General features: G+C 45.9%; 1 protein-coding gene across 1 annotated transcript; it reads right to left on the bottom strand.

The window, feature by feature from the left end:
- Positions 1-91,528: 91,528 nt before the first annotated feature.
- Positions 91,529-269,761, bottom strand: STK33 (serine/threonine kinase 33). Its single transcript, XM_062198118.1, has 14 exons — positions 269,724-269,761; positions 245,567-245,663; positions 163,550-163,939; positions 160,658-160,771; positions 148,003-148,116; positions 146,043-146,147; positions 140,946-141,084; positions 137,951-138,039; positions 136,089-136,173; positions 130,012-130,087; positions 125,262-125,374; positions 123,705-123,790; positions 99,967-100,164; positions 91,529-92,040 (listed from the first exon to the last, which is right to left on the bottom strand). Exons 3-14 carry the CDS (start codon positions 163,772-163,774, stop codon positions 91,828-91,830), a joined length of 1,557 nt encoding a protein of 518 aa, XP_062054102.1. The 5' UTR covers positions 163,775-163,939; positions 245,567-245,663; positions 269,724-269,761; the 3' UTR covers positions 91,529-91,827.
- Positions 269,762-285,594: the final 15,833 nt, after the last annotated feature.

Raw genomic sequence — 285,594 nt, 5'->3', positions numbered from 1 at the left:
CCCACACAGGCTCCTTGCTGTCCCCCACAAATGTCAAGCATCCTTATAGCTCAGGGCTGCTGAGCTTTCTGTCCCCTCTGCCCGCTCTTCCAGGAGGTTCGCATTCCTTGGCGCATCGCGTCACCCTGAGCTCTGCCCATGTGTCTATCACCTGGTTACTGTCCCCTTCCCCTGCCCTCTATGTACTCACCGTATCTGCTGATAGCCAGGTCTCTCGCAGCAGGTGTAGTAGCAGCACAGTGCCGTGTGTGTCTCTGTCCATAGCTCCAAGTGTGGGAGGAACCACATCTGGCTTCCCCTCTGCATTTGCAGCCCCTAGCTTTTGGCATGTGGTACCCAGGGAACACTTGTTGGCCACACGGCTGGTTGCACTGAGTGTGAACACCAGGACTCATGAAGATGGGCTGCCAGGAGTGGCAGAGCCAGTGAAGAGAGGAAGTCTCAGAGTCAGGGCTTGTTTGCGCCGGCCTTGCACATAGTGCTGAGGCTTTGTTTGTGTAAAATCTAGGAATGACCACGGTACTCTTTCCAGATGTTTCATAGGCAGGCTCAAGGGGCCTGCCCTCCGATACAGTCCCTACTGGCTGTGAGGGAAGGAGGTGCATGCTCGGGGTTCATGGTCCTTTCTCCGGAGCCTCCAGTGTGAGGCTCAGGTGCCAGCTGCACCCGGAAAGCTGGATCTGTTCAGGAGGCTACTGGCAGAGGGGAGCAGAGGGGAGCAGAGGGTCTGTCCCTCCACTGAAACACACGGGCCCTGGTTTGAGCATTGCTCCTGGCTTTGTCACTAACTCATCCTGTGACCCCAGGCAAGGCTTTGTCCTGCTCCTGGGCCTCCATTTGCCCATCTCTGAATCATGGCAGTCAGCCCCCAGGCTGGCTTTGACTGTGATCTGCCTTAGGGATGAAGAAACCGAGTTCTAGAGAGGTTCACTGACAGGCCCAAATTCACCCAGCAACGTTAATGACAAAACTGGCCCCAGGCCCCTGGCACTCCTATTTTCATCCCCCTGCGCCCCAGGTTCAAGTCCTGCCTGAGACTCGGGTCTTCTCTCACGTCTAGACGTGCTTCCTCATTGGTTTCTGAGCCCCTCCCCTCTCCGGGCAGGAGCCACATCTGGTTCCTACTTCTCTTGGTTCTTCCAGATTAGGCAGCAGGTGCTGGGCGAAGGCCTGGCAAACAGGACATGTCATGTTGCCCAAGGCCGCATAGGGAGTGGCAGCAGAGCCAGGGTCCACACTGGTTCCCCTAGAGCTCTCAGATGCCAGGACTGGGTCACTCATCCATTCATGCACTCATTCAAGAAATGTTTGCCTAGCAGCTACTATGCGCCAGCTCTCAGTATGGTGCTGGGAATGCAGAGGAGACTCCTGCCTCGGGAGCTTATGTTGCAGTGGGAAGTAGCGAGGGTCAAATCCACACATAAGACATCTGAGATGGCGACGCAACCCAGAGGCAGAGGGCGGCTGGGGTGCGGCCGATTCAGGTGGGGTCGTGAGGGAAGGCCTCTTGGAGGAGGAGGAGCCAAGACCTGCAGGACAGGAAGGAGGATTGCAGCAGGCAGAGGAAGAGCAAGGACGGAGTGGGGGTGGGTGGGGGGTGTGGGACTGGGGTGACTGAGGCTGACCTCGAGGGGAGAGCCGGGCTGGGTGAGCTGAGAGGTGGGCGGGGGCCGGACGGTGGCCCCGGCAGTAGCCTATCTTACTGGAAGTCGCCGGGGCACTGAGCAGGGGGTGAGAAGACATGACTGGCATTTCTAAGGGACAGCTCTGACTCTGGAACTTCTCACCGTGGTGCTGGCAGAGGAGCCCCTGGGGGCCTGTGGTCCCTTGCCCAGGGGGAGGAAGCCTGAGCTCCAGGCAGACAGAGGTTATGGGAAGTTGGCAGCCTCCAGGGCGGATCTCCAGGGACCTGTGCCTGCGGTTCTGGTCCAGAGCCTGTCTCCAGCCCTCCCACCCCCCAGCCACCCTCCCAGCATCCCAGGGCTGTCCCAGCAAACCTCGCCTGCAAGATGTCTAGGCTCCCTCTCCTTGATTATATTCATGCCAAAATGTATTAAAGAAGCGTGGTAGAAATGCCATTCTAATTGTTTCGTACACACGCCACTGGGAGGGAACTGATTGGACACAGCTCACAGGCAGTATGTTAATACGCTATTTTCATATGATGATAGCTTTGCATAATCTTCCCTTCTCCCAGCTTTGCAGGGACCTGTTGTCAACCAGGCCCCAGGAGAGAGGGGGAAGGCAATTTGACTTCAAGTCCACTCCCCGCCACATTAATTAGTCATGTGGCTGGGGAAAGGTGTGCTCGCTCAGTACAAAGTAGACTTTATAATTTATACACCAGCTGTTTCCGTCCATTCTCCTCCCTGCCTGCCTCTAATGAAATCGTGTTACCAGAGAACTGACTGGCGTGAATTGAGCCTTTAATCCCATTGACCCTGGCCTGGCTGGTGGGGCCCAGGGGAGGGGGGCTGTGATGAGAAGACCCTGGCAGGCTCGACCCGCCCGCCCCCCAGCCCAGCCTGAGAGCCCACACAATGGAGCAGCTTGGAGGTGGGGGCCCGCCTGGCTGAGCAGCCCTCTTGGGGATCCCTGGAGGCTGGGATGGCTCACATTTATTGCTTCATCTTCTGAGATCCAGCGAAGCACGACATTCTCATCTAGGTTGTTCCTTTACTTAGAGAACAGGCCAGGCCAGACTGCACAGCCAATGAGCTCATGCTTGCTCTGCTGGCCATGGGGGCTGCTGGGAAAGCAGACACGATTCCAAGGAGGGAGCTGCTGCCCCAGCCCCCAGCAGCAACCAGAGAGGAGGGCCGGGCCTCAGTGCTGGTTCCACTCTGTGGCCCCAGAAAGGCAGTGCTGAGCGGTGAAGGTCAGAAGCATGATTCTCTGCCCTCCCCCAACCCCCACCCCAGCCCCGAAAGAAGGACGAGCAAGACCAGGCATCGAGAGCCATTCAAGCAAACGCCTGCAGAACAGGCACATTTGGTGAACAGGAATAAACACAGCAATTAGCACCATGGCAGCCTCTTAAACAAACACATGGGACCAAGTCATGGGTGGGGGAGGCGCAAGCATCTGTCGGAGGGGCCAGAGGCTGCGGAGACGAGGTTTGATTTGACGGAAGCCAGAAGTAAGGATGGTGGGGTCTTGTTGTTGGGAGGTGGGACCATCTGGGGGTGGTGACAATGAGAAGGGGTAAGGTGCCTGGGGTGGGGGCGATAGTGCTGCTGGAGGCGGGCTGGGCTGGGATGAGGTGGGGACACAGGTGGCTCCCATCTTTCCTGGGCACCCCAGTATCCTTCCTGCCTGGGAACTCCCAGTGAGGAGGGTCATGTGGTGAGAGCTGACTGGGCGTCCTCGACCCGGCCCAGACACAACCCAGAAAGCCTCTGCTGTTGTGTGATCTTTGCCACCACATCTCTGCCATCTGCAATGGCAGCCTTCTCATCCACCTGCTAAATCCTAGGTCCTTTAAGACTCAGACCCTCGGTCACCTGCCCCAACCAGCCTTCCCTGGCCCTGTGCCGACAGCAAGGACCCTCTCTGCCTCCCCTGCACCTAGCAGGAGAAGGTAGCCTTGAGAGGGTTTCCTCCCTCGGTCAGTCCTCAGTTTGCTCCTCTCTAAAATGGGTTTGATGATCTCTGAGAGCTACTCTGGCTGCCTGAGAGCACCGACTGACAGCACACACGCTGTCCAAATACAGGGGAGGAAACATTTCCAGGCTACTTGAATGGTGTTGTGGGCATCTGAGCTGATTTATTAGCTCAGAAAATAGCCAAAGTCCTTCTTTCACTTAATGATTTTTTTAAAAAAAGCTTGCGACCCGTCCTCTTTTTAATGAAAGTGTGGGGAGCATCAGGGGAGCCTATCCAGGGAGGGAAAAATGAAGTTGTCATTTTTCAACGTAATTAAACTTGGTTTTCAAAAATCTCCTGGTCTGAAATGTGAATTACACTAATTACTTCTGGTGGCTGCAACATTGATTTCAGTGTTAAAGTTAATGGACTTAATGGACGCGGCTTTCCCTTGGATAAGGCACGGGCTGCTTGCTCAAAGTCCTGTTTGCCCACTGCTGGGGGCCTCCTCTGAACCCCCCATCCTCTGCCATCAGCTCCTGCTGCCGAGGCCCCCAACAGGATAGCTCCCCCAGGTCAGGCCCTGGCTCTGGGCTATCTTCCTATAGGCCTGGCTCAGGCAACACTTCGTGCTCTCTCAAAGGAGGGTACCAGAGGGGACCCAGCGAAGCAAAAGCAGGTGGTCCCTGAATCCTGAGGGCTGGTAGCCTTGGGAAGCCTCGTAGAAAACCCTGGGAGGTGCCCGGGGCAGGCAGGGCTGAGGGTTGGGGCAGGAGGGTTCCTCTGCCAGGAAGGACCCCAATGAAGGGAGTGGCAGAGGTGGGTGGAGGAAGCCAGGGAGACGTGCTCCCTGGAAGAGAGGTGCAGGCACCGGCTCAGAACGTGGAGTGCAGGAGTGTGCCTGTCAGGGAGGGGGCCGTGGGGACAGCGGGGCCACTGGGCACAGCCAGGCTCCAGAGTTCTTGGTGGGGGCAGTGGGGGGCCTTGGAGGCCAACAGGGGAAATTTGGCAATGACCTTGTTGGCCCCAATGAGGTGAAGCCCTGGCCCAACTCCATAGCCTGGTACCTGAAGCCCTCTCTCCAGGCAGGCCGGGCTGGCCACCTCCCCCAGGGCCTTGGGTCCCTTCAGGAATGCACCATCTTACCAGGTAACTGGGGGCCCTGTTAAGATGTTGGCCAGAAGCAGAGGCGGAAGGGCCTTGAATGCCAAGCCAAGTGTGGGCTTGACCTTGACAGGAACCTGTTGGGGGGAGGGGGCCCTGAACTGCGGAAGGGGGCCCCTGCCTGAGGAGGACATGCTGGGGGCTGCAGGAGGGGCAGTAGAGGCTGCTGTGAGGAGGGCTGGACCTCCTCCCACACTCTCCCTCAGCTGCCCGTCTGACCATCACCAAACTCAGCACCTGTATTTCTGCTATGTCCTTGGTCCTGGCCACCTTGTCTCTGGCCTGCAAAGGGCCACTCTGTGCCTGCACGTGGGCCCTGCCCCCTCCTCCTCACGGCCTCCCGAGCTGTGTGACCCAGCTCCGACCCAACTCTCCCTTCACAGTGGCGGCTAACACTCAGGGAGCACTTGTTACGAGCAGGTTGCTATTTTCAGTGTTTTAGGTGGATTCTCTGCTTTAAATCTGTGAAGTTGACACTCAAGGTACACCGGAGAAGCTGAGGAGCTAAGGAATTGCCTGACGTGACTTGGCCAGGAGGTGGCCAAGCCAGGATTTGAACCACTCCCAACCTAGGTCCCATTCCGTCTGTCCTCAGCCACGCCGTGGGAAAGACTCTGGTCACCTCCAGGATCTCATAGTCCCCTGCCAGACCTGGGCACCCTGGCCCTGTTATGGCCCTTCCCTCCTCTCCTGCTCCTTCCCCTCTTCTCAGCCCACGGTGGCACTGGGGGCTGATCCTTGAATATGCCAGACCTCAGGGCCTTTGCACTCTCTCCCCCTGCTGCCTGGACAGCTCTTGTCTGCTTGCCTTGTTCTTTTTTCTTTTTTCTTTTTTTTTTTAATTTATTTATTTGAAAGTCAGTGTTACACAGAGAGAGGAGAGGCAGAGAGAGAGAGAGGTCTTTCATCCGTCGGTTCACTCCCCAAATGGCTGCAACGGCCGGAGCTGCACCAGTCCAAAGCCAGGAGCCAGGAGCTTCTTCTGGGTCTCCCACGTGTGTGCAGTGGCCCAAGGACTTGGGCCATCTTCTACTGCTTTCCCAGGCCATAGCAGAGAGCTGGATAGGAAGTGAGCAGCCAAGTCTTAAACTGGCGCCCATATGGGATGCCGGCGCTTCAGGCCAGGGTGTGAACCTGCTGTGTCACAGCACTGGCCCCTTGCCTTGTTCTTGCATCACTTTCGTGTCCTAGCTCAAATCTTGCCTTCCCTCTACCCACCCTCTTTACGTGTGCAATCTCTGCCCGACACTCCCTGTTTCCTCCCCTGCTTTATTTTCCTGCACAGCACTACTGCCTATTACAACTTGTCCATTGTAATATTTGTTCTCTGCCTCTTCCCACTGGAATGGAAACCTCAGGAGGGGAAGGGCTTTGGCCCATTTTGTTCATTAGAGTACTTCTGGTGCACAGTCACAGTGGTAGTCACAGTCAGTACTGGGGGGATGGGTGGAAGTGCCTTTACGCCCCTCCCCCTCTGTCCACTTTGCTCCACCTCCTTGGACCTGTAAGACCCCAGCATGTGCTCCCTGGAACCACAGTTCCTCCCAGATGGTCACAGCCCAGGAAGCCGGTCCTGGGCCACCACCCCGTGGGCTGTGATGCCCACATCTGACTGTCACCGTGGAGATGGGGATGCTGTACTGTGTGGCAGGCACGGGCTCCACACAACGTGTTCTGCCAGAAGCCAGGCTCCCTTGCTGCTCTGGAGACTGGGGTGGGATGACCCCACACAGCAGAGGTACACAGGGTACACGGTTCATTAGGGCCCTTCCCTGTACCTGCAGTTCTTTGGGACATCACTCCCCTACTCTATGCTTCCATCCCCAGGGCCTTCACCTCTTCACCTTGTTTCAAGTCCGAATCTTCAAGTTTTTCCACACCTCTCTCCAACCCAAACTCCCCAACCCCTTATCCCTCTAGCTCCAATTTAGTCTAGGGTCACCATGATCTGTCGCAGAGGTTGCACACTGCACAACTCAAAGAGGGGCAGAGCTTCAGCTGTGGCCTGTGTAAACAGTGCTCCCTGGAGCTCATGCAATGCAAAATCGGCTCACAACTGAACAGGGGCCTCAGACTCTGACACCACCTGGTCCCTGGTGTCAGACTGTTCCTGCCCTGCTGCCCACACCCTAGCCCAAGTGTCTGAAGAGAGAGGAAGACTCCAGAAAGAAGGCTCCTTTGGGTCCAAGTCTTCCTGGCCCCTCCTGCGGGAGAGTGTGGGGAATCCCAGCTGGGAGTGGCAGTCCTTGGGGACCAGGAGTTGAACCAGTGGCTAACTAGTTTCTAGGCCCCTACGTTTGGTAGAGACCAGAAGATCCAGCAGGCAGGGTACTTTGGGGGTCATTCCTGGGCCAGCAAAACTTCTTGGTTTGGCTTGATCCCTCCTCATCATGGGGGTGACGGCTGAGCAGTTTCAGTCATCCCCACCCCACCCCAATTCCCACTTCTGCCTCTAATAGTACTGGCTCAGCTCCCTTTCATTGGGCTGCCCACAACAAGAGAACCCTCAGTTCCCCTGTCTTCCTCCTTGGGGACCACAGGGACTCAGGCCATCCTAGCAGCGACTGTCACTTCCATTTATGAATTTTAACCAGGTGCCAAGCACTTCCTACTTCATGGATGAGATAATGACTATCATCACCCCCATTTTACAGGTGGACCAACTGAGGCTCACTGGGGTGATGTGACTTAGTCATCATGGTCAGGAGAGCAGATGAGGGTTTGAACTTGGTGTGGCCAGCACATCCCACCTTCTCGGCCGCTCGGCTCTCTCCCGCCTTTCCTGGGAGCCTCTGGATGCTAATACCTGGTGGAATATGCAAAGCTACCGCCCAGCATCCAGGTGTCAGAGGCGGATGTTGGGTTGGGCCCAGCGCAAGCTGCAGCCCAGGTGAAGCGTGGCCTATGGGGCGGGGGGGAGGTGGAGGTGGGGGTGTGAGGGGCTGAGAAACAGAACATGGAAGCTGGGGCCTTTCTTCTCCCGACAGAAGCAAATGCCTGAGCGAATTTCTCACGGAGCTGAAGTCGGGCCAAATCTGCTTCCACACAGGTGTGAGGTTGTCGCCCTGTTGGCTGGAAACTCATCTGTGGTTGATTTAAAATCTTGACACCTGTGTCCATCACCCCGACTCCACTGTGATTACTGTCCCCATAAAGTTCCTAATCCCTGTACTTATGCAGTGTCCTTACCCTCCGACGGGCTGGACCTATGTGAACAGGGAGATTTGGTTATTATGTAGAAGAGTTATAATAAGAAATATGACTGCAAAAGCCAAGTCAGTTGAAATTGGACTATAATTAAATGCTTAGAAAATTCTATGCTTGGCTCATTTTAAAATCAAGTGCTTCTTTGTAGCAATTTCCTTTCTTTAATTACAATTTCCTGTCTAGTTTGACATTTACAATGCAATCTTGGGGGACATGTTTGTGATTTATTATTCCTGCTCCTATCTGGATATCACTGTGCAGAAATGAGTTTATAAAATAAGAGCTCAAATTATTATGGCCTTTGACCAATAAAGCAGGCTCATAATTTCAGGCCTGAGAGAAGATTACCATTTTTGACAACCCGAGGCAGAAATACTGAAGCGGGGGAGGGCACAGTTTGGGGAGTTTGCTCGGCGTTCAGAACCACTGCAGGCTCCTCGAGGAAGGCCAGCTCTGCAGGCACAGAGCTCATTAATAACCAACCCCTCAAGGAAACCCAGGCTTTCATCATCCCTGGAGGCAGACAGCCAAATGTCTTCATCCTTATCTTAGAGATGGGGAAACTGAGGCCAAGCGAAGTGAAGTGACTTGTTCAAGGTCACACAGCCTGAAAACAGTGGAACTAGAAGCCGCACCCAGGCGCCACAACCCGGTGGCTGCCCCCATGGCTTCAGAAGAGACCAGAGACACAAAGGAGGCCCCCGGGGCCCCTCTGGCCAGGAGCTTTGACCAATCTCCACAGCGACATGTAGCCTGGGATCCACAAGCGAGCCGTCAATAGAGGTCTTGGAGGCTGTTGGCCCCAGCTCATGGAGGAGGAGCCACCACTTCCTTTCTCCTTTCCTCTCAACGTTTGTCTAGAAATATGGGCGTATGGTCCATGAGGGGCCTCTGGGCTGCAATGTGACACTTCTGGGGCCAGGGAGTGAGGGCTGACCCTTGTGTGCACCTGTGGATGTATAGTGCTTAGGACTGTATGGGCCTGCGCACACAGGTCTGGAAAGTGCTGGGTGGGCACCTGTGCCTTGTCTGCGTGTGGTACATACAGGCAGGTCCTAGGTGTTTTTGCAACACTGCATACTGCAGCCCATTCCACATAATCTAATGAGACCAAGGCCAAAGTCATGCTCACTATAATCATGGAAGACGGGGTCTCAGTGCACCTGGGAAGACCCTGCAGGGCAAGATGGGCATGGCAGGGGAAATTGGGTCTCCTAGGATTGTCTAGGGCTGCTTCCTCCTTCTATTCTCCAGAACTTGCTGTGCTGCAGGCTCCCACCAGCCTGGCCCCTGGTGGGAGGGAAAGGGATTTGGGGGGGTTGAGTTAAGCTCACCCATTGGCCCTCTTGGGCTGGAGAGTGGGGAGTGAGCACCCTATTCAGCTCCCTCCTGGGGATCAAGATGATGCCATCTTGAGGTGGGGCAGCCCAGCCTGGGGCAGTGAGGAGTCCGGGCAGTGTGCACAGGAGGTTGGAGGCACCAGCGGGGCATTGGGGCAGAGGGGACCAGGAAGTGGCCGCCTTGCAGGTCTGGCGCCTGGCAAAAGCGCTGTGACAGGCTGGCCTGGGCCCGGCACTTTCTGTTTTCAACTGTACTGTCCCTAACCAGGTCTGACTGTGGCTGTGCTGGTAGAAATGGCGCGTTTGTCATAAACAGGGCTTTGGGGCCCTGGGGCACTCTCCGCCAGCCCTCTGCGGGTCCCCCCGCCCTCAGGGAAAGGAAGCTGGGCTTCCGTTTTGTCTCACTTGAAAGGAGCCATGAGGGGAGGAAAATCGTGGTTTCTGGCTTTTGGCTTGAGATTAAGTCTGTCCAGAGACTCATTTGTTGCCTATGAAAATCCCTTTATTGCTTCAAAACAACTTGAAAGCAGAATGCTTTAAGATTTCTGAAGAAAGAGAAAGAATCATATCCCCTCTCCGGGATGCTAGTTATGAAATGCACACGGCTGGGTCAGGGCAACTCTGACAGCACCGCCCCCATGCCAGACTCTGGGCCCACCCCTCAGGGTGCTGAGGCAGCACCCGACCGCGGGGAGAGCAGGCCCCTGCCAGGACGGGCCTTGCCCCTGCGGCCTGGCCTCGCTCCTCGCCCCCACACATTCACGTGCACATTCATGGACACATGCGCACACAGGTGCACTCGTTCGCTCTCGAGTCCTCGATGCCTCTCTGACTGCAGTTACTTCCCTGAGTTGTCTTATTGTCCTGGGAGGAGGCCTGAGTGGCTGTCTGATCCCGGTGTTCAAAGGAGGAAAACCAAGCTCAGACAGCATCTCCACCAAGGTCAGCCAGGGCTTTGCCTTCCAAGGTCGGGATGCATTCCCTGGGACTCCCCAAACTCGCAAATGCATCTGAAGCCTTTCCCAGGTTCCTGACTGCATGAGGGAAACCAAAACCCAGACAGGGGTGATCCTGGAACCCTCGCACCTCCCTATGCTGGGCCTCCTACCCTGCACTGCCCAAAAAGATAAAGAAGCAGGCCCCAAGGCAGTGCTGCTGCTCTAGCCCCCCACCCTCACCCTTTCAAGTCTGAGGACCGAGGAGGGAAAAAGGAGGAGAAGATGGCTTCAGGAACCCATAGAGATCTATCCATTCATGCACGCCTCCTTCCATCCTCCATCCGCACAGCAAGTTCAGCTGCACTGGGGTTACAGCAGAGAGTAAGGAAGTCACAGCTGTGCCCTCAAGTGGCTCATGCAGCTAAGAAGACAGGCAAACAGGCAGTGCAACCCAGTGTTAACGTTGTGACGGGAACAGCACAGGGAGCTTGGGACATGGTCTCCTGAACCTTGGCAGATGGGAAGGAGCCAGCAGCGGGAGCAGAAGGGACGAGCATCCCGGGGGAGGATGGGGTTGGACAATACGTGGCCAAGTCCTTTCAATGGGTTTGGTTTGGGGCAGAGATGGGGAGGCTGGGGCCAAGGAGTGCCTCTGTTTAGCAGACCAGTCTCTAGGAAATCTCTGTGTGGCTTCATCCAGAAATCACAGACTGCTTCCACTGCACACCCTTTGCGAATGCACCATTGCACACTAATCAATGAGGGGGAAGAGTGTTCTCTAAGCACTGTTCAAAATATAACTCACTCTGGAAGGAACCTGCCACACTTTATATAGGTGGAAATTTGAAGGGGTGGTCGGAGACCTTCCTGGAAAGGCCATATTGGAGTAAGACAGCAAAAAGGTTGCGCCGGCATTGTGGCACTGCGGGTTAAGCCGCCGCCTGCGATGCTGGATCCCATATCAGAGCACCTGTTCGAGTCCTGGCTTCTTTGCTTCTGATCCAGCTCCCTGCTAATGTGCCTGAGGAAAGCAGCAGAAGACAGTCCAAGTATCTGGACTCCTACACACACCCGGGAGACTGGATGGAGTTTCAGGCTCCTGGCTTCAGCCTGGCCCAGTCCCAACCACTGCAGCCACTTGGGGAGTGAACCAACAGATGAAAGATCTTTCTCTCTGTCTCTGCCTCTTTCTGTGGTCCGGTCTTTCAAATAAAAATAAAATAAATCTTAAAGGGGCCGGCGCTGTGGCAAAGTAGGCTAAGCCTCTGCCTGTGGCACTAGCATCTCAAATGAGTGCCGATTTGTGTCCCGGCTGCTCTTCTTCCGATCCAGCTCTCTGCTTATGGCCTGGGAAAGCAGTGGAAGATGGCCCAGTTTCTTGGACCCCTGCACCTGCATGGGAGACCTGGAGGAAGCTTCTGGCTTCTGACTCCTGGCTTCAGATTAGCCCAGCTCCGCCATTGTGGCCATCTGGGGGAGTGAACCAGTAGTTGGAAGACCTTTCTCTCTGTTTCTCCCTCTTTCTGTCTGTAACTCTGTCTCTCAAATAAATAAATAAAATTTTTTAAAAATCTTAAAGGACAGAAATTAAGAAACAAGGCATGACACTTAGGGCACAACAATGGCAAGTTTCTTATTTGACACAAATTCAATCAGGTGCCAGCCACGCTCTCCAAGATTGGCAAGAGATCCAATACCAGTTATTTGTAGGGGACTCTTTCTCCTCTTCTTTTTGTAAGAACCTCAGAGGTTACAGCTCCCAGAAAAGCAAAGGGGCCTTCATCCCCACACCTGGCTGCCTTTCCTCCTGATGGAGGCCTTTTCTGTAGACAGGGGCTCTGCTGGGGCCTCCTCCTAGGCCTTCGGAGCCTGGTGTTCAGCTTTCAGCCTGCTCGAGCCAGAATCACGGCCTCCAAGGCCGTGCTGGGCCTAGCACAGATCCCGTGGCTGAGGCTGCCTGGGGAACTTCCCATCCAAGGTGCCCTTTGACCACCAGGGGTTTTGGTTGTGCGCTGGGCACACATGTCAGTGGCCTGTGAGGAAAGATGCAGCAGCCTGCTGTCCCTCTGCTCTCCTGCCAAAGGCCTTCCCAGCCTCTCGATCCCCTGCAGGCTGACCCAGCTCTGTGGCAATTCAGAAATTGTGCATTCAGTGGGAAGATTAGGCCTGATTAAGAAATTTGTGCTAACGAACTGTGCTTAATTGGATTTGGGGAAGGACATCGAATGGGCGGCTTGACATTCCAGGGTCCTCAGCGAAGTCCCACAGCCTCCTGGCTCCTCCCTCCAAGGCCAGTCACAGCCCCAGCCCCTTCGCCCCCAGCGCCTGAGCCTTCGGCCTCTCAGCCCAGTAGCGGGGAAGTCATCTGCCTAATCAGACTAATTAGCACTGAGGACACAAAGTCATAATCTACAAAGAATGCAAATGCCAGTTTTACAAAATGAAAACGCCATATGTGCAGTAATTAGCAAACCACGGGCACATTTGATAAATCATATTTATTAGTTTGTAAACAAATCAAGCTCTAAATGAAATGAAAGATGCCATTAACTGGGACTGTGGCAATGGTGGTGCTGAGCAGGCCTTGAGATAGGGGAGTGCAGGGTGCAGGCCTACGCGGGACGCCCTGCCTGGGAACCCACCCATCTCCCCCCACCCAAGAGTCCGAGAGTGCCGGTGTGGGTGGCAGGGCTCTGTGTCTCGGTGAGCCAAGATCTAGAGCCTGGTTGTCTACCCCGGTTGTAGCCCCAGTCATTTGCCCTGCTTCCCATGGCTCTGAGTTGGTTATTCACACTGGGCCTTAAATGAACCATTGTTCCAACTGCCAAGACAAGATGGCATCTGAGCCCCCAGCTCAGCACCAGGCCTTTCACTCCTCAATTTTGGAACCATGAACCTCTTGGTCCATGATGTGATCTGGGGGGCTCAGGCAAAAGTAAAAGACAGTGACTCAGTTGAGGGTACTTTTTTCCCCACGCCAAGCCTGCTGCCCTGCTTCTCATTCTCTGCTGTTTCTGGGAAAATCACGGTGGGTGAGGCTGCCTCTCCCAGGTTGCCTCCCTCCGGTGCTGCACCGATGGATCCTTTTATCAGCCTGCCAAGTTCTCACCTTGCACTTGGCCTCTATGGGGCATTCAAAGGTTGAAACAGAAATATTAAGATAAGTCTTGGAGCAGATGTTTGGCACAGCAGCTAAGATGCCCTTTGGGATACCCACGTCCCATAGTAGAGTGCTTGAGTTTGGGTTCTGGCTCTGTTCCAATGCCAGCTTCCTGCTAATGTACACCCTGGGAGGCAACAGGTGGTGGCTCAAGTACTTGGGCCTTGGATTGAGTTCCTGGTTCCTGGCTTTGACCTGGCTCAGCCCAGCCTTGGCTATTAAGGGCAACTGGAAAATGAAGCAGCAGACGAAAAATCTTTCTCTCTCACTTGCTCCCTTTCAAATAAATAAAAGTAAATAAACAGTTTTTAAAAATAAAAGTCTCAGCTTTGCAGGTGCTCCAGACCATGAACACGGTTCCCAGTGTGGAGGCCAGGACCGTGTTCTGCTCAGTGCATGATCCCTTCTTCCTTTATTTAGCAAATTGCTCCTGCTTTCCTTTGGAAACACCTCTTTCTGCTCCCATGAGGCCATTCTGAGGCTATTAGTCCTGGTGCCCTGGCACCACCTTCACTACCAGATTGACTTACGACGCAGAATGAACCTGTCATTGCACTGACCACCCTGGACACAAGCTGTAACATATGTGGGACCCAGCACATTCCACACCCAGGTTCTCTGGATGGAGAAGGATAGATTGTCAACTTTAGAATGGTGTGGCTGGTTCATACTTTGGTTGCCTGATCTGCTCTATACAAGAAGTAAAGATAGTCCATTATATAAAAAGAAAACCAGAGTTCATAGGCAGGGTTACCAATAAGATTAAAAACCTTATGAACCATAATGGGACAGGGATTTTAAAGGGTCCATGGAACCAAGGTCCTAATTACACTGGGTTCTTAGTCTGGCATAGAATAATACAGTCAACACTTCAGCATGGGTAGGTTAAGGGAGACTAATGTGCTTCCTAAAGGACAGGGGGAATAAACATGCACCTTTGTGTCTAGGGATGGAGGACAGCCGGCTGCTAACTCTGTGACTGTGTGTGTGACACCCCCTGCATTCCAGAGGAAGGAACAGCAAACAATGATTACATGGCCTAGTGCTGCATTGGAGTGGGTGAAAACAGGGAGGGAGAGGGAAGCAGGAAAGGAAGAAGGGGAGGAGACAAAGGAGGAGCCAAGGAAGGAGAGGGAGAAAATAAATTCTCTCTACAAATCAATATTTCAAAATATTAGTGAGACTTATTGAAAAGAAAAAATCAGCAATCTAAGCAGAAATTCACTCTAGGTACAATTCATTTGATAGAAGCGTCTGACAGAGACTTTAGGCATGTTTATAAGTCCAAAGAGATAAAGGTAAAAAGCTCATTAAAAGAAAACAAAATGGAGTGGCCTTTGGCCTGGAAGTTAATTCAGAGTACCTGGATTCAATTTCTGGCTCTGTTCCTAACTCTTGTTAATGTGGACCACAGGAGGCAGCAGTGATGGCTCAAGTAATTAGATCCCTGCCATGCAAGCGGGACACCTGGGTTGAGTTCCTGGCTTCCAGACCCTGGCTTTGGCCCTGGCCATTGTAGGCATTTATGGAGTGAACCAACAGATGAGAGCTGTATCTCTCAAATAAATAAATAAAAATACAAGCTAAACACAAGCATTAAGTAACAAGCATATATGAAAAGAACCCATTAAAATTCTGGGAAAGTATAGTCACTGAAATTAAATGGAATTGCAATAGATGAAATTAACTCCAGCTTAGGTACAGTTAAAAATAGAAGCAGAAAGTTGAGTCAGAAACTAGAGGCATTCACTTAAATGGCATCACAAAGAGAGAAAATACACACACATACTCATACAAGCATAATAGAGAATTTTGGATGTTACATTGAAGAGCTCCAATTTGCACCTAATAAAAAGTTACATATGAAGAAAATGAAAGAAATGAAGAAACAATATATGAAGAATTGCCAAGAATTCTACAAAGTTGAAGATGTCAGTTTCCAGAGTAAAAAAACCTACCCAGTATATTGTTAAAAAATAAAAAGAAATTCAGCACATCATAGTGCAAATTCAGAATTATCATGGTTAAAGAGATTGTTTCAAAGGCTACCATAAGAAAGAGATAGATTATAATAGAAATGAAATTAGATCAATACCAAGATCCTCTTCAACAACAGTAGATGCCAGAAGAAAAAGAAAGGATATCTTCAGGGTACCAAAGAAAAATAACAACATTCTAGAATCTTATACCCTGCAAATCTATCCTCCAAGGTGCAGGCAAGATAAAACCTCTTATAGATTTGCAAAGTCTAAGCTAATACATCCTGTAGCCTCTCAATGAAATAAAGATGACCCTTTTGTGATGAGAAAAATGGGCACAAAGAGAAAGCAAATGGGATGAAGGAAACTATGGATGATCACAGGAAATGGGAAAGACATGTTGGTGAATTCAGTTGAGTACTGATTATAAAAAATAATAATGGCATCTATATTTTTCATGTTTAAAAGAAGTTAAACTAAACCTCTTCAGGAAGATATGAAATGGATAAGATGTTCAACACAGCACCCCATTTAAAAAAAGGAAATTCCCAGGACCAGAATCAGAGTGTTTGTTACTAGGATAGTAAAAGGGAAGTGGTAGGTAGAGGTCCACGGTGACTGTGGTGACAGCAGGGAGTGTGTGAGCACAAATATAGGCCATGGGGGATGGCTGGGGATGTAACTTCCAAGCAGGAGCAGGAGACTTAGCCTCCTTCCACAAAAGCACACAGCTGAAACTGAGTCCCCTGTAGATGGCTGTAGCCCTAAAGACTGCCACACTATATGAACACAGAACTAGAAAAGCTAAACCTGCAAGCTGATGAAGCAACAGGAAAGCCTGCTGGGTGCCTGGTACAGTGAACAGTGGGTAGAAAGAGAGTCCAAAAGAAGTTTAACCTTGAGAATGGGCCAGAAACAGGTATGAAAATAAGATCATATACAATCTATGTGGCATAAGGTTCAAGAGACCCAGCAACAGTAACAATGAAATGGCATGAAAGGAATATTAATATTTTGACAACTACAGCAGACAAGACACAGTAGAAACAGAACCCTTGCTGGAAATGAGTTCAAGAAAAAGTTTTAAACAACACAAAGATATAAGCCATCATTAGGGAGAACAAGTAGAGATAAAGCAGTTCAAATATTCCTACTAACAGGTCCAGGAGAGGAGATAGACTAGGAAAGAGCACAATTAGAGGAGAGAATGCCTAGGAATCCTTCATAATAGAAGAAAGCATTGAGTCCTCAAATTCATTAAATCTCTCAAATCCGAACAAATCCACACTTAGATACGTTGTGAAGGAACTTTGAGGCATCAAATAAAAGAGCAAAGCAACCACAGAGAACAGAATACCTAAAAAAGAACAACTGAGTTGGCCACAGACTTCCTAGTGGCAAGATTGATTCCAGAGGACAATGGAATGGCATCTTCCAAGTGCTAAAGGAAACGGCAGCTATGCACAATGTGACCATGTTTCAGTCGATGGACCAAACAGACCATGTTGGCCCACGAGGATACAATGGACATGAAAAATTCCTCTTGCCTAAAGGCATAGCTGTGATCACATCAGAGCGACATGCGTTACTCATGTGTTTGTGGTGACACTGATATAAAGAGGCCTACAGTGCTGCCAGTTGTATGCAAGTACAGCAGCACAGTCATGTATAGTACTAACACTTGATAATGGCAGTAATTGACCATGAGACTGGTTTGTTTGTTATCCTATACTCAATCATTATTACATAGTGTACTCCTATTTACAAAAAGCAGCTTACGGTATAACAGTGTGCCTTGGATATCCTGTGTTTACTGCATCTCTTGATTGCATCAAGTGGCCACATCAAAGATTGACATATACCACAGGTGTATGGAAGTACACAGTATGATGTTTACACCATGACAAAACCACCCAACGATACACTTCTCAGAAAGCATCTCCATCAACGTGATATATGACTGTAACTGTCAACTGACAATTCACTCGGCATAAAGACAAAATAATGTTTCAGAAAAAATTCAGAGAGAATTTACTACTCTGAACTAACAGCTAAGGGGTGGGCTTCAGTAAGAAGGAAATTGAAACCATGAATGATAAGCAAATAAATTAGAAATCTCAGTAAACACTAGATTTTTTTTTCTTTTTTTAAATTTTTTTTAAGATTTATTTATTTATTTGAAAGGCAGAGTTACAGAGAGAGAGAGGAGAGACAGAGAGAGAGAGGAGAGACAGAGAGAGAGAGAGGTCTTCCATCCGCTGGTTCACTCCCCAAATGGCCACTGTGACTAGGCTGGACCAGACTGAAGCCAGGAGCTTCTATCTTCCATGAGGGTGCAGGGGCCCAGGAAGCCGGGACTTGAACCAGCACCCATATGGGATGCCGCCACTGCAGACGCCTGCTTAACCCACTGCACCACAGCGCCAGCCCTGAGTAAACACTGGATTTTTAAAATGATGAATTTCTGGAGAAAGTTAAAAATGGAGCAGAACTAAAATATTTGATAACAATACCAAGAACACTGGAGGGAGAATTGAAGTTAAATCACTTAAAGATTTTTGTGCTGTAAGAGTCAAACAAATATATTAATTTAGAATTTTTAAAATAAAAGATGTATTTATTTGAAAAATAGAGCTAGAGAGAGAGAGAGAGAGAGAGAGAGAGGGAGAGACAGGGAGATAGATAATCTATCCTCTGGTTCACTCCCCAAATGTCCACAAAAGCTGAGTTTAGGCTAAGTCAAAGTCAGGAGCCAGGAACTCCATCCGGGTCTCCCACGTGGGTGGCAGGGGCCCAAGTACTTGGGCCGTCTTCTCCTGGCTTCCCAGGAGCATTAGTAGAGGGTTGGGTAGGAAGTGGAGCCACTGGGACCTGAAGCTGTGCTCATACCAGATGCCAGTGTCCCAGCTGGCAGCTTAGCCTGTGCACCATGCCAACCCCAAATAAATTTAGACTTTTTAAAAAGGTATAACATCCAAGCTAATAGATAGAAGAAAAAAATAATAAAAAGAACTCAATAAATCCAATTGAAAGCAAGAAAGGACAAAAACCAAAGAAAATATGTGGTAAAATTTTGAGAAGATTAATTTTTAAAGGATTTTTTAAAAAGATTAATTTATTTGAAAGAGTTACACAGTAAAAAATAAGAGTGGGAAAAAGAGAGGGAGGAGGAAGTTTGTAATTATAAAGCTGTATAGTTCTTCATACGTTCCTATGTACTTACTTCTAAGGGTACAGTTTAAAAAGTTGTCATGGAACTCCAAATCCCATTAAATTTGGTGGTAAAAATGCCATCTTAATTGTTAAAGTGATTGGGGCCGGCGCTGTGGTGTAGTGGCTAAAGCCACCGCCTACAGTAGCAGCATCCCATATGGGCACCAGTTCAAGTCCTGGCTGCTCCTCTTCCAATCCAACTCTCTGCTATGGCCTGGGAAATCAGTGGAAAATGGCTCAAGTCCTTGGGCCCCTGTACCCACGTGGGAGACCCGGAAGAAGCTCCTGGCTTCTGGCTTCAGATTGGCACAGCTCCGGCCGTTGTGGCCATCTGAGGAGTGAGCCAGTGGATGAAAGACCTCTCTCTCTCTCTCTCTCTCTCTCTCTGCTTCTCCTTCTCTCTCTCTCTCTCTGCTTCTCCTCTCTCTCTCTCTCTCCATCTCTCTCTGCTTCTCCTTCTCTCTCTGTGTAACTCTGACTTTCAAGTAAATAAATAAATAAATCTTTAAAAATATTGTTAAAGTGATCATATTAAGCGGTTTTTAAAAAAGATTTATTTTATTTATTTGAAAGACAAAGTTACAGAGAGAGGTAGGATAGAGAGAAAGGTCTTCCATCTGCTGGTTCACTGTCCAGATGGCTGCAGTAGCCAGAGCTGCGCTGATCTGAAGCCAGGAGCCAGGAGCTTCTTCTGGGTGTGCCATGTGGGTGTAGGGGCTCAAGAACTTGCGCCATCTTCTACTGCTATCCCAGGCCATAGCGAGAGCTGGATTGGAAGAGGAGCAGCCGGGACTTGAACTGGCGCCCATATGGGATGCCAGTGCTTCAGGCCAGGGCTTTAACCAGCTGTACCACAGCGCCAGCCCCGATATTAAGTGTTAAAGTGAACATATAGATAGGATTCAGTGTTAAAGAGATCATATAAATAGGATCAAGTGCTTGGTAATAATAACAGATAGAATTAAAAAGGAGAGAATGTCCAATATGGGAAGCAGTCCACACAGCAGACTCATAGAATGACAATCATTTTAAGTAACACTCTGACCTCAGAATTAGCTCTTAAAGCTTCCTGGTCTGGCTGAAAGGCCTGTGAGAGCATTTCAGGTATGGAAAGCCAAGACACTGTGGCAAAAAAATGTTCTACATGAAGGATCTCTGTGAGTGAGACCCCAGTGGAAAGAAGTGGCCATCAAAGAAGGATGTATTTTTCTCTAAAAAGAGGAGAGAACTTCCACTTTGCTAATGGCCTTGTCCAAATACTGACAGAGTTTGTGGACTCAAAAGGCTTCCATAGCCTCGGCAGCTCATGTCAAGAGCCTCAGGTGGTTACTGATGTCATACATAAGAGTGTTGATTGTTAAATTAACAACAGGAGTCACTGTGCACTAACTCCACATGCAGGACCTCTGTCCTCAATGAGTTGTATTATAAGAGTTAACTGTAAAACTACTTCTCAAACAGTTTTTGTGTGTGTGCGTGGGGGGTGGGTGTACAAATTTTTGAAATCCTTACTTAGTATAGAGTTGGCCTTCTGGGTACAAAGTTAATTGAAAATGAATCTTAATGGAGAATGGGATGGGCAAGGGGAGAGGGAGGAGGGGGAGGGGAGGGAGGGTAGGTGGAAAGGCTGGTATGGTAGAAAGAATAACTATGTTCCTAAAATTGTACTTATGAAATGTGTATTCCTTACAAAAAAACAAATTTTTAAAAAAGAAAGAATTACAGCAAGAGAGGGAGAGAGACACACACAAACACACAAAGATCCTCCATCCACTTGCCCACCCCCAAGATGGCTGCAATAATTTGTGCCGGACCAGGCCAAAGCCAGGAACTTCGTCTAGGTCTCCCACATGAGTGGCAGGGGTATAGACACTTGGGCCATCCTCTGTTGCTTTTCCCAGGCCACCAACAGGGAGCTGGATCAGAAGTGAAACATCCAGGACAAAATGCAGTGCCTATATGGGATGCTGGTATTGCAGGTGGCAGTTTTACCTGCTATCCCACAGTACTGGTCCCAAAAGATTTTTTTAAAGTACAAGTTTATTAGTATTCACCATAAACTTCAATGGGTTAAGCACACTTGTTCTGAGACATTTTCAGATGAGACTTTTAAAATCTAGTTATAGCGTGGGCATTTGGCTGTGCAGTTAAGACACCACTTGGGACACCTGCATCCCGTATCAGAGTCCCTGGGTTTGAGTCCCAGTTTCTGCTTGGAATCCAGGTTTCTGCAAATGCACAGCCCAGGAAAAAAACAGCAAATGATGGCTCAAGTTCTTGGGTCCCTGCCACCCAGGTAGAAGATCTGGAGGGAGCTCCTAGCTCCTGGTTTCAGCTTGTAGCTTGGCATAGCCCCAGCTGTTGTGGGCATTTGGGGAGTGAACCAATGGATGTGAGATACCTCTCTCTCTCTCTCTGCCTTTCAAATAAATAAAATTTAAAATAGAATGGAATCCAGTTATAAGTTGTTTATGAAACAATAACTTAAACATAATTATATAGTAGGCTTGAAAGTGAAAGGTTGGGAAAACTCATTGTGGCCTGCTTGGGACACCCACATCACATATCAGACTTCTCCAATCCAGCCTCCTGCTAACATATCCTGGGAGACAGCAGATGATGGCTCTAGTGCTTGGGCTCCTGCTGCCTCCTTCATGAGAGACTGGGCTCCTGGCTTCAGCCTGGCCCAGCCTTGGTAATGGTGGGCATCTGGGGCATGAACCAGCAGAAGAAAGCTTGTTTGCTCGCTTGCACTCTCTCTTGCTCTCGGTCACTTTGCCTTTCAAATAGATGAAAATAAACATCAAACAAAGAAGGCAGATACTCTAACATTAATGGCAAGTGTAAGATCTTAAAATTTATTTTCAAAATTTTTATTTATTTCTTTTCTTTGAAAGGCAGAGAAACAGACACATGACAAAGATCTCCTATCCACTGGTACACTCCTCAAATGTACCGAAAGATTCAGGAGTGGGCCAGGCTGAAGTCAGGAACTTGGATCTCAGTTTGGGTCTCTCACATGAATAACAGGGATCCAACTCCTTGAGCCATCACCTGCTGCCTCGTAGGGTGTACATTGGCAAAGTCCCTGCAATTCAGAGAGCAGCTGGGACCCAAACCCCAGGACTGTGATATGGGACGTGGGTGTCCCAAGTGCATCCTAACCACTGTGCCAAAAGCTTGCCCCAGCAAAAGACATCCTTACAATGACTTGTTTTTTTTTACGATTTGTATTAACAATAGTCGTGCATATTTATGGAACAGTGCGACACTTCAGGATGTGTATCCAATGTGGGGGATCACATCAGGGTGCTCACCACTCCCCCCTCCTGGACACTGCTTTAGGTTTCCAGCCTTGAAACACCTCGCTTCTAGTTGTTCATAAAACAGATACTAGGTTATTGTGACCTGTGGTCACCCAGGTACACTGTGTATCATAAGGAAGTTAGTCCCCGCCTCTAACTCTGATTTGGGACCTGTTATCTAAGCTCCCACTGTCGCCCCCACCCCTCCCAGGCTCTCACAGTAGCCACTGCTCTGTTCACATGGAGGATGGAGTTTTGGTTTCTTTTGTTGTTTTTTAAAGATTCCACAACGAGGAAGAACACGCAGTATTGGTCCTTCTGTGTCTGGCTTATTTAACTCTTAGACACTGTGGGTGGGAATGTAAATTACTGCAGCCATCATGGAAAGCAGTGTGGTGATTGCTTTAAGAGCCAGAACGAGAACTGCCATATAATCCAGCAATCCCATTACTGAGTTTGTATCTAAAATTCATGAAACCATTGTGTCAAAGAGATACCTGTTCCACTACACCTATTGCAACACTGTTCACAATAACCAAGATATGTAGTCCACAAGGTGTCCATCAACAGATGGTGGGTGGTAGGGAAAATGTGATACACACACACACACACACACTGGAATATTATTCAGCCGTCAAAAGGATAAAATTGTGTTATTTGCAGCAAAATGGATGGCACTTGAGGATGCCAAAGAGATTTCAAGGCAAAAAATTCCTTGAGATTTAAAGAAAAGAACGATTTACAGACAGGAGAAACAATTCAGCAGGAGTCTATGGCGATGCTGAACCTGAGTGCTCTTAAGAGTGCTACTTTTGGCCAGTGCCACAGCTCACTAGGCTAATCCTCCACCTTGCGGCGCTGGCACACCAGGTTCTAGTCCCGGTCGGGGCGCCAGATTCTGTCCCGGTTGCCCCTCTTCCAGGTCAGCTCTCTGCTGTGGCCAGGGAGTGCAGTGGAGGATGGCCCAGGTGCTTGGGCCCTGCACCCCATGGGAGACCAGGAAAAGCACCTGGCTCCTGCCATTGGATCAGTGCGGTGCGCCGGCTGCAGCGCGCCAGCCGCGGCGGCCATTGGAGGGTGAACCAACGGCAAAAGGAAGACCTTTCTCTCTGTCTCTCTCTCTCACTGTCCCCTCTGCCTGTCAAAAAAAAAAAATAGAGTGCTACTTTTGAAATGACACAATTATTAAGCAAAAGGAGAGTATATTAACTAAAATATATGGCAAAAATTGACCAAGCTCTGGGACAAACTGACAAACCTACGATCATAATAAGGAATTTTGACCTTCTTCCTTCAGAAACTGATGGAATGGACAAAAAGTGTGAATGTGTAGAGTTGAGTACATGAATATGGATATGAGCTAACCGATTAACATTTGTGTAATGTACATGTATAAAATTCTGTGTCTAATCATTAAAGAGTACACTTTATTTTCAAGTACACATTGAATATTTTAAAAATTGAGTGCATAATAGGCCTCAAAGGAAGTCTTAACAGCCACTAAATTTTTTATTTAATTAATGACATTCTGTGGCTCCAGTGTAATAAAATCATAAAACAACAACAGAGTTAGGTCTAAAAAAAAACTCTGTTTATTTTCTTCATTGTAGTGAATGACACTACACACATAAAAGTATTTGGTTGTCCCTCAGTATCCATGGGGATCAGATCTAGCGTGTTCTGTGATACTAAAATCTGTAGATTCTCTATATAAAATGGCACGGTGCTGCCAGAGACCCCGCGCACATCCTCCCGCACACGGTAAGTCATCTCCAGGTTGCTCATCATACCCAACACGAAGTAGATGCTAGGTAGAGAGTGTTTACTCTGCATCACTTGGAGAATTATGACAAGAAAAAACAGTCTGTGTGTGTCAGTACAGAGACAAGTGAAGCACTTCCAGTCTGTGGTTGGCCAAACCCACAGATGCAGCCCCTGGATATTGGGGGGCATGAGCACAGCCAGGCCAGGCCTGGGGGCTCCACATGCGCAGCTGCCCCTGGGTGCCCCTGCCCGAGCTGTGTGGAACAGAGCCGCGCGGAGCCAAGTAAGATGGCGCCCAGAGGAAGTAAGATGGGCGGAATCCAAAGTTGTTTACCACTAAAACTAATTGGCTGTGCAACATCAGGGGAGGTAACAAAACTAGTAACAAGTGTATAGACATATGGCTAGTCCTATAGAAATCCCCCCGTAAGGTGATTTTTTAAGTGATTGGTTGGTCCTTAGCCCTGCCCCAATGACTCTGCAGTTTTGTGCTATAAAAGGTTCTGTTACACACGAAGTAAATGAGTCCTTGCTACCAGACTTGGTTCCCCACTGCGTCTGACTGTCTCTGGGATCGGGAGGCTGGGGAATGGGCAAGCGGCGCACTCACCTTTCCTCGGACCCAGTCCATCCTGTACGGGTGGACTAAGACCCTGCAGATATGATGCATGGAATTCGAGGAAATAAAGTTGGCATCTGGAGAACCACCAGCCAGACCGAAACCAGCGCACTTCCAGAACCTTAGAAACCTGTGGCTCCTCCTCCAGCCGGACTCTCTTTCTCCCCAGGGTCACGCTCATCTTGAATTCTAGAACATCACTTTCTTGCCTTTTCCTACTGTGTTGCTTATGTATGCGTTCCAGAACACTGTGGATGATTCTGTCTGTTTTCAATCTTCATGTTAATTGAATCACACTGTCCCTGTCCTGCAGGCGTCCACCTGTTGGCTGGATGCCTCACCATGCTCCAGGCATAGGGGACGTATGCCGTCAAAGTGATCATATTTGCTTTGTGGGGGTGGGTGATTACGACGCATGCGAAGTGAACTCGTGCAGCACAGAGGAAGAGCATCCTCTCAGCCAGAGTGCTGAAAAGACTTAGGAGACCAGTTGACCTTGGAAATGACTCTCAACATGAGCTGTCTCATTTTTCAATAAAGGGGGTGGGTGAGAATTGGCATCAGTTGGAACACCACCTATAAAGCAATTTGGCCACGGTCTTAGTCAAGATTCAAACTAATTTAAACAACAAAAAAAGTTACAAAATTTACATAAGTGAGAAGTTCACATGTGGTGGAATCAGGCATGGCTGGATCCAGGACCTTAATCAATTGCCAGGTTCTGTCACTTTTCCTCTGAGAGAGACTTTCTCTACAGAGTGAATCAGATGGTCCCCAAGAGCCCTAGGCTCACTTCCTGTTAGCTTAGCATTGTCAGCTGGAAGTGGTCTCTCTCATTGGTTCCCGCCCACATTCCCAGAGGAGATCCTAGCAAGCCCTCCTTGGGCCACACTCACATTCCTGCTTCAATCACTGTGCCTAAAAGAATGGGGTGTTCTTACTGTGCGAGGTCACAGACCTGGGTCTCCTGTCCATCATCATCCCAACCACACAGAACGGTTCTTCCCATGATGGAGTCTGTTCCCAGAAGTGGGAAGAGACCTTGAGGAAGCAAAAATCACTGGAGTCCACCTGAAGTGTGAGAAACCACTTTTCCCTGGAGAAACCACAGATGTCTCTGGACGGAGGGGACATGGCCAGGAGGAGACCAAAGTGATGGGAGGCGCAGTGTGGTGGAATGAGAAGATGCCAAGATAGCCACTGGCAATGGAGCCTGCCTGGCAACAGGCTGTGATTGGTTAGGGCATAAACCACCCCTTGACCGGATTGGCTGCCTCTGCTATATAAGCTGCTGTACCAACTGAAATAAACAAGTTTGCAGGCTGCTCGTCTCTGGCCCACTCTCACCCGACTCCTGGGGTCTGTGTGGTGACTCTGCGCCTCTTGCCCCCACCATGCTCCTCCTCTCAGAACGAATCAACAGCAACATTGCAAAACATGTGATCTCCCAAGTCTTACTTTGCCCTGAACATCAGGGGTGACTGCAGGGACTCAGGCAGAAGAGAAGGTCCTGGGGTGCTAAGATATTTTAATCATCCAGCTACACTATTATGATATCCAGCTAAGATATCATGCAAGGAACTGGAGGGAAAGGAAGCCTTGGTCCAGGCAATGGTCAGGTAGGAAGCTAAGAGTGAAATAGAAACCATAGAACAGAGTGACAAAGGATAGGAATATAAAGACAGCGGAGCCAACACACTTCTCAGCCGGGTTTCAGGTGTGGAGTGCTCAGCTCCGAGGCAGGGGGCATGAGTGTACAGGGGCTGTGACTTTGTGATGGCTCCTTGCTCCCATCCCCAGCTGCTTCTAGCTTTGCACTGGGTATACCTGCTGGGTTCCAGATACAACCTTGTGGGCAGACTAACTGGCAGCTGAGGTGAAATATAGATGTTAAATATGGGGCATGCTTCCAGCTGTAGGGGCCTCACTGCCAAGGCCCTTACAGCCCTACTGAAGAGGGCTGGGCTGAGCCAGTGTCTGCTCCCGTCTTCCTGTCTGGCTGTGTTGGGTGATTGTCCCCCCTCCCCCATCTCCCCGGTCCACATGCTCACCTAGGGTCTGCATCCCTGTACCCAGTCCCGAGTTCGGGTGTCCAACTGGCCAGGACCAGTGAGGCTGCTCCTTCCCTGACCCCTACCCTGGCTGAGGGGAGGGGGCAGGCGTCCTGAGGCCTTCTTCCCCTCTAGCCTCTGCCTTCCCATTCTTGTCAAACTTCCGGCGAAAATCCTGGAGAGGCTGGAAGGACAGAAGTCACAACCTGACCCTCACCAGAGACCATGTTCCGAAGAGAGACCTGGCCAGCTGGGGGCTGCCCCCAATGCTCCACATATCTTACCTCCACTGGCAGCCCCACAGCGTTCTGCAAAGACAGGTAGGGGCAGCACCTCCAATTTACAGAGGGGAAACTGAGTCACACGGGTTCCAGGGCAAGTGCAGGGCCCACACGCATGTCTAATCGGGCTCTTGGGGGCTTCGCCCTTCCTGGGGCCACCATGGGGAAACTGGCAGCCTCAAGGTTAGGGTCACAGGCTCTCTGCAGAAGCAGCCAAGCTCAAACTTTCCTGGACTCTGAGGGGTGGGGGTGGGGGAGGGAGAACAGAAGTCGGATTTTACAGGGAGCACACCAGCCCCTCCCTCCTTGGCCTGGGCTCCTGGGGGGCCTGAAAAGGCTGGCAGAGGCGGGGGCGGCTGGAGGAGCGGGTGGCTGGGGGCGGGTTGCCGCTGCTGCCTTATGAAGGACATTTTTCAACGGCGCCACCGTTAACCGGAGGCCCCGGGAGTGCGCTCTGCGTCAGCAGCTCTCCAGTAGGACGCCCAGGACTGGCGGCGAGGAGGAAGCCACGGGGCCTGGCTGGGCCCACGCTCTTGGAAGGCATGCAGCTCGAGTCCATAAAAGGGGAAAATGGAACATTCTCATTAGCACCAAATTTTCCATTTAATTTGGACTTTTGCAAAAATAAGTGGCCTAATTGCTGCTATGATTTGAGCTTCTCAGTAGGTATTTCCTCCAAGAAGCTGCAGATCCCACACGGGCTGCCCCGTGCAGATCTGCTCGCTGTGTCGCAGCCCCAGAGGGAAGGCGGGGTTGGCCGCCAGAGGGGCACAGGGGTCTGCCGCTCCCTCGCTCGCTCGGCTTGCTCTCACCTGACCTCCCCCAGCCCTCCCCTGCCCCTGTCACGATCAGACCTGTCCACCCTGGCCTCCACTATGTCTGAGCTGTATCTTGAGTCTTGTCCAAGGCCCCTCTCAGCTCTGAGAGTTGCTAAACCGACGTGAGCTGTGCCCAGGGCACAACGTCCTGTGGAAGTAAGAGCCCGCCAGCAGCATCAGCTCGCAGACCACTTCTACCCACCTCCCAAACCTGGAGAGGTCAGGAGGAGAGGCAGCCCCGGCCAGGGCTCTCACGGCTCTGGCCCCAGCCCTCAGGGGCTCTTGCTGCCCCAGCTGTGTCCAGCCTGGGAGCCTCAGGCGGGAGCCCCTTTGCTTCCTCTCCTCTCACCCCTCCCCTCACCCCCCATCCTCCCCACCCCAGGCCTTCTGCTTTTCCCTCTTCCCTCTGCGCTTGAAGAGAACCAAGGATTAAAGAAACAGAGCAAGAAATTGCCAGAACCAGCCTAGCAGACGATCAGATAGAGTGACGGGGAAAGGGCCCTTCCGGGAGGAGGTGGCAGCATCAGGCCTGCAGGGCGCCTGAGGGGGACAGGGTATTCAGGCGGGCAGGGTCTGTGTCCTGGCTGTGCCCAGCAGACCACTCCCCGCAGCCCCGAGCTACACCCCACGCCCTCCCTCCTCCTGGGGAGCCAGGCCCAGCAAAGCTCTCAGGGCCCTTCAACCCCGCCCTCCCCAAGGACAGCAAAGGACAGCGAGTCCCTCTCTGTCCCCGCTCCAAACCAAACCCCATACCCAATACCCCGAGGGCTCCAGGCCTGGCTTCAGCCTCGGCACCCCAGTTCTGGATGCCTTTTCCAAGGTAGAAAGAGGCTGCCCTGCAGCCCTTATGGAAAGGCACCTGGGGGTTACGGGGAGCCACCCAAAGGGATCTCATAGCTGGGATGTTGCCTCCTGCCCTCCCATCACCAGACCCGAAGCAGGGTCCTGGGAGGACATGGACAAAAGTCAGGTGTGGCCCGTGTTCTTGTGGCACTCTCAGGCCGATGGGGAGGAAGCAGGGGCTGGACTCTACTCTGAGGTCAGGACGAGGGTTGATGGGCCCACAGTGTTGAAGCTGGGGCAGGAGCTGGCATCATTAAGAACAGGGCTGGGGCTCATCCTATGGCATAGTGGATAAAGCCTCCACCTGCAGTGCTGGCATCCCATACAAGCACCAATTCAAGTCCTGGCTCTCCACTTCCAATTCTGCTCTCTGCTATGGCCTGGGAAAGCAGTAGAAGATGGCCCAAGTCCTTGGACCCCTGCACCCATGTGGGAGATCCAGGGGAAGCTCCTGGCTCCTGGCTTCCAGTCGGCCCTGCTCTGGCTGTTCCGGCCACTTGGGGAGTAAACCAGCAGATGGAAGACCTACTTTCTCTCTCTCTGCCTCTCCTTCTCTCTGTGTGTAACTCTGACTTTCAAATAAATCAATCAATCTTAAAAAAAAAAAAAAAACAAACAAAAACAGGGCCTCTGTTGGTTTGCTTTTGTTACCATAAGCTCATCTTATACACCACACAGCATGCATCTCAACAACTTGTTGCATGTGTGTGTGCTCATGGAACCAGCACCCAGATTGAGCTCTGTTGCTGTGGATTCATTCTGAGAGGGGGAGTGTGGTGGGGGTAAGAGGCACCGAGTCACCACACAGACCCTGGGAGTCGAGTGAGTGCAGGCCAGAGGCGAGCAGCCGAAAGACTCGTTTATTTCAGTTGGTACAGCAGCTTAAATAGCCAAGGCAGCCAATCCGGTCAGGGGCGGTTTATGCCCTAACCAATCACAGCCTGTTGCCAGGTAGGCTCTGTGCCAGGTGGGTTCCGAAGCCATTCCTGAGTAACTGACGCTCACTTGCCAGTGGCCATCTTGACACGGCCTTCTCGTTCCACCACAGAGCTCTAGATTTCCAGCCAAAAGGACGTCTTGTGTCCCGCCCAGTCAGGGCACTCCCACAAAGGCCACCGTCATGCTACAAACCCTCGCCCCTTCTTGCAGGGTGGGGTGGCTCCTGCGGGGGCTGGTCTCTGGTGCTCTAGGATCCCAGCACCTGGCTGTGCCCAGGAGACCACCTTGGCCCTGGGGAGGGAAGAGAAGCTCTGGTTACAATATTGGCACAGCAGGTGGTGCCAGGAACTGTCTCAGTCTTGCTCCCTTTACCCAGCTCTGCTATCTCCCAGGCTTCAAGCAGCTCAGCGGCTGAGCCAAGGGCTTTGGTGGGCGCTGTGGGTGAGTGTGGCTCTCAGCAGCAGGACCCGGCCCTGCCCACCCCTGCTTCCAGAGGGCACAGGTCTCAGGACTCATCTGGAGCGAGCAGGGGTTGGTAGGAACCCAGGACTCTCTGGAGGCCTGGAAGAGGCTCTCTGGGGCCGTGGGTTCAAGCTGTGCCTTCCTTAGGGAAGACCTCAGAGTGGGCTGGCGGGGGACCCAGGGGAATGCTGGGAAGCAGAGGCCCACACTACTGCCCAAACCAATCACCCCAAGAGGCCCTGCCCAGACTATGGGGTCCCCAGCACCAAGCCACCACCACCCATCTCCCACCACCTAGACTCCTGCCCACCCTCCGGGCCCCCACTGGCCGGAGCGGGGCACTACTCAGGCAGGCCCTCCTGCCCCTTGGCCTTGGCCCCAATTCCCCTCTTTGTCTCTGAGCCAGGCCAGCCGGTTCAGCATGAAAGCTGCTGGAGCATCCGAGGAGCCATAAAGAAAGTTGAGCGACTTTTAATGTGCCAGCACGGCTCTCGCGGGGCGGCAGCAGGTTGCACGTTTGCAGTGAGGGCAGCCACAATAAAGGCTTATTGTTCTTCCTCGGGGCTGCACTTGCTGACCGCTTTCTTAAGTGAGACAAAGGGAAGCCGAGGCCCACAGGCGTCCCCTGGCCCACAATTTGCCAGTGCCCTGCGACAGCCGTCCCTGAGTCAGGCCCTGCGGTGGTGATGGTGGGGGAGGGGGGCAGCTCTGTCACCATGGGGGCTGCACTACCCGGAGAAGGCAAGCCTGGAACCCTGCCCTCCGGGACCCACACTTCAGTGTGGGGCTCTAGCAGCAAGGGGCTCAGAAGCCCAACACAGGGGGGCGCTGCACAGTCAGGGAGGCAGCTGCCAGATGTGGGGTGGGGGTGTGGTTTTCTGAGTCCTCCCTGGGAGCGAGCCCTGCCCCCAACCCTACCCCCGTGTGCAGGAGGTGTGTGAGCAAAGGCTGGGAGCCCTCCAGCAGGGGCTGCCCAGAGTGGAGGCTGAGCTCTGGTTGGAGCATCTGGTAGCAGATGGTGGCTTAGGACCCCCCCAGCAGACCCTCCTGGCTGGGCAGAGAGAGGCAGAGCTGAGCGATGTGGTGCCTCCCCCAGAGCCTCACTCCACACGCGACACAGCCCCTGGTGCTGCACACACCTGGGAGCCAGGTGCCCCGGGGCAGCAGAGGTGGGAAGGCGGCACCCTGTCCCTCTGCACTCCTTTCTGGAAACATCCCCAGCGTCACAGCCCATAGCAGCACCATTCAGGGACCCAGAGGAGCGTGCACGGTTTGTCTGTCCTGCCCTGCACTCACCCACCTGAGGCCTGAGCACGGCCGCCTGGCTGTCGGTGAGGAGAACATCCTCTCTCCCTCCCCACTGCCCCCTCAGGAGACTCCCTACGCCACTGCCCGGGACATGCATGGCTCTGGAAATACTGTGCAGAAATATTATTCAGCGAGTTTTGGAAATGATGGCATAAAGGGCATTACAGCCCATGAGGCTGCTGGCAATGGGTGCGGCCATCATGTACAGTTGTATAGGTTCTTCACTGTACAAACACTAAGGTGGCAAATGGTGGGAGGTTGGGATCCCAGACCTTCCGCCTCTCACCCATCCATGGGCCCTGCATGGCTTGCCTCTACCTGCAGGCAGGGGCGATGTTTCCTGATATGCACAGGGGCACTGGGAGCATTAGTGGAGGCTCTGCAGGCAGGAGGCTGTTTTTAGCCACGTGGCAGTCACCTGGTCGGTGAGGCCTGGGCTAGCCACTGTTCAGCTCTTCCCTTGTAGGGCCCCCTGACTACGGGCCTCATACCTGAAGCTCCTGTGACAGTCACAGCTCTGCTGCCTCTGGCCCAGCATCCCCGGCACGTGGGGCCTTTCCCGAGGCTGGTGGCAGGGAGGTGCCTGTCGCTCTTCTGCCAGCACAGGAGGCTCCAGCCTTAGCTGTGTTAAGAGCCACCCCCGGGCCCCCACCTCCCAGTGCCTCCCTTCCTTGGGTAACTGGATTGGGGGAAGGAGAATTATTCACCACCGTGTGGACCCAGGCTCCTCAGGCCCACCCTTCCCTTTTCTCTGCCTTGCCGAAGAACAGAGATTGGGGATGAAATAAATTTGATAATAACCAATAAGGACCCCCAGAGAAAATAAAACAGCTTTTATTAAACTTCTTCCAAGACCTTTTGTGCTGAGCCTCTGCAGATCGTCTCAGTGGAGCACTCGTGGGTTTGGCTCCTTTCCCAGGCGGCCAGCAGAGCCCCAGGGATGGCCCTCAGATGAGGCCACTCCCACAAGCACCCGGGATAACTGGGGGACGCACCCTTCCCGTCCCCGGCCTGAGTTAACTCAAGCTCTCGGCTGTGCGTGGGCCGGCTCTGAGATTCCGGCGGGGTGGTCTTCGCTGGCCAGACGGGGGCTCCCGGTGGGGGTGGGGGAGAGGCGCGTGCCCAGCCCCAGGGTCACAGAACAGAGGAGCCAGACCTGCTGCCATTCACCCCGGAGTCAGCCCTCCAGGTTGAGTATGGCACGATTTAATGCTCCCATTCCTCCACTCCTGCTCTGCATGACAAATTGTTTTAATAAACATAAACCGGGTAATAATAAAGTCATAATAAGCCCGCGACTCACCTTATATCACTGCAGTTAAATCCTCCCATAAGCCGGCGCTGGTTACAATGACAATTACGGCCGGGCCAATCCGCAGGCAGGCCCGCGTGCGGACAGATTTAATATCGTTTGTAAATATGATTAGTGGGCTGTCATGTTATTGCAGGCTGCTATTTACATTTCTCTCCGGGGTTATACACTCCGCCAAATCAACATTAAGTAGTGGGTCTCTCTTTCCTTCTTAAATCATACATTCCCTCTGCCCGCGCCGATCTCGCTTAATGAAGAAAGGGAAGCTGACGGCAGGCGCTGGGCAGAATGGGGCCCAGCCGCGGCATTTTTCGGAAGACAGATGGGCACGAGGAGCCCCGCGGAAGCTCCTCCCCGAAACTCCGAAGGGTGCACCCGCCCGGCCTGCCGTAGCCCCCTCCCCTCCCACCCGCCGCCACTGCCCCTCTCCCTGCCTGCTCGCTTATGAAAAATGTTCAAATAATGAATGGTTGTTGTTTACAGAAGTAATTTCATGCTACATTTCCATTATTGCCTGGATTTGTTTAGCGTCGCACACTACCCCATTGCCTACGCTGAACTTTTAAGGAAATATTGCTGGCGCTTCCCGCTCCGCGTTCTGCTTCTAATGGAAGCCGCTTGCATTTGAGACATATTGTGACACTTCATAACTGTGTGCAAATAAGCATTCTGAAACTGCTAGGCCCAATTAATCATTGTTGCAAAAGCTGAGCTGCTCCGGGGACATCAGAATCCAGCCCACTGGGGAGCCAGGGTGGGTGGGAAGGACCGAAACAATGGCGCGGTGGGTGCAGGGGCTGGGGGAGAGCCAGCGCATCCTAAATCCCTGGAGACAACACAGGTGTCTTCAGTGCAACCCATCCGTGACAGGGTACAGGATAGTGAGAGTGGGAGCCACTTGAAGAACTGAAGAAAAAAATACCATATGCCTTCTTAAAGAGAGCACGCTAGATGGGACTTCCTGCTCCCGTGACGGCCAAGGTCACTTCTATGTCTGGAGGGGTGGTCTGCAGATGCACTCTGAGGCTACTGTGTCCCTGCACAGAGTGGCCCCAGCACTGTCTTTCCTGAGCTCCAAGTTGGCCTCCTCCTGATGCCCCCTTGGGGTGACTGTCCATAGCTCCCCCACTTCCTCTCACTGCTTCTAACCTTCATGAAGCTTGGCAGCCAGGAGATCAACTGTGGAGCACAAAGACTAGGAAACCAAGCTGAATTCTTGGTGAAAGATAGTGACATGGGGCTGGCATTGTGGTGCAGTGGGTAAAGCTGCCACCTGCGATGCCAGCATCCCATTTGGGTGCCAGTTCAAGCCCCAGTTATATTACTTCTGATCCAGCTCCCTGCTAACGTACCTGGGAAAGCAGCAGCAGATGGCCCAAGTGCTTGGGCTCCTGCACCCATGTGGGAGACCCAGATAAAGCTCCTGGTTCCTGGCCTCAGCCTGGCCCAGCTCTGGCTGTTGCAGCCATTTGGGGAGTGAACCAGCAGATGGAAGACTTGTCTCTCTCTAACTCTGCCTTTTGAACAAATAAATAAATCTTTAAAAAAATAAAAAATAAAAAAGTGATGTAGACTGTGGCTGAGAGCATGGGAAGTCTCTTCAAAGTAATGTGTGGGACATACATTTTCTTCAAAGCCCTTTGGTCCCTTCCTGTGCCTCAGCTGAGCTGGGGTTAGCAGAGTCTACACAGAGGCCATAAGTAGCTATATCCTTGGGTCCAGCACTGTGGCACAGCAGCACAGCAGGTTAATACCCTGGCCTGAAGTGCCAGCGTCCCATATGGGCACCGGTTATAATCCCGGCTGCTCCTCTTTCGATTCAGCTCTCTGCTATGGCCGGGGATAGCAGTGGAAGATGGTCCCAGTCCTTGGGCTCCTGCATCCGCATAGGAGACCCGGAAGAAGCTCCTGGCTCATGGCTTCGAATCGTGCAGTTCCAGCCATTGCGGTCATCTGGGGAGTGAACCAGCAGATGGAGGACCTCTCTCTCTGTCTCTACCTCTCTCTGTAACTCTGTCTTTCAAACAAATCTTTAAAAAAAAACAAAAAGAGAGAGAGAGAGAGAGAAGCTATATCCTTATGCAGAAACACGTTCATTAACTCACTCAACAAACACCATATGCATTAGGTACCCACTATAGACACTGTGGATCGCACTTCCCAGTTGCTAGAGTTGACATTTGATGGAAGGAGGCAGCAGAGCTGCTGTGTGTGGCCACGCAGGTTGCCCACTGCACGATGCTTGGACAAGAGTGTGCTGCACACTAAAACTACAATGCAAACTGTACTCTCTCAAATTGCGCAACATGGCAGCCCTGGGAGACTGCAGCAAAGGGGTCAGATGGTTTCAGAAAGGGCTGCCTGGTGTGAAGAAGGTAGTACGGCTACCAGACGGAAATGGATCAGAGGTGCGAGGTCTCCTTCCTTCTCTGAGGTGGTGATATTTGAGTTCAGAAAACCACCCCCCTTCGTGCACGCTTGCAAATCTACAGACCCCACGGTTTGCTTCTTCATCAACCACTCTTGGATGGGATAATTCCTCCTAATGGCCTACAGTTACCAAACTTTGCAGAACACATTATTATAATAAAAAGAATTTTCTAAGTCAAGTGAAATTTGCAAACACTTAGGGAAGATTTTCATCCAAAGGGTTAAAATGATAAACTGTTGGTACTTAAATGGCCACACATTCCATTATCTGTAAAATGTGACTCGAAGATTTGCCTGGGGTTGAGTGTGTCTGTGTGTGTGTCTGAGTGCCATGTGTGTAGGGGCAGGGATGAGTGTCCCTGAGGGCCAGGGGACAAGCATGGGGCAGCCACCAGGTTCCCAGCAGTGTGAATGGGGCCACAGGGCCCGGGCTGTGTGTTAAGCGGGCCTATGAGCCAGCCCAGAGATTAGGGCGGGGGCTGCGGCCAGACAGCTGTCTCAGTGCCCAGCAGCACAGAGGAAGCACAAGACATAATGAAAGGGAGATGCCGGCACTTAAAGTGGAAAACGGTATCGATTTTCCAGCGCTTGGCTGCCCAGGGGAGCTTGGCAGGTACAATCTCACAGACGGCACTACTCACCTGGAGGGCCTGTGGCGCCCCCTGCCTGCCTTGCTTGTCTACGCCACGCTCCAGACCCAGCCTTTACAAACCGCGGCGTGTGCCTTGCCCTCTGTCCCAGGTCCCTGCTTAGACAGAACAAGGGGATGTGACAGGGGGACAGGCACAGTGCTTAGCTCTGGGGCCTGTGAGCAGACATCATACAGGCCAGGCTGCAGCCCCGGCTCTGGGTCCCCAGCCTTGCCATTTATCAGCTGCCTTCCTCCCCCCTACCCCTACCCGTGCCGTCAGCATATGAAGCTGTCCCTGTAGGAATCCAGAGCCATGCAGAAGAATGGCAAGCTCACTGGGAGCAGAGAATGGAGGCTGGACGTCCACTCGGTAGCCCTGAAAGTGAGCCAGGGGGTCACAGAACTCAGGAGCCCAGGGCAGGGATTACCACCGGGGGTGGTGACAAAATGCAGCGTTCAGAGGGGGGGTCTTTGGAGTCAGCCAGGCTTGGACTGGGAGAACCCAGGCAAATTATTGAACTTTCCAGAGCCTCAGTAGCCTCATCTGTGAAGTGGGGATATTAATTGGGCCCTCAGGGGTTTCTGGACAGGATTCCATTAGATAAAGCAGAAGAGTCCCTAGCATTTGCTGAGTTCCCGGATGTTCTCAGGACAATTGGCTATAATAACGGGAACAACCCAGGAGGCAGGGCTGAGGCCACATCTGTTCCCACTTCAGGAAGGGCAGGACCACCCTCTCAACTGCATGGTGCTGAAACCTTGGCTCCTCCCAAGCTCCTCTTGCTCACTCCAAGGCTGCCATGAGCTGCCATTGCCTCCTCTCCAGCCCAGGCACTGTGCTTTCTCCCTCGGGGTCGCTGCCTTCCCAGGCTCACTCCTGCCCTCACCACTGCACCCAACACACCCCAGGTGCAAGGCAACCCGGCTTCCAGCACCTGAAGATGTGGTGTCTTCAGTGGCCTCTGGGTGCTGTGCTTGTGTGTCCTCCCCACCTCCCTGTGGGTGTGGAGCCAGTCCAGAGCAGAGCCCTTGGGTTTCCATCACTGCATCCCCCAGGGCCTAGCACAGCGCAGAGAGCAAAGCCGGCGCTTGCTGAGTGAGAGGAAGGAGGGGCACCGGAAGCCTGCTCCCCATCCCCCCCCCCCCCCAGCCCTGCCTCTAGTGGTGTCCAAAGTCGACCTGTTGATCCCAGCATCTGGCATGAAGCAGGGGCCTATTGGGGATGGGGTGGCCCAGGAGTAAGGTGGCGGGGCAGAGCTGCAGGGGTGGGGCGGTAGGAAGGAACAGTAGGAAGAGCCTCGGATGTACTGGTCCGGAGGCAGCTCAAAGCCACCACCCCCTTCCTATCTTAGGATGTGGCGCAGAGACAGGGCACTGGACAGGATATACTTCCAGTGCCGTCTTTCAGGCTATAGGTGAGGGGGAGCTGGGCCAGGTTGATGCTAATGGTGACAACCAAGAAAATAGGAAAGGCAACCTAGGGAGGTGATGGGAAAAGGCCCTGAGGAACCCTGGGTTTGAGCCAAGAGACGAGCAAGGCAGGGTACCCAGCAGGGGGCCAGAGACCTTGTGATGGTGATGCTGTGGACCTGGATGCTGAGCACAATGGCAAGGGGTGGCAGGTGGGATTGGGGGCATTGGGAGAGTGCTTCCATCTGGAACTTGGGTCCTCTGAGGGATGATGTCTGGATGCTCGGAGGGCTGGGGCCCAGGAGAGGGCTCAGGGCTGGAGAGGCCTCAGTGTACAGTCCCATAGTGGGAGACACCCCGGAGGAGCAGGTGGTGAGGAGAAAAAGGCCTGGGTCAGAGCCTGGGACCCCAACATCGAGGGTGCAGCAGAGCCAGCCGGGATGGCCAGATGGGCAGGGAGGGAAGTAGGAGACGGGGCGGGGGGGGGGGCAGAGGGGAGACCAGGGCGGGGAGTCCTCGACACAAGGTCAGCCATGTGGCCTGCAGAGACCTGACAGCAAGCAGAGCCACAGAGGGAGGCAAACTTCTGAGTGTTGTGTGGTCACATTGAGGAGCTGTGAGTACACAGTGTCGCCGATTGGTTTGAATTACTATCTGGCATCTTCACCAAAACAATTTAAGGCAGCTGAGAAAAATGTGATCCCATGTAGAGCTGGGGAGGGGTGTGACCCACTCCTTCCACGATTCCCCCCAAGAAAGGCCTGCAGCTGCTGCACTGGCCAAGACCAAAGTGAGGACAAAGCCACAAGAAGATGAGGTCAAGGTGGGGTCCCTGGGTGTGGGGAGAGGAAGACAGGGTTGGGGGGTGAGACTGGGGGCTGGGGTACAGAAGAAGTGCAATCAGGGGGCACGAATCCCTAGGATGACAGGGGAAGGGTGAATTGGGAAAGAATGTGGCTGGGGCAGGCAGGACCTCAGGGGCAGCAGGGTGGTCTTGGGCACTCTGGGTGCTGACTGTGATGAGAGCTGCCTTGGTCTGTGCCCCACCCCATGCATGCGTGTGCACACAGTTGAGTGGTATGTATCTGTGTGACACTCCCTTTCATGAGGCCATGTGTGGATGTGGCACAGGGATGCATATTTTATAACTAATGGATATAGCCAGAGTTGTGGTGTGGTAGAGGGGAAGCTGCCACCTGCAATGCTGGCATACCATGTGGGCACCGGTTCCTGTCCTGGCTGCTCTACTTCCAATCCAGCTCACGGCTAATGGCCTGGGAAAAGCAGCAGCAGATGACCCCAAATACTTGGGCCCTGGCACCCACATATGGGAGACCCAGACCCCTGGCTCCTGACTTTGGCCTGGCCAAGCCCTGGCTGTTGCAGCCATCTGGGGAGTAAACCTATGGATGGAAGTGCTCTCTCAGGATCTTTCTCCAAGCTGTGACTAAACATCTTACTGCACAGTCTCTGAGTGTCATCAAATTTCCCAGTAATCAATCATTGTATGGCCAAAGGACATGGGAGGTGATGTGGAGAGAGATGACTGCTGGTCCTTGCTGGTTTTATAAGGATGTGTTCCTAGTCAGTAGGAACAAGGCAGGGGTAAGCCACTCAAAAACAGACTTCCCTGCGTCTGGAACGTTCTCCCCACCTTCCCACCCTGCAGCTCTCATGCTCTGGCAGCTCACCTTTCCGCGTCCAGACCACCCTCCCGTGTCAGCACCTGCGTGAAGAACTCTCTGTCTCTGTTCTACATCCCCCCATCTAAACTAGGACAGCACCCAGAGCAACCTGAGCAAGACAGAACCAGATCACTCAGCTGCCTGCAGCCTTCCATGGCTCCCCATTGCCTGTGGAGTAAGGCACAAAGTCCTCACCAGGCGGCCCAGACCCTGCCTGGTCTGCTCCCTGCCCACCTCCTCTTCCTCAATGCCTGCCCCACCCCAGCAGGCCACCACTTCTAGAGCTTTTGGGACCAGATGCTGGATGGGTCAAAGGGTTGGCTTTAAAGACCAGTAGATACGGGGCTGGGAACAGGGTGGCCTCAGACAGGTTTCATTCATCCATTCACATGTTCTTTCATTCATTCATTCATTCATTCATTGATCCATTCTGCAATAGTTAGTTAATAGCTGCCTCCAGGCTCTGAAAATATGAAGATGATGAATTCAGTGACCACTGGGGCTGGGTCTCTCTCAAGGGAGACAGCCAGGCTGTAAATGGCCATAACAGAGACTCAATAAACACACATTGTCCGTGTGAGTGCATGGGTTTGGTAGGTTTAACAATAAGCCCAGACACTAGGTGTGTGAAAAGAAGGAAAAGGACTTCTTTAGCTCTTCCTGAAGGTCAGAAAAGACTGCACATGCTGGTGACCAATTGGACAAGCTCTCAAGGGTTGCAGTGGCTGGATCAGCAGTCTCCAAAGTCGGGGCCATGTACCCTGAAAGCTTTAGTGATCACTGTGGATAATAAGGTTTGGAGCCCACTGATAACAGGTGATTATGACAAATACAATCATCCACAACGTTACACAGCTGGAGGCCCCAAAGGGTGGGATGAGGCTTGAGAGAGAAGCCTTAACCCATGGAAGAAAAGCAGACATCTTAGAATGAGATCAGCAATAGCCTCAGAGGTTGTCTTCGCCACACGGAGTCCTTGCTGGTAGAGACAGGTCCCCATCTCAAGCACCCCCATGCCTGGCTAACCAGGCATGCAGGGCACAGAGCAAGGCAGGCCCTCTCCTGGTCGTCTCTCCATTTGTTCTGGCTTCTCCTTTGCTGTTGGCCACCAGGGAGCAATGCAAGAGACAGACAGATGCTTGGCTCTCTCTGCAGGCTCAGCGTCTGTGGATTTGCTCACTGTGCTCTCCCCACAGCTTAGGTGCTGTTATGACCTTCAGTAAGGTACCTCCAGGAAATTAGGAGTTGGAGACCTGGCTCTAACACTGACCCTTGTGGGACCCTGCACAAGTCTCTAGACCTCTCTGCGCTATAGCCCCTCGTCTGTAGCAGTAATAGTACCAACTTCATGGTATTCCTGATTTGCTTAGAACAATGTCTGGCAGTGATAAGCTCTTGAATCATGATGAGGGCAACCGCTCACACTAACCCCTCACTGCGTGCCAGGTCCCATCCTCAGTGCTTTCCAAACATGTCAGCTCGCTTAGGGGTCATCACAACTGTTGGGACTGGGGGGAGCCTATTCTTACACCCATTTACAGAGGGGGAAACTGAGGCCCAGGGACAATAGCAACTTGCCCCAGGAAGACTCCAGGGTTCTAAAGACAGGAGTCAGGCAGAGCCATCTAATAAAGAGCAAGGCATCTCGCGAGTTGGTTTTGAAGCCATCGGTAGCTTAGGAAATGGGCAAACACTGCAATTCAGGGCTGTTTCTCCCAGGATGTCTGTTTTAGGAGCTCACTACTTCCTCACACAGGCCAAGGGTTTGGGAAGGCCTATGGGACTGCTTGGCATGTGTGCTCACATGCCTGCCCATGTACATGTCTGTGCACACGCATGTGCGTGCATGATGTGTGTGTGTGCATGTCCCTCTGGGTGTCCCAGCAGAACAGATTCTCCGACAACAGAAACTTGCCATGGGGGGAGGGTTCTCACTATTGGAGACCATCCCCTAGAGATTTAGCAAGGTGCTGGGCACAGAGGGCCACCTCTATGCCCACACAGGCTCTCCCCACCCAGCCACAGAGGCCTCAGTCCCTACCTTGACTGTGAAAGAAACCCTCCAGCAGCCATTAGCCAACTGCGTTCAACACCTTTCTGATGCCTTTGGTCGTGGTTTTTGATTTAATTAATACTCTGAGAAAACGAAGTTTGGCCTCTGTGGAAAGAAGTTAGATAAAGCCTACTAGGTAGTTAAGGGATCATCTTGGTTTTCCGTGCCAAATTACGTTCATACCAAATCCAGAGCAGATCCGAGACAAGGCAGAAATAGAAGGGCCTGGTTACCCGGGCAACAAGCCTGGCAAGGACATGGGGAGCCGGGACTCACGGGCAGGACCCTCGCAGAAGGAAGTGCCAACTTTACCTCCCAGCCCTGGGAGGGCCTCGGGCACACCTGGGAGGCTGACGTGTGCTAGCGCGTTCTTTCCCCACGCTGGTCAAACACAGCACCTGCTCCGTAAATGTTTTTGTGTTATTTGGGGTCATTAATCTTCTTTCACCTAGAAAAAGCAGCAGCCCAAACCCTGGATGTCCCCATACCCCGAGCGGCTCGGGTCCTGGGCAGAAGGCGGGGCATGAAGGCAGCGAGCCATGCCGCCTGCACGTCTTCCCGGCAGGCCCGCAAGCAGCAAGCTCGGCTCCCACAGCCCGGAGGAAAGAAGCTGGGGAGGCCTTTACCTGCACAAGGTGACCGAGAAGACAGCGAGCCCAGGCGAGGGCTGCCCACTCCGTGCTGAGCAGCACCTGGGAACGCGGCTCTGCCTCCACTTGCTCACCCCTCTGTGCCCAGCAGGCATTCATGGTTCTGAACCCACTGATAAGGAGGTCCCTTGAGAGGCACAAACCCTCCCCTCCCTGGGAACCACAAACTCCCTGCACTCCAGGTCCTGCTCCCTGGGGAAATCCTAGGGGCTCCTCAGAGGTGACACAGGAATGTAGCTCTGCTGTTATCTGCTTTGCCTAATGAGCTGGAACAGAAGATTTTCTTGGAAGAAAGGGTTCAATTCCTTTTTTTTAAAATTTATTTGAAAGAGCTATAGAGAGAGAGAGGGAGAGACAGAGAGGCCCTCTATCCATTGGTTTACTCCCCAAATGGCTGCAGCAGCCAAGACCAGGCCAGGTAGGAGTCAGGAGCTTCTTCTGGTCTCCCACGTGGATGCAGGGGTCCAAGCACTTGGCCCGCCTTCCACTGCTGTCCGAGGTGCATTAGCAGGGATCTGGACTGGAAGTGGAGCAGGTGGGACATGAAAAGGTGCCCATATGGGATGCGGCAGCTTCACTCACTATGCGACAACACTGGCCCCAACTTTTTAAAAACTGTAAATTTGTAAAATTAGGCAATTTTAAAAACTGTAAATTTGGTGCAGTGGCTGCGATGCCATTTGGATACCTGCATCCCATATCAGAGCACCAGGGTTTGAGCCCCAGCTCCACTGCTGATGGTTCTAGCTTCCTGCTGATGTGTACTGTGGGAAGCTGTAAGTGGGCATTCCAGGGTTGGGTCCCTGCCACCCAAGTGGGAGACCTGGATTGAGTGCCTGGGTCCGGGGCATCTGGGGAGTGAACTAGTAGATGAGAGGTCTCTTTCTCCCTGTCTCTCTCTCTCTCTCAGAATAAACAAATAAATAAATAAATTTAAATTGTAAATCATTGGCCTAGGAGCAGCATCTTCCACTGGGTAGGTTGGTTAATAACTCTTAGGGGATTCCACACACGTGCATGTGGGAGTTGGGGAGGGAGGGGTTTGCTTTTTTGCAGATTTCCATGAGCTGTTGGAGAACCAGCAGTCAATGGGTCAAAGAAGCTTGAGTCAGGCGTGTCCCAAGGCTGGGCAGAACACACCCTGTCTCGCTACAGCTGCTTCCCTTGGCTAGAATGTGGGCCCAGTGTCCTGTGTGGCATCCTGCTGGCCCGGGCCAGGGCTCCCAATGATTAGAGCCCCCCTGTGTCCCTGTAGGGGAGAGGAGCCGCTTCCCACCACTCAGGTGTGTCCCTTGGAGTTGCAGGACAGAAAGGGACTCTTATCAACCCCAAGGACAGCAGTCTTCCTGGCACGGCTCTGGCACTCAGGGAAAGGGAGGGACCCCCCACGCAAGGGACCCCCGGAGAGGCTAACGCAGCCCCTTGCATGCCCAGCCTGCCCCCAGCCACTGCTCAGTGCTTTGGAATTTGCAGCCTATAGAAGGGGCTGCCCTGGAGGAAGCCAAGGCTGATTGGTGCCAGCCCTAGAGCTGGGATGCTGTGTGGCTGGGGGTGAAGGGGTGGAATGGGACAGGAGGCCCTGGTCCCAACACTGCCTGCCTTCTGAAAGCCCACGGGCCTTACTGGCCTCTCCTCACCTCTGGTCCTTCCCCCATCCCCTCTCCCAGAGAGCTCAGCTCACCCTGGGCCTTCCTTCCCCAGCCTGTTTCCAGGCCACTTGCTGTGCACCTGTTCTGGGCCAGCCTGTGCCAGAGGCTTGGGTCCTCTAGGGGGCGGCAGAGGGAGCACAGGAAGAGCAGCACAGGACCATCCAAAGCTTTCTGGGCCCCTGTGTCCTTCTGACTCCTAGGCGCTCTCTGCCAGTCGCACAACTGCAACCAAACTGCTGCAGGGAATCTGAGGAAGAGGTGGAAAGGAGAGAGCTTGGCCAGGCCAGGGGTTCATGTGCAGGAGCGACCCCCAGGTCCCAGGACCACAAAGCAGCAGCTACAGCCGGACCGGGGAGGCAGGATGTGAGACCTGGCAGCAAGGCAGTGACCGTGGGCACTGGAACTCACGCCCCAGACGGTGGGCACTCTGCCTCGCCAAGCCCAGCACCCTGCAGGCCTGTCCCTCCGCCACCCCTGCCTATGCTTCCTCAGCCCGGTTCTGACTTCAGGACTCATAGAGTTTGGGATTTCCAGGGCCCGGAAGGTCCCCGGGGCTACCCCAGATGCCCTGAATCCCACATCCCCTCCTGGCCTCTCTGGGAGCGCTGGGGTTCAGGCCCAGGAAGGCAGCAGGCTCTGAGGTGGAGGTGACTGCCGGGCCTGGCTCTGGCCCCTGCATCCCCTCCTGGCCTCTCTGGGAGCACTGGGGTTCAGGCCCAGGAAGGCAGCAGGCCCTGAAGTGGAGGTGACTGCCGGGCCTGGCTCTGGCCCCTACACCCCCTCCCGGCCTCTCTGGGAGCGCTGGGGTTCAGGCCCAGGAAGGCAGCAGGCCCTGGAGTGGAGGTGACTGCCGGGCCTGGCTCTGGCCCCTACATCCCCTCCTGGCCTCTCTGGGAGCACTGGGGTTCAGGCCCAGGAAGGCAGCAGGCCCTGGAGTGGAGGTGACTGCCGGGCCTGGCTCTGGCCCCTACATCCCCTCCTGGCCTCTCTGGGAGCACTGGGGTTCAGGCCCTGGAAGGCAGCAGGCCCTGGAGTGGAGGTGACTGCCGGGCCTGGCTCTGGCCCCTGCCGAGCTGTACCGGGAAACCCAGAGGGGTTTATTTGGATTTTTTAATTACTATTTTTTTTTTTTTACTTTTTTTCTGCTCATGAAAAAGTTTTAATATACACAGTAAATTAAGCCCAGAAAAAGGGAGGGGGGCACATTTCATCTTTAATCTATTTACTTCTGAATATTTAACATACAATTCTGGCACCAATCACCAAATTTAACTGGAAAATTACTCACTAATCTGTTTGCTTATTTGGAATAATTGGGTCGGCTGCCAGCGCGAGCAGGCCCCCCTGTTTAATATCTCAGTTAGTAGTCCAATTTCAGCTCGGCGGCGTAATTACTCTGACAGAGCTGTAGCCACGGGGCCTGTGAGTGGGGCTGCTTTTAAACCGTAAATTATGAAGGATTAGCATTTATGAATTTTAAATCAGGGCTGGGGTAGGAGACACTAAAGCTGCTTAACGCCGGGGAACAGCAGCCTCCTCTCCGTGGTGGAAGCCGTAACCCTTCCGTTCCCAGGACGGGAACCGGGGCACGGGGACTGGGGAGTGAGGACACAAAGGACCTGGTGGGGCGACGCTGAGGCAGTGAGGGAGCCCCTGGACAGGGGAGCCCCTAGCGTGACGTGGATGTGCAGCAGGGGCCTCGGCCTCTCCTGGTCTATAGCAATAGGGTCCGTCCCCTCATGTCAGAAGAAGCTCTAAGTGACAACCAAAGAGTCGAGGAGGTCATGCCCTGCCACCCCGCCCCCACTTCCCACGGGATGGGTTTCACCTGTCTCTCCAATTCCAGCCACACTCTGGTCTGGTGCCCTCTGGCTGGAGATGTGCCCAGTCTAGCAAGCTGGAGGGGGACTGCCACCAGTGCCCGCCCCCCAGGCACCTCATCTGAGACCCCACTATCCTCCCCGCTCTTCCACCACCCCAGCCGCCTCTCTTTGGCATCGTGGTGGCCCGGATCCAGGCTGCAACCTGGCTGCGCTCCTTCTTAGCTGTGTGACTTTGGACAAGTGACTTGACCTTTCTGAGCCTGCATCTTACTTATCGGTTCACCGAGGACAGTAATTCCCCTCCTGCAGGGCTGCCAGGGACTCGGTGAAACACCGTAGGTGGAGTGCAGGTGTTCACTGGGTCAGCCTCAAACCCGAGCCAACGCCCGTGCCCACTGCTCTTTCCCTGCCCCTTAGTCCCTCCGCAAGCAGAGGAGGGGCTGGCCTCCAGGCTCAGATTGGCTCCTTCCAGGAGAATCCCTATAGCCAGGAATCTGCCCTCCTCTGCCTGGCCTATGTGGGCAGGGGACAGGGCTGGATCTAGGGTGTCTGCGGGGCTCTGGACAGTGCTGGCCAGAAGAGTGCCCGGTCTGGACCCAGGATGGTGGGGACTGAATTCTTGCTCTGCCACTCACTGACTAAGCGAGTGGTTTGGGCTTTCTTTGCCTCAGTTTCCCAGTCTGCCAAATGGGGATGACAACAGTATGTGCTCAGAGGATGCTTAGGAGGAAGAGTGAGCCGACAGCACAGTTTAGGACCTCATGCGGCACCCGGTAAGTGCTAGCTGGGCTGGTTACTGTCCACGGTCCTCCCAGGAGAGGTGACCGGGACCCTCTCTGCGGGACCTGCCCGCGGCACCCGGTAAGTGCTAGCTGGGCTGGTTACTGTCCATGGTCCTCCCAGGAGAGGTGACCGGGACCCTCTCTGCGGGACCTGCCCGCGGCACCCGGTAAGTGCTAGCTGGGCTGGTTACTGTCCACGGTCCTCCCAGGAGAGGTGACCGGGACCCTCTCTGCGGGACCTGCCACCTGCCTGCTCGGAAGCTCCAGGCTGACGTGCCGTGGACTTGAGGGACGTTTCGGGCTACCTGAAAATATAGGACGACACGAGGCAGGGGATGAATGGGTACATGTGGCCTCGCCAAGGACTACGTCACACTTATTTGGGCTCAAAGAGTCCCTACAGAAGCCACACATCACCACCTGTCCCATGGACTGGCCATGGGGGTTTCCTCCCTGGACCTGGGGTGCCTGGGAAGCAAGACACCCCTGGAGCTCAGGCCACCTGTGGAGGCAGCAGAGGCTGGAGGGGCAGGAGAGAGGGCACGGGGCACCTCGCCCCAGAGAGACCTCTGCATGGCCAGTTTTCCCTCCCAAGCTGGCCCAAATGTGTCCTGCAGGGCTCCCAGGCCTGAGCTAGGGTGGGCAGGGAAGAGTGGGGTCAGGACGGAGGATGAGCAGGTGGGCCAGTGCAGAGCCCAGACGTCTGGGCTCGGGGCCTCTGAGAACAATCCTCTGGACCCTGGGCTGCCTACTGCCCCAGCATGCTCTGCTGCCTTCACACGGGCCCTCTGCCGAGGTACTCCCCTATCCTGGACCTCACTGTGCCCCTCTGAGAGAACAGGAGGGGCTTGCCCACCCATGGGCCTACAATTCAAGTTCATGTCACCTGTTTGAGTGGAAGGGGTCCGCTAGCCCAGCTTGGGTGGAGCTGGACTTGATGGGGCACAGTGGATGGATCTGGCTGCCAAACATCACCTGTGACCTTGGGTTTAATGACCGAGCCCCAGCCTCCACTCCCCTGGCATGCGCTGGCAGTGGGGGTCCTGGGGAAATGTCAGAGCCCACCAGGCATGCCAGGTGCCCTCACCCAGTGTTAATGCTCTTTATAAAAATGGCATCATTTCGCCTCAACAAATAAATAAGCCCTCAAGTATCCCCCTCCCTCTTAACTTGCATACACCATACACTGTCACCCCAGGCTACCCAGCCCTTAAGGACCACGACTTGGAGGATCCGCAGGAGGGAGGCAGAAGGTGGCTCGGCGGCAGTGGTAGCCGCCCAGGCCGAGGGAAGGCTACGTTCCCAGGGGCCTCCCGAGATTGCTGGTGCTGCCGCTCCACGACCACGCTAGGATGCCTGATGGATGGGAAGCGCCCGGGTTGTCGAGTCCTTGCTGGGCTTTGTGATAACTCATTATATTTCTTTCTTTACAAATTGCCCCATTAGCACTCCCGAATTGAACAGAATCGTAAAGCCAGCAGCCTCTCGGCTGGGCTGAGCCTGGGCCGTGAATTACCTGTGGAGCCAAGGCCCGTATTTCAGGGAGGAGGCTGGGGGCAGCTGGCTTGGGGCAGGCCCTAAATTCTGCAAGGGGAAAGGGTTTGTTTTCTTTAAACTCCAGAGAATAAAGGCGTTCTAACCAGGCCTGCTGGATTTAAACAGCAAGATCTGGCTCGCTGCTCATTGGCTTTCAAGCTGGGGGCTCTGATCTCTGTTTGAGGGGTTAAACTCTAACCCCATTAAGCCATTTATGGAAAGCTGACCACCAGGGAGGGAGGCGGCCCCTCTTCCTGCAGCCTCCCTAAACCCCACAGGTTCTGAAATTGGTTGTCACTCTCAGGCAGGGGGATTCTAAACAAGTGGGCGCTAATCCCCTCTGTTAAGGAGATACTTATTTTGTCTGAAAAACTTCAAAGAGCCCATGACAGACACTCAAAATCAAAATTAGCATTCCAATGAGGATTTAAAAAATAATAATTCTTACAGTTCTGTGGAGAGGAGAGGTTCATGAAGCGACTGGCCCGGGGCTGGGTGGGGGGAGAGGATGCCTTTCATGTGCCCACCCCCAGAGTGCAGGGCTCTGCTCCTGCCGCTGAGCTGGGAGTCCCCTCTCCACCAAGGGGCCAGGGCTGGGCTGCAGCTCCCCTCACCATGGAGAGCAGGAAGTGGCCGCTGCCCCCAAAGGGTAGAGCAGACAAGGAGCCCGAGGCTTAGAGAAGGCAGCGGCGTCCTGGGGCACCTGCCACTGAGCCGCAGCGGAAACCAGGGGTCTGCACCCAGGTGGGCCCCAGGTCTGCCCGCCTGATGGCCACAATGCTGTCCTCCACCCACAGCCCTGGTAGGTGTGCAGAGACGCCGACAGGTGTCCTGGGGCAGGGGAGTGGCAGAGCGTGGCGCCCAGCTGCATCACCCACACACAACACCCACATCAGGGTGCAGCAGCCTCTTTCTAAACCTCATAGGCTCCACCCAGTCCCGGGCCCATGCCCAACCTGGCCCTCTGTGGGACACTTTCACCCTAGTATTCACCACAACCCAGCCCAGCCCAGGGGGACCCTCTCACCCTCTCTCACCAGGGGCCCTGCTGTCCCAGATCCCAGGCAGGAGGAGCCACCCATCTCTCTCAGCCACTTCCTTTCTGGGCCCTTGGGGGCTCCTGGGCCAGCTCCCCTACTCATCTATTGGCTCCTGTTTAGGCTGCCAGGAAGCGAGGTGGCAGGGGCTTGTCATAGGCACAAGGCCCCCTCTTGTATCCTTTGGCCAGGCTGCCCCAGTCTGCTTGTGTCACCCCTGCCGAGACGGCCTCCCATCTTAGAAGCTGCCAGTTCTGGGGCCGTGGAAGTTCCCAGAGGCCCTCGGTCTCACTCCATGCTACCTCCTCCAACATGCATCACCTTCTGCACCACCCCAAGCTCTTTCCTCCCCTCTCACAGCCCTGGTCCCCTCCTGAGCCTCTCCACCCACCTCTGAGGCTGATTCAGAACCCGAGTCTGTCCATTTGCTTGCACACTACAACACATGCACCTGCCTGGGCCCAGCCTTCCCTGGGCACTTGAGCACAAGGACCCAAGGGGAGACATAGCAGGAACACCTTCAACAGAGGAGCCGGAAGCTCAGGGGAGCAGGAGGAGCCCTGAGGAGGTGCCAAGGAGCCGGGTCACCTGGCAGCAGAAGCAGAAAGAACGGCCCTGGTGACCTGTTCGTGGGGCTGGGCAGCACGTGAACTTCAGAGGGGGGAAGAAGGAAGCCCTGGAAGAGCCCTCCTCTGCTCATCAGTGACACCCCCGACTGCCAATGAGAGAGGTCCCCTGAAAGCATTACGTCATCCAGGACCATGGCCATTGGCTCCTGGTACTTGAAAAGCCTGAAGATTTCCAAAAGGCCTGGCTTTTGGCCTTAACCCTTCCTGAGGCGGGGTGCTCTCCCCTGCCTGCCTGCAAAAGGGCACCCGTTCACACCCACTGCCTCGGGCCACGGTGCCCGGGGACTGCTGCCCTTGAGTTGTCCGATACAAATAGACAGTGAGCCACATCTGTGATTTTGAAAGTTCCCAGCAGTCATACTTAAAACTATTAATTTTAATAAATAACTTACTTAGTCCCATGTTATTATCTTTCTAAAACCAAAAATATATCTCAACATGTGCTTAACAAAAATTGGGATATTTTACATTCCTTTTTTGTGCTCCTAGCAATCTAGTATGTTCTAGTATGTCCCACTCCAGCTAGCCTGCATCCAAGCCCCGTGACTACATGTGGCTTGTGGCCACTGTACTGGACAGCACAGAGAGTGACACATTGGGCCCACAGAGGAGACACCGAAGAAGGGCACTGCTTGACCTTGGCCTGCCAAGCAGGACAGGAGGTCTGTCCGAGACCTCTTGCTACAGCTGTGCCCCAGTCAACTTCCTAAAACCCCAGGACCCGGCACGTCCCATCAGGGTGCACAGCACAGGAGAGGAGAGCTCACGTGGGTAGCACAGAGTGAGTGGCTGGCCCAGCCCTGCCCACAGTCCCGCTCAGCACGCAGAGCTCCTGTGCCCGCAGGCACTTCTTCCTGCTTTGGCAAAAACTCCTGGTGTAAGGGGAGAAACTGGGTCTGCCTGCAGGTAGGACAGGCAGCCTTGAGACACACTGGCCACAGCCTGAGGTCACAGCCTGAAGTCAGAGCCGGCCCACCTCCTGGGCCAGCGGTGGGCTGCAGGGTTTGGGCTCCGCAGGCCCGGCCTAGCTGCCTCGTGCCCCCACCTGGCCACTCCGCTCCCGATGCCGGTAATGAGCATCTCCCGCACCGGCGTGGCTCAGAGGCGGCCTCCTGGCAGCTGGCCTTGTTCTCATTGTCCCGCGCCAGCCCAAATGCACCAGGCCCAGGCCTCAGCCGCGATCAATGGGCCGAGGATGTGCTGACGCGGCACTTTCATCTTTTCTCAAGGCCCGTGTTTGAACTTCCGCGAGCCAGCGGCCTTCCCAAACGGGCTTGTCTTCTAAGAAGGCGGCCAATCTCCTCTCGCTTGCTTCCTAAGCAGGCTGATCCCGAGAGTTATTGAGGCACGGGAAAGGAGATGTTCAAAGGCAAATCTAAATGACCGTCCTCTTCAAACCGGGGAAAAGTCTTATTAAGTCGCCTGTGTGTGAATCCCGGCCTATTTCTGTCTGCAGACCCTTCTTTCTTTGTGCCACATAAACGGACACATCTTATTGATTTTCTTTCAACCTGGATCACCTCCATGGCTGTGGATATGGGCAGACAAATGCTGCTCCCCCTTCCCTGGGGGGGCCGAGCGGGGATGGGGATGGGGGTGGCAGCCTCAGGGGTGGCTGTACCCTCCTCACACCTGCTCAGTGCCTCCTTCCCATAGCACCCTGCATGGCTGGGGCAGTCGGCACTTACCTTGGGGGAGCCAGGGGAGGCCACTGGACCACAGAGCCACAGGTCCACGGAGCGGCCCGTGGCAGGGAACCCAGCAGAGGCAGCCACAGGACAACGGCTGGAGGCCTGTCCTCAGCCTCTTCTCTGCCTTCCAGGCCTCCTTCCTGCCCCTCGCCGCACTGCAGCCCTGCCCACACCAGGCGCAGCATGCACTCACCCTCATCCCTTCTGTTCCCACAGGGCTCATGCCCCACACGTGCAGTGCCCTGTTCCCTCCCCTCCTGCAAGTCTCCCTCAGACGCGGGTCTCAGCAAACCCTCTCCCACCACCCCCGCCCCCTTCATGTGAGCACTCTGTCTGTTGTACTTGCTTGAGTGGCGTCTGTCTCCGCTCGCTAAAATCTGAGCTCCACGTCAGCAGCGAGTTTTGCCCCTCCTGGTCACCAGGACTCAGAAGAGTGTTCGGTGTGGAGCTGTGCTCAACAAGTAACCATGCACCATATGGGAGACCATGGCTGGCCTGGTACGGGTGGGCGGGGCCAGCATTTCCTTCTGCGATGCAAGCATCAGCCTCCAGGGGGCGCCACATAGGCTGCCTGGCTGGACCCTACGCTTGCCATCTATGCTCCAGGTTACCCTAGGTGTCCTGAACCATGGCTCAGAGCCTTGCCTGGGCTTATGGATGGGCCCACCCAAGCTCCGGCAGGAGCCTTCATGGCTCCCCCATGATCCTGTCAGTCTCCTCCTACCAGGGACAGGTCCCCTAAGAGGGAAGTTTACCCCCTGACCCAGCTGGCCAGGACGGTGTCCCAGAAATGCCACTTCCAGAGGATGGGGCCTTTTGTGGGGTCCCTTAGGCTGTCATCCACCTCTCTCACCATGTCCCAGTCTGGGTCAGTGCCTGTGGGAATGACGGTCTGACCACCCTGTTGGGTCAGCGGGAGGCCTGGCTCCCCATTCACTTCCTGAGTGGCTCTCATCCCATTTTTGACCTCAGTTTCCCCATTTGGAATACGGACGCCAAGGCCCAGAGCAGCCCCCTTGCCAGGCCTGACGCTGGCCCTTGTGCCCATCTCCCTCTCTCAACCAGGTCGGTCATCCTTGAGAGCCGGGACGAGGGCTGGTTTTTCTCCTTAAGTTCTCAGTAGGGGTTCATGGACTGAATGGATGAACGCTAGCATAAGCGAACCCACCCGTGGGCAGCCCATAAAGGAACGGCCGGTTAGCCCAGTGCTGCTGTGCCAGTCCCAGCCGAAAACCCCACGCGCCCGCTCGCTGGAGAGAAGCAGACGGACAGAAGGAAGCAAGCGAAGCCTTGCAATTCTTTGGGGGAAGAGCAGCTCATTTCCAAACGGGAGGCTATAGGCCATGGGAAGACAAAAAAAAAAAATTTCTCAAAATTAAACCAGAGGAGGGGCGTAGGGAGCGAGGGGGCTCCGAGGGATTTATTACTGCACGCCTCCGAGTGATTCTTCTCTGGCAATCCGGGCACTGGGTTAGCACCGACTTCCAAATTATATTTAATTGGACAATTATTCAAACTGAAAAACCTGCACAGGAAGCGAAGGCGGTCCTTAATAAACACCTTGTCTCCTCAGCCCCAAACAGGCGAGTCGTTTACCGACCCAAGAGGCACAATTTTGTCTTTGGTAAATTTATTTTGAAGTAATTGCCGACTCCGGGAGTAACCATTTTTCAAAGAGAAACTTGGCTCTAGCCAGCAGAATAATAAATTGTTCCCTGACCCGTGTGAAGCCTAATCCCATTAGAAAGATGTGAGCTTAGAGGGTGGAGGGCGCGTGCAAGGGAGCGAGCCCCCACCACCACCACGCGCCTGGCTGGTGACTGTGCGAGCCTCCAGGCACCAGCCTAGAAGATGGGCTGCGGCAGGAGGTTGGTGGCTGGCCACAATCGCCAGGGTCACAGAGAGAAAGGGTTGATGCCTCCCCAGCTCCCCGTGGCATCGCCCGAGGCCAGAGCGCAGCCCTGGAGCGGTCACCTCTCCCCGCCCCGCCCTGTGCCAGGTCAGCCCTCCTTTCCCCAGTCCTGCCCGGCCCCTGACCCGACCCACCACCTTCTTACTGCCTGAGGCTGTGCAGAACCCGAGGGCACAGGGCGGGTGTGAGCCCGGGGTGGGAGGAGCGTGCCCGCCCACATGCAGCCAGCACCTTGTGGAGCAGCTGAGGGCCTTGGGGACCCGCTTTAATGAATAGAAGTGCATTTGTAAACAGCAGATCCGATGCAAATGAGCACCCCCAAGAGCCTGCAATCAGCCTAGGCTCTGATCGCTTCCTTTTAAGCAAACACAATTTATGAAAGCTGGGGTCTTTTTTTCAGAAGAGAAATGATGGGGCTTCCCTGGATTCCAACTCGGTTTCCTTGGGAGAGCAAGGTATCCTCCTACCACATATGGTACAGCTTGGTGCCCTAACCCCACTTGGCCCCAGCTGTCACTACCCTGCCAGTGGGGTTTTGTTCATTGGTGTGTCTCAAGTGCCCATAACAGTGCCTGCTATTAACTGGTGCTCAGTAGCACTGGTTATGCACATGGGGGCTCCTGGAGAGGCCTGGTGCTGAGACTGAACCCCCCAAACTAAAGGCAGGACCTAGCCTCTCATCTGACTCCCTGAGCCCAAGGTGTCCTTGCCTGTCCTTGATCAAAGGAACTCACTGACTTGAGGGAGTGCTCCCACTGGCCCACCAAGGTTCTCATCACTGGACTCAACTCACCCGCGTGTCCAACAGAGGAGAACCTTGAAGGTCAGTATAGTTTGGAAGCTTTTGTGTAGGGGAATGCCAGGTCTGGGCAGGAGGTCACCACCACTTCCATATAACCCTCCCCCTTCTGCAGGCCAACTGGAGCCCATGTGGTCATCACAAATTCCCCAGAGAACACAGCATCACTGACCACTCAAACAGAAGTTCACGGGCAGCACCGACCAATCAAGAACGTGGACACGAACGGATCACACACCTCTCAGCCCCAATTTCAACCTTTAAGAACCTTCACCCCTAGCTCCTCAGGGAGCCCAGAATTACCCATAGCTGCTGGCTCCTTGCTCTGAGTTTTGCAGGAAACACCTGCTTTCTTCCCCCACCTTGATGTCAGTGGCTAGCTTTCTGCACGTTGGTGAGCGGACCCAGGTTTGGGGGTTCTAAGCAACTCCTCCAACTAGTTTGGGATGTTGTTTGGCAACAGTGCCCTCCTCAGTGGCTTGCAGGACCATTTATCCTCCCCTTCTTCCAACAGGGGGAACTGAATTTCCAAGTCCAAAGCAGGTAGGCACAGAGAGACCACACGTGAGTGCTGATGCTCCCAGAGAGAAGAGCATTGGTTGGGAATCTGGTATGCCTGGCAGTGTGGAGAACATGGAAAGCGGGGAGAAGGCAAGAGCCAAGATGAGTCAAGAAGGCTCGTGTCACCCCTCTCCCGACAGGGCAGGAAGCCCCTTGCAGCAATCCTTGCAGACAGGGCGTGGCCTCCGCGTGCACACTTCAAGGGATGGGGAACTCATTCCCACTTCAGGTTGCTTGGTTTGTTGTTAGGTTCTCTGAAGTTAGCAAGTTCCTTCCTGTGTGACCCATATGTCCACAGAGACCAGGTGGCCTGGCTTAGGGCCCCATGTTCAGCCCCCATTCTAGATTGCCTTCTGCCATACAGGTGGATGCACCTGAGGCCCAAGGACTCAAGAGTTCACCCTTGGGAAGGAGTAGAGCTGACATTCAAATGACCCCTGCCATCTTCCTTCTGATAGAGGTCTGGGCCTCCCATGCAGGGAGGAGCATGGAAGGGTGGGGGAGCTCCACCTGCCTGGGGGATGCCCGAGGCAAAGGCCCCCGGGGTCTCAGGCGCCACCTGCAACCAGGCACCCTGGTCAGGGCCTTGGGGTGCAATTTGGGCCGCTGTCTCAGAAAATTGGTAAGAGTGGGCTGAAGTAGAGGCCAACCGGGGGCAGTGAGGTTTATGGAAATGCATGGTTTCTCGTTCCGCATTCTGAAAAGGAAAGGGGAAGAAGGTACAGGACCAGGACAGGTGAGGGTAGCTTCCCAGGGTGTGCCCCAGGGTAGGGGAGAAAGCAGGGGAAGGGGCTGGACAGGGCGCAGAAGGCGCCTTCCTCCCCATCTCAGCTAGCGGGCAGGGTGCACTCCTCACTCCCAGTGCCCCCGTGGAGGCCGGACGTGAGCTTCATTGCTGGCCTCCTGAACTGGCTCCGACCGCTCCCCCACTGCCCCAGGCAGACTACTTCAGCGCACAGTTCTGAGCATGCCTTGAGTCTGCTGTCAGCCTCCAGGCGACATCCTAGCCTGACCAGCGCAGTGCCCAGCCCCACAGCCTGGCCATGCCTCCCCGCTCAGCCCTTCCCTCCCCAGATCCATTGCTCCGTGGTGACCTAATGACCAAGCCAGGCTCTGCCTCAACTCGGAACACTCTATTACTCTCTTCTCCTCTGCAGGAAGTCACATTAATCCTTCAAAGCCTCAACCTATGGTCAGCTGCTGCTTCTTCCGTGCAGTCAGCTGCAATCCCTTGTCTTCTCTTTTTCAAAGCCCCTAGGTGATTACTATTAAGAACAGCAAAGCCCTGTACAACACTTGCTACATGCCAGCACTGCTCTGAGAGCTTCACACAAGGGACTCCTTTTCGCTTTTCAACTGCCGTGGGGTGGTTACCACACTGCACCCATTCTACAGATTGGGAGACAGAGCACTAAGGGGTAATGTTACAGGGCCATTTAGCTAGGAAGGAGTAGAGCTGACATTCAAACCTGGACAGTCCGGCTCCAGAGTCCTAGCCATCACAGCAGCCCCTCAATGTGCAGTTGTAAATTGTGTGCCACTCTGAATAGCACAGATAATTCTCATGACTGCCCAGTGTGTCCACGCTCTATACCCTACCTGTCCATTAGTCACATAGCAACTACCTCAATCATCTCAGCTGTACCTGGTACCTCAGGGCTTGTGACTAAGCAGCCCTTATTTTACTAATGACCCCAAAGCACAGGAGGAGGGATTCAAGGGAGGCACCAGGGAGCCAGAACCCAGGAAGGGCAGACTGACCCTAGCACCACATGGCAACCCTGCAGGACCTTCAGGCAGCAGCACAGTGTACATAGGGCTCCATCCTCTCTGCGGTCTCGGGCATCCGCTGGGGTTCCTGGACGGGACCCCCCACCCCAAGGAAAGTGGGGGGTGGCCATACTTCACACACATAGGTCTGGGCAGTAGTTACAAGCTTGGCTTCCCTCATGGGAGTACAAAGCAGTCCTTGACCCCACATCCATGCTATTGCTTGCTTCTCTGCCTAGAGCAGGATCAGATACCACAGTGGGCAGGCAGCATGGAGGTGGGAGTTCTGACCCTCTCCCACCCCACACACCTCACTGCATGCATCTGGGGAGGTACAGGTGTTCCCCAGGCACCATCTTCCACTTCCATTCCTCCCTCCCAGCAAGAGGGCCTTTCAGATTTCCCATATGCCTCTGAGCTGCCTCTCTCTTGCCTGGCAATGAATTTTTAATTTTCACAAAAGTTATTTATTTGTGTGTGTGTGAGAGAGAGAGAAAGAGAGAGTGTGAGAGAGTGAGTGAGAGAGTGAGAGAGTGAGTTGATTTTCCATCCATAGGTTCATTCTCCAAATGGCCAGGGCTGGGCCAGGTGGAAGTCAGAAGCCAGAAACTCCATCTGGGTCTCCCTAATGGGTGCCAGGGACCCAAGCACTTGGGCCATCATCTGCTGCTTTCCCAGGTGGATTAGCAGAGAGCGGAATTGGAAGTGGAACAGCTGGGACTTGAACTGGTGCCCATATGGGATGCAGGCATGGCAGGTGGTGGCTTAACTGGGCAGCAACACCAGTCCCTGGCATAGGTCTTCAGGTTGATCTGACAGTCCCCCACATGAGCTCTGGGTTCGCAGCAGACAGGCCAGCCCTGGAACTTAACGCAGGTCAGCTCTTCTCCCTCTAGCCCACCCTCCACCATCTTTGAGGGCAGAGCCCAGAACATCAGGCAACCCCAGAGCATGACTGAGAGGCTCGCAGAGTCCAAGTTAAATTCCGTTGTCCCAGACAACCCCAGCCTTTTGATCCTGACATCAATTAGAAAGTTCTGGCTAACAGCAGTCATAGAGCCACTGGACTAGCAGCACTGAAGGCCAGGCCCCGTGTGCACACAGGGCCTGGCACAGGAAGATGCCATGGAATCTTGGACTCCTTCCCACAGATATAGGTGGAGAACTTGCTATGGGCCGACATGGGGTGCTGGAGAAATACTGGTCTTCATGGGGTTACAGGGTAACAGGGAGGCAAGCAGGCAGACCCATTCACAGCACGGGTTTAAGGGCCGGCCCAGGGAGGCCCAGGGAGCTGGGGACATGGTGCCTCCCGAGGAGTGGGCTGGGGCAGACACCTTGTGAGGACCTTGTGGATCTGGCTGTGGAGCCTGCGCTTCCCCAAGGTGCTGGAGTACTCCAGCCAGAGGAGGGGTGAGGGCGGGATGGGAGATGCAGCAGGATCATTCTGCAGGGGAGGGAAGGGGCGAGGCTGGAGGCAGGGAGACCCAGCATCACAACTCAGACAGGCGGGAGAGGACAATGGAGGCCTCTCCCCGGACAGCGGCAGTGGGGATGGAGAGGAAGGATGCTTCTGGTGGGATTCAGGAGCGAGCTGGGGATGACAGCATCTGCACAGCAAACGAAGACTGCGGGCTGGCTATGGTCTCCTGTGCTTCAAACCCGTCACACCTCTCGTCCTTACAGGGAGGGTGTCACAATCACACTCTGGCTGAAACAGCGGCTCCCTCACACAGAGCACAGGGCCACGGGGAGACCGACGCCATATCTTCTCATGCTTGACCCAGGTCAAGGAGGGAGAGAAGGGCACCGCCCCCTAGAGCTGGGAACAGCGGGGAGCCATTAGCACCCCCAGGCCAGAAAGGAGACCAGGTGGGAGCAGCAGCTGGCACCCAGAGAGAGGAGGAGTTGGTGCCCCATAGGGGGCGCTGTTCTTCAGACGAGGCCACAGTGAGCCTGTGGGTTCCCTTGGAGGGGAGGGGAGCTGGGAGAAGAGCAGAAGCCACAGGAAGGCCGTCCCTGCTGCCCGCCTGCTGGGCACAGGGCAGGATGGGGAAGGGACAAGCACATGGTCCAGGCCTGAGAGCTGGGGGCAGCAGGTGGGGCTGTGAGGGGGAAGAGTCCGGCGTCACCTGGGGTTTCCGACGTGGTGTGAGTGGTTGACGGGGGTGTGGTGCTCTGAGACAGTGGCCACGAGGACAGCCCTGCCTCCACCCTCAGGGGCCCTGTGGCCCTTGCTGGCCATGTGACCCTGGGGAACGGCCTCATTGCCCAGGTCTCTTTTTGTAATGGTGGCGGGGGGCGGGGGGACATTGATTTTCCATCTGCTGGTTCAGTCCTCAGATGCCCTCAGAAGCCGGCAGTACAGGCCTTACCAGCCTCACCAATGGGCCTCTCCCTGTGTCCCCCAAGCCCTCAGCTCCCATCTTTTCTGCTGCCACAACTCTGGGTTCAGGCCACAGCCCTCGGAGTTCCTTCCTCTGTGGGTGCAGCCTTTGGGGATGTGAATTATCGGGGGGGGGGGGGGGGCAGTCAGGTTTAGCAAGGCCCAGATTCTGCAGTCAGCCAGAACCGAGTTTGGCAGGCATGACATTGCCAAAATTTGATGCATTCAATTGTGCAAAATCCCAGGACGTGATCGGCTAGAATTCATCTCACTCCTGAGCCTGTGCGTCCACAAACGGCTGGGAAGGGTGGGGCAGACACAGACTTCTCGGTTACAGCCAGCCCAGCCGTTTGCAGGGTAAAGCAGGCTCCTGTTTCCTCAACATCTTTGGCGAAGATAGTCAGCCTTTTCCAGTGCAAACCATCAGCAACGTTTCTCCCCCCTTTCAAGACATCTTCCTTCTACCTCCTCTTTCCTCAGGGGGCAGCACACCGGCCGACCTCTGGTCTCAGACGGTGTGGCTGCTCCCGTTCCGTGAGGTCATCAGCCAGCCGCGGACCCCCTTCCCCACGGTCATGGTCTCCCCGCCAGATCCCGGGCTGATGCATGGCCGTGCCCGAGACACCATTGGTAAGCCCAGCAGAGCAGGACAGGGCTGTGGAGGGCTCCCTGTCCTTTCTGCTCGCAGCCCTTGGTCAGAGCTGGTCACAAGGCCCCGCCGTGGAGCTGGAGTTCCACGCTGCCGGAGCCACGGAGGGGAGAGCGTGTTCCACAGCCCCTGTCCAGCAGCTGACCTGAGCCCAGCTGTTCCTCTCCCTGGGGGGCTGGCGTGCTTCCTCCTCCGGGGTCCCTGGTGAGGCTGCCCTTGGGCTTGCCTGGCCAGGCCCCACCCTCGCCATTTCTAACCCACTGATCGGAAGCCTGCGCCACTTGGCGCTTCCCTGAGTAGCTGTCCTGTGGCCGGTGAGAGCCGCGAGGGGGTGGGACTGCCCCGCACTGCAGGGCTGCCCTCTGCTGCCCTGCACACCCCCATTTTAGCGCCATTAGCCCTCCACTTCCTCTTCCTGTTGAGAGGCTCCTCCTTTGTGTTAAACAGGCGGTCTTCCATGCCACTCATGCTGTGGTTTCGAGCAAAGCGCTGCGATCCAAGTCCACCAGGCTGTAAAAGGGGCTCTGGGAGTGGAGAAGACATTTTCTCTCTGGTAAGCCTCACTTGTGCGGTGTGTCTGTGTCTTGCCGGCCCCGGGAGGCCCATCAGGAGGTCAGCCTGCCTGCCTGCCTGCATGCCGAGCCTGCGTCTCTGCATTGCGGCTCCACACCCTGAGTCTCCCTCAGCCGGCGCCTCTGGCTGAACACAGGGGAAAGGGGTGGGGCATTAAGGAACTGAAGCAAACCACGTGGCTTCTTTTAAAGACATCAGCCCAAGGACCTATTGCATAGCGGTTAGGCTGAGCATGGCATATGAGCACCAGTGCGTGACCTGGCTGCTCCACTTCCGATCCAGCTTCCTGCTAATGCTCCTGGGAAAGCAGCAGAAGATGGCTCAAGTGCCGGCCTGGGGACACCACACCTGGTCTTGTCCTCCACTGGGTCCTGGACAGGAATGACATGAACATAACCCCCAACTGGAGCCTCATGCAGGACAAAATACCTGGGGGCTGCTTCCAGTGCCCAGGGGGTGATTCTGCCAGCCTCTGACCTCAGCGCCCCTTCTCCCTGCCACCTGCAGGCTGCATGCTGAACCACACTTCAGACATGCCCACAGTCCAAACACCAACTCCATTCCCTATACCTGACCCTCTCCAAAATTCAGCCAGGAGCCTCACCTGACCCCCTCATTTAGCTTAAAATCTACCTTGAGGGACCTTAGACCAAACTGGAAACCTTCCTCTGAGCCCACTCCTACTTTAAAAAAAAATATGCTTATTTGAAAGGTAGAGCAAGAGGGAGAGCTCTTCCATCTGCTGGTTCACTGCCCTACATGGCTACAAGAGGACTAGGCCAGGCTGAAGCCGGAGCCTGGAACTCCATTCAGGACTCCCACGTGGGTGGCAGGGAGCCAAGTTCTTGTGCCATTATCTGCTGCCTCCCAGGGTGTGTGTTAGCAGGCAACTGGATGGGAAGTAGAGGCGGGACTCCACCCGAGGCAGTCTGATATGGAATGCAGGCATTCCAAGCAGTGGTTTAACCAAGTGCGCCACAATGCCCACCCTCCCACCTTAGCCTGTTTCCAGGCCTGCGCTTCATCAGGCCGACACTCAACATCTGCAGGCCCACAGCCTCTGCCTACCCGGCCCCAAGGGGTACTCAGAACGGTCAGACCATCTGTGCGGGTGTGAGTTTGGTGGGAGGGGTCACCAATTTCCCCGCCTGTCGCCTCAGCATGATTCGAGCTCTCATTATCATCTGACTCCATCCCTGCCCCAGCAGGGACGGCCAGGACGTGTGCCCACCTTCCAGACGTGACACACTCACGACCTCAGCCACCACACGTCCTGCAGGCCTCCTGGACTAAACCGGTCCACCTGACTGTGGCCTCAGCACTCGGGGCTCAAGTGAGGCCTCGATGCCACCACCCACCCCCGCATCACCTTGGAGCTGAGAGAGGTAGGAGAGGCAGACGTCCCCTGGGCTCCCTGCCCGAGCTGGACCTCTAGGGTTTCCAGGAGAAGACAGAAACTCTGAAGTCCCCAGAGGCCCTCAGGGACTGAGACCTGGGACCTGCCGGCACAGCCAGGCCTGCCTGTGCCCATCACTGTCCCCATTCTCAGCCGTCCCAACAGAGCGACCTTGAACTGCTCCACTGTGGTCAGAAGACCCCAGGGCTGCGGGCAAAGCCGGTGGGGAGTGGCTGCATGACCCATTTTAGAGCTGGGCATGGGTCTGAGGGCAGTGTGGTTCAGAATCCAGCCTGCAGGTGACAGGGAGGTGACACACTGAGGTCAGAGTGCCTCGAGATCACCCCTTGGGAACTGAAAAGGTTGCAAGCCCAGGTTAGCACAGGCAGAGCTCTGGGTCCCAGGCTTGGATTGAGAGGCAAAGCCTGCTAAGAGGAGAGAGGGCTTTCAAGGCCTGGGACCTTAGTGGCCGGTGATATCCCCAGGGTGCCGCCCTAAGGCACAGGTGGGGTTAGGATCTCTCCCCTGCCCCCAGGGCAGGCTCTTCTGTGCCCGTGCACTGGGGTAACCCCATGGGGACAGAGGCAGGGGTGGTGGCGGGAGAGGGTTCATCTCAGCTGAAGAAAGAACCTTCTGACCATGGCAGCGCCCTGCGTGAAAGGAAGAGAAGACAGCCCATCCACTCCGCGCTAGCTTGCGAGCCTGCCGCCTGCTGTAAAGCCTCCTCGGTAATTAAGCGGAATGACTGCGTTTTGCCACAGAAGTACAGTTATTGCTCCTGTGCGCCTGCAATTAATATAAAAGCAGATTAAGGAAGCCATCATCAAGGCATAATGAGTTTTAAATATTAATTAATATGCTAATAACCATTCCGGGTTTGGGTACTACCAGAGTGGGTTTCTGCCAGGGGCCCAGGAATGCCTGCTGCCTGTCCGGCACACCCCCACCCTGCCGGGGGGCTTCCCTAGGGAGCTGGCATCAGAGCCCCGCTGACTAACAGCTCCTGAGTGCCTGAGGCCCCAGCTCTGCTCTCAGCAGAGGGACTGGAGCACATGGAACAGGGAGAGGCGGCTCCAGGTCTTGGGTGGGGCCCACCACTGCCACAACTGAAAGGTGAGCCTGGGGTCTGGCACTGTGGCACAGCGGGTAAAGCCACCATCTGCAATGCCGGCATCCCATGTGGGCGCTGGTTCGAGACCCAGTGCTCCACTTCCAATCCAGCTCTCTGCTATGGCCTGAGAGCAGTGGAGGATGGCCCAAGTCCTTGGGACCCTGCACCCATGTGAGAGACCCAGGAGAAGCTCCTGGTTCCTGGCTTCAGCCTGGCCCAGCCACTTGAGTGAACCAGCAGATGGAAGATCTCTCTGTTTTTCCCCCTTTCTCTGTAACCCTGATTTTTAAATAAATAAATTTTTTAAGAAATTTTTTTTGGGTCTGGAGGACTAAGAGAACACCCTCCCCCCCCCCCCCCCCCGAGAGGGCCTGATATACTTCTCTGCCCAGCGACCTGGAGCCAGGGGGCTGAGCAGAGTAGGGATGGCCACGGACCCAGGGGGTCATCACAATGCCCGAGTTGGCAAGACGCCATGAGCCGAGCTGGTGCCCAGTGCGCTGTGGCCTCAGCTTTGGTACCCGAAGCCCAGTCCATGTCTTGGGTTTGAACCAAGCAGGTTAGCCAGGTCTGCTTTGGGGGGAGCTGGGAGGATGATCTCAGAGGAACTCTCACTCCATGGGGTGTGGCCCATTCCCTTCTCCTTTCACCCCAGTTTTCATTTCTCTTGACTCTGGTCTGTCTGGCAGGGGCACAGCTGTCTCCTTTATGGAATGGGAAGCAGCAAGGAAAGGTCCCTACCTTTAACACCTGCCCCTCCCTGTTCCTGTGCCTGAGGGCACCTGTGTGCCTTCACAGAGCAGAGTCCACAGCACGTGGCTGTGGAACCATGCGCAGGGACGCACCCTGGATGCCCACACCACTCAGTCCTGCCCAGCTCAGGCCTTGGCCAGGGGAACACATGGGACGTGGCTCCAGCGCTGTCTCCCACCACCTGCCCTGGTAGTGCATGCAAATGTGGAGCTGCTACCTCTGTCCTGTGGGTTCAAACTTGCTGGGATAAAGGGCTGAGCCCCTCCCTGGGGAACAGCAAGTGGGGAGCAGTGCCCAGCCACTAGCATCCATGAGGCCTGGTGAGCAGGGACAGGGCTAGGTGAGTTGCTGGCTGGGCACCTGCCTCTTCCTGGCAGAAGCTTTGTGTCCATAATTGGAAGCCCAGCCTGGAAGGGCTGGGCACAGACTTCTCACTGAGACAGGAGCCAGCCAGACACAGCCCGAATGCTTCTCCTTCTGATCTCTTCCTGCAGGAAAAAGAGCAAAGCTGCAGGGAGCTGCCTGGCCTGGGGAGGAGGCGACCGGCACGTTCAAGGAGCAGTGGCTGCTGCCTGCTAATTACAACTTCTGCTGCCTGAATGGGGGCCACAGAGGCTGCCCCTCCCCAGGCGGTTAGCGCTCAGAGGCCTCCAAGGAGTTGGGGGAACAGGTTCCTGAAGGTTTGGGGTTCAACGTTCTACCTTGTGCCAGGCAGGCCACGTACCTTCAGCAGGGGATGATGGTGACAGTGGAGGTTAATGTGACAAGCGTGTGTGGCTATGTGGCTGGTGGGACTGAGGAAACAGCTCAGTAATTTTATTTAATTCACTTAAAAAGCCACATGGGGTTAGTGGCTATCTGACGGTGCCACACTGCTCTAGTCAGAAGTGATGGAAAAACTGCCTAGGTCCCCTCCGGGGTCTTAACCAGTGACCAGTGCCTCAAGACTCCGAGGAGGGACGTGGTGCTGCTCTGACCCTGTCCTTGCACCCACCAAGACAGAGAAGGCCTTCCGTCTCACCACGTCGGGCTGAGCCCATGGCCCAGACGCCGAGGTGTCCCTGACCCGGCCTTCCAGACACAATCAAGATTGAAGTTAGGAGCACACGTCTGGGACCAGACTGGAGTTCAACTCCCCGAAGCTACCAAGCTTTCCTGAGCCTCTGCTCCCTGATCTGTAAGGTGGGAATAGTGGATGATCCCGCCATCTGGTCAGGGTGAGCATGAGAACTGAATGAGTTACTGCATGGACTCCTTAGATGTGAACATGGGGCACAGGTGGCGCTTGGACGGGGCGGGGGGGGGGGGCCCTGATGCCATCACTGCCGGCTCTGGGAGGCGCACATGAAGTGGTTGCCATGTGTGGCAGGACTTGCTGACAGCTCTCTTCTGCAGGGAGCCTGCAGGCCTGCAACGTACAGCTGCAGTCAGGAGCTTCCGGCGGAGCAGCCTAACGCGGTCCCACGCATCCACGGCGGCTGGGCGTCCACCTGGCTGATGAGGGACAGTGTCCCTCCAGAGACCACATTCAGATCCAACCACGGCTGAGAGCAGCGTGCAGCTGGTGGGAGGTGTACACCTGTTTCATGGAATCTGCTCAGTACTCAGGGGGCAGTAAGGCATGAGGCTCGCCCCAGTGGGGTCACAGACAGGGTAAGTCACCCAGGAGCCCCACGTCCACTGCTGACCATGGGCTTGGAGCTCTTCCAGGCAAGAGCCCTCCACTTTCCCGCTGTCCACTGAAGGAGCCCTAAGTCCCTCATCCCTGCTGGCTCAGGAAAGGACATCAGCCATCAAGATCTCTGGTCACAACTCCCTGTTCTGGGCCATGGTGACCATCAGCAGATGTCCAAAGCCCTTGGAGGAGCTGGGAGCACCTGGCTGACCCAGCACACCAGGGGAACGCCGGGATCTGAATATATGCAGGATAGACCCTGATTTGAACCCTGAGGTAAGGGGGCTCACCCGGCTGGATGACATCACACAGAATAAGGGTGGAGGCGTGGCCTCGGCCCCTCCCCCTGCCCTGGGAACTGTGGCAGCCCCAGCTGCTCCACATTCCCCCTGCCGCCCCCCAGCCTCTGCTCGGCGCCGTCATCAGACTCATTGGCTCCCAAGTTCTGAAATGAGCTCTGCTCCGAGTAATTAGAGCTCTTCAAGTTTCCCGGCCTCAGTTTAAAGAATTCGTCCTCTCGCCCTCAATGCCCCATCAGCTCCCTAATTAGCAGCGCGCGGCGATTGCACATTCTCCGCAGCGCGCTGGGCCCCGCCCCCCAGCGAGTGTTTGTGGACAGCTGGGAGCCAGGAGTCAGGGCCCAGGAGTGCGAGCTGTCAGCTCCGTGATGGGGCTGGAGCTGGTCGCAGCCCCGCGGGTCTCCAGGAGGAAAGGCCTTGAAATATAAATGAAGATGAATATTCATATTTGGTTCAATAAGTGCCAACTATTAATATACATGTCTGTCGGGAAGAGGAGGCAGCGCGGAGCCAATTGTGCCCGGCATAATTGGGCTCCTAATTCACAATTAGCCTTGAGCTCTAGGCCTCTGCACAGCCAGAATCTGGGCTCAGAATCCAGGGAGAGGCAGAGGCTGTCCGCAGGGAAGGCCCTGAACACCCCAGGGTTCTCCTTCCCCACTGCCCCGGGAGACCCTGGGGAAGCTGCAGGAATTCCTGGGAGCTGCTGCCTTCAGCAGCCCCCCAACACTCACACCTGAGCCACACACTGGGCCCCTGGAAGCTCAGGGCCCCCATGCAACACCATCAGCACTGACGTGCACATAGTCTGCACCAGAGTCCCGCTCCAAGCAATGGCTGGAGCTGCGCCAGCAAACCCTAGACCTGGCTGCCGTCCACTCTGAGGTCTGGCTCCCCACGGCCCAGCCCAAGTAGCTAGAAGGACTACCCCACCCCCCGCCCAGACTCCTGGTGTCACTCAGCCCCTCTCCCGAGCTCCAGCTCAAAGCAGCCCCCTCTCGGTTCCCGACTCTGCCCTCCCGGCTGCGTTGCAACGCAGCTGCCACCAGGCCTTCTCCAGCCCCTGCTGCTGCTGTGGAGCTTGCTGAGCCTTCCCGAGGCTGTGGGAGACCCATACAGGAAGCCATCGGGCACAGGGAGTGGGGGGAGTCACAGCCCAGGTGGCCACATCTGAGAGCTGGGAATGAGCCAGGCCCACTGTGCCTGCCCTGAGGAAGAGGCTGAGACCTCGTCTGAGCCAACAGCTCAGTTCTGCCTCCAGTCCCCTGGAGGGGGGCGGGGGGCTGGGGAAATCAGCCAGAGGCCCTTGGCTCAGGCCAGATCTGCTCCAAGCCAGGGGCTGGGGCCCAGATCTGCCACTGGGCTAAGGGCCACGCTGTCAGGGTTCTAACGACCACAAGGGAAAGGAAATGGGTGCCAGGGTGCTGGCCTGAGCATCTTGGACTGGCTGCTTAAAGACTGCCTGGAGGGTGAGCCAATGGAGTTTAAGGTGGGCCAGGTGCACCTGCCTAAGTGATGGCCAGGAGCAGAGAGGGGGACAGGCCTGTGTAGATGACCTCATGTGACCTTGGCCTGGAGCACTGCATCTCTTAACAAGAGGGGAGAAAGCTGATATTAAGGTCTCCACCATACAGATGAGGAGGCTGAGGCACCGAGGGAATAGGGAGGGAGGTGGGGCACAAGGCAAGCCACCCAGCACACTGAGAGTCAGCAAAAGGAAGGGCCTCCTGCAGCCTGCAGGTGGTGGGGGCAGGTGGGTGGGGCTTTAGATGACTTCTCCCACTCTTCCTCTTGCCTTCTATGATGATTGTTGTCCAAAAACCATCAGACGAAGCCGAGCAAAGTCTGGCTCTGTGCCAGAGGTCAGGGCGAGCCACAGTGGCCCAGAGCTCCAGCCAGGAAGGATGCTCACCGTGGTGTGCAGAGCAGATAGGGTGAAGAGTGTACCACGGGGGGGGGAGGGGGGTGTGCAGCTGCCGCCGGAGACCAGCCACACACAAGGGCTGATCCAGCACGTAAATACGCTGCATGGGCCTCGTGGGGTCCATGCTCCTCACTGCAGGAGTGCAGAGGTGCAGATCAGGAAAGAGCAAATGAGAGTGAGCCCGCATCCGAACTGGGGATTCGAGTATAACGAGGCCTCACGGACCCTGAGTTCCATTGGTTCAACTTGCAAGCTTTTAACTTTACAGTGGTGTGAAAGCAACATGCATTCAGTAGAAAGTGTCCTTTGGATTTTGCTTTTTCCAGGTTAGCGATGTACAGTACAACATTGTCTTGTGATGCAAGGCAGCCAGCGGGCAGCCAGCCACGGTTCCCCGTCAGCCACACGGTCCCAAGGATGAGCTGCCGTGCTCTGCGCTCCGTGTTGCTGAGCCAGGATGTTCGGCAGCCTAGGCACACTGAATGCATTCTCAGCGTACAATGCTTTCAACTTGCGATAGGTTTATTGGGATCTAATGTCCTAAGTCAGTGGGGGAATCGGTTGATTTAGATGAGATAGAGAAGGAACGAAAATGTAGATTTGACTATGATCTACACAGCATTGATCTACATTCACTCTTAGTTTAGCACAGCCCACTGAAGTAGTGGGAGCAGCACCCCAATAGCAAAAGCATACCTTGTACCCAGCTCTTGGGTTCTAAGTATAAATTGCTCACAAAAATGAACTGGGACTTCGTGGAGAAAGTTCTGGCTCCAGAGCCAGGGCAGGGAAAGTAGACGAGAGCCTGGAACACCTCGGCACGCCAGAAAGCAAGTGAGTGAGCAAAGGATGATGGGATAGTATCGAAAGGACACTGGCCCTGGCTTGAAGGGGCTCCTATTGGCCAAATCTGGGGCAATCCGAACATTGAATAATGAGACTAGCCATAGATAAGCCATTGAAAAGATTGGGGGCCAGCACTGTGGTGCAGCAGATTGACACTCTGGCCTGAAGCGCCAGCATCCCATATGGGCACCAGTTCGAGACCTAGTTGCTCCACTTTTGATCCAGTTCTCTCTTCTCTCAGTGTAACTCTGACCTTCAAATAAATAAATAAATTTTTTTAAAGATGGCAGAGCATGAATCCATACTGACATAAATAAATACATTGAAAGTTGAACAAAGAATGGGGTATTCCAAGTGTCTGCTAATAACAATAGATAGAATTAAAAATGAGAGAACGATTCAACATGGGCAGCAGGCCACACAGCAGACTCATAGAATGGCAAATGCCCTAAACAGCACTCTGGCCTCAGGATTAGCCTTTATAGCATTAGGACCTAGCTAAAAAGCCCATGAGAGCATTTCAGGCATGGAAAGCCAAGACACTGTGGCAAAAAATGACCTACATGAAAGACCTCTGTGAGGGAGATCTTGGTAGAAAGAAGGGGCCATCAAGAAGGAGGTACTTTTCTCTGAAGGGAGGAGAGAACTTCCACTTTGACCATGGCCTTGTCTAAATAAGGTCGGATTTTTTGGACTCAGGAGGCTTCCATAGCCTTGGCAGCTTATGAGAAGAGTAATCACTAACATCATAAATAAGAGTTTTGGGGCCGTCACCGTGGCTCACTTGGTTAATCCTCTGCCTGCGGTGCCGGCATCCCATTATAGACACTGGGTTCTAGTCCCGGCAGCCCCTCTTCCAGTCCAGCTCTCTACTGTGGCCCGGGAAGGCAGTGGAGGATAGTCCAGGTGCTTGGGCCCCTGCACCTGCATGAGAGACCAGGAAGAAGCACTTGGCTCCGGATTGGTGTAGTTCCAGCTGTGGCGGCCATTTGGGGGGTGAACCAACGGAAGGAAGACCTTTCTCTCTGTCTCTCTCTCTCTCACTGTCTAATTCTATCTGTCAAAATAAATAAATAAATAAATAAGAGTGTCAATTGTTAAATCAACAACAGGAGTCACTGTGCACTTACTCCCCAGGTAGGACCTCTGTCCTTAATGAGTTGTACTATGAGAATTAACAGCAAAACCAGTCTTCAGTACTTTATACTTTGTGTGTCTGTGTGGGCGTAAACTGTTGAAATCTTTACTTAGGATACAGTTGATCATCTGTATATAAAGATAATTAAAAATGAATCTTAATGAAGAATGGGATGGGAGAAGGAGTAGGAGGTGGTATGGCTTGGGGGTGGGAGGGCAGGTATGGGGGGAAGAACTGTTATAATCCAAAAGTTGTATCTGTGAAATTTATATTTATTAAATAAAAGCAAAAAAAGAAAAGAAAAGAAAAGAACGGGGTATTTGTATAGCCTCCAAATACCTTCCTAAGCATTAATTACAAAGTATCATCTTGCAGTGGAGAAGCCTGGTGACCACCACCTAATCACATGATCAAAACTGCACCTCATGATGGGTTGCAGGGAGAAGAGGCTGCAGTCACACACCTGCCCCCCCCACCCCCCACCCCCAGCCTGCACTGAGTCGCCAGAAACTGGCATTAGACTGAAAGACAGCCACCCCATAACTGACCTGGCATCTCAAAGTGACTAAGTCAGGAGAGGCAGAGAACTGTCCCAGACTGAGGAAAGCTGACTACGGAGACACAGGATCCAAAACACTGTGTCCACTGGCTGCGCCACAGGTGGCTCCCTTCAGGATTGAGGCCCACTGGGCACGGCTGCAGGGTTTTGTTCCGTTCAAGACAATTTGGGACATGCTCAATCGGACTTGCCCCAAATGGTGGAGTTAGAAACGTGCCAGGGGATTCCAATACAATCCCATCAAGGTGGCATATACCAATGCCATCTCACTAGTCCAAGTGATCATCTTCAGTTCACAATTGATCACACTGATAGGTCTAAGAGTCAAAGGGATCACACAAACAAGACTAGTGTCTGCTAATACTAACTGATAGAATCAAGAAGGGAGAGAATGATCCAACATGGGAAGCAGGATTCACAGCAGACTCATAGAATGGCAGATGTCCTAAACAACACTCTGGCCACAGAATCAGCCCTTAAGGCATTTGGATCTGGCTAAAGAGCCCATGAGAGTATTTTAGGCATGGAAAGCCAAGACACTCTGGAAAAAAAAAAAAGACCTAAATGAAAGATCTCTGTGAGTGAGATCCCAGTGGAAAGAATGGGGTCATCAAAGAAGGAGGTACCTTTCTCTGAAGGGAGGAGAGAACTTCCACTTTGACTATGACCCTGTCGGAATAAGATCGAAGTCGGCAAACCCTAAAGGCTTCCATAGCCTTGGCAACTCATGACTAGAGCCTAGGGAGATTACTGACACCATAAACAAGAGTGTCAAATTGTTAAGTCAACAACAGGAGTCACTGTGTACTTATGTCTCATGTGGGATCTGTCCTTAATGTGTTGTCTAATGTGCAGTGATGCTATAACTAGTATTAAAACAGTATTTTCACACTTTGTGTTTCTGTGTGGGTGCAAACTGATGCAATCTTCACTTAGTATATACTGAATCGATCTTCTGTATATAAAGATAATTGAAAATGAAAAAAAAGAAACCTGGTGTTAAATTGGAAATTGCATAGAAAATTAATCAATTTTTAAAAAAATGTATCATGTAGGATCTCTGTCCTTAATGTGCTGTACACTGTGATTTAATGCTATAACTAGTACTCCAACAGTATTTTTCACTTTGTGTTGCTATGTGGGAGCAAACTGTTGAAATCTTTACTTAACATATACTAAACTGATTTTCTGTATATAAAGAGAATTGAAAATGAATCTTGATGTGAATGGAAGGGGAGAGGGAGCAGGAGAGGGGAGGGTTGCGGGTGGAAGGGAAGTTATGGGGGGGGAGCCATTGTAATCCATAAGCTGTACTTTGGAAATTTATATTCATTAAATAAAAGTTATTAAAAAAAAAGACTAAGCAGGAGGGGCCGTGGCTCCCTGAGCATGTGCTACTCAGACCATCGGAGGAGCAGAAGCCGAGCAGAAACACACAAGGCCTCGCTCCAGAGCCCACACTGTCACATCCATGGTCCCATGCAAGTCACAGGTGTATCTGTCTTCCACGCTGCCTAACAAATCTCTACAAACTTAGTGGCCTAAAGCAACACCCTGCATTGGCCCGTAGCCTGTAGATGATGAGTCCAGCATGCTGGGACCGGTCCTCTCCCAGGCCCAACTCACGGCATCAGCTGGCTGTGTTCTCACCTGGAGCTCCAGACCCCTGGCCGGTGCATTCGTGCCGCGGTGGTTACAGGGTTGTTCTGAGATGCCGATTCCCAGCTGACGGCAGCCACAGGTGCCCCCAGCTTCTAGAGACACCCACATTCCTCACCATACAGCCCCTCCATCTTCAAACCAGCAACAGTGCAACAAATCCTTCTCCCAGTATGATTCTCTTGCACTGCTAATCGGAGCCAGCAGCCTTTTAATGAGCTCACGTGATTGACTCCGCCCCCACCTGGAAAGTCTCTGTATTTTAGGGTCAGCTGACTCGGGCTTTAATTATATCAGCAAAGTCCCTCCAGAGCCCCCCTTAGATTAGTGATTCATTGACCAGCTAGGAATCTTGAGGGGAGGCAGAGTTCTGCTTACCATACATGGCCTAGTCCAACCTCTGTGGGAAGGAAAATGTCAACTCCCCAAGCAAGAGGAGAGTGGCAAGGGACCTAGCCATTGTCCCACCTACCGCGGTGCACCTGGGAGACCTGAGATTCCACGCCTCCAGCCAGCAGGAGGCTTCAGCAACACCTGGGCAGGGCTACAGGGAAAGGGAGGGCTCCATGCCTATTCCCAGGGCTCCCAGAGGCTAGCACCTGAGGTCTGGCCCTAGCTCCTGGACCCTTGGCATCTGCACACTCCCCAGTACTCACGTCACGCCACCCTCGTCACCCTTACCCACAACTGTCAACGTGCAGGCCCGGCACATCCTTCAGGCTGTGCACCACCCTGGTCTCTCCTCCCCTGCCCCAGCCTGGGGATGCTTCCTCTCCAAGCCCGCATCCAGATCCTTCAAAGCCTGGTTTGTCTGCTCTGCCCATCCAGGGCCCTGGCTTCTCTCTCTCCAAGGCTGGGCAGCTCTCCCCTGGGAGGGGGCAGGGCAGGGTGGCAGTGACCCAGGACCCCACAGCACAGGAGCATAGAGTGAGCAATCCAGGCAGGGAGTCCCACATCTCGGTCAGGTGCCCTGTCCTGGGTGAAGGGGCCAATAGGGGCAGCTGCCTCTTGCCCACACATCCCATGCCCACTGCTAGTGCCTGGTCAGGCCCCTTGGCTGGCTCCTATTCAGCCTGCAAGATTCGGTCTCAGGGCTGCCCCTGGTGCCCCAGGTGTGACACTTTTTGGAAGCAGGGGCCTCATTTGAGCAGAGAGGGTTGGCTGGCTCTGAGAGTTCTGGCTCTGACCACTCCGGGCCAGCAGAGGCTCGGACGTGGGGGCAGGGCAGAGTGGCCCAGGGCTCAGGGAGCCAAGGTCACATCTCAGCAACTAGGAGCCAGTCGGGCTCCTTCCATCAAGTTTTTAACTAGAAAAATAGTGTGCCCATTTCTCTGTAATACACCTCTGGGCTTTTTTATTATGACTTCATTTCCCCTTGTAATATTGGAACGTCTCTATAATTGTAAAAGTGTAATAGAATCTAATAGAATTTCATTTGGCGCCCGGAATGCTCCATGCCAGGGCCGCTCGTTGGGAGTGAAATAATGATGTCTAATGCCCACACACGGCTCCCCGTGACCTTATTCAATCTTGGGGCTGATCGGGAAATATATTGATTCAATTATACACTGATGACAAATGAACTCAAAGAAAGAGGAAAAAAAGGTCAGCATATATTTGAAAATGTAAATCTTAGCAATGTCTTTGGGGTTCACCAAAGAAAAAAAAAAGTCATTTCAAAATGCCATTTGTGGCTAATAGTGAGGAGTTCTGGCTCCATCAGGGAGCCGTGGCCATGGCTGGGAAGGATGGGTGCTGCTTAGCCGGCATCAGGCCCAAATCCTCCCTTAGCAGCTCCTGTGAGGCAGCCAGCCTTGCCTTCCCTCCACACTGCCCCTTCCCGAGGGAGGGTGAACACACAGGCATGGGTGGGAGGGTCCGACCCTGGCCACATCTGGATGGAACCAGGGCCGTGGGGCTCTGGAGAGCTGGGACTCCAGTGTGGAGGGGTGCCCCCAGGTGGGGCAAACCCCCAGGTGAGGAGCAGGTTGCAAGCAGGTGAAGAGCTAGGCCTGGCAGCCAGGAGGAGGAGAAAGTGGCCAGGCACGCCCAACACTGACAAACTCCAGAGCGTAAAACCCCATAGCAGTCACTCAATTTCTCCACTTTAAGAGACTGTCTAGGAACATCGGGCACACAGGAGAGCACACCCATCCCGAGTGCAGCTGATTTCTGGGAAATGCCTAACACCAGCACCCAGCACAAGGTCTCAAGTATACCCAGCTCCTGGCCAGCCCCCCTCACGACCCCCGTCGCTCACCGCCCCTGCTTCCCCAGGGAGCCCCTGCTCCTGGTGCCAGCACCACAGGCCAGCTTTGCTCGTGTTTGAACTTGATACAAAGGGACGCCTAAGGCCCGTCCTTTCTTGGGTCTTCCTCTTTCCCTGCTCCTCTCGCCTATCAGGTGGCAGGGGCCAGCAGCCCGCTTGGCTCAGCGGTGCGTGCCTGTGAGACAGCGTGCAGGCTGGCACTGCACACAGCCAGCCCAGCAGCTGGTGGGGAAACCACGATTGTGCTGTGGCTTTGCAAAGTTCTCCTGTCCCAATAGGAAAACCTCTTCCTGTTGGTTATAAATGTATAGCGAGATACAAACGGGAGTAAAGCAAATACCTGTTTAGTATGCTGCCATTTAAAACATAGAATTACAAAGAATTAAAGTGCTTAATTTCTTCATAAATCAAGGCCAGCTTGAACAGTGCTCCTGACGTCACTTTTTCCACCTTGGTGACTGCTGCGAAGGTTGGATCGGCTTCTCCCACGTTATCCTTTGTGTTTCCACGGTTGTGAAATACCTCGGAAAGTTCCTCTTCTGTGGAACCTTTTGCAAGTGTCACTTGCTCTGGGACGGCTTCATCCTGTCACTGACGTCACAAAGTTGGCCTTTGTTAAACACCTTTGCTACAGGCAACCGTCGGGCTTTTCTTCCGTAACTCTATCTTTGATTTGGGTTGCATTTCCAGCATTATCGTTTTTCATTCTTTGTTGCACTTGCATCTTTAACTCCTTCTTTCAATGAACAAGTCTGTAACATGTCACAGGAGTTTCCACCTTGAAGATAAGAGGGCAGCGTAACCATACACCTTGTTGTCTGTGTGAACGGAATGGCAGTCGCCTGGTGTCCATCACCGACAGATTTTGAAAGGGCTGACATAATTCATCATGGGTCATGATGTGCATCTTCTTTCCATAGCAACCCAAGGACTGAAGAGCTAGTGGGGACATTCACACTTTATGCCATTATTCATAGACACTCAGTGACTGAAACTGGAAGCACATTGTTGGGAGCCTGATGCTACTTAACTATATCAGTATAACTCAAAGTCATGTGTATGGCAATGATAGAAAAGACTACACAGACAAGTGGTTTACTATTTTTTAATTTTTTTTTTATTTGACAGGTAGTTATAGACAGAGAGAGAGAGATAGAGAGAGAGAGAGAGAGAGAAAGGTCTTCCTTCCATTGGTTCACCCCACAAATGGTCACTATGGCCGGTGCGCCGCGCCGATCCGAAGGCAGGAGCCAGGTGCTTCTGGTCTCCCATGGGGTGCAGGGCCCAAGCACTTGGGGCATCCTCCACTGCACTCCCGGGCCACAGCAGAGAGCTGGACTGGAAGAGAGGCAACTGGGACTAGAACCTGGCACCCATATGGGATGCTGGCGCCACAGGCAGAGGATTAACCAAGTGAGCCACGGCAGCAGCCCCCAAGTGGTTTATTCTTGTTCATTGCTGTATACTGTTCCATTGCAAGCAGGTTACTTTTTTCCCCTTTTGGTGTCAAACCATTTCTTTATCCTTTCTTCCACTGAGGGATCCTGGAGGTCATTTCCAGCTTGGCTCTGTTATGGGTACAGCGTCTGAACATTGTCACACCTGTCTCTGTCCACACATACACTCATCTCCGTGGCTTCAGACTTTGCTTGGCTTCGTTGATGACTTCATGTGGATCTGAGCAGCCCTTCCCCTCACAGAGCCAGCGATGGCTGAGCCTCTCCGAAGACAGGTGATTCACAGGGCCACGGTTGGACCAAGACTGGGAGAGGGCCTGTGGGATGCCTACTGGCTCTCGTCTGCCTCCAGACCCATTTTACAGCTAGGAAGAGACTCCAGACCCAGGAGCACTTGTGTGAGGTTGGGTGGACACTCAGACCCATGGGGCCCCTCGGCTGCCCTCGTGAGGCCTGGCGGCCCTGCCAAGTGCTACCCACGGGTGCAGTTGTGGGCTTGCTCTGGGACTGCGGGGGGCTCTCCCTCTTTCTCTCCAAGGGCAAACTCTTCTACCACACGCACACACCAGGGCTGAGGCCAAATCAGGTGTGCGGGGCCCAGAGGCTGACGGGAACCTGCCTCCTCCTGATACTCCCAAAGCTCTCAGCAAAAGCTCAGCCGCTGCCCCATTTAATTCTCATAATTGGCTGACAGCTCATTAGCAGCTCATTAGAAGCCCTGGAAATGCGGTGACAGTAACAAATTCAGTGCAGCCAGGCAGTCTGGGGGTGTCCCCTGGGGCCTGACCCAGGCTGGGCTTCGGGGGGCTGTGGGGAGTGAGCTCAGCCTCTGTGCCCATGTCGGAATCCTCAGAGTTGGAATCCTCCTCCTCAGATCCCAGGAAAACGCCCCCTTCCCCACCTGCTCCACCTGCCCATGGCCACTTCCCAGCCCAGCCCCGGCTGCCCTCCTTGAGCACCGCACAGGAGGGATCTGGGCTCCCAGGAGGGAAGGAGGCTGAGGCTGCTAGGGAGCCTGAGAGCCCAGACCCTCGCCCACCACCGGCCAAGGCTTTGAGGTGGGCATCCCCACTTCCCACCTGCTGCGTTCTGGAAGCCGAACTCCCCACCCCAGCAGTCGTCTCTCCTGCTCTGGCCCCAGTGCATCTCCATCTACTCGACACCCATTAGGCACCTACTCTTTGTCTATTTTAAAGTAGCTACAAAGATGAGCTCCCCAAAGCCCACAGGCAAAGAGCTCCTGCCCCATGTGGAAAGGAGAGGAGGAAACTGACAACACAACCTTGGTGATGGGGCTGGGAAGGAGAAGAAACTGCACCAGCAGCTAGCAGGCCCCAGCCAGGCCTGGTGAGAGGCCTCCAGAGGAGCAGGCGTTTGTGGGTCCATCTGTCCGTCTGTCTATCCCCCTGGGCCCTGCCTCTGTGCCTTCACTTTCTCATTGTGGCCCAGGGCCTCCTCTCCTCTCCACAGCCAAGCCTGTCCCTTGGTGGTCTCAGTCCCCGTGAAGGCCCCAGGGACAGAAGACAGGGAAGGAGATGGGAGAGGAACACACAGCAGGCCAGGTGGCCCAGTTTCTGGAAAGTCGGGCGACCTTGGGCAAGGTGCTGACTTCCCCCGAGTTCTATTCCGTTCCCCTCTCCGTGCTCTGTGAGGAAGCCTGCACGCGGGGCCTGGTCACCTTGGAGAACAAGAGCTCCTGCTGTGGCCACCGAAGCTTGGGGCTCTGCCAGGGAGGCCTGGGCCCCAATCCCGGGCTCCCTGCTCCACCTCGGGGCAGCTACACGTCTGCCACAGGGATCGATGGGAAGTCATTATCACTGCCAGATCTTAATGACACCAATTAATTCCCCATCTGTGGGTCCAATGCAGCCTTCAGCGCTGAAGGTTACAGGGAGGGGACTGGCGCTGGGTGTGTTCCCTGGGGATGGCAGTTGCAGGCCTGTGTGTGTGGCTGTGAGTCTGGGGCCTTGCCTTAGGACTGGCCAGTGTGTGTGAGGGGGTGCACGCATCTGGATCCACTATCCTTGTGTATGACAATGTGTCTGTCCATGGTGCCCACACATGTACATCCCTACATGCCTGCGGTGTGTGTGCACAAACACACACTTTGTAAGCAAGGACTGCATGCACGTGCTGTCGGCCTTACGTGCTAAAGCGTGTGTATGTAAATTATGCCCCCATGATGCTTGCTTACAGCGCTGTGTGCCCGGTGTGTGCACACAGCTTATCTACCCGAGTCCTAGGGCTGTAAATGCTGAGCACACGCAGTGTCCATGCAGGTTGGGTGTGGCGCGTGGGTGTGCACGCTGTGTGCATGGACTTGCACGTCTGTATCCTATGAAGCGTGAGGTGGGTGCTACTGGCTCCACTCTGCTCCTCTAAGGCCAGAGCATCTGCCCTTGATTCAGGAGGCAAAGGCTAAACCCCTGTGCACTGCAACAGGGACCTGATGCTGCCCGCCCTCCACACGGTTCTTAGAGGCCGAGTTAGGAGTTCACTGAGCAAACATGGAGGGAAGGGGATTCTAGGGTAAGGACACTGCTGGAGCCAAGCAACCTCTGTGAGCACTTCTGCTGTGCTTACGCATGCCGGGCGATGCCCTGTGTCTCACGCATGCGGGTGCCACACAACAACCCTACTAAGAGGGTCCTATATTATACCTATTTTACAGGTCACAGAGAAGCTGAGTAGCCTGCCCAAAGACATACGACTTGCAAGTAGTCCCACTAGGATTCGAACAGCCACCCCCTCACACGTGCACGTGCTCACACTGGCACACGCAAGGATCCGCAGAGCACGGAGAGACAAGATAACAGACACACATAGCCATCGTCACACAGCACACAGGGCTCACATGCACAGACGTGTACACGCCCACGTCCCGAGGGACCAAGGCAGAGCTCTGGCCCAGCCCTGGCTTCTCTGGGGAAGGGAGGAATTTCACCATGCAAGGAGATAGGCGAGATGTGCCCGAGGGGGGTCTCCAGCTTGGAATCCCACCTCGGCAGCCAGGGGGCAGAAGGCAAGGCCCTCCCTACCCAACACTTCCAAAGAAGGGGACCCACTCTGTAGAGCGCGGCTCAGCCTCACCTGCCTGCCTGTGGCAAGGACTCCCTGGGGAACGGGGACCCCAGGGTCCCCACCCAGTTTTCAGTGTCCCCGGTCTCCTCAAGGGCCAGCATCCTGACAGCGGCTGCCTGCTCCTCCCACGGTGCTGCCTCTCGCCGCGGGAGTCCCCCGCCTGTGCCCTCAAGGTCAAGCTGTGCCTCTGGCCCCTCTGTGCAGAAGGCAGGTGTGGGCAGCCTGCCCGGCCCGCCAGCGCCACGATGCCTGGCTCACCGCCTCCCCTGGGCTTCGCCTCTTCTTAATTAACAGAAAGCCACTGTGAATACTAAAAAAGAAATTAGCACATGCCAGTCATTTCCGGGTGTTTATAGATTTCTTGGTTCGCCTTTAATTAACCTCTCCAGACCTGAGACTCTGCCCCCACGGTCGGGTTCCCGCCCTCCCCTGCCCTCTAGGAGCCCAGCCTAGTTGGTCTTGCTCTCTTCAATGAAAAGCAGCTCCGGTTCATCTTGGGATCAGAGCAAGTTACCACGGCCCCCTGGAGGGTCCCCGCCGCCCATGCCACTGGGCACTCAGATGGAGCGTACAATACGCATGCCCTTTCCCCTCCAGTCCTCATCCGGGAACTCAGGCAAAGGAGCTCAGCACACAGGCGAGCAGGGTGCAAGGAGCCATGGTGGGTGGCATCGCAGCAACCAATGGGGAGCCATGCGCCCATCGGGGAGGGACACCGGGCCACTGCGCAGCCGCAGGACAGCGGCAACAGAAGTCTTTGCTTCTGCACGTGGCCAGGTGTCCTTTGTCCACTATTTCGGCAGAACTGTAGGTTACTAAAGTGTAATAATACTGCACATAGAATCATATTCCTCGAGAGAAAGAAAGGCTCAGAGACGGATGTTTTGAAGTCACCGAATATAAAGTTAGTCATCCAGTCCCAGGGGATAACTTCCTGCCTGACACTTTGCTGTGGTGGCTGAGTGTTTATTCTGTTTGTAATCAGAGGTCCAGCAGGCGTGTGTGTCAGGCTCGAAGCACCCTGGGGGCAGGTGGGATTTTCATCCCTACAAGGGGGCCACAGAGAGGAGCCTTCCTGGTGAAGCTCTTCTTGCTATGTGTGGAAAGCAAGATTATTTGCGGGCAGAGTGGGGGTGGGGGAAGGGAAGTGGACCAGGCCAGAGGCTGGCAATGGCCAAGGAACAATGACACAGCGAGTCAAGAAGCAGAGACACTTGACAGCCAACCCTGCCACAAAATCCCCTTCCCAGGACGCGCTCCCAGCAACCTGCCATCAAGCCCACCTCCTGGGCACGGTCATCGGATCAGGTCTCCACCCTCGCAGTACCACCAGCTGTTGACTTTGGGGGATAATTGTCTGCATGGGTTGGGAAACCAAATCCTGCTGACCATAGCTGACCATAGCATTCAGCCCCTGGCTCCTGAGCCTCTCGTCCTTGTCACGTACAACATATATCACTGCAGCCCAAAGTCTCAGCTCCGTTCAACACCAATTCAGAGTCTCCTTCGAGAACCAAGCAAACTCCTTCAGCTGTGGGCCCGTAAATATCCAAGTTTCAGATTCCCAAGACACAATGGCGAGACAGACACGGGGTGTACAAGAGGAATGGACAGGGAACTAGAAAGCAGGGACCAGGCCAAAGCAAGCCCAGCAGCAGCAGAGCAAACATGAAGTCCTGACGCGCCCCCTCCAGCAGCCTGGCCCACTGGTGGGGCAGCCCCGCCCGCCCCTGGGGCTCTGCTGGTGGCAGCAACCCAGGCTTCGGTTCCCACAGGTGGTGGCTTTGTCTCTGCAGCTCCACCAGGCATCGCTCTGGTGGGGACTCTCGGGGGCAGCTCTGATCCCACCTTTCCACTTAGGGCGTTGCCCTTGGCCTGGGCAGACCCTGTACAGTGGCTCTGTCTCTGCCAGTCCCCAGCCCTGTCCCCAGTTCTTCCTGTGCAATCCACACAGAGTCCCTGAGCCTCTGTAGGCCTTGCCCACCTGGCTGCTCTCTGAGGCTGCATGCCGACATCAGGGACTTTCCTAGGCGCACCTGGCACACGGCTTGCAGCTCTCCCCAGCAGGTGTCTCCCATTTCTGGTGCCTCTACCTTTCTGGGTTCCCACTGCAGCTTCACCGGCACCGCCGGCCAGCGGCTCTGGCCCCGCAGCACAGGCTCTGCCCGGCCTCCCAGGCTTTCCTCGGGAACTCGGTGGAAGCCGCCATGCCCCACAGCTCTTGCTCTCAGCAGGCCTGCAAGCCAGCATCACCTGGGCGACGCCAAGGTCCACCCCCAGCACGAGCCGCACCTGCGCTCTCTGGAGCTATGGGCGCCCCACAAGCTGACTGCAGAGAGCTCACTGGAACGCCCTGGGTGTCACAGAACAGTTCTGTCTTCCCAGGTCTCTGGGCCCGTGATGGGAGGGATGACCTTGAACATCTCGGAAACACCTCAGGGTCTTTGTCCCATGGTTTGCGTGGCTCCTTTTACCAGTGCTCGTCTTTTTAACAAGCAATTTTTCTACCACACTTTCCATTCCCAAACAAGTTTTCTCTTTGCTCCTTCTCTGGCCAGGCTGAGAAATCTGCTGATCTTTCTGCCCTGCTCCTTCTTGCTCCCAATTCTCACTATAAAACTTGCTCACAGCTGCCGGTCACGCCCACGCTGCAGCCTGGACACTTTACTGCCTCAAAATCTCCTCTTCCTTACAAACTCATCTGTGAGCTCTAAGTTCAGCCTCCCACGGTCTCAGGACAGGGACACAGCACAGCCAGGTTCTTTGCCATGGGGTAAAAAGGACGACCTGGGGTGCAGTCCCCAGTGGACGCCTCATTTCCACCTGGGACCTCATCAGCGTGGCCCTGGCTCCCATTAGCATCCTGGTCTTCTGAGCCTCACTAGGATGGCCCAGGTCACTCTGCCAGAGCATCTAGCCGGCTCCCCCAAACCTCCAACCTTTTCTGCTAAAGCAATTCCAACAGCTCCTGCACATCTTCAGGTGCAGTCACAGCAACAACCCCATTCCCGGGCACCGAATTTCCTCTCAGTCAGCTTCTCAACACCGCGACTAACACAGGCTACTCATGAAGGAAAGAGGTTTACTCTTGCTCACGGTTTTGGAGGTTCCCAGTCCAAGGTTGTGGCCCGGCTGGTTGGATGTATGCCTGGTGAGGCTGGAGGATGGTAGTGGTGGAGCCTGTGAGGAGGAAGGAGGGTCACTCGCCAGCCAGGAAGCAGAGAGGGCAGCTGGGCCCAGTTCAGGCTTTATAAGCACACACCTCCCCCCCCACCCACCACAAAGGACGATCTTCCAAGGACACGCCCCCAGCAACCTAAGGACCTCCCACTAGACCCACTTCTGAGACCCAGTAACTAGATCAAGTCTCCACCCTCCCCATACCATTAGCTTAGATTTGGGGATGAAATGTCCCCATGAGTTGGGGAGTGAAGCAAAGTTAAACCACAGTCCATAAGCCATGGGTGAGAGACCAGGCCCCAGCAAGGCCCCAGAAGCTGCTGCATGGGGGAGGGCTTGGGCCAGGGCTGCCCTTTCTTGCTCTCAAGGCCCAGTCGTTGTTGAGGCCTGAGATGCTGGGGCTTTTAGCAAGGGGCCGGGTGGGGAGCGGCACAGCCGACTTCACACTAAGGGCTCCGTCACTCTGGGTCCCTGTTTTCCTCCAGGAGCACGCAGAGCCCTGGCGGGGAGCCAAAGAGAGGGAGTGTCTGCTCTCTGAGTTTCTCACTCAGGCCCTTCGGCTTTAAGAACAGCCCCCTCCGGTGCTCCAGCGGCAGCTGAGGCCAAGGGAGGCAGTGAGAGGCCCCTCCCAAGCCTGCGGGGCACCTGGTGGTGCAGCTGTTGGGGACGACTGGGGCAGCGTTGAGGGAGAGCCAGAAAGGCTGCTGGAGCCCAAGGCCTCCAGAGCTGAGGTTTCCAAGAGCTCCCGGGTGCCCTCCCCAAGCAGGGCCTTCAGGCAGCCCCCAAATCCTCCATTCCTGAGGCCAGAGCCCTGGGTTCAGCCCCCAAGGTGGGCTCTCACAGTAGCAACAGCAACAGCCTGAATTTAGGATAAAACATCACCTGCGAGACTGAAGATGGGGGAGGTGGGGCTCTCACAGGACAAACAGTGGGCTGCAGAGAGTCCGGGGCCCCCGGCCAGGGGAGGGGCTCCCACACTCACAGGCCAGGTGCTTTGTGGGGAGCACTGTGCTCAGCCACGGGCAGGGACAGGAGGCTTGGCTCCTGGGCTCAGGGTCAAGGGCCATGTTTTGAGAGACTGACAGACTGGGCGGCCCAGGATGCTATGAACAGACAGCACTGGGCTTGGAAACCAGGAAGGGGAACGAGGGGTGCAGACAGCCAGGGAGGGGCAGGCAGCACAGCTGATACGATGGATCCTGAGGGGGCTGAGAGCGTGGGAAGCAGGGGATTCAGTGGGGGCCCGGGACAGGGCAGGGGCTGTGGGAGAGGGCAGTTGGTCAAACAGTGTCCCCCCAAAATTCAGATACACTTGGGAGCCTCAGAATGTGACCATATGTGGCAATGGTCTTCGCAGGTGAAATTAGTTAGGGATCTAGAGAGAAAATCTTCCTGGGTTTAGGGTGGGCTTTGCCTCCAACAACCGGAGCTCACAAGAAGAGAGGACACAGGGAGATGCAGGGGGCGCCACTGCAAGACTGACGCAGAAGCTGGGGTGGCCGTCACAAGCTAGGGCCCCCCCGGGGCGCCCAGAGGCTGGAGGGAGAAGGAAGAATCCTTCCTGAAGCCTCCACGGAGACCTTGATCAGCACTTCCGGCCTCCTGGGCTGTGGTTTGAAGCCACTGAGTCTGTGGTGACATGTGACTGTCCCAGTAAACCAGTAGTGGGAGGGCGGAGGAAGCTTTCTCGGGAGCAGGAAGTCTTTTCCGACAGGAGGGGTCTTCCAAAAGCCAGTGGAAAATACACACTGTGGAGAAATCAGGCATAGATTTCACAATTTTTTGCACACACACACAAAAACCTTCTTTCAATTCCAGTTTCCACGAACCTTCTGACGCCCCTGTAGCTGGTTCTCCGAACACCAGCCCCGTTGTGAAGGGTTAGACTCTCTCTCCAGAAAGCCCGACGTGGGCCTCAGACCAAGATGCCCTGTGAAGTGGCCCGGACTCCAGCGTCTAGCCCCAGCACTGAGGGTTAGAACCACGGCGAGCTCTGTGGCAGCCATCGCTCGGCACTCCTGTACAGCAAGCTGACGTGCACCTGGCCTCCGTGTCACTTGATTAACTAGCGCTGCCCCGTCAAGGTGGAAATGATAGAGCTGGTGGATGATTTCCACATCCACAGAGAATTGCTTTAAACACGTTTAAGCTTCTATCTCTTTATAGGACGCACGCAGTTCACACACGCTGCCAGCAGCGAGTCGTCTGCAACTTACTTATTTGCAAACTCTGGGGAATGCAAGCACATCAGTGGGCCCAGGGGTCCTCCTCCGCAGTAGAGATGGGAAATTCGGCTTGGAGAAGTCCCTGGGCCTCCAGCGGGAGGAAGGCACTTTCGTGTCTCCTTTCCTCCCTCCCTCCTCTGCTCCCAAGCCACTCACCCATGGACAGTTCCAAAGTAGCCTGATCTAGAGCTGTGGCTCCAGCCCAGGCAGGGGCGGGGCTCCTGGAGCAGGGCTTGTGGTGAGTCTTGGGCAGGACAGGGTGGGAGTGAGCATGAGAATCTGGGTGTGTAAGCTCACGTCGTGTGTGCGAGCAGAGTCCACCCCTGTGGCGAGAAAGTGGGGCGTGGCACATGCATGTGCTCACACAGGCCTCGTGGGTGGGGGGTGCCACAGAGATCCTTCTCTGGAGGTGGAGCCTGGCTCTCGGGGCCCTCCTCCCTCCCACCTGCCCTGTGACCTTTCTCATAACAGCTCTGGTCTCCTTGGCCAGTGGAGAAATATGTGCAATCAGGCCCAGCCGGCAGGCTCTGATTCCACCTTTCTCTTAAGTGAGATCACCGCTCCTGGGTGTCTCGTGCCAACTCCTGCTGTGCCTGGTGCAGCCTGAAACTTGGAGCTCCCAGCAGTCTGCCCAGGGCAAGGCAGGCTGTCTGGCTGTGGCCGCCCAGCTGGGCTGCAGCACGTGTGAAGCTGCCTTCCTAGTACCTGGTCTCTCCTCGGGGTCCCCTGGCCTGCTGAAGTCGGTTCCTTCGTCAGAATCGGTAGCCTGACTGTGACCCCTTATGCCTTCTAAAATCCTCCACTTCCCTCAGCCATTGTCAGAGCCAGAGGACAGTGGGAGCTAGAGCTGGCGTCCTTGCTAAGTAAGGACGAGCCGTGCACACTCCCAGAGCCCAGGGGTCCACGCTGCTTCCCCACTGCCTGCAACCCCACCCCCCAACCTTGGTCCCTAACACATCCCCCCTGAAACCGGTCATTAAGACACGGCTCACCTTAAATGTTCAGCCCCAGAGGCAGTGATGGGGACCTCTGCACCGGGGACACAGCGCCTTGCAAGGAGCTCAGGCCAGCGAGTCTCCTGCAGGGCCCAGGGTTAGGGTGCTGCTGGCCTGTGGGGAACAGAGGCACTGCTGGTGACTCAGCCAAGGAGCCCATGTCTGTCCCAGCCCCACTGAGAGATCCAGAACATGAAATCCCAAGAGAAGACCGAGCCCCCAGCCAACAGCCCACCTGGTTTCTGGTCTGCTGGGCACAGGGCCGCCCCAGCTCCCCTCTCTTTGGGCCATGCCGGACAGGAGGGGGCTAGACCCCACTCTGCCTGCTGGAAGGCGCCTTTTATTATTTCTTCTGTGGGCTCTGGGCTTTGAAAGCCAAAAAGCTTCAGATTCGAGTGTGCCCTGTGCCATTGCCCATAGGCTGACCGGCTCTTCTCATGATGCCCCTTAGAATTTGGAAAGAGCCTGCAAATCCCTTTCCTCTGGGGCCCAGAGAGGAAGCAGAGCCCACCCAGGAAGGCGTGGGTGGTCTCTGTGGGCCTTCTTCCACCCTCAACCCTCACAACACCTCTCCCCAATACTCTGGCGCCCCCACACCCTGCGCCTCTCTTACCACTCACAGCTGGTCCCCTCCACTAGCCCAACTCCCACGAGAGGCCCTCCCCCCTTCGCCAAGTTGGTGCAGACACCTGCGGTCTGGGCCTAGCTCCCAGCACTGCAGACACAGGGCACCCTGCTGGACAGCAACGCCACAGCCCCTGGCTGCCAGAAGCCCCACTGTAGCTGGCAAGGCAGAAACCCTGGAAGTAACAGCACAGGGCAAGGATGCTGGAAGTGACAAAGTCTTGGGGGTCGCATCTGAACCTCTGTTCAAAGAACCACAGGTGCACAGGGACATGGGTGAGTGCACCTGGGAATTCGTGTCTGGGGAGAGCTCAGGCTGTCCCAGGAGAGGGACTCGGGTTTCTGCTGGTGCCACGGGAGCAAGCCGCAGAGCATTCAATTCCGGCACACACATGCCTCCTGCTGCCTGTGGGCAGGCAGGCCTGGGGACACCCAGGTCACACAGACACAGATGGCGCCGTGTGCTTGTCCTGTTGCGGGGGGGTGTCCAGGACAGGTCCAGCAGAGGTTGCCAAACCTCTTTGTCTCCCACTGCGCTGCAGCATAGCTAAGCTGCTAATGCACTCCCTGGCAGGCAGGCCTGTAACTCGGTCTGTCCCTTCTTCCCTTTCCATATATCTCAGTGGACAATTAGCAAGACAGACACGGAAGGAAAAACGAGCCTGCCTTCCTAGGTAATCTGAGGGCTCTGTGACTCAGATCCGAGCCGGCACGGCGAGACCCTCTCCGGAATCCCACAGGTACCTCACCCCAAAGTACTCCTTAGTGCTCATGGGAGTGTGCCTCAAGGACACCGACTGGGAAATAAACTCAGAGTCCTCCTGGCTAACAGGAACACTGGGGGCCACGGGGGCAGGCGCCTGGTGCCCAGGGGCCAGCAGATGATGGCCACACTCACAGAGAGCAGACAGGCTAGAGTGAAGGGCCTAGAACTTGTCATCTGCAAATTGGGGATGTGCAGACTGGAGAAGGCGCAGTCCACCCCCAGCCCCAAGAACAGCCCTGGAGGTGGGCGACTTCACCGCAGGGGGCCACTGTTGGGGGAGGGGGCAGGAGGAGCAGTGCAGACAAGCCGTGGCTCTGCACATTGGGGTTTCGGGAAGGTACTGGTCCCCTCCGGTCTCATTCAGTGCTGCTGGGGGGCTAGGGCCTCACGGAGGGCCGCTGCCATCAGTACTCAGGTTCCATCCATCAGCTGGGGGTGGGGGGCGGGGGCTTGGCCACAACTCCCAGGGTGTGTCTCTGAATGGCACTGCTATGTCACTCCACTCCACTGTCATCCTTGTTCTTGCCAAAGCTCAGTCACTGCCCGGTCCTGGAGCGCCCTGGGTCTGTGAGTCCTGTTGGCATCCTGGAGCCCCTGCCCCAATCTCCCTCCACACAGCACCCCCACCCACCTCTCTGTGCCCCTCTCCATTCACCCTGGTCCACTCCAGCCTCTGAATCCCCCTCCGGCAGCTGCCCCCACTTCAAGGGCTGAACTCCTGAACCCACTGCCAGCCCCCACCGCGGGCGTCCCCAGCAGGTGGCACCGCCATCACTCTGGGGAGCTTGCAAGACTACAGGCTCCTCAAGGGCGATGAGCTGGACCACCCTGCTCACCCGTCTGTGTTCTGCACCTAGGTGCGTCCGGCACATGGCAGATGGCCAGTACCTCCTGCTGGAATGAACAACTGAGACTCCCAGTCCCATTCTGCTTTTGCACATGATTTGTGCAATGCTGCGCCCTTCTTGCAGGGGCCACAGGGTGTAGGTGCTGGAGTCAGCAGGGGCCGGGCTGTTCCCACCGAAGCAGTCAGAATGCACTCCTATGAGGGCATCCTGGCCGAGATTTCATGTGGCGTGGGCTGCACGGCGTGGCTGCAGGTCATGTAAATAGCAGTGAGCGGGAAGTCCGTCAGAGACGTAAGTGGCCGAATGACGAGGTTCGGTACTGATGAGGGAAAGGGTGCTTTGGAAGAGACAGCTCTTGTCAGAACGCACCCATCTGAGTGGCCTGGGGGGCGTGCGACTGGAAGCCTTTTCCTTCAAGGTTCCCGGACAGCAGGGAGATCCCCGTGACAGCAATGACAAGGCTCACTCCTGGGCTCCGTCCACCCTCCGGGAGGGTCATGCCAACACTCACAGAGCCAAGGGCATCTTTTCTCTCTCTGGCCACAGTCACGCGGTCTAAGCAAGGCCGGTGCTGGTGCTGAGGATGTTAGCTTTACCACGGCAGGTCCTGCAGGATGCAGCTTGCGTCTCACTCAAATTTGTCCACACGCAGAATCAGCCCTCTCCCTTCTGAAACCCCAAGCCCCACACCTGCCAACGTTGCCACTCCAGCCTGTTGCTGGGAGAGAGGTGATCAGGAACCAGCCGGCCTTGTCACTGTAGGACCAGCCCCATGCAGTCTCAGGGTAACCAGCGAGGAAGCTGACCGCAAATGCCCTCAGAGGCTTGCAGCCTGCCAGCCACACACTGGAGCCCGGGTGCGGGTGGGGAGAGCTGGGTTCAAAGCCAGCACCTGCTACTTCCTTGCTGTGTGACCTCAGACAAATTTCTCAATCTCTCTGGACCTCAACTGATTGCTAATAATAGCCTCAACTTCACAGGTGGCTGGAAGGCTGAGAAGAATCAGCATGTGGAGAGAGCTAGCACAGGGCCAGGTGAGGCTCTGCAGATGCTGCCGCATGGTCACCACACCGCGGTTCTGAAGAGGGGCTCTGGTCAACAGAGATCCCTCTGCGAATACAGCTCCAGTCTAGGCCTCTACGATGACTCTGGTGTCAACCAGTGCGACTCAGTGTCAACCAGTGCTTGAACCAGCACGTCCACACAGGGTGTCTCCCCCTGGGGCCAGGGAGGGTTGTCAGTGGTTCTCCATCCTCTGCTCTACCTGCGTGGCTAAAAAATGCTGCCTCCTGGGACCCTGCGACTGTTCCTGGGGACAGAGACGCATTTCGGTGCTGATGAGGAGTCTTCCCTCAATAATAGCTTGGGTTCAGGCTCTTGCCTGCAGAGTCAACAATGGGGTTTCAATCCCCATGGGCAGGGAGACCCGCGTGCCCTCTGTCTCCCTGGACCAAAGCCGCTGCAGATTCCAGGAGGAGGAGGGTCTCCATGCATCTGGGCCAGGCCAGGAGCCAGGCACGTTTTGGAGAGGGGTTCCCCTGAGGTCTTCATGAGATCTGGCTAAGGGGTCTGGGAGGGCACAGGGCAACGGGGAAGGGGACTCTCTAAGACTCCTGTGGTGACCCTGCAGTGGCCCTGGGGATCTTCTGTGGGTCCCAGTGTCAAGTGCATGTTGGTGCCTGAAGTGAAGCCAGTGGGGCAGCCGTGGGAACCCCCAGCCCTCCTGCTGAGGGCTGCTCCAGATACTGGAGGGCACCGTGGAGGTGGAGAACCGACGACGCCCGAACAGAGCCGAGCTGAGCGGAGCAGCCTCTGAGGAAGGCGGCCACAGCACGCACGGCAGCGCTGACCACCGCGGCCTTTGAAGAACAAAGGCAAAGGAAGCGGGCTGGCCAATGGGAATGGAGTGCTAACAATGCACCCGACAGAAATCAAAATTAGTTCTAAGCCAGCTCCCTCAGAAAAGCACAGGATCCTGAAGAGTAAAGCGAAACTACGTGAGGTCTTTGAATAGTGAAATTTGTACTTTCAAATGCTTTTGTACAGTGATTTCAGCGCTCATGGAGATGAAGCCAACCCAGGCCCAGGGAGGCGTCTGGTCTTCAGGTGGCTCCATGGGTTCCCCCGGAAGCTGTGCCCCGGGATGGGGAGGCCGTCAACAGCCGGGAGCCAGCAGGGGGCAGCCCCCTCCCAGGCGGGAGGCCTCCTGGCTGTTCCAAGTCAAGTGTTGCTTTTTTTTTTTTTTTTTTTTTTTTTTTTTTTAAGCCTCCCAACGCCAAGGCTGGAATTCAGGACCTAACAGCAAGTCTCCTGATCCAGACAATTCCAGACTCTGGCGGCAGTGCTGGATTTTCCTTGCTTGGTCTCACGATCAAGCCCAAGGCCAGGTGCTGCCACCCCTCCACCCCTGGGGACCACCGTTTCATCAGCTTCTCCCGGGAGAAGTCCTTTAGGCATTTCACTGAGGAGGTGGCTGGCAGGCAGAGATGAAACTGCCCTGGGTGGAGAACGACACGGGACTGATGAGGGGGTGTGCGCCAGCTTGTGTCTGGTGTCAGGAGTCCGGCCAGGGGACTTCATGAAGGCCCCGAGAGGCGTTAGGGAAACCCCAGAGGAAGAAACAGTTCCCAGGGCAGTCGCCCCTGCTGCTGGCCAGAAGGGCCTGAGCACCCGGCGTCAAGGGCTGGCAGGAGGGGCTGTGGCCACAGAAGAACACGGTGAGCTCCCAGGAGTCCAGTGCGGGATCCCGGAGCGAGCCACCATCTGCACCTCCCTCTCTGCCCCTCTGCCCTTGCTGCTGCCTCCACAGTCAGAGTCCCCAGCCACCCAGGGCCGCAGGAGCCTGCTAACCAGACCCTCGCGCCCAGCCTGTCCGGGCGGAGAGAGCAGAGGCGGCAGCGTGGACCTGGGGAGGCTGCTGGGCAATGTGCGGCCGAGAGTCGTTTCTTCTCGGCCTGCAGTCCAGCACAGCCATCAGAGAACACAGCTTCCCAGGCCAGGGTCGGAGCTCGGCTCGTGGCGGGGGACACACGTCTGAACAAAGCCTTCGTCCTCCGTGCCAACAGCAGGGCTGCAATTTAAAAAGCTTCGTTTTCAGGACTGGCTGTTTTTGATCTGTCTAACCTGGAAGGTACATTTTGGAGTCAAACAGAATGACTTAAACAAAGCGTTTCAGTGATTAAGCACAGAATGTTTGGATTTCTAGCCTCCCTCCCAACCCAACACCTGCTCAGGATGTAAGGGCTGCTCTGTGGCCAACGCTTAAATCGCAGCCTCCCTCAGCGTGCACTTCCCCAGGTCTCTGCTCCTTTGGCCTGTGTCTTTATGTGGGTTTGCTTGTGTGCAGCCCGTGCAGCGGGCTAATCTTCCCTCCGACTGGCCAGGAGCAACTATTCCATGGGCGGTGCTTCCCTCCAACCCCTGCTCCCAGGTGTGGCAGAACCTCAGGTTGGCATCGGTGTCCTTTATTAGCATATTTGGTTTTCATTCTGCCTCCCCCGCCCTCAACCCACTTTTGTTTCCTCTCTGGCTTAAGTGCTTCTCTGACACCATCTTCTATTGAACGGAGCTTGTCCCATGCTCCAGGTCTCCACTTCTTCCTTTAATCATTTCCTCCTGCCCTCACCTATCTGTCATTCAGTGTTTGCCTTCCTTGGAATAACACCGGCTCTGTACTCTGCTGGACAGAGGATGTCCCTGAGTGACAGCCAGGCCAGCCCCCCAGGCTGAGGGGCACAGGGTTACCAGGCTGGTGGCAGCTGACGTCTTGGTGGTGGCCCCTGGGCACAGAGAGCCAACTGAAATGGAAGGGCTACTTCTTCACAGTCCTGAAAGCAAATGGAGGGAGCAAGGCCCCACTTCCCCACCATCAAAGAGGTCCATCAGCAGAGAGCACAGCTCAGCTGTGGCCTAGCCACAGCTCCACACAAATAAATAGCAAGTAAAATAATACGGACGTTCTGTCGTTCTCTCTGGGAACAGTGAGCTACAAATGTACCGGGATGATTCTATGCAAGTAAAATGAAGATCTGGCTGGAAGGGAGCTGGCAGAATGGAGCGCAGGATGGGCGGCCTGGCCTTGTGTGTGTGGGGAAAGGGGCAGGCACACGTGAATGTCACAAAATGACTTCACCTTTAGACGGTGGTGAGTTCTAGACCTCTGCTCAAGCTTACTGAGCAGTCACTCACTGAGGGCCAAGGGAACTGTGGACAGTACTCAATTTAAAGATCTATTTATTTATTTGAAAGTCAAAGAGAGAGAGAGAGAGAGGCCTTCCATCTGCTGGTACATTCCCCAGATGGCTGCAACAGCCAGTGCTGGGCCAGGCCAAAGCTAGGAGCTGGAAGCTTCCTCCACGTCTCCCACGTGGATAGTAGGGGCCCAGGTACTTGGGCCATCTTCCACTGCTTTTCCCAGGCCACAGCAGAGAGTTGGATGGGAAGTGGAGCAGCCGGGTCTTGAACCAGCAACCATATGGGATGCTGGCATCGCAGGCAGTGGCTTTACCGGCTATATCACAATGCTATTCAATCCAGTAGTACTCAATTTAACAACAGAGTTCTCTAATCCCAAAGACTATGCAGTTGACATGTAAAAGCATGTAAATATGGGGAAAACTCCACTTCCAGGCCCTGGGAGTGGGCAGAATTGGGGCCACCGTCTCAGGCCTTCCTGTAAAGAGACAAGCCCCAAGCCCTCTGCCTGCTCCAACCTGCCAGGGGCCACAGGGCCCCGCCGGCCCCTCTGCCTCTGCGAGCTCCACGGGGGAGGGTGGGAATCTGCACTCCGCTAACGAGGCCAGGGTTCTCCACAGCCGAGCAGAAGACGCTCCTCAGAGACTGGCTCGCTACGCCCTGACAACACGTACGGCTCAGCAGACCGCCCACAGGCTCCCGACAGGACTGGAAGTAACCGGGAAGGGAGAAAGATGTGGAAGGAGCTCCGTCAGCCCCAGTTTGAAAGCCAGACCCAGACAAGCTCACCCAGGTTTGCTTTGCCCCGCAGGCTCTGGCGGAAGCACTCCTCACGGGCGCCGAGACGGGGCCTTGGCAGTCAGCCGCGGGAAGGACGCGCGCTCCCTGCGGCCGCCCAGTGGATTCAAGTGCACAGCCGCCAGCGCACGCTGGCTCTGCAGGCCTCCCTGACAACCCCAGGGGAGGGGGCTTGGAAGGAAGCTGAGCTCCCTCTTTGTAAAGGTACAAGCAAATGCCAGCTGTTTCCTCTGGACCTGCTGGGAAGTCAGGGGAAGCATGCCAGCTTGACCCCAAGTGACGAAGTTCTTTACCCAGGCGGAGCGACGACACCTACAGTTCCAAGAGGAATGTCGTATTCCTCGCTGCACCCAGCCTCACGGCCTTTCCCAGAGACGTGCGCTGACCACCACAGCAGCAGGCAAAGCCAATAATTTGTAGAACTGCCTAGGGGACCTGATTATATTCCCCTTCTGTTAGCGTAAAAATTAACGTGCGTGAGTAACGTCTCTATTTTTATTGATTCCATCAATACATTTGAAATTTAGCAGCAAGTTAACGGTAATCAGATATAAAATCTCCTATTTTTCTACATTTAAAATACGTTGTTTGAAACCACCCACAGCAACCTGAAATCACAAGAACACACAGGAATGCCTGAAGCCCTCTGGCAAGTTTATTAGTCATTTTCTAACAGTCTCATAGTGCAAAGTGCACAGAACTAGTGGGAACCTCCATTACCATATTGGGCCTCATGTTTCCCCCTATAAATAACCATGTCAAACCGAGCAAGTGTGCCCACAGCCTTGCACGGAGGGCGTCCCCCACCCCCCAGCAACGTTGGCATTCACCGAGCTGACGCCGGCTGCAGCCACCGTCCGGCCTGCTGCTGGCTGTTCCTTTAACACCACGTGCAGCAGTCCCGCTGCTCCGGAGAGAACCAGCTTGGATTTTAAGTGGGCACACACACGCGCGTGGCAGGACTCCACGGAGCTCCAAGGCTACAAGCTCAGTAGAGCGCTGTCCTTGTTCCCTCCTACCCCCTCATGTTGGCACTAGAGAGGGCGGTTTCTGTTGTTTCCGCACCATTCAGCAGTGGAGGGAGCCTTACAGTTTCTTTTTGATTTTAGCCAGGGCAGTGGATTTCGCGGTGACTTTGGTTGTGGTCCCTTGGCCTGAAGTCACAGGGCTTTTCTCCAGTTCACCCTTGGGATCCGCGGGGAGGAGCTTGCCAGATGTGGAAGTTGAACAGCACGTGTCCGCGTTGTCTGTATTTGCCTTCTTACTGGTTGAGGGAGACTCCTCTGCAGAAGCAGTGGGCTAAAGAGAAAACAAGAGACCTGCATTACTTCGCAGACACGAAGCGACGCACAGCAATCAGCGAGGCACTGCAGCGCTGCGCAGGACTGTGCAGGCGACGCGCGGCGCCCTCTACCTCCAGCTGCAACCCAGTCACACTGGAAGATTACCAGGTGCCAGCAGCAGCTCCCTTAGCACCTTCAGGCAAACTGCCTTGTTTAGTGCTCGGTGCGGAGCAAACCGCCCAGGCTCAATGTCAAAAGCTCCGCCAGGCAACGGCAGAGCCAATGACGTCTGCTGCAGGAAGCCCATGGACACACTGCAGGGCAGCTCACTCCATCTTTCCAGGGTTCAGGAAGCCCTGGCATTATGTGGACACCTTCGCTAGCACATCCTGATGCTTCTAACTTGCGTAGAAAGTTGCTGCATCCGGGCCACTCTCTCATTCTCACCATGACTCCCGCATGAACTCCAGGACCAGCTCCTACCCAGTCATACCACTTAGGCAGGTCTAGAGACCTCATCGAGTCTCAATTCCTCACTGGTAAATGGAGGAAAATAGTATTTCCACATCTACTGAAAGGATTATTATGAGAACGAACTGAGAGGGTGGCCATGAAAGTATCCTGTGAGCTCCATCAGAGGGGTGAGCCAGTGCCAGCAATGCCAGCATCCCAGATCCACCTCCCATCCAGCTCCCTGATAATGGCCTTAGTAAGCAGTGGAAAATGGTCCAAGTGCTTGGGCCCCTGCACCCACGTGGGAGCCCCAGATGGAGTTCAGGCTCCTGGCTTTGGCCTGGCCCAGCCCCAGCCACTGCAGCTTTCTGAGGAGTGAACCAGCAGATGGATCATCTCTCTCTGTCTCTCCCTCCCTATCTGCTTTTCAAATAAATAAAATATTTTTTTAAAAAAGAAAGTATTGTGTGAGCTTTGATGCACAGAATAAGCAGAAAGGGTTTTTTTTGTTTTGTTTTGTTTTTTTTTTTACAGGCAGAGTGGATAGTGAGGGAGAGAGATAGAGAGAAAGGTCTTCCTTTTTGCCGTTGGTTCACCCTCCAATGGCCGCTGCGGCCGGCACATGGTGCTGATCCAAAGCCAGGAGCCAGGTGCTTCTCCTGGTCTCCCATGGGGTGCAGGGCCCAAGGACTTGGGCCATCCTCCACTGTGCTCCCGGGCCATAGCAGAGAGCTGGCCTGGAAGAGGGGCAACTGGGATAGAATCCGGCACCCCGACCGGGATTAGAACCTGGTGTGCCGGCGCCAAAGGCGGAGGATTAGCTTGTTAAGCCACGGCGCCGGCGGAAAGGGTTTTAGTAGGCAATTGTGAGTCCTCAGGTCACCTCACTCCACAGCAGAGGAGGAAATGGTTTTGAATCGTGCTGTCACGAAGGAAGCAGTCAGTCCATGTTGAGCTCAGGCCCATTTGAAAAGCAATCCCTTCATTCAGTGAAGTTCACTACAGTGTTCTAAAGGAGCACAGAACGCTTCTGGAGGCCTCCAAAGCAGAACAGGGCCGAGGCCCGGGGGAACAGAGAGCAAGCTCCTACACAGAAGGGCCGGGAAAGTGCCCAGAGATCAACACTCTGGTGGCCGGAGGTCACAAACAATCAGCGAACAATTTTCAAAGAATGTGAAAAGATTACAGGTACTGCAAAAGAAATGAGTCTGGTGTTTCTTTGGCCATTAGGGCTCTTGTGATGCCATAACCAGGCTTTGTTATACACAGGTGCTTTGTTACCCACTGAGTAAGCAACTTCCCAGGGCTGCATAGCGATGCTGGGTCCTTTACACTTTTTGGTACCTGTATTTCAGAAAAGAGAAAACTGACCTGAAGTTTGTTTATTGCACACAGCCCTTAAATGAGTACCTCTTCAGAACATCCCTCATGGCTGACTTTATAACAGTGTATGCTAATTTTTGAGTGGGTAAACTTAAACAGCATTTTGTACTGTTAAAAAACTAATCTGTATAAATTTTGAAAGTAAAAAGCTCTGTTTTCTAGTTTTCTTCCCCAAGAAAATGCCAAGAATATTCCTCCATGTATTCTTTCAAGAAATAAAAAATATTTAAAATTCTTTAATATTCATTAAAAGGGTTTTATCCTGTCACTGAAAACTCCTTATGCTCAACAAAAGGGTGAGGACATAACACGATGGATGTCCTGGTGTCTGCTGGGGGCAAGCGGCTGTGCTCCCTAAGACAGGGAACCGCTCTTGGAAATTTCAAGTCATAAAATCTAATTAACTCCACATACACATGCAGTTAAAAGGTGAAGCTAACAGAAGGCTTCTCTCTTGACATTTCTGCTTGAAGTTTGAGTAGCGATCCAAGTAGCTGAGAAAATGTTTTTTTTAACATGTCTACTACAACTTGCAGGAAGGGAAAGGCATGTTTTAAAGAGCTTGGCGTTCAGATCTGGCTCAGTGGTCGTGTTCCTACTGTTCCAGTGTTGCTGGTTTGCAGCCATTGCACTCAAGCTGCAGCTACCAGGAACAACTACTCAGAAACAGCCTCAATGGGAAGGACTGGTGGTGTACCTTCCAGGGATTCTTCAGGATCTGGTACTTTCTTTGAGGATACACTATGTTGAGCTAATTCTCAGAATTTTCTGGCTAAGTGGAAGGAAAAAGGAAACTAAATCAAAATGTTCGGTTGCTTCAGTGTAGAAACATGATGCTTGTTTCACTCCACTGCAAGATGAGACAGTGAAATTCTTCAGCCATATGCAGTATTTATTTGTAATTTCAGTGATTCGGTTTTTTAATAGGTAGTACATCCCATGATTTAATATTCACAATGTTCAAAATGCCCTCATTGCCCCCTAGCTAGCTCTGTAGTCATCAAAGGCAACCAAAACTGTCCGTTTACAGGGTTCTCTACCGGAGAGATCTCATGCACCTTCAAGCAGACGGAATTGGTTGTGGTTCCTCTGTCATTTCCATTGGTTGCAGGTCAGAGGTGAGAACAGTGATAATGGCAAGCTCACATCGTTCAACCTAATCCACAGATCAACATATTTCCTCCCCCTATTTTTATACAAATGGGAGTCCCCTGTAAATATGCTTTATGCCTTGGTTTTTTTCAACTAATGATTGCCTTGAATACATTCCATGTTAATCCACAGAAAGGGTACTCATTCTTTTTTTTTTTTTTTCTGACCATGTAGTATTCTCTCGGTGAGAGGTATGACAGGTACCATAACTTATTCAGCCAATCCCTTCACAATGTGTATCCAGCTTGTTTACAATCTTTTATTACTATTTGTACAAATAATGCTGCTGTGAATAGTCTTGTGATTGTGTCATTTTGCACATATGTAAGTATATCTATAGGATACACATTTTGGAAATGGAATTTTAGATCAGAAGGTATATGTATTTTTGAATTTCAAAAGATATATCCATATGACCTTCTGCTTCAGTTATACCAATTAATATGCTTACCAGTAGCATTATAAAAGTATTTTTTCAATTTTTAAAAATTTTTTGAAAGGCAGAGAGAGTGAGGGGGGCGGAGAGGCAGACAGAGAGCTCCCATCTGCTAGTTTACTCCTCAATTGTCCTCAATGGCCAGGGTTGGACTAAATTAATACTGGGAGCTGGGAACTCAACCCAACTCTGCCAAGTGAGTGGCAGGAACCCAATAACTTCAGCCATCACCTGCTGCCCCTCAAGGTGTGCATTAGCAGGAAGCCGGAATCAGGAGCAGAGCAGGGACTTGAACTCAGGCACTCCAACATGGGTTGTGGGGTCTTCACTGGCACATTAAATGCCAGGTCAAATGCCCACACCTGAGTGACTGTTTTCCCATTTCTCTGACAATTTCATGTTTAATATATGTTAAAACTAATACAGTCAAGGCTGGCACTATGGCATAGTGGGTAAAGACACTGCCTAGAGTGCCAGCATCCCATATGGGCGCCAGTTCGAGTCCCGGCTACTCCACTTCCCATCCAGCTCTCTGCTATGGCCTGGGAAAGCAGTGGAAGATGGCCCAAGTCCTTGGGCCCCTGCACCCACGTGGGAGACCTGGAGGAAGCTCCTGGCCCCTGGCTTCAGATTGGCACAGCTCTGGCTGTTGCGACCATCTTGGGAGTGAAACAGCGAATGGAAGACCCCCCCCCCCCCCGCCTCTGCCTCTCTATAACTCTGTCTTTCAAATAAATAAATAAATCTTAAAAATATGAATATAGTCAAATATATTTTAATTGATCTCCAAAAATGACCTAAAATTGACTGCACTGAAACAAACTGTAATATTTGTTCCTTCACTCCCTGGTGACATCAATGCGAATTACCTTCAGGCAAAATGTTGACTGCAAATGCTTAGATGCTTCTGCGTATGTGGGTATACCCTGTAAAACGCTGCATGTGTGCACGCCTTAACATCTGCAGTTGCACCAAGTTTAGAATGCCAGTGTTTAGGAGGCAGAACCCTAGCAGCTTGCTTGCTTGCTTTTTTTTTTTTTTTTTTTTTTTTTTGCCAGGCAGAGTTAGACAGTGAGACAGAGAGAGACAGAGAGAGAGTTATAGACAGTGAGAGAGAGACAGAGAGAAAGATCTTCCTTCTGTTGGTTCACTCCCCTAATGGCCGCTATGGCTGGTGCTGCACCGATCCAAAGCCAGGAGCCAGGTGCTTCCTCCTAGTCTCCCATGCTGGTGCAGGGGCCCAAGCACTTGGGCCATCTTCCACTGCCTTCCCGGGCCACAGCAGAGAGCTGGACTGGAAGAGGAGCAACTGGGACAGAATCCGGTGTCCCAACCAGGACTAGAACCTGGGGTGATGGCACCACAGGTGGAGGACTAGCCAAGTGAGCCACGGCGCCGGCCCCCTAGCAGCTTTCTAAGGATTCTGAGACTCCTCTCTTAAACATCTCATCGAAACCATTCTCTGATAGTAAGAGAACTCGGATGCAGACGACCACCACAGCACCCTTCAGGGAGAGCTGGAGTTTTCTTCACAAAGAGCCAAGCCTCTCATCTCCTTGGAATATAAATGGCCAAGGCAAACTCCAGCTTCCAGACTTTTTCTAAGACAGTGAAAAAAAATCTTAATTTTTCAGGGATTTCTTTTGTTAGGTTATAGATTACCTAGGTTTGGGGTTTCTCCTTTTCTTCTCTCATAGCTGGTGGGATTCCTCAGGGATCTATGCTGTCACTGATGCGATTTTACAGTTTTGTAAATAAAGGACAGAGAAATGAAGAGTGAAATTGTCAAGGCTCTGAGATCTTCCAGGTCATGAAAGGCAAACAGAAGGTGAGAAGCTCCCGTAAGATTGGACAAGAGAGGAGGAAGATGAAAGAGGAATTTCCATATTTGGGCTAAGGGGTAAGATTCCAGAAGACCACCCCAAGGCTGCTGGTCATCCGTCCGTCAGTCCCACACAGGGTCGAAAGATCCCTGCGGGTGTCTGACGCCGCCGCTCGAAAGTGCCATTTCACAGTGGTCAGGAAAGCTGGCTGCCATCAGAAGACATTTGAGAAATCAAAGAAAATTTTTTTCTACCTTTATACAAAATTGTGATGAATTCATACTTGAAACAATGCACCCACCCTGAGCAGATATAAAGGCCAGACAGGGTTTACAGACGGGTTGATAATATGACAAAGGAATGGCAGTTTCCTTGTAAGAGAGCTCTTCAGTCTAAAAAGATAAAAAATAAGAGGATACAAATACACACACACACACACACTCTCAACGGAGTGAGCGGATTTCAGCACCATGGAGCAGACGCCATCTCTGAGCGCCGCAGTGAGCCAGGACGGTCCCACCAGGGGCTGCCCCAGGCAGCACTCCAGTTGTTCACCTTTGACAAATTCTTACCACCCACAGGCAAAAGGACAGAAAAGATGACCTTACAAGGCTCCCTCCAATTGCACCTTTCTGTAATTCAGTACCTTAGGCCTGATTTCTCCAGCTTGAACAGGGTGAGGGTGGAGAAGGGGGCTCCGTGTGTGCAAGGAAAGATATGTAACAAGAAAACTGGGCCAAATATACATATTTCATTATTCACTGGCATAACCTGAACCTGATGAACTTATCTGGTGCTAATGGATGCAAAACCTGGAAGCTCTAGGCACATCCCTGCGAGTTAACACCAGTGCATGATGACTGCAAACTGTTACCATTTCTCTGAATTTCGAGTAAAATACATGCTATTTAAGTAAAGTGGTTTATCACCATAGCAACCACTTCTAGAGTCACACATTCAAATTATAGACCTGCACAAGGTCCAAATGACAAAATTCTGATGTAAGTTTTCTGCTATAGTTTTTCTTGCAATGGTAACCTACCCTCTCTCACATTCCTATGGTTTGCAGAAGGAAGAATAGAAAGAAAATAAAAGGAAATAAGAGAAAGCAACTTACAAACATATAGACTTCTTTATATTGGTTACTCACAAAGACATGGGATCTTGGGAGTTAATGAAAATAAAATTTGCGTTGCAAATTAGAGAAACATGTAAATATCCTTCTCTTCTTTGTAACTAAGGTAAAATTTATATACAGTAAGATACTGAGATCTGAAGTATACAGTCTGATGAGTTTTGATAAGCATAGATCTGTATAACCAAAACCACAACCCAGAAAAGAACAATTTCCACTCTACTGTCTCATCTTGGGTCATGATTGTTCTGAATTTTTAAGACAAATTATTTTTAAGACAAAAAATGACTTTCCAAAACTTCATAAGTCAAAAATGGCGTATCTGACTTCTTTGCTTAACACTTTTAAAAGAAATTTCTATTGAGATATTTGTAAATTCTCATGTTATTAAAACATAGGTTTTTGGGATCCACCATGTGTCAGTAACTCACTTTTTCCTGTCAAGCAATATTCCACAGCATGGATATACCACAATTTGTTTACTCATTCCTATTTAATGGACATTTGGATTATTTCAGTTTGGAGCTATTATACATAAAGTTGGTATGAACATATGCTACAATTATTTTTGTGAACTTTAAATCTTTTTGTGAATTTAGGATTCCTGGATAAATGATAAGTTAAAGTTTAGTTTGATAAATGACTGCCAAATTGTATTTGCATGCTTGCTACCAGTACAGGAGAATTCCAGTTGTTCCATATCCTTGCCAGTATTTGGACACGCTAGTCTTTACTTCTGGCAATTCTAGAAAATACATCATAACATTTTATTGTAGCCTGAATTGACATTTTCTTGATGACGAATGCTGTTGAGCAGCTTCTCATATGCTTACTGGCTACTTGTATATATTTTTTCTTAAAAAATTTTTATTTATTTATTTGAAAGGCAGAGTTATAGAGAAACAGGGGGAAAGAAAAGAGAGAGAGCAATTGATCTTCCATCCACTCCCCAAATGGCCACAATGGCTGGGGCTGGGACAAGCCAAAGCCAGGAGCCAGGAGCTTCATCCAGGTGTCCCACATGGGTACAGAGGCCCAAGCACTTGGATCTTCTGCTGCTTTCTGAGGAGTATTAGCAGGGATCTAGATCTGAAGTGGAGCACTTGAGTCCATATGGGATGTGAGTGTTGCAGGTGGGGGCTTAACCTGCTGCACCACAATGTTGGCCTCCCTCCTTCCCTCCATCTCTCTGTCACTCTGCCTTTCAAATAAACAAATATATATTTTTAAAACTTAAAATATATTAACTACAGGTTGAATATTCTTTATCTGAAATGCTTGGGACCAGACGTTCTAAGATTTTGGGATTAGGTATGCTCAACCCTGTATTTATTCCCTGATAGAAAAAGTTTGCCAGCTCCTGCTATAGATAATCACTGATCTTCAAATACACATGTAGGCCACATTGTTAAATAATGGCAGCCTAAAAGCAGAAAGAGCTTTACTTGCCACATAATGCAGGTCGTCTGTTACAAACTAATAACAAAAAGACGGAGTTGCAAAAAATGTTTCAAGTGACTGAAACAACTATTCCCCAATTAGTTTTTCGGGTCTTCTTACCTGTTTTTCTTCCTCCTCATCTGAAGTGTCATTGACATCATGGACATTTCCTTTGAGTTCATAACTTTTTGATTTTTCTTGAATGGGCCAATTATTCTTCTCACGTGCTGTGTTTTCCTCATCACTTTCTGGGTTATTTTTCCATTCTTTCATCATTTCTAATACATTGGATGGTCTCCCTGAGGAAAGTGTGTTGCCCTAATAATAACAATAAATGGTTATAAATAGCTTAGGCAATTAAAAAATTCTTACATCTTTTAGTAATATAAGTCCCCAAATTCAGAAAAATTCACATGAAAAAATGATAGTGCTGAATACATAGCAAAACTGCTGATGCCCACTGGGTGCACACTGCTTGTGTCCTGACATGGCTCATGCCTCTGTGTGATGTCAGTCGGCCAAAGTTTCGAGGGGAAACTGGAAAGAGCAAGGCCGTACACCTGAGCACAGGACATGGCACAGGGCAAGTCCCCAGAGCATGAAGACCCTCTGCGGTACTGGTCCTGGAACTCCGACAGGGAGGCTGAAAGAGTGAAAGACGGCAATGGATTGGTCTGGAAAAGTTCAAGATGACTGAATTCCATTGATAAGTTCAGTGTTGTGTCTAAGAATACAGATGTGTGATTTGAAAGCCCTTAGCTATATGGAAGATTTAGACATGAAATGGCTGTTACAACTAACTCAGGGTTCTCATCCCAGATATGAGTACAGCCTGCTGACACTAGCCACTTAATATGAACTATATTTTCACAAACACAACATCCTATTTAAAGCGACTCCAACTTGACTAGGTATGTCTTAAATATTTTTGTTCCTAACTCAGAAAAAACTGGACAAGAAATTTAGATCACATTTCAATTAAAATGAGAAGTCTGGGTGTGGGCACTGCTGTGGATGGGCCTGAAACTATCTGGTGTGTGAGTAGTGTTCAGTGCTGAGCAACAGTCCACAGAAAACCACGAGGTAGGGCATTTAGTTTTATTTGTGGAGATTTATGCATGTATTTGAAAGGCAAAATTACAGAGAGAGAGAGAGACAGAGACAGACAGAGAGACAGAGAGAGACAGAGACAGACAGAATGAATCTTTCAACCACTGGTTCGCTCCCCAAATAGTGCAATGACTAGGGCTGGGACAAGCCGAAGCCTGGAGCCAGGAGCTACTTCCAATTCTCCCACATGGGTGGCCTAGGGACAAGGGCCATTTTCCTCTGCTTTCCCAGGCACATTAGCAGGGAGCTGGATTGGAAGTGAAGCAGCCAGGTCTCGAACCAGGGCCCATATTGGATGCCGGCGCTGTAGGTGTGGCTTTACCCACTCTGCCATAGACCGGCCCCAAGGCAGGGCATTTTAAGAGCAGCCACCTGAATATACTGTTGAGGCCTGGTTTTCTGAGCTTAATGTATTCATGGCTAAAGACACAGACAAAACACTAACTACACAATGGCAATAACTGCATGAGGGTCATTATGCAGTTAATGCCCTGTGGTTCTTCTGTTTCACTCTGTTTTAAGGAGGCCAGTATCCTTGTCGCTTCTGTGGTTCCTGGTACACCCTGCACTGGTTCCACTCATTCATCCTCTTCCCACTTACTCTGGAAGCCCTCGCCATTTCTTCTGGATACATCCTCATAAGCCACAGAGCCTACATTTCCTTAGGTTCAATTCAAGATTCATCTGTCAGGTATCCCAGAACTCCCAAAGATGTAGCCAACTGAAACTCAAGTAAAGCATAGCAACAGCAACCATGGAAGAACTGAAGTCACTGAGAATGGTACCGGGTCTGAGCTCACAGCTCAGTGAGTTCTGATCTCCAGGGCCCTGGTTGATCCCTACGCCCCACTGGTCTTCTATTAAAACCCCCTGGCTCCACTCTTACCTCTAACCCTACATTTCCTGAAAATTGCAATGTCCACACTCCTGGAACGCAAGTGCGCAGAACTTTCCCTAAACTTGATTCTTACGCTAGCAGAAAGAGCTCTGTAATCCCAGTCCTCAAATGCTGCTCCCTGATAAACTCTCCTGAGGGTAGCTCTTTGGATACCGTAGCAGTCACTAATGCTGCTCCCCTTATGTTTCCTTTTTCAAAGCAAATGGTAGAATTTCACTTCTCTATCCCCTTTGAGACGTGATCATGTGGTTTACCCCGGCCAGTCAAACGTGATTGGAAATGGTATGTGTCACTTGTAGGTAGAAACAGAGACAGTGTATACTACTTTATGTTCCCAATTCTTGAGTGGTAACTATAGAGATGGAACCTCCCTCTGCCTGGGTCCCTGAGTGAGTACAAAGTGAAACAGGGCAACTCCTCCTCCCAGCTATTTACAGCAGAAAGTACTAAGAACATTGAGATCTGGGGGCTCTGCCTACCACTCTGTAATCCAGTGCATCCTAAGTCACTTCCAAGAAGTCTTAAAAAGAGTGAGTTATATCTACAACCACCATGATCAATAAAATCGTAATTACTGCAGAACTCATATGCAATCAGTACAATGTGACAGCCCACTTATTTAGGCCGCCCCTGCTTTGCACAGCCCTAATATGCATTAATTTCAGTTAATACAATTTAGTTCAACAGCATCAGCCCCCCAATGGCAAAGTCACCATGCTATGTTAAGTTTAATTGCATAAAGCTCAAACTTCACTGCTAGCTCTTCAGTTTCCAAATCAAGGAGGTACTTATCTTGATCAGAGACCAGTCATATGATTTCTTGCAGTTTGTTGCTGGTTTGACACTTGGCTTCTGCTATTTGGGTCACTCACAGACAGTTATCTGTGCTGTAATGTTGCCTCCTTGTCTCTCAGGGAATTAGACAGCAGAGATGAAAATACAACAAAGAAATTGAAAGCAATAATGCTAGAAGTGAAGCTGAATCATATGTAAATGGAGTAAGAGAAGAAACAGGGGACTCCGGCAATGCTGAGATGGCCACTGTTATGGGAGAGTCCAGGTATGTGGCCCAAGGAACTCAGGGAGGGCGAACTTGACATAAACGAGGTGGTCACAACAGAAAGAGTGAAGGTGTTTCACAGGAAGTGATGGCTACGAACACTGCATTTAAAGAACTTTCAGAGCTGCTTCACGACACCAAAAGCACAAAGTCATAATGTTGGAAGCGGATCCACGTGTAGATAGCAGTATGACTAACTGTTAAGGGTACAAAGATGCTTCCTCTACACTGTAAGCTATAGGATGAGAAATTAAGCACTATTAAACTAATCTTGACAAGTATTTTTACAACAGAGACTAATTCTCAGTATTTCTGATATTTTAAATTGCAGTGTACTCAATGAACATTACCTTTACTTCTGTCACTTTTCTATGTACTTAAATAAACTGTCAGGCAGTTTTTAATGCTTAAGATCACTTTGCACAGTTCCAGCCTCCACTGTCATTTTTACTGCCCTACACTAGCATGAAAAGCAAGGATTACCTACATTATCTTGAATCTACATTTCTTAGCAATTTTTCAAATGTTAAGTTAGCATTTACATACACCCAAGAGCTTGGTGGTTGACCCTCTACGAATCTAGAGTGCCTTTGTAGTCAAAGAAATGATCCTATTTCTCATCCCAATGAGACTGTGGAGAAAAAAATCAAAGCATCTAGAACAGCAATATTATCCCCATAAAACACTCTATTTTGGCGGGAAATTTTTGACTGTTTACCTCCTACATCTAGTTGATTTCAAGCCTGGATCAGTGGTACTGAGCTGTCTACCGTCCACTGACAACTCAGAATATGCACATTTCTTGCTTGCTATCCGTGGAGGAATTGCATCACACACTTGGACTAAACAATAAATAAGTGGCTCACGCATGTGTCGTGAGTCTTCTAGGTTAACATATATTGCACATGAATAGATTAACCAAGCAAGAATGTGGTAGAACTGTTTGGGCCTACAGTGCAGATAAGTCTATCACCTAACTCAGAGCACTAATCTCTGAACTCTCTTCACCGGCTCCACCAGGTCAGACCCGGAACTCCTCAACTGTGAAACAGCACATGGCAAGAAGGCAGCAGTATAGTTTGATAATATGAGGCTCTCACAAGTAGAGACCTAGCCTTTTGGTTAATAAAGTTCCACTTGTTTAACTAACAGTTAAAACTATTAGTTTTATTTTGCAAAAATGAACATTCACTGATGAGAAACACTAGCCAAATGCTAAGATTTGGATTTAGGAGACACGCCTTCTTAAGGATACTGCCAAGGGTGTGGTTTTTTAAGGAATATCTAATATGTATTTTTTAAAGATTTATTTGAAAGGCACAGTTACAGAGAGGCAGACACAGAGAGACAGAGGGAGGTCTTCCATCCATGGTTCACTCCCCAAATGGCTGCAACAGTTGGAGCTGGCCAATCTGAAGCCAGGAACCTAGAGCTTCTTCCAGGTCTCCCATGCAGGTACAGGGGCCCAAGCACTTGGGCCTTCTTCCACTGCCTTCCCAGGCCATAGCAGAGAGATGGATAAAAGAGCAGCAGCCAGGACAAGAACCGGGACCCATATGGGATGCCAGCACTGCAGGTTGGGGAAGGAATCCAAGTACTAAAGCCATCGTTGGCTGTCTTCCAGGAACGTTCGCAGGAAGCTGGACTGGAAGAAGAGGAGCCAGAACTCAAACCAGCACTCTGATAGGGGACGTGGGTGTCTCAAGCAGCAGCTTAATCTACTGTATCACAATGCCAACCCCAATAAGTATTTTTTTTTTTTGACAGGCAGAGTTAGACAGTGAGAGAGAGAGACAGAGAGAAAGTTCTTCCTTCTGTTGGTTCACCCCTCAAATGGCTGCTACAGCCGGCATGCTGCGCCAATCTAAAGCCAGGAGTCAGGGCTTCCTCCTGGTCTCCCATGCAGGTGCAGAGCCCAAGCACTTGGGCCATCCTCCACTGCCTTCCCAGGCCACAGCAGAGAGCTGGACTGGAAGAGGAGCAACCGGGACAGAACCGGCGCCCCAACTGGGACTAGAACCTGGTGTGCCAGCGCCGCAGGTGGAGGATTAGCTTAGTGAGCCGCGGCGCTGGCCCCCAATAAGTATTTTTAAATGAATGAATGGATGAATGAATGAATGACAGAGATAGCCGGGGTGAAATGGTATGAAACAAAATTGGCAAAGCTAAAGGAAACATTCTGGATATTTAGCTGAGTCAACATTTTTTTATTTTTGTAAATAACAAGAATACTTCGTTTTGTAATGTTTCTATGAAAAATTTTGATAGAAAAATGGAACAATTTATAAAAAATATAGGATGGTCAACTTCATAAATTTAATACAACTCAAATCGAAACAATGAGGTGCCAATTTTCATCCAACAGATGGAGGTAAATTTAAGCTTCATCATATCTTGGAGCATCTGAGGAAACAAGCACTCTCATTTACATGTTTTTAAAAGAGAGTAAATTAGCAATAACTTATCAAAATATATAATGCAGATTCTCTCTGATCAGTCATTTCATTAGTAAGAATTTAATCCTTTTTTTTTTTTTTTTTTTTTTTTTTTTTTTTTACAGGCAGAGTGGACAGTGAGAAAGAGAGAGAGAGAAAGGTCTTCCTTTTCCATTGGTTCACCTCCCTGCCCCCGCCAATGGCCACTGCGGCTGGTGCACCACGCTGATCTGAAGCCAGGAGCCAGGTGCTTCTGCTGGCCTCCCATGCGGGTGCAGGGCCCAAGCACTTGGGCCATCCTCCACTGCCTTCCTGCTCCACAGCAGAAAGCTGGACTGGAAGAGGAGCAACCAGGACAGAATCCGGTGCCCCGACCTGGACTAGAACCCGGTGTGCCGGCACCGCAGGCGGAGGATTAGCCTATTGAGCCGTGGCTCCGGCCAGAATTTAATCCTACAGATATGCTGACACAACATGCAAACACATTTACAGGAACATTTGTTGCATCACTGATTATAATAGGAAAGATGTAGAACAATTTTTTAAACATATTCATAAGAGACTATTTACAAAATAATAGTGTATCCATAGTTGGGAAACTGTTGTTTTTTAAAAATACAAAAATATTCCTTACATATTAGGTGAAAAACATAATTTATGTAATATGAACCCATTTCAGTGTGAAATACACACATAAAAACATACAGCCTTTTATCAAAGAATATACAAGATACCTAAGAGTGGACATCTTTACTGAAAGGGAATAAGGGGATATGATGACAAAGTTAAGTTTCCTGTTTCAAAATCTCCCAAGAACGTGAATTTGTTCATCTCTATTTGTGACCCATTCATATTTTTAAGTTTTTTTTTTAGCTTCAAGATTTAACAATTTAAAAAATCTTGCCATATTCATTTTATACGTAGATATGATATGCATGTTTTTTCATATGAAATTATATTATTGAGGTCACTGGCTATCCTTGTGGGGAAAAATATGCAATCTTGACTCCTATATTACACTACATACAAGGATTAATTCATGATAGAACAGACTTAACTGTGAGGCTGGAAACAAAAGCTTCAGGCAGAAAACACAGGAGACTGTGTATGCTCATTACCTCGGGATAGGCAAAAATTACTGGGCAGAGCACAGAGCACTAATCATAAAAGACAAAAAAAGTAAATTGAATTTCATCATCAAAGTTAAACACTAGTCATCGAAGGACATCTTTAAAAAACTGAGAAAGCAAGCAACAGATTAGGGAAAAATTTGTATATATGTATATACATATACACACATTAATGTATCTGTGCATGTACATCTACTTGTTACATGTATAAATGACATACTTAAGTGATATTAAATACATATAAACGACAAAAATCTCATATCCAGAGTATATAAAGACCCTCTACAAATAAAAATAATAAATAGATAAAAAAAAAAACAAAGAAAAATGGGGAAAAGACTTGAAAAAGGCATTCTACAAAAGAGGACACCTAAAAGGTGGATCAGCACAAGTGAAGGTGAGCAGCCAAATTTGTCACTGAAGAAATACAAGTTCGAGCCACAAGAAGGTAGAACTGCCTGTCTACTGTGGCATTCGGATTTTAAATTTTGACAATAACAAGCACTGGCAAGGATCGATTCTCATAGGATAGAGATGGACAATCACTTCAGGAGACTTTTTTTGGAAGTCTCCAATAAAGTTAAACATAGGCTTTCCTACTTTATCACCTAGCTCTTTCTTTCTTTCTTTCTTTCTTTCTTTCTCCCTTTCTTTCTTTTTTTTTTTTTTTTTTAAGATTTATTTGAGAGGTAGAGTTACAGACAGAGAAAGGTCTTGCATCCATTGGTCACTCCTTCAATGGCTGCAATGTCCAGAGCTGGGCCAATCTGAAGCCAGGGAGCCAGTAGCTTCTTCCGGGTCTCCCACACAGGTGCAGGGGCCCAAGGACTTGGGCCATCTTCTACTGCTTTCCCAGGACATAGCAGAGAGCTGGATCAGAAGAAGAGCAACTGGGACTAGAACCAACACCCACATTGCATGCCGGCAATGCAGGCAGAGGCTTAGCTCACTATGCCACTGTGCCAGCCCTCACCCAGCTATTTCACTCTGAGATATATACCCAAGGGAAATGAGTACATAAAATATGCGCAGATTTGTGCAGGAATATTCATATCTGCCTCATTTATACTAGGCAAAATCTAGAAATAACCAAATGTCTAACAGGGAAAAAAGATAAATGCACTGTGCTATATTCATACAATAAAATTCTACACAACATTTAGAAACTAGTGTTCACATAAGAACTCGAATCTCACTGGCATAATATTGAGTGAAAGAAACCACAAAGGAGTATGTAATGTAGATTCCATTTATTTAAAATTCATCAACAGATCTATGGTAAAAGAAATTAGAAAGTAGTTACTTCTGAAAGGAGGATAGGAGAGTTAGTAGAAAGAAACGGGAACAAAGGACTGAAATGCTCTGTATGTTGTCCTGGGTCCCAGCAATGAAAATGTGTACATATGAATAAGCTTTAAAAGGTTTATGCAAAAAATGGAATTAAAACATAGCACAAAATTTCCACAAACTTTCTGAAGCCCCCTCATACATAAAAGTTCATCAGGCTATAAGCTAAAAATGTGTGTATTTTATAGTAAATAAATTATATCTTTGCAAAATGATAATTAATTTAAACTAATATTTCATAGATAATTGATATTACACATATTTTCATTGCTGTATAATATTCTATTGTTAGACTATACACCATGTTTTACTCATTGTACAATCAAAAAGCATTCTGACTGATCTTGGATTCTGCCCCTTTACACAGTCCTACAAACATTATTGTGTTGCCTTCTGTAGTGAATGTGTGGAAGCTCCTATCAGGTATATCTTAGAAGTGAAATTTCTTGGTTGTAAAGTATGAGAATGGTTAACTTTGTAAGATAATACCAGACCTTTTCCCCAAAGTAGCTGTGCAATTAATATTCCTATCAGGAATGATCAAGAAATACTCTATCCATCTTTTCCCAATGTCTGGTATCAGCTGGCTCCTTAAATTTTGGTTTATCTCAATGAAGTCTTGATTTGCATTTCTTGGTCACTAATGAGATGGAGCATCTTGTAACAGGTTAACTAGCCAAATGTTTCCTCTCCTCTCGGGTTAAATGTCTGGTCCTATCTTTGTGCCTACTTTGCACTACAGGGTGTATTTGTCCTCTTGTATTGAGTTCTGAGTTATCTAAATTTCATGATATTAACGTTTTGCTGGTTATTTGAACTACAAAAGACTTCTCCCAGTTTATAACCTATCAATTTTTCTTAAGGTGTTATTTTATGAACAGAAGTTCCTAATTAAATGGTCAAGTTAATCTGCTTCTTTTATGTTAGTGTCAGTGGTCTCTTGCTTATGAAATCCTTTCCTACAGATCACAAGGTCCAAAAGATATTCACCTCTATTTTCCACTGGAAGTTTCAAAGTTTTGGCTTTTAATATATTCTTGATTGTTCTGGAGTCACTGGTGCCTGTGATGTGAGCCATGAAGCCACTTTCATGCTTTTCCACATGGATAAGCCTTTATTCTGAACGGTCTGTCATTTTCCTACTCATCTTGTGATCACTGTCACAAAAGGTCCAGATACACAAGGATCATATATTCCTGTGTCCACTATTTTACTCTATTGGTCAACTTGCTTATTCTGGGGCTAGCACAGTGGCACAGCAGGTTAAGCTGTTGCCCATGACACCAGCATCCCATATGGGAGTTCTGGAGTACCAGGGGCTCTGCTTCTGATCCAGCCCTCTGCTATGGCCTGAGAAAGCAGTGGAAAATGGTCCAAGTGCTTGGGCCCCTGCACCCACGTGGGAGACTGGGAAGAAGCTGCTAGCTCCTGACTTGAGACTGGCCCAGCTCTGGCCACTGTAGCCATTTGTGGAGTGAACTAATGGATGGAAGATCTCTTGTTTCTCCCTCTCTCTCTGTCACTCTGAATTCAAATAAATAAAAATAAATCTTTAAAAAATACTTCCTTATTACTGTTCCATTACCCTAAACTATGCTAATTAATACTCTTATAATTTCCTAACTCTAAATATCTAGAAAGAGAAGACATACAGAAATGTCTTGGCTATTTTTTATATTTATTTATTCTTTGATATACATTTGTGATCAGGAAACCTTGTGTAATTTTGGCTGGGTTCACACTGAATATGTAAGTCACTGTAGGAAAATGAACTTTTATATTAAGTTCTCTAATTCATGATTATGGCATATATTTATACATTTATTTAAGTGATTCTTTAATGTTTTTTGATAAAATTTTATAACTTTGCTTAAAGAAGTCCTATAAATCTTATTTTGTATTTATTCCTAGATTATTTTGTATTCTCTAATAGCACTTTACATGATGTCTTCATTTTTATTACATTTTCTGTTGTTGGTTGCTAGCAAACAGAAATGGAATTGAGTTTTGTACATTACTCTTAAATGCAGCTATGTTTCTCAGATCTCCAATTTTTTCTAACAATTTGTAGAATACTATAAATAAGTTTTATGTCTGCTTTGTAATTCTCACACATTTAATTTTTTCCTTATCTTACTAAGATCAACAATGCTGGAAAAAAGTATTAAAAGCTGACTTCCTTGACTAGTTTTGCTTTTGTTTTACAATTTGAGAGGCAAATGCCCACAATGGCCAGGGCTGGTCCAGGCCAAAGCTGGGAGCCTGGATGCCATCCAGCTCTTCCATATGGGTGGCCAGAATCCAATCACTTGCTCACTGACCACGGCCTCCCAGGATCTGCATACGCAGGAAGCTGGAGTCAGGCAGCGCACTGAGGATCAAGAGCAGGGCCTCGGATGTGGAACTCAGTGAGCTAAACACCAGCCCCACGTACTTTATTTCAAAGGAAATACCTTCCACATTTCCTATTCTATTTGCCTTAACCTTTTATCAGATTAAGAAAGATTACTTCTATTCCTAATTAAACTATGAATGTAGGATCTTATTATGAATGTTTTCTTTGAAGTGATCACATGCTTTTTCTCCTTTTATGTATTAATGTGAGTATCTATATTCATGGACTTTTTTTGAAATTAAACCACCACTATAATCTTGGGGAAAACCTAAATTTCTCATGATGTATTACCTGTTTATAATACAATCAGCTGGATCCAGCTTGGTAATAATTTCTTTAAGGTTTTATATCTATACTAGCAAGTAAAATGGACAGACTACCTTTCCCATAATGCCTTGGTCTGGTTTTGTTACATTATAATATACAGGGTATATTCTTAGAATAAATCAAGAATTTTTTTTTTTTACAGGCAGAGTGGACAGTGAGAGAGAGAGACAGAGAGAAAGGTCTTCCCTTGCCGTTGGTTCACCCTCCAATGGCCGCTGCGGCCGGTGCACCGCGCTGATCCGAAGGCAGGAGACAGGTGCTTCTCCTGGTCTCCCATGGAGTGCAGGGCCCAAGCACCTGGGCCATCCTCCACTGCACTCCCGGGCCACAGCAGAGAGCTGGCCTGGAAGAGGGGCAACCGGGACAGAATCTGGCACCCCAACTGGGACTAGAACCCGTGTGCTGGTGCCGCAGGCGGAGGATTAGCCTATTGAGCCGCGGCGCCGGCCAAAATTTCCATTTTTGATGGGTAAGAGGAGAGTTATAAATTTAAGATGAAAATTTGCTAGAACTTATCTGTAAAATCATCTGGGTCTGGGGTTTTCCTTGTGAAAGATTTTAAACTGACACTTAAATTTCTGTATTAATTATAAGACACTTCAAATTTTCAATTTATTATTAAACTAGTTTTGTGAAAATACACATTTCTAGGAAAAATAATTTCTTTTTTTAATTAATTAATTATTTATTTATTTTTGACAGACAGAGTGGACAGTGAGAGATAGAGAGACAGAGATAAAGGTCTTCCTTTGTCGTTGGTTCACCCTCCAATGGTTGCCATGGCCAGCGCAGCGCGCTGATCCAAAGGCAGGGGCCAGGTGCTTATCCTGGTCTCCCATGGGGTGCAGGGCCCAAGCACTTGGGCCATCCTCCACTGCACTCCCTGGCCACGGCAGAGAGCTGGCCTGGAAGAGGGGCAACCAGGACAGAATCCGGCGCCCTGACCGGGACTAGAACCCAGTGTGCCAGCGCTGCAAGGTGGAGGATTAGCCAATTGAGCCGCGGCACTGGCTCAGGAAAAATAATTTCTACAAAGACATTTTGTCTAAGTTTTCAGACATATTAGTACACAGTTGTTGACAGTATTATCTTTTTGCTCTGTATCATCTTCATCTCTGTCTTATCTGTGACTGTATTTCATTTTTCATATATGGTATTATTTTTTGCCCTATTTATTTCTTAGTTTTGCTAAAGATTTATCTATTTTACTGGTCTTTTCAAAGAACCAATCATTGGACTTGTTGATCTTTTCTATTTTACCTCTGTATTCTAAGTAGTTGATTTGCATTCTTGGTTTTATCTTTCCTACTACTTTGAGTTCATTTTAATAGGTTGTTTTTTCCTGAAATTATAAGTGGGATATGTAGACTTATTAATTTTAAACTTTTCTTCTTTTGCCAAAGCACACTTTTGCTGCATTCCACTGGTTTTGGTATGCTGCATTTTCATTATTATTCAATTTTAAGGTTTTATAATTTTCTTATTAAGATTTACTCTTTAGCTCATGAGTAATTTAGAAGCATGTTATTTAATTTCAAATATATGTGACTATTTGATCTTATCATTAGTTTTAACTTCATTGTATATTATTAAAGAACATGATCTATGTTAAAAATGTATTGAGCTTTGCTTGTTTTATGATCTAGAACAAGATCAATTTTGGTAAATGTTTTATGGGTACTTGAGAAAATTTATACTTTTCTGTTGTTGGGTGCAGAATTGTGTGTACATGTCTAATATGAGAAGCTTATTAACTATGTTGGGGCTGGCAGAGTGGTATAGTGGGTAAAGTCACTGCCTGCAGCGCTGGCATCTCATATGGGCATCAGTTTTAGTTCTGGCTGCTTCATTTCTGATACAGCTCCCTATAATGCGCCTGGGAAAGCAGTAGAAGATGGCCCAAGCACTTGAGCACTTTGGCCCCTGCACCCACATGAGAGATCCAGAAGAAGCTCCTAGCTCCTGGCTTCATATCAGCTCAGCTCCAGCCATTGTGGCCATTTGGGGAGTGAACCAGAGGATGGAAGACCTTTCTTTGTCTCTCCCTCTCTGTAGCTCTATTTCTCACATAAATAATTAAATCTTAAAACAAAAGTACTTTCAACCCATTTACCTGTAATTATTTCTATATTTGGAAGTTTCTACTAAGTTTATTACTACCATTTGTCCCACCATTTAGATGTTTAATTCTTTCCTGTTTTATTTATTTTCATTTGTATATTAATTATTGCAAAGGTATAGAGAGGGAGAAAGGGAGAGGAAATGGGGGGGGGTCTTCCATCCCATAATTCACTCCCCAAATGCCAAATGGGACTGCACCAGGGCAGAGCTAAGAGTCTGGAATTCAATCTTGGTCTCTCACATGGGAGGCAGGGACCCAAGTACTTCAGCCATCACCTGTTGCCTTCCAGGGTGCACATTCATAGGAAGCTGGAATCAAAATAGAGCAGGACTTGAACTCAGGCACTCCAATACTGGATGTGGGTGTATTAAGCAACATCTTTTTTTATTATTATTATTAATTTGAAAGGCAGAGTTACAGAGAGGCAGAGGTAGATAGCAAGAGAGAGGGGGAGAGAGAGCACGTGCGCGAGAGAGGTCTTTCATCTGCTGATTAACTTCCCAGATGGCTGCAGTGGCCAGAGCTGCGCCAATGTGAAGCCAGCAGCAAGGACCCTCCTCTGGGTCTCCCACATGGGTGCAGGGGCCCAAGGACCTGGGCCATTTTCTACTGCTTCCCCAGGCCACAGCAGAGAGCCGGATCAGAGTGGAGCAGCTGGGACCTGAACTGGCGCCCATATGGGATGCCTGCACCGCAGGCAGCGGCTTAACCTGCTACATCACAGCACTGGCCTCTAAGCAACATCTTGCATCAGACACCCATTCCAATCCCTGCCTATGTTACAAATCTGGTATCTACATATTCTCTTTTAGCACATGTTCACATACAAAGTTCCTGTTCTCTGCCCAATGCTCACTGTGTGGACATTGTTGTGTATTTCAATTCTGTGCTATTCTCAACATACTTTTTTCTTTTTTTTAAGTTACCAACAAACTTTACCAAGGCATTTAAAGGCTCTTGCTGCACACAGTTCTTTGTACCATCTCCCGATTTGTTTTTTCCTACTATGTAAGTCATTCTAGCCAGTGTTTTAACAGTAGGTCTCTTGTGAAAAACCCTCCAAGGCCTTGTATATTTGAAAATATTTTTATCATTCCCTTCTATATGAATGACAACTTGGATAAATATACATTTTTAAGTTTAAAATGTTTTCCTTTAATACATTTAAAATATTCAGTTTTTCTCACATCCAATGCTGCTACTGAAAAGCAGGATGTCAACATGATTCTTGTTCTTTTATATCATTCGCTTTTTCTCTCTGGCAGATTTTAGAATTTTCTCTCTTTTGTATGTTCTTAAATTTCATTATGTCTATTTGTCAGGTTGCTTTGTTTGAAAAGCAGAGAGAGTGAGAGAGATTTCTTCCATCTACTAGTTCACTCCCCAAAGGCCCACAACAGCTGGGGCCGGACCAAGCCAAAATTGGGAGCCCAGAACTCACACTAGGTCTCCCACATGGGAGGATCCAACTATGGGAGCCAGCAGGGTGCACATTAGCAGGAAGCTGGATCAGAAGAGGAGTCAGGATTTGAAACCAAGGGCTCCGAATTGGGATGGGGGCATTCCAAGTGGGGTCCTAACTGCTGCACCAAATGCCCACCCCTAAACTCTCCGCTTTTTTTTTTTATTTTTTATTTACATTTTTGATAGGCAGAGTGGACAGTTAGAGAGAGAGACAGAGAGAAAGGTCTTCCTTTTGCCGTTGGTTCACCCTCCAATGGCTACCATGGCTGGCGCACTGTGGCTGGTGCACCACGCTGATCTGAAGCCAGGAGCCAGGTGCTTCTCCTGGTCTCCCATGGGGTGCAGGGCCCAAGGACTTGGGCCATCCTCCACTGCACTCCTGGGCCACAGCAGAGAGCTGGACTGGAAGAGGAGCGACTGGGACAGAATCTAGCACCCTGACCGGGACTAGAACCCAGTGTGCCGGTGCTACAGGCGGGGGATTAGCCTATTGAGCCGCAGCGCTAGCCAACTCTCCACTTTTAAAGGTGTATGAAACTTGGCCTATGGGTTTACATTCCCTAGGAAGTAGTAGCTCCTTGGGAAAACAGAGTGAGGAACCCTAGGCACTAAAACCTTCAGTTAAGGATTTCACCCTTACCCACTTCCTCCTCTGTAGTGGAATGAGAAGGCCATGTGAAGGTGGCCACTGGCAAGCAAGTGTCAGTTAGTCAGGAATGGCTTTGAAACCCACCTGGCATTGGAAACTGCCTGGCAACAGGCTGTTATTGGATGGATTTGAAATTGCCTGGCAACAGGCTGTGATTGGATGGCTTTGGAAACTGCCTGGCAACAGGCTGTGATTGGATGGATTTGAAACTGCCTGGCGACAGGCTGTGATTGGTTGGGGCATAGACCGCCCCTTGACCAGATTGGCTGGTCTTGGCTATATAAGCTGTTGTACCAACTGTAATAAACGAGTCTGCCGGCTGCTCGCCTCAAGCCTGCTCTCACCGGACTCCCGGGGTCTGTGTGTTGACTCCGCGCCTCTTGCCCCCACCACGCTGCTCCTCTCAGAAACGAACCCACTGCAACATTGTAGAGAATTCAACTGCAACACTCCTCCAAGGAGAAATCAACCTTAGACGGAGACTCTCCTAAAGTACACTCAAAGAAGAATCCATCACTCACTTCCAGCATTTGGGGCTAAGAAGTAAGGAGAGTCAATGCTGAAAGTCAGTCGGCCCTCCCTATTTTTAGCTTCTCACTCCAGCAGGACTTCGAGCTGCTCTGATTGCATTACTCAGGCCCCTGTGAGACGCCAGGTGCCGATGTCTCAAGGCAAACCAGGAGACAGGGCTGCTTTTGTCTTCCTATTTTAACGCCCTCCCTTGGCTGCAGCCTCATCTACCGCACATACCACCTCAAAACATTCCTCTATCTTTCCAGGGTTTCTCCACTGTTCTCTGCGTTCTGGTCTCACGAGGTTTCTCTCTAAAGTGCCTGCAGGTTTAATCTTCAGAGAAGCTGCGGCAGTGTGTGTGAACACAGTATCTTGGCAGGAACTAAGGGCCTCCTCCAGCTGGCCTTCCGCTTGGAGGCTTTGACATGTAACTCAAACAGCTTCAAGGAACCGAATGACGCTGCTTTCTCTCCTTCCCCATCTACTAATTTACCTCAGGTCTCAGTGCCTGTACCAATAAAAACTGAAACCAACAATACAGTTGATGCTGAACACTGTCTCATTCTACAATACCCAACAACGCATGGATGAAGTGACTAGGGGTGGGGAGAGCAGCCACACTCATCCACTAAAGAGATACATTTCCAATGTAATTTTGCTTGTTATGCTTAATGGTTAAAATAATCAAAATTATGTTCTTTTGATTAATTTTGTGCAGCTAATAATAACAGTGGCAGAGTGGACAGTGAGAGAGAGAGAGAGAGAGACAGAGAGAAAGGTCTTCCTTTTTTTGCCGTTGGTTCAACCTCCAATGGTCACCGCGGCCGGCACGCTGAGGCCAGCGCACCACGCTGATCCAAAGCCAGGAGCCAGGTGCTTCTCCTCGTCTCCCATGTGGGTGCAGGGCACAAGGACTTGGGCCATCCTCCACTGCACTCCCGGGCCACAGCAAAGAGCTGGCCTGGACAGTAAATCATTTTTGAATCATTTTTAGACAGTCTTAAGTTTATAGCAAATAAAACCAAAAATTCATATTTGAACTTTTTTGCAAAGTGGCACCAAAGACAAGGTGGTTAATAAAAGCTTTTGAAGCAAAAATATATATTACATTAGAATAAAATTCTGTGGAAGAGGTAAAATAGAAATACAAACTCAAAGAGAAGAATGAGCTAAAGTTAATTAAAGAAGAATTTAGTCATAAACTTTAAAAACTGGATGAGATGGGGCCGGGCACTGGCCTAGTGGTTAAGATGCTAGTCAGGTGCCACATCCCGTAACAGAGAGCCTGGATTTCACAGCTGCCGCCGGCTCCGGACTCTAGCACGTTGCTAATGCAGACTTTGGGAGGCAGCTGTCATATCTCAAGTCATTCAGCTCTCACCAACCATGTGGAATAGCTTGACTGAGTTCCCAACTCCAACCCCTGGCCACCATGGGCACTTCGGGAGTCAACAAGTGAATGGGATCCCTCTTTCTGTTTGTTTCTGTCTGCTTCTCAAATAAATAAATTGTAAAAATTTAAAAATGGGACCGGTGCCACGGCTCAATAGGCTAATCCCCCGCCTGCGGCGCTGGCATACCAGGTTCTCGTCCTGGTCGGGGCACCAGATTCTGTCCCGGTTGCCCCTCTTCCAGGCCAGCTCTCTGCTGTAGCCCGGGAGTGCAGTGGAGGATGACCCAAGTCCTTGGGTCCTGCACCTGCATGGGAGACCAGGAGGAAGCACCTGGCTCCTGGCTTCGGATCAGCACGGTCGCTGGTTGCAGCGCGCCAGCCATAGCGGCCATTGAGGGGTGAGCCAACGGAAAAAAAAAGGAAGACCTTTCTCTCTGTCTCTCTTTCTCACTGTCCACTCTGCCTGTCAATAAAAAAAAAGAAATTTAAAAATGGATGCATTAGATGTCCTACACTGGCTAAAAAAACCAGTATCGGTTTTATTTAAAATTATCAATATTTGTAATATATAGGAAATTGCAATCTCTGCGATTTAGTTAAATGTGTAGTGAAATTTTTTTAAAAAATATATTTATTTATTTGAAAGTCAGAGTTACAGAGAGGGGAAGGCAGAGGCAGAGGCAGAGAGAGAGAGAGAGGTCTTCTATCTGTTGGTTCACTCCCCAAATGGCCACAATGGCCAGGGCTGGGCCAGGCCAAAGCCAGGAGCCAAGAGCTTATTCCAGGTCTCTAATGTGTGTACATAGGCCCAGTGACTTGGGCCAACTCCCACTGCTTTCCCAGGCACATTAGCAGGGAGCTTGATAGGAAGTGGAGCAGCCAGGACTTGAACCGGTACCCATATGGGATGCCAGCGCTGCAGGCAGTCGCTCTACCTGCTACACCACAGTGCCTGTCCCATGGTGAAAATTTTAAACTTCAACCTAAAAAATCTGAGAATAGTCACCATTTTCAAAATTCTTTTTGGAGGGGCTGGTGCTGTGGCAAAGCAGTTAAGCCATATCTTGCAGTGCCGGTTTCCCATTTGGGGATCCCATATTCGAGTCCCAGGTGCTCCACTTCCAATCCAGCTCTCTGCTATGTTCTGGGAAAGCAACAGAAGATGACCCAAATTCCTGAGTCCCTGCACCCACATGAGAGACCTGGAAGAAGCTCCTGGCACCTGGCTCCTGGCTTCAGCCTGGTCCGGCCCCAATCACTCGTTGCAGCCATTTAGGGAGCAAACCAGCAGATGGAAGATTTCTTCCTCTCTGTCCCTCCTTCTCTCTCTGTACTTCTCTCTGACTTTCAAACAAATAAATAAATCTTTTTTAAAAATTCTTTTTGGAATAACTCAAACATAAAAATTTGAATAGACTGTTCCAAATAACACCGAACCAGTAATTCTAGACCTTCTTTTGTGTTACACCATTTTCTGTCACCTGAAAAAGTTTTGACTACTTCTCTTACTCTCTTCCTTAACACTTCCACTTGGTTGCAAAATTGTGTTGATTTTCTGTCTTGTCTTCCCTCTTCTGTTCCTACCCAGTGCCCTAGCATCAATCTTTATTACGTCACCCCCGTCCTAACTTCAGTTCTCCAGTGTCTACTTGCCACCAAGCAAAGCAGACACACTGCTATCAGGTAATTCTTCCTGAAGCCTGTCCCGGCCAACAGCACACATCCACAGACCCACCAACTGACAGGGCTGACCCATGAACAGTGCCAACACTTGCTACCTGTTCCTAACCCGCCCCGAAGTCCATTCAAGTCTGTCTGTCTCCCGACGCTGGGTTCAACTCCCCACTGAAACTCTGCTTCTACCCCTTAGCCATGACCTGTGTAAACAGCCCCCAGATCCAACTCAAATTTATTCCTAGGGCTCCTCCAGCTTCAGACTGTCTCAGGCAGGGCACTCTATCAGAACAGGAGTTCAAGGTTGGTTCCATGGTGTAACGGTGAGCATTCTGGACTCTGAATCCAGAACAGGAGTTCTTACCTGAGAAGCTAGCCGCTAGCTCTACTCTCCAGGCTCCGCCTAAGTCCGCCCACATCACCCTGCAAGGGTTGGAGGGACAAAAGAGAAAACTCACATAGTATGGCAGAGAGTAAGACACTTCAGTGCCTTTCCGTGGTGACCCACTGCCAAATAAGTCAAGGGCCAGAGTAAAACCACTCTAACCGACCTTTTCAGCTTCATTCCCCACATCTCTACTTGCCTTCTATGGTTTTACGGAGGAGCACTGTTACTATTTTCTAAATATACTTTATATTTTTATATCTCTGTAACTTTGTAAAATTATTTCTGTCTCAAATATCCCTCCTTATCTGCCTGACTCCAACATTTTCACCCGTTCTTACAGAGCCAGATCTATTACATGTTAACTCTATTTCTAAATATGTTTTGGAATGCCCTAAAGGGAATAATATGTCTTTTTGAAAATTCAGTAGTACTACTATATTTATGTTATTGTGGATTTTCTTAAATATTTAGAACATGTTTATTTATTTTCATCTATGTGAATCACAGCTGGTGAGAGTGAGAGTGAGAGAGATCTTTCATGTGCTGGCTCATCCCTAAAATGATGCAACAGGCTGAAGCCAGGAACCTGGAACTCCATCTAGGTCTCCCACAAGGGTGGCAGAGGCTCAAGCACTTGAGCTATTGTCCTCTGCCTCCCAGGATGCACCAGCAGGAAACTGGATTGGAAGCAGAGAAGCTGGGACTTGAACCAGAACTTTGATATGGTATGTGGGTGGCCCAGGCAGTGGCTTAACCTACTGCCCCACAATGCCTGCCCCCATTCTTGTGGATTTATAATTCTTCGCCTGTGTTTTTGTTTCAGACTCTTTACTAGACCATAGGAAACCTGTGGGCAGGGGCTGTGCCAAACAGATCCTTGTGTCATTCATTGCACCTAACAGTTATTCAGTATTTATTGAATTATTGAGTATACATCAACAATTGCCTATTAAATAACACACCAAGTGGCCTACCCCAGGAGCATCATCTTAACATAATTTTTATAAAAGTTTCATTAACCAAGGATGCATATTCATATACATAAGGTAATTCAGAATTTAAGAATAACTATGCATAGTAAAATAAAGGCAAATATCTTAACACATTTAGGAGAAAAATACAGAAGGAAAAAAATTACAGCCAACAATTAGGCCTCAGAAAATTTCCACCCTCTTATGTAGAGTGTATCTGTTAAGCCTAAAGGTCAAACACTAATGATCAAAACCTGAATAACAACTTGTAAATTAATGAACAAGGGCCTTGTTCACAAATTAAGAAAGACTGTTCTGAAATTAGACTCTACACCTTGATTACAAGTGCCTTTGCAAAGTGTGACTTTAAAGCAAAGAACAGACTATAACTTGTGGTAAATTATTCAAGGGAAGGGAATGTGTTTTATCCATCTTTGTGTCTGATGAATTAAAATGGAAAGACACTTACTAAAATCAATATGGCCATTTAAATTACCGTTGTCCTATTTAAAACAACTCACCCTGAAAGATGGATGCACTATACAATAATTTCTTCCATCTCTGAGAGTATGCAATTGTTCTCCACTCTCTATGGAATGAAGTTGACTCTCTTTAACCGGAAATTTAAGTCCCTTCACTATTTTCTTTTCTTTTCTTAGTCTTAAAATTTTCATTCCTTTTCTACTTTTATTTCCCACTTCTTTCTTTCAAGCATCTTATCTGTCAGTCAAATTGAATTTCCTGATTTCACACTGGCTTGTCTCTGTACCTCTGGTTATTTGTCAATTTCTTATGTCATTTATCATTTTCTTTCTTGCATTGTACCTTACACACACCTTGTTTTCCTTACTAGACTGTAATTCCTCACGTCAGAGACCATGTCTTACATGTCTTCATATTTTATAACCTAGCACAGGGCCTGGCACTTGGTAGGCATAAAAAATTATGTTAAAGGAATACTTGAGGTATGAACAATACCAACAAAGCTCAAAACTGGGAACTCGCTTTTGACAAACAATAGAAGAAAATTATTGCCTTAATTTCATATAGCAGTAGGTTTTAAATATAAGTGAGCATAAGAAATACCTGAGAAACTTGTTAAAAAAAATCTACATTCTTGCTGTTACAGGGGACTGGAAGGAACACCACGAGGCCACTGTAATTATCTAATAAGAAGCAATTATCTCCTGAGCGGCGGTTGACAGCAAGGGGGCAGAAAGAATCAGATGTAAGAGAATAATGGCACACTCCTGGCAATGGGAGTTACTATCAAGCTCTTCCTTTGCAGGAAAGCCATTTCTTGGCTGTTTTTTCTTACACGAAACCTTTGACTTCTAAAATCAAGATGACAATCATGTGTCCATTTGAAATTCCACTCACTCAAATGCACACAGGGAAATAGTAATTTTTCTCATAATATTTTTCAGATATGTTCCATGTTTCAAAATGCACAATACATAGGCTGAACCATAGAAACTTTTTATCCAATACAGCTCTTTGAGAGAAATGTTACTATGGACTAGGAATTGCAAAAGATAAGCTGTGGTTATAAAGCAGCAAGGCACTGAGAGAACTATCCTATTTTCTTTAGATTATTTCAAACAGAAGATATGAATTGTAGGAAGTAAGACTTCAAGTGGTTAAGAAGAAAAGAGTTCTGTCTTTCAGAAGTTTGTAAAATGCCAGTATTCTAAATTTCATACACTGAACTCCTTAGGATAGTCCGATATAGTACACAATATCTGTCACTTCTCTATCCATTTGGCAAAGACTTCAGAGAGACAAATGTTACAGAGGCTCAAAAATGGAGACTTCTGGAAAAATGACCAAAGCCAGAAATAAAGTTGTACTAATTAGAAAACAAATAATTAAATGGCCAAACCCGAATGTTGTGTGATGCTGACAAGAGATAAATTTCTAAGGCACACCATCTGTTTTACAGTTTTTGTCTTGCTGTACTACAAATCTATTCAGTACGGTTTTTGCAATGATCTAGCTGTTAACTCATTTGCACAATTACTTTAGGCCAGAAATAATTATTGCACTGAATCCTTTGAGAGATCAACACATTCATAGGAGAGGGCAGAGAGAATCCATTCTTGAGTGAAGATTTTTTTTTTTTAGCTCTTAAAAATGTTATTCAAAGAAATGACTAGAAATTACCAAAGGAAAATGAGGGAATTTAAAAGGAAAGTGATACCACTAAATGTTTACGGCACCTAAACATATCTGTGCTTCTCCTAAATGTTGTAGTGCCTAAAGGCATGTTGCAGGGACCTCTTCTCCATCCATATTTTCTTCTTGACTTCTCTCTCCAGCTCACTGGATTTACATGGCATCTATATACTCATGGTTCTCAAATTTATAACTCTAGCTCAGATTTGTCCAGTTTCAGATTCACGTATCCAATTATCTATCTGATATCTCTACTTGGGTGGAGAGAGACATTTCAAACTTATTGTATAATTTCAAACTTGATTCACCACTACTACTCAGGGAAAAAAGAAGATTCTGATTCTCCCAAAGTGTTCCACATCTCAGTAAATGGCACAATAATACAACCAGTTTTAGGACAAAACTTAGATGTCATCCTTAATTCCTCCTTCATTCTCATTCCTCATCTAATCAATCACCAAATTCCATCAAATTATGCCTCTAAAAATACTTCATGTGTATTTCTCTCCATCTCTATTGCTACCTCCCTTTCTCAGCTACTATCATCTCCCAATTAAACTACTTAAATATCTACCTGATCTCCTATTTCCAAGCTATTTCCCATCTAGCAGCCAGAGTGATCTTTTAAGATTATAATTATATGGTAAGTTACATTTCAAATGTAATTATATCTCATATCACCACTACCTAACACAGTTCTAGCAAATAATAGATCTGTAATTTTATTCACAGATGAATACTGCTTAGTAACATTCCCATGCATCTCTATTAATCTCCAACGTCAGTTCTCATACATTATCTGAGATACCAACAGACTTATTTTCTGAATTGATCATTTATTGAGTATTGTATTAATTGGGACTGGGTTCAGTAGCATCTTTTATAATGTCTTAAATAGGATGGAAATTTGTTTCCGACTAATATGAAGAAGTATGGAGGCTGGAAGTCAAGGGTTGGAATGGTAGTTCTATCAGCCACAGGTCCTGGTTCCTTGCATCCTGTTGCTCTGCCACCCCTACTTTTTATAGATTCCACTGTTGGTCTAATGAGGCTACAAACCCCAGCCGTCACATCTGCATTCTGGTCACCAGTAATGAGGAAGGGCATAAGCAACGTCATAGCCTCTCCATTTAAAGATACACTTACATGTCATTGACCACCATGCTAACTGGCACAGAAGACGGAGGAATAGAGCCTTAACTGGAGAGCAATGTTGCTAAACTAAAAGTCAGGATTCTAATTGCTAGAGCAATAGAAAAGAATAAATACTGAGAGGTAAGTGGCAGCCTCTTTCAAAGTTCCTATTTGTGACCAGGTAATGTCCTAGGTCTGGGGATAGTGATCAGTAAAGATTTCAAATGAGGTAAGACCCATGGCTTGGAGATGCTGGCTTTTCTGGGTACTGGAAGAGTCCCTGTATTCAAAGAGAGGTGAATGGTTCCAGAGCCTTACGTCATGGAACTATCGAAACTGCTTCAATATTCCACAGTGTTAATAATGGACATTTCTCAATTGTGTTCTACTGGACATGATACTTGTATAACACTGAATAAAGCATCGTTCACTTAAACCTCTATCTATCTATCTATCCATCCATCCATCTATCCATCTAGGTCATGGTAACAGTTCTAACAGTAGGAAAATATCCATTTCAGAAATATGTTAAGACACATTTTTTTTTAAACTTGTCAAAAGGTGAAATTCACTGACTGTTTTTAGAAAACTATCTATAGAACTACAAGGCCAAATGAAAAGAAGCCACCAGTGATAGCAAGTCTGAGAGAGAAGAAACAACACCGTGACTCACTGTTAACCACTGGTTATCAAGGAGTTCCTTAGCGGTGATTCTGTGAGCAGGATCTACTTTCATGAGCTGTCTCAAAACACTTTTAGCTGCAAATAAGGGAAAATGTTAAAAATTCTCATCTGTCTTAATTAATATATATATTCCAATTTATTTAGAGTTAATCTGTACCACATGAAGGAAAAGGTGTTAATTATACAATAAATATCAGCAAAACTGGCTAATAAATAAAGATTAAAGTCTAAAGTGAAAGTTTTTTTTTGTTTGTTTGTTTTTTTTGACAGGCAGAGTGGATAGTGAGAGAGAGAGACAGAGAGAAAGGTCTTCCTTTTTGACATTGGTTCACCTTCCAATGGCCGCTGCGGCCGGCTCATCGCGCTGATCTGAAGCCAGGAGCCAGGTGCTTCTCCTGATCTCCCATGCGGGTGCAGGGCCCAAGGACTTGGGCCATCCTCCACTGCCTTCCCGGGCCATAGCAGAGAGCTGGCCTGGAAGAGGGGCAACCGGGATAGAATCCGGCGCCCCAACCGGGACTAGAACCCGGTGTGCTGGCGCCACAAGGCGGAGGATTAGCCTGTTAAGCCACGGCGCCGGCCCGTGAAAGTTGTTTTTAAGATTATTTGAAAGGAAGAGTGACAGAGAGAGAAAGAGAGAGGAAGAGATAGAGAAAGATCCTCTGTTCATTGGTCTATTCCCCTAATGACCCAACAGCCAGTACTGCGCCAGACTGAATCCAGGAGCCAAGAACTTCCTCAGGGCTTCTCACCTGGGTGGCTGGGTGGCAGGAGCCCAAGCCCCTCGGCCAGCCTCCGCTGCCTTCCCAGGCACATTAGCAGAAAGCTGAATTGCAAGCAGAGCAGCTGGGACTCGGACCGGCACTCTGAAATGGGATGCAAGCAGCACCTTAACCTGCTGCAACACAACGCTAGCCCATAAAGTTAAGTTTTATTACCTAGATTACCTCGTTATTGGTCTATAGTTAGAAATTAGCTAGATGATGAGCAAATTTTGATTTTTACTATGGACTTTGTGGTTTTGTGGATTTTTTGATTAGGAACAATCAAAGTGAAGACCTCTTTGTTTCTATAAGTAAACAGTGTTTATTTCTGGGGCCAACATTGTGGTGAAGCAGGTTAAGCCATAGCCTATGACTCTGGCATCCCATATGGGTGCTGGTTCAAATTCTGGCTGCTCCATTTCTGACCCAGCTCTCTGCTAATGTGCCTGGGAAGGCAATGTAAGACGGTCCGAGTGCTTGGGCCCCGCCCATCCACATAGGAGACCCAGATGGAGTTCTCGGCTCCTTGATTTGGCCTGGCTCAGCCTGGCCATTGTTGGCCATATGGGAGTGAACCAGCAGATGAAAGATTGTTTGCATGTGTGCAGGCTCTCGCTAACTCAGCCTTTCAAATAAATATTTTTTTAAAAAAAAAACAGAGTGTTTATTTCCACAAGTAAGTTTAATGACTAAACAGAGATCTCAAACATTTGAATTACTGGCCAACTTTCTTATATTATTTATATTTGCTTTGGTAAATTATAAAAATACCTTATACTTACCATTTTCACTTATGGAATTCCAGACTGGATTTTCAAAATGTAATTCTCCTTTTTTTATTAACTCAAAAAGTTTCTCTTCTGAGCTTGCCATAAAGGGTGGATCTCCACACAGCCTACAACAAAGACAATCATCTTATTTAAATTTAAAAAATCAGAACATGGCTACTTATTAAAACTTAATTTTCCACAAAAGTCAGGAAGAGTGGTGCTTCATGTTTAAGTAAAGAGTAAGAAGAGATGGGAAACTCTTTGGATATCAAAATGGCAGCAACAGGACTGTCCAAGATTAGTGCTAGGCTCTTGTCTCAACATGGGAAGAAATGACCCAGAAGAGGACATGCAAGAGTACTCCCAAAAGTTTGTGGAAAACAATTAAAAAATATGTAAATTTTGGTGCAAAAAATTTTAAATGCATGCATACATGGGGTCTTCAAAAAGTTCATAAAACATACACTGAATAGATTTCAAAATTTTTTGCACCAATATAAACTCATCTTTTAATTTCATTTTCCATGAACATATATCCTTACATACATTTTATCTTGAAACCTCCAGGTTCACAAATGATCCAGTGTTCTTCCAGGTAGGAATACACTAAGCTTAAATGGTGCTGAAACACAGGAAAGTGTGGGAGTTTAAATGTACAACAACACTGACAGCTAACAGGAGGGATATACTTGGGTGTGAGCAAAGGTAAGGAAATGGCAGAAGGCAAATTAGACCCATGGAAAGACACAATGAGCTATCAAACTGACGATCATGTAGGAATTTTATGCATGGTAAAATACTATACAAATAATAATAATAATAATAATAAACAAACCAAGAACAACCTGGAGAATTATTATAGGTTTTCTGTCAAAACCAAAAAGCCAACACAATGGTCAATGGTATGTAAAATGAAAAAGATCCAGATGAGAAAAATGAGATGATGAATTTGTGCTTCATCCTAAAAGGGTGAAAGTTGAGTGTACATAACAAACACCATCAGCAGAAACGTGAGCCGTGTGCACAAAGTAAGCACGGGCTTGTCCGCACACTCTCTAATGCAGAACTATGGGTCTGCAGGGTTGTTTTTTTTTTTTTTAATTCACAGAAAGGGAACAAATGTCATGTATTTCATATGCACAGTGTTAAGAGCATAATGTGACTTCACACCCTCCTCCCCTCTTCTCCCTCCCTCAACAGAACATGGCAAGCCTCTGAAATCACTGCTTCAATAGGTGATCTGGCTGAAAACCACAAGAACATGCCTAAAAGCTGAGTTCAGTTCTTCATAGCCCATCCTCCACATGTCAGTCATCATCATTACCGCCAGCCTCAGCAGCTGAGGGCAAACCTGTAGCCAACAACTAGATTGCCCAGTGACTATATTCATCACGGAGGTAGTCTATTCTCAAACTCCCAACTTACATAATTACAGTACACTTCTCAGACCACAGGTCAACTGTGTACATAAGGGTAATAATCTAAATCTTTTAATAGTTACATTTTCATTGGTTTTCTTTATACTTTAAGTTATTTAAAAATCGGACTCATGAATATCTTCTGGATAAGTCGAAGTTTGATAAAGACTTTTCATAATGATGACGATGATGATAAAAATGACAAAAAAAGTTTGGCTTTTTTTCCTAGTAGTCTATCAAATTAGACTGGAAAACAGAGCTTTCAATTTACCAATGGATTCCTGTTAGGAGATCAGAATTTATCAAAATGTTCTGCTAATTCTTGTTTTAATACTTTTTATTTCTCCAGCTCATTCTGACCCTCTTCTCTCTCATTGTACTCATCTTGCCATTGTTTAGTTTTAAAATGCAATAAAAAAGCCATCAAAAACAAAAAAGCCAGGAAAATGGCCTTATGGACAATTACTATCTAGTACACCAAGTCCAGGCCAGCAGCCCAGCTCATTGAGCCTGTTATCAATCAGTGATATGCACATCCACCAAGTTCTTAGCTGCCCCTGAACTGCCAGATGAGGCTGCAACCATAGCTTAAGGGCTACATTTTAAAAACTCCGCTTTTTTCTGCCCTTTGCAATTTTATTTACACAAAAATGTATCTAATGGTTGGTCAATCAGCAGCATACAAAATTTTATGACAGCAATTTAAGGCACATCCAGAAAAGGGAATCCAGGGCATGAAGAATACCTCTTCAAGCCCTCCTATTATTTCTATTGCACTTAGAGGAATCAAAACAGCAGAGGGTAGTAACTATAAGGAGTGTTTGTTAATTTCACTCTCAGAAAGTACTGTTATCATCGTCTAATTGTAGAAATAAATCAGAAGTATCTGATAAACAAGACAACAATACCCCTGGAGAAGAAATGTTTGTGCTTGTGGTGAGGGAAACATCTATATTCTACATCTATATCTATATATCTATGACATCACTGGGCTCACACAGACTAATAAGTACTGATTAGCTAAGCAGGTGTCTACAGTAAAGAAAAGAAGATTCCATGAGGGTGATAGGCAGCCACACTCTAAAGCAGAAAATTAATTCTATCTTAAAGAAAAAGAAAGCTTTTCAAGAAATGTAATACACTCACTTTTCTTAACACCAAATTCAAAATGAGAGGCTAAATACACCATATGAATTATGTAATATTATGTTTGACTTGTGTTGTCTTGAAAGTTTTAGGAGTAAAACAGACTAATTTAAAAGTTATATTTAAGGCTGGCGCCGCAGCTCACTAGGCTAATCCTTCGCCTGTGGCGCCGGCACCTTGGGTTCTAGTCTCGGTTGGGGCACCAGTTCTGTCCCGGTTGCTCCTCTTCCAGTCTAGCTCTCTGCTGTGGCCCAGGAAGGCAGTGGGGAATGGCCCAAGTGCTTGGGTCCTGCACCTGCGTGGGAGACCAGGAGGAAGCACCTGGCTCCTGGCTTTGGATCGGCGCAGTGCGCCAGCCGTAGCAGCCATTTGGGGGGTGAACCAATGGAAAAGGAAGACCTTTCTCTCTGTATCTCTCTCTCACTGTCTAACTCTGCCAGTCAAAAAATAAAAAGTTATATTTAAAGACCAAGGCTCAGATTTTTTACATTATGATTCTAATTGACACAAAACAATGATCAAAAATTTTGTGAATACTTTTATACTTTAAACAATCTAAGCAATGATGTGTGTTAACCAGCTGAGTTACAGCTACAATCACATCATGCAATTTCTACTGAGTACTCCATTTCACAGAGCTGTGAAAACCTAACTTCTGTGATGTTGATACTTAGAAACGATCTGGAAGAGGTAGTACATACTGAAATCCTCAATATGACCATAAAACTAATGTAGCATCAACACAAAAACGTTCATCTTCACCAAGAGGCAGAACAATGGCCACTAACTTTTCAGAACACCTCTTAGACAATTCACTTAATTCAATTTAACAAACATATTGAGCACTGAATATGTGCCTACTATTGCATCACATACCAGAGATGGAAAGATGCAAAGATGAATAATATAAGATCTCTGTCCTTCATGGAATTTAGGGCAAGGAAAACTATTCTATCTATCTATATATCTATATCTATATCTATACACACATATATATATACACATATGTCTATAAATTTAATCTAGTCTTAAAAGCTTATTGCTCACACAACAAAAAACATTAATTCTATCAAATTTACATATATGCAAACCTTCCTATTTTAAATATTCGTATTTTTTCTTTCTTTCAATGTTCCTGTCTTGCATGTATTTTGGTATACAGGCTTAAATCCTCTATTTAATGTGAGGAAGAAACACTTGCATGGTAAATGCAGTAACTCTGCCTGTGCAGGGTAGGAGTTAGAAAACAGAACGTGAAGCCAGGAGAGAGATTTGTAGAGGAGAAGAATACATGCGTCCCAGGGGTGTGCACTGCTGGGTGTCTGAGTAACGCAGAGTGCCGGGGAGTCACCAGAGCACAGGGCAGGTGCTCGGGAAGCCACAGCCACTGAAGACTGGAAAGGCACTGGAGTCAGGCCGTGAAAGATGTGCTAAGCCACACCAAGGCAGGGTGCTCTGGTATTTTTCTGTAACCAGGAATAATCACCAGAGGTCTTTAATAAGGAACACAGTATGACCAGATTTGTTATTCAGAAAGACAACTCTGACAGCAGCGTGAAAGGGGAACTTGGGGAGGGTGACCAGAGGCAGGGACAACAGTGAGAGTGACCTAGGAATATTCTAGAAAGGAGAAATGACACAAGTGAAGAGAAAGCACAGAATAAGACACTTGAAAGAAAAAATGAACAGGACACGGGGTTCGACTGAACCTTGAGTGGCAGGGAAGGAGAATAACAGTGACTAAAGTTTTCCTCAGTGTTAAAAGAACTGGAAACTACAGAATTCCCCCTAGATTCTCAATGTGCCCACTTCCAATGTATGGCCTGTCCACGCTGGCAGCTCTAGTGCCAGTGTGCAGCACCTCCCTATAACTAGTGGGCTACAAGGGGATCTCCTAAGAAAACACAAGGAGGCCTTTGGTTCGTAGCAAGGGCTCAGGAAGATGCTAACGACAATTTTTCACTTTCTGCAGATCATACAGTGTGCTGTTGCATTTACAGATCAATGAAAAGCGAAGCTGAAGGTTATACATGTACAGTATAAAAAAATCTAAAGGATGTCCCTGACAACTACTTCCCAATTGGTTTTTAAATCACTTTCTAAAAAACATGTATTGCTTAGTTCTAATCTGAGATCTATCATCCTACTTTCAGAGACCATCCATTCATTTTAAACTGCACATTTAGCAGGCTACTTACAAAATGTACATTATGACACCTATGCTCCAAATGTCACACTGCTGGCTATAGTCGTGGGCATTGATAACTTCAGGGGCTGCCAAACAAGTAGAAATAAAATAATATTAATAATATAATAAATGACTTTTAAATGCTTAAACACAAAGCATAAAAAATGTGCTGATTTGTTGTAATTTATTCCCCACAGGGGAAAAAAGAACCAACAGCAGATGTTAAATGAATAATGTACCGGCCTTAACAATTGATGTCATGTATCCTCTCTTCTATCATTTAGCTCCTAATGGAACGATGGCATAAATTATATAACTAAATGTACTACTCCTTATTCCTTTGAAATTGTTAAAAAAGATTTTGCAAAGATTATGTTGTTACAGTAGAAGACAACAATATCTTAGTCCTTTCTGAAAAACAGAGCTGAATACATGCCTTAAGTAGACGTAATTTAACAGCAAGCCCAATGTGTAGAAATCTGGATTCAGAGAAAAACTAAGATAAATGATTATAAATCATTTTAGCAAAAGAACAATAATAATAATAATAACATAACACTACTCTGATGAGATAGTATGAATTACTTCCCACATTTTCTGAATGAGAAAAACCAAGACAAAGAGAAAGCTCCTATAAGACTGGATCAAAAAGCCAACAGACCCAGCGTAAGAGCTGAGATCCAGGTATTCCTGACTCCCCAGCTCTGTGCTCCTGCATTACAGAAATGCTCCCAACAGAGTTCCCTTAAACAATAACTCAAATTAGGACCATTTTTTTCAACTCTAAGGGTAGCACATTTTTTAGTTATTATATTTTCTTATGAAAGCTTTTTTTTAAAGTTACATATGATACTGTAAGAACATATCATATCTCTAAAGCTAGGATCAGATATCTTTGTTGAAAGAAAAAAGTTACAAACATAAAAAGATTTGTATATGTTTCAATAGAACTTTAAAATATTCATGCAGCATTTTGCATAAATTAGATTAAGAATAGATGAGACATTTGACCCCCTGTGCCCGTGAGAAACTAAGGTTCAGATACATGACTGAAGACTCCCAGCCAGAGTGCCTCCTCTACACAACGGGCAGCTCCAGGTCTTTATTTTAGAACACAGTTTCAATATCCCCCCTCACACCTTTCACACAACTACACACACACATACACACATCGTTTACAATAACTAGTCACAGAAAATGGATTTCATTTCCTCTTTCCCCCTCTGCCTATTGTTAAAGGTACAGCAACAAAAAGAGGTCAAAAGGTAAACAGAATAAAGAAAAAGAGAAAAGGTTAACCTATCATCAACAAACTGAGTCCTTTGTCTCCAAATGATTGAAAAGTTGCTAATTAATATTTCCCTTTAAGCAACTATTTGTATTCTTTAACTCTACTTAAAGTCTTCAGCTACTAAATCATTAGAGTTTACGTTATCCTATGGCAACGCCTTCGCGGCAGGGGCTAATTCTCTGATTAGACTGAATGAAGGATCTCCACACTGGTGCATCACACAGCAGGGGCAAGGAATTCCTACTTTCCCTCTTTCAGAATCTTCTTAATTATCAGGAGCATTTCTACTTGTACTGTCATTCCAGCCCTCATAAGGAGGCAGAAGCCAGAATAACTGTGCCAAGGAGCCATTTAGGAAGTCAGCAAAGCTCCACAAACCATCTGTCTTCTCTCTTGTTCTCTCACTTGTTATCAGTGTAGACAACTAATAAGCAGGCATAAAACTCAGGGTGCTTGGATATATTTTCCCTATGTAACTACAGACCAGATGTCTTTTGCCAACAGAGGAATATGAACAGAATCTAAAGCAGCCTTTTCCCAAATAAGACAAAACAATTTCAGCACTTTATGCATCAAGCAGGCAAAAAAAAAAAAAACCAATACTTCTCAGCAATAAAAATGAATAAACTACATATACAACAATGTAGACAAGTCTCAAATTTATTATGTGAAACAGAAGACAGACACAAAAGACAGACAGACAGACCATTCAGATGATAAAAACTTTTAGACATGCAAAACCAAAGTGTGGTGATAGAAATTATCAGTGGTTTGGTTTGAGTGAGGGATTGAAAAGGAATCAAAGGAACTTTCTGGGGTGATAGTAATGTTTGCTATCCCCACTGGGGTGGTGATTACATAGGTGTAATCTGTCAAAACTCACAGAACTTTACATGTAAAATGTATATACTTCATGGTATGTAAATTATAGTTCTATAAAATATTTTTTAACAAGTCTACTTGAGGGGCCAGCACCATGGCACAGTAGGTTAATCCTCCGCCTGCAGCAGCAGCATCCCATATGGGCACCAGTTCTAGTCCCGCTGCTCCTCTTGCAATCCAGCTCTCTGCTGTGGCCTGGGAATGCAGTAGAAGATGGCCCAAGTGCTTGGGCCCCTGCACCTGCAAGGAACACCTGGCTCCTGGCTTCAGATCAGGGCAGCTCCAGCCGCTGTGGCCATTTGGGGAGGGAACTAGCAGATGGAAGACCTCTCTCTCTGTCTTTCCCTCTCACTATCTGTAACTCTACCTCTCAAATAAATAAATAAAAACCTTTAAAAAATCTACTTGAAATACAAAAAGAAATACAAAAAGTATCATCTTAGTGGATAAATTTAATAACTCTTTTTTAGAGGTAAAGAGAGGCAGTAAGCAAAAATAATATGGAAAATCTGAATCACATGGGTTTCATATTTGATTTAATAAGCACACACAGAGAAATATGTATGCTCAAGAAACCAGGAACATACACTTTTCAAATATCCAATGCAACATCTGCAAGAATTGATCATGTGTTCATCACATATGAAATTCCTAAAAGTTTTAAACTTTTATGACATACTCACCCATTATGATGAAGAAAACAAGACAGAAAACCCAAAAGGCTAGAGAGACTAACCCACCTTTACATGAGCACCAAACATATCCAACCACCTGGGTAAAGTCTTAAATCTACTTTTAAATAATACTTGGATTAAAGAATAAGACTAAAACTAAAATCATAGTGTATTAAGAGATGGATCACAACCAGAACACTGTACGACAAAGGAAATATTCATAGTACTTACAGGGAAACACACAGCCTTAAATGCATTTACTAGAAGATAAGACTGGAGACAAACAAGGATTTAATTTAGAAAGTTAAAAAAATAAATTAAAAGGAAGTGGAAAAAAAGAAATTCAGAAACACAAAAGTAGAAATTGATAGGGAAAAAAATCAACATAAGACATGAGCTAGTTCTTGAAAAGCCCAATATTATTCTAACTGCTAACAAACTCCATCAAGAAAAACAATAATGTTCTTACAGCAAAGGCCTAAAATTGGGTACTAAGTACCAGGCATCATGCCAATGCCCTTTATATTTTCTTATCTAATTCTCATATCAATCTGATAAGAAAGACATCATTATTCTCTAAATACTTCCTATCTCCCCCTCCTTCTTAATTTTCCATGCTTAGCACTCTCACACACCAGGCACTTTCCTGTTTGTTACATTAAGGCAAACCATGTTTATGTTTTTTCTGCTGTTGTATTCCCAATTCCTACCTGATACAAAGTAAGCCTTCAAAAAATTTTTGACATAAATCACAATAAAAAGACGTATAAACTGTGAGGAAAGCAGATAGCAAGTGTAGAACCGTAATCCTGAGTTAGGTGACTTCAGGGGTTATACTGTTGTTGTTGTTGTTGTTTTTTTTTAAAGATTTTTATTTATTTATTTGAGAGGTAGAGTTACAGACAGTGAGAGAGAGAAACAGAGAGAAAGGTCCTCCCTCCACTGGTTCACTCCCCAAATGGCCGCTGCAGCCGGAACTACACCAATCTGAAGCCAGGAGCCAGGTGCCTCCCCCCACCACCTGGTCTCCCACGCGGGTGCAGGAGCCCAAGCACTTGGGCCATACTGCCTTCCCGGGCCACAGCAGAGAGCTGGACTGGAAGAGGAGCAGCCGGGACTAGAACCCGGTGCCCATATGGGATGGTGGCACCCCAGGCAGAGGATTAGCCAAGTGAGCCATGGCGCCAGCCCCAGGGTTATACTGTTAATTTCATATCATATCATCTTTTTGAGAAAATCAGGGATTAACAGGGGGATATAACCACAGAATTAATTATAAGTGAATACAAAAAAAACAAAATCTCAGCAGGATGGAAAATTTTCTAGAAAAGTATAAATTATCACAATGATTCAAGATATAAAAAATGTGAATAACCTATTATAAATTGAAAATACAATAGAAACTGTATTCCCGAAATGGTATCAGGACCAAATAATTTTAAGAGGAAATTCCAAACCATTAATAGATAATGTTTATTATTCAAAAAGTTCACGAACATATAAAAAGTGAAAATTGTTTGTTTTTTAAATGAGGCTACCATAACTGTAGCATCAAAAAAGACACAGGCAGCACAAAAACCAGAAACAAGCTGCAATTAAATTTCTCAATAAAGTAAACAAACTGAATAAAGATGTATATGAAACCAAGTGGGATTAAAACCCACAGGTTCAAGGAAGATTTGACATTTACTTTAGTAATATAATCATTTCATTAATAAACTTAAAGAAAAAAAACATATGATCATCTCAATAAGCAAAAATTTGAGTAGACATTTCAATAGAGAAAATACACAAATGACAAGTGCAAGAACAGGTGCTCAACATTTTTTTTTAAGATTTATTTATTTATTTGAGAGGCAGAACTACAGACAGGGAGACACAGAGAGGGATAGGTCTTCCATCCACTGGTTCATTCCCTAAATGGCCACAATGGAGAGAGCTGGGCTGATTTGAAGCCAGGAACTTTTTCGGGGTCTGCCATATGAGTTCAGGGGCCCAAGAACTTGGACCATTTTCCACTGCTTTCCCAGGCCATTAGCAGAGAGCTGGATGGGGAGTGAAACAGCTGGGACCAGAACCAGCACCCATATGGGATGCCAGTGCCACTAGTCGAGGTTTAACCTACTATGCCACTGTGCCGGACCCAACATCTTTAAAATAAATAAGGAAATGCAAACTGAAAACCACGAGAGACCAACCCATGTCCATTACAGTGATGATAACTGAAAAGAGTGCTATCCAGAGCTGGTGAGGGTGTGGAGAAACTATGACCCCATACACTGCTGGTGAGGAGGTAGGAGCCACTTTGGCAAACAGTTGGCAGTACCTTAAAAAGCTAAACATAAATGTAATGTAATACCCAGCAATTTCATTGTTAACATATGACCCAAATGTATAAGAAAAATTAAACCACATTTCCTCATAAAGGCTTGTGCATGGATGTTCGTAGCAACATTATTCATAATAGCCCCAAACTAGAAACAACCCACATGTTCATCGGCTAAGAAGTGGAGAGACTGAAGGGGCATATCCATTCAATAGCTATTCAGTAACATAAGGGAACAGAGGCCAGGATTTTGGTAAATATTTCCATAAGTTGTTGATATATGACAGTTCAAAATTGCTTGCTAAGCTTCTACTAGAAATTACCTTACTGGGGGTAAGAAATAATACTAAGTCAATATATGGAAATTAAAATTTAATTAACCCAGCATCAATGGGTTAAGCGGCAGTCTGTGATGCAGACATCCTATTGGGTGGCTATTTGAGTCCCTGCTGCACCACTTCTGATCCAGTTTCCTGCTAAGATGCCTGAGACTGCAGCAAAAGAAGGCCCAAGTGCAGGGACTCCTGCTATCCATGTGGGAGACCCTGATGGAGCTCCAGGCCCAACCCTGACCACCACGGCCATTTGGGGAGTGAACCAGCAAATGAAACACCTTTTTGTCTCTGCTTCTGTCTCTCTGTAGTTCCACCTTTCAAATAAATAAAACTAGAATTTGGTCCATTAACAAAAAGAAGAAGAAGAAGATGCCAGAAAAATAACAAAAATTCCAAAAATCTTTGAAGGTACCAACTATGAGAAAAACGCTAGAACAAATGAAATTATTTGACCAAAGAAGAGAAAAAGTAGCTCAGTCAAGGGTCATTAAGTCATCATAGCAAAATCAAATCGTTGAAGTTGTAATCTGTATTAGTTGTTCTACTACTTAAAGAACCGTTCTCAGATAACTAACGTACCCATGTAGATCGGAGTCCCACACGTGGTCTGCATCATGGCTTCACTCCTGCCTTGCTTCTTCACTGCTAGGCCAAAATCAGTCACCTGGGAGAAGAAATTCTGTCACGTGTTTTGCTGTGCCACCGCTCACTCATTCTGAAGAGAGGGCTTTCACCACACTGTAACTGCATTTAACTTCGGGGCTCCTGGTGGGCACAGGAGGCACTTACTTGTATGCTAACAAGGACCTTGCTTCCCCCACCACCACCACCCAACCTCCGTGTGGAGGGGAAACCTGGTGAAGAGAAGCTTGGTTTCTCAAATCGTGAGAGAAAACCCATGATGCTGATTATTCCTGCTTTTCTCTAATTAAACTCACCAGTTCAAAACAGGAAGTTGCATCTTGAAAGAAGGCATTTAACTTTTCCAGATAACAAAGTTGCTTTTAAAAAACTTCTTTCACTATAAAATACATTCTGGCCTTACCATACTTATCTTTTTTTTTTTTTTCCTGAAACTCAAGTTATGTTCCAGTTTAAAGCACTGTTATAAATGCAAATAATTATCCTTATCAGCACTCACTGACACTCTCCTTTTTGTAATTATTCACAATTGGTAAACATTATCTCTTCCATACTATTTCCTTTGTGTTTCAAGAGTATACTAATTAAAACAATTACTACACTATTAAGAACTGTGCGAAGCAAATTAACAGGAAAAACCAGCAACAGCACAGTGTAGCTGCTTGTGTAACTGCTGTCTTCCTGCTCAGTTCTAAACCTTGGTCACTAAGCATGTGCTTATTAAATATTCATCATGTGCCCTTGTTGTGTTCCCCAAGTTGAAACACTCTTGAGCTAAAAGCAGAAAAACAGGCACATTTATTGATCATACAACCAAATAAAGGGGCTTGGTCCACACACACTGAATACAAAGTTTTCAGTGTTTACAGAGTAAGAAAATGTTCCTATTAATATTTTTCTAGGTAGGTGAATCAATTTCTCCAGTTTTCCCAAATATCTCACTTAGAGCACTATGATATGGAATTTTCCCTACAGAAAATCTATACAAATATCAAATATTTTTAGTTCTATAATTTAAGTTAGTTCTTTGTGGAACATCTATCCCCTCATTCAACAAATATTACCTGGACACATTCTAGGCTTCAGACACTATTCCAGGAACCAACAATGCTCTCATAGAGTTCACAATGAGACTATTTTAGAACATTCACTTGTGTAAACCAACAATTCTGTCAAACCTATTTATAATACAGGGGGATTTAATTCCTGCAACAGAGTGAGTTATTCTCAAACAACACTTTATTCCTAAATTAACACATTCATATATTTTGAAAGCAACTACTATTAAAGTGATAATAAACAATGTATCCCACCATTTATTCAATATTTAAAAAATCTTCAAGAATAAATACTAGGAATATTAATTGTGCTTAGGACATAAATATTAACACTCGGGAAAATCTTCAATGAGAAAGAAAAACTTTAGAATTAATTTAGTGTCAAAAGAGAGTGAAGGTGTGTTTTTCTCTAAATCTGTAGTGCATTTACATTAAATTGCCAGGCATAATTCTGAAATTAATTAGACTTCAGAGCATCTGTTTGCTTGCTATTAAATAATGATTTGGAACTATTCAAATGAATACGTACTTAAAAAAAACACATTCATTAGCAACATTTAACTTGTAAAATTATTCTTGTCAGTTACAACCTCTTTTATGAAATTTTTATTTTTTATCCAAGTTACTTATTTTTTGGCTGCTCAAAAGCTACCAAAATGTATCTAAAAAGAGGTTATACTGTGCCACTCTGCTATCAAACTGCTTACAGGCAAATAGTTATCACTCATTCTAATATCTTACCTTTATATTTAAGTTTATTTCATTGTTGGCATCAATAAAGCTGCTTTTAACCATTATATTTTCCAGTTTTAGATCTCTATGTACTATATCTACCAAGGAAATAAACAATTCAAATGAAATGAAGAATGAAAAAATAGAGAAGACAACAAATAGGACAAATACATCTATTTAATAAATACCCACTGCTGACCAATTTGAGGAGGCCAAGTATAAATCTGCTCCATTCTATTCTTCATTCACAAACCTCTTTCCTGCATTACTAACCTTAAGGAACCATTTTCTTTGACTTCCTCATCTATACTCATTCCCCTGCTGCCCCAACCAGCTTCAAGTGTGGCCTGGTGAATGCGCAGATGGAGCCCATTCAAAGTTATGTACTGCCAGGTAGCATCTACCCAGAGCCCAGCAAGGTTTCCCATACCCTCAGGTCCTCAAACAGAAGATTACTTCTTTATTTCTAGGCATATGCTACTATCAACATAAACATTTTAACATTGTAATATTCTGTAACTTACATGTGTGCACACACATATACCACCTATATGTACTTCAGTATACTTCTCTGTAACATCAACACACATCACTCCGCTCTATGTATATTGAAATAAGCAACCATAAAAAAAAAATTTCCTTGAGACACAAAATCTCCAGTTGAGCATGTCAGAGAGCTCAGGTAGGATTTTCATCAATCTGCAAGATAATCATTTACCCAACACTTCCTGTGCAAATAACGGATTCAGTTCATAGCCATAACAGTTATTTTCCTAGATTTAAGAAGTTGTGTGTGTGTGTGTGTGTGTGTTTAATTGCTAGACAAATGTAGGTGAATGAGCCCTACACTGACAATTACATTGAACCATCTGAAGCTTCCTTACAAGATTCCCAGGCTTTGTTCTGGGAATTTTTATTAACCCTATGGCTGCTTGTCTCTTCTTACATCAATACCACACAGTTTTAAGTATCTCATCTTTATAACAGGTTTTCACCTTCGGCACAGCAAGTCTCCCTGCTGCCTCCCTCGTTCTTTTTCATTATTGTCTTGGTGATTTCTCCCCCACTTTAGAATCATCTTATCAAGTTTTATGAAAAAATGTTAAGATTTGGTTTGGAATTATACTGAGTTTATAGCTTAATATGGGAGGACTGACATTAGCATTATATTTAGTGGTTGCAAAAATTATTTCCCTCTGCCTGGAAAATCCTCCTTTTCTCTTCTGAATTCCTGTTTCTCAGACCAAGTATGGTTTCTTCTGTGAATTCTTTCCTGACTTTCCGAATCAAATAAGGCACGTAATACTCCTGTGTTCTTCGCATTGTTCTTGGCTCTCCATTAGGGAAATTATCCTGTGGATTATGATTTGTTTTCCATAAAAGATCTTTTCATTTTTGTAACTTTAGGACCAATCAAAATGCAGTAGCTGGCCAGGAAATACCTGCTGAATGAACCAGTGGGTTTCAGTGCTAACTCTGCCACATGAAACCATGTCACCTCCATACCTATAGGGAACCAAGTTTTTTCTCCATTGTAAAATGAAAAGCTTCTAGAGTCACATGTAAGCCAAAATAACCTTAAAGAATACAAGGGAGAAAAAGCAGTAGCAGTAGCACCAAATAGCAAAGCAATTCAAATAATCAGAACAATTTTTAAATGTGATTTTAAAATGACTGTGAAATTACTGTGTATGACACTATAATGGTTGTTAAGTATCACTGTACACTTTCAAAACCCACAGAATGCGGAGTGAACCCTAATGTAAACTATGGACTTTAGTGATAGTGATAGGTCCATGGTGGTTCATTAACTGGAACAAATGTACCACTGTGGAGAGGTGGCTAGTGGAGGGAGCTATGCATATTGGGGGACAGAGGGGTATGTGGGACTCTCTTAACCTTCTGCTCAAATGTTCCATGAACCTAAAACTGCCCTAAAAATAAATTCTAAGAAGAAAAGTTTAAAAAGATAGAATATACATATTTTTAATATTATTAATATATAACTGTTTTAGAAAACTTCACCTTTATCATTGATCTGTCTGCTTTTGATTTGATAATATTAACTGCTTTTCAAATTGTCAAACAGAAATGTTCCTAACTTTATCCTTGTCTGTGTAGGATGCAATTAGAGATCTGCCTTGTTTCTAATTATAGCCATTGTGGAAAACAGTATGGAGATTCCTTAAAAAAACTAAAAATACATCCACCACAAGACCCAGCTATTCCCTTACTTAGAATACATCCTAAGGGAATGAAGTCAGTATGTGAGAGTCCTGTGCTCCCATGTTTACTGTAGCACTTATTCACAGCAGCAAAGACATGGAATCAACCTAGATGTCTATCAACGGATGACTGGCTAGAGAAAAGGTGATATATATATGTACAATGGAAGATCACTCAGTCACAAAAAAAGAAGGAAATCCTGACATTTGCAACAAAACAGCTGGAATTAAAGATCATTATGCTAAGTAAAATAAGACAAACACCACATTTTCTCTCAGATATGAAAGTTTGCATGTAATATAAAATGTGTAGAGGCTGTATTATTTGGTGTACAGACATTTATAAATAGCCTTCATTGAATTATACCCCTTACATAATAATATACTCTTCTTTCTTCATTTTTTTGATTTTTGCCATGAATCTCACATTATGTGATATTAATATATACACCTCTGCTTTCACAAAATAGTATGTACGTATATAATGTGTACCCATGAAGCAAATATGGCAAAATGTTAAAAAACTGTTAAATCTATGTGCACTCATTGAATTCTTTATACTTTTCTGCATTAAGTGAAATATTTTCAAATAAAAAGAGAAAAAATAAAAGATAAATGTGCAAATAGAGTTAAAAAGGAAAAAAATAGAAAGCAACGACATCAGTCTTCTATATTAGCAGGTATCACTTACGTTAACTATCAACCCTGAATACAATAACCTTAAGTGAAAGCGCTATGTGCATTCATGGAGTCAGTCAGTTTGATGGTCCCCTTCTTACCCTTGTTATGAAGATACGCTATAGCCGATGCAAGACTCTGAATGATCCGCCTTGTCTCGTTCTCTGAGAAATGCTTTTTCTTATCCAGAATTCTTTTGAGTTCTCCATCTTCACAAAGTTCCATCACAAGGTACATTTTCTGACAATACATATTTAAAGAGAGAAAGAGAAAGCACGAATTATATAGCTGGGGATCTTTAAAATGTTATGTATTGCATATATGATCACAATATTAATCATCAATGTATGCATTCAAAAACATTTATAATCCAATATGTACAAGATACTATACTGCATATTAGAGAAACAAAGAAGCATATAATTTTTTTACCCTTCTGAAGCTCAGCACATTTTATAATTACAATATCCTATGATAAGTGCAAATGGTTCAAAAAAACCAGGGGGTTCCAGAAGCACAGCAGCCCCTGCCTAAAGAAGGTTTACTGGGGCTGTGGTGCAACAGGTTAAGCCTCTGTCAGTGGTGCCAGCATCACAGAAGGGGGCTGGTTCCAGTCCCAGCTGCTCCACTTCTGACCCAGCTCCTTGTGAATGGCTTGGGAAAGCAGTGGAAGAAAGTGGCTCCTGCATCCACATGGGAGACCCAGATGAAGCTCCTTGCTCCTGGTTTTGGCCTGGAACAGCACCAGCAGCTGTGGCCACTTGGGGAGTGAGCCAGCAGATGGAAGACCTCTCCCTCTCTCTCTGTCTCTCCCTGTCTCTGTCTCTCAAATAAATCAGTAAATCTGAGGGGGCACAGTAAAACCAGGTCTGTGCTCTGGAATAGAAAATTATGGGTAGAGAATGGGGAGAAGAATAAGCAGAGCACAAGGCATTTGCAAAGACTCCAAAGTTTGAAATAGTTCTGGCTTTTAAAATAACAAGCTGCATTATTGCTGGGAGCACAACAGGGTGGCAGAGAGGAGTGGTGAGGCTTAAAAGAACAGGTTGGTGCCAGACTGTAAAGAGTCTTGAACATTTTGCTAAGAGAGTGCATTTTTTCCCCTCAATATGTAGTAAGGGGCCACTGAAGATTTTTTTTTAATTAATTTATTTATTTGAAAGGCAGAGTTACAGAGAGGCAGAGGCAGAGAGAGAGAGACAGGTCTTCCATCTGCTGGTTCACTCCCCAGATGGCCTCAACAGCCAGAGCTGTGCCAATCCAAAGTCAGGAGCCAGGAGCCTCCTCCAGGTCCTCAACCCAGGTGCAGGAGCCTAAGGACTTGGGCCATTAACTACTACTTTCCCAGGCCACAGCAGAGAGCTGGATCGGAAGTGGAGCAGCCAGGACTCGAACCGGTGCCCATAGGGATGCTGGCACTGCAGGCAGTGGCTTTACCCGCTATGCCACAGTGCTGGCCCCGAATATTTTTAAACTGATATCTAGGGCAGATAAAGGGTAAGTTGTATGATTTTATCAATTTTGTATTTCTCAGTGAATACTCTTACAGGTGAAGCAGGGCTCAGCACATTTTTTTCTATAAAGGCCAAATCCAATAGTAAATGTCGTGGGTCAGTCTCTTTCTCAGCTACTCAACTCTGCTGCTATAGCATGCAACCAGCCATAAACAACACAACAAAACTTTATTTATGGACTCAAACATGAGTGTTTCATACAATTTTCATATGTCATAAAATATTATTCTTTAATTTTTGATAAACACTTGGCAATGTAGAAGATGTAGTCTATGAGCCGTGCAAACACAGGCAGGAGGCCAGATTTGGTCTGCAGGTGAAGTATGTTGCCTTCTATTTATAGAGGGATATGTGAAGTGCCTTACACTTAGCAGTGAGGGTCTGTGTGGAGCACAGAATGGAAACGAGACAGAAGAAAACACATGCAAAACACCTAGGAGGACGACATGGTGGGACTGAGGGACTATGTGGGTGTGGGTGGTCAGAAAACATGGAAGAAATGCCTCTTGCACATTTGCTGCTTCTGTTGAAGCATATGAACATCACTTGGGAAATTCGAGGCATCAAATCATCTACTGAGTCAAAAAGATGCTCCTGGCTCCTGGCTTTGGATCGGCACAGCTCCGGCTGTTGTGGCCATTGGGGAGTGAACCAGCGAATGGAAGACCTTTCTCTCTGTCTCTCCCTCTCTCTGTCTGTAACACTACCTCTCAAATAAATAAATAAATAAATAGAAACACTGGTGCCAGCAGCAAAGGATCAAACTGCTTCAAATGACTAACTTATGTCCCAGAACAAAGTTCAAGAACAATTATATATTTTTTCCAATAAATAGTTTTTTTTTCCTTAAACATTTATTTAATGAATATAAATTTCCAAAGTACAGCTTATGGGTTACAATGGCTTCCCCCTCCCAAAACTTCCCTCCCACCCACAACCCTCCCCTTTCCCGCTCCCTCTCCCTTTCCAATCACATCATGATTCATTTTCAATTCTCTTTATATACAGAAGATCAGTTTAGTATATATTAGGTAACGATTTCAACAGTTTGCCCCCATATAGCAACACAAAGTGAAAAAAAAAATACTGTTGGAGTACTAGTTATAGCATTAAATAAGAGTGTACAGCACATTAAAGACAGAGATCCTACATAATATTTTTTTAAAAATTAATTAATTTTCTATGCCATTTCCAATTTAACACCAGGGTTGTTTTTTTTTTTTCATTTCCAATTATCTTTATATACAGAAGATCGATTCAGTATATAATTAGTAAAGATTTCATCAGTTTGTACCCACGCAGAAACACAAAGTGTAAAAATACTGTTTCGTACTAGTTATAGAATCATTGCACATTAGACAACACATTAAGGACAGATCTCGCATGGGATGTAAGTACACAGTGACTCCTTTTGCTGACTTAACAATTTGACACTCCTGTTCATGGCGTCAGTAATCTCCCTCGGCTCTAGTCATGAGTTGGCAGGGCTATGGAAGCCTTTAGGGTTCATGGAAAAGAAAAAAAAAGAAGAAGACCTAAATGAAAGATCTCTGTGAGTGAGATCCCAGTGGAAAGAACGGGGCCATCAAAGAAGGAGGTACCTTTCTCTGAAGGGAGGAGAGAACTTCCACTTTGACTATGACCCTGTCGGATAAAGATCAATAAATAGTTTTTTATTTTTTTCCAAAGAAAGCTTTTATTTAAGGAATACAAACTTCATGCATTTCATAAATACAACTTAGGACATAGTGATTCTTCCTACCATACCCGCCCTCCCACCCATAGTCCCAGCCCTCTTCCTCCTTGCTCTCCTATTCTGTCTTATTTTTTACTAAGATCTATTTTCAATTAACTTTATACAGAGATTAACTCTATACTAAGTAAAGAGTTTAACAAATTGTATGAAAAAAAACTAAGAACAGTTATATGACTATTAAAATATCCAACACCCAACAAAGTGAAATTCACAATGTACGGCATTCAACAGAAAACTAAGGGCATGCAAAGATGCAAGGAAATATAATCTACAATGAAGGAAAAAATAAATCAATTGAAACTGACCTAGAAATGACATAGATGAAAAAATTGGTAGAAAATGACATTAAAAGTTGTTGTAATCATATTCAAAAGAAGGAGGAAATACTGACAATGTTAAGTAGACAATGGAATATTCAAGGGATCTCCAGAGCATTCATGAAAAATGCATGTTATCAGAAAACTGTGTGAATTAAATTTTTTTGCACCAGAATACACTCACCTATTAATTCCATTTTCCATGAACTTTTTGAAGTCTCCTCATGTTAGAAAAAATCAAATTTCCACTGAAAGAAATTAACAGCACATATAATGCTAGAGAAAAAGAGATTGCTAAATCTACAGACACAGCAATAGAAGCAATATAAATGAAATGAAGAGAAAATGATTGAAAAAAAAATGAACAGAGTGTCAGTAAACAACATCCAGCAATCTAATATGTGTACTTAGAATTCCCAAAGAGGGACAGAGAAACATACAACAATATTCTAGGAAATAACGACCAAAAATGTCCTGAATTTGTTTGAAACCATAAACACAGAGATCCAAGGAACTTCATGAACCTTAAGTAGAAGAAAGATAAAGGAAACTATACAAAGGCACATTATAATCACATTGCTTAAAACTGATGATAAAGAACAACACCATTCTAAGAAGATTTGGGAATAAAAGAAACCACACACTGAAAAAGACTTTTGGTATCATTGCCATCGACTGCTCCCCTAAAGGATAACTGTGTTCTTCCATCGTTACGGAGTACACCTACAGTCTCAAGCATAAGAGAAAATCCAAATTGACTATTACTACCATAGAGATAGGTAAAAGAACAATAACATTTAATGAGATGAATGCTTCATAACCATTGTTCCATTGAATCCTTCAACAACCAGATGAGTTCCACACTATTAATAAATCCATTTTATAGTGATGAAACTGAGGCAAAGAGAAGTTGAATAACTTGTCCATGGTCCGTAGTTAATAAGTAGTGGATACAGGAGTCAAATGTACAGGCAGTGTGACTGAGAGTCCACAGGCCTACTCACTCTTTTGCAAGTACTGCCTCTGAAAAGAGAAACCCCCAAAACACAACTACTAAACAACCTCGGGGCAGCAGGGTAAATAATCCAGGCTTCAGAATAACTCTGAATGAAAATTCAAAGCATTTAAAGAGACGAATGATAACATCTAGGGGAGAAAGGAGATGAACCACATAGTTAAGTCACAGTTGACAAAATACTTTCAACATATATCCAACGTATCCATGCCAATTAGATTATGAAGCTAATCACAGAAAAGTATGACACTATTCCAAGAGGCTCTGATGGAGAAACTAAGGACCAAGGGAAAGGAAAGCCAGGTCGAAGGAAGCTCAAATCACTATTTCGTTGCGTATGAAGTTGTTCCAGCTTTAAACATTTGTCTTTAACTCCCACCCAGAACATATGACTAAAGACATGAATCTAATCTTCAGACACCTGATTATATAATCAATAATAAAATACCTCCAAAATGTTCTCATCAATCTCCAGTATACAGACTCATGCCAAGGACATGAGCAGCTATGGCCCAAAGAGATTACCTGAGAATGGAATGATATTCATTTTGTAGTAATAACAATTTTCAGAATGCAGCACCTGTTAAGAGCTTTACCTTAGGCGTCTCAAATACTTGTTCCAGATGTATGATGTGTTCATGTTTCACACTTTTAAGAATGCTCACCTCCCGTTCAAGTAACTTCACAGCAGAGCTTCCAGCCTTAATCAATGAAAGAACACAGACTTCACATACAAATATCACTCCTACACTATTCACACAGCAGTTAGCTACTCTGTAGTTTTTCCTACGCTTTTGAGAATTTCTCCTTTGAATGGTGCCTATTTGTTCCATTAGAGACACAGAAAGATAGAGGGATGAGGAGGAGATCAAAAGAGGCAGGAGAGGAAAGGGGAGCGGGAAGGGGAAGGAAGGCCTTCCCTTCACATAATCAGCCGAACCCCAACTTAACTCACTCCTAACATTGACCTTACCATGCTGGACAGCAAAAGATAAAGGCGTGAATGTTCTAGGGAGCACAAGGACTTCATTCAGGATGTGAGATAACTGATGGCTTACCACGTCATCACAGCAGACTATAACCCCTATTGTTACTGAGAGTACCCTTATTTAAGGATACGCACTGTGTTCCTGTATGGGCCTTAGTTATCCATCAGAGGGACAACAAAGGTCCTGCCCCCCAACCCTGGGCTCACATCCCTACCTTCAGTGAGGATGCACACAAATACATGGAAAGGGACTGATCGTAGGCAGTTTAACCAGCTATGGCCATTTCTGCTTCCAGTTATCTCTACTCTTTAACCTCTGCCATCTTAGAGGTGGATAGGATACTGACCACCCTACTATGGCCCATCTATGTAGGATGAAAGCACATTTTAAGTTTAACTCAAAGGATCAAGAGAAATAGGGACCACAGGAGTGAATTTTCATCTAGATTAGATATAAAAAGTTACCATTATTTTTCCTAATATCTATCTCAATTCTATTTCTCCTCGCTTCCCAAATGGTTTGACCAGTATATAATACAATGATATACATTATCTAAATCATGTAATGACTATAAATTTTATTTTGTTATATTAATGTCCTATAAACTCTCAACATCAATAAATACGTGAAAAACTTTTAATTTTAAAAGTAAGCAGGTATAGTGTCTATAAAATCCTAAATCCTGTTTATACAGCCCTACATGACACCAAAGGAGCAAAGTAAATACTACCCAGGGAGCATTTAGGAGCTACCTAGAGTCTAGATTCTAAAGCTTTCTAGAAAGTGTCTTAATTGCTTTATTAAAATTGATATGCTACCATATTAAACTTTAGAGGGATATTTGCTAGGATTTGTTTAAAAGAATACATAAAGTCTGATGTTTAATTTTGTAAGCATAATACATACATTTACTGCAGAAATCCAAGGGGGAAACATCATAGCATCATCATTTTATTTCTTTCCCAGGCACAGAAATTTTTTAAAAGTCTATGAAGCAAACAGGTGTAAAGTCTGAGGCCTTAGACTCTGAATCTTACAGAGAAGCCCAGCTGTTTCTCACTCCACAAGGAAATCCAGTAAGGAAGATAGGTGGTGGATACGAGTAAATAGGATAGTAGACAGTTGGGGGAAATTGGTTCAGACTAACAGAGCAGGTAGGAGGAACAGACAGTTGATGGTGATGAAACTGGGAATCGAATGTAAGCAGAGAACAGGAGAAAAGCATGTCAGAATGCCACCAGAGAAGGGTGCCGGGACTTATTCCTAGCTAAGGCTTCTCAAGCTCATGGCCCTGCACCATGGGAACCAGCCCTTACTCTCAATTCAGTGTGATAAAAAGGATCTATCTAACTATATTGGTTATGTTCATTCTTTCACTTGCTTTCTTCAGATAGCATTTGTATACCTGTGTTCCAGAAGAGGTCCCTTCTCAGAAGGCTAGAGAGTACCTGCACTTCAGGGGATTAGCCCAGCACTGGCCCTCAGGGTCAGAGACAGGCTGTGTTGGTGTCCATACCCACCCCACACTGGCTCTGCACCTTCACTGTGATGCTGTAATAAGCCTTACCTTTTCTTTATTCACTTTTTTGATTGCCCACTTAGTTTCTGTTTCCTTATCTGTGGCTTCAATGACCAATCCAAAGCTCCCTTGTCCCAATACTCTTCCAAAAGTATAGATTTCCTGGAGAAAAAAAAAATCAGAGTGTCTTCTTTCTCTAGTATGCATCAGGTATTACAATGAACACACGGGGCAAGCATCTGCACAAGCAGCTAAGCTGCCGGCTGGGACACCTGCATCCCACGCTGGAATGCTGGGGTTCAAGTCCCAGTTCTGCTCCCAACGCCAGCTTCCTGTGTAAGCACACTCAAGGAGGCAGCAGGTGACAGCTCAAACAATCGGGTCTCCACTACTCATGTGAGAGACTCCACCTTTGGCCACACTCCAGCCTCCATAATTGCAGGCACTTGGGGAGTGGTGCTCAGGTGGTTTTCACTCTCCGGCCAGTGGTCTCATCCTCCAGCTCTCCTTTGCCTCCCTTTTTGCTACTCGCCTCTCAAGACTTCCTGGTCCCAGCCACCCTGCATACCTCAGGGCCCCTGTCCACTGTCAACCCCCAGGTTTGAGACAGCATTCACCCTACGGTAGCAGCCCATCATCCTCCCATCCAGATAGGATCACGAGACTCCTCCACATTTCCTTCCAAGCCACAGCACTCTTCTTCCAGCTCATTCTCCACTCCATCTGCTACACTAACAAATGGCCCTCAAGACCAACCGTCTCAACAGCCCTCCACTCAGGCTATCTTATTCCATCTCCACCATTTGTTTCATCCCAACATTTCTTCTTTGTTATCGTTTGTCAAACAATCTCTTTTTCTCTCACCAGAAGATACCAAATATCTCCAACAACTCACCTCTTCTTGTTCTATATGTCAAAAACCAGACCCTAACTCTAACCTCTGTCCTCCTCTCTTCCCCTTCCATCAAGCCAGAGGACACCTGCCAGCCTCGGACTGGCAGGTTGACGTCACACATATGCCCAGAGTGTGGCGTTTTCAATACCTCTTGGTACTGGTAGATACCTTCTCTGGGTGGGTCGAGGCCTTCCCAACTACTAACAAAGTGGCACTAACAGTTTCCAACATCCTACTTCAGGAGATTAATCCCCTCTTCAGGGTCCCCGGGTCCCTCCAGACAGACAATGGTCCTGAATTTACATCCCAGGTAACTCAGCCACTTACCAAAGTGCTTAACATCCCCTGGCATTTCCATATCCCTTACCAGCATCAGTCCTCAGGAACAGTAGGAAGAGCAAACCGTTCACTAAACAATGCTCTCACCCAACTCTCCCTTGAGCTCCGCTTGGCCCAGACTACACTACTCCCACTGGCCCTGCTCTGTATGAGGGCTCTTCCAAAAAACCTCTCAATATTTCACCCTTTGAACTCATGTATGGACGTCCCCTGGTTCCTCTGACTATAACCTCTCAATCTCCACTCTTGCCACCCCATTTACCTTCACCTCTCCTCAGATATCTCCAAACAGAGTTATGGAAATATATGGCCACCTAAGACAGCGTCCCTCATATTACAATGGGAGACGAGACAATCTTCACACTTATCCTTAACCTCTGCTCCCACCAAACTACAGGCTAAACGGACCGGACCTTACCAGGATATTCTCACTACTCCTGTAGCAGCAAAGTTACAGGGAATCCCCCATGGGGTCCACCTCACCCACCTTAAGTGTTCCCCTCCCCCTCATCACACAGTTACTCCCACAGGGCCACTCCCAGCCAAGTTTGCCCAGACTCAAGTTCTATTACCAACAGCGCCCTAAAACTCAGACCTTTCTGTGCTTAATGAACCCGCTCTGAGAAACGGTGACAACCCAGCCACCCACCATTTCCAACACTGGATAAGTACTGACCCCCTCTTGTACCACTGCCAACTCTTCCTGCAACTTCTGTGGGAGGAGGATCAAACACACTCCTTACACATCCACCCCACCCCCTTCCCCCAGCTGCTCGTGGACACTGAAGATTTACACCTCCAGGGAACCTCCTCAGACTTCACTCCCTTTGAGATCTACACTTTTCCATACCTTCTCTTACTGTCTCCCTCCCTCTTCTGTAACACCACCATGAGTTTCCCGATAATCACCTCCCTTCTGCTCCTTTGTGTCTGTCCTACATCTGCACTAGCCCCAGGAACACGTTACATGTGGCAATTTCAGATTTACACCACTTCTACTCCTGCTAAATTACTTAATGCGACCTTCTGCCCCATCACCGGCTGTGCAGGTCCTATCACCTGTACCTCCATTCCGCTCAGGCCTGCAAACATAGTTGTTACGACTGGACTAGGTATCTCTTATCCCAATCTGAAGTGCATCCATATTATCTCCGCCTAACTAAAGAGAACATAGGATCATGTAACGATGCTTACTGGAATGGTTGCACATCATGGTCCTGTGCATACTACTATATCGACCACAGATATGGCCTTCCAGGAAAACAATTCTCTAAGGTCTTATCCTGAAATAAAAACACTCGATCTTGGATGCCACAGGCAGAAGACCGAGTCCAACACCTTTTAGCCTTCACTATAACTGACCTCTACCTTCAAGTCTGGCAAGATGGAACTGAGGGATCCGTCACTTTGTTTACGGGCTCCAACAGGGCCTACACTCAGCTCCCAACAGCTCCCATGGATGTGGTAGGTGATATGGTAAAGGAGTCCTCTAAACACCTGTCCCAGCTAATTAACCCAGCCAGACCTCCCTTAACGTGACTACAACTCATCAATCTGTCTCTCACCCTACTTTATCAACCATCCAATTCTACTTTACCCTCAGCCCTTTACCAACAGCAATGTTTTATATGCGCTCCCCTTCAGAAACCTACCATTGCAGATACCTTACTCACTAATGTTTCTGCTCATACAAACTCCTGTACCCCCAATCCTCAGAAAATCATCAGTCATCTTCCTCTGCATTCTGGAGGACAGGATGCAACGTGTTGGGACACAGAACAACCAATGGGCTTTTGCTGCATAACATCACCTGTGTTTATTAATATACCCGTCACTTCCACAGTTTCCTTCTGTAGCCCACTGGGAACTTCCTTTCTCTGTAAGCATACCCTATACACTTGGATCAAAAGTTCTACACCCGGTCCATGTGTATTGGTGATCCTTTTCCCTCATCTAACATTATGACTACCCAGAATTCCTTTTACGGATTAATCCTTAACTCACAAGAAAGGAGCAATCTTTCTCCCAGTCTTGGCTGGAGTCAGCTCTGCAGCTTCCTTCTCTTTGGTGGTGGTCTCAGGAACTGCTCTAGGCCACAGTGTTATATCTATTAACCAGTTCCAAGAGCAACTCCAACAACCACGAGAGGAGGTCACCAGGTCCACTGAAATTTCAGCAGACACCACTCGGGCCTCCAAAATCAGATCACCTCACTGGCAGAGATAGAGCTACAAACAGATATTGGACCTTCTAACAGCTGAAAAGGGGGGAACTTGTGATTTCCAGAGAGAACAATGCTGTTATTATGTTAATCAATTGGGCCAGGTAGAGCGAAATGTTAAAAAGCTCCAACAAATTGCCACATCTATTAAACAGTCTGCCCTAGGGTCCAGAGATTCTCTCTTCTCTTCCTCCCTATGGAGTCCCCTTACTACTTTGGTAATGCCACTCCTAGGATTATTGGCTGCTATTCTCACCCTGGCTTTTATACTACTTTGTCTGTTTAAGTGTTTATAGGAGGTGATAACAGAACAAACCAAAGTCTTCACCAACCAGGCAATCAACCAAATGCTACTACAGGGATATACTCGGCTCCCCACCAAGTGATCGCAACTTGAGATGTCATCCCACCAGTGGAGAGTGACTCATGTCACCAGGAAGCATCTCTAGAAGACGGATCATCGTCCCTCTACCCTTCCTGGACTTTTGGGGCCAATGTAATCCCATAAAACACTTGCTTTGTAAAAAACAAAAGAAGGGAATGTTAGTGAAATGGTGCCGTCTTATCTAAAGGCGCCATCTTGAGCCCTGGACGCCATCTTGGTTTCTCCAGAACCCAGCCTGGCTTACTAGGAGTCAGGTGACCAAATGGCCCAACCATAAGTGGCAGCCACACCCCCACTCTAACGGGATTCACTGTTCCCATTCCCTCACCCCTGTAAGTCTATAACAAGGTCTGTTTTCCAACCAAGGCCCCTTTTCTCCCCTCCCCCATCAATAAACCCTTTCCTTTACCTCCAGTGTTTAGTGTGTTTTGTGGTGACCTTACAACACACACAGACTGAAAGTGAATGTACAGAAAAAGATATTTCTTGCAAATAACCCAAAAGAAAGCAGGAATAACCATACTTATATCAGATAAAATAGACTTCAAGTCAAATGCAGTAAAAAGAGATAAGGAAGGTCATCATAAGATAAAAAGTTCAATCTAACAAGAGAAAATAATAATTGTAATATTTATGCACCCAATATTGGAGCATCCCTATACATAAAGCAAAAATTAATAGACTGAAAGGAAGAGATAGACTCCAATACAATAATACTAGGGAACTCTTAACACCCCACTTTCAGAAACGGACAGATCACACAGACAGAAAATCAACAAACATCAGAGTTAAATTATACCATAGATCAACTGGACTAACAAACATATACAGAATATTCCATCCAGCAGCTGCAGAATGTACATTCCTATCAAAAGCACATATCACATGGCAGGTCAAAAAAAAAAGTCTCAACAAGTTTCAAAAAACAGAAATCATGTAGAGTATCTTTTCTTTATCCAATCTTCAGTTGATGGCCATTTGGATTGATTCCATATTTTAGCTATTGTGAATTGAGCTGCAATAAACATGGGGGTGCAGATAACTCTTTCATATGCTGATTGCATTTCCCTTGGGTAAATTCCCAGGAGTGGGATGGCTGGGTCATCTGGTAGGTCTATATTCAGATTTTTGAAGTATCTCCATACTGTCTTCCATAGTGGCTTTACCAGTTTATATTCCCACCTACAGTGGATTAGGGTACCTTTTTCCCCACATCCTCACCATCATTTGTTGTTTGTTGATTTCTGTGTGAAAGCCATTCTAACTGGGGTGAGGCAAAACCTCATTGTGGTTTTTATCTGCATTTCCCTGATGACTAGTGATCCCAAACATTTTTTCATGTGTCTGTTGGCCATTTGGATTTTCTCTTGAAAATGCCTGTTTGGGGCTGACGCTGTGGTGCAGTGGGTTAAAGCCCTGGCCTAAAGCGCCGGCATCCCATATGGGTGCTGATTCTAGTCCTGGTTGCACCTCTTATGATCCAGCTCTCTGCTATGGCCTGGAAAAGCAGTAGAAGATGGCCCAAGTCCTTGGGCCCCTGCACCCACTTGGGAGACCTGGAGGAGGCTCCTGGCTCCTGGCTTCAGATCGGCACAGCTCTGGCCATTGTGGCCATTTGGGGAGTGAACCAGCAGATGCAAGACCTCTCTCTCTGTCTCTACCTCTCTCTGTAACTCTGTCTTTCAAATAAATAAAATAAATTTTAAAAAAAAAGAAAGAAAAATGCCTGTTTAAGTCCTTTGGCCATTGCTTAACTGGGTTGTTTGTTTTGTTGTTGTAGAGTTTCTTCATCTCTTTATACATTCTGGTTATCAATCTTTATCAGTTGACTAGTTTGCAAATAATTTCTCCCATGCTGTTAGTTGCCTCTTCACTTTCCTTATTGTTTCTTTTATAGTACAGAAGCTTCTCAATTTGATGTAATCCATTTGTCATCCATTTGTGAATTTTGGCTGTGATTGTGCCTCTGGGTTCTTTTCCAAGAACTTTTTGCCTATGGCAATGTCTTGCAGGGTTTCTCCAATGTTCTCTAATAATTTGATGATGTCAGGTCATAGATTTAGGTTGTAAATTTAGGTCTTTAATGCATTTTGAGTGGATTTTTGTGTTAAATGTAAGGTAGGGGTCTTGCTTCATACTTCTGCATGTGGAAATCCAGTTTTCCCAGCACCATTTGTTGAAGAGACTGTCTTTGAGCCAGGGATTGGTTTTAGCTCCTTGGTCAAATATAAGTTGGTTGTAGACGCTTAGATTGATTTCTGACATTTATATTTTGTTCCATTGGTCTATCCATCTGTTCTTTTACCAATATCAGGTTTTTTTATTATAATTGCCCTGTAGTATATCTTGAAATCTGGTATTATTCCTCCAGCTTTGTTTTTGTTATATAAGATTGCTTTAGCTATTCAGGTTCTCCTAAGTTTCCATATGAATGTCAACATCATTTTTTCTATATCTGAGAAGAATGTCTTTGATATTTTGATTGGTATCTAGCTCTTCTATGAATTCCAGTAGTCTCTTAATAGAGTTTTTTGGATCCCTTACATATATAGAATGCAAATAGGGATAGTTTGACTTCCTCCATCCAAATTTGTATCGCTTTCTTTTTCTTGGCTAATGTATCTGGCTAAAACTTCCATGACTATACTGAATAGCAATGGTGACAGTGGGCATCCTTGTCTGGTTCTGGATTTTAGTGGGAATTCTTCCAACTTTTTCCCATTCAATATGATGCTGGCTGTGGGTTTGTCATAAATTACCTTGATTGTGTTGAAGAATATTCCTTCTATACCCAATTTTCTTAGAGCTTTCATCATGAAAAATCAAATGCTTTCTCTGCATATATTGAAATAATCATATGATTTTTGTTCTTCAGTTTATTAATGTGATGTATCACCTTGATTGATTTGCAAATGTTGAACCATCCCTGAATACCAGGGATAAATCCCACTTTGAGGTGGAATGAGAAGGCCATGCCAAGGTGGCCACTGGCAAGCGAGTGTCAATTACTCAGGAATGGCTTTGAAACCCACCTGGCAATGGAGCCTGCCTGGCAACAGGCTGTGATTGGATGGCTTTGGAAACTGCCTGGCAACAGGGCATAGACCGCCTCTTGACCAGATTGGCTGGTCGTGGCTATATAAGATGTGGTTCCAACTGTAATAAACGAGTCTGCGGGCTGCTCGCCTCAAGCCTGCTTTCACTTGACTCCCGGAGTCTGTGTGTTGACTCTGCGCCTCTTGTCCCCACCACGCTGCTCCTCTCAGAAGCGAATCCACTGCAACATTGTTGAGAAATCAACGGCAACACCACTTGGTCCCGGAGAATGATCTTTCTGATGTGTTGTTGGATTCTATTAGCTAGATTTTTGTTGAGGATTTTTTCCCATCTATGTTCACCAGGGAAATTGGTCTGTAGTTCTCTTTCTCAACTGCATCTTTTTTCAGGTTTGGCAAGTAAGGTGATGCTGGCTTCACAGAAAGAATTTTGGAGGATCCCTTGCTTTTAATTGTTTTGAATAGCTTGAGAAGAATTGGAGTTAATTCTTCTTTAAAGGTCTGGTAGAATTCAGCAGTGAAGCCATCTGGTCCCAGACTTTTCTTTGTTGGAAGAGTCTTTGTTACTGATTCAATTTCTTTTTTTTTTTAATATCTATTTATTTATTTGAAAGTCAGAGTTACACAGAGAGAGAAGGAGAGGCAGAGAGAGAGAGGTCTTCCAACCACTGGTTCACTCCCTAATTGGCTGCCATGGCTGGAGCTGTGCTGATCCAAAGCCAGGAGCTAGGAGCTTCTTCTGGGTCTCCCACGCAGGGGCCCAAGGACTTGGGCCATCTTCTACTGCTTTCCCAGGCCATAGCAGACAGCTGGATCAGAAGTGGAATAGCCAGGACTCAAACCGGCACCCATATGGGATGCTGGCACTGCAGGCAGCAACTTTACAAGCTACACCACAGTGCCAGCCCCTACTGATTCAATTTCCATCTTGGGTATGGGTCTGTTTAGGTTTTCTATGTCTTCATGGCTCAATTTAGGTAGGTTGCATGTGTCCAGGAATCTATCCATTTCTTTTAGTTTTCCTGGTTTGTTGGCATACAGCTCTTTGTAGTAATTTCTGATGATTCTTTTTATGTCTGTGGTGTCTATTATTACATTTCCTTTTTCATCTCTAATTTTATTAATTTGGATCTTCTCTCTCCTTTTTCTGGTTAGTTGAGCCAATGGTGTGTCAATTTTGTTTATTTTTTAAAAAAAACAGCTCTTCATTTTGCTGATCTTTTGTTTTTTTGGTTTCAATTTTGTTCATTTCTTCTCTAATTTTAAGTATTTTTTTTTCTCCTACTAGTTTTTAGCTTGGTTTGATGTTGTTTTTCTAGATCCTTGAGATGCACTGATAGTTAATTTGTCTGGTGCTTTTACACTTTCTTGATGTAGGCACCAATTGCTATAAACTTTCCTCTTAATACTGCTTTTGCTATATCCTATAAGATTTGATATGTTGTGTTGTCATCATCATTTGTTTCCACAAATTTTTCAATTTCTCTTTTGATTTTTTCAATGACCAATTGTTTATTTAGGAACATGTTGTTCAGTTTCCATGTGTTTGCAAATGCTCTAGGGATTCCTGAGTTGCTAATTTCCAGCTTCATTCCACTGTGGTCTGAGAAGATGCATAGTATGATTTTGATTTTTTTGAATTTGCTGACATTTGCCTTATGGCCTAGTATAGGGTCAATCATAGAGAAAGTTTCATGCACTGCTAAGATTGTATATTTTGCAACTGTAGGATGGAAAGTTCTGTAGATATCTGTTAGGTTCATTTGATCTATAGTGTTGATTAAAAAGATGATTCACCATGAACAAGTAGGAGTCATTCTAGGGATGTAAGGATGGTTCAATATATGCAAATCAATAAATATGATATAACTATCAGCAGAATGAAGTAAAGAAATCATATTATCATCTAAAAATAGAAGCAGTAAAAGCATTTGATAAAAAAGCATCCAAATTGGAGAGGAAGAAGTCAAATAGTCACTGTAGATGACATGATCTTATACATAGAAAATCCAAATATTTCACCTAAAAGCTGTTAGGACCAATAAACAAATTCAGGAAAATTACCGGATACAAAGTCAATGTGCAAAAATCAGTAGCACTGCTTTACACCAATAGCAAATTATATGAAAAATAAACCATGAGAGAAATCTCATCTGCAATAGCTACCAAAAAATTCAATGTTGAGGAATAAACAAAGGAAGTGAAAAATATCTACAATTAAAACTATAAATCATGACAAAATCAATTGAAGACACAAAAAATGGAGATATATCCCATATCCACTAATTGGAAGGGCCAATATCTTTAAAACACCCACACTACCTGAAGTGATTTAAGGATTCAACTCAATTCCTGTCAAACTACCAATGACTACTACTGTTGCGTAGTAGGCTAAGCCTCACCTGTGGCACTGGCATCCCATATAGGCTCCATTTCGCATCTGGGCTGCTCCTCATCTGATCCAACTCTCTACTATGGCCTGGGTAAATAGTAGAGGATGGCCCAAGTGCTTGGACCCCTGCATCCACATGGGAGATCCAGAAGAAGTTCCCACCTCCTGGCTTCAGATCGGCTCAGCTCTGACCATTGAGGCCATTTGGGGAGTGAACTAGTGAATGGAAGACCTTTCTCTCCGTTTCTCCCTCTCTCTGTCTGTAACTTCATCTCTCAAATAAATAAATAAAATCTTTTGAAAATATACCAATGACGTTTTTACACAAAGATAGAAAAACACTACTGAAATTTATACAGAGCCAAAAAAGAATCCAAATAGCCCAAAGCAAGTTTGAGCAAAAAGAACAAAGCAAGAGGCTTTACACTATCTGACTTTAAAATATATTACAAAGCTACAATAATATTCACAGCATAGCACTGGAATAGAAACAGACACATACACCAACTGAATAGAACAGAAATTCTAGAAGTAAGCCCACATATCTATAGCCAAATGATCTTTGACAAAGGTGCTAAAAACATGCATTGGAAAAAGGACAGTCTTAATAAACAGTGCTAGGAAAATTGGATATCTGCATTTAGAAGAATAAAACTAAACGTCTATCTGTTATCACGTACAAAGAGCCATTCAAGAGGCTGGTGCTGTGGCGTAGTGGGTAAAGCCGTCGCCTGCAGTGCTGACATCTCATATGGGTGCTGGTTCAAGTCTTGGATGCTCTACTTCCGATCCAGCTCTCTGCCTGGGAAAGCAGTAGAAGATAGCCCAAGTGTTTGGGCCCCTGCCATCCACGTGGGAGACCTGGAAGAAGCTCCTGGTTCCTGGCTTTGGATTGGTCCAGCTCCAGCCATTGTGACCATTTGGGAAGTGAACCAGCATATGGAAGACCTTTCTCTCACTCCCTCTGCCTCTCTGTAACTCTAAGTTTCAAATAAATAGATAATTTTTTTTAAAAAAAAAAAGCAATTGAAAGTGGATTAAAGACCTAAATGTAAGACCTGGAACTTTGAAAGTACTGGAAGAAAACACACAGGAAATACTTCAGGACATTGGAAGAGGAAAGTATTTTTTAGATCATATTTCAAAAGCACAGGCAACAAAAGCAAATCTCATCTAACTACAGAACTTCTACACAAAAAAGGAAACAACGGAGTGAAGTCACAATCTATGGAACTGGAGAAATACTTGCAAGATATACATCTGACAAGGGGTTAATAACCAGAATATATAAGGAACTTAAAACAATTCAACAGCAAAAACAAAACAACAACAAAACAAAAAACCCAACAACAAATAATCCAATTTTAAAATGGGCAATAGATCCAGACTTTTCTCAAAAGAAGACATACAAATAATCAACAGGTACATGGAGGAAAAAAAGCTCAATATTACTATCCATCAGGGAAATGCAAATCAAAAGCACAATGAGGGGCTCAGGTTGTGGCACAGTGGGTTAAGCCACTGCCTGTAGCACTGGTATCCCATATAGGCGAGAGTTCAAGTCCCAACTGCTCCACTTCTAATCCAGCTCCTTGCTGATGGCTTGGGAAAGCACTGGAATCTGGCCCAAGTGCTAAGGTCTCTGCAACTAGGTGGGAGACATGGATGATCTCCTGGATCCTGGCTTAGGCTTGGCATGTTGGGTCATTTGAGGAATGAACCAGAAGATGGAAGGTCTCTCTCTGTCTCTTCCTCTCTCTGTGTAACTGTGCCTTTCAAATAAATATAATAAATCTTTTTTTTAAAAAAAAAAAACACATATAATGAGATACCACCTCACCCCAGTTAGACTGACAAAAGACAAAAGATACGATTCTAATTCTTTTGAATTTGCTGAGACTTGCTTTATGGCCTAGTATGTGGTCAATCCTAGAGAGGGTTCCATGTACTGCTGAGAAGAATGTAAAGTCCTTAGATGTAGGATGAAAGTAGTTACTACAGGAAGTAGAATTGTGGATAACTGTAACTTCCTTCTTCCTACTTTTCTGAAATGTCCAAAATACTCACTATGAGTCCATCCATTTTACAAAGGAAAAGAAGCTTCAACTTCAACTATACCAGTTAAGGGTATTTATTTAAAACGTCTATATATATTACATATTCCTAATTCAAAATAGGAAAAAAATTGAAGAAAAAAAAAAGGATAAAACTACTGTACACGTAGAAAAAATGAAGTATAGGTAATAAATGTTAAATTGGTTATATCTGTCCAATATCTTTTATTTTCTTCATTGTTCTATCTATATTTTCCTAATTTTTCACAATGAACACACTTCAGTTTTACAAAAAAACTCTTATGACTAAATTCCAAAGGTCTTTTATTTAATGGGAAGAGTATTAAACTTTTCAAGTTACAATTGCTCAGGAAGTTTTTGTGATCATTTCAAGTAAATTGCCAAGTATCTCTTAAAATATATTTTTAAATATTTATTGGGGCTGGCATTGTGATGTAGAGAGACAGAGAGAGAGAGAGAGAGGGAGAGGGAGAGGGAAGGAGGGAAAAGAGAGAGGGAGAGAAAGAGGGAATCTTCCATCCACTGGTTCATTCCCCAAATGGCTGCAACAGCCAGAATGGGCCAGTCCAAAGCCAGGAGGCAGGAGCTTCCTCCAGGTCTCACAGGTCGGGGCCAGGGCCCTAGTACTTGAGCCATCCCCCACTGCTTTCTCAGGTGCATTAGCAAGGAGCTCAATGGAAGTGGAGCAGCCAGGACTCAAACCGGCATCCACAGAGGATGCTGGCGTCATGGCAGCAGCTTTACCTGCTACTCCACAATGCTAGCCCCGCTCTTAAAACATTTTTAAAGGTATTTAACAATAAAGCATTTTTTCTTGTTGTTCTTGGTGCAGTTTATTTAACTTGATATTAAAGGAACACATTCTAACTTTTTAATCATTCTAATATCTAATTAATATTTTATATAATAATGGAATCCTGGGAAGAATTATAGTGGTATTTATTGCATCTGGAAAATAGGATACTCACAGGGAGAAATGTGGCTTTACTATCAATCACCAAGAAGTGACTAAACTATCTATAACTGCCTGGTCTTTCCACACCTGGAAGAAGTCTATACAAAGACTGGAATCTTTGCCTTCACTAATAGTCAAGATCCAAAGATCAAAATGTTCACATAATGTCTAATAAAAATGTCCTTTATTTTAATTAAAGGCCATTTGGGCCTCTAATATAAAATAGCCCATATTTTCTTTAGTAAACACTTTGACATAGTTGCAAATGGTAAATTTCCTTTTTTCTTTACTTCTTTTTATGACTTACTTCTAAGTTCTGTTTACAGGCATCTATTACGTTAGAAACGTGGAAGCCGCCAGTAGTTTCAGGCTGCTCTCTACATACCTCAATAGCAGCTCCGCTGTCCATCCTTATGTGAGGAACTTTTCCTTCTGTGACGTTGCCTCGAGTCCACTGTTGTTGAGATGCTTTTCTCTCTACACTTAAGGTTCTTGAGGACTGTACGTAAACAGAAATTTAAAAAAATTTTACTACATAATATTCTTGTTGCAAAAAACATTAATTTAGATAATCTGATAAATCTTTAATGTGTGCCATGATCTTTACTGTGTACAGGACACCTTGCTATCTCTTTCGAATTCTAAGTCCTATATGATTCGGTGACTCATTAGGCTAGAGAACCATAAGAAATCATTCAACCCTATCTTCTGAAACTTATGTTAACCTGCACAGCAAATACATTAGAATCAACCTGATGATTTTTTTTTAATTAAAAAAATTGTATTTATTTGAAAGATAGAGAAAGAGAGGGCAAGAAAGAGACAGAAACATCCCATCTACTGGTTCACCCACCAAATGCTAGTGGTCAGGAACTCACTGTCCCACATGGGTGGCGGGAACTCAGCTAACCTGAGTCGTTATCATTAGTCTGCATTAGCAGGAAGCTGGAATCAGGAGCCAGAGCCAGGAGTCAAACCCAGCTGCTCTGAAGTGAAATACAGGCATCTTAACCACTAGGCCAAACATCTACCCCACCTGATGATTCTTTAAATCATCAAAGAAGGCAACTTCACTGTTACCTCATTCACCCTTGTTTTCAAACATAATAAACATCTCAATAGATTTTACATAATTATTGGCTAGACAGTCACAGAATATGCTTTTGTGAAAGTAACAGTAATGATTCATTCAAAGATATCTACATGGCAGCAACTAAACCATAATGCAAATCACAAATAACAGCTGAAGGTGAAAATATGATCAAGGTCCAAGTCTGAGGGGTGAGAACCTGACTTTTCTTTTCTTTTTTTTTTTTTTTCTTTTTTTTTCTTTTTTTGACAGGCAGAGTGGACAGAGAGAGAGAGAGAGAGACAGAGAGAAAGGTCTTCCTTTTGCCGTTGGTTCACCCTCCAATGGCCGCTGCGGCTGGCGCGCTGTGGCCGGCGCACCGCACTGATCCAATGGCAGGAGCCAGGTGCTTCTCCTGGTCTCCCATGGGGTGCAGGGCCCAAGCACTTGGGCCATCCTCCACTGCACTCCCTGGCCACAGCAGAGAGCTGGCCTGGAAGAGGGGCAACCGGCACAGAATCGGTGCCCCGACCGGGACTAGAACCCGGTATGCCGGTGCCGCAAGGCGGAGGATTAGCCTGTTGAGCCGCGGCACCGGCCTCTTTTCTTTTTTTTTTTTTTTTTTAAGATTTATTTATTTATTTACTTGAAAGAGTTACACAGAGAGAGAAGGAGAGGCAAAGAGAGAGAGAGGGGCCGGCGCTGCGACTCAATAGGCTAATCCTCTGCCTGCGGCATGGGCACACCGGGTTCTAGTCCCGGTTGGGGCACCGGATTCTGTCCTGGTTGCCCCTCTTCCATGCCAGCTCTCTGCTGTGGCCAAGGAGTGCAGTGGAGGATGGCCCAAGTGTTTGGGCCCTGCACCCCATGGGAGACCAGGAGGAAGCACCTGGCTCCTGCCTTCAGATCAGCGTGGTGCTTCGACCACAGCGCGCCGGCCCCAGAGGCCTTTGGGGGGTGAACCAACGGCAAAAGGAAGACCTTTCTCTCTGTCTCTCTCTCTCACTGTCCACTCTGCCTGTCCAAAAAAAAAAAAAAAGAGAGAGAGAGAGAGAGGTCTTCCATCTGCTGGTTCACTCCCCAGTTGGCTGAAATGGCCAAAGCTGTGCCAATCCGAAGCCAGGACCCAGGAGCTTCCTCGGGTCTTCCCTTCTGGGGGCAGAGGCCCAAGGACTTGGGCCATCTTCTACTGCTTCCCAGGCCATAGTATAGAGCTGGATAGGAAGTGGAGCAGCCCATATGGGATACCGGCACTGCAGATGCAGGCTTTACCCACTACACCACAGCACCGGCCCCGAGAACCTTTTTTTTTTTTTTTTTTTTTTTTAAACAGGCAGAGTTAGACAGTGAGAGAGAGAGAGAGAAAGGTCTTCCTTTTTCCATTGGTTCACCCCGCAAGTGGCCACTTCAGCTGGCGCATTGCGTCCAGCGCGCTGTGCCAAGCCAATCCGAAGCCAGGGGCCAGGTGCCTCCTCCTGGTCTCCCATGCCGGCGCAGGGGCCCAAGCACTTGGGCCATCCTCCACTGCACTCTCGGGCCACAACAGAGAGCTGGACTGGAAGAGGAGCAACTGGGACAGAATCTGGCACCCCAACCAGGAATAGAACCCAGGGTGCCAGCGCCGCAGGCGCAGGATTAGCCTAGTGAGCCACGGCACCATCCAGAACCTGGCTTCTTAAACTTATTGCTCTCTGTCTCTAAAGTTGGGCAATATCAATTACAATCTTCCATACTACCTCTCCTCTATAAAGATGAATACACACCACAGTTCAAGTGGGTATCTCTAGATTATTTATAACTAATGCAAAATGATTTTTATATTTATATTAAGTACAGTTAATATTCCAACCAAAAAATGTCTTAAATAACAAAGTCATAATCACTCTTTATTTAACCACAACCATAAATCCTTTTCTTGGTCAGTTGAAGAAAGTACTCAAACCTTCAGCTTTAACTCAACTTGAAAATTACTTGCTTTCTGCATAAACCATTTTTAAAAAGCTGAAATAACGTTCCTAATCATTCAGGACCTGAGAGATAATTAATGTGGGTACCCCTCTTCTCTCTGCTGTGAGAAAGAAAAGTTCCTGAAACAGTTAAGGAAATGAACTGGCTGAAAAGGACTTATGGGATATGGACAAGGCCACAGGATGGGACTAGGGAACAGGATGTCAACTTATGTTGAGATGTAGAGTTTTTGACACTTACCACATCCTTCATGGAGGTAAAGTCTCTGTTGCCATTTTTTTCTTTTTTTCTCTCTGGTGAAACTAAAAATTCTGCACTGCCAATGCTTGATGTTTGCGACATTTCCACCACCAACATTGGGGAAACCCTGGGTTTACCGGAACACAAACAAAGTACATCTTTCTGAGAAGAAGATGAACAGATGGGGCACTTGGTGGATTTGTTATCCAGGCCACTACCAGCCATTTGCTTAACTCTACAACAAAAGCACTTGAAAGAAAGGCGTATCCAGTTTCTGAGTAGGACAACCCAACCAAAAAGGATATGGTAGGTTGAGGGTGAAAACTGTAACTTCCAATTGGTGAGGTCCTTAGGTCAATGATGCAGTAGACTTATATTCACACATGAGAGCTACAGAAAGAAAAGAAATTGTCATTTAGAAAATTCTTATTTTACTACCCTCCTAGAAATTATAGAAAAACTAGCAAATAGAACCAAAAGAAAACTGCACAGATATGAAAAGTTAATATTAACAACAAAATTGGACCACAAAACTGCTGAAAAACATAGTGTAAAACAGTATCATATCAAACTGCAGGAGTAGGTTATGAAATCGATTTGGTAGTTTGATATCAATTTTTTAATGAAGTACAGTAGATAATATTCTACACAGATCCTCAATAAGTTTTATGAAACTTTTAATTACACATATACAGATACAGAGTGGGTATCATGGTGTATACATGGTCATAATATAAAATGTATTTTTAATATGGTTATGGTAAAAATAAAAATATTACTGTAAAACATGAAAATTACTGTGGTTTTAAAATTTTAAGCCTTAGTCTATTTTTCTTTGAGATTTATTTTTATTTATTTGAAAGTCAAAGTTACAGAGAGGCAGAAGCAGAGAGAGAGAGAGAGGTCTTCCATCCATTGGTTCACTCCCTGAATGGCTGCAATGGCCAGAGCTGAGCCGATCTGAAGCCAGGAGACAGGAGCTTTCTCTGGATCTCCCAACAAGGTGCAGGGACCCAAGGACTTGGGCCATCTTCCACTGCTTTCTCAGGCCATAGCAGAGAGCTGGATCAGAAGTAGAGCCAGCCCTGGCCTTAGTCTATTTATTATCAGAGCAAATTTCTATTACAAATATTACAAAGGAGTGTATAATTTGATTTTATAAAATCATCTGATTCTAAAAGTTCAAAGATAGTATTAGAAGTATCCTCTTTTCATCCTGATATAACAAAAATTGAATGAGTGGTACTGTTTGCCTCCAAATCTAGAATAGATGTGTCCAGCATTCTTCCTACCTAGGGTCAGTGTGGGCCACTGGGCGGCAAGTTCAAAAGAGCTGAGGGAATAAAGAATGTGCTCTGCAGTACATATAAGGGAATACCTTGAGAAACTCAGCAGAAGCAACTGAATGGACATTACCATGGTTTTACACCATTTGTGTATCAAATACTGTTTTTTAATAAAATATTTATTTATTTGAAAGGCAGAGTTACAGAGGCAGAGACAGAGAGAGGTCTTCCATCAGCTGATTCACTCCCCAAATGGCTACAACGGCTGGAGCTGGGCTGATCCAAAGCCAGGAGCCAGGAGCCTCCTCCGAGTCTCTCACATGGGTGCAGGGACCCAGGGACTTGGGCCATCTTCCACTGCTTTCCCAGGCTGTAGCAGAGAGCTGGATTGGAAGTGGAGAAGCTGGGACTCAAACAGGCACCCATATAGGAGGACGGCACTGCAGGCAGTGGCTTTAACCGCTACGCCACAGCACCATCCTCTCAGATACTCTTTGAAAGTATATTTTGTAGTGATGGACTTGCTGGGCCTAGGGTTATATGAAATATGCCTCTGCCCTTTGAACCGAAATAAACTTGACCAGAACAGGAAGTTAGTATTTCATTTCATTAAAGAAATATCTTTCTAGTCTTAGTTGTTCAAGACAGGTGCTTTTTTTTTTTTTGAGAGAGAGAAGAGAGAAAGAGAAAGAAAAAACACACCCTCACTCATTGATTCATTCCCCAAATACCTACAACAGCTGGAGCTGAAGTTGGGAATTGGGAACTCAATCCAGGTCTCCCACACGTGTGGTAGGAACTCAATTACTGAGCCATCACTGCTACCTACCAGGGTCCACATTAGCAGGAAGCTGGAGTTAGGAGTCACAGTCGGGTACTGAACTCAGGTACCCCGATATGAGGCAAGGCCTCTTACCTGCTAGTCCAAAATGCCTACCCACAATCAGAAGTAAGTGCTGACTTTTATGAAATCCTTATCTCTTATGATTATAATATTCTTTTTATTGGATTTTTGATATGTTGCATTATATCAAAAGTTTTCCTAACATTAAAGCATTCTTTCTTTTATAGTAGGACCTGTATGTGATCACAATGGGTCATTCTTTAAGATAATGAAAAACTGATATGTCTGTATTTCAAGTTTTCACATTTTATTCATAAATTAAACTTGTCTATAATTTTCTTTTCAGCCATCACTGCTAGGTTTTGAGACAAGATGCTGGCTAGTTTCATAAAATAAAATGGATATCTTTTCAATTTGCAGTGCTTGGTACCAATTTGTATAGCATGTGAAACTACAAGAACATTTGTCAGGCCTACAGATTTGATGAAGGATTTTGCTAATAGCATGTCCAATATTCATCCTCCTGTTCTTCCTTATTAACAGAACCCTGGTTTTGTTCAGGGCAGGAGTGTATTCATTAACACCCTACATTGCCTGGCCTCCCTTGCATATCAGGAGAAGCCATATGATTTATAGCCCAGAAACTTACAGAATGCAGGCAAAGCTATACCTAACATTTATATTTTTTTAATCATCATTAAAATCATAGAAAAAGTAGGAATACACTAAATGAGCAACCAAATAAAAATGACAGAAAAACATGATTGAGGAACAAAATTTAAGATGAACAGAAATGACAAAGATTAGCATGGTTTTTGAATTTGGCCTAGAAGGTTCCACATAAACTGACCCATCACTACCTCATCGACTTCATACCTTTTCTTTTTTAAAAGATGTATTTATTTATTTTGAAAGTCAGAGTTACAGAGAGAGGGAGAGAGAAAGATCTTCCAACTGCTGGTTCAGCTGGATGGGAAGTGGGGACATGAACCACACTCGTACAGGATGGCGGCACGGCAGGTGGCAGCTGTACCTGCTGCACTACAATGCCGGTCCCTAGACTTCACATCTTACTACTCTCTCTCCCTCACTCTAGATATACAACCTCCTTACTGTTCCTTGAATACACCACGCACACTCCCTTCTCAAGGCTTCCTCCTCTTTGCTCCTCTACCTAGGATGCTCTTCCCTCAAACCGTTTCCTGTCCACTTGCTTCCAGGTTTCCACTCATTTGAGAGACCTTTCCTAACCACCTATCTAAAATGGAAGGCCCATTAACTCACCTAACTCTGTTTTTCTTCCTAGCACTTATCATTTCACTCAATAAGTTTCATAGCAGATTTCTTTTCCTGTTTTTAGAAAAGAGGTGATTCCCATATAAATTGTTTCAGAGCAACACAAAGCCACCCAGTTCATCTTATTCAGTTACAAGAATCAAATTCTGACCATGGTAGTATATCCCAAAAGGCAGGGAGTGTTCTACCTGTCAATCCTGCTTATAAACAGATCCAAAAGTCCCAAGTATTGAACTAGCATTGACCCCAGGTAATGGATACCGCTTGTTACAGGATTATTAGGTAGGAATAATAGACAAAGTCAGCTCAGTGAGTGTGATCTTTCCTCAAAGTGATGGGAAAAAGGTCTGCTGTGATTAAAACTCATAGTGGTGAACATAAGGAAAGGAGCACAAAAGTACCCCCTAGACAGGGAAAAGGAAAAAAGAATGCAACTGATGCTTTACACACACACACACACACACACACTTCTCTTACAAGAGCTTAGCCTTGTTTTTCAAGTAGCAAGACAAAAAAAATTCAGAATATACCTATACACACTCTACAGGGCGATTTAACTTCAGGCCTAGAAGAAAAAGCTTTGCTTTTAGGTTAAATATAAAGCTGCAATCAGCAGTGACTCAGAACAGTGGAACAGGTCTGCAAATAACAGCTTTTCTGTGAATAAAAAATAGTGCCAGTATAGAAGAGTCCCATGTTAAATGTGTAAGTCATCATTTTATGCCTGCAATAAGAATACCCATTTTATGGTACTTTTAACAAGAAACTGTAGAACTGTTCATAATGTAAAGGTTTAAAGTACATCTGAGTTCCTTCACTGTAAACAGTACTCCTGAAAGCACGCTTACAATATCATTCAAGTTTTAGAAAATATACATTCACAAATTTAAACAGTATCTTTAAATAATAAATTTCCTATTTTAATGGATTGAATTACGAGGGTTCTTTAAGTTTTGGATATTAACTCCATATCAGATATGTAATATGCAATTATTTTTTTCCAGTTCATAGGTTGCCTGTTAGTAGTGTTGTTTTCTTTGCTGTACAAAAGCTTTTTAGTTTGATATAGTCCCATTTATTTGTTTTTGCTCTTGAAGCTTGAGTTTTTGGTATGTTATTCAAAAGCCATTGCCAAGGCCGATGTTGAGGAGGTCTTCCCCGATAGTCTCTTACAGGATTTTTAAGGTTTCAAGTATTACCCTTAGGTCTTTTATCCATGTTGAGCTGATTCCTGTGTGTTCTGCAAGGCAAGGGTCCAGTTTCATTCTTTTGCTTGTGGAAATCCACTTTTCTCAACACCATTTATTAAAGAGACTATCCATTTTCCAACTGTTTATACTTTTGGTACCCTTGTCAAAAATTCAGTGACTACATTTGTTTGGATTTATTTCCAGGTTCTCTATTCCATTGGTCTAGTTTCTGTTTTGTGACAACATCATACTGTTTTGATTACTATAGCTCTGTAATATACAGTGTGACTTTCCAACTTTTCCTTTCTCAGCATTGCTTCAAACAGCCAGGGATTTTTGTAGTTCCGTAGTAATCTTGGGCTTGTGTTTTCTCTTTCTGTGAAGAATGCCATTGGAATTTTGATAGAGATTACATTAATTCTGTAGTTTGCTTTAGCTAGTACAGGCATTTTAATGATATTTGTACCTCCTACCTATGAGCAAGGGATATATTTCCATTTATTTTTGTCTCCTTCATTTTTTTTAATGTTCTCTTGTTTTCATTACACTACTCTCGGTTAATTTATTCCTATGTATTTTTATACTATCATAAATGAGATTGTTTTCTTAATTTCTTTTTCAGCTAAGTTATTATTTATGTATAGAAATGCTACTGATTTTTATATGTTGATTCTATATCCTAAAAATTACTAAATTCACTTATTAATTCTAATAGATTTTTGTGGAATTTTGAAGTTTTCTACATATAAAGCCATGCCATCTGCAACAGAAATAATGTCTTCATTTCTGATTAGGGATGTCATTTTTTTTCTTGCCTGATTATTCTTGCCGATACTTCCAGTACTTTGTTGAGTAACAGTGGTAAGAGTAGGCATCTTTGCCTTGCACCAGATCTTAGTGGAAAAGCTTCCAGTAGTTCCTTATTTATTATGATGTTGACTGTGAGATTTTCACATATTGCCTTTCTTATGTTGAAAAATTTGATTTCTATATCTAAACTGTAAGAGTCTTTATCAAGAAAGGATATTGAGCTTTGTTAAATGCTTTTTCTGCATCAATTGAGATGATCGTGGGGGCTTTATCTTCCATTCTGTTAATGTGATGAATCACACTGACTGATTTGCACATGCTAAAAAATTGCTTTGCATGCTGGGAATAAGTCCCACTTGGCCACGATGTATAATCTTTTTGATGTGCTGTTGAATTAAGTATGCTAATATTTTATTCAGGATTTTTGCATTGTTCATCAGAGATACTGGTCTGGATTTTTTTTTTCTTCTTGCAGTGTCTTTGTCTGGCTTAGGTATCAAGGTGATGTGGACCTTGTAAAATCTGTTTGGAAGTATTCCCTCCAGATCTGTTTTTTGGAAGCATTTAGGTAGTACTGGTAATAATTCTTCCTTGAATCTTTGATAGAGTTCAGCCATGAAGCCATCTGGTCCTGGAGTTTTCTTTGTTGGAAGGTGTTTAATTACTTCTTCAGTCTCTTTATTATAATCCAATTAAAAATGTGCAAAGGACCTGAAGAGACATTTCTCCAAAGAAGACAAAAATGGCCAAAAGGAATATAAAAAGGTGTTCACCATCACTAACCATAAGAGAAACACAAATGAAAACCACTATGAGACACCATCTCACCCATAATGATAGCTACTATCAAAAAGACAAGTGATAACAAATGTTGGCGAGGTTGTGGAGGAAAGAGAACCCTAGTACACTGTTGGTGGGAATGTAAATTGGTACATTCATTATATGGGGGCAAACTGTTGAAATCGTTACCTAATATATACTAAACTGATCTTTTGTATACAAAGAGAATTGAAAATGAATCATGATGTGATAGGAAGGGGAGAGGGAGCGGGAGGGGGGAGGGTTGTGGGTGGGAGGAAAGTTTTGGGAGGGGGAAGCCATTGTAACCCATAAGCTGTACTTTGGAAATTTATATTCATTAAATAAAAGTTTAATAAAAAAAAAACAGTAAGAAGTAACTTCTACAGAAGTTAAAAATAGATCTACTATATGACTCATTAATCCCTCTTCTGAGTTGAAATCATTACCTTGTAAAGATGTACGTACTCTTGTGTTCACCACATCCTCATTCACAATAGCCAAAATATGAAAATAAATGTCCCTCGATAGACAAATAGATGTGTATTACACGCACATAATGGAATTAAAAAAAAAATTCTGTCATTAGAATGATATGGATAAATCTGGAAGGCATTCTACCAAGTGAAATAAGTCAAACACAGAAAATATTGCATGATTACTTGTATGTGGAATATATTTATATTTATATTTATTTATTTGAAAGACAGGGTTACAGAGAGAGGTAGAGACAGAGAAAGAGGTCTTCCATCTGCTGGTTCACTCCCCAGATGGCTACAACGGCCAGAGCTGCGCCGATCCGAAGTCCAGAGCCAGGAGCTTCTTCCAGGTATTCCACATGGGTACATGGGCCCAAGGACTTGGGCCATCTTCTACTGCTATCCCAGGCCATAGCAGAGAGCTGGATCGGAAGAGGAGCAGCCGGGACTAGAACCGGCACCCATAAGGGATGCCGGTGCTTCAGGCCAGGGTGTTAACCCACTGTGCCATGCACCAGCCCCAGAGGAATATATTTTTAAAAGAATTAAAATACACAGAGAGAATGGTAGTTACCACAGTGGAGAGCAGAAGGTAACAGGAAAATGTGTATCAAAGACTATCATACAGCAGACATGTAGGAAAAACAAGTCCAGGGATCTAACGTGTAACATGAGGGCTAAAAATAATAAAATGGTATCGTTTTAGGGATTTTTGTTATATAAGCAAGTTTTAGTTGCTCTTGTTATAAAAAGTAACGATGTGAGAGTCTAGATGCATTAATATGCTTCATTATAATAACCATTTTAATATCAACATGTAGCTGATAACATGTTGTAAACCTCAACTTTACACAATAAAAGCTGTTAAATAAATAAGTTGCTCATTGTAAGATAGATTGGGGGATCTAAAAACAGTCTTTGCTTTGTTCAGAAAGCTTTTCCTTTAATTTTTCATCACTTTCCCAATAAATCATCATCCTGTTTGCACTGCCACTAACGAACTTCTGAGTTCTTTCTTGCTCCTGTCTTCTGATTTATCAATTGTCTCAGGTGCATTTTCTAACTATATTAGGAAGCATGAGAGTTCCTATTACCCACTGAGGAATTTCATCTCTGCTCTCCAGCTTACCAACCACTCCATTTGTTGGAATAATGCTCTACTTTCTTACCATAACAACTCCAAAACAAAAGATTGAATAGCTGCATGCAAAATTTCTTGACAAGAATTAGATTTTAAATTTAACTTCTTTTTGGCTGACTGAATTCTAATTATTTTAGCTTAAACAAAAACCAATAGAGAACAAATGTTTATTCACATTTATTTCTTTCTCATTTACGAACTGATTTGAAAGATTTGTTACTAAAATAAATCTACAATCTAACAGGCCAAATGATATCATTCATATTTTAGAGGAATAAAATTAATCAAATATTGCAACCTTTTTTATGTAAACACAAAGATTAATAGCTATTCTTCTATAGAATCATGAAATTATATTTAAACAGGGCTTTAGATGTAAAAAGAGGTATTAGAAAACCAAAGAAGCTTCTGATATGATAATGTTTCTTTGTGTCCCCAAAGTCTGGACGTATATAGGTATTAGACATAATGTAAGCAAATAAAATAAGGTCAAATCATGTCAGTGTTTAACTAATGCATGAGCTTTCCCTTGGCTAAAGGTTTTCATTTTATTTTCAGAACTAAGGAAGTCAATGGAATAACTCTGATACTGAGAATCTCTGAGCTTTTATTTAATCATAAAAAGGTCTCCTACATATTGGCCCTAGAAGATACACTTACAGCAATTTCCTCCAGAAAATGAACACAAGAATAGTTTTATGAGATATAACCAGCTACAATTTTCTTTCCCAAAAGCAATTTTTTAGTTTTCTTTGCGAAGACTATGTCTACAAGGAACCTAAACAGTCAGTCAATTCGGTCAAAAATGTGTTCGATTCAGTGAACAAAAAAAAAACCTTATTGATTCTCTGACATTATGCAGGCCAAGGTGCAGGACTGAATATTCACTTTTCAACTACATGTTTTCATAACATATTACAGGAGTTAAACAGGGACCAAATGAGCTCTTTAGATCACACTTTTATTTGCTTATTTATTTATTTAAATTTTGAGTCAGAGACAGACAGTGAGATAGAGCTCCCATTTACTGGTTCATTGCCCAAATTCCCACAACAGGCAGGCCTAGTTCTGGGCCAGGCCAGAACTAGGAACCAGGTACTCAATCCAGATCTCTCATGTGGGTGGCAAGAACCCAATTACTTGAAACATGACCTGCTATCTCCAAGGGTAAGCTTCAGTAGGAAGATGGAACTGGACGTGGATCCAGCCCTTAAACCCACATACTGCTTAACCACTAGGCCAAACACATGCCATATTCCTATTTCTTAAAAAAAAAAAAAAAAAAAAAAAAAAAAAAAAAAAAAACACACACACACACACACACACCATTTGCTTATTATCTCAATTACGGGTATGATTAGAGAAACGAGTCTGTATTATCCTACAAAGAGATTTCTGGTGTATTTTAAATTTTAATTATTTTCAGAGATGGTTTAAAAAGATTTATTTACTTTTAAAGGCAGAGTTACAGAGGGAGAGACAGATATCTTCCAGCTACTGATTCATTCCATCAGATGGCCACAACAGGGCTAGGCCAGGCTGAAGCCAAGTGCCAGGAACTCTATCCTGGTCTCTCATATGTTAGCAGAGATCCAAGCACTTGAGTCATCTTCTGCTGGTTTCCCAGACACATTAGCAGGGACCTGAATCAGAAGTAGAGGAGCTGGGACTCAAATCAGTGCCCGAATGGGATGTCAGCATTGCAGGCAGCATTATAACCCACTGTGCCACAACGCTGGCCCTAATTTGCAGAGGCTTTAAAAAATGTTTAATGGTTGAGGTGTGTTATTAGTTAGAGGTTTTTTTTCAATCTTACTTTGCATAACATTCTTCACTTATGATACTGTAATATGAAGGGCTAGTCTTCAATGTGGTCCCCTTAAGAGATAACTTCAGGTAAGAACAGAAAGAGGCTGGGCAGAATCAGTAAGCCCTCTTCTGATTCCTTCCTTATGTTCCTCACTGTATAAATGTACACATATTACATAAATATGTGTCCGTCTGTCTGTATGTCTGCATATATCATCAACAACTAGAAGCCGGGGCCTTTATGGCAGCACAGGCCCTTCCTTGTACACCGTAGGCACTCATGCAAATTTCTGAAGTATTGATTTTGTGGGAGAGTCTGAATCACAAATCACCGAGGCAGAAAAATAGGCTGGTGTACAGGAAAAGTCATCAAACAAAGGAGAGGATCGTATGGAAGAGTGGTGTCTAAAGGGAATATGATCCGAAGAGGATTAGGCATGAGGGATTAGTCTTCTGGATGATTTGAAGAGAGTACACACCAATTTCAATCTTGTATAAATAGAACTTCCTAACATTTATAGCTGTCAAAGATAACAGGAAGGACTATCTCAGGCACTGCCAAGTGTTCAAGTTGAGCTTCCTCCCAGCCCTACAAGCTTACAAAGATCCATCACCACTCCCAGTGATGCCCTGAGATGGAGCAGACGGTTAAGAGGACTGAAGCTCCAACTGACCTCTTCACTGGGACAATGTCTGTATTATGATGGGGGTCCTGCTTTCCTACCACAGACCAGGCCAAACCAGACACAGCCCTCAAATTCACCTCAGCCAGCCTGAATTTCACCTCTAACAGAGAACTGTTAGACTCTCCCATGGGTGGGATGGTGGTGAGATGGAGGGAGAGGATGAGATGATTGACTGGATGTGCCAAGAAGTGGCTCTGGTGGAAAAGAAACAGCTGAGGAGCAGAAGAACAGATACTGAAAGAAAAAAACCAAATCTCCTGGCACCTAATGAAATCAGAGAACAATACATTTAAGCATAAGCAAGTGGGCCCACATTGATCTAAGTCAGACAAAAAATACAATGCTGCCAACAGCTTCCAAAAGAGAAGTAAAACCACTCTGAGGGTCGTGGCATGGACTTTCAGCGATGCTCCATTCAGGAAACCTAAACTAAAGCAAGCGATCAGAAAAGCAGAAATTTGATGGCAAACTTGAAAGGCTTTCTGGCTTTATCAAACACTTTAAATTTTTTTCATTAACAACATACATTAATAAAAAATTCTATGATCAGAGAGCATGACCTCAATGTCATGTATTTCCAGGAATATTGGAAGAGAAGAACTTCTTAAAACCAGCAATTTTCCATGTGACTCTTCAGTTAGCTAAGGCGATGTGTGATACAGTGCTCCATACCAAATGAGAAGGCAGTCTGGCTCTCTAGAGCAAGTTCAAAGACTGAATACATAATTTAGAAGGCTCCAGTCAACTTTCCCCCTGTGGCCAGACCTCTCTACAAACCAGACAACTCCAAACATCTACAACAAAACACCAACAGATTTAATGACCCCTGTTTTTCAGTTTCAGTAGACGTATTATCCATTTAATAAGTCAGAAAGAGTAACAAAAACTACTTTCCCACTATAAGCCCCTCCAAAGCAGGAGCCATGCCCTATGCACCTTGTCATCTTGCATTTAGCAAATGGCCTCCATTAAATCAGGATTACTGATTGAAAGTGATTCACTGATTGATAGAATCAGTGTTTTGAGGGCAGGCACTGTGGCTCACTTGGGTAATCCTCTGCCTACAGCGCCAGCATCCCATATGGGCGCTGGGTTCTAGTCCCAGTTGCTCCTCTTCCAGTCCAGCTCTCTGCTGTGGCCTGGGAGGGCAGTGGAGGATGGCTCAGGTGCTTGGGCCCTGCACCCATGTGGGAGACCAGGAAGAGGCACCTGACTCCTGGCTTCGGACTGGTGCAGCGCCGGCCATAGCGGCCATTTGAGGGGTGAACCAAAGGAAGTAAGACCTTTCTCTCTGTCTCTCTCACTGTCTATGACTCTACTTGTCAAATAAAAAAAAAAAGAATCAGTGTTTTGAAACTTACAAATATACACACCACAGCCAATGGTCTGAAAATGTAAACAACATAAAAACCACCCCATAATCCACTTATTACTCCACCTTGTAGATTTTATTCCACAGCAAAATACCAAGACCCCTATATACCAAACCTGGCTCCAATTAGACTAAATTTCCATCTGGTTCCAAAAGTCCCTATCAGACAAGGTTGTTAGAAATGCACTCCCATGGTTATGTTCTAGACAGGACCTTTCATTTTTGGGTGCAACGGCCAGCGCCAGACCAGGCCAAAGCCAGGAGCCAGGAGCTTCTTCCAGGTCTCTCATATAGGTGACAGGGGCCCAAGACTTGGGCTGTTCTTCATGGCTTTTCCCAGGCCACAGGCCTGGAGCTGAATTGGAAGTGGAACAGCCAGGTGGAACCGGCGCTCAAGTGGGATGCTGGTGTTGCACACAATGGCTTTACCTGCTACACCACAATGCCGGCCCCTGAACATGGAAGCTTTTATTTCAGTTATGGACCATACCATCAAATCCAAAGGATTTCTAGTCCCTAACAACTACAGAAATCATAATCTTTAATGCCAAAATCCTCATATCCAACAAAAGATCATGACTTCTGCAATACAGTGTACCTGTAGCAGTAACTGGTTCACTCTTCTTTCATGATAAAATATGTAAGTCATAGCCGAGACCAAAAGCATTTGCACTTGGTAACCTTGCCAGGCTCCCTAGGCAGATTATCGTGAGTAAGGAAGCTTCTTTTCTAGAAGAGCCTGATTCTGTTGATCCTAGTGAAAGTCATTTATCCACAGCACACAAACTACACAATTACAACCAAAACAAAAGCATGTAGAAGGTCATAGCTGAAGAATCAATGTGGTGTGGCTGTCAATGTCAGAAAAACAGAAAAGCTGAGGTAAGAGTTTGAGTCTGGCACCAGTGTTTCTCAAAAAGAAACAGAAGGCACTGCACGACAAGTTTTACACAAGCCTGATCAGGAAGAATATGCAGAGGTCAGGTGGGAATCCAGCAACAAGCACCAGAGGTCCAAGTAGGAGAACAGACCAATTAAAAATCCAGCCATCTAGCGGTAGGCATTCTGCAAACATTTTAATACATCTTATATATTATATACCAAGGATTATACTGGGTACTAAGAATAAAAACATTATCAAGACATGAGCACTTACTAACAGTCATAACAATAATAAATATGTACAAAGCACAAAAGTGAAACAAAAGGAGGAGTGAACAGAAAGTAATATGACCTGGTAGACACATAATTTTTAGAATGAGAGAGACCAGGATTTGGATTCCACCTCTACCACTTAGTAGCTCAGTTCCTTCTCAGGAAAAGTGGAGATGACTGTAATAACTCTCTCATGCAACAGCTGTGAGGACTAACTAGATGACACCTGAAGGTGACCAGTACTTTTCCTCGCACATATCAATGCTTCAAAAGTCACTTCTGAAGTGACACTCACTTGCTGAGGGACAGGTCACCGGAGGTTTCATGTGACAGGTGATAAACTATTAAAGAACAATTTAGAATTCACTGGGTGAACAAGTCAAGGAAAGGCTCTCCAGGCAAAGACATCAGCAAGAGTCTAAACCTGTGGTTCCAGAGGAGTGCAGGAAGTTGCTTTCCACTTGAAGGCAAGAACAACAGCACGGAGCAAGCTAGGTTTCAGTGAAGATGAGAAGAAAAAGGCATTTCCATAGAACATTAAACAAGGCGTCTTCACTGAACAGGAGTTCCACCAGGGGTTCAAGGTAAGTTGAAAATAAAACAGTGAATTTAAAAAACATAGATAGGCTAGAGCCAATACAATCAATCCACATCTTTTCCATATACACATATTAGAATCAAGTGACAAATTCATTACAGTTAATGTTTCACTGCAATAGAATGCATGGCTTATTAATGCATTACTGTGATAATGCAAAAATAAGAAATAGCAAAGAAAGTGTCCCACTATAACTTCCATAGTAACATATTGTTCTTATTTTACACACACATACTCGTATTCCAAATTCAGGACTATATAGCTATGTCAGTTCTAAAAAATACTGACATTCTACCATTTGAGACCTGAAAGACCACAAATTTATAAAAAATGTATGAGTATCAAGATTTCAGAAGTCTTATGAGATAATGCTTGATTTTATAGGTACAGAAATCTATATGGTCTTTCTAAAGAACCCAAGCCTTACTGTTAGATCAAGACTCAAATTATTCAATATTCACTTAACTTATGTGGTCTCAGCTTCCTCACATGCAATATCCAATGGATGGTAGCACATCAAACACTAATATACATTTATAGGGGCCAGCATTGTGGCATGGCAGGTTAAGCCACCACTTGCAATGCTGGCACACCATCTTGTAGTGCTAGTTCAAGTCCCAGCCACTCAGCTTCTGATCTAGTTCCTTGCTAATGTGCTTAGGAAAGCAGTGGAAGACAGCCTAAGTACTAGGGTCCCTGCCACCATGTAGGAGATCAGGAAGAAGGTCTTAACTGGTTTGGGCTGGCTATTGTTGTCATTTGGGGAGTGAACTAGTGGTTTACTGTGTCTCTCCCTTTCTGTTACTCTGCCTACCAAATAATAGAGCAAAATAAATCTTTTCCTTAAAAATGTATAATAGTTTTATGTTCCAACTAGATAGCTATTGAAATATAGCTTTATTAAATAAATTAATGCAAACACTTTTCTTTAGCTTCTTCCTCCTCCTCAAGCTCCACATTCAACAATGACAAGTCCATTATATTTTCAGAACACTTTTCAAATCTATCCATTGTCTCCATTCCAAATGTCTTACCCTAGCCCATATTTCTATCACATCTTGCCTGGATTATTGCAAGAGTGTTCTAACTGGTCACCCTGACTCCATCTGAGCCAGCTTAATGGCATTTCACTTGCCTTAGTTTCACATCTGGCTCTCAATCCTTGAGAAGATAATAGCTCACAGACCTGGTGCAGCCTAGCAATCACTAGGGAGGACAGAATGGTGCTGGACTCTTTCAAAGTCTCATTCCCAAAGAACTGCCACGATTTAATCTGGTAGTTTCCTGGAACTTTACTTATGAATTAATCTGAGTCTGACCTGACCCAGAGCTCACCAGTACAAAAAGCCTTCCCTAGAACACATTTTTTTTTTAAATTACAAACAACGTTTTTTAACCTTCATAGCTGCCCAAGGTGATAGATGATATTTGGAACAGTAATAAATCAATCAAAAAGCTTCAAAGATTATGTTAGAAAGTGAGATGTCCATGGGAGGCTTTGGAAAACTCTGACATGTTCCTGGGAATTTAGGAGGCCACAAACATAGCGCTGTGCATAAGCACAAGAAAGACTTGAGAAGCACCAAGGCACTCAACTCTGACCTTGACACTCTGCATACATAGGAAGTGAAGGCTAAGGTAGAGTTGTTAACTATTTTGCTAAACGTTGAATTTCTGTCCCAACATGTACATAAAGTTCTGTAGCACAGACTGAAAAACCTATTAGTTACAGGCATTTTAGGAAATCTCTTCAAATTCTTAGCTTATAACTAAGAGGCTTCAGTGGCTAACTGATAATTCAGAAAAGTCACAAAACAACTACTAGTACCACTATAACCAGCAATAATAAGAAACCCTGGGGAGGAAAAAGTATCTGATTTTCAGAGATAGCACATTTAAAGTGTCCAATTATTGGGGCAGGCATTTAGTCAAGTGATTAAGACACTAGTTAGAATACTACATTCCACACGGGAGTACCTGGGTTCTAATATTAAGTTCCAGCTCCTGACTACAGCATCTGCTAATAGATCCTTAGAAGCAGCAATGATGGCTCAACTAATTCACCTCCTGCCACCCACAATGGAGACCTAGATTGTGTTGCTAGCTCTAGCTCCTAGCTTCAGCCTGGCACAGCTCCAGCCATTGTGAGCATTTGGGGAATGAACCAGAAGATAAGAGCTCACTCTAGCTCACTCTAGTAGCTAGCTGACTCCCTGTCTGATTCTCAATAAATTTTAAAAATTAATTTTAAGAATGTCCCATTTTCAACAAAAATAATTATGAGGTATACAAAACAAACAAACAAGAAAGTATCACCCACAAAAGGGAAAAACCATCAGCAGAAACTGTCCTGAGGGAGGCTCAAATGTTGGACTTATTAGATAAAGACTTTAAATCTGTCTAAAGACCTAGAGAAAACCACATCTAAAGAACTAAGAGGAAGCATATCTCAACAAGTAGATATTTTTCTTTTCTTTTTTTTTTTTTTTTTATTTGACAGGTAGAGTTATAGACAGTGAGAGAGAGAGAGACAGTGAGAAAGGTCTTCCTTCCAATAGTTCACTCCCCAAATGGCTGCAATGGCCAGCGCTGCGCTGATCTGAAGCCAGCAGCCAGGTGCTTCTTCCTGGTCTCCCACGCGGGTGCAGGGGCCCAAGCACTTGGGCCATCCTTCACTGCCCTCTCGGGCCACAGCAGAGAGCTGGACTGGAAGAGGAGTAACTGGGACTAGAACCCGGAGCCCAAATAGGATGCTGGTGCCGCAGGTGGAGGATTAACCAAGTGAGCCACGGCACCAGCCCCAACAAGTAGATATTTTTCAATAAAGACATATAAACTTTTTAAATCAACAGAAATTTTGGTATTGAAAAGCACAATAGTAGAAGTGAATATTTTACTAAAGAATCTCAATAAATTTTAGCAGGAAGAACAAATAAGCAGTGAACTTTAACACTGATCAATTTAGATTCTGTAGTTTGAGGGACTGAAAGGAAAAATAAAGAAAAAGCAGTACAGCCTCCAAGAGATGTAGAATATCATCGAGTGTAACAACCTATGCATGATGGGTATGCAAAAAAGGGAGAAACAAAAAGTGGCAGAAAGAATATTTGAAGAAAAAATGAGAGAGAGGATCAAATAAAGAAATCATGGGCAAAATCTTTCAAATTTAATGAAAAAATATTAACCTATATATCATAGAAGCTCAAAAAACTATAAGTAGGAGAAACTCAACAAAGGTCACACCTAGACCATATTAACCAAATTGTCACAAGACAAAGACAAAATCTTGAGATTAATAGGAGAAACAGTTCATCATACAATAAAGAATCCTTAGTATCTTCAATTATATTAACTGCTCAGTTCTCAACAGAAACCAGAAGGAAGCAGGATTACCTATCAAAGCTCTAAATAAAAAAAAATACCTGTCAATTCAGCAATTAATCATATATTTTAAAAGAATTAGTAGAGAGGATTTTTAACATTTCCAGCACAAAGAAATGATAAATATTTGAGAGGATATGCATGGCAATTACCCTTATCTGACCATTACTCACTGAATACATGTTTGAAATATCACACTGTACCCATAACTATTTGAACAAATTTTGTCAATCAAAAAAATTTAAATGAGTATAAAAGAGAACTTGCCAACCAAGAATGCTAACCCAGCAAACTATCATTCAAAACTGAGGCGACTAGACTGATGCCAGCATTATATTGATACCACACCAGTCAAAGACATGACACATACACACAAACAGAAAAACTACAGAATATCTTCTGAGAAGACAAACACAAAATCCTCAATAAAATATTACCAAACCGAATCTAGTAGCATATAAAAAGAAGTACATTCTATGAGTGGGATTTATCTTGCAAATACAAGGTTGATACAACATATAAAATAAATGTCATAACCTACATTAATACAATATAATACAATAAAGAGTAAAAAAAAAAAAACAAAAAAACAGGAGGGACCGGCACCGAGGCGCAGTAGGTTAATCCTCTGCTTGCGGCACAGGCATCCATTTGGGCGCCAGTTCTAGTCCCAGGTGCTTCTCTTCCAATCCAGCTCTCTGCTATGGCCTGGGAAAGCAGTAGAGGATGGCCCAAGTGCTTGTGTCCCTGCACCCACATGGGAGATGGGGAGGAAGCACCTGGCTCCTGGCTTCGGATTGGTGCGGATACAGCCGTTGCAGCCATTTGGGGAATGAATCATCAGAAGAAAGACCCTTCTCTCTGTCTCTCCCTCTCATTCTCTGTAACTCTACCTCTCAAATAAAATAAATAAAATCTTTAAAAAAAAAAAAAAGAAAAACCTGAAATCCTCTCAACATATGCAGAAAAAAATTTTTGAAGAAAACCAATATTCTCACACGACCTAAACAGCTTAACAAACTAGAAATAGGAGGGCATTTCCTCAAAATGATACAAGACATTTATCTAATATTAGACTTAATGGTGAGAGATTGAATGTTTTGTTGGCACTGTGGCATGGGAGACTAAGCTTCCCCCTGCAGTGCCAGCATCCCTTATGGATGCCAGTTCAAGTTCCGGCTGCTCCACTTCCAAAACAGCTCCCTGCTAATGAACCTAGGAAAGCAGTGGAAGTCCTTGGGCTTCTGCACCCATGTGGGACACATGGAAGAAGCTCCTGGCTCCTGGCTTCAGATCAGGCCAGCTCTGGCCTTTGTGGCCATTTGGGGAGTGAACCAGCAGATGGAAGATCTCTCTCTCTCTCTCTCTCTCTCTTTGGTATCTCTGCCTTTCAAATAAATAAATAAATGATATATAAATAAATCTTTAAAAAAGGAAAAGAAAGTTTCCCCTCTTGGATTACAAATAAGACAAGGATATCTATTCTTATCACTTCTATTTAACATTCTGTTGCAGGCTCTAGGCTACAGGACAATTAAACAAGAAAACAAAATAAGAGGTATCCAGATTGTAATGAAAGAAATAAAAATTATTTATAAAATGACATGATACTATATACAGAAAATTATTTTTTAAATTTTTATTGCTTTCTTATTTATATAGAAGGAACAAATTTCATGTATTTCATATATACAGTTTTAAGAGCATAATGATACTTCCCACCCTACCCTCCTTTCCTCACTCACTGCACCCTCCCTTCTCCTATTCTTATTTTTCTTTTAATTTTTACAATGACATCATTTCAATTTTTAATCACAAGTTTAACCCCCCGCTAAGTAAAGAATTCAACAGATAGTAAGTAGAAAAATTACTGTTCCTGAAGGGTATAGACAAGGGCTATAAACAATAATCAAATCTCAAAATGTAAATTTTTCTTATATACATTATTTTTTAATGCTCTGTATATGAATTACCACATATCAGAGAAAACATATGACATTTATCTTTTTGGGAATGGCTTATTTCACTAAGCTGTAGGTCTCCAGTTGCATCCATGTTGTTGTTAAAGGTAGATTTCATTTTTTTTTTGCAACCAAGCAGTATTTCATCATGTATATATACATGAACCAGAAGAAAACATTAAAAGTAGTTACATATTGGCTCCAGTAGGTGTAAAGTATTAAGTTAAAAATGGAGAAAATGGTTGAGGTGCTGGGAGAAGTACTCTGGCTGCTGATGAAAGGAAAAATCATTTGAAAAGAAGCATGTTAAAGAGGCAGGCATTATGATGCAATGGGCTAAGCAGCTGCTTGAGACACCTACCTCCCACACTGGAGTGCTAGCTCAAGTCCCAGCTATTCCACTTCTGGTCCAGCTTCCTGAGAATGTGCCTGGGGAGACCGTGGATGATAGCCCAATAGTTTGGTTTCTGCTACCAACAAGGGAGAACCAGATGGAGTTCCAGGCTTGTGGCTTTAGTCTGGCCCAGCCGTTGCTATTGTGGGCACTTGAGGAGTGAACCAGAGGATGTAGATAGATTTCTCTTTTTCTCCCTCCCTCCCTGTCACTTTGCCTTTCCAATAAATAAATAAATAAATTCTTTTTTAAAAACCAAAACAAAACACCATTATAGATACAAGGGCAATAAAGGAGAGGTGAGACTAATGCTATGACACTATCTAACTTCAAAGTCATTTATCAGAGCCTTATCATGATGGTTCTTCAAGGACAAACTGAAAAATCATCACCTTCCTGTTCCCATTCCATGCCAAAGAATAGCAACCAGTTCACGTCTATGTAAGAATGTGATCACTTATAGGGCATTTCCCGCTTGTTTGATTTAATGTTTACAACAATGCCACATGTGCATTTTTGCGATCTTCATTCTAAAGAGAAGAAAACAGATTCTGAGAAGTGAAGTGATTTCCTAAGACCATGTAACAAAAAAGTAGTAGAGTCTGGAAGAGAATCCATGTACTCTGACTCAAGGTCCTCTCCTGTTTGTCGATACCATGCTGCTGTTTTCTATTCTGCTTAATTTATAATATGTAAGTGAGAGCAGAACTGCCCCTAGCCCACAAGACATGGCTCCTAGCAGTGACAGCTGTTCTTTGGAGACAGCAATGCATGGTGCTGAAGGCTGCATACCATGGGCCGGCGCTGTGGCTCAACAGGCTAATCCTCCTCCTGCAGCACTGGCACACTGGGTTCTAGTCCTGGTCAGGGCACCAGATTCTGTCCCGGTTGCCCCCTCTTCCAGGCCAGCTCTCTGCTGTGGCCCGGGAGTGCGGTGGAGGATGGCCCAGGTGCTTGGGTCCTGCACCCCATGGGAGACCAGGAGAAGAACCTGGCTCCTGGCTTCGGATCAGCACAGTGCGCTGGCAGCGGCGGCCATTGGAGGGTGAACCAACAGTAAAGGAAGACCTTTCCCTCTCTCTCTCTCACTGTCCACTCTGCCTGTCAAAAAAAAAAAAAAAAAAAAGGCTGCATACCTGAAATCATTCTACCAGAGCTCAAACCACAGCTGTACTGTTTCTCACATCTGTGGCTTCAGGCCAGTTATTTAGTCTTTCTAAAAAAACAACTTTGTGTTATTTAGAAAGAAAAAAACAACTTTGTTTTTGGAAATAATAACAGTATTTTCCTAATTCTGCTTATAAAGATGGTATGTGCAAAGTGATAAATTGGACAGGTACTTGCCACACAGAAAGAAGTTAATAAATGCAAATATTGATGTTTTTACTACTATTAAGTTCTACCCACGTGAAGTGGGTAGTTATTTAAGTTGGGTTAATTAATAAAAAATGAATATTGTCAAAAAAAACCCTCTATAGTAATCAAAACAGTATGGCACTGGCTGAGGACAATGATACATATAGATCAATAAAACAGAATTGTGGGTCTAGAAATAAGCCTGTACATCTATAGTCAATTGATTTTTGTTGAAGGAGCCAAGACAGTTCAATAGAGAAAAGGACAGTCTCTTCATTTTCTAAAAATGATCTTATTTATTTGAAATACAGAGAGAGAGAGAGACAGAGAGAGAGAGAGAGAGAGACAGAGAGAGAATGAGTATCTTCCATCCTCTGCTTCACTCCCAAATGGCCACAGTGGCTGAGGTTAGGCCAGGCCAAAACCAGGAGCCTGGAATTCCAACCAGGTCTCCCAATGGGTGCAGAGGCCCAAGTGCTTGGACCATCTTCTAACAGCAGGGACTTGAACCAGTGTCCATATGAGATGCCTGCATTGCAGGCAGAGGCTTAAACCTCTGCACCACAACACCTGCCCCAAGCAGAGTCTTTTTAACCAGTGGTGTTGGGACGACTGGATATCTACATATGAAATGATGAATGTAGATCCCTACTCATGCCATATACAAAATTCAACTTAAAATAGATCAAACACTTAAATATTACAACAAAATGATAAAATTCTTAGAATAAAACATAAAGATAAGCCTTTGTGAACTTTGACAACTGATTGTTTAAAAATCAAAAATAATCAAAGAAAAATAAATAAATAAATGCATTTCACTAAAATTTTAACACTGTATCTTGAACGACATTATCTAGAAGGTAAAAGAAATAACCCAGAGAACTGGAGAAAATACTTTCTGATCATAAAGCTAAAAGGATCTGTTACCCAGAATCTATAAAGAACTCTTACAACTCAGAAACAAAAACACAAACACCCCAATTTTAAAGTGGATGAAGTATTTGAAGAGACTTTTTTCCAAAGAAAATAAAAAACACCAAAAAGCACATCCTCACAATCATTACATTAACAGCAAACGATAAATAAAGCTGTACAAGAACAAGCGCTTGACAGGATGTGCAGAAATGCACTCCCACACACTGCTACTGGGGATGTACAATGGTGTGGCTGCTATGGAGAACAGTTAGGTGTTCATTAAAAGGTGAAACAGGATACCATATGACCCAGTACTCACAGTATAAACCCAAGAGAACTGAAAACATGTTTGGGGCCAGCATTGTGGTGCAGAGCGTTAAACTGCCACCTGTAATGCTGGCATTCCATATCAGCACCAGTTCAAGTCCCAGCTGCTCCACTTCTGATCCAGCTCCCTGCTAATGTACCTGGGAAAGCAGCTGAGGATAGTTCAAGTACTTGGATCCCTGCCACCCATGTGGGAGAGCTGGATGGAGTTCCAGGCTCCTGGCTTTATCCTGGCCCAGCCCTAGCTGTTGTGCTAATTTGGGGGAGTAAACCAGGGGATAAAAGATCTCTCTCCCAGTCTCTCTCTCTCTCTCTGTAACTCTGCCATTCAAATAAATAAATGATAAAAAAAAAAAAGCCACACGTTCACACAAGAACTTATACAGAAGGCTCATAACAGCGTTATTCATAAGAGCCAAAAAGAAGCAACCCAAAAAGTCCATGTTAATGAATACATTAAAATTGAACATGGTTATACATACAGCATAGATTAACACTGAAAATATTATGCTAAATAAAAAAGTCAAATACAAAGGCTACATACTGTATGTATCTATTTATGTGAAATGTCCAAGGATCAGTTAATCCATAGAGACATAAAACTGATTAGCAGATATTGGTATGGTGGCTAAGGGGTATAGTTTTCTTTTGAGGGAGATGAAAATATTCTGTGATAAGAAGGTGGTGATGGCTGTACAACCAGAGTTGTACATTTCAAGACAATAACTTTTACGGTATGAAAACCATATTTGAGGTTTTTTTGTTTTTTTTGACAGGCAGAGTTAAACAGTGAGAGAGAGAGAGAGAAAGGTCTTCCTTTTTCCGTTGGTTCACCCCCCAAATGGCTGCTATGGCCGGCGTGCTGCGCCGATGCAAAGGCAGGAACCAGGTGCTTCCCCCTGGTTTCCCATATGGGTGCAGGGCCCAAGCACTTGGGCCATCCTCCACAGCCTTCCCGGGCCACAGCAGAGAGATGGACTGGAAAAGGAGCAACCGGGACAGAATCTGGCACCCCAACCGGGACTAGAACCCCGGGGTGCTGGCGCCGCAGGTGGAGGATTAGCCTAGTGAGCCGTGGCACCAGCCTGTATTTGAGTTTTTAAAAATTAAGTTTCCCCTAAACATTTGCCAAAGTTAATTTAAGCGAAGTGGTAGAGGAGACATGAGCTTGGAATAGGATAAGGATTTGGTGGGAGATGATCCTTTCAAGGGGCTTGGTTTTGAAAGAAGGAACCTGAGAGTCATGTACTAGGGTTGAAGGTGAGGTGCATGTTTATGGGTAAGAACAAGTTATGAGAAATGGAGGTTTCCAGGATACCAAAGGGAGGATGGCAGGCAGAGAACATGAATAAGATGGATCCAAAGAGGGCAGGACTCTGCTACCAACTAAAACTTATAAAATAAGGGTCCTGAACCCCTGGGCCTATCTCTTCTTAGGCTCACATACAGCACAAAGGGGCAAGCACCACTTTCTGATATGGCTCCCAGAAGTCCTTGAATTTACTCTGACTGGATCAAGTTGAATTTTAAATTCCTCTGAGGAAACAATTTCTATGATGCAAATAAGGAATTATACTGATCTCCCAAGACTTTGTCATTTGCCTATATTTAAACCCATTACATGACTAGATGGGTTCAGTGTTCAAAATTCAGGTAAGAACCACATGTTCTATGCTGAAGCCATGAATAGAGTCTTATTAATTCACTGGGAGATGGTGGAGGTCCCAAAGGAAATCATGGAGCTACTACTAGAAAAGGGAAAATGAAGGCTAGACAGGCAAAAATGATACAATGTCATCGCAATTTCTGTCTGGGACAAAAAAATAAGAAGCTCCACTACTAGCAGAAGGGAAATCATATAACATTTTTAGAGTGAAGATGTGAAATTCTGTACAGATTTTAAAATATGTTCTTGGTTTATCTGAGAGGCAGAAAGGGAAAGTGCTCCCAACCACGGATCCTTTCTCCAAAGACTGAAAAGGCCAGGGCTCAGCTGGGGTTGAAGTCAAAGCCAGGAGCTGGAAACACAATCCAGGTTTCCTGTGTGGGTAACCCAGTTACTTCTGCTCCCCAGGGTCTGCACTGGTGGGGGCCACCAGCTGGAGCTAGGAGACAAACCAGGTTCTCTGATGTGGGACATGGGTGTCTTCACCGCTAAACATCAGCTCTCTGTACAGGTTGTATTTAGTTATTTATTTATTTATATCTATTTATTTGAAAGAGCTAGAAAGAGAGAGAGAGAGAGAGAGAGAGAGAGAGGCAGACAGACAGAGATCTATCTACTATTTCACTTCCGAAATGGCCACCATGGCTAGGGCTGTGCCAGGCTGAAGCCAGGAGCCAGCAGCTTCATCTGGGTCTGCCACGTGGGTGCAGTGGCCCAGGTACTTGGGTCCTACTCTACTTCTTTCCCAGGAACATTGGCAGAGAGCTGGATAGGAAGTAGAGAAGCCAGGACTAGCTCATACAGGATGCTAGCATTGCAGGTGGCAGCTTTACCATTACAATGCCAGCTCCACTTTATTTCTAATAGCAAAAAAAAAGAGGGGGAGATGAAGATATACCCACTCACAGGGGACTGTTAAAGATTTATGATAATTTATCTATACTACTGAATACTGTACAGCTATTAAAAAGACAATCACATTACAAGATCTCTAAGACAACTTTTTAAAAAGAAAAATGAATGGAATGTTATCATATTTATGTTTTATATAGGAACACATTTATAGATATATTGAAAATGTCTAATGCAGTATACACCAAACTGTTAAGAAAGGCTATTCCTGGAGATGGGATGGACTGTCTCTCCACAGAGCCTGTGAAGGAGATACTTCGTCTTCTTATCCTTCAGGATTTCTATCTACCTACAACAATAAAGTGTTCATGCACTGCTGTGTATCAGAAACCTTTTTAAGATTATCATCCATTTAATTCGCTTTTCTTGTGTTACTGTCAAGTGTGTGTCAGCCTCTGTACCATCTATTTAGGCTACAGTGATGGGGTAGGGTCTCCATCTTGAAATTATTAACTTTAGCCGGCGCCATAGCTCAATAGGCTAATCCTTCGCCTGCGGCGCCGGCACACCGGGTTCTAGTCCCGGTCGGGGCGCCGGATTCTGTCCCGGTTGCCCCTCTTCCAGGCCAACTCTCTGCTGTGGCCCAGGAGTGCAGTGGAAGATGGCCCAAGTGCTTGGGCCCTGCACCCTATGGGAGACCAGGAGAAGCACCTGGCTCCTGGCTTCGGATCAGTGCAGTGTGCCGACCGTGGCGGCCATTGGAGGGTGAACCAACGGCAAAAGGAAGACCTTTCTCTCTGTCTCTCTCTCACACTGTCCACTCAGCCTGTTAAAAAAAAAAACTTATTAACTTTGGGGCCAGCATCATGGCTCACTTGGTTAATCCTCCGCATGCGGCGCCGGCATCCCATATGGGCACCAGGTTCTAGTCCCGGTTGCTCCTCTTCCAGTCCAGCTCTCTGCTGTTGCCCGGAAGGGCAGTGGAGGATGGCCCAAGTGCTTGGGCCCTGCACCTGCAAGGGAGACCAGGAGGAAGCACCTGGCTCCTGGCTTTGGATCGGCGCGCTGGCCACAGCGCGCCAGCCATAGCGACCATTTGGGGGGGTGAACCAACAGAAGGAAGACCTTTCTCTCTGTCTCTCTCTCTCACTGTCTAACTCTGCCTGTCAAATAAATTTTAAAAAACTAAGATAAAAAAAGAAATTATTAACTTTAAATACTGTTCCAGCTCAAAGGATCCATGTCTTTGACCAACTTTAAGTCAGTTCCACTTACAACTTGCTGCTCTTTCTTTCTTGGGTGGAAAAGCTTTTCTTAATTTCTCCAAGTCCACACCTTCCAATCTCCTATTGATTCAGCCTACTAGGCCTCATTCTTTTGTATCTGATTGGTCAGCAATCTCCTTGCCCACAGAATAAAGGAATCTTAAGTGGCTCCTTCCTCTTTTTAACATTTCTCCTGAAGTTGAACTAAAACAGACTGAGTTTTAAATGGGCATGACCCTCTTTTTTTCTTCAGCAATCAAAAAACAAAAAACAAAACAAAACAAATATATTATCCGAAACACAATTACACAGGCATTGTTTCATAACAGGATTCCTTTTTTCAAAAACTTTTTAGAGAGACAGACAGAGCTCCAACTGACTGGTTCACTCCCTCAAATGACTGCGATAGCCACCAAGAGCCAAAAATCAGAAACTCATTCCAGGTCTCCCTCATGGGTGGCAGGAATCCAACTACCTGAGCCGTCATTGCTGCCTGCCAGGGTCTGCATTAGCAGGAAGCTGGAGTCCTGAGCCACAGCCAGGTCTCAAACCCAGACAGCCTATTATGGGATACAGGCGTCTTAATTGCTGGGTCAAACATTTGCTTCCACAATAGGCTTTAAAACTGCATTCCTGGGGTTCCTAGTGGCTAAGAATAGTCACTTGTCTGCTCTGCCAAGAATTCATAAAGTAAGAAAAGTTTCCCTATACCATATTTTATCTTCTCTACAAAATAACCAAAAAAAAAGTACAAAAGACTATTCCAGAATTCCAGACAGACAGAAGACTGGTAGAGCTAGAAAACAGGGCTCAGGGAAAGGGGCAGATAGGAGCTTTTCTACTCCACTTCCACGAAGCTGACAGCTACTGTCCTTGTGAACCCACACAGTTCCCAGTGCCCACTCACTCACTGCATAGCACCTACACCTGCCCCTGTTTAGAGTCCCCAGGGTGACTAAGTGGCTCTCTAGTCAATGTTGCCCTAAGTTTGGCACACACTAATACCAAATGGCCTTGGTAAACATTATCAAAACTTGGCCAAAAATCTGGTTTAAATCTTTAGAGAAGCAAAAGGGAAGTAATATTACATTGCATATACATGTTTTATCTGCATTCAATGGGTAAATTAATGCTTAACTCATTGATCACACAGTAACCACCAATTCTGATAGAAAGAACTATCAAGGATCTAAATATTTTGAGATTCACAGATGAATAGGTTTCTAAGAATTTTGTTTCTGTGTACTTATATATTGATTATATCCAGAAACTAATTTTGTTCTAATAGAATAGTACATATAGTAAAAAAATGTTTTCATGGTAAATTTGTAGGACCAATACTAAAATTACTTTACTATTGTCAAGATTCTAATATGTGTAAGGATTGACGAGCCCCATGAAGAAAACAAAATAATATATCCTTGATATTCTCAATCTTAAAGTGAACAAAAAATTTTAGTATAAAGTAGAAAACAAAGGTATAAAGGACAAAGCAAAAGAGCAAGCTTTTCCAATTTGGATGACCAAAACAATTCTACTACATCAACTGCTAATTTTGTTTTACCAAAGTTTAGATCACGTTTAAGTAATAACAAATAGTTGGCCAGCGCCATGGCTCAACAGGCTAATCCTCCACCTTGCAGCGCCGGCACACCAGGTTCTAGTCCCGGTCGGGGCGGCAGATTCTGTTTCGGTTGCCCCTCTTCCAGGCCAGCTCTCTGCTGTGGCCAGGGAGTGCAGTGGAGGATGGCCCAAGTGCTTGGGCCCTGCACCCCATGGGAGACCAGGAGAAGCACCTGGCTCCTGCCTTCGGATCAGCGCGGTGCGCCAGCCGTGGCGGCCATTGCAGAGTGAACCAATGGCAAAGGAAGACCGTTCTGTCTCTCTCTCTCTGTCCACTCTGCCTGTCAAAAAAAAAAAAAAAAAATGGTTGCTGATCCGAAGGCAGGAGCCAGGTGCTTCTCCTGGTCTCCCATGGGGTGCAGGCCCCAAGCACTTGGGCCATCCTCCACTGCACTCCCTGGCCACAGCAGAGAGCTGGCCTGGAAGAGGGGCAACTGGGACAGAATCCGGCACCCCGACCAGGACTAGAACCCGGTGTGCCGGCGCCACTAGGCAGAGGATTAGCCTGTTGAACCATGGCACCGGCTACTATACCCTTAAAATAATAAAATAGGGCTGGTGTTGTGGGTTAAGCCACCGTCCACAATGCCAGCACTCCATATCATACCAGCTCAAGTCCTGGCTGCTCTACTTCTGATCCAGCTCTCTGCTGACGCTCCTAGGAAAGCAGCAGAAGATGGCTCAAGTGCTTGGGCCCCGCTACCTATGTGGGAGACTTAAGTGGAGTTCCAGCCTCCAGAATTTGGTCTGGCTCAGCTCTGGCTGTCACAGCCATGTGGGAAATGAACCAGCAGATAGAAGATTCTGTCTCTCCCTCTCTCTCTAACTCTTTCAAATAAATAAGTAAAATCTCCAAAAGAAAATAGTATGTCTCAACACGGACTTAAGCAAAAATATTACTTGAGACATAGGATAGCATTTTAGCCCAAGGCACCAGAAAAGAAAATCCATTTAACTCCATAAGAAGGCAGAAGTCTTTATGCAGAAGGTTGGGAAACGTGGAGAAAGGATTTCTCCCTAACTGAATAACCATCAAGGTCCCAGTGAATTTGAAAAGGCCATTCACTATAACATATTCAGATTTTAAAAAGAATGGCAGTCTGATCTAGGTTCACTATATTCCTCATTTAAAGAATAAGGGTTCAGTTATTAAATCTGATAGTTTTTAAAGTATATAGGTAGAGACATTTTAAATCAGGTGTGGGGAACCATTTTTGTGCCAAGGGCCATTTGGGTATTTATAACATCATTCATGGCCATACAAAACGTTCAACTTAAAAATCAGCCTGCTATACACATACTGAACTTCGAGTCCCACCTGTGGATGCCTTGGCAGAGCCAGACCACATGGTTTTGCCAGCCTTTCCTGCACCATGTGCTAGATGTTCCCTGCCCAGTCCTAAATGAAAACCTTCCATGCAACTGTGGGTGAGTTCCATTCTATAATTTACTTACATAATTATATGTGTAGAGTTGTTTCTTTTCAAAATTCCAACTAAATAAACAGTTGAAACAGAAAATTAGGGCCATGAAAGTACACCCAAATAAAATAGGGGTAGAATTTAAATAAACATATGGTTTCTTAAACATTCTCCAGTAGGTCCTGAGACAAATAATATATCTTAATGACCCCATAATCTCCAATTATTATAAATAGTAATATCTTAAATATTTCCCTCAACATAAATGAGTATGTACTAAGTATAATTTATAAAAATGGAAATTCTACAAATGATCAAAGCAAGCTGCTTATAAAGGATTAAATGTACACACAATCCGTCCTACGTTAACTATTGCTATAGATAAAAGTCTAGATTAAAGCATAGATCTTTCTTTTAGGTAAATGATGCTGAGAAAACAAACTAATGAATTTCAAAACACAGGAGCCAAGAATCTATAGGTTAAGTTTCCTTTATTTCTAGTGACATCCCAAGTTTTTCCTGTACTGATCCTCTTCTCTATAACTGACAGACATTCACACAGCCATATATAATCCCCTTTCTTCATAGTTCATATAGACTGGTATAATGCTGGGCCCTGTGGATGTAGAGGGAGAGATATGAAACTATCACTCAGTCCCTAACATATGCAAACTAATGTAGAATGTGATAAACAAACTTAGCTGGCTCTCAGAGAAGGCAGAGTTGGTTTCCAGCAAAGTGAAAAGTCAAAACTCCACGAAGGGAAGCAGCAGTTGACCTAAATCTTGAAGCATGGTGTGATTTTTATTATCCAAACCTGGAGGGGAAAGTATTTCTGAAATAGTCATTAGGGTTCTAAGGCAAGAGTTTCAGCAAAATGTTCAACATTTTGTTAGAAACTCACTTCTTATGAGCTTATAGTTTTCATTTTTGTTTTTATTTAATATTCATTTATTTTGAAAGGCAGTGTGACAGAAAGACAAATACAAGGAGAGACACAAAGATCTTCGATCTGCTGGCTTACTCCCAATGGCTGAAACAGCCAGAGATTGGCCACGCTGAAGCCAGGAGCCTGGAACTCCATCTGGGTCTCCCACATGGGTGCAGGGGCCCACGCACTTGAGCCATCATCATCTGCTGCCTTCCCAAGCGCATTAGCAGGGAAATGGATCAGAAGCAAAGTAGCCAGGACTCAAACTGGCACTGTGATTTGGGATGCCAGCATTGCAAGTAGCAGTCTAAACTGCTGTGCCACAATGATGGTCCTGAGCGTATAGTTTTTAACTTTGTCATTTGAAACATAACACATAAAATATTGACTTGGGGGTTAGCTCTGTGTCACAGTAGGTTAAGCTTCTGCCTGCAGTGCTGGCATCCCATATGAGTACTATTTCATGAACCTGCTGCTCCTCTTCCAATCCAGCTCTCTGTTTATGGCCTGGGAAAGCAGTGGAAGATGGCCCAAGTCCTTGGGCCCCTGCAGCCATGTGGGAGACCTGGAAGAAACCCCTGGCTTCTGGTTTCAGATCAGCTCAGCTTCGGCCATTGCAGCCATTTGGGGAGTGAACCAGCGGATGGAAGACCTCTCTCTCTGTCTGTAACTCTACCTCTCAAATAAATAAATAAATCTTTAAACAATGTATATTAACCAAAAATTTAAGCCTAGACCCTCCACCTGAACTTACTTGTCATTCTTAGGTTCTTGCTTATGTTCTGCTGATTCAGATTTCTTGTCCAATAAGCTTGTCTCCTGTCTCATAGAGTCAGTACAATTTTGCTAGGCAGGTACCAAACCTTTTTCAGTCTGTGATCAAATTTTGACCTTGGCCTGCCTCAGATACATCACCAGCCATTTTCCCTATTCTTTTTTCTTATTGTGGCTCATGATTTCCCATTTTATTATATACTTTCAGTGTCCCCAAGTATAAGACTGCGTTGCTCTTCACATGAGATTTCTCAGAGCTGTAATCATAGCACAAATTAGAAAACAAATTAAACAAATGATGGAATTCATAGTTGTGTCCTATATAGTCCTTCATTCTTGATACTTGAACCCTCAGGGATTTGTAACAGACTCATGAATAATGACACACGTGAGTTACTAATGACTACCATTACTTTCTGTTGCCACTTCCCTAAAACTACCTACCAAAGTGAGCAAGGAGCCTGTGCCACTGTGGACAGCGTGGGCTAACCACACTACAGCTATCGCTCATCAGGGACATCAAGGCTTTGCCCTCGACCCTTCTTCCATCAATACGATATAGTTGATTCCACCTAATGAAACACCTCATTCTTGTGTGTAGCTCCTTATCATCTTACTTCCAAATGCTGGATGGGCCTCAAAAAGCTCTCCCACCATGCAGGCTTCATTTGCAGTCAAAATAAGGCACTAGTCACGAGTGTTGATTTTATCTTTAATGCCCCCAATATGGCTGGATCAGCCCAAATAGAACTTTAAGTCTGATAGTGAAATTAGATTCCATATAAAAACAATGTTTTCAATCTCCATGATGCTGTATACCCACACCATCCCCTCAAAATCCTTACAATGTTTCCATTTACTTCTTCACCCTTGTAAAATCAAGGCTGCCTTTTTCAGAGGTACTAAAGATTTTCAAAATATTATTTTAATCATAGTATTTTATTTTTGATTAATCACTGTTGACACACATTCTATAATTTTTCTGTTTTATTCAATGGTAGATTAAATTATTTTTGTGAGTTATCCTTGAAACTCAGCTACCATGATCAAAACTAATTCTAGGGGCCAGCGCTGTGCTTTAGCCCTATTGCACACCACTTCGAGTCTCGGCTGCTTCACTTCCGATCCAGCTCTTTGCTATGGCCTGGGAAAGCAGTAGAAGATGGCCCAGGTCCTTGGGCCATTGCATCTGCATAGGAGACCTGAAAGAAACTCCTGGCTCCCAGCTTCAGATCAGCTTAGCTCTGGTCACTGCAGCCATCTGGGGAGTGAACCAGCAAACTGAAGACCTCTCTCTCTCTCTCTGCCTCTGCCCCTCTGTAACTCTGCCTTTCAAATAAAAAAATAAATAATTTTTTTTTAGAAAACTAAATCTATGGGGAAAAATTTTAAGTTTTAGGAAATTAGACTAGGCCGGCGCCGCGGCTCACTAGGCTAATCCTCCGCCTTGCGGCGCCGGCATACCGGGTTCTAGTCCCGGTCGGGGCACCGATCCTGTCCCGGTTGCCCCTCTTCCAGGCCAGCTCTCTGCTGTGGCCATGGAGTGCAGTGGAGGATGGCTCAAGTGCTTGGGCCCTGCACCCCATGGGAGACCAGGAGAAGCACCTGGCTCCTGCCATCGGATCAGCGCGGTGTGCCGGCCGCAGCGCGCTACCGCGGCGGCCATTGGAGGGTGAACCAACGGCAAAAGGAAGACCTTTCTCTCTGTCTCTCTCTCACTGTCCACTCTGCCTGTCAAAAATAAAAAAAAAGAAAAAAAAAGAAATTAGACTAAAATTAATGTATAGATATTATTTGGGAATGTGAAATTGCCTATAAAGAAGTAATGGCTTTGTGTGCTAGAGGCAAAAAAAAAAAGAGGTATGGAATATCTTTTGAAATGCCAAACACAATTAAGAGGGTCACAAAGTGGTGCTTGTTTTGTGGTAGTGGGGGGGTAGAGAGAAAGTACAACTAAAGTGCACATCATACTGTAATAAATGCTATAAAACACAAAAGGCCCCAGTGAGAGTAATTAATTCAGCCTAGGGATATTAGAATACCTTACAAAGAAAGTGACATTTGGATGGTATACCACTAGATAATTCAGCCCAGCCTGTCTGCTGGGCACAACTAAAAAGACTAGACCAAAAAAAAAAAAATCTGTTTGATGGCATCAAAGATCTAAGATAAAAGGAAAGAATCACCAGGCCAAAATGGGGCAAAGAATGACAATCTGAGAAGGAGAGTGCTTGCCAATTCCTGAGCAAACAGCTGACAGTCTGAGGGTTTGCTTCTTACAGCCCTCTGCGGGTGAGGGGTCGAGAACCACCATCTAAAGCCCACCGAAGCTGAGGACCTCAGGAAGCCCCATTCTGTTGGGGTAGAACGCTAAAGGACTTACAGCCAATAACAAGAGAGATCAAGTCCTCTCAGTTCCAAGACTGAGATGGCAGAATCCTGGACTGGGCAGGCTCCCAGGTTCTAGCAGAAAACACACAATCCTCTGAGGTTGTTGACATCATCCTGGCCCTCAGACTATTGCTACAAATCGTTCTGCAACTATGATGTCTAGCATATACAATTAAATTTTAAAAAAGTAGGGTACATGAGTAGACCAGGAATACACACTCATCACCTGAGGCTCCAGACATTAAATTCATCAGTCATAGATTTTTAAATAACTATCAAGGAGATAAATACAAGAAAATTTTGGTAGAGATTTTAAAGTTACACAAAAAAATGAACAAGGGAATTCAAGACCTAAAAACAAAAAACACAAAAAAACACTATCACAAGAATTGGAAATGCAAGGGATGGGCGTAACAGTAGATTGAACTCAGTCCAACTGGAAGTCTGTGTGTGTGTGTGTGTGTGTGAAGAGAGAGACAGAAAATGACTCAATCAAGAAGAAAACAGAAGACACTGATAAGATTATAAGTGATAGGGTCGGCACTGTTGCATGGTGGGTAAAGCTGCTGCCTGCAGTGCCAGAATCCCATATGGGCACCAGTTCGAGTCCCAGCTGCTCCACTTCCGATCCAGCCCTGCTATTGCCTGGGAAAGCAGAAGATGGCCCACCTGCTTGGGCCCCTGCACCCGTCTGGGAGATCCAGAAGAAGATTCAGGCTCCTGGCTTCGGACTGCTGCAGCTCTGGCCGTTGAGGCCATTTGGGGAGTGAACCAGAGGATAGAAGACCTCTCTCTTTCTGCCTCTGCCTCTCTTTAATTCTACCTTTCGAGCAAATAAATAAATCTTTAAAAATGAATATAAGTAGCTGGCACCGCGGCTCAACAGGCTAATCCTCCGCCTAGCAGCGCCAGCACACCGGGTTCTAGTCCCGGTCGGGGCACCAGATTCTGTCCTGGTTGCCCCTCTTCCAGGCCAGCTCTCTGCTATGTCCCAGGAGTGCAGTGGAGGATGGCCCAAGTGCTTGGGCCTTGCACCCCAAGGGAGACCAGGAGAAGCATCTGGCTCCTGCCACTGGATAAGTGCAGTGCACCGGCCGCAGCACGCCGGCCGTGGCGGCCATTGGAGGGTGAACCAATGGCAAAGGAAGACCTTTCTCTCTGTCTCTCTCTCTCACTGTCCACTCTGCCTGTCAAAAAACAAAACCAAAAACAAAAAAATGAATATAAGTGATACACAGAATAAACAAAATTGACAAACTCTTAGACTAAGAAAAAAAGAGAGAACATTCAAATAAAAATCAGAAATGAGAGACATACAACTGATGCCAAGGAAATGAAAAGAATCATAAAGGACTACTCCTAACAATTATATGCCAACAAACTGGATAACCCAGAATCAATTTTAAAAATTCATAAGAAAATACAACCTACTAAGACTCATCATCAAGACATATATTTCTGTTTTGTATATTTTTCTCTTTGGTATCATGTTTCACAAGAAGAAAGTCTTTTAATAGCATCCCAAAGTATTACTCTAGAAAAAAAGGGTGGCTATGTTAGAGGAGATGAGTATTAGCAGCTTATAAGTTGCTCCCCCATAGAACTTGGTAGTAAACAAAATAATACTATAATTTCTGAATGTTAAATTATAAAAAGCAATATACTGTAAAGAAATGGTAGCGTCTAGGCCATTTCAATGTATACATAATCAACATTTCCCCTTCTTCAAGCCTTGGAGTTCCTTTCTTATATTTTCTCATAAAATCTGTAATGTACTATTGTGAACTATGGTTAGTCACCCCACTATGCTGTGTAATACTGAAATGTATGCCTTTAGTCTAATTCTGATTTGGTATATCCATTAACCAAACTCCCTCTGTCCCCTCCCAGTCTCCTGTAATCACTACTCTGTGTTCAGGTTGAGGTTTTTTGCTTTCATTTTGAGGAAGAATATGCAATATTTGTCTTTCTACATCGTTTATTTCACTTAACATGATGTCCTCCAATTCCAACCATTTTGCTGCAAATGACAAGGTTTCATTCTTTCTATGACAAGATAATATTTCACTGTGTATATGTACTACATTGTCTTTATCCATTCATCAGATGATGGATACCTTGGCTAATTCCACATCTTGACTATTATGAATACCACCACAACAAATACAGTGGAACAGGTGTCTCTGTTACCTATCTGTAATTTTGAATCTGAAATATTCTGAAATATAGACAAAATTATATTTACAAGCCTTTAAGACTAAAAACCAGGACTTAGGACATAAATCAATGACCCAACGTAATGAATAAGACTTCTTGGCCTTCTTTGGCTATATCTCTCTGATATGCATAAGCATATCTGATAAACATATGATTTCAATTCAAAACTTCCACAGTGAATTTTGTGATAGGGTTGGAGGACATGGTTCCAGCAGGTAAATCCAAAAGGGCACATGGAAAAAAAATGAAATGTTTGCATACAAGCCCATTTTAGTTTATTTGAGGAAATAATATGAGCATCTGCTATAAACTGTATTATCTCACTTAAATTTCAAATTATCACTATTCATATATTATTAGTATCATCCTTATCATTATTCCAACTTTTCAGATAAGGAAAAACTAAATCAGCATGGCTATGTGACTCACCCAAGGTCAGTTAGTAAACAGTGGAACTAGGATTGAACACCAAGTCTGCTTCCAGATTTGACCATTAAACTATTTTCTCTACTGAAGTCTAAAATTACTTAGTATAAAATATCATTTATTCAATAAAAATTTAGGTTTTTGGAAGAAAGACTGGGGATGATGGTAGCCTGAAAAAGAAGACTGTTCACTTGTCTGTCTCAGTTGCTGAAGTCATTAGGCAGGCAGGGCCTGGAGAGTGTGAATGGAACCTCTGCTCGTACAGGTCCTAAATCGAGACAGCTAGCCTAAGACTTTTTCTTTGCTAAGCCAAAACATATATTGAGGACCTGCGGCAAAGACCCAAGGGATATAAATCAGTGCCTAGGGTTTATAGGATAAGTTTAGTCTTTTTAAAAAGAAATTTATTTTATTTATTTGAAAGGCAGAGTTACAGAGAGTGGGAGAGACAGAGAGAAGAGATTTCCATCTGATGGTTCACTCCCCAAATAGCTGCAATAACCAGGGTTGGGCCAGATGGAACCCAGGAGCCAGAAGCTTCTTCTGGGTCTCCCACGTGAGTGCAGGGACCCAGGCACTTGGACAATCCTCTGCTGCCTTCCCAGGCCATTAACAGGGAGCTGGATGGGAAGCTGGAACATCCAGGACTTGAGCTAGTGCCCATATAGGATGCCAGCACCACAGGCAGTGGCTTTAATGCGTAGGCCACAATGTTGGCACAGGAGAGCTTACTCTGAAGGCATCTATGGGCCCCTGTGGTAGACAGCATAACGGCCCCTCAAAAATATCTACATCCTAATCTCTGGAACCTGGGCATATGTTACCCTCCATGGCATGGGCACTTTGAAGAGCCCATGTTATAAAAACAAAATGAAATCAATCTGCTGAAGAGACACCTGCACTCACATGTTACTGCAGCACAATTCATAATAGGCAATAAATAGAAACAACTTGTGTCCCTCAACTGATGAATGAATAAATACAATGGTGGTAAATACAAACAGTGGAATAAAGAATAAAATCCCATCATCTGCAACACCATGGAAAGCACTGGAGGTCATTTTGTTAACTGAAATGAGCAAGGCATGAAAGACTAGTACCATGTGATCTCACCCGTACATGGAATCTAAAAAAGAAGGAAGTTGAGAGTAGAATGATTGTAACCAGAGGCTGGGAAGACTAGGGGGAGGGAAGGGTGAAGGAAGGTTGAGAAATGAGAACTAAGTTATAATTAGATCAGATAAAGAAGTTCAGGTATTCTGTCGCACAGCAGGATGACTACAGGTAAGGATAATACATTGCACATTGACAAAAATGAGAAGAAATGATTTTGAATGTATTGAAATGATAAATGTTAGAGGAGATAGAGACGTTCACCCTGAGTCATGTATTACACAGGTAGACATGCTTCAAAACATTATATGGTACCCCATTAGGATGTACATTTTTATGTATTAGTGAAAATAAAAAACAAATCTCATTTTCCAACATGAAAAAACTGATTCTTTGAAATGACTAATAAAATAACCCCCTCAACTCTGATTAAAGAAAACTGAGAGCAAAAAATGTAAAAGATTAGAGTATATGAAAAAAATAATAAGCACACATAAGAAAGACAATAAAATAATTATAAAGCAATAAAATAGAACTTGCCATTTTGGGTCACAATTACAACTTTTCCTAACTACTGCCAAAACTTAGTGGCTTAAAACAGTACTTATTTTATTATGCTCACGGAATTTACAATTCAGGAATTCAGGAAGGTCTCAGCCAGGCTAGGATGGCTCATATGATTGCATGGAGATGACAGCTAGGTTGTCAATATCTACAGACTCAAATTAGATTGTCCAATATGGCTCCCTCAACTGGCTGGCGATAGATGCTGCTCAACGGCTGAGGCCATCCACAGGGAGGCTTACACATGGCCACTCTGGCAAGATGGAACCAGAGTAATCACACGTCTTACGTGACAACAGACTGCCCCAGAGTGAGAACCCCCGAGAACTGGGTGAGAGCTGCATGGCCTTGGAAGTTACACAGCATCACTTCTGCCATATTCTATTAGTGAAATAGTCACAAGCCTGCCTAGATCCAAGGGGAACAGATATAAACCCACACCTTGAAAGGAGTGTCAGAAATCTGGGAGAAATATCTTAAAATCACCACAGAAACAAATCTGAAGCCTAGGGGAAATAGTTGATTTTCTAGTTAAATGCAAATTCTCAAATGTGATCCAGAAGTAGAGGACTTGACTACTTCAAATGTCATAGAAGAGATAGGAAAAGTGACTAGAGACCAGCCATTAAATAAACACATCGGGTTCTTTCACAGCTGGGTTCTATATAATTTTTGAAGGAGAGAAGTGCGATATTAAACTAGTAGCTCTCAAACTTTAATGAGCATCAGGATCAACCCACTACCTAGTCAATGTGCATTCCTGGCCTCCACTCCCTTATTCTAATTCAGAAAGTTTAGACTATGGAACAAGAATCTGCACTTCTAACAAGCACACCGATTATGCTGATACCACTTGTCCACAGGATATACTTTGAGACGCAATAATTTAAACCAGGAGGTAGCAAACTATGACCTGAGCTCAAATGAGGCCTGTTGCCGATTTTTACAAACAAAATTTTATTGAAGTACATTCTTGCTTATTCATTTGCATATTGTCTCTGTCTGCTTTTCCACTACAACGGCAGAACTCAGTAGGTACAACAGAGAATGCACGTCCGTAAATCCTACAATACCTACCCTCTGGCCGTTTACCAAGTTGGCCATCGACTGTGGAAACCACTATCTTATTCTACCTCATTGTATTTTCCCTTTTCTAAACTTCAGCAGGATTTTGGATCTTCTGTTGATATACTCATTCTTATGGGTAGATTACAAAATTAATACAAAAAAAAAAACAGCTTTCATCTTATGTACTGTCTGCACTCAGTGAGCAACAACCTGGCCTACCATGTTGAAGAGGATGTGGGATTGCCCAAGCTCAGCGGGCAAGAATGCTGAATGGATTAGAGATGTCTGCCCTGGGCACTGAAAGGGGGAGCTTGCAGGATACATGCTGTGTATTTGTTGAGCCTGAATGTAACATATAACTAGGTTTAAGACTCTTCAAAAACTCTGAGATAACTGCAACAAGATATGGATGTAATGCACCCATTTTAAAATGCATCACTAACAATACATCAGATCTTGCCCTGACAGCTGTGGAAGTTATTGTAATAATATGTAAATGTTTCACATTCATAAAAATGTGGAGAAAATAAAACCATTTTGTAATTTTATCAGAGTGTAATACAGACCAATTTTGTCATGTTTGTATACAAGATTTCTGAGATTGATGTCTGCTCCTGAAAGAATACTAATAATGTTTCAAATGCTACGAGCCTATATTTTATCAGTTGAAAATGTTCCCATTATTAAGACATCTTTCAAAGATTCTAACTGTAGACTTTGGGAGTGATTCCTGCACATTAACACTATTTTCCCATGATGTTAGTTCTGAAATAGTGGCCCAGAACATATCAACCACAGAAATTACATCTTAGGATTTGCATATTCATATTATTATTTAAAAGAAAAAAATGTTTGTTGTTCTAGGCAAAAAGAAAAATCACAGAAAAATATATATGTGTATGTTTGTTGTCCCAGGCAAAAGAAAAATTTCAGATGAAAATTAATAATATGGATAAAAAACAGTTAAATCCAAAACCTACTAGACCTGGAAGTAAGCAGCAGGGCCATCACCAACAGCTCTGAAGGTGCCACAGGCCCAGCAACAGGAAGATCCTAGGAGAGTAAGGAGAGGGTTGTACCAGTATAGCTAGACATGGAGCTTTCCCACCACCATACCCTACACTTGGACAAATCTGGCACACAGAAAACACTCAGTATTTATGGAAGGAAAGAGGGAGGGAAACTATGAAAGTTGGAAAAGTCCATTTTCTAAACCATTCCAACAAAGCTGTTGTCCCATTCCAACTGCCAGCTGTGGTTAAACAGTGGGGGAAGATGATTGGTAGTAACTCAGATTCTACACCAGAAATGAAAACAGCCAGCCTGCAGTTGCTAAGGGTTTCACTTGCAAAGGATACAATGGCTCCAAACACATCAGAAGCAAGGATTGTTTCCCCAGTCCCAATATACACTGACTACTATAGAGACAACTATGCATCTAGGAAGAATAAAGACCCTCTGAGACTTTTAATCTTGATACGCAAGATGAAGTTTTACAGAGTACATGGATTTATTTATTTGTGGTTTTATATATTCATTATGGTTTTCCTTATTACAGGATTTCTCTGGTAATCCTATAGTAATAACACTTAGCAAGAAGAAGGGAGGAAGGGCAGAGTATCTGCTATGCAGTTGATGATATTTGTCCAAACGTGCTGGGTAAGACATATCAGCAAGGAAAGCTAACTACAGATTTTATCTAGTATAGAAGCTTCTAGAACTAAGGAGTCTCTGCTTATACCTAAAAACTGAATTTCCTGAAAATATATATAAAGATTTTTTTCTGTGCATTTTTCTGAGAAGAGATTCCAGTACTTTCTTCAGAGTACCAGAAAGATCCAAAGCCCACCCCACCACCAAAAAGTATTAAAACCCATACTTTAGTGATTTACAAACAGTAGGTCATTTGTGGGTCACATCTTTTAAAATAAAATCGAAAGGAAAGGGGCCGGTGTCATGGCATAGCAGGTTGGCAACCTGTAGAGCCTGCATTCCATTCCAGTACTGGTTGCAGTCCTGGCTGCACCTGGGAAGACAGCCCAAGTGCTAGGTCCCCTGCCACCCACATGGGAGTCCCGAATGGAGCCCCTGGCTCCTGGCTTTTGCCTGGCCCAATTCCAGTCATTGTGGCCATTTGGGGAGTGAACTAGCAGATGGAAATTCCCTCTGTCTCTGTAGCTCTGCCATTCAAATAAATAAACAAATCTTTAAAAGAAGAATAAGTAAAAGAGGAAGAAAAGGAGGAGAAGGGGGGGAGGTTTGGAAAGGGGAGAGGAAGTAGAGAGGAGGGGGAGGAGAAGGAGGAGGAGAAGAAGGAAAGTCTAAGAGTATAACACTGGGACCAGCGTTGTGGCACAGTGGATTAAGCCAGTATCCCATATCAGAGTGCTGATTTGAGCCCCAGCTGCTCCACTTCTGATCCAGCTCCCTGCTAATGCCATTGGAAAATCAGCAGAAGATGGGCCAACAACTTAGGCCTCTGCCACCCCTGTAGAGTTCCAGGCTCCTGGCTTTGGCCAGGCCCAGCCCCAGCCATTGCAGCTGTTTGGGGGAGTAAACCAGCAGGCTGAAGATCTCTCTGTCTCTCCCTTTCTGTCACTCTGCCTTCCAAATAAATAAAACCAATCTTTAAATAGAGCGAGAGCGAGAGTGAGAGAGAGAGAGAGAGAAATATTGGTCATAAAGGAATTATTTCTTCAAATTTGCTTCAGCTGTGTGTGTAAATGTATGGGCAGAGGAATATGCACATCAAAGTAAATTTTTTCAGACTGAGGTCAGGGTCAAACAATTTGAAAGTCACTGTTCTAAGAGAGGAAAAATGGCTACATTCAGTGGGTTGCCAAGATTCAACATATTAAATTATCACCCACTGGAAACAATTAGGTGATCGGTGGTTCCAGTGGGCAAAATACAGTTTTGAGTGGCATATGATCCACCGAAATGAAATTGCTATTATTAGAGAGCTGCAATCTACAGCACTCAGAAAGTAAAGTGTATCTTTGTAAGATTCTATTGATTTTAAGGAGCCCAAGGACTAGGAAGAGGCTTCCACTTGGTGTCTCTGGGAAAAATGTTAAATACTGAGTAAAACGTTTAGGAATGAAAAAAGTGTAAGTATTTCCCTGGGATAATGGGGATAATGGAGTTCCCTAAGCACCTTGAAAGACATCAGGGATTCAAAGAGTAGGGAAATTTATCTCTCAGCCTGACATGCAGTGCGTTTTAGAGAAATATTATTTCCTTTATACACAAGAAATGGAAAGCACGGAGATGTTACTATGAATGCTTAGGTGCCGGGAGTGTAACTCTCATCCCGGTTACCAGTGTCTGCTGCTGTCCTGTATTCTTTTCATCAAGAAATGTAAATGGTCTGGGCACTGAACAGTTTTTGAGCTTACTGCCTAAAATATTACTAGACACTTTATTGGCTTGGGTCATCCTAGTTTATACTGAAATTTCAACAGTATCACCAAGTTCCATTCAACCAGACCACTACCCCTCCAGTCTGGAAACCACTCTCTCAAAGAGGCCTACTCGGGGTTCAAGTATATCTGAAATCAAAAAAGTGAATCACCAGGGTCGGCGCTGCAGCCATCTGGGGAGTCAACCGGCAGATGGAAGATTTCTCTTTGCCTGTCTGACCATCTCTCTGTGTAGCTCTGACCTGCTAATAAAGAAGTAACTCTTAAAAAAAAAAAAAAAAGTGAGGACAGCGCTGCGGCTCACTAGGCTAATCCTCCGCCTGCGGCGCCGGCACCCCGGTTCTAGTCCCAGTTGGGGCACTGGATTCTGTCCTGGTTGCTCCTCTTCCCGGCCAGCTCTCTGCTGTGGCCCGGGAGTGCAGTGGAGGATGGCCCAGGTTCTTGGGCCCTAGACCCGCATGGGAGACCAGGAGAAGCACCTGGCTCCTGGCTTTGGATCGGCGCAGCGTGCAGGCCGCAGCGGCCATTTGGGGGGTGAACCAACGGAAGGAAGACCTTTCTCTCTGTCTCTTACTGTCTCACTCTGCCTGTCAAAAAAAAAAAAAAAAAAAAGTGAAGCACCATGCTGGATTCCCTGTTCCTCTTCCTCTGTTTGGCCCCCAGAGTGCTCACTGGAGAAACTGCCAGACATAAGAAAAAGACGCACAAATAACGCCCAGGGACTGCTCTGCCATACCCCCAGGACAGAAGAGCTGAGATCCTCACCACGCCACCAGCACTATGACAAAGAGCTTCGGATGGAATTGTAACTTCTCATCCTCAAATGGAAAAGATAGGAAAGGACAGCAAGACATTTTAAGAAAGACTCAAAGTGAAAGAGAATAAAATACAGGGGAATGTGAATTCAAACAGCAGAGGGATAAGACCAGTAGTAAAATTATACATATAACGTTTTCTTCTGAGAGTTAAAATATTGTATTCATGAAATAAGCTATAGAAAAGAACATTTAGAAGACAGACAGATCTTTACATTTTTACATTTATATTTAGCTTTTTTAGTTGACACATAAAATTGTATGTATTTATGGAGTATCATGTGATGTTTTGATACATGCATATAATTTTTAATGTTCAAACCAAGGTAAGCATATCTATCTCGTTTATCATTTCTTTTTGGTGAAATCATTTTAAAAATCCCTTCTTATAGCTTCTTTGAAATACATATTATCATTATCTATAGTCATCCTACTATGTAACAGAATACCAGAACTTATTTCTCCTTACTATAATTAACCCTGGAAGTTCAAAAATAAAAAAACTAAACAGTTAGAAATGCCTGGAAAATTGACCAAAACGATGGAAATTTGGAGTTAATAGATGAGAAAATCAAAGAATTGGTCCCAAAGGCCTAGCATTTATATAACAGGAATTCAAGATAAAATAAAACAGAAACAAAAGAAAAATTACAGTGATAGAGAAATGACAAGGAAAAAATTACCAAGAAAAAGTTACAAGAATTCCCCAAAGTACAGAATATGAATTGCCAAACTGAAAGGGCCAAAAGCTTTCTCAACAAATTTAATGAAAAAAGGATCCAAGTCAATAATCACTGTAAAATCAGAACACTAAGACGTGGTGACGGAACTTCATGGTGGCGGGATCAGGCTGACAACCACTTATACCTGCTTCTCAACGTTAGCCTCAATAACAGTGGGGCACCAGCACTCCTGCACACTCCTGATGCGTTAGGACACACACGGTGCCAGCTACGAAGTACTGTCATGCAACAACTGAACTGTAACTCGACCAAGCCTAAAACCAAACACTAGTGATTTTCTTGATTGTTGTATTTTTCAGTAATAAAACTTCATTTCGTTCTTCTTTATATCTTCTATTTCTGATTTTTTTTTCTTACTTCTTTTGTTTCAAGTGTGTTCATAATTGTTGCTTCCTGAAGCATTTTTATCATACCTGCTTTAAAAACTCTTGTCATTCCAACATCTTTGTCATCTCAGTGTTAGGTGTCTGTTATTGTCTTTCTCATTCAAGTTGAAATTTTCCTATTTCTTGGTGTGATAAGTGATTTTTTTTTTTTTTACAGGCAGAGTGGACAGTGAGAGAGAGAGAAACAGAAAGGTCTTCCTTTTGCCATTGGTTCACCCTCCAATGGCCGCCGCGGTAGGCGTGCTGCGGCCGGCACACCGCGCTGTTCCGAAGCCAGGAGCCAGGTGCTTCTCCTGGTCTCCCATGGGGTGCAGGGCCCAAGGACTTGGGCCATCCTCCACTGCACTCCCTGGCCACAGCAGAGAGCTGGCCTGGAAGAGGGGCAACCGGGACAGGATCGGTGCCCCGACCGGGACTAGAACCTGGTGTGCCGGCGCCGCAAGGCGGAGGATTAGCCTACTGAGCCGCGGCGCCGGCCAGATAAGTGATTTTTTTTCATTGGATCCTGGACAATAACATTGAGACGAATATGAGGAAAAATGGACATGCAACTAATGAGCTGGCTAGTTTTCTCAAGTAAAAATAGTGTTAGAGTAGTAGTAACAAAAGTTAATATTCAAGTAGCACTTAGGGAGGTAGGCACTGAAGTGAGCAGGCAGTCTAATTATCTACACTTTACACACAAGGAAACAGGTTAAGTATGTAGCCAACATAACAAAATCAGCAAGCGGCAAAACCCGCCTATGAGTCCAAACAATCTGCCTCCAAAGTCCCTGCTGCTGAAATCAACATGTACTGATGGTCCTAGTAATTTATTACAATATTTTTACTTGCAGTAAATATATCATTGTTTCCCAACACACCTCTGGTGAGAACTATAAAGGGTGAATTCTGTCATTTTTGTACCCAGGACTATCCTTTTATAGATTGTTATGTTACCACCAACAAAAGGAAAAAGCCAACAGGAATTTTTCTAGGAAAAAAAAATGGGGGTTCAGAAAAACAGGTAATTTCCTATGAGTTTTTAGAGCGACCTAATCAAACAAGGAGTGTTATCATTTGCACTAGTGTCTCATACCCAACAGATGCTTGTTGAATGAATGAAAGAATGAATCAGTAAACACACTGGTGAAAGTATGTCTCTAAAGACTTTAAAAGAAGACTGGGATGTCAAGTCTTCTTAAAAGATGCTAAAAAGGTAAATAATAGAGAACTCTATCTCCTAATAGGAAGAGTCCCTCAGTCAGGAATTTGTTATAGCCTGGCCAGCTTATCGTTTGGACAACAAAAAGTCTTTTTTTTTCTTTTTTTAAAGATTTATTTATTTACTTGAAAATCAGAGGTATAGAGAGAGAAAGAGAGAGAGAGAGAGGAGAGAGGAGAGGCAGAGAGAGAGAGAGAGAGAGAGAGAGAGAAAGGTCTTCCATCCACTGGTTCACTCCCCAGATGGCCGCAACAGCCAGAGCTGCACCAATCCAAAGCCAGGAGCCAGGAACTTCTTCCGGGTCTCCCATGTGGGTGCAGGGGCCCAAGGGCTTGGGCCATCTTCTACTGCTTTCCCAGGCCACAGCAGAGAGCTGGAATGGAAGAGGAGCAGCCGGGACTAGAACCGGTGCCCATATGGGATGCCAGCGCTTCAGGCCAGGGCGTTAACCCAGTGCACCACAGCACCGGCCCCAACAAGAGGTCTTTAAGAGATGGGGCCTGCACTGCAGCATAGCAGGTTAACGCCCTGGCCTGAAGTGCTGGCATCCAAATGGGTGCTGGTTCGAGGCCCAGCTGCTCCTCTTCCAATCCAGCTCTCTGCTAAGGTCTGGGAAAGCAGTAAAAGATGGCCCAGGTCCTTGAGCCCTTGCACCCACGTGGGAGACCTGGAAGAAGCTCCTGGCTCCTGACTTTGGATCGGCGCAGCTCCAGCCATTGCAGCCATCTGAGGAGTGAACCAGCGGATGGATGACCTCTCTCTCTGTCTCTTCCTCTCTCTGTAACTCTTTCAAATCAATAAAAATAAGGCTTTTTAAAAAAAATCCACTAGAATAATGTTTCCAAATATTCTAATGATATAAGCTGCGATGTATAAGTTTAAGCGCTGTTCAGAATCTCTTCTTCCATGCATATGTAACCACGTCAAGAAACAGCGGATGTAGCCAGAGGAGCTTACTGATGTTTAGGAAAGTTTACAGAAAAGGCATTCTGAGAACAAAACAAGTAAAGATTTTCTGAACAAGTAAAATTTTAGACAGTTTTATTAGAAACAGAAGAATGTTGGAGCCAGCGCTGTGGCGCAGTAGGTTAATATTTGGCCTGAAGCACCGGCATCCCATATGGGCGCCAGTTCTAGTCCTGGCTACTCTTCTTCTGATCCAGCTCTCTGCTGTGGCCCCGGAAGGCAGTGGAGGATGGCCCAAGTGCTTGGGCCCCTGCAGTCGGGTGGGAGACCAGAAAGAAGCTCCTGGTTCCTGGCTTCAGATCGGCGCTGCTCAGGACATTGCGGCCAACTAGGGAGTGAACCAGCAGATGGAAGACCTCTCTCTCTCCCTCTCCCTCTCTCCCCCTCTCACTGTCTGTAACTCTACCTCTCAAATAAATAAATGAAATCTTTTTTAAAAAAAAAGAAAGAAAGAGAAAAATGTCAATCCAGGTAAAAATTAAGATTTTTCACGGAGCCCATTATCATAGAGACTTACATTGCTCCCAAGCCGAATCCTCTAGGAGCTTGCTGGCAATCTCTGACACTTTGCTGCATCTCCAAAGTTGCTCTCTCAGCGGAAGTGATGGATCTCTCGCTCTGGTTAGGAAATGAGTAATCAATAGTGCACTGATAAACATGGTGCAAGAGTAGGCCAGCTGGCCAACACACAGATTAAAACAGACCTAGAGACTCATACAACCAAACTCGCAAAAACAGGGTATAGTCAGCAAACAGGAATCTTTGCACTTTTGACTAAAGCAACAGAGCACCTCAAAGGATCGATACCAGTAAGCGTAAACTATGCAACAGGTCTGGACTGCGACAGGACAGTAAAAGATTTGGAAAATCAACCTGCAGTTGTTTCTTTACGTTAAAGAACAGCTTTTAGCAACTCATACAGTAATTACTTGGCATTAAGATAGGTATGTGATTTATACGGCATTCAACTAACGTGACTATACAGGAAGGAACGTGGTGAGATCACAGTATGTACTTAATAGATAACTCACAGAAAAACTAATATACAAATGGAGGTTAATATAACTTTTACTTCTATAGATTAATAAATAATATTTGCTGTATTGTCAGTGAGCCATAAATTAAAGGAATGGCTATCTGGTCAATTTATGTTCTAAGCATGCAGAAAATAAGGGCTCCTAAAGAACTGATTTCAGTCATTATATCTTCAAGATATGGGTTAGATCAAATTATATCACTTACTTGAGAACTGTGTACATTTTTAATGTATATTTTTTAAAAAATTGACCTCATTTACTAATGAAAGAATGAGACTTTTTCATCTCTTCTACAGGGTTTTTAAAAACTAGTTTCAGTTTCTTGATGCAGTAGTACAACAGAGCTTTACAACAGAGCTTTACATTTGCTGCTTTATCTGCTGAAGCAAGATAACTCAGTAACTATCATCCAAGTAGATGTTAATTTCACCTAGCCCATAATTTCACACAGAATAAGGTACATAACTTCAGAGAACTCAACCACTCTTCATCATAAACTCTTTAGGCAATAACAAGAAAAACCTACTGAGAGAAATTCTGTTCAAGTTCAGAATGAACGAGTCCTTCCTAGACAGCTTTTTTCCACCAATTAGAATGCATTAAGTATGTTACATGTATATCTTATATCACTGTATATTCTGAAATATATAAAACCACACAGTACTGAATCAGTAGCTATTTTACTTTTCATTTGTTTCAAATGTTTCACAACTTAAGTCTGTGACATTATAAGCCTCTCCAAAAGACTTAAATAGTATTAAAATACTACTTTCAATTTAAAGGGCAAAATATCTGGAAAATTAAGGTCACCATGTTAGAGAGTCTAATGGAGTATGGATTTCTGCTTGAAGTACTTCAGCCAGAAACCTCAGCAATCTTAAATCTGTCTCTCCTGGATATAACACGTTTTAAAGCTTCGAATGAATTTTCAGAATATGTTTCACATCTCTCATAACTTCAGAAAAAAGACGCAGCAGAGAAAAAGAGAATAGTCTATAATAATGGAATTTTTACACAGTACCAATAAGTTACAGAGCTTTTAAGACAAAAGATGAACAGGATTACCCTTAAAGGGGGAAAAATAAGATGACTTAGGTTTCTTTGTAAGAATTTGTTCTTGATCAGAATACCAGGAAGTAATGGGTTCTTTGATTCAAGATGTCACAGACTCATGATTAAATCTTTTTTTTTGTAGGGTGTAAGGTTTTTATTTCGCTGTGCCTATGGAAAATATAGACAGCTCCACATGACATTATAAAATCTGAGTAACTTTTCAGATGAGAAATTACCCAGGAAATATTGACAGACCAAATCATAGACAATGCATACAAATTTGAAACAGGAAAGCAATGCAAAATACATTTCAAAACTAAATGAAATGTATGTCTTTGTAAAAGTCAAAAGAAAAATAAGAAAGGAATGAGGAGGTTGAGGGTGAGGGAGGGAGGGAGGGCAGGGTGGTAAGTATCATTATGCTCTTAAAACTGTGTATAAGGCCGGCGCCACGGCTCACTTGGCTAAACCTCCACCTGCAGTGCCGGCACCCTGAGTTCTAGTCCCGGTTGGGGCGCCGGATTTTGTGCCGGTTGCTCCTCTTCCAGTCCAGCTCTCTGCTGTGGCCCGGGAAGGCAGTAGAGGATGGCCCAAGTGCTTGGGCCCTGAACCCACATGGGAGACCAGGAGGAAGCACCTGGCTCCTGGCTTCGGATCGGCATAGCATGCCGGCTATAGCGGCCATTTGAGGGGTGAACCAATGGAAAGGAAGACCTTTCTCTCTCTCTCACTCTCTCACTGTCTAAATCTGCCTGTCAAAAACAAACAAACAAACAAACAAACAACTGTATATATGAAATACATGAAGGGCTGGCACTATGGCACAGCAGGTTAACGGCCTAGCCTGAAGTGCTGGCATCCCATATGGGCACCGGTTCTAGTCCCGGCTGCTCCACTTTCAATCCAGCTCCCTGCTATGGCCTGGGAAAGCAGTGGAAGATGGCCCAAGTCCTTGGGCCTCTGCACCCATGTGGGAGACCCGGAGAAAGCTCCTGGCTCCTGGCTTCGGATAGGCGCAGCTCCGGCTTTTGCAGCCAGCTAGGGAGTGAACCAGCGGATGGAAAACCTCTCTCTCTCTCTCTCTCTCTCTCTCTCTCTGTAACTCTTTCAAATATATAATTAAATCCTTTAAAAAAAAAAGAAATACATGAAATTTGTTCTCTTTGTATAAGTTAAAAAATCATTAAAAAACTTTGTGATCTAAAATAATGGTCCTAAAACAGAGGTGATTTTTCCTCTCAGGAGACATTTGGCAATAACTGAGGGCGTGTTTAATTGTCACAACAGGGGAAGTGCTACTGGCATCTTTAGGATACAGACCAAGGATGCTGCTACACATCTACAATTCATAGAATTATCCAGCCCTAAAAGTCCACAACAAAGAATTATTCAGCCAAAATGCCAACAGTGCGAAGGTTGAGAAACCCTGATCTAAATTAATACCAAGCACTTGAACAATAAATGGGTATTTGCTGAATGAATGAATTTTGATAAATGAAAATATTTAGTTTCCACTTTTTATACCTTAGTGCTCCCATGAATTTGATGCTGCCTAACACAGACTCTGTCTTTGTTCTCAAGATCTTTATCTACTCGTTCATCAGAATCCCCTATGGTGTCAAATACGACCAGGCAAATAAAAACACACGTTCACTAAGGATGTTGCCCTATGATGCGGCTTTGAGAGTCCAAAAGAGGGACACTATATTCACCATGTAACTGACATTCAAACTAGAAGAGGTTCAGGCATCCAGCCTAGCAATTAAGATCCCCATGTCCCACATCTCAGTAGCCAGCCCCAGCTCCTGTCTGCAGCTTGCTGCTAATGCTGACCTGGGAGGCAGTGGTGACAGCGTAAGTAACTGGGTTTCTCCCACCCATGTGAGAGAACTAGATCATGCTCCCAACTCCCAGCTGTAGCCTAACATTGTGGGCATTTGGGGAGCAAACTAGCAGATGGAAGTTCTCTCTCTGTACCTCTCAAATAAATAAAATTGCTAAAAAAAAATTAGCAGGTGAAAACTGCCTTCAGTGATCAAGAGCTCAAAAATGTTTTTCTTTAACTATGAAAATTAAAACACCATTATTTTACTTGGTCACATTTGGTGATAAACCAATGTTTCTCAAATGTACATGTTAAAAGCAAACAATTTTTTTTAATTTTTTTTTATTAAACTTTTATTTAATGAATATAAATTTCCAAAGTATAGCTTATGGGTTACAATGGCTTCCCCCCTCCCATAACTTCCCTCCCGCCCGCAACCCTCCCCCCTCCCACTCCCTTTCCCCTTCCATTCATGTAAAGATTCATTTTCAATTCTCTTTGTATACAGAAGATCAGTTTAGTATATATTAGGTAAAGATTTCAACATTTTGCCCATATAGCAACATCAAGTGAAAAAACTACCATTGGATTACTAGTTATAGCATTAAATAGCAATGTACAGCACATTAAAGACAGAGATCCTACATAATTTTTTTTTCAAAATAATTAATTTTCTATGCCATTTCCATTTTAACACCAGGTTGTTTTTTTTTTCATTTCCAATTCTCTTTATATACAGAAGATCACTTCAGTATATAATCAGCAAAGACCTCATCAGTCTGCGCCCACACAGAAACGCAAAGTATAAAAATACTGTTTCAGTACCAGTCATAGCATCACTTGGCTTTAGAAAAGAGAGGGAGGAGATGAACAATTTGGAACATGCTCAATCGGACTGGCCGCAAATGGTGGAGTTAGAAATGTGCAGGGGATTCCAACACAATTCCATCAAGATGGCATGTACCAATGCCATCGCACTAGTCCAAGTGATCAATTTCAGCTCACAATTGATAGCTCTGATAGGTCTAAGAATCAAAGAGATCACACAAACAAGACAAGTATCTGCTAATACTAACTGATAGAATCAAAAAGGGAGAGAAAGATCCAACATGGGAAGTGGGATACACAGCAGATTCATAGGATGGCAGATGTCCTAAACAACACTCCGGCCTCAGAATCAGCCCTCAAGGCATTCAGATCTGGCTGAAGAGCCCATGAGAGTATAGCAGGCATGGAAAGCCAAGATATCATGGAAAAAAAAAAAAAAGACCTAAATGAATGATCTCTGTGAGTGAGATCCCAGTGGAAAGAACGGGGCCATCAAAGAAGGAGGTACCCTTCTCCGAAGGGAGGAGAGAACCTCCACTTTGACTATGACCCTATCGGAATAAGATCAAAGTCAGCGAACTCTAAAAGCAAACAATTTTAAAATTAAAATACTCATTTTGGTGGCCATCATTGTGGTGTAGCAGGTTAAGCCGCCCCCTGCAATGCTGGCATCCCATATGGGCACTGGTTCAAGTCCCAGCTGTTCTCTAGCTCCCTGCTAATATGCCTGGCAAAGGCAGTGGAAAATGGCCCAAGTGCTTGGGTCCCTGCCCCCACTTGGCAGATCCAGATGAAGTCCCTAGCTTCTAGCTTTGGCCCAGCCACAGCCCCGGCCAATGCAGCTGTTTATGGAGTGAAGCAATGAATGGAAGATTTCTCTCTCTCTCTCTCTCTCCCTCCCTCCCTCCCTCCCTCCCTCCCTCCCTCCCTCCCTTTCTCTCTGTAGCTCTGCCTTCAAATAAATAAATACATCTTTTCAAAAAAAGGAAATATTCATTTGAATAAGGTAACTAGAAACTGTTAAAAGACCCATATGATTGGGTTTTTTCCCTCCTAAGAAAACTTTTATTTAAGGAATACAAACCATGCATTTCATAAGTACAATTTTAGGGATACAGTGACTCTTCCCACTATACCCACATTCCTACCTCTCCTCCTCCTCCATCTCCCATTCCCAGTCCCATTCTCCACTAAGATCCATTTTTGATGAACTTTATACACAGAAGACCAACTCCACACTAAGTAAAGAGTTCAATAATTTGCACACACAGACAAAAAAAAAAAGCTGTTCCTCAACAGTGGAGATAAGAGCTGTTCAAAGTCATTGCATCTTGAAGTTAATTTTACTTTTTTTTTTTTTTTAGAAACTTAATTAGCTTTAAAGAAACACCCAAGAATGACACATCTTTTGGGAGCACTTGACATAATTTTAACACAACTCTTTGAGGACAGAGATCCTGCATGGGAAGTTAGTGCACAGTGACTCTTGTTGTTAATTTAACAACTAACACTTTTATGTATGATTTCAGTGATTATCCAAAGCTCTTGATATGAGCTGCCTAGGCTCTAGAAGCCTATTGAATCCACAAACTCCATCAGTATTTAGGCCATCAGCAAAGTGGAAGTTCTCTCCTCACTTTAAAGAAAAGTACATCCTTCCTTGATGACCACTTCTTTTCACTGGGGTCTCACCTACTGAGGTACTTCGTGTAGGACATTTTTTGCCACAGTGTCTTGGTTTTCCACGCCTGAAATGTTCTCGTAGGCTTTTCAGCCAGACCAGAATGCCTTAAGAGTTGATTCTGAGGTCAGAGTGCTACTTAAAGTGATTGTCATTCTATGAGTCTGCTGTGTGGACTGCTTCCCATGTTGGAGCATTCATTCCTTTTTTAATTCTATCTGTTATTATTACCAGACACTCTAGCCTATCCATATGATCACTTTATTACTTAAGATGGTATTTTTACCACCCTCCATATGATCTTTTTAAACAATGATTCACATTTCCAGTTCAAAACAATCTTAAAGGAATTTTTAAAAATTCTGATGTCCCCAATTTAATCTAATATGAAACTTCCCTGAGAGTAGAAATCTATTTTTATATTTTTTTAAATCCAGACCTACATATATCCTTAATTGTGACCTAACTAGAGATTGATTTTATTATTAATACTAAAAGTATCTCTCAAAAGACAACAATTATGGATAATTTTTAAATGTATAGCCTTTCCTTTATAGATTTTTAATCCTTCAATTGTTTTATTATACATATTTTTATAAGGAAAATTAAGAACCTATTTAAAGAAAAAAAGCATCCCATAATTCACATGTATTCAGTTTATACAGAATCATATACTATTCCAGGGTTAAATTTTATGAACAACAGAATTAATGATAAAGCTATGAAATTCCTAAGTGATTTCCTTCTAAAGAACACACTACTTGGAGCCAGTGCTGTGGCACAGCAGGTAAAGCCACCACCTGCAGTGCTGACAATCCATATGGGCACCAGTTCAAGTCCTGGCTACTCTACTTCCAATCTAGCTCTTTGCTATGGCCTGGGAGAGCAATAGAAGATGGCCCAAGTCCTTTGGCCCCTGCACCTGCGTGGGAGATCTGGAAGAAGTTCCTGACTCCTGGCTTCCAATCAGCCCAACTCCATCCATTGTGGCCATTTGGGGAGTGAACCAGTGGATGGAAGAACATTCTTTGTCTCTCCCTCTGTCTGTAACACTACCTCTCAAATAAATAAAATCTTTTAAAAGGAACTTTATAAAAAAAAATGCTTCTAGTCAAAACAATACTGTTAAATGAAATTACAAATACTAAGTAAATCATAACATTTGTATATCATCCTGCTATGATGTTTTGTTTTAGCTGTTTTTGGGGATAAATGTTGCTATAATAAATAAATCATTGAGGCTGGGGCTGTGGTGCAGTAAATTAATCCTCCGCCTACAATGCCAGCATCCCATATGGGTGCTGGTTCTAGTCCCAGCTACTCCTCTTCCAATACAGTTCTCTGCTGATAGCCTGAGAAAGCAGCAGAAGATGGCCCAAGTGCTTGGGCTCCTGCACCCACATGGGAGACCCAGAGGAGGCTCCTGGCTCCTGGATTCAGATTGACCCAGTTCCGGCCATTACAGCCATTTGGGGAGTGAACCAGTGGATGGACGACCTTTCTCTCTGTCTCTTCCTCTAACTGTCTGTAACCCTACCTCTCAAATAAATAAATAAATAAATAAATTATTTTTTAAAAAAAAAGCAAGAAACTACTGCTCCATATATTTAAACATTACCCAGAGATAATGTTATTCTATTAAGAAACACCCTAAGAATCACATCAAAAACCATGGACGGAACAGCAATCTAAAAGTTATTCAGACGCTTATTCAAACAGAAGAAAAGGGCAGAACTTCTCAAAAAGAAATGGTTTTTAATAAAACTTATAGGTAGAAAGTTGTCTATCAGAAATACAAGTTCAAATGAACCAATGAATAAGGAAATTCTATTTGGGATTATTCCAAGCTCATCTGAAGCCACATGTACTTGGAAAACCCCAAACAATCAAAATAAATACATTACCTAGACATGCTTTCAAATCTACTTCTCCCAAGTGGAAATAACACCCACAAAGGGTGTTGATTTGTTCTTTTCATTCCTTTTTACAGCTAAATGAGCATGCAAACCTTCAAAAGAGAGGCAAAAATGGAAATGACAGCACCACTTATGAATCCAAAATAATCTCTGTGATTCAGTGTCACTGAAATGGAGAAAAAGACAAATAAATATTCCAATCAAATAGCATCCCTTTGTAAGAAAATATGAACTTAAGATTCTAACATTACAAAAGATTTATGTATATTATCAGTTCCTTGATGTATTTGTTTAAAGATCATTAACGACTTTTTAGGGGCTACCTAGCCAGCCACAATTAGCTTACAAATTCTTTCGACAAATTTTTATTGAGCACCTACTACACATAGAGGACTGTGTTAGGCACAATGAGAAGCAAAGACTCATCCTTCCCAGGCTTTGGCCTCAAGAAACTCAACAGTTTAATTAGGAAGACAAGAGGTGCCTAGAAATAACTTCTACATAAGAGGGAGACAAATGGCCAACACAATCTTTGTTGTTTTTGTTTTTATTTATTTTTTAAAGATTTATTTTTTTTGAAAGGCAGAGTTACAGAAAGGCAGAAGCAGAGAGAGAGAGAGAGAGAGAGAGAGAGAGGTCTTCCATCTGCTGGTTCACTCCCCAATTGGCCGCAATGGCTGGAGCTGTGCCAATCTGAAGCCAAGATCCAGGAGCTTCTTCTGGATCTCCTACACAGGAGCAGGGGTCCAAGCACTTGGGTCATCTTCCACTGCTTTTCTAGGCCATTAGCAGGGAGCTAGATCAGAAGTGGAGCAGCCGGGACTCGAACCGGCGCCCATATGGGATGCTGGCACCGCAGGCAGTGGTTTTTACCTACTATGCCACAGCACCGGCCGCACCAACACAATCTTGAGGGGGAAAACAAACCCAAAAACAAAAGCTGGTAGGGCCTGGGAAGGCAGAGGAGGACAGCCCAAGTGCTTGAGCCCCTGCACCCACGTGGGAGACCTGACGGAAGCTCCAGGCTTCAGCCTGGCCCAGCTCTGGCTGTTGCAGTCACTTGGGGAGTGAAACAATTGATAGAAGCTTTTCTCTTTTGCTCTCTTTCTCTCTCTCCTTCCCTCCCTCCCTAGGTAACTCTGTCTTTCAAATAAATAAATTAAAACCTTAAAAAAAAAAGCTGGAGGCATATTCTCTGCTTTCAAAATATATTGTAAAACTGTTGTAACTAAAACATCATGGTTCTGGCATTAAAAAAAAAAAAAGACATACTGATAATAAAATAATGTAGAGGCCCAGAAACAAACCCAAACATTTACAGTCAATGGATTTTCAACAAAGGTGTTAAGAACATACAATGAGGAAAGAACAGCCTCTTCAATAAACAGTGCTGAAAAAACTGGTTATTCATATGCAGAATATCTCACACAACAATCAAAAATCAACTGAAAATGCAGTTAACATCCATGATATGTAAGGAAATCAAACAACTCTAAAGGAAGAAAATAATGTGGTCAAAAATGAGCAGAGGACCTAAACAGACATTTCTTGAAAAAAAGACTACAAACGCCAACAAGTACATGAAGAATACTCATCACTAATCATTAGGGAAATGAAAATTAAAACCACAGTGAACTATCCCTTCACACCTGCTAGAATGGCTATTATCAAAAAGACAAAAGATAAGTGGTGGTGAGAAAGTGGAGAAAGGGGAACCCTTGTACACTGTTGGCGGGAATGTAAATCAGAACAGCTATGTTGCAAAATAACATGGAGGTTCCTTTAAAAACTAAAAATGGAACTGTCATAGCATTACCACTCCTGGGAACGGAAATCAATATGTAAAGGGATATCTAAACTCCCTTGTTCATTGCATCATTATTCACAACAGCCAAGATAAAGGAACAACTTAAGTGATCATTAACAGATGAAAGTTAAAAAATGTGATATACAGATAGACCTCAACTTATCTACTTGTACTTGTGGTTTTTCAACTTTACAATGTTGTAAAAATGATAAACACTCAGTAGAAAATGTACTTTGGATTTTTAGCTCTTCTTGGACTAGCAATATGTGGTACAATTCTCTCTCCAGGTTCTGGGCAGCAGCGCACAGCTCCCTGTTAGCCACATAACCATCAGGGTAAACAACAGCAATCTACAGTCTACCCCATTGCCAGCCGTTTTTTAATATAACTATTCAATAAATTGTACGAGATAGTCTATTTTAAAAAGGCTTTGAGGGGCTAGCCCTGTGGTGCAGTGGCTAAAGCTGCTGTTGGCAGTGCCGGCATCCCACATGAGCACGAGTTTGAGTCCCAGCTGCTTCACTTCCAATCCAGCTCTCTGCTGCGTCTTGGAAAAGCAGCAGAAGATGACCTAAGGGGTTGGGCCCCTGCACCCACATGGGAGATCCAAAAGACGTCTCTGGCTCCTGTTTTCGGACCAGCCCAGCTCCTGTCGAAGTTCACCTGGGGAGTGAACCAGTGAATGGAAGATTCTCTCTGTCTCTCTGTCTCTCTCTCTCTCTCTCAAAGCCTCTTCCTTTCTGTAACTCTGCTTTTCAAATAAACAAATAAATCTTTAAAAAAAAAAAAAGGTTTGAATTAGATGACTTTGTTCAACTCTATGCTAATGTAAGTGTTCTGAACCCATTTCGAGAGGCTCAGATGAAGTATGACATTAAGAAGTATTAGGAGCAGTAAGTGCAATTTTGACTTAAAAATTTTCAACCTATTATGTTTTTATCAGGACATAAACCCATCATAAATCAAGGTGCGTTCACATATATACAATGGAATACTATTCAGCCTTTTAAAAGAAGAAAATGCTGTCATTTCCAACAAAGTGGATGAACCAGAGACATTATGATAAGTTTATTTTGAAATGATCAGGCCAGGGGCCAGCACTGTGCCATAGTAGGCTAAGCCTCTGCCTGCAGCGTCAGCATCCCATATGGGCATCAGTTTGTGTTCCAACTGCTCCTCTTCCAACCCAGCACTCTGTTACAGCCTGGGAAAGCAGTAGAAGATGGCCCAAGTGCTTGGGCCCCTGCACTCAGAAGGGAGACATGGAAGAAGCTCCTGGCTCCTGGTTTTGGACAGGCCTAGCTCCAGGCACTGTGGCCATTTGGGGAGTGAACCAGTGGATGGAAGATCTTTCTCTCTGTGTCTTTCTCTGTCTGTCTGTAACTCTACCTTCCAAATAAACAAATAAAATTTTAAAAAAAGAAATGAGGGGCCAATGCTGTGGCTTAGCAGGAGAAGCCACCACCTGCAGTGCCAGCAGCCCATATGAGCGCCAGTTCGAATCTCGGCTGCTCCACTTCCAATCCGGCTCTCTGCTATGGCCTGGGAAAGCAATAGAAAATGGCTCAAGTCCTTGGGCCCCTGCACCCATATGGGAGACTAGGAAGAAGCTCCTGCTCCTGGCTTTAGATTGGCACAGCTCTATCCACTGCGGCCATCTGGGGAGTGAACCAGTGGATGGAAGACCCCTCTCTCTCTCTGCCTCTCTATAACTCTACCTTCCAAATAAATAAATAAATCTTAAAAAAGAAATGAGAAAGAGAAAAGCAAATACTGCATGATCTCAGTTACATGTAGAATCTAAAAGTCAAACTTGTACACAAGTAAAATGATGGTTACCAGAGATGGGAGGGTGGGAGAAAAGGGTTGTTGTCAAAGGGTACAAAGTATCAGTTGGACAGGAAGAGTGAATGTTGGGATCTATTTTTCAGCAGGGTGCCTACAACCAATAATAATGTAAGTTCCAAAATAACTAAGAGAGTAAATGTAAAATATCTCACCATGAAAAATGACAAATGAGGTGACAGATATGTAAATTAACTCAATTTAATCATTTCACACTGTACACATCCATCAAAGCATAACATTATATACCACATAATATATACAATTATTTCTTGCTTAAAATATTAATTGCAAAAAAAACAAAAACAAAAAAGAAGTATCTAAAGAAGAGTGAAGATAAAATGCCATGAGAAGTAAGAAGAGAGAAGACTTCCAGCTGGGGAGACGAGAGAAGATCCTGAGATTGAATGGCAATGCTGGAGAGGAGCCCGGACAGACACATGAAATGTGGACATTCTTAGAAAGACATAAGCAGAGTGGAAGGGAAAAGTGATATAGGAGAGTAAAAGTGAACACAGGACAAAGCACCCATTCTCAGCCACAAGTTTTGCTGGTTGGCAGAGTAACGCAGAAAGAGGAATAACTAGTTAAAAAAAAAGTTAAAAGCAGCATATTGCGAATGGGGCCTATTTGGGAGGGCCTGACAATAGGGGATTAGTTTGGATTTTACTGGGTAATTGGGGAGCTGGAGAAGACTTCTGAGCAGGAAAAGGCATCGAAGTTGTGCTATAGAAAGATCAATCTAGCAATAATTGAAGCAACTGAACATCAATCAAATGCAGATGATATAGCACAGTGAACATAATGTAAGCCTGCAGGAATTCAGGAATTCATTTATAAAAATGTAATTTATATGCATCTTTTCAGTAACACAGTCCTATAAACTGTCTTGCTCATAGACTAGTACCTAATTATATAAGCATCTAAAAAGGTCATAAGTACTATAAAATGATATCACAAAACCTCTCCCCTCTGCCTGGAAATCCTTCCACCCCCTTTCCCTTCCGGTAAACTCCTTCTCCTGCAGATCTCGGTTTCAACGCCACCTCCTCAGAAAGGCCTCTTTAAAATTGCTCATCCAAATTCATCTCCTCTGGTTTTCTCTTCCAAATTTGTACTTTTTCTTCATAGTACTTATTCCCTCCCCCTACTACATTAAGGGGAAGGACTATATTTTTGCTCATTATTACATTTTCCAGAGCCTAAAGTTATGTAACACATAGTAGGCGTTTAACTAATATTTGTTCTATGAATAATGAAAGAAAGATTTTAATAAATTTTTTAAAGATTTTATTTATTTATTTATTTGAGAGGTAGAGTTACAGACAGTGGGAGGGAGAGACAGAGAGAAAGGTCTTCCTTCCGTTGGTTCACTCCCCCAACGGCCGCAGTGGCTGGAGCTGGGCCTATCCAAAACCAGGAGCCAGGAGCTTTTTCCAGGTCTTCCATATGGGTGCAGGGGCCCAAAGACTTGAGCCATTTTTTTTTTAACTTTTATTTAATGAATATAAATTTCCAGTGTACGGCTCATGGATTACAATGGCTTCCCCCTCCCACAACTTCCCTCCCACCCGCAACCCTCCCCTCTCCCGCTCCCTCTCCCTTTCCATTCGCATCAAGATTAATTTTCAATTCTCTTTATATACAGAAGATCAATTTAGTATAAAGATTTCAACAGTTTGCACCCACATAGAAACACAAAGTGAAACATACTGTTTGAGAACTAGTTATAGCATTAAATCAAAATGTACAGCACATTAAGGACAGAGATCCCACATGAGGAGCAAGTGCACAGTGGCTCTTGTTGTTGACCCAACAAATTGACACTCTAGTTTATGGCGCCAGTAACCACCCTAGGCTTTCGTCATGAGTTGCCAAGGCTATGGAAGCCTTCCAAGTTTGCCAACTCTGATCATATTTAGACAAGGTCGACAGGGTGAGGATAGTAACCAATGATCCTAAGAGTGGCATTTACAGGTTTGAACAATTATACAGCATTAAGTGGGGAGACTTGAGCCATTTTCTACTGCTTTCCCAGGCCACAGCAGAGAGCTGGAATGGAAGAGGAGCAACCGGGACTCGAACCGGCACCCAAATAGGATACCAGTGCCACAGGCGGAGGATTAACCTACTGCACCATGGCACTGGCCCCGATTTTAATAGATTTTTAAGGTATCACTGTAATGCCTCTCTTTGCAACACGTACAATTGACTAAGATACTTTCTCTTTTGAAGAGAAAATTAAAAGAAATCTAAAACTTCAAATTATGTGCTAGAATCAGAATAAAGGTCTGTATTTCCACAAAGAAAACATTAAAGCACACATTCAAGTCAAAATATGCATTCTTATCTCTCATATTTTTACTATTTCACAGCACAGCTACTAATTGATTGCAATGAGGAACGGACTCTGAGGGTAAGGTAAGTATTACAAGTTAGATGTAAGGAAAACAATAGAAACTTGCTACAACTCCTTGATCCATGAACATCATGTTAGAAACGCAAAAGAGTTAACTTAAGCCCAAATCACCACTGAAGTAGAAGAAAGCCCTCAAAGAAAGATAACTAAGCTTTTTCAAATAATTCATTTATAAATAATAAATAAATAAATCACACGCCACTTGCAAATATATATTTCATGCCATAAACAATACCAGGTCTTCTTCATAGCATAATAAACACAAAGAAGATTAGCAATTTACTGAACCTTAAGTGACAGAAAGTTAGAGAAATTCAAAGTAGTTCATCATGAGGCATTTGGAACCTTATCCAAGTTACAGTCCTTCACAAAATTTTAATGCAGGAAAATAACCCAATTCACTAGTACCCATGAACTACCTAATTCACTAGTACAACAAATTAATCAACTGCCAGTAAGGAACTAGAGAAGCTGGTATAAAATCAGAAATACTGAGCTAACTTGGCACATCACAACACCTGCAACAAAAGGAAAAATACAATTCTCATCATTCATTGGGAGGCATTTTTGCAAATACTGGCTTCTGCAAATTGGATGGACTATATAAACTTAAACTGAAGAGAGAAAAGACCAACACAGATTTATTCAAGGAGACACAGTTTTACTATAGACACTTGCATTCCAAAAACATCACCACACTATGCCTAAGTCACACAACAGAAAACATGCAGCAAACCTATGTAAACATGCGACAAACACCTATGGCATGTGCATGCACACACATGCACGTGCACACATGCACACACATGCACACACACACCAGGAACCTAATTTAAAAAGTAGCACAGCTTGCCACATATTAAATGAGTAGGAAACAAATATATTTATGCCTAAATTTTTCCTAATATTATCAATGGTGTCAATACAAGCATTAATAGCAGAAATAGCTGTACGGACATTCAAATTCAAACAGCTAATGCCAACTGGATACTGCAATCATTTCCCATTGCTCAAATGCCTTGAGCAGAGGATTTTGAAGAATCACAGATCCTCTAATAGAAAAAAGTCATCATTTCTAAATACATTGGTATAAGCCATATGGCCAAGCTATAGAAAATGCCTGACTACACAGAAGTAAAATATTCTTCATAAAATCATTGTCCTGATAGCAAGAAGGTGTGCGGTGACATAATATCACTGGTAGATATGGCATTCCATCAAATCTGGTTTTTGCTCAAGAAGGCAGATCTTATTTTCCTGTCATCAACTTTATCCCTAAACATCCCTTCTCACATATCCCCACCACCTTCAGCAGCCACTAGCATGACAGCCAAAGCACAAAGCCAACTCAATGCCATAGCTGGAAACGCAAAATTCAGCAACAGCATTATTTTCCTGCCCTTGATGCTGGTTTCTAGTTGGTACCACAATGGTCTGTGGTGAAAAGAGTGTTCACTAATGAACTCATTTCTTCTGATTGTAATTAGAAAACCAACCCCTAGCAGAAACGTTTGATCTTCTACTTATAGCAGTTATCAAGTATTACCTGTCCTACAGGCTGGTAAGAATCAAAAGCTCTCACATAGGTACTTCATGTGAAGTGAAATCTTACTAAATTTTTGTTGAATAAACGTTAGTCGACCTGACCAAACTTGCTTTGCTTTTCATCCAAAATAATTTTATTCCCCAAATATTAAATTCCATTTTGAAAAGCAACAGTCACAACAATTTAAATTTTCCTTTTTTTTTTTTTTTAATTTTTGACAGGCAGAGTAGACAGTGAGAGAGAGAGAGACAGAGAGAAAGGTCTTCCTTTTCCGTTGGTTCACCCTCCAATGGCCGGCACACCACGCTGATCCAAAGCCAGGAGCCAGGTGCTTCTCCTGGTCTCCCATGGGGTGCAGGGCCCAAGCACTTGGGCCATCCTCCACTGCACTCCCTGGCCACAGCAGAGAGCTGGCCTGGAAGAGGGGCAACCGGGACAGAATCCGGCACCCCAACAGGGACTAGAACCCGGTGTGCCGGCGCTGCAAGGCGGAGGATTAGCCTGTTGAGCCACGGCACTGGCCTTGTTTGTTTTTAATTACTATGAAATTAAAAGAGAATTGCTGCAATAAAAATTGGAAGAGCCCTAAGGGTATAAATTGAAAATAAAAGTCCACAGCATCCCCATTGCCCATCCCCACTGCCCATCTCACAATGGATTTTGTGTAAGACTAAAAATTTTCTATGCATGTATATAAGTATAAATTACATGTTATTTTCAGTAAATAAAGTATACTACACCTATTCTCAGGTAACTTACTTTTTCCCCTAAATAGGATAGCCTGGTCATTTTCCTGTTATCAATATACAGTCGCTGCTCAGTGTCCACACAGGATTGGTTCCAGGATCCTTCACACATGTCAAAATCTGTGGGTGCTCAAGTCCCTTACATAAAATGGTATAGTATTTGCAATAACACACACACACATCCTCCTGATTACATTAAATCATCTCTAGATAACTTATAATACCTAATACAATACAAATACTATGTAAATGGAATGTTTAAGAAATAATGTTGAGAAAAAGTCCTACATATTTGGTATAGGCAATTATTTTTCTCAAATATTTCTGATCCACAGAACTCAATGATATGGCGGCCAACCGTATATGAGGACACTTCAAAACATTTGTGGGAATGATTGAATTAAGATATGTTTACTTTGGTGCAAAAAATTTTTAGATCTATGTGTTATTTTCATGATACACATTTTCTGTTAACTTTTCTTTAAGATGTATTTAATTATTTGGAAGGAAGAGTTACAGAGAGGCAAAAAGAGAGAGAGGGAAGTCTTTAATCTGTTGGCTCACTTCCCAGATGGTCACAAAGGCCAGAGCTGTGCTGATCCAAAGCCAAGAACCAGGAGCTCCTTCCAGGCCTCCTACGTGGGTGCAGGGACCCAAGCACTTGGGCCATCTTCCACTGCTTTCCCAGGCCATAGCAGAGAGCTGGATCAGAAGTGGAGCAGCCGGGACTCGAACTGGTACCCACATGGGATGCCGGAACTGCAAGTGAGGCAGCTTTACCCGTTAGCCACAGTGCTGGCCCCCTCTATTAACTTTTAAAAGACCTCTCATATATACAATTTCACAATTTTTGTACCAAAGCACTTATCTTTGAATTCCATTCTTCCATAAATGTTTTAAAGTAGCCTTAAAAAAAAATAAGAAAGTAGCCTCACATATTTATACATCTTTTAATGGCTATAGAATATTATAAGATATTTAAGCATTTAAAATTATTTAAGAAATTTATATCCGCAGTCAAGTAAGTTATTTCCAATTTATTTCTATTATAAAGCAACAAGCAATACCAGTTTACCACATTTGTATATTAAGATGACGATAGTACATATTCTAAACAATAGCACTGCAGCAATAAAAAAGATTGTGTGAGTACTTTACAATGTTTTTAAAAGATGTATTGATTGATTTGAAAAGCAGAGATTTTCTATCTGCTTCCATATAGCTGCAATGGCCAGGGTTGGGCCAGATTGAAGCCACATGCCTGGAACTCCATTCAGGTCTCTCACGTGGGTGGCCTGGGCCCAAGCACTTGGGCCATCTTCTGATGCCTTCCCAGGCACATTAGCAGGGAGCTGGATCAGAAGTGGAGCAGCCAGGACTCAAACCAGTGAGTAGCTCATATAATTCTAGGAAATGAATAAAGTACTCATATGGGATGCTGATATCACAGGTGGTGGCTGAACCTGCTGTGCCACAATACCAGCCCCAGCATTTTACAATTTTGATAAATGCCAAATTCCCCTCAAGAAAGATTTAAGAATGTGAATTTCATGTCTGTTTCCTTATTAGATATTTTCAAATTTTTTCATCTCTGTCAATTTGATAAATGAAAAATAGCATCTCATTTTTAATTTTCCTTCCTTAATTATAAGTTTCATATTTTTTTCAAATTTTTATTACCTTTATTTTTCTGCAAAATATCTGTCCACATTGATTTTTGCTCATCTTTTTCTTGTTGACTTATCAGTGATTCTTGAATATTAACAATATCAATCCTTCTTCTGTCATCTACGTTGTGATTATCCTTTCCCACCTGGGTATTTGTTCATTGATTTTTATGATGATTTTGCCATGCAAAAGCTTTTAGATTTTATGAAGTCAAATTATTACTCTTCTCTTAATGGTCACTGAGTTTAGAGTTATTCTTAGAAAGGCCTTCCCTGTTCCAAGATTATAAAAGTACCTACCTATGTTTTCTCTTTAAAATAATAAAGATAATAATAATAATAAATAGGTAATTTTCATTGAATGTCCACTCGGGGCCAGGTATTATTCTAAGGATCTCACACACATTATTGCATTTAACCATCCCAATGCTAGTAGGTGAGTGGCATCATTATTCCCGTGGTACAGATGAAGACTCTGGAACTACACATGAGATTTAAACTTAGCTGAACTGACACAAGCTAGTTTGAATCTGTGAAGACTTGAATTCAGATCAGCAAATTCTTCATCTTTAGGCTGTATCTACAGACTTTTCTTTCACTAAAATAAATGAGTTCACACACTTATACATATCTCCACGCATTCTCATGACTCCCACTTTACGATACATAAATCCATTCTTTATTATTAATTTTAGAATGTCTACATTTTCCTGTTTTCATAGTATGCACAGTTATTCAGACTTGGCCTACTCTATATTTGCCATGCCAAGCCCATCACACCTCTGCTTCTCCATTCCTAACTGATTTTTCTTTATCATTTAGACATAATGTCTTTTACTCACAGGGCAATGTCTGAGGCAATAGGTCCTTGAATGTTTGAGAATATTGTCTGTTACCTCTGTGCACAAACAACAGCCTTCCCAGCTACAGCCCTGCAGGTCACAAGCCTCCCCATCCAGAGCTCCGAGACGCTCCCGGCCGCCTCCTGGCCTCGGCTGTCCCTGTGATGTGAGGCCTGGCTGGTTTGCCCCCTTTTGGGTGACCTGCTTTTTCTGCTTGGATGTCTATAGGATTCTTTTTTTAATCTTGAAGTACAAGTAACTCTACTGTGATAAGCTTACTTGATACTGGCCATCCCATTTGAGTTTTCTGGGAACTCTGTGCCCTTTTGATATGCAGATTACTAATTAATTTCATCTCTGAAGGTTTTGTTCTCCATTATATTTCTTTTTTTTTTTTTTTTTTAACTTTTATTTAATGAATATAAATTTCCAGTATACAGCTTATGGATTACAATGGCTTCCCCTTCCCATAATTTCCCTCCCACCCGCAACCCTCCCCTCTCCCGCTCCCTCTCCCCTTCCATTCACATTAAAATTAATTTTCAATTCTCTTTATATAAAGAAGATCAATTTAGTATATATTAAGTTAAGATTTCAACAGTTTGCACCCACATAGAAACACAAAGTGAAACATACTGTTTGAGTGCTAGTTATAGCATTAAATCAAAATGTACAGTACATTAAGGACAGAGATCCCACATCAGGAGCAAGCGCACAGTGGCTCCTGTTGTTGACCCAACAAATTGACACTCTAGTTTATGGCACCAGTAACCACCCTAGGCTGTCGTCATGAGTTGCCAAGGCTATGGAAGCCTTCCAAGTTCCCCGACTCTGATCATATTTAGACAAGGTCATAAAAGACAGGGTGAGGATAGTAACCAATGATCCTAAGAGTGGCATTTACCAGGTCTGAACAGTTCTACAGCATTAAGTGGGGAAGAGGACCATCAGTACACATAGGTTGGGAGTAGAGCCATTGGTGGTAGAGTAGAGGTTATGATTACAAAGGAATGAGGCCCAAGTGTACTAGACAGGGTCTAGAACAAAGGACAGAGTCATTATTAGAGGAGCTAAGAAAGGTGTTGTCTAAGCTACAATTAAGTTTTCTGATTGAGAGGCAAATAGAACCTGATAGAAGGGGCTTGATAATAATCTGGTGGGCTTTAGGCCTTGTAAGTTAAGAGGCCCAGACCTATCTATCTCTTCACATGGGGTATATCCTAAGGGAGGTGTGAACCTCCTAGGGGAAGGCACTCTGTTGACTTTCATTACTTGGCTGGCCTGGGAGGAGAGCTGGCCAGGTAAAGGCAGGGGGCATCTCTAACAAGAAATTTACAGTTCTGCCTGCAATGTTGCTGACCCTACTTGACCATCCCCTCAGCTGCAGTGGTCACTTTGGAAGTTGGGCTGAGTGAAGGGCTTTTCAGCTTGGAGCCAATAAGATCTGTGGCTCTGACCTGGGCATCCTTCGACTCCAGGGCAGGTCCATTTCCAGTGATCCAACTCTTGGCAGAGCTGCCAGGGCTCTTCACAAGCTGACTTCTGCTGAAGCCCAGACTTACCACATTGAAAGCCACTGCAGTGGACTGGCCTGTTGGGTCTCCTTGAGGGCAGATCACCGTACAGATCAGCCATTAATAGGCCTGCCACCCATTGCTTCTGATGCCTAGCTTTCTTTTCCTCCTGGTTTGTGTTAAAGCAGACCAGAGGATGCAAGTCAAGGGAGTGCCCATGTCCCATCTCTAATCTTCGGTGGCCTGAACTACAAGTCTATAGTCACAGGCATGTTCTGTAGTAGTTTTTCTAAGGTAGACAATGCCCATGAGGAAAATTATATTCTCACTTTAAAACTTTCTTTCCCTTTGGTCTGAAAGGGAGGTGTTTTTTTTTTTTTTCTACTTACTGTATACTTCGCTGATGGCGATGTGAATCTAGCTATGAGATTATTATTTAAGCTCTTATTTTGGCTATGCTATTACAGACAAATGTTAGCCATCTCTTATAAGGTCTAAAGATTAAATTGTGCGTCCTACAGATTCCTTCATAATAGAATTAATTCCCTACCTTGAAGAGAATAGAGAAATGAAAGAACAAGTTGGGCTTAGAATAGAGAAATGAGGGAGCAAGTCCTAGATCACTTGCTGAAAATAGCAATATTACATGAATACTTAGCAAACCATTTCAACCCTTAGATAAGCACTTAATAAAACATTTACCAGAAGGTCCAATGCCTTCTATAAATTTTAAGAATCATGTATTTGAAAACACCTCTTAAATATCTAAGATGGTGTAGTTTGTTTAACCAGTAAATTTAAGCACAACCATTAAAATGTTTTTAGTTTCTTTCTACCAACAAGTTTAAAACATATGATACACAGATTCAGGTCCCACAAATTAAAATGTATCTTTGATTGATTTTAGCAGCTTAAATTTATGGACAATCTTATCTAAAAGCCATTTAAAATAAAACTTAATAAAATTTCCCCATGTGGACATACAATATGTACGCACATATAACATAGCATAATAGACCAATATCAAAATCCAAAATATCTGGTTGAACTAAGATTCCTTAAAATCATGACATAACATAGTCCAAATTTGATCATTGTTACAAGGTGATTATTCAAGTCTTTGAAAATAAGCACATAGTTAAATAACCCATAGCTCTTAATAAAAATTCAGCTGTTTTTGAACAATTAGAATTTAACAGTCATCAAGAGAACATAATAGATTACTTTAACACATTGCTTTAACAGAGCATCAGAGTTTAATTCTATGTCAAAGAGAAATTGAGCTTCCTGTGATCTTTTGCTGTGAGGTTTCCTTCCTTTACCTTCTTTCATATTGGTGACCATGTGTCTGTGTTTCTGTGTGTAACACATCTTTAAGCATCTTTTGCAGGGCAGGATGAGTGGCAACATATTCTTTCAGTTTCTGTTTGCTATGAAAAGTCTTAATTTCACCTTCATTCACAAATGAGAGCTTTGCAGGATATAATATTCTGGGCTGGCAGTTTTTCTCTCTTAGTACCTGGGCTATGTCTCGCCATTCCCTTCTAGCTTGTAGGGTTTCTGATGAGAAGTCTGCTGTGAGTCTAATTGGAGATCCTCTGAGAGTAATCTGACGTTTCTCTCTTGCACCTTTTAGAATCTTTTCTTTATGTTTCACTGTGGTGAGTTTGATTATGACGTGTCGTGGTGAGGATCTCTTTTGGTCATGTTTATTAGGGGTTCTATAAGCTTCCTGTACTAAGATGCCTTTGTCCTTCTCCAAACCTGGGAAATTTTCTGCTAGTATCTCACTGAAAATGCCTTCTAATCCTTTCTCCCTCTCCATGCCTTCAGGAACTCCTAGAACCCGAATGTTAGATTTTTTAATAGTATCCTGTAGATTCCCGACAATATTTTTTAGATTTCTAATTTCTTCTTCTTTTCTTTGGTTTGCCTGTTTCCTTTCCTGTTCTCTGTCTTCTAAGTCTGATATTCTCTCTTCTGCTTCGCCCATTCTGTTTTTAAGGCTCTCTAATGTGTTTGTCATTTGATCTATTGAATTCTTCATTTCATTATGATTTCTTGTCACAATCACCATTTCTTGTTCCACTAGTTGTTTCATTTCATTTTGATTCCTCCTTAATATTTCACTTTCACGAGAGAGATTTTCTATCTTGTCCTTTAAGGATTTCTGTAGTTCAAGAATTTGTTTTTGAGAACTTCTTAATGTTCTTATCAATATTTTGAGATCTGCTTCTTGCATTTCTTCGATCACCTCATCTTCATAATCTTGAGTTGGGGTGTCTTTTTCATTTGGGGGCGTCATAGTGTCTTCCTTGTTCTTGTTACCTCGGTTTTTGCGTTTGTTGTATGGCATGTTGGAGATATTTGGTTTCTTCACTGTGGTTTTTTTTTTTTTTTCTTGTTATACTATGACTCTAGATTAAGTGGACTGTCTGCTTTTAGTGGAGCCTTAGAGGCTTGAGATGGGTGTGGACTGAGAGCTGTGTTTGGTTCCTCAGGGTTGAGGGTGTGTCAAGATGACACTCCCAGGTTAGGTGTGGTAAATGTCTCTTTCTTTTGTTGATTCAAAAGGGAAGTAATTCCACACAGCTGAATGTAATTGGAGGTAGTTAGCAGGCAAATGATATACCCACAGGAGCCAGAGATTGGAAGCTCTTTCCCAAGGACCACACAGGGAATCTCTGCTGCCCTCGGTGTGGGCTCCAATTCTCCTGCAGTCTCCCACTGGGTTGCCAAGTTAGATGCTAATCTCCAGTTATTTCACCCCTCCCCCCAGAGTCAGGTTTTTCTGCTAGGCTCAGGGCCGGTGCAGACCTGAGGTCGCCCTGCTTATGACGTATGTCCAAAATGGCGCCTGCTCTTTGTCTTGCTCGCCCTTGAGGGGTGAGCGGAGAGAGAGAAACTCGTGTCCGTTTCGGTCACTTTTTTTTTTTTTTTTCCTCTCTCTCTCTTCTAGTTAGCCTGGTGAACTTTTCCCCACGGAGTTTCAAGCCTCGTTCCCTCTAGCCTCCTCTTTCCGCTTGCCCGCTGGTGTCTCGGGCTATGGAGGTTCGGCTCACCTCGCGTTCCAGCGCTGGTGCGTTGAGTCTGCTGCTGGTGTCCCGAACTTGGGCTCCCACGCTCTCCACGCAGGTCCGCTGTGAATCACTAGTTCCGGTAGAGTTTCCTCTGTTGTTTCTTCCCCAACTCTTCCTTGACCCTGCAGTATCTCCACTTTTATTAACCTGTGTCTTGCTGAAGAATATCAATGTGCTCCCTTCCTATTCCGCCATCTTGGATTCCCCCCTCTTGTTCTCCATTATATTTCGAAATGTTTCCATCCATTTGTTCCCGTCTCTTTATCAGACACATAATGACAAATATGTTAGATCTTCTCTGCCTATCTCTATTATCCATATTACATTAGATAACACTTAGTTGCAAGCCTATGGCAACAGTCTAACATGAACTAGCTTAGATAAAAGGAATTTTTTGGAAGGACACTGAAGTACCTCCTGTAACTCCAGGAAAGGAACAAAGTGTGCCAGGCCTTGGGGGTAACTAGACCCACAGACTTAAACAGCACCAGGACCATCTACCTCAACCGGGACTATGCACCTGGCATGGCTCCACTCTCACAGACCAGCTTTCTCCACGAGGCAGGAGACACGGTTGTCGGCAGTCTAAGGCCTCGCATTCCATGATTCTCACCACCACATGGGATTGTCCTGCTTTCCTTAATTTCAGTTTTTTAAAATAATATTCTCCTTCCGGCCGGCGCCACCACTCAATAGGCTAATCCTCCGCCTGTGGCACCGGCACACCAGGTTCTAGTCCCAGTCAGAGCGCAGGATTCTGTCCTGGTTGCCCCTCTTCCAGGCCAGCTCTCTGCTATGGCCTAGGAGTAGAGTGGAGGATGGCCCAAGTGCTTGGGCCCTGCACCCTAGGGGAGACCAGGAGAAGCACCTGGCTCCTGCCTTCGGATCAGTGCAGTGCGCCGGTAACAGCGCGCCGGCCGCAGCGGCCATTGGAGGGTGAACCAACAGCAAAAAGGAAGACCTTTCTCTCTGTCTCTCTCTCTCTCACTGTCTACTCTGCCTGTCCAAAAAAAAAAAAAAGTTAAAATAATATTCCCCTTCAATTTCTTTTTCTTTTTTATTTGACAGGTAGAATTATAGACAGTGAGAGAGACAGAGAGAAAGGTCTTCCTTCCATTGGTTCACCCCCTAAATGGCTGCTATGGCTGGACCTGTGCCATCCTCCACTGCCCTCCCGGCCCACAGCAGAGAGCTGGACTGGAAGAGGAGCAACTGGGACTAGAACCGGCGCCCATATGGGATGCCAGCACTGCAGGCGGAGGATTAACCAAGTGAGCCACGGTGCCAGCCCCGCCCCCTTCAATGTCTTTGAGTAAATATTTTTTCTGATATTTCTGTTCCTCAAAATAATTTTTAATCTGAAATGTATTTTGTATGCATAGAATAAAGCAGTTTAGCCAACTCTGGCTTCCTAATTTATTGCTTCTTCACTTCTGTTCATTTGATTCTGGCCAACTTCTGCAAAACTCATTGTCACTACCACTTTTTCTCCACTTTACTGCAGGTTAGAAGTAAGGGGAAAAGGTCCTGCCCCTTAGCTTCACCTCTCTCCCTGATCCAGGATAAGACCCGTGTCTGTTTCCAGTTTTTCACATGGCCTGCCTCAATTCTTACATCTCACTAGGCAGAGCCCTTGGGGGCCTTCTCACTTTCACTGACACTTGTACTCTCTTTATAATCTTAAGAGGTGCATACCTGCTTTTATATCCTCCTTTTGATTTGATCCATATTTTACTATACTCCATAGAAAGCAATGCATAGCTTAGAAGTGAGCCATTTCCTAGTTTCAGGGGATTCTTTGTTTTGTTTTGTTTCACATCCTATGTATTGACTTTGAACAAGTTCAATGATAGGGAATACGGCAAACATGCCATTTTTAATGAATACCTTCTGAATTCTTGAAGTAATAGCTACTATCAAAATTCTCCTTGAAAAACTTACAGTTCATTCACTCATCAAATACGCATGGAATGTCAACTATGTGCAAAGCACTCTGAGAAACACTGGAGAAAGAGCTATCAAGAATAGTTCTTTGCCTCTTGAAGCTTATATTATAGGAGGGGATAGACTAGTATTATAAACAAATAATCACAAGGATAACAGACCAATGAATGAGCAAAAGGATGGCTGTTTAAGCAGAGATTAAATAGAGTACCCAAGAAGTATGGATTACATCATCTTGGTTAGAGTATCTCTGAGTTACTTCTCAGTCCAAGGAGAGGCAAAGTCTCTTTGGAGCTCATTTATTTTGTAAAGAGTCACTAAGTTGCTTCCCATAGTGACAGATTGCAAAACTAGTAAGTACCCTGTGTCTGAATACAATCAGACCTTTTTTGGGTATATAACTTGGCAATAACTACCTTTTCTCTTGGAATATAAAGCCTATAAGTTTTCTGGAAGTGTTCCTTGGGATTTAAAGTTGGGGAGATCTGTTGGGACGGCCTGATATGGTTCTGTGCAAAGTCTTTTGATAAGAAAGGATAAAAATGGCACCAACAGCGTTGTGGCACAGCAGATAAAGTCGCCACCTGCAGTGCCCACATCCCATATGGGTGCATAGGGAGTCCCAGCAGAAGATGATCCAAGTCCTTGGGACCCTGCATCCACATGGGAGACCTGAGAAAAGCTCCTGGCTCCTGGCTTCGGATCAGCCCAGCTCTGGCCTTTGCAGCCATTTGGGGAGTGAACCAGCAGATAGACCTCTCTCTCTCTCTCTCTCTCTCTCTTTCTCTCTCTCTCTGCCTATGTGTAACTCTGCATTTCAAATAAGTAAATAAATCTTTTTTAAAAAGAATGGGACCAAAAGAGTACCCATTAGTTAAGAAATTTCTGGGTTGGTGACCCAAGCTCAATCCAGCCCAAGGATGACTCTAGCTCAGCTTATAACAAACCATGACACAGTATTATGCTTTGAGGAACAATGTAAGTGTACAAACATAAATCTGTACATAAATGAATACAACAACCGCACTCTGTGGCTTGGGCAGGTTATCACAAATACAGTGAATAATTTGCCCCTTTGGGCTACTCAGAACCATTCTTCAACAGCAACAGTCTTTATCAGTAAAAGCTATGTTGCACTTGCCAGATTTCCAGTTCACTCTCCAAGTGGTGTGTGGAACTAACCCTCCTTTGGAACTGCCAGGTTCTCAGACAACACCCAAAGTGAAAGCAGAGTCCTCAAAAAGGAGATACTGAATTTCCTGGCAATAAAAACACGCAAAAAATAAAACAATTCATGTGATAATTAAAGAGATATGACTACATTGGGACTCCCTATGCAGAGTGATGGGAGAAGAGAAGTAATGGACGATGGTCAGTCAGCGAGGGAAAGGATCTGGGAAGGAATGCGGCAGACTGGAGGGAATCAGAGGATCAGCATGGTCGGACTGCGAAGAAGGGCTACGCTGCTGTCAGTCAAAGATGGCAAGTCATGCCAGAGACCTGGTTTGGGTTCCTGGCTCCCAGCTTCAACCTGGCCCAGCAACAGCAGTTGCAGGCATTTGGAGAGTAAACTAGCAGATGGAAAATCTCAATCTCTCTCTCTCTCTCTCTCTCTCTCTCCCCCCTCTCTCCTGTGTGTGTGTGTGTGTGTGCGCGCGCGTATGACTCCTCCTCTGAAATAACAGATAAAAACACATATAATGCTTAAAAAGTGGTGAGACAGGAGGCAGACCTTTGGCCTACTGGCTGGGACACCCACATTCCCTGTCAGAGTGCCTCGGCTTGGGTCTGGGCACTGCTCCTGATTCCAGTTTAAAGTTGGTACACATTCTGGCCAGCGCCGTGGCTCAATAGGCTAATCCTCCACCTGCAGCACTGGCACCCCGGGTTCTAGTCCTGGTTGGGGCGCCAGATTCTGTCCCGGTTGCCCCTCTTCCAGGCCAGCTCTCTGCTGTGGCCCGGGAGGGCAGTGGAGGATGGCCCAAGTGCTTGGGCCCTGCACCCCATGGGAGACCAGGAGAAGCACCTGGCTCCTGCCTTCAGATCAGCACAGTGCACCGGCCGCAGCGGCCATTGGGGGGTGAACCAACAAAAAAGGAAGACCTTTCTCTCTGTCTCTCTCTCTCTCACTGTCCACTCTGCCTGTCAAAAAAAAAAAAAAAAGTTGGTACACATTCTGGGAGGCAGCAGGTAAGGGCTCAAGTAGCTGAGTCTGTGTCACACATGTGAAAGACCTGGATTGAGTTCCTAGCCCCCAGCTTCAGCCCAGCCCAGTTCCCACTGTGTGGGCACTGGGGGGAGTGAACCAGTGGATAAGAGCTCTCTTTCTTTCTGACTGTCTCATAAATAAATACATGTTAATGGAGAGGCAGCCAAAGACTGTACCTTATAGGGTCTCATAAGCTACATTAAAGATTTTAGGCTCTATCCTAAGAACAATGCAGAGCAATACACAGGTCTGAGTAAAGGAGTGGCATCACGAGACGTGTGTTTGTAAACTATGACTTCAGCTGCAGCATGTTAGAGGGTAAGAGCAGAAACTAGCAGGAAGGCCAGCTGGCAAGTCATTTGAGGAAGGATGCATGGGTGTGGGTTGGAGTTTAGAGAGTTGGCTGCAGGGAATTTCTACCAAATGGCTTCCTTCTCTATGAAATGCCAAGTAGGAGAGAGAGACAACTTTAGGCACTGACAGATTAAAGACAGGGATGAGCACATTTAATTCCAAAGGCCTTGTGGGAAAAAGCAGGCACTCTGGCCTTACAGAATTCTGCAGAGCCTCCTCTGCTGAGAACGGAGTTCTGGCACCGTGGATCCAGTGTTAAACTGTGCTGCTGGGTTAAGAATTCTGCATTATTTTGTCAAAATAAATCAAAGTTGCATCCGAGAGATTAAACGCTACACAAAGAGAGCTCTCCATTTGCTTGCCCTTGTGCAGCGCGTGGATGTGCTCTTCCTCACTGTCACCTTCAAGTAACTTCAGAAGAAAAAAGTGAAGGAACTTGGGAAATACTTTTTGCATTTGGCTGTAGACAGACCCTGGCTAGACCACACAGAAAAGAGGGCCTTATTAAAAGCATTCTTAGCTGATGGACCTTTCGCCATTACCAGTCACTCAGGTCAAAAAACAAAAGACAAATGCTATTCCCCAGGTCTAGAGCTACCATCAACATGGAGGAAATGATGAAAGTCCTAGATTATAGGGGAAATGCAGCAACGGGTGCCTTTGGGAGAAGAAAGCTGACATCCTGTCCTCATCCCTTCAAAAACATATCCCAAGCAGAAAGAGATCTCGGATCAAAGCTATCTTTAAAGGACTAAAAGGTCTCAGAAGCACTGCTGCCTGCAGGTACAAAAATAAAGTGACAAAAGTATACTGACAGACCAAATTAGTGATCCCTAAACTTCCTTTTAGCTTTGCCCACTACTCTTCCTATTAAGACTCTAGAAAGTCCTTGAGAGGTCACCTCCAGGAGTGTCATTTATGGAAAAACTAAGCCGACAGAGAGAACACCTAGTAAGATAATTAGTGGATTTTAGGAGAGGAAAAAAAAAAGACAACAAAGTACTGAGGAGTACAAGACAAATTCACCACCATCTAACCAGCACCACACAGGGAATACAGGTCTTCATTGTGATTTGTAGGCAAAGGTTAAGAAACTTCACATTTTTAACAAAAATATATCTGCCCCATCTCCCTAGAAGTGATAACCCCTGCTTTTGCTGTAATTAGGGCTTAGCTATGGGTTAACTTGCAATTGGATATAAACCTAGAACCATCCCTACACTGAAGGCAGCATTAAAACTGGGGCAGAGATGAGTAGGCGTCTGGTGCAGGGGGTGAGCCGCCATTCGGGACCCTGCATCTCATGCCTGAGCACCTACGCTCAAGTCCCGACTCTGCTCTTGATGTCAGCGGAGGGAAAATGAGCACCATGGACAGCAGCAGGTGATGCTTCAAGGACCTGGGTCCAGGTCACCTATCTGGGAGAACTTGGACTGAGTTTTGGCCTCCCAGCTTGGCCTCATCCTGGCTGTACAAGTATCTGGGAGGGAACCAGCAGATAGAAGATTCTGTCTGTCCGTCTGTCTGTCAGTCTCTCTCTCTCTCTCTGCATTTTGAAGAAATAATTTTAAAAAAATAAACCATTTTTAAGAATGGGGCAAACAAAACAGCACTCCTACCTCAGAATCAACCCTTGGGACATTTGGATCTGGCTAAAAGGTCCATGAGAGTCTCACAGGCATGGAAAGCCATGACACGGTGGCAAAAAACAATCTGAATGAAAGATCCTGGTGAACAAGACCCCAGCAGAAGGAACAGGCCATCAAGGAGAGAGGCACCTTTCTCTGAAGGGAGGAAGGAACCTCCACTGTGACACGGCCTTGACTAAACAAGTTCAGAGTCGGTGAACTCAAGGGACTTCCATAGCCTAGACAGCTCATAGCAAGAGTCTCGGGTGATTGCTGACGTCATAAATAAGAGTGCCAATTGTTAAATCAACAACGGGAGTCACTGGGTACATGCGCCCCACGTAGGATCTCTGTCCTTAATGTGTTTTACTATGAAACTTAAAAACACTACTAGTCGAACAATACCCTATACCTTGTGCGGTTGTGTGACTGCAGCCTGTTGAAATCCTTGCTTAGTATATACTAAGTTGATCTTCAGTATAGGAAGGTAATTGAAAATGAAACTCGATAAAGGGCGGGATGGGAGAGGGAGAGGGGAGGGCCACGGGAGGGAGGGAGGTTGGGGGGGAAGCCACAATAATACAAAAGTTGCACTTTGTAAATTCACATTTATGAAATAAAAAATAAATTAAAAAAAAAAAGAATGGGGCAAAAAAGAAATAGGTTTCTGTGTCAGGAAGCACACAGCTAGAGTCCCAGTACCCCGTGTTCGCATGTCAGTCCTACCATTGATAAGCTGTATGACAGTAGCATGTTATTGAAACTATCTGAGCCTCGGTTATCTCATCTATACAAAGAGACTAGAAGCTGTCTCTGAAGACAGGGAGAAAGTGCGCTAGCGTATTCAAAGCTCTTAGTACACTGCGTGGCACATGATACATATGCAAAAAGGGAGAAGTCCTATCAGAATCCTTAACTCTTATCTTCAGGCTCATTTGTTCTTCCCTGCTGCCTTTGAAGACTTCTCTGGTCTTAGATGCAATAAATCTGTCCACCTAGAATTCTACTATCCTATCTGCTCCACCTATATCCAAAGGACTCCCTTGCCTCTCACTTTGTCAACAACTCCTGGGTTTCACTTACTACCTACCCAGACCTACAAAACTGCTGGCCTACCCCTCCTGTCTAACTTTCCTCCCTGTCCTAGCCTCTTCCATATGTTGCCATTCATTTCCAGTGTGACAAATCTCAAGTCAAATCATATTGTTTCAGTTCATCTGAAGGCTGCCTAAAAGACTTTATTTAACCTACAGTAGCCACAACCATTACTTGCATATAACTAACACCACTGGTCAGCTGATGAATTATTCTGTGCTCAGGACCACGCAAGACTCTCCAGATAAGTATATCCAATCCCTCCAAAATATAATGCTCCTTTTATGCAAGCACAAAGTTACCTTAAAATGTTGTTTCTAGACAAAGCCTCTGGGTTTCTGCATCTTAACTCAACACCTGGTTATCTCTAAAACTTAAGAGCTGAGAAATAAAATTCTCTGAGCTATATTTTAAAAAAAATTCTTAAGATCCATACTGCCTTAAAATTGTCAGAGTATCAGGGGCTGGTATTGCGGCATAGTGGGTTAAGCTCCAGTGTGTGATGCAGGCATCCCATATGAGAGTGCTAGTTTGAATCCTGTCTGTTCTGCATCTGATCCAGTGCCCTGCTAATGCACCTGGGAAAGCAGGGAATGATGATCCAAGTGCCTGAGCCTCTGCACCCACAGGAGAGGCTAGATGGAATTCTGAGCTCCTGGCTCCAGTCTGGCCTCGTCCTGGCCATTGTAGCCATTTGGGGAGTGAACCAGCAGATGGAAGACCTCTGTCTCTCTGTCTCTGTCTCTATCTCTGTCTCTCTCTCTCTGTTATTCTGTCCTTCAAATAAAAAAAAAATAAAATCTTACAAAAATGTATTATAATGTATTTCACTGGACACTAAATTGCTTCACTGTTTCATTACTTTCTGGGTATATTCTAAATCCTTGACTGAATTAAATGAGTCCAGAAAAGGAATTTTGAATACTACTAATCCAAAGTTTAACGTTTAATATATGGTTAACTTAGAAGCAACAAATAAAGATTAAGGTCATTAGCTTTTTTCCTTGCAAGACATCATCTCACAGAATATCTTGATTAAATTCTGCAAAGACAATCTATCATCCCGATATTGGGTCACATAATAGACATATATGCTTTCACTAGTACAAAGATGACAATTTATGTTTCTAATTCAAAAATTATTCTGCTACCCAAATCTTTGATAGCACACTTCAATTTAGTATAATTAAAATTTTGCACTTCCAAAAACAGAAAACAGACAATATTTATATTGTCAGGTGATAGACTGACCTCTAGTGGAAAGTCTGAAAATTACCAAACAAGTACTTGGGGAGGTCTAATACAGTTTTAGTTATCCAACCTATAATATGATTAAAATAAAGTTTAAAAGGCTGATAATGAAAATAATGTATTGGCCGGTGCCGTGGCTCAACAGGCTAATCCTCCGCCTTGCGGCGCCGGCACACCGGGTTCTAGTCCCGGTCGGGGCACCGATCCTGTCCCGGTTGCCCCTCTTCCAGGCCAGCTCTCTGCTGTGGCCGGGGAAGGCAGTGGAGGATGGCCCAAGTCCTTGGGCCCTGCACCCCATGGGAGACCAGGAGAAGCACCTGGCTCCTGCCATCGGATCAGCGCGGTGCGCTGGCCGCAGCGCGCCTACCGCGGCGGCCATTGGAGGGTGAACCAACGGCAAAGGAAGACCTTTCTCTCTGTCTCTCTCTCACTGTCCACTCTGCCTGTCAAAAAACAAATAAATAAATAAAAATAATTTATTAATAATTCAAAAAAGAATGCCTAAAAGGGTAACTATGAGAGACTGTGGTTCATTCCTCACCTTTGTCACTGTCTACCTGTGTCACACCTATTTCCCCATCTGTAAAATGGGAAGACAAGGATTACCTACCTCATGGGATTAATGTGGAGATCAAATGAGTCAAAATATGAAAAGGATCTAGAATACTGCGTAGTACGTGGTTCAGTGCTAAAATTATTAGTTCCTGTTTGTGCCTGGAGGCCAACCATAATTTCAGAGGACATGAAAAGAGTACTCACAGGAACACATTTCTTCAGGGATTCGGCTAGAACAAACCAACACAGCCCCGATTCAATGAGTCTTCCTGTTCCCAGAAATATAGGAGCTCTGCCTATCTATCTAACAGAACACGAGTGGAAATCAGAAGTACCTAGCTATCATTTTGTGGGAAATGTTGCGAAGCTTTTTGTGCTGTCACAATATGGGCAAGATAAAGGACATCAGATGCCATCTTTTAAACCAAAAACAAACATACAGCTTCAGCCCACAGGGCTGGGCCAGCCTCTGGACTCCTGCTACATTTCATAACTAAATCATACACAATTAGCAACCTGGCTAACGCTAAATCAGTCATCAGGCTCAGATTATCTGAATCACAATGTAGCACTTCTCTATAATTCATTTATTTCTTTATTGGGCTACACCTTTTTTTAAACAATATTCCACTGCTTCTAGAGCAATATATCTGATTAATGACTAAAAAAATTCCTCCCTTACAAAGTTAATAATATAATTTCCATCTCTTTTTCTAAGGAAAGTCCAAATCAGCAATTATTTTCAGCTGACAGAAATGCACATAAAACTGAAAAATGATCTATAATTCCAAGGTACTTCTTCACTACAAAATAATTGTCATCTAGGACAAAATGGACTGTTTTTATCATAAAACAATATGATCACTCAAATAAAATGAATATAGTCCTTAGTATTTTCTATCACAGTCCTGAAGTACCCTAATTCATTTCAGTAATTCAAATTTTTTATTCTGGGAACATTTCAAGTTGAAATTAAAAGTTGCAATTCAGTTATTCAATATATTCACAAACCCATTAAAATGACATAAAAGTTCCTCTAAAATCTTATTCACAACATTTACATATATTTACTAAAAGAGATTTAAAAGGAACAATTTATAAAATTAGAATTATATGTTGTGGATAATGTATTATACATGTGAGATCACAGATCAAAAATAATTACAGGGGCTAATGCAGCTAAGTGGGTTAAGCTGCTGCCTGTGATGCTGGCACTGCGGGTTCAAGTCCCAGCTGCTGTGCTTCTGATCCAGCTCCCTGCTAATGCACCTGGGAAGCCAGTAGAAGATGGTCCAAATATAAATGATGTTTGTGAAAAGTTATCTAGGCTTTTGAAATTTGAGTTAAAACTGAGTTTGACTTGACTTCCTAATGATCTAATTTGTTAATGGTGCATTCTTGAAGTATCTTTGGTTTTCCTTTCTGGTTATTTTAGGTTTCTTAGTTATTAGCTGTAGACGCCATAGTCAATGAAATCAAATGCAGAATAAAACCACTTCCGTTAATGAAGATTTCTATCCTTTATCCAGAAGATGCTAAAATTTATTTGTACTGTCTTTGGTGCAGAGTAAATGAGTTTGTAAAAGAGTGACCTATCATATTTTGGTAGTTGAATCGTATTAGCTATTACAGCAGTCTCTGATGAGTAAGTCTTCACTAGACACTTTGGGTTACTATCCTCCTGCATTTCTTCTAAATGAATCTTTCTTTCCAACAGTTTCCATTTTGTCATGTCTGAGTTCTTACCACTGCTAAGTCATCGTAGAGCAGGGCTGGCAACCTGATTCGTGGGCTTTTCAGCAGCTTCTGACTCACGCTGTTCGGCTCATAAAGTGAAATGATTAGACACACTCATTTGTACAACATGGACAGTCAGTGTCCTAGAACTCCTGTTTCCCTCTGAGGTTATTTCTGAAACTTTTCCAATGTTTCTTCCTTTTTTCTTTTAAAGATTTACTTAATTATTTGAAAGGCAGGGGGGGTGGGGGAGACGGGGTGGGGAAGAGGAAGAGAGGGAGAAAAGGAAAATGGGGGGAGAGGGAGAGAAACCGAAGATGTCTTCCATCTGTTGATTCACTTCCTAAATGGCCAAAATGACCAGAGCTGGTCCAAGCCAAAACCAGGAACCTGGAGCTTCACCCGGGTCTCCCTTGTGGGCACAGGGGCACAAGCACTTGGGCCATGTCCTACTGCTTTCCCAAACGATTAGCAGGGAGCTAGATGGGAAGTGGAGTAGCTGGGTCTTGAACCGGCACCAATATGGGATGCTGCCGTTGATGGTGGAGGCTTAATCTGCTATGCTACAACACTGGCCCTTATGTACGTGCTTTTAAACGTATCTAGAACCATACTTAGACATAGTAATTTCTCACTGAGTAATACAGAAAAATGCAAAGTACTCTGTAATATTAACATCATCTTCGTGTCATTTTATAGTCCACCAATGCAGGAGCTCTGAAGAAGTGAGTAGCTACTCCTCACACTCCATCCCATCTTGGAGCTCTGCAGTTCCTAACACACATGCTTACTTTGGTTTTCTCCACTGTACAGGGAGATATTAAAAATTCCCTTTTGCCCATTTTCTGGATATACTCCATAGCAACAGAACCATTAGGATCCTTTTCATAGCATGTTTCTTGAGCATGAATTATACCATAATCCTAACAAAGGTCAAACGCATCAGTGCTTCTCCAGGGAAGTTCTTCCATGCAGTAATGAGTCATTTTTCCTTAGGAATGAAAGTTTCACTCTGCTGAGTAAATGTCTGAGTCGGCCAACTGTGCCATAACCTTCCCTTTTCTCATATTTGAATTTTATAAGCCCATACAGACATAGTTGATTACAGTGACTGACACAGAACCCTTCTGCTAGAAAAGCACATGCTTACAATTTACCACACATCTGCACGTACAATTTTTAAAATTCCATATTAGCAATAAAGTGTAACTCTACTATAGTGAAACACTTCATACTCACGGAGATCCCCTAGTTTCTTGTTTAGCATATACAGTGAACTTAAACATGTATCAGATAACTCAAATTCAGTGTCATTCACTACAGAGTTGTCTGTATTATCAAAATACAAAAAATCCAAGTATCCTTCAACAGGAGACTAGTTAAGTAAACTGTGGTCATCAACACAGCAGAATATTATGCAGCAATTTTTAAAATGAAGAGGTTTTTTAAAAAAAAAACTGGAACAATGTCTAAGAAACTTTTAAGCAAAAAAATATAAGGATGCAAGACAATGTCTACAGTGTACATCTACAGTCCCATTTGTATAAAGCAAGGATGAAATTTATTCACAAGTGTCATATGCATAATATTTTGTATATTTAATTTATACATACACACACAGAACATCTCGTTGTTATTTGTTCACATGCAAAGGAAACCAGTGACAAAGATACAAGGACAAAAGGAAACTGTTTTCACTATCTATCCCTATATTTTTAAATTACGTACAAAGTACAACTATTATCCATTCAAAAAATTAAATTTTAAAGAATGTATAAGGTTATAGTTACATGCAGAGACTCTGTGGATAAGATCTGTGTTTACTCCCAGCTCTCCATTCACCAGTGTGTAACCTTAGGCAAGTTCTCCAAGTCCCAGTTTCTTCATCTGCAAATCAGGAGTAATGACAGTTACTGAGCAAGAAATCACATCAAATATACAGCTGGCACCGCGGCTCAACAGGCTAATCCTCCGCCTGCGGCACCCCGGGTTCTAGTCCCAGTTGGGGCGCCGGATTCTGTCCTGGTTGCTCCTCTAAAATGGCCAGGGCTGGTCCAACCCAAAACCAGGAACCTAGAGCTTCATCTGGGTCTCCCTTGTGGGCACAGGGGCACAAGCACTTGGGTCATGTTCTACTGTTTTCCCAAACGATTAGCAGGGAGCTAGATGGGAAGTGGAGCAGCTGGGTCTTGAACTGGCGCCAATATGGGACGCTGGCATTGCTGGTGGAGGCTTAACCTGCTACACCACAACACTGGCCCTTATGCACGTGCTTTTTTTTTTTTTTTTTTTTTTTTTTTTTTTTTTTTTTTTTTGACAGGCAGAGTGGATAGTGAGAGAGAGAGACAGAGAGAAAGGTCTTCCTTGTTGTCGTTGGTTCACCCTCCAATGGCCGCTGCGGCCGGCGCATCTCCCTGATCCGAAGCCAGGAGCCAGGTGCTTTTCCTGGTCTCCCATGCGGGTGCAGGGCCCAAGGACTTGGGCCATCCTCCACTGCACTCCCTGGCCATAGCAGAGAGCTGGCCTGGAAGAGGGGCAACCAGGATAGAATCCGGTGCCCCAACTGGGATTAGAACCCAGTGTGCCGGCGCTGCAAGGCGGAGGATTAGCCTGTTAAGCCACGGCGCCGGCCTGCATGTGCTTTTAAACATATGTAGAACCATACCTAGACATAGTAATTTCTCACTGAGTAACACAGAAAAATGCAATATACTCTGTAATATTAACATCATCTTCGTGTCATTTTATAGTCCACCAATGCAGGAGCTCTGAAGAAGTGAGTACCTCTTCCAGGCCAGCTCTCTGCTGTGGCCCAGGAAGGCAGAGGAGGATGGTCCAGGTGCTTGGGCCTTGCACACGCATGGGAGACCAGGAAGAAGCACCTGGCTCCTGGCTTCGGATTGGCACAGCGCACCGGCCGTGGCGGCCATTTCGGGGGTGAACCAACGGAAGGAGACCTTTCTCTCTGTCTCTCTCTCTCTCTCACTAACTCTGCCTGTCAAAAAAAAAAAAAAATCAAGTATATAAAACAATTAGCACAATTATTACTTAATGCTCTTTTAAATGGCATTGCAGACTTGAAAAATCACACAGTTACGCCATTCCAATCCGTTTTAACCTTTCTTACCCTCAGTGAACAAATTTTGCTAGTTTCTTAAAAAATGTATGGCATTCTTTTTTTTTTTTTTTTTTTTTTTTTGACAGGCAGAGTGGATAGTGAGAGAGAGAGACAGAGAGAAAGGTCTTCCTTTTTGCCGTTGGTTCACTCTCCAATGGCCGCTGCGGCCGGCACACCACGCTGATCCAAAGCCAGGAGCCAGGTGCTTCTCCTGGTCTCCCATGCGGGTGCAGGACCCAAGGACTTGGGCCATCCTCCACTGCCTTCCCGGGCCATAGCAGAGAGCTGGCCTGGAAGAGGGGCAACCGGGATAGAATCCAGCGCCCCAACCGGGACTAGAACCCGGTGTGCCAGCGCCGCAAGGCAGAGGATTAGCCTGTTAAGCCACGGCGCCGGCCAAAAAAATGTATGGCATTCTCACAGTTGTCCATTTTATAACCACTAGAGGTTGGATCTGACCCCAAAGAAGCAGCTAAAGAGTTTGAATTATAGGAGGGAGGCAACTAGGAGCCACTGCACATTTTGTATAGGTTTTATAACAAATCTAAACTTTTTGCTTTGGCTCTCTGCCACTAAATGCAGATATAGTCACGTAGTCTCCACCCTACTAAACATAATGCCACTTCGTATCTGTAGTCCTACTTTTACCACTTACAAGGGAATTTAAAACACTTCAGTTCAATTCCTGGAATAAGAATCTCAGAAAGAAGTCCCTTAAAGGATATTATAATTTTTTTTCAGCAAGTATGAAGGAAGCAGAGCATATATTTTATCCTTCTTTCATTAACATTTTAAATTTAATTTTAATCAACCTATTAAATACGAATCAAAGTGATTTTAAAATAGTGAAATAAATAAATGAAAGCCAAAGAAGAACAGTGATTTGCCAAAAGCCACAGGCTTTAGGAGAAAACAAAAAAATAGCTACCTAGAATTCACGTCCTCTCATCTGCCTGCTCATTTCACTCACATCCTTGTTGAGTAGCCGTTCTTACCGGGAAATCATTGAACTTCCCTTACCTACAATGTTTTTCTCTCTCCTGCAGGGACCTTACTATGCAACTCAAGACCTGATTCACAAAAGCTGTCCTGGATTTGAGAACCACAAATCTCTCCTCTAAACTCCAGCTACTGGAGCCTGGGTTGTGGTACATAAGGTTAGGCCACCAGCCTCGACCAGGTGGAGCACGTACTCCCGTTCCAGTCGCTCCATTTCCAATCCAGCTTCCTGCTAGTGTGTCAGGTAAAGCAGCAGAAGGTGGCCTGAATGCTTGGGTCCCTGCCACCCAAGCGGAAGACCCACTTGGGGTTTCTGGCTCCTGACTTTGACCAATTGGGAATGAGCCAACAGATGGAAGATCTCTCGTTCTCTCCCTCCCTATTTGTCACTCCACCTTTCAAATAAATAAAGAGATAAGATAAACAAATAGGTAAATAGATAATAAATAAATAAATCTTTTAAAAAATAAATAAGGTCCAGCTCCTCCAGCCTGGGTTACCTGCTATCATCTGTATCTATTTCACAGTGTATCCTCTGCCCAGCTGTAAGCAATCTGAGAGCAAGCTGGCCTGGTGGAGAACTTGTAACTACCACCACCCACCCTCTTTCTCCCCACTCTGACCTTTGGAAGCTCAGACTTGCAGCCTCAGCCCAGCAGAGGCGTCTTCTGCTTCACTCACCCCTCCCTCTAAATTCCTCCATGGACGCCTTGCCCTACCTCCCCACCAAGTTACATTTCTCATCTCCAACCTAACCTTAACCCAAGCCTCCTGTCTTAGAAATCCTTAACTCAGCTCATTTCTTTAGAAATCTTTCTGTAACGAAGGTTCACATGCTGTCCAACTGTATTTACATCGCATGGTATTTCTGCTCATGGATGCTCACATGGGCCTGTCCTGTATTTCCATTCACTGGCAAAGGTAAGGAGAGGAATGTTTTCTATTCTGAATTCGTCTACCACCCACCCAAAACTATACTATTGCAGACAGTAAATATTTTCTTCAACAACTTCTTTTCTATATTCATTCTTCTCTTTTTCACAAAATCCAGCTCTTCATTCTCCTCTAAAAAGAGTGTCGTCTTCTCACATTTACATCAAAGAGACATACAAGTTCTGACTTTCAAAAACATAGTAATTCCATGAGGGAAATTCCTCTTAAACTACTAACGTAAGTGTGGTGTTTTCAGTTTTACAAATGGACAGCTATACAAATGATTGCAATATTTTCCACAGTAATAAAAGCACTCATGCCATATAGGTTATATAATGAAGGCTACCAAATCTTTATATCCAGTTGGGATTTTCTCCTAAGCTTTCAGACCCATACCTAAAACTGCCTATTGAGCATTTATCTACAAGGATGGCCCACAAACACTTCAAATTCAACGTGTTCAAGACAGTAATAATTATCTCACCTTGCTCCTCTACCCTCAACCCTTACCTTGTTCTTCCTTCCCCACTCCCTGGGTTCCCTATTTGAGTCAATACTCCCACATCCACTGTCTCAGTCAACTTTGGCTGCTAAAAATTACCTTAGCTTAAGTGGCTTTACAACAAACACTTCTTACTCCTGGAGTTTAGAAGTCTGAAATCAGGGTGACAAGGCAGTTCTTGGGGAAGGCCTTCTTCCTGAATTATAGACAGCTGTCTTCTTGCTGTGTCTTCAAGTGGAGAACAGAAAGCGAGCCCACGTCTGGCCTCTCACACTAACCCCACTCACACCAGCTCTATTCTCATCACCTAGTCACTTCTTAAAGGCCTTCCCTCCAAGTACCACCACACTGGCATTACAGTTTCAGCATATGAACTTGGAGGGACTCAATATTCAACCCACTACAGGCACCGAGGCAGCTATACCATAAATTTAACAGTCATTCCACTTTCCATCTCTCTCCCTAAATATGTACATTTTCATTCTATTTCTAAACATCTTTAAAACTAATCTGGGGCCAGCTCTGTGGCACAGCCAGTGCAGCCACTGCCTGTAGTGTCGGCATCCCATATTGGGTGCCGGTTCGAGTGCCAGCTGCTCCACTTCTGATCCAGCTTTCTGCAATGGCCTGGGAAAGCAGCAGAAGACGGTCCAAGTCTTTTGGCCCCTGCACCCACATGGGAGACCTGGAAGAAGCTCCTGGCTCCTGGCTTCAGATCAGCACAGCTCCAGCCATTTTGGCCATCCGGGGAGTGAACCAGCAGATGGAAAACCACTCTCTCTCTCTTTCTCTGTTGTTACAAAGAACCTCTCTTTCTTTTTAACTTTGCCATTCAAATAAATAAATAAGTCTTAAAAAAAAAAAACTAATATACTTCCCTTCAAAATGGAGACAATAGGAGAAGAGAGATTTGGAGAGGGGGACTCAGGCAAATTCTTTAAACTTCCAAGATTGGAGGGTAGTAGTTAAGAAAACCGATTCTACCACCAAATTGGCATAATTCAAAACCCAGATGAAGCGTTTACTATCTATGCGAGGTATCTATCTCATAGGATTGTTGTGAAATATAAATGAATTACCACATGTAAAGTGCTAAGAATAATGTGTGGCATACTTCATAGTATTCCATTTTAAACATAAATAAAATTTTGAAAAGTCATTTGTCCTATAAAAATGTAAAATCTGTAATTTTTTAAGACAGAAAATAAAAATGTAGGACTACCATGTCCAATTAATCTCAGCCTCCATCACACCTGAAATTTTAGACACATTATGCCCACGGCCATTTGCCCGGTCAATGATTCCAGTGTCCCCTATCTGGACTACTATAGCAGCCTCAAGTTAACTAATCTCATTATCTCGAGCCCCTCCAGTATATTCTCCAAACTGCAACCAAAATTATCTTCTAAAATGCTTTTCTAGCTACATCATTCCACTACTTAAAAGCCATTCAATGACTCCCTACTACTTTGAATGACAGTTTAAATTCCTTAACATGGCTCAGATACCCCAGTATGACGTGAATTATAGGGTCTCCAGCATATCCCCTTCCCCTCATATGATAGGTTCCAGTCATTCTTTTTTTTTTAACTTTTATTTAATGAATATAAATTTCCAAAGTACAGCTTATGGATTACAATGGCTTCCCCCACCCCATAACTTCCCTCCCACCTGCAACCCTCCCCTTTCCTGCTCCCTCTCCCCTTCCATTCACATCAAGATTCATTTTCAATTCTTTTTATATACAGAATATCAGTTTAGTATATATTAAGTAAAGATTTCAACAGTTCGCCCCCACAGAGCAACACAAAGTGAAAAAAATACTGTTGGAGTACTAGTTATAGCATTAAATAACAATGTACAGCATATTAAGGACAGAGATCCTACATGACATTTTTTTTAAAATTGATTAATTTTGGCTGGCGCCGTGGCTCAACAGGCTAATCCTCCGCCTAGCGGCGCTGGCACACCGGGTTCTAGTCCTGGTCAGGGCGCCGGATTCTGTCCCAGTTGCCCCTCTTCCAGGCCAGCTCTCTGCTATGGCCCGGGAAGGCAGTGGAGGATGACCCAAGTGCTTGGGCCCTGCACCCCATGGGAGACCAGGAGAAGCGCCTGGCTCCTGCCTTCGGATCAGTGCGGTGCGCTGGCTGCAGCGCGCCGGCCGCGGCGGCCATTGGAGGGTGAACCAACGGCAAAGGAACACCTTTCTCTCTCTCTCTCTCTCTCTGACACTGTCCACTCTGCCTGTCAAAAATAAAATTAAAAATTAAAATAAATTGATTAATTTTCTATGTAATTTCCAATTTAACACCAAGTTTTTTTTTTTTCATTTTCAATTATCTTTATATACAGAAGATCGATTCAGTATACATTTAGTAAAAATTTCATCAGTTTGCACCCACACAGAAACACAAAGTGTAAAAATACTGTTTTAGTACTAGTTATAGCATTACTTCACATTGGACAACACATCAAGGACAGATCCCATATGAGACATAAGTACACAGTGACTCCTGTTGTTGATTTAACAATTTGACACTCTTGATTATGGCGTCAGTAATCTCCCTAGGCTCTAGTCATGAGTTGCCAAGGCTATGGAAGCCTTTAGGGTTCACCGACTTTCATCTTATTCCGATAGGGTCATAGTCATAGTCAAAGTGGAAGTTCTCTCCTCCCTTCAGAGAAAGGTACCTCCTTCTTTGATGGCCCCATTCTTTCCACTGGGATCTCACTCGCAGAGATCTTTAATTTAGGTGGTTTTTTTTTTTTTTCCCCAGAGTGTCTTGGCTTTCCATGCCTACAATACTCTCCTGGGCTCTTCAGCCAGATCTGAATGCCTTAAGGGCTGATTGTGAGGCCAGAGTGCTATTTAGGACATCTGCCATTCTATGATTCTGCTGTGTATCCCGCTTCCCATGTTGGATCATTTTTTCCCTTTTTGATTCTATCAGTTAGTATTAGCAGACACTAGTCTTGTTTGTGTGATCCCTTTGACTCTTAGACCTATCAGTGTGATCAATTGTGAACTGAAATTGATCACTTGGACTAGTGAGATGGCATTGAAGCAAGAAGTGGATCTCAAAAAGTTGATAAGAACATTAAGAAGTTCTCAAAAACAAATTCTTGAACTACAGAAATCCTTAATGGACAAGACAGAAAATCTCTCGCACGAAAATGAAATATTAAGGAGGAATCAAAATGAAATGAAACAACTAGTAGAACATGAAACTGTGATAGTGACGAGAAACCATAATGAAATGAAGAACTCAATAGATCAAATGACAAACACATTAGAGAGCCTTAAAAACAGAATGGGTGAAGCAGAAGAGAGAATATCGGACTTAGAAGACAGAGCACAGAAAAGTATACAGTCAAACCAAAGAAAAGAAGAAGAAATCAGAAATCTAAAAAATATTGTCAGGAATCTACGGGATACTATTAAAAAACCCAACATTCGAGTTCTAGGAGTTCCTGAAGGCATGGAGAGGAAGAAAGGATTAGAAGGCCTTTTTAGTGAGATACCAGCAGAAAATTTCCCAGGTTTGGAGAAGGACAGAGACATCCTAGTACAGGAAGCTCATAGAACCCCTAATAAACATGACCAAAAGAGATCCTCACCACGACACGTCATAATTAAACTCACCACAGTGAAACAGAAAGAAAAGATCCTAAAATGTGCAAGACAGAAATGTCAGATTACTCTCAGAGGATCTCCAATTAGACTCACAGCAGACTTCTCATCAGAAACCCTACAAGCTAGGAGGGAATGGCGAGATATAGCCCAGGTACTAAGAGAGAAAAACTGCCAGCCCAGAATATTATATCCTGCAAAGCTCTCATTTGTGAATGAAGGTGAAATAAAGACCTTTCACAGCAAACAGAAATTGAAAGAATTTGTTGCCACTCGTCCAGCCCTGCAAAAGATGCTTAAAGATGTGTTACACGCAGAAACACAGAAACACGGTCACCAATATGAAAGAAGGTAAAGGAAGGAAACCTCACAGCAAAAGATCACAGGAATTTCAAAGCATATATTAGAAAATATCTTTGGCAAATGGCAGGGCAAAGTTACTCCTTCTCAATAGTCACATTGAATGTTAATGGCTTGAACTGTCCAGTTAAAAGACAGCGATTGGCTGATTGGGTTAAGGGACAAAACCCATCTATTTGCTGCTTACAAGAAACACATCTTTCCAACAATGATGCATACAGACTGAAAGTGAAAGGTTCCAGTCATTTGTTTTCATTCTTAAAGCTATCAGTCCCTACATATTTCAGGACCAGACTTACACGTGTTATTTCCTCTGATTGAAACACCTTGCCCCATCACTCTACCTTTCAACTGGGTTGTTTTTACCGATCCTTCAAGTCTTAGCCTAGAAGTCACTTCATCCAAAGACACATCCAGTGGCCCCCAAGCCTGGATGAGGTACCTTCTCTATGTATCAAAAGCAGTACCCTGGATTTCCCTATCTCAACACTGTTCACAACTGCCTATTTTTAATGTTCCCCGAGGGGCTGTAAACTCCATGCAGGTAGAGATCACTTCTTCTATTCCAATATTCAATACAATGCCTGCCATGTGGCAGGTGCTTCACTAAACATTTGTTGAGAAAATAACTGAATATCAAAAATATGGCTTCAAAGACTTGTGAACATTTTGCAAACATTATGCAATGGATTTTTTAAAAAGATTTTATTGTTTATTAATTTGAAAGGCACAGTTACAGAGAAGGGTGGAGAGAGATAGAGAGAGAGGTCTTCCATCCACTGGTTCACTCCCCCAAAGGGCCACAATGGCCAGGATTAAGCCAGAAGTCAGAAGCTTCATCCTAGTCTCTGTGTGGGTGCCAGGGGCCCAAGCACCCTCTGTTGCTTTCCCAGGCCATTAGCAGGGAGCTGGATCTGAAGTGGAGCAGTTGCAACTTGAACCAGCACACAAATGGATGCCAGCATTACAGGCCATGGTGTAACCCACTGCACCACAATGCTGGCCCCAAGCATAGGATTTTTTAGTGAAAAATAAGCCAAGTAAATAGCACAATAATAAATACAGAAGCTGAAAGCTTTAGGAAGACACTCAGGATGCTGTAACTGTCAAGTGATCAGTTAAGAATTCTCCAAAAATGACCACATGGGCATCCCTGAAGACATAAGTAGAGACAGTTCTAGTAATACAGAGGTAAGAAAGCAAGCATAATGATGTATCTCTAGCCAAGCCTCCAGAAAGAAACAAACCAATCTATCACAGGAGATCTTTTAGATATGAGTCCAAAACACAGGCCTAAGTCTCCTGGACAGCTATAAGTTCTACCATACTGACCTGAAAAATCAGTGCCTGAAATTCAAGTAGATTGAACATTAACAGAACAAAAATTTTTATTCTCAATTTACCTTTCTATATTAACAGTAAATTCTTAACTCTCTTATTTGCCCCATCCCAATCCACAAAGTTAAGTTTCCCTATTCTCCATACTTTTCAGCATTTTATATATAGCTTTGCCTTTATGTTTGTACACCTCCTCCATCAGATTCTCATGAACTCAAAGATATTATCACTAATTCATCACTGCATTTTTAGGGCTTTCACGGAGCATGTAGGCATTAAGCATTTGTGGAAAGGAGAAAAGGAGGGAGAGAAGAAGGGAAAGGATGAGAAAGAGCAATCTAATTTCACAATTAAGTCAAAAGGCAGCAGTCGATGGCTGGCATTGTGCCATAGCAGGTTAAGCTGCCACCTGCAACACTGGCATCCCATATGGGCGCTGGTTCAAGTCCTGGCTGTTCCACTTCCAATCCAGCGCCATGCTAATGCACCTGGGAGAGCAGTGGAGGACAGCCCATGTCCTTGGGCCCCTACACCCACACAGGAGACCCAGAGGAGGCTCCTGGCTCCTGGCTGCAGGTAAGTGTAGCTCTGGCCATTGGGCCATTTGGGGAGTGAACCAGCAGATGGAAGACCTCTCTCTGTCTCTTCCTATCTCTGCCTTTCAAATAAATAAAATAAATCTTAAAAAAGAATAAAGGCGGCTGGCCCGCAGCTCACTAGGCTAATCCTCTGCCTGCAGCGCCAGCACCCCGGATTCTAGTCCTAGTTGGGGCGCCGGATTCTGTCCCAGTTGCTCCTCTTCCAGTCCAGCTCTCTGCTGTGGCCCAGGAAGGCAGTGGAGGATGGCCCAAGTCCTTGGGCCCTGCACCCACATGGGAGACCAGGAAGAAGCACCTGGCTCCTAGCTTCGGATCGGTGCAGCGCGCCGGCCATAGTGGCCATTTGGGGAGTGAACCACCAGAAGGAAGACCTTTTTCTCTGTCTCTCTCTCACTGTCTAATTCTACCTATCAAAAAAAATAAAGGAAGGAAGGAAGGAAGGAAGGAAGGAAGGAAGGAAAGAATAAAGGCAACAGTCAGGAGAGGTAGAGAACTCCCATAGGCACAAGAAAAAGAAGCCTGACAGAAGACAAATTGATGAAAATTAACATCTAGATGATTCAGTAAACTTTTTATGTTGATATTAATGAATTAATAATGGAAATGATGACCACCCAGTCTCATCTCACTAGTGCTCTACAAATAAGTTTATATAGCAAGAAGTTCTATAATTTTTTTCTTTTAATATATTCTTTACAGAATCACAGAAACAATTAAAGCAGGAGAAGGGATGCAAAAGTAGGAAGAAGAAAAGGGAAAAAAATGACCCATGCCTTGGCCATGTGTCTAAGAGGCCACAGTAATTCAAGTACTTCAAAAATAGTACTTCATGGTCAATATTATGAACAATATTTTGAGAAAAATGCAGAAGGATATTCTATTAAAGGAAAAAAGAAAATGCTAGATATTCTCTACAGACACTCAGTCTTATTTTTACTTTGCAATTTTACTCTAAAATGTTCAGGAAATAGTGCTAAATTCATTTGTTCAGTATTTGTATCAAACATTCAAATATTTGAAAAACACAATTATCTCAACATTAAAAATAACTGTTTGGGGCTGGCGCCATGGCGCCGTAGGTAGGTTAATCCTCCACCTGCAGCGCTGGCATCACATATGGGTGCCAGTTCTAGTCCCAGCTGCTCCTCTTCCAATCCAGCTCTCTGCTATGGCCTGGGAAAGCAATGGAGGATGGCCCAAGTGCTTGGGCCCCTGCACTCACGTGGGAGACCCGGAAGAAGCTCCTGGCTCCTGGCTGCGGATCGGCGCAGCTCCGGTCGTTGTGGCCATTTGGGGAATGAACCAACAGAAGGAAGACCTTTCTCTCTGTCTCTCCCTCTCACTGTCTGTAACTCTACCTCTCAAATAAATAAATAAAATCTTTAAAAATAAATAACTATTTACACTGCACAGTATTCAGGCCGGAGTTAGAGAAAAAGATTATCATGTGAAAGATGAAAATTAATTTAAGCAGAGACATAGAATCTGTTCATTCCCTAAGACTGCCAAGGATTTAGCTTACTCTGCAACGAACGGGAAGACACTCCCCATGTTGTCTAGTACTAATGGCTTGGGCTGCATAGGCACCTGGAAGAGAGATGTAATTTGCCTTTGTCACAAACGTTTTGGTGCTCTTTAAATAGCAAGTATTAAAGAATTATAAAAGTCCCATAAAACTTGTATCTTTGTTACCAAGGAAATTTCTCCCAGCATGATGACGACTTTCTTTTTCACAGAACCAGATCAAAGTTTCAACAGCACCTGCACTGAACTTAGGTTCATCCCAGACAACAGATTTCTCTGTGGACTTGGGAAAAGAGGTCACAAACACTTAGAGAGAAGCTTACCACTTCAGAAGGGAGTCTGCTGAAAGAGAACTCTGCCCTGAAGGATGGGAGAAGATAAGTAACTTCCCCTATTTTATTAATTTATTGGCATGATAACTGGCATAACTGTAAAGGCATTTCATCTAGAACGAGCAAACTGTTTGGAAGCTAAATGCATTAAATCTTCTTTCATGGGATCTGTAAGTAGTTTTTCAAACTCTTAGTGCTTTGCACTTAATGCTTTATTTTAAAATCAAATTTAATCATTTCATATAACCAGCAGTTCTTCAGGAAGATGGATTTCATTTTACCTCTATGTCTATTACCTCAGGTCAGAACTGCAATGAATTTGAAACCACTAACACAGTACTCAACAATCCAATTAGTAAGTGACTCTGAAAACACAATTTCCCAAAATGACTATCATGCTCCTACTTCCTACTCTTACATATCTGAAACACTAATTGAATGTCCATACTATTTTATTTATTGATCTTTTTCAAATAATCTCATAACGAGCCAACAGTGTTCAATTCCCTCTTCCACAAAGGCTCTTTTTTGGAGAGAGAGGCACTCTACTTTAAGAACTTAACAGAGAGCTTCATCCTTCAAAAACTCAATCTGATAAGTAAATATTTTCTTATGATGCTCAGTTATCTCTATAGCACATAGCTTGATATCATTTTATAATAATAGGAACACAAAACAAAACTAAAAAAGTGTAATTATACAAATGTGCATATGTATATAAATATATACAAGTTCATGATACATAAGCATGTCTACTTTGTTAATTATCTAAAATTAAAATTTAACATTAGACAAGCTTCACTCAACCACATCACAGCCCACTCAGGAACATAAAACTAAGCATACAAATCACTGAAGCAAAACCCAGAGTGGAAAAGCAGCCACATGACAGCACAGTGGCCAGGCAAGCACAGAATCTAGGAACTGGGAAGAGTACCTGAGGGCATCTGGTACAGAATGGAATTTCTTTCAGAGATCTGATGGACACAGAGAAGAACCCTGTTTAAAGTTTTCCAGTGACACAGAGCCACTTCCTTACTTCCCAAGATGTCACTGAACACCTACAACAGCATTTCCTACTCATAATGAACCAAAATTATCTCCTTCAAAACCTTCCTACAAGGCATGCCCAGTTGTATCTTCTTACAGTTAAGCCTAGTTCTTCTTTAACAGATCTCAGCCGTCTGAGTATGAAGAAAATGAGTATACATGCACTTGGTCATATTTCCTAAGACTAATCATCTGTCTATATTCCGAACACCCTCAGCTACCCCTCATATCATCTGAAGACCTTCACATCCCAGTCCCTTTACCCTCTTAATAGAACTCAGTTTGTCAATATCACTGCTGAAAAACAGCATTGAAGACTAAAAGTCAAACACCATAAATTACCACCAACATTTACTGATATATGGGAAAGGACCAAATTGAAGAACTTTGCCTCCTAGGGAGCAAGTCTTGACCTGTATTATGAAAATAAATAGATAAGCAGAAAATATAAATCAATGCTATCCAAAGACAAGGATAAGAAAAACAGGAGGAAGGTAGCAAAAAATAGTATCATCAAGGTATTCATTTTGAAAGAAGTTAACTATCCTATATGCTAATGCACAACCCAGATCATCTGAGATAATGGGCATCTAATTTAATATGATCAAAACTTCCTAAATTTTCAGTAAGCATAGTCATAAATAGAGTAGTCATAGCCTTTAAAATAAGTTACTTTTAATCTCATCTAAAGAATCAGATGACATAAGAAATACTAAATGTAATTAAGACTTTAGCTTCCCAGGAGATTAGAGCAATCAGACATTTTAAGCATCATAGGAATGAAACATTTGATACAATTAAGGAAATCCTATTAAAAAATTAGTCTGTAAAACAGAGATAATATGGGACTAAGGAATAGCTTATTAATAACTCATTCAGTTCTGAGTGTAATAAATATAGCTATTACAATTTCAATTCACTGGTGGCTGAGCTCAAAAAGCTAAAATGCTGCCACTCAATCTACACCAAGAATCCAGATCTAATCAGTAAAATCATTGCCTCTTATGTTTAATGAATCAGAATTATTTTTGGTTGAAGGAATTTAGATGAAAAAAAAAAAAAAAAAGACAGAAAACCTAGGAAGTGGCAGGTCTAGAATTTAAGGCCAAAACCTGGGACTCTGTCCACTCTATCTGAACAATCCTTCAAGTATTTGAAACAGCTGTGGTACCCTCCCTTCTGACCTCTACACAACCTTTTCAAAGCCAGTTCCTTCAAGATTCAAAATGTTGGGAAGATTCCAGAACAAAGTCCTACATAAGTGACCTCTGGAAATTCAGACATGTTCTTTCATGTCTGAAAGGACAGCTTAGGCCATGTCCTTAGGGGACAAATAACCAGGATACATGGAGGATGGCTGCCCCCAACAAGACTAACATTCCTGAGCCTCGGGACCACTCTTCAACCCTCAGCTACTCCAAATGAGGCCCTGCAAGAGAAACCATCAGACAAAGTGCATCACCCAGAGGGAGTTCTCCCTGAGTAAGAATCATAGCCCCAAAGTAAATGGGAAGTAACTGGAGAGAGTGCTGGTAAAGTGGCCACCTGCTACAAAAAGAGAATCAGGAAAGCAACAGCCCACAACAGCAGATGCCTGGGGAAAACAGAAAATGCTGAAGACAAAAGAGTTCCCGCCGGCGCTGCGGCTCACTAGGCTAATCCTCCGCCTTGCGGCGCCGGCACACCGGGTTCTAGTCCCGGTCGGGGCACCGGATTCTGTCCCGGTTGCCCCCTCTTCCAGGCCAGCTCTCTGCTATGGCCCGGGAGTGCAGTGGAGGATGGCCCGGGTCCTTGGGCCCTGCACCCCATGGGAGACCAGGAGAAGCACCTGGCTCCTGGCTTCAGATCAGCGCGGTGCGCCAGCCGCAGCGCGATGGCCACGGCAGCCATTGGAGGGTGAACCAACGGCAAAGGAAGACCTTTCTCTCTGTCTCTCTCTCTCTCACTGTCCACTCTGCCTGTCAAAAAAAAAAAAAAAAAAGAATTCCCTAGGAGCTGGGGACAGATCTCCAGAGGGCTTAGGATACACACCATGAAGTAGGTCGGTGCTCTGAAAGGCTGTGTATTTGGGTCTGTGGGGTGCACATACGCTGTGAGATCCAGTAGGCTACCTGGTTTACCTTGTCAGAGAGAAGGACTGAGACTGAACACACAGGCTAGGTCCAACATCCCCTCCCCCAGCTGACTGTAGCCAGAGGTGCAACACCAAGCCCATCTTGGGTGTCACTGCAGACTTATGCCCAAACCCATAGATGGTGGCCAGAGCTCCCTGTCCCCACCCAGCACACCCCCCTGGAACTCCAGCGCAAGTCTCAGGTACTCCACTGAGCCAGAAAGCCACATTTCTAAAGATAAAGCCTTCAGGGCCAGCACTGTGGCAAAGCGGGTGAAGCCGCTGCGTGCCGTGCCAGCATCGCAAATGGACACTGGTTCAAGTCCCAGCTGCTCCACTTCTGATCCAGCTCTCTGGTTGGCCTGGGAAAGCAGCAGAAGACGGCCCAAGTCCTTGGGCCCCTGCACCCGTGTGGGAGACCTAGAAAAAGCTCCTGGCTCCTGGCTTTGGAGAGGCACACCTCTGGCCATTGCAGCCATTTGAGGAGTGAACCAGTGGATGGAAGATTCTTTTCTCTCTCTCTTTCTCTCTCTGCAACTCTGCCTTTCAAATAAATAAATAAATCTTTAAAAGTTAAAAGACACATGAACAAGGAAGGCAATATGACTTTTCAAAAGGAGCACAATAATACATGCATATTGGACTGTGAAGAAAGGGAGACTGACGACATGCCTGAAAAGGAATTCAAAATAATGTCAAGTTACTCAAGAACACAGAGAAACAGCTACAGGAAATAAAGAAATCTGTACAGAAATGGATGGGAAATTCTGTAGAGATAGAGATACTGAAGAAAAATAAGGTAGATACAGAAATGAAGTGTTCATAAGTCAAAATAAAAACTATATTCAAAAGCCTTAAAAACAGACTTGCGAGGCAGAAGAAAACATATCAGATTTAAAAGGCAAGACTTTTGAAATTTCTCAGACCAAAAAAAAAAAAAGAAGAAAAAATTAAGAAGGTGTTTGGAATCTATGGGATACCATTAAATGACCAAATATATGAGTCTTAGGAATTTCTGAAGGTATGGAGGAAAAAGAGTGGCTTAGAAAACTTATTCAATGAAATAACAGCAGAAAATTTCCCCAGTCTGTACAAGGATATGAACATTCAAATACAGGAAGCACAGAAAACCCCAAATAGGCATGGCCAGAAAAGATCCTCAGCACACACATTATAAACTTTCAAAAGTAAAACATAAAGAAAATATCCTAAAATATCCAAGACAGAAACACCAGATCACCTTTAAGTGGCCTCCCATCAGATTAACAGCAGATTTCTCAACAGAAACTCTATCTCACTTTAAAAGGATAAATTTTATGGTATGCAAATTTTATCTCAGTAAAAAAGTGAGGTACAACTATAAAAAGCAGTTAAGTGTGCACATTATAATCTAAGAGATATGGCTGAAAAGCAACTCAGAAGATAACTGGAAGATCACTGCTGACATTGGTACTTACTTTCACAACAAATATGAAAAACATTCTCTTACTGCCATAAACTGAACACCAAAATAATGAACACTCAGAAGAAAATTAGATTTCCACGTAAAATATCCAGGAATAAATATTTGCCTTCTTCCAAGTATTTTAGCTGGTTAGTAGTTGAGCTCCCTAGAGCAGATAACAAACCTGAAAGAATCCAAATAGCATAAAAACCTGAGCCGCAGATGCACTGCCTTTGGTAACTGGGAAATGGATTCTCTCCCAGTGAGCTCTGTACTACAGATGAGCATTGAGCCATGATAATGACAAAGTAACAGAGTAGAACTTTCAATTAACAACAAACACCTCGGCCTTGGGACTGGATAAACATTTTCTATAATATTTTTAATAGTCCTTGAAGTATATTTGTGAATCCAAAATGACCATTTTTCCAAATAATCATCAGTTTATGTTAATACTGAACGACAAGAAAGCTTTTTAAGCCTAAGAGTAGAGTGTAAAAGTGAAAATATGATACAATATTCTAGAAGTGTGTCTGGCACATCATAATGTTATATGAATGCTTTTAACAGTTAATATTATTTGTAAGTGTAGATTTACAAAGCAACAATATTTCTACATCAAGTTATCTTAACAGAAAATTTGTTTTTCCTTACTTTATCATAATGTTAATAACACATGTTCACTGGGGCCGGTGCTGTGGTCTAGTGGGCTAAGTCCCTGCGTGCAGCACTGACATCCCATATGGGCCCGGTTCGAGTCCCTGCTACTCTTCTTCCAGTCCAGCTCTCTGCTATGGCCTGGGAACGCAGTGGGAGATAGCCCAAGTGCTTGGGCCTCTGCACCTGTGTGGGAGACCATGGAAGACCTGGAAGAAGCTCTCAGCTTCAGATCGCCCCAGCTCTGGCCATCGCAGCCATTTGGGGAGTAAACCAGTTTATGGAAGGCCTCTATGTCTCTCCCTCTCTCTGTCTGTAACTCTACCTCTCAAATAAATTAAACAACAACAACAACAACAAAAAACTTGTTCACTGATACTCAAACTGACATGTCCAATGGTTATTAAGAAAGATAATTAATCCACTATATGTAGAAATGATAATCTGGCCGGCACTGCAGCTCACTTGGCTAATTCTCCACCTGCAGCTCCGGCACCCAGGTTCTAGTCCCGGTTAGGGCACCGGTTCTGTCCCAGTTGCTCCTCTTCCAGTCCAGCTCTCTGCTGTGGCCTGGAAAGGCAGTAGAGGATGGCCCAAGTGCTTGGCCCCTGCACCTGCATGGGAGACCAGGAGGAAGCACCTGCTCCTGGCTTCCGATTGGCGCAGCATGCAGGTCATGGCGGCCGTTTGCGGGGTGAACCAACAGAAGGAAGACCTTTCTCTCTGTCTCTCTCTCTCACTGTCTACTCTGCCTGTCTAAACAAAAAAAAGAAAGAAATGATAATCTAGTTAATTACTAAAGTTACTACCCCTCATCTTACCAACTTTTCTTAAAACACCTCAGGTCAATAAAACCATAGGGATGTGGGATGTAATTAGTTTCTTTATGCACCCTACAATTTAGTTATTAAAGAAAAAAGGGGCCAGAAACGTGGCACAGAGGGTTAACTTGCCACTTGTTACCTCGGCATCCCATTTCAGAGCGCTCGTTTGAGTTGCAGGCGCTCTGCTTCCAATCCAGCTCCCCAGATGTTCCTGGGAAAGCAGTGGATGACGGCCCAGGTTCCTGGGACTCTCCCACTCACCTGGGAGACCAGGATGGAGTTCCCAGCTCCTGGCTTCGGCCTGGCCCAGTCTCAGCTGCTGAAGCCATTTGGAGAGTGGACACACGGATAGTCGATCTCTCTCTCTCTCTCTCTCTCCCCCACCTCCCGAGTGTGTGTGTGTGTGTGTGTATGAGTGTGAGTGTGATTCTACCTTTCAAATCAATAAACAAATCTTTAAAAAAAAAAAAAAAGACAGGAAAAAAATCCACTCTAATTTAAAAAAAAAAGATACATTAGTACAGTTTAACAATATGCTGTCCATTCTTCACAGGCTAGAACCCTAACACAAATCCAAGCAAAACACAATCAGCCTCACTAATGTATGTTGGAGTTCAGTAGGAAGGAAAATTCTGGTGAAATGCATCTTAATACATACCAATTTATCAATGCCAGGAAACTTCGCAAATTATTGTGTTACATTTTCCATTTTAAGCCTCCTTCTAAAAACAGGGAAATTGTTCCTCAATATGTAACAGCTGTGGGTGAAACACCATATAGGATCACGAGAAGTAGAATAACCTTCCAAAGATCACACCTTCCCTTTGAGAAAGATAGAAGTCTCTAAGGGTGACATTCTACAAATTTCACAATGTATAACAGACACTGTCAGAGACAGCCTTCTTCAATCTCCCTTTTCTTCCTTCTTCAAAGAGACGTGAAGATGGCGTGAGTATCACCCTTTGCACCTCATCTGCTAGGTTTGTTATTAGACATCACACTATTCACCTCTCTCTCACCTACTCTTTACCTCCCGACTTGCTGACCTCACCAAGTAACATTTTAAAGAAAACAGATACCTGGTCTCTGCATAGAAAGGACTTTCTATATATAAAAGCAATGAATCGCAAAGGAAAAGATTAATAGGCAGACAACATTAAAATTACTTTAGCTTCTATAAATCAAGAATCATTATAAATTAAATGGACAGGTTGGTGTATGGAAAATGCCCGCATGTCAAACCAAAGGCTAATATCCTCACTGTATGAGGGAGGAGTGCACATGAAGCAGCGGGGGCCAGGACGGGGTCCGGCAGCCCCACCCTCCCCGCAGTGTCCCTACAATAACGGTCACACTTCTCTCTCCCAGGTGTGAGGACCACTGTGCCCCTCCTCATCTGCCCTGATCCTCTGCCTGCTACCTAGATGCTCTCCTGCTTCCAAGCTCCAAATGCTTCCCCAGACCCAGCCCCTGAGACTCTGTTTTCAGTCTTGCTTAGTAGCCTGCAGACAAGTAACAACTTGCCCCAGGCTCCAGGGCTACCTTCCAACTAACTCCAGCTAAGCCCGAGCATACTAGCTCCTGCCCTGGCTGGAGAAGACAGAAATCAAACAGTTAAACAACTGATAAGGACAAAATTGAGACTCCAATTAAAAATTCAACAAAAAGCTCATACAGGCCTTTCATAGAAAGGAAATATCTAATAGCTAACAACAAGATTTTTTTAAATGCTTGACCACATTAATAATGACAGATGTGAGTTAAAATAAGGAGGTATACTTTTTATCTGTGACACTTGCAAAGTTTTTTAAAAAATGAAAACAATGTTAGCATGGGTTTCATACAACCGATGGTGGGACTGTAAGTTGGCATAATCTTTCTGAAGACGTATGGCAGGAAGTTTCAATGTTTCAAGAGCATTAACAATGTTCCTGTATCTTGATGCCGTAATTTCATTTTTAGGAACTGATCTTAAGAAATAAAAAATGTTAGCCGGCACCGTGGCTCACTTGGCTAATCCTCCACCTGCAGCCCTGGCACACCGGGTTCTAGTCCCAGTTGGGGTGCTGGTTCTGTCCCGGTTGCTCCTCTTCCAGTCCAGCTCTCTGCTATGGCCCGGGAAGGCAGTGGAGGATGGCCCAAGTGCTTGGCCCCTGCACCTGCATGGAAGACCAGGAGGAAGCATCTGGCTCCTGGCTTCGGATGGCCACAGCACGCCAGCCGTAGCGGACATTTGGGGGGTGAACTAACAGAAGGAAGACCTTTCTCTCTGTCTCTCTCTCACTGTCTAACACTGCCTGTTGAAAAAAGGAAGAAAGAAAGAAAGAAAGAAAGAAAGAAAGAAAGAAAGAAAGAAAGAAAGAAAGAAAGAGTGTAATGAAAGTATTTAAGTACAAAGATACTCATTGCCACATTTTATACTTGAAATACAAATATCCAACAATAAGTAAATTGCAAATAACTATTATTTCATCCATGGTATGATTGTGGGGACAACAAAAATGATATGATGGGATGGATGTTGGGTATAGCAGTTAAGATGCCTCTTGAGACATGCACATCACATCAGAGTGCCTGGTTCAAGTCCTGGCTCTTCCACTTCAGATCCAGTTTCCTGCTAGTGTACATACAAGCAGGCAGCAGGTGAGGGCAGATGTAGCTGAGTACTGCCACCCATGTAGGACACTGGGACTGTCTCTGTCTCCCACTGCACCTCTGCCTTTCAAATCAAATTAAAATAAACCAAAATAAAAAATTGTTAAAGATATTTTTAAAAACTAAAATAAATGGCATGGGGTCCCTGCTGTGGCACAGGGGTTAAGCCACTGCTTGCTACACTGGTGCCCCATATCTGTGTGCCTGTTTCAGTCTTAGCTGCTCTGCTTCTGATCCAGCTTCCTGCTAATCCACCCAGGAAAGCAACGGGAGACAGCCTGGATGGAGTTCCTGGGCCCTGGCTTCAGTCTGGCCCAGACTTAGCTGTTGCAGCCATTTAGGGAGTGAACCAGTGCATGAAAGTGCTCGCTTCCGCTCACTCCCTCTCTCTTTCTCTCTCTCTCTCACTTGCACCCCACCTTTACCTGCCACTCTGTTTCAAATAATTTTTTTTAATGACATGAGCTGACACTAAGGACCACTCACGATGCTAAGCACCTAACAAGTATTAACTCATTTACTCCTCAAAACATGACCTAGAACCTATGAGACAGGTCAGTGCCAGAATGACCTCCGCCTCACAACTGAGGAATCTGAGGGATGGAGAAGTCACGGGATGGGCTCCACTTACACTAAGACAGAACTGCAAGTCTTTATCTGAAATTCAAAAACCCCAAAAGCTCTGAAAACAAAATGTTTTCATAAATTTGTGATAAACTCATTTGCTGGCAAAACTTTATGTGAAACCACTTATCATCTTTATCCTACTTGGAGTAAATATTTTATTAAATAAAAGTTCATGGCCGGTGCCTTGGCTCAACAGGCTAATCCTCCGCTTAGCGGCCCCGGCACACCGGGTTCTAGTCCCGGTCGGGGCGCCGGATTCTGTCCCAGTTGCCCCTCTTCCAGGCCAGCTCTCTGCTGTGGCCAGGGAGTGCAGTGGAGGATGGCCCAAGTGCTTGGGCCCTGCACCCCATGGGAGACCAGGAGAAGCACCTGGCTTCTGGCTTCGGATCAGTGTGATGCGCCGGCAGCAGCCATTGGAGGGTGAACCAACGGTAAAGAAAGACCTTTCTCTCTGTCTGTCTCACTGTCTCACTGTCCACTCTGCCTGTCCAAAAAAAAAAAAAAAAAAAAAAGTTCATGTGTTTGATTACTGGGTGCTGCCCCAGATCCTCCTAGATGTCACACAGTGTCTATCCCAGGTCATCTTTCTATAAACTGAAATATTTTTAACTGTAAAACGCAGCCAGTCCCATAATTTCAAATAAGAAATTGTGGTGGCGCTGGAAGTCAGTTCTGGCAGGCTGGCCCTGAAGTCGGTGCCATCTAACCACCCTGTGATACTTCCAGAGATCATTTAATGACATGGGAAAATGCTTGAAATTCAAACATTCGAGTATTTATTAACTACAGAACATGCACCAGCCACATGGAGGAATTTCAAACTGCAACTGTGGCAGGTGACCTAAGGAGAGAGGACTGGAGGCTGTGTTAAAAGACAGAGCAGTAAGGGGCCGTTTTCCTGAGGCAACAGACGTGACGGATGCACAAGGGCTAATGACAGAGTGGCAGGAAGGGCATGCTGGCAGGGAGCAGAGGACGTGCAAGGGCCCCACAGTGCCAGGGGAAATGGTAACAAAGCACGGGAAAAAGGGCCAATGTGGAGGAACCACGTGCCCCAGGCTGTCTGAGGGGCAGTCCTAAGTGCAGCCTTCTCCCCAGTCCCCACAGAAATAATAGATTTTTTTTATCATGAGAAATATCTTGGCGACCAGCGCTGTGGCGTGGTAGGCTAAGCCTCCATCCGTGGTGCCAGATCCCATAAGGGTGCCAGTTTGAGTCCTGGCTACTGCTCCTTTGATCCAGCTCTCTGCTAATGGCCTGGGAAAGCAGGAGAAGATGGCCCAAGTCCTCAGGTCTCTGCACTCACACGGGAGACCTGGAGGAAGCTCTTGGTTCCTGGCTTCTGATTGGCCCAACTCCAGCAGTTGCAGCCATTTAGGGAGTGACAACGGATGGAAGGCCTTTCTCTCTGTCTCTCCCTCTCTCTGTCTGTAACTCTACCCCTCAAACAAATAAATAAAATAAAACAAAGAACTATCATGGTGCTAGATAATAAAGCATATGGTCACCCAAGTTTTAAGTCACATTAGAGCTGCAACTCTATGCTAAGAACATAGAGAAGTGCAGTACAATCAAACACAATCTAATTTAATTTTTTTTCTTTTTTTTCTTTTTTTTTTTTTTTTTTTTTTTTTTTTTTTGACAGGCAGAGTGGACAGTGAGAGAGAGAGACAGAGAGAAAGGTCTTCCTTTTGCCGTTGGTTCACCCTCCAATGGCCGCTGCGGCCAGCACACAGCGCTGATCTGAAGCCAGGAGCCAGGTGCTTCTCCTGGTCTCCCATGGGGTGCAGGGCCCAAGCACTTGGGCCATCCTCCACTGCATTCCTGGGCCACGGCAGAGAGCTGGCCTGGAAGAGGGGCAACCAGGACTAGAACCCAGTGTGCCAGCGCCGCAGGCGGAGGATTAGCCTATTGAGCCGCGGCACTGGCCCTAATTTAACTTTTTAAAAGGCTGGGACTAGGGGCCGGCACTGTGGTGCAGCTGGTAAAGCCGCCACCTGCAGTGCCAGCATCCCATATGGGTGCTAGTTCAAGTCCCGGTTGTTCCACTTCCGATCCAGCTCTCTGCTATGGCCTGGGAAAGCAGTAGAGGATGGCCCAAGTCCTTGGGTCCCTGCACCCGCATGGGAGACCTGGAGGAGGCTCCTGGCTCCTGGCTTCCAATCAGCTCAGCCAACTGGGGAGTGAACCAGCGGATGGAAGACCTCTCTCTCGCTCTCCGCCTCTCCTTCTCTCTGTGTGTAACTCTGACTTTCAAATAAATAAATAAATCTTTAAAAAAAATTCTAAAAAAATAAAAGGCTAGGACTAGTGAAAGGATAATGCGAACGCCTTTGGACCAGTTAGGAGGGTACTACAAGACACTGGGCAACAGGTGAGTGCAGCTTGTTCTAGGGTGACAGTGGCAGAGAAATAAACAGCCGGATTTGAGATTTGGTTTGGAGATGAAGTGAGCCCTGAGGATGTTTCTTCCCATTGGCAGAGCCCTCCGCGGGGCCCGCCAGTGGAGCTGCTGGGCAGGCGGCCGTGAGCAGGGGTCCTCCCGGGCTGATCCTGGCTGGTGATGCGAGCCCAGGAGGATCAGGCCGCTCTCAGCACGCAAATGTCCCTTTTAAACTCACTCCCCAGCGCTGGCCTTCACCCATCACAAAACCGCTAAGCCGAGCCCCCAGCTGTGTGCGCCATCACAACTGGCATTTAGGAAACTGAACTAAGGCACAGGGCCTCGATGGCCTAGCCACAGAGCCAGCCTCTTCACTCCCCGTGTGCACCCGCTGGGAGCGCGGACAGACATAACCACCCTATGAGGTCCTCTACGAGAGAAACGCACCTGCTGAAGATGTTACCTGCCGCACACACACTTACCCTAAGGTAAATTCGCCTTAAACATTCAAAAAGGTTCACGTCCCGAGATGGGGAGGAGAGGAACCGGGGCAGCCAGGGCGGCCCACGCCGAGCACCGGCGCCGGGGGAATGGGGTCCCAGCGGCTGGGCCCTGGAAGCCTCCGCAGCCGGGGGCTCCGCAGCCCGGCCGCCCGCCGAGCCGCAGCCGGAGGCCCAGAGGCCCGTTTGCCCCGCGCGTTGCCATGGCAACAGCCTCGGCCTTGCCGCTCCGGGCCGCCCGCCCCTCCCGTGGGACCGGCCTCCGGGGGCGACCCTAGGGACCGACCACTCACCCAGGCCGGCGGGCGGACTGGCCTCCGACAGGCACGCACACGCAGCCCAGCCCGGAATCCCGCACCTGGAGAAACTTTCGCGGCCGGCGGAGCACCCGTGGGGAAGCGGACGGGGGCCGCGCGGGGACAAAGCGCGACGGCGGGCGCGAAGCCCCTTCTGCCCGCCGCCCCGCTGGCTGGGAGGCGCGGGCCGCACAACGGCGCCCGCGTGCCCAGCGTGCGCTCCGAGGCCACCCGGCGGGCACCTCCTCCTCGGGACCGGCCTGAGAATCCTGGCCGCAACCGAGAAGCAGCCGGTGTTCACCGACAAGGGCAGCTTTGTAACCGTAAGAGCGCGATGGCCAGGCCAGTCGTATTGCTCGGGGCCCAGCCGGTTGAAGCTGGGGCTGCAGGCCTAGCGCCGCACTGGTGCGGAGCTGGTTTAAAAATACGGGTATAGCCGGCGCCACGGCTCACTAGGCTAATCCTCCGCCTTGCGGCGCCGGCACAGCGGGTTCTAGTCCCAGTCGGGGCACCGATCCTGTCCCAGTTGCCCCTCTTCCAGGCCAGCTGTGGCCAGGGAGTGCAGTGGAGGATGGCCCAAGTGCTTGGGCCCTGCACCCCATGGGAGACCAGGAGAAGCACCTGGCTCCTGGCTTCGGATCAGCGTGGTGCGCTGGCCGCAGCGCGCTACCGCGGTGGCCATTGAAGGATGAACCAACGGCAAAAGGAAGACCTTTCTCTCTGTCTCTCTCTCACTGTCCACTCTGCCTGTCCAAAAAAAAAAAAAAAAAATACGGGAATGATCTGAGTAGGGCTGCTTGGAGTTTTTGTCCCCACCGAGGGGCTGAAGAGGCCCCTGATAGATCAAATGACAATTCCCAGGAATATGTTCTGACCACAGACCTCCTGGAGCGGGCCATGGTTACCCCCTGCCAGCGGGGCTGGAAAGGGGGTCTCCAGCTGTATGCTAATATACCCATTGACTTGAGCCAGGAAAGGCTTCTGCAGTGTGGCTCCTGCGCTCTAGCAGCTGTGGGAAGAAATGAACTCCCCCAGTTCTAGCCCAATTATTCGAGGCCAGATGTCCTCTAAAACGAATTTGATTGATAGCCAGTTTGATTCGTTTTATGGCTTAGAGGTAGGGGTATGTTTGGCAACTGCTTCCTCCTGTTCTGTTCTCCAAAAAGCTCGAAATGCATGACTAGTAGCTTCAATTTGGAAAACGTTTCAAGCGCAAATAGCCCCCACCGGACTCTCCTGGAGAACTGTGGGGTCCTGGCCACAACTTGCTTCGGAGAGGTGGAGAGAACTGTAGTCTAGCAAGGATCTGCAACAGTTTACAACCATCTCTCTCTGCATCCCTCCTTCCCTGCCCCGTTCCCCAACTCTGCGCCATGGGTCTGTATCCAAACCAAGAGTATCAGAGCCACCAGGTCCACAAAAGGAGAAAGAATTCCACCTTCGCCTCCAATGAGCCGGGAAGTGTGTGGGTCCGCCTTTACTCAGCAGCTTGGAAGCCTTACATTCCAGTCCCTTTCCAAGACGTGACTTCCTCCTGCCTACTTCGCAATGCCTAATGGGAGCCTGGTTGGGAGACACCAGTCTCAGGGAGAATTGTCTGAAAAGCCCAGAGATGACCTCCACCCTGATCGGCCTTGCACCGCTGATTCCCAAACCTGACTTGAGAGCAGAGGCATCTGAGCAGTTCTGTTTGTTTTGCTTTATTTTGTGCTTGAACGCAGACTCCCAGGTTACACCTGCAGCAATTCTGAATGAATAGATCCCGTGAAATCAGTTTGAAAAAGAGTTTAAGTTGGCCGGTGGCGCGGCTCAATAGGCTAATCCTCCGCCTTGCGGCGCCGGCACACCAGGTTCTAGTCCTGGTCGGGGCACCGATCCTGTCCCAGTTGCCCCTCTTCCAGGCCAGCTCTCTGCTGTGGCCAGGGAGTGCAGTGGAGGATGGCCCAAGTGCTTGGGCCCTGCACCCCATGGGAGACCAGGAGAAGCACCTGGCTCCTGGCTTCGGATCAGCACGATGCGCCAGCTGCGGCAGCCATTGGAGGGTGAACCAACGGCAAAAAGGAAGACCTTTCTCTCTGTCTCTCTCTCTCACTATCCACTCTGCCTGTCAAAAAAAAAAAAAAAAAGAGTTTAAGTAGAGTTTGCCACAAAGCCAGGTAGGGAGCCACTAGACTAAGCTCTACCCTGGATTAAGCTAGATCATCAGGAAGCTCTGTGTGTGTCTTCGCCCTTGTAAAACTGCCTGCGCCAGGTCACGCTCGTGGTCTCACGCCATTTCCTCGCTTACGCCGTTGCTGTAAGACACTATTGTTAAAAAGTACTCACGACACCTCTGTATTCACCAGAGGGACTGTTAAGAACGATGCTTATTACAACCTGTAGCACAATCCTACCAGAGTGTCCGCACAGGTTTTTCAAAGTTTTTGGATCATAACTCACCGAAAGAAATATGGTGTACACTATCACCCAGGGCACATGTAGCTGCGTGTTTAATAACTGAGGTTTTATAAAACATTACCCATACCACATGTTATGCACCCTGGTGATTTTTATATCTTTTTAATGCTGGTCCCTCCCTGCTAAATGGTTTCTTGATCTCCAAATGAATTGCAGATTGCATTTAAAAAAAAAATAGCTGTGTAGGCAAAATGTCTTTTTCTAGAAATTTGCCCTGGCTCCTCAGACAAGGTATCCAAGTCTCCTGGCTACTGTTGCTCTAATAGTTGATCCCTGACTCAAAGCAAGCCAATCTGATCCTGCTCCGAAGAGTGTGGAACTGGGACGCTGGCATTTCAGTCTCTCCCTAGCTCCCATGTAAACATAGAACATCATTAACACAGGAAAGCAGGAGTCGACCAGGAACATCCTTTCCTACCCTGTGGTTTGGAGAAATGCAGAGAACCAGGCTGTAGGGGAAAACAAGAGAGAACAGGAAAGCTGGAAACGATCCCCAGAGAGAAGAGACCGAAAGAGTCTGACAGCTGTCCATGCCCGGTCATTGTACTTCCTGAGATGACTTGCCTTCGAGGTCCATGCACGATTCCCAGGGCTTCGTAGTGAAGAGCGCCTTTTTGCTTAGCTTGTTCAAGTGAGTTTTTATTGCCACCAAAATGAAACTAATTGTATTGGTTTTATATGGCTGTGGTAAATGACCAACTCTCAGTAACATAAACAATCTAAGTTCATCGTCTTGAAGTTCCATAGGACAGAAGCCCAACTCGGGTCCCACCGGGCTACAGTCAGCACCAGCAGCGGGGCTGGGTCTCTCTCTGGAGGCTTGGGGCACAATTTATTTCTTCGACCTTCCCAGCCTTGAAAAGGCTGCCCAAAGTCCTGGGTTTGAGAACCCTGTTCCTCCAGTTTCAAAGCCGGAGACATTGGATGCCTGGGAACAGTTTCTGAGGTCACATCCTCCTCTGATTCTAGCTGGGAAAGATTGTGACCTTTAAGGACCTGGGTGATTAGGTCGGGCGTGCCCCCAAAACTCCAAGATCATCTCCCCGTTCTGGGACTGGAGAATGCCTCCTGCATGCGTAGTAACACACTTGCAGGTTCTGGGATCAGGATCGGAGCATCTGTGTGGAGAGGGACCTGCCACACTAACACAATCACTCTGTGTAGCTCTAGGAAGCTTCAGGCAGGAAGTATGTTTTAATCCTGAGTGCCAGAAAAAAAGACAGGCTTTTTTTTCCCCTTGAGAAACCGATATGCTTCTTCCTCATGAAAAAAGCAAACTAGGAGGCTGGCGCCGTGGCTCAACAGGCTAATCCTCCGCCTTGCGGCACGGGCACACCAGGTTCTAGTCCCAGTTGGGGCGCCGGATTCTATCCTGGTTGCCCCTCTTCCAGGCCAGCTCTCTGCTATGGCCCGGGAAGGCAGTGGAGGATGGCCCAAGTCCTTGGGCCCTGCACCCGCATGGGAGACCAGGAGAAGCACCTGGCTGCAAGCTTCGGATCAGCAAGATGCGCCGGCCGCAGCGGCCATTGGAGGGTGAACCAACGGCAAAAAGGAAGACCTTTCTCCCTGTCTCTCTCACTATCCACTCTGCCTGTTGAAAAAAAAAAAAAAAAAAAAAAAAAGCAAACTAGGAGATGGATCACACTTCCCTTTTCACCTTGGCTTCCAGAAAGATGGGACCTGAATTTGCAGCCCTGCTTTAACAACTGTGTCTAACTCTACAGTTTCACGTGCCCATTGCAACTTTCTCCTGCCCTCTCTTCCATTTTCCCTCATCTGTACTTTCATCTGCTTGTGTTTTCTCATTTTAAGCTGCTTCAACTCTTTTGCACTTCCTCTCTCCTCTGGCTCCGAGTCTCTGTTCCCGCAGCTTACTTGACACCTCTTCAGAGAAGTCTTCTCTGATTTCTCTGCCTGCAGTCCCTAACATTACCCTGCGTTATCATCTTAGAACACTTAACACCATCTAAAAGTATCCCGTTCACTTCCCTTCTTCCTTCACCACAAGTGAAGCTCCAAGACAGTGGGACCTGGCCCCTTTGCTTGTTTCTTGTATGCAGCGCCTAGCACTTTGCCTGGCAGTTAGACTAATCAATAAATAAATACAATTTACAGTGTGCAAGTGTCACTAACGTGTATACAGAGGAACCAGAAAAGCTATGCAAGAAAATAAAAATCCCTAAAATATATACCTGGAGGTCCTGGGTTTTCTTTGAGGAGCTCTTGATATAATGCCTTAGACAAAATGGTTTTTGACATATTCAAGTGGTTCAAGGCAGCTGCACTAAATATTACGGCTAGTTACCATAGCTGAAGTCATCAATTTTCAGCGAGATAATAGATTGCAACACCGTGGCCACTGACACGACAGCCTCTTCACACTGCCAGGGAACTGAGTCTGGTCTCGGGTTGTTGCCACACAGCAATCTGCTCTCATTCCGTTCCTGTAATGACTGACGTCACCACTGGCAACTTTGTGTGTTGTGTGTTGTGTACTTAAACATTCTATGGTAACACCATTGCTACGATGCCCTATCAAGCTGTTTGGCATTTAAGGACGAGAAGTCAGAGCTGAGGTTTGCCAACATAAGCACAGAGGCAATTAGCACAGCTTGTCCCAGGGTTTGTCCAGAAAGAACCAGAGTGTGGGTGAGAGGCACCCAGGCCAGATTCCAGCCCGGGGCCAGGCTGAAGCCCCTCGACTCACAGGTGGAGGGTTTGCAGCCTGGGGGAAAGCCACCAGAAGGTATCCCAAGGAGGAGGGAAAATATCCCACCTCCTGTCACCTGGCCCCCAATTCTGCTGATTTAATGAGAAGTAGTAAATCATTGGAAGATGGGAAGACTCCTGAGGATGCAGGGTGCCCAGCACGCCCGGGCTCCGGGGAAGATGGACCGTGTCACTCCAGGAAGCACAGTGACGTCCTCTGTCCCCACTCAGCCAAGGCTTTATCCCCTCCCCTGCTGGATCCCTCAGATACCAGGCGCTTGGTCAGAATGGCTGGGAAACGCAGCCAGCCACGTCGGATTGCTTCGGATTGCTTCGGAGCAGAGGCCCCCATTGCCTGGCCACCGCCCTCACTCCTGCGCCTCTGGGCATTTTCCAGCCGCCGTTGAGGGCAGCTCGGCTCCCTCCAGCCTAGGCCACTTGAGGAGTCTGATACTTTCCACCTCCGTATCGGAGGAAGACCCCTCTCTGTCTCCACCTCTCTCTGTAACTCTTTCAAACAAATAAAATAAAAAATTTTAAAAATCTGTAGGTTTTTTTTTCTGTACCATTTGCCAGTTACATTACATAAAGTATGGATTTTTCTTTCTAAATATTCCCATGCATAGTCCCTAAAAAATAAGGACATTCTGTCACATAACCACAGTACAGTCATCAACGTTCGCACATCAGCACAGTCAGCTGGCCATACGCCTGCTTTGTCAGCTGACCCAATCGCACTCCCCTCTCCATGCCAGGACCCCTGATCCAGGAAGGGGATCAGGCGTGGCATTCAGTCCCTAGATCTCTTCAGCCTGCTTCCACCTGCGCCATGCTTGTGGCTTGTCTTTGTCTTAAATGATGGGGTCATTTGTTAGGAATCTAGTCCCACCTCCCCTGCCTTTACCTAATGTAATATTTCTCATGTTTTGTTTAACAGATGTGTCCCTGGGGTTAGCTTCAGGTTACCTGTCCTTGGCCACACGACTGTGTAGGCGAGGCTGCTCCACGGCGGATCTCACCTGCCTGCGGCTGAGCCACTGAGCAGGACCACCTGCCCCTGACTGGTGATGTTATTTTGTTCACACAACCAAGGCGCTGATTTCTCCACTGTCTGCTTTTTGTCCTCCTTCACAACTGATGAATGAATGGTCAGTGGAGAGCCCACGTAAGACTACAAATATCTTGCTCCTCATGAAAATCTTCCCGTAGCGTTAGCCCCATCCCAAGCGCTGGGGACTCTCTGGACCTAAATGAGTGCCGCGGGCGCCACCTAGGGAGCGGTCAGCATTCTGCAGCAAGGGAACTGAAATGCGCGGCCTTCTCTTCATCCGCCCACATTTTCAAAGAGCCTATGGAGACTGAGGTTCAAGTCCTGACACCGTCACTAATTCGGGAGAACCCTCTGCCAAGCGCCTCTCCCCAGTAAACCGGGAGATGGGGTGACAAAGGCCTAAGTTAGGTGTTTATTCCACAAATGTTTGTTGAGCGACTGCAAGCACTGTCCTAGGACCCCGGAGAGACTTCTCAGGAAAGCTTACACCTGACGAGGGACAGCCCAGACACAGAACAAGGACACAAGCAGAGGAGGAGACACCCACCTGGTAGGAAGCACGGTGATGACACTAAAGCAGGGCTGTGAGCGTGTGGCAGGTGCAGCTCTCTGAGGAGGGGCTCCGAGCTAAGACATAAAGGATGATGGGGGCCAACCCTAACCCTGACCTTCCCGGCAGAGGCAAAGGAGTCGGGGATGACTAGGCGTCTGGTACTTTGGCCTCCGTAACCGTGGTTCTTTTGGGGGATGAGGGCGATGGCAGGAGAGTTCGGGAAGTGTAGAGCAAGTGTGTGTGTGTGTGTATGTGAGAGAGAGAGAGTGTGTGTGTGACAGAGGGGTTCTTTGTGTGACAGAGACACACAGAGGTTCTCTGGCATAACAGGGAGGGATTCTAGAAGGGTAACGAATGAGCTGGCTTTTAGAGGCTGGGCTGATTTGGAGGGATGGATTCCAGCACGGGGAACGGCACTCCACACAGGACAGGGAAGAATGGGAGACACAGAGGAGCCATCGACTATGGCAATTCCTGACTCCAACCAGGCAGTTTGAGGGCGTCCTAGTGTGGAGTGGAATGATTCATTATGATCTGCTTCTGATCGTTCGTCCAGGTTGTTCTTAGCCCCTGGAGAGAGTCCTCTCCTGTCCGCGTCCCAGCTGACGACGTGAGAGTCGGGGTGGTGGCGGCTGAATAAGCCTCTTGGGGACCTGAGCGACCGTTCTCTAGCACAGATGGTGGGAAACGCAAGAGTCACTTAAGTCACTTAAGTCTTGAACAGTCAGCCAGTTAGTGTTTCCGTTGGTCTAGGCTCAGAGTTCTCTGGCAGTGAAGCACTTTTTTGAAAAAAAAAAAAAAAACAACCCACTCCCTCCACATCCCCGTAGTTTCCTTAATGCAGCAGCCTGGCAATCATGTGCTACCCATAGTGCCTTTCCTCCTGACTTGGGTGGAAGAATCATGTGCTTAGGGTCTTTTCTCCAAATCTCCTCCCACTAAGATTTTCCTGGGCACTGTACTCTTTGTTGTTGTTGTTGTTGACAGGCAGAGTCAGACAGTGAGAGAGAGACAGACAGAGAGAAAGGTCTTCCTTCTGTTGGTTCACCCCCCAAATGGCCACTACAGCCAGCACGCTGCGCCTATGCAAAGCCAAGAGCCAGGTGCTTCCTCCTGGTCTCCCATGCAGGTGCAGAGGCCCAAGCACTTGGGCCATCCTCCACTGCCTTCCTGGGCCACAGCAGAGAGCTGGACTGGAAGAGGAGCAACCAGGATAGAATCCGGCGCCCCAACCGGGACTAGAACCCAGGGTGCCGGCACCGCAGGCGGAGGATTAGCCTAGTGAGCCGTGGTGTGGGCCTTGGGCACTGTACTCTTCATTTGATATTTTCCCTGAAGTCCCTTAATCCATTTGAAGTGTTTACAATGAATATTGTGGCCATACTTTTAGTATGATCCTTGTCTCAAGGCTAAATTTTAATGGCTTCCAATATTCAAAATTTTTCTCAACTTTATCTTTCAGTCTTAAAAGAAGCAATTACCTCTTCGGCACCCTAAGTCCCTGACTGTTGGAATTCTCTGTTTTGCTTCTTTGCGGAACTCAGGTTTCTATTTAATATCTTGATAAAGAGAATAAAAATCACCCTGTGCTAGCAACTTTGTTTCCCAATCTCTTCCCCACTCCTGAAATTTACTGCATGGGAGTAGATGATCTGCTTCCCCAGGCAGCACAGTCTGTAGTTTCGTCAGCTGTTCGTCCCCTGCGTGACACACACTGCCATCTTTCCCGTCACCAATGCCGGCGTCTTTGCTGCACACAGTCAGTGCCTTGGATTGCAGTGTTTTCTGTTTATTCCCCCACCCCCGAAGAAAACCAAGGTTCTTTGTCCCGTAGGCTAGTTGATGCTGCAGTACTGCAAAACCACCGTTCCCAGTGGTTTAACGCAGCAGAAGTTCAGTTCTCACTAGTGTGAATCTGCAGCCGAGACAGGCACTGGTGAAAGCAGGTGTTCTCCGGATACTGGCACAGCACACCGACTGCTGCCTCTCCAGCTCCTGCACACTGACCTACGCTCTCAGAACCGCCTGAACAGAGGACACAGAAAAAGAAGAATCAAGCACTGGCTCTTAAGTGTTTCAACCTACCCATGACTCACATCACTCCCACTCACAGCCCATTGGCCAGTCACGTCTCATAAATACACCTAAAATGAAGAGTGTGCGAGACGGTGCGGTCTTCCCACATAGAAGAGGTGCAGTCTTCCCACATAGAAGAGGTCTAGACACACTGGAAGGTCACAGCCCTATCTGCCCCTCTGCTGTCAGTGGCATCTTCTCGCTGTCTTTGCCGTCTGGCAGTTTTGCTGTAATATCTGCTTTTTGTTTTTCCTCCTCAGTGTATTTGGTTCTCCATCCTGTGGCTGTGAAATTCATGACACTTATCACTTCCGGACAGTTCTCAGCCATCATCTCCTCAAGTGTGTCTCTCCATTTACTCCATTCTGAGGAAATGTTAAAAAACACAAACTATCCCACCTTCTACAACTCTTAACCCTTCCTGTTGCCCATTCCTCACCGAGTTTCACATCTGGGGTTCGTTACTGCTTCTCCTTCTCACTCCTGGTGGTTTATTTCCGCACATCTGGTCTCTTTTTTTTTTTTTATTTTTTTGCTGCATGTTTATTGTACTTTTTTAAAACTAATGTGCGGGGGAATCTGAGGGTTGTATTCCTCTCTTCCTGAGAGGACTGGCATTCGTCTCTGCCCAGAACAGAGGGTGCGACTGTCCGGGGACGGCTCGCTGCCTTCAGCGTCTTGGTTGAATGCCAAAGTCTCCGGTTCGGCTGGCCCACCTCGAGACAGGCTGCCCGCTTAGCTTCCAGATCCAGTGCTAAGACGGCTCACAGGACACTCGGCCTCTCAGCTTCTTTACAATCCCTGCTTCCTGCTCGAGTTTCAGCTTGCAGGTTTCGTGGCTTTGCTTTTTAAACTTGGAGATTTATCTTACTTCCCAGTGGGAAGGCATGAAAATCACTATTTGTTGGGCTTTATGTAGGGTCGACTAGTATTTTGGCAATGGGTCCTTCAGACTGTCTTGTCTGCGCTGTTCCCTCCTTCCTTCCTGGAAGTCGGCAACGGTTTAAAAGCATACCATGGGAGCTGGTGTCCTGGTGCAGCAGGTTGTCAAGCCAGCGCTTGCGACACCAGCATCCTGTGATGGAGAGCCTGTTTGAGCCCCAGCTGCTCCACTCCGGATCCAGATTCCTGCTAATGCACTTAGGACAGTAGAAGATGGCCCAGGTACCTGGGCCCCTGACACCCATGTGGGAGACCTGGAAGATGCTCCCGGCTCCTTGTGTAGGCCTGGCTATTTGGGAAGTGAACCATTTGGGGAGGGAACCAGCTGATGGAAGATTTTCTCTCTCTTTCTCTTTCTCCCCCAGCCCCCCGCCACTCTTTTTTTGCTGTGCCTTTCAAATACATAAGCAAATCTTTTTAAAAATAATCAAAAAACATCTGGTTGAGAAACCTACCAATATTGCCATGCCTGGGTGGTGGGTACATAGGAATTCTTACACTGCTCACTCTACTTATAGACATTTGAAATATACGAAGATAAAAAATTTTTAAAATAAATAATGAACAAGTATTTGTATAAATCTCAAGGCACAAAGTTCAGAGAAAAGACAGAAAAAGTACCCATAATGTTACTTCCCTGATATATAATCACCAGCACTGTTTTAGTACATCTGTATTTACATTTTGTCTTTGATGTTACATACAACTGTGTTCTGCCTTTTTGAATTTAGCATTATCTCACAAGCATGGCATCCGTCACACTCCATTTGCTAAAATCTTCTCTCCCCAAGAGCAGGGCTGTGAACACCCATACGCCCTCCCTCTAGATTTACCAGTTGTTGAGTGTTCTGCACGCTTACAAGTGGGGGGCAGGTCCTTACCTTCCTGCTGCTGCAATATAATTTATACATACTTTTTCTGAGCCCTTCAGAGTTGGTTCTGGGCTTCCTGACCCTTTGTATGTATCCCCTGTGAGCAAGGTTGTTCTCTGCTACTGCAACCATCCCAATGATCCTGCTCAGGAAACTTGGCATTGGCACAAGCTGTCATTTAATATTTAGCCCATGTTAAAATTTCCCCACTTGTCCCTATGATGAGAATACCACCAGATTTGTTGTTTCAATCTGGCATTCAATTAAGGACCAGGTATTTCATTTAGTTGCCTCTTTCTGTGCTATACTTTCAGCTTCTTCCCAGAGACTTTTGTCTTAAAGTTAACTGATAGTATTTCACGGCTCAGTCTTAAAAACTCTGATCATTCAAACTGCTAGTGAAACTCAGCCCAGTCTGCTATCTCTAAAGAATTAGACAATCTTATCCTCCTGTACAGTGTGGAGACTGTATGAAAACTTATACAGAAAATACAGCAGCATTGTTAAATGAGGCTTAGAAACGGTATTCATACACATTTTTAAGAGGTCTGTGTTTCAGGAAAGTTATAAGTCTATAAAATGCAATCTAATCTACAAGTCTTTATCTTCATAATTTATTGCTGTTTGGATAGTGACTTAATCTGAGACCTCTGCTTTCTGAAATACTTGAGAAGTTTCTTAGTCAGAAGAACTTTGCACTTCCCTTCTCCCCATTCCTATCTTACTACCCTGTCATTTTCCTAATTCAAAAACTTGAAGAACTTTTCCTTCATTTAAAGTTAGGCCCTACAGACTCATTACACACAAGCCTACATTCTACCCTATTAATTATTTAAACACCTTCTCTATGTTTTCATTGTTTCTAATGTTTTATTACAATCTGTATCAAACCTTAAAAAAATAAGTTTTTAATCTCATCAAATGTCCCGATAATGCCCAGCTTTCCTCAATTGTCCCCTTGATGGTTTTCGTTTGTTTAACCCAGCATACAAATACATTCCCCACGTGTGATTGGTCCACATGCTTCTCAAGCCTGTTTCATCTGTACTTTCCCCTTGCATTGTAAACCAGATCATTTGTCTGAGTGGTTCCCATGGACTGGATTTTGCTGATGGACCCTTATGAGGTCACTAAGGTGTTCCTGTGTTCCCTGCATTCCTGTCAATCAGGAGTCCGTCTGTAAGCAGGCAGTTAAATGCAGAGACGGGTTAGTCACATTATTTGGAAATGTTTCACAGTCAGGAGACACATAATATATGGTTGTCTCTCTTTCTGTGATGTGAGCAGCCATGGATGGCCATTGCTAGACTCACTAATTTATTAGGAGTTGAAAAATGGTGAAAGTCCAAATCCATCAGACCTTCTTCAATTATTAGTGGAATACTTCTAAAAGAGAAACTTCCCCTCATCAATTATTTGGTGTCCCAGGATTCAATTCACATTGAAAGAGAGGATGAACACTTCATGTAACTGATATATTTCAGAAGCTGCAGCGGTACTGCACTGGAAAAATCTTTGCCACCAAGTGACACTGTCAGTGGCCCACACCACACCCGCGAATCCCTGGCACAACATGGGGAGCACTCGACGAGGCCAACGCTTCCACCAGGCTGGGGCAAGACTGGGGCTGCGGCGTTCAGGTTGATAAGCAGGGGGCAGGGCCGCCTCAGCAGATCTTAATGCCCTGAGAGGGCTGGAAGCCAGGGCTACAGCAATTCCCAAGGTAGCTTAGGGATTATCCTCTCAGTCCAGTGGGAAAATAATGCTCTGTTTTGGAATAGTGATTACAGTAACAACAACAAAACAAAAATCCCCAAATTAAATGGCTTTAGAACAAACCCAGAAGTGTATTTTCTTCACAGGTAGCAGTCCAAAGACTTAAGCAGACAATTCAAGACAGGTGGATGGCTCTGCTCCAGGACATTGTCAAAGACCCTGGGATCTTCCTAACTTATTCCACCATTGTCTAGAGTGTCACCTTCATCTGCATGATTGCAGTTAGATGACCAGTAGCATCTAGGAGGAGGGGATAGAGGGGACCTGGAGAACAAGCAATACCATATAAACGTATGTTTATATCACTGCTTTTCATGATCCATCAGCTAGAACTTCTGCAAAAGACAACAACCAGCTGTAGAGAAGGCTGCAGTGATGGAGGAAGGGGCTATTACTAAAATTAGGAAGAAAATGGGGTGCCAGCATCCTGGGATTAAACTGCTGCCTGCAATTCCAGCACCCCATTCGAATGCCCATTTGAGTCCCAGCTGCTCTGCTTCTAATCCAGCTCCCTGCTAATGTGTCTGGGAAAACAGGAGAAGGTGGCCCAAGTGCATGGGTCCCCTGCTACCCAGATGGGAGACCCAGATGAAGTCCCAGGCTCCCAGCTTCAGCCTGGCTCAGACCTTGGCCCTTGCGTCCATTTGGGGGAATGAATCAGCAGATGGAAGATCTGTTTCTCTGTCTCTCTCTCTAACCCTGCCTTTCAAACAAGTAAATAAATCTTTGAAAAAGGAGGAGGAGGCAGAGGAGAAGGAGAAAGAGGAGAAGATGATGATGAAGAAGAAATAAGGAAGTGTAAGAGAAGAAGGAAATTGATACTGGCAAAAATTAGGAGTCTCTACTACAAGTGGCGAGCTACCCCTAGGGTCTGGTTAGAGTGTTTCATTTTCCAAAGCCTATCTTATGCAAGGCATTCAGGAGACAGTGTCTGTAGGACAAAGTCCTGTCCCCACACAGCACCAGGGTTGGTGGATGAGGGCTCTCCCCAGAGGCCAGGCATTCTCATTCTAGGAGGTTCTACAAGACAACACATATCAAACAAGAACACGTACCTGCAGTCTGTAGTGAATGGAGTTTTTACTGCAATTGCATGAAACTGTTTTATACAATTTTGCTTTTGAATTTCTTTGGCTTGGAGTCGTTCACTTCATTTACATTGGGCTCAAGTTTCTTAGTGATCACTTGGAATATATAGAATTTCTTTGAAGTAAGAATCTCTAAACCATAAATCATTTTCAAATATAACAAAATTTTCATGAAATTTCATAAAATTAACAAGTAATGGGTTTAATATAATGGTACAGTTTAGACAGTTAATTAGATACTTTTTTATGACTATTTTGCCATTTTTCAGTTTAATTTTTTTAGGACTTTTTCTAGGCCCTTGAAAAACTCTCAGGCCACAGGCTCAATGCCTACATAAAATAATCCACAGGCCAGGTGCAGAAGAAGAGAAGATCAGGATCCAGACCTACATGTGAGGGCAGGGCTAGCTCTGTCTGGAGAGTAAGCCCCACCAGCAGCTTCCCACGGAAGTAGAGAGGCTCTGTGATACAGAAGCACTAGTACTAATAACAGTAATAAGAACAAAACAGCAGGGGCTGGAGCTGTGGCACAGGCACAGTGTATTAAAGCCCCAGCCTGCAGCACCAGCGTTCCATATGGGTACCGGTTCAAGTCTCGACTGCTCCTCTTCAGATCCGGGTCTCTGCTATGGCCTGGGAAAGCAGTAGAAGATGGTTCAACTCCTTGGGCCCCTGCACCCATGTGGGAGACCTGGAAGAAGCTCCTGGTTTCTGACTTTGGATCAGCTCAGTTCTGGCCATTGCGGTCATTTGAGGAGTGAACCAGCGGAATGGGAGGCCTCTCTCTTTCTCTCTGGCTCTACCTCTCTCTGTAACTATGTCTTTCAAATAAATAAAATAAAATAAATTTAAAAAAAAAGGAACAAAACAGCAGAAAGAGCAGGCAGGAAAAAGTTTCAGGTATTTGAGTCTGGGAATGGTGGTGGCCAGTGACACTGAGGTCATCTTACGCATTAAAACTGAGGACCAGGGGCCAGCGTTGTGGCACAGCCTGCAACCTGTGGTGCTGGCATCTCATATTGAGTGTCAGTTCAAGTCCTGGTTGTTTGCTTCCAATCCAGCTCCCTGCTAATGTGCCTGGGATGGCAGTGCAAAATAGCCCAAGTGCTTGGGCCCCTGCACCCATATCAGAGACCCAGATGGAATTCTTGGCTCCTGGCTTCAGCCTGGTCCAGCCCTGGCTGTCATAGTCATTTGAGGAGTTAACCAGTGGATGGAAGATTCTCTCTCTCTCTCTCTTTCTCTAATTTACAAATAAAACTAAAACTAATGATCATCCTTTCTTAAAACATTAACTTTCTTGAAACATTAACTTCTCTCTAGGGATCATCCCTAGCTGCCAAAATGGGGACTATACAAGGAAAATTATATTAAGGGGTCTGAGAATGGCTAGTGTGTCAGGTGACAATGAGACAATCAGAAGTGTCCGATGGGCCACAGGATGTCTGGGTCTGGAGCTCAGAGGAGGAGGCTCATGCCTTTTATCAGATTCCCCAAGATTTCTTTATCAGTAAGGTGTTCTATTGTTAAGTAATAGAAAACATTTCTGGCTAATTTTAGCAGAAAATTAATGTATTAAAAGTTTTCTGGGCCGGTGTCGTGGCTCACTAGGCTAATCCTCCACCTGCGGCCCCGGCACCCCAGGTTCTAGTCCCGGTTGGGGTGCTGGATTCTGTCCCGATTGCTCCTCTTCCAGTCCAGCTCTCTGCTGTGGCACAGGAAGGCAGCGGAGGATGGCCCAAGTGCTTGGGCCCTGCATCCACATGGGAGACCAGGAGGAAGCACCTGGCTCCTGGCTTCGGATCCGGCCGCAGCATGCCAGCCATAGTGGCCATTTGGGGGCTGAACCAATGGAAGGAAGACCTTTCTCTCTCTCTCTCTCTCTCTCTCTCTCTCTCTCTCTCTCACTGTCTAATTCTGCCTGTCAAAAAAATAAAAAATTAATTAATTAATTTAAAAATTTTAAAAAAGTTTTCTGGTAGTTCAAAGAATTGTAAGGAAGCTCAGAGAATTAAGCTCAGAGCTATGCAGCCCAGAATGGTTCCTGAATTCATGCATGGAATTGGTCTGCTAAGGAAAACCACCACAGTCATCAGGCACCAAGCAGGTGCTCAGCTCGCACCGCTGCTACTGCTGCTATGGAAACCCCATCCCCCTGCAACCAACAGTGCCATTGGAGAAGTCTCCACCCTTCCCCCTTTTTTCCCTATCATTGGACAAGTACCCTGGATTCAGGGAATACTGGGAAATCAAGACTTTAGCATATTTAGTTGGTGTTATAAGGATGAAGCTGTGCTTCCCAAGACCCCTGAGATGGGGAGTTCACCAAAAATAGTAAAAAGGGATTCAGGCTTTATGTATCCCAATTGCATGACAAATATTCATCACAACATTTTTGATCTGCCATCT

Source organism: Lepus europaeus, chromosome 7 (assembly GCF_033115175.1).
Source record: "Lepus europaeus isolate LE1 chromosome 7, mLepTim1.pri, whole genome shotgun sequence".
In the NCBI taxonomy this organism is placed as follows: Eukaryota; Metazoa; Chordata; class Mammalia; order Lagomorpha; family Leporidae; genus Lepus; species Lepus europaeus.
This window is presented reverse-complemented; position numbering and strand designations above follow the sequence as displayed.

Coding starts and splice junctions, on each gene's coding strand:
- STK33 (XM_062198118.1), bottom strand. CDS start 163,774: ATGGCTGGTAGTGGCCTGGATAACAAATCCACCAAGTGCCCCATCTGT. Junction 141,085..146,042: donor AAGTATTTGAGACGCCTAAG/GTAAAGCTCTTA, acceptor ATGTATTGTCAG/AAAATGTACCTTGTGATGGA. Junction 92,041..99,966: donor ATGAGGAGGAAGAAAAACAG/GTAAGAAGACCC, acceptor TTTTCTCTTTAG/CCCACTGCTTCTGCAGAGGA.